Raw genomic sequence first — 288,358 nt, 5'->3', positions numbered from 1 at the left:
AACATCTTCATTTAAAAACTCCATCCAAATGTACAGTTAAACAAAGTGCCTTTACTGTAGAAAATAGTGCACATCAGTATGTAAGAAAGATCAGTAGAATTAAATTAACAGCAGCAACCTTCCTTTTAGAATAGTTTCTAAGAGCTTTGTTTTTCAATCCTGGCAATTTTTTGACAGAAAATCACTCCAGGCTCTTACAGCATAGTAAAGATGATGAAAGTCAAGGAAGTCTGCAAAGACTTGAATTTCAGGCCAGGAAACTGGAATTCAGAATTTGTGCCATGCTGCCATGTGCAAAGTCCTGGTCTGCAGCTGGAAGTGCTGGATGGAATTTAATTTGTCTCCTGTGCATGTCTTGAACTAGAAAATAGTAGAAGCATGGTTGTTTTGAGAAAAATCTTTCAAATATTGCACCACTTCAGGTCAATACCATCTTTCCTCCAAGACTACCTGCTCCTCAGAATGCTTGCTTTGTCATATTATTAAAGGCTCACAAAATAAGGAACATATATTAGGTATGCCATAAGGCAGACAATAAATGGCTCATGGGCAAGATGATGGAAACAGTCCATAAAAATAAAAGTTTGTCAATCCATTGCCCCAGCAATGCAGGAGAAATTTTCTCTGGTGAATGTGGGAGACAGTGCTATCTGGCAGGAATGGCTCAGTGGAGGTAAGTTAGGGCAGGATGGCCAAACAGGAGTATATGTGGTGCTCAGCACAGACCTCAAGCTCAGTATTCAGGCAAATAAAATTTGGGAATAACCCTGGCCTAGAGTTTCCAATCTCCACACGAGTGGTTAATAATAAACTCACAGGAAAATATTTATTTTCTTCTGATTACCAAAAATAAAGATTAGCTATATAAAGCTTCTTGCCATTCTCTTCATCTAAATCATGAAAGCACAGTAATACTAAAAGCTGTGACTCAAAGGAATGGAGAATATTTTGCTTCAGGTACAAGGGTTAAAGTCCAAAGTACAGAAATCACCCTCACAAGCATCAGTAATTTGTTCTCCTACTTACCAGAGTACCAGAGGGCAAATTTCTGACATTGTGAAAGTTAAAGACAAAGCCTGTTCAGTACACGTGGAACAGATCACCACCTCAATGACTGATTGGACTAAAAAGAACTTGCAAACTGTACCTTTTCTAGAATATGTCAATTTTAGTGGACAGGGCAGGTTTTGCAATTACTTTTTGTGGATGGAACAGAGCTTTTATTTCTACATCTGTAATTCATAACCTCAGACAGAGTCATATTCTCAAGCAGCATGAATTCACAGCTTCTTAAGAAGGGTATAATGATCTCAGGATAAGATTTTCTGCTGCTGTGTGGTGGGATGTACATTTAGGAGAGCAAGCAGCGTTGTGCAAATCCACACTCACACAGACGCAGAGAACATAGAAAGGCAAAGAGATGCTCCAAGCTGATGAATCTATTGAAATTGCAGAGATTAAGGTGCTGCTTTTGGCAAGAACATTGCAGAGGGCACAGCATCTTTCACAACAGCACAAGATACAACGTCAGAAATGCGGAGTATCCCCTACACCATCTTTGGGGCTATCAAGAAGTGTTGTGAATGGAGCGCAGCTTCTATTCAGGCAAGGCACAAATGCAAGCTTTGGGATAATGCAACCGTGCTTGAAAGCTTTGACAAGCTTGGGACACAGAACTACCATCATAAATTCCAAGAGAATCTTTAAAGTTCTCAATTTCAGTTTAATGCAGGTATCTTTCAATTTACTAGAGAAGATTCACCTGCTACTTACATTTTTAGGCAATTTTAGTTATCAAGATTTGAAATATTATAACAGACGAGTAATTTTTGCTTTTTCATTTAACAAAACCAATATAAACTGTAGAGATACCCGTATTTCTTTAACCATGCATTAAGATGGACTAAATTGTAAACAATATACGTGTGAAAGAGGAGAATCAAAAGTTTTTGTACAGCTGTAACTTCACTTTGCTGCCTTAGTATTTTTCCAAAGGACTGAAATGTAAGGGTAATTGTAACCAACAAATCTAAGACCAACTGTAAAAGTCTGGCATGCAGTCTGTATTGCAAAAGTGCCTGCACCTCTGCAAGAAATGTTGATATAAATCACAGTAAATACTCACTGACATAATTCAATAAAGCGCACAAAAGCACTCCGACACAGTGTGGATTCAATCCTAAAACAACTCCTTTCTTATACCCATTACCTCTGCAATGATGAATTCATACAGCCTCCTGTTTGCTGCTGCTTATTAATGAAAAACATTAAATGGCATCACATAGATGAACATCACACTGTTTTTACTGCAAGCCTATGCTAGGGAAGGTCTCCCTGTTTTTAACATATATTTTCTGCTGGCCAACTTGCTGCTTCAGGAGAGTTTGCTGAACTGAAATCATTAGCCTTCATTTCATTAGATTAGAATATCTGTTTCTCTCCCATGCCTGTTTATTTCTTGGTTTGGCAAAATCCAATTTTTCAAATTGGAATTAATGCTCATAAAATGCTGCCCTCACCTCCCTGAAACTGAAATAACTTAATAGGGTTCTGACTGAAATGTTTCTCCCACAGATTACCCACTGTAACTCTGGATGACAACAGAACAGCAAGTGCAAAGGACTGCTCAGTTAAACCATAGCGAAGTCCAGACATTATCCAGTGTGTGATTATGGTGTTATTTATATGGGATAAAGAGCATCAGGTGAAATCAAAGGTGACACAACAGAAATTGTCTGTTCATATTCAACACACACTCCAAGACCTGAAGGTGTGAGGGGACAAATGAAACTGAAAATTAGTCAGAGAAGCTTAGCGTCACAGTAACATCACAATGTCTGTGAAAACAAACCCTTATATGGAATAGTGTCTCTAAGGGAGATGGATAACAAACTAAACTAGCCAGCTTCATTTGAATGAAAATGCAAATACTTTTCTCCTGGCCATTTCTTGTGGGTGGCTCCATAGCAGTGGATATAATAAGTGCCTGCATTACAGGACCTGGTGTTTGCATAGAAAATGAAGAGTATTCCAGTGATAGACCTGTTATTGTAGAGTGAGAAAAAATTCTGCATTCATATTTGCAGCCTTTACACGTTTTTGTAGTCCAACCAATTTAAAGACATATATAAAATGAGCATTGAATTGATATTAAGGACTTCTTTGCTCTGTCTGCTTCCTGGTAACCTGAAATACAAGGAGCAGGGCCTAAGTTTGAAAAGCTGTGTCAATACAATGCCAAAGGTTTCATTACCCTTTCTGGATTTATGTGTGTTCCTGTAAACAGCTTGTCCTGGGTTGCAGTGTATTCTATTACCATCCACATGAGCTGTTGAAACCAGATGGGGCAGTGTTTCCTTGCCTCCTCCTTCCGGACTATCTTGCTGTTAATGAGCCCATCAATGCCTTGCCTCATGACTCATCATCCCATTGTGAGATGCTCCGTGCAGAACCAAGCATTCCATCCTGGATATAATCTGAGATTCTGAACACCACAGACACCTTTTCCACTGGATTCCCAGAGGACAGGAGCTACAGAGACCACTGGACCTTCCAAGGAAGAGCAAACCCTTCTACAGGATCGCTGCTTCAACAGAACCACATCCACCACTTCAGGAGGACTGCAGCCACCATCTTATCGGACTGCTACTGCAACCCTGACTGACAGGGTGTCAGGTTGTATCCTGACTCTGTCAGTTTGAGCCAGTGTTTTCTGCCTTTTTTTAAATTTCCCTATTAAATTGTTATTCTGACTTGGTGCCTCCCACTGGTTTGTTTTCAAATTAGTACACAGCTGATGCCTCAAGAAAAACAGGGCCAGACAGCCTTCTTTAAATAACATCTGGTAAAAAAACCAACCAACCGACCAACCAACCAACCAACCAAAAAAACAAAAACAAAAACAAAAACAAAAAACCCACCAAGTTTTAAACAGGTGTCCTGCTAATCTCCCTTTGTGTGACCTGAGTCTTGGGTGTGTTTTGGCCCATCCAGGTGCCCCGGGCATGGCACAAGAACTTAACAATGGGCACAGGGACCTTTGGCCCGGCCAGGGGACCTTACACTCAGAGACAGGGCTGGAGCCGACGACCTCCAGACTCAGACTTCAAAGGTTGGACTCGATGATGTTGGAGGTCTTTTCCATCCTGAGTGGTTCTGTGATTCTGTGACTTTCCTGCCCTTAGGCTGTAAGGGTGTAAAAGCCCAGGGTTTCCTTTGTTCGGCGTCCCTACACGGAGGCAGCAGCTCGAGCTGGGATTTTTATCTTTAGTTATTGCATCACGATTAAATTATTTTAAGGTTCTGGTCGTCTGAGCTTCTTCTATGGGAGACCTGGCGTGACTATGAGTGTGGGGGGCTGTGCAGCTGCCAAGGATGGCTCCTGAACAGTCGGACAGGGAAGTTTCCCAAGAGCAGCTGCGTGCCGACCCCAGCAGCAGCAGAACGCCCACTCCTCCTCACTGCGACCCGGGGCGGAGGGCAGTGGAGCCACCCCCGGGCTATCACGGACTCCTTGTGAAGAAACACCGGGAGAGGCAAGGCCTGTGCCCCCGGGCGAGGGGCGGTAGGAGCCCGCCGCCGGGGCCGCGCGAGGGCGGGCGGGGCGGCCCCCGGGCCGCCTCCGGGATCGATTTGTCGGCCCTCGCCAGCGGCCGCGGCGGCGATGGCGATGGCGCTGAGCGGAGTGCGGGTGCTGGAGCTCGCCGGGCTGGCGCCCGCGCCGCTCTGCGGGATGATCCTCGCCGACTTCGGGGCGCAGGTGGTGCGAGTCGACCGCCTGTCCCAGTCCGCCGCGGCCCCCGACGTGCAGGGCCGCGGGAAGCGCTCCTTGGCGCTCGACCTGAAGCGGCCGCAGGGCGCCGCGGCGCTGAAGCGGCTGTGCGGCGGGGCGGACGTGCTCATCGAGCCCTTCCGCCACGGTGAGGGGCCGGGGGACCGCGCCGGGGCGGTGCTGCGGCCGCGGCCGCCCGGCCTGGGCCGTGTGGGGCGGGCGAGAGGGTGAAGCTGCGGGGCCGCAGGGTGCGCTGCTGAAGGGCTCCCGGCAGTCTATGGCCTCTGGGAGACTGAGTGGGAAGTGGACAGGGAACAGCTTTGGAGGTCTATTTCCTGTGACTGGGTGACGCGTGCTTGTGGCGGATTTGTGCAGCGCAGCGCAGCAGCCGTGTGAAACCGCAGGGAAGGGCCGCAGATAGAGCTCAGATAGGGCCGTGCCCCCGGCCGGGCTCTGGACGAGCAGGAGCCGTGGATGAGCAGGAGGGTGTCCGAGCGCAGGGGTCACACCGAGCTTGGGGCTCTGGAGTAGCAGGAGGGTGTCCGAGCGCAGGGGTCACACCGAGCTGGGGGCACCAATTCTGCGTGATGTCAGGCCTGCTGATAAAGTCCAGCTCACATTTGTAAGGTTGCCATGCAGGTCGGAGTCGGAGTTTACAATTCCTCTGAAGACAACAGATCTGACGTTATGGTTATACATTTACAAAACACATATGCCAGGGAGATGAATATAAGAGCAAGTGCTAAATAGCGTAGTATGATTCCCTTATACTGCGCCACTCTGATCCAGGATCAAAACCAGGTTGTGAACTACAGTCTTCATCTTCAAACATCATATTTAATTTTAGGAAGTTGCTTTCCACAAACTAATAATTTCCTGCTAGTCTTAATCTATTTCATGAAAACCTTTATTGTGTTTTTGCAAGTACTTTATAGTTTGAACATAAGGCAAATTCTTCAAATATTCAATTACGGAATTTTTCCATTTTTTAAAACTGTCTTTTAAAGAGAACTCGTAGCTCATTTTTTATTTACAGTATGCATATTTACTAATTTACCACATTTAGGGGTGCTTAATATCTGATTTTCAGTAGCAAAATTGATGCTGTTTTAACAGCCATAGACTTCTTAGATTGACCATGCACACTTTGTTTATAAGCCATACACAGGCACTCACCTGATGGTTGTCAGTATCCCCCAGTGTTTCTTGAGGATGCTGTTCTATTAGGAAAAATGCCATCAAGGTCAGGTTGGACAGGCTCTGTGGGCTCAAATCTAGTTGAAGATGTCTCTGCTCAAAGCAGGGGGTTGGACTAGGTGACCTTTATAGGTTCCATCCAGCCCAAACCTCTGTGATTCTGTGATCGTGCTTTATTGAGGAGCTAGCTGAAGTGTTTTGGGGATGTTAAAGGCAGTTTAGAAATAGGAGACTTTATCAGCTAGACATCATGTGTTATGGACAGATTGTGTGTCACAAGTAATGCCTTTCGTTTGGAAAATGGGTTTATTATTATTATTATTGTGTTTCTTACCTTAAAATTGTTTGTTTTATTCCCCAGAAGCTAAGCAAACAAAATGAAGAAGTTAAATTCCACTTCTTCTTTGCAGCTAATCTCCTGTTTTCTAGAGGTTTTTTTTTTCCTTATGAAGTTTTATTTACTTCAGTTTTATGGGCACTTTCCTTTTTTTTTTTTCCCCCCAGCTGGAAATGCAGGTAATTTTGGAAATAGATATTGGGTTTTAAGGGCCTGTAAGTGAACTAGGCAAATCTGTGACCCATCATGAGGCTGGTGGAAAACAGTGAGAAGGTGAGGGTCCAAGTGGCAGAACAGTTTTTTTAAGGCATATGCACCATTGACCTTACAACAATGACTTTGTGACACCACAGGGGCTATTTGTCACCTTGTTCCCACTTGTGCATTTGAAAACCAGGCACTTTGCCAAATTTCACTGCTTTCTCCTTGGCAGTAATCACTTGCCACTGCCCAGTAATTCATGCAATAGAAGTGGATCTTAATGGAATTGAAGGTGTAGTAACATTATGGATTAGTTTTCTGAAACAAGCTGGAGTAATAGATTCTGGGGTGGAACAGGCATTGAAATTATGTTTTCCTTTCCATTTCAAAATGTGTTGCCCTGCAGCGCCCTTATAGATCATAGGTCAAAGTCTGACCAAGCTACACTGAACCAATGAGAAAGTATCATTTATTTGCAATTCAAATCTCTTCAAACCACTGTTTTAGGACAGCAAAATTAAAATTTTAACTTTGTTTTTTGTGAGTGCATGCTGATTCAACTTGTATTTCACTGATTTTTAAAAGTTACTTATTCCCTGCATTAAAAAAGAACACATTTATTTGTGTGTGGTTCCTGCAGCTCGTCTGTGGAATAGTGGCATGGTCCATTCACATCAGTCAGTTAAAAGTCACAGGAACACGAGGTACTGAGAAATGCTGAGGAAATTATATTCCAGTGAAATACGGAAGAAATGTCAAGTGATTTTAATATGGAAAATGTAAGGGATTGCTCTTTCTCTTTTCTTCTTGTTTTACAAGCCTTTGGTGGCTTTCTCTGTCAACCAGTGGTGCATGGTTTTCTTTCAGTCTTTTGGTGAAGTAAAACAGGAAAAAAAGCTGAAAAACAAAACCCTAGAGCCTAATTTGCACTTGTTTTATATTAAAATTTTTGCAGTATGTTGGTGGTTCATAATGTTCATGTTGTAATATGGATGCTGAAGTAGAATGTTCTACTTCATGAAGTGCGGTTGAGTTCTGCTGTTGTTTAACTGAATCATTATGTTCTGAGTATTATTAAAACTAAATGCGAATTAAAATTCCTTGCTTTGTCTTTTTAAGGTGTCATGGAAAAACTTGGGCTTGGCCCAGAGGTCCTCCTACAGGAGAATCCCAGACTCATCTATGCTAGACTTACTGGGTTTGGCCAGACAGGAAAATATGCCAAGTCTGCAGGTCATGACATCAATTACTTGGCTTTATCAGGTAGGCTGTAAAATTTCCTGTTAAATAAAGTTGCTTTCCTCCCTTTAATCAAGACTCAAGAACTTGTTGAAAGCAGATAGCTCAAAATTTATCTGAGGTGCAGTCTGATGAATCAGCTGATCTGAAATGTCTCTGTGAAATGGGGCTTTCCTTTCACTGTGCTTTTCCCAGATGTTTTCAGTCAGCTCTGGCACTTGCTTAGCCCCTCTGTAAACTTCCTCACAAGTAAAAAACTGGTGAGAAGAAATGAGGGTGTTTTCTGCCAGGTGAGGTGAAGCAGTTCATTAAGAGATCCAACCAGTCAGCACAAGAAAGGAGGAAACATTTACTGGACAGGCTGTTTGTTTTGCCAGCAGCAGCGAGCTGTTACGGGCTGGATCAGCAGTCTTCCCAGGCTGTACATTGTTTTCCTTCCTTTGCGCTGCTCTCTCTGAATAAAGTATCAGAATATTTATCTGAAGAGAGGATTGAACTTTTTCTTCAGGGCCCTTCTCTTAGAAAATGTGTATACTTTATAATCCTGTAAGGGCTGCAAATTATTTTGCGTGCTTGAGAGCAGATATTTTGAGCAAAGAAAAACTAGGCAGCATAAGACAATTGAGCTCTTGTGCTTTTCTGCTTGTAAATATGTCTTCACTGATACCAACTGAAAGGAAGTAGGCTTCAAATAAAGTGGAAATGCTGTAGTTCACTAAGGTGTTGTGGACATTATGCTGCTTTTAAGTGGTATGGTTTTAAAAGTATGCAGTAGCAAACAGTAACAAAATTACCCAGCTCTGGTGATGCTCATCCATGCACGGCCCTACCTCCTGCTCTTCACACTGCTTCTGTCTCTCATGCTTCTCTGGACCTGTGAAGGAGGAGAGAAAGTGGCCCAAAAGTTCTTGGCTTCCCACTGGATAAAGCAGTTCTTCTGGACCCAGGAAAGGGCTGGAGTGGAGGCAGTGCAAATTTGGTGATCTGGTATCACCTACTATGTGGAGTCATAGTGTTTTGAAATTAAATTTCTTTAGGAGTGGGTTCAGTCTTCCCTCATGTGAAATTGTTAGAGAATAGAAAAAATTAAAGACGAGATGCCTTGTTTGAAACACTTCTGACTTCATGTCAAGATGATTCCAAAATATTAGGGTATTTTTATTTGTTATTAGTGGAGGAAGTCTGTATAGAAACAGCATGGTTCATCCCTGCCTTAGCTTGTAGAACTTTCTGGTTTACAAGTAGAGTGATTTTTTTCTCTGGAGCTGATTTAGTCAGTAGTATTTTGGTTAGATATCTTCTTAAAATAATTTTGCTTGTAATTTCACAGACCAAGTTTTTCTGCTTATTAAAAGGAAATAGAACAAGGTGTTTGACAGGTGTCATTCCTCAAAAATGAGATATCATACTCTGAGTATTTTCCTAATCAGCTTTGGCTTCCTTTAACTAAAAAATGGCTTGTGTTAGGAACGCTTGAGAAGTTAGTCTGCTGGTGCCTGTGACAACTTTTAGACTATTAAAAGGAAGGTTTTACATAGCAACAGCAGCAATACTCTTGCACTACAGGGTTTGGAAATCTTTTATGCTGTGCAGTCCATTGCTTGCATGTAGGAAGAACATTAGCTAACTAAGCAGTGCATCAGAACCATGCAATTCTCAGGAAATTCTGACCATGTATTCTGCAAGTCTCAGGCCACACACATAGAGGGATGATTGCACTGCAGTTTCTTGCTTGTGAATCGCTGTGAGGCAACTATAAAGAGTAAGGTCACAGTAAAGAGGTTGTTCAGGATGGCAGGGAAATGCTAACAAATTCAAAGCTCTGACTGAAGTAAATTAGCTTAGCCTTTGCTCTAATTCCTTTCATTTCTGCATAATTGCTGGCATAAACATAGGTTCCCTGTGTTTACATTGCATGCAATCAGAGATAACCCTTCTGTGCTAGTTACCTGTTCTTTTTATATGCAACCTTTTTTTCCCCAAACATAGTTGGAGAGGGAGGGTAGGACTGAAGCAGAGTTGTCAGTGTGAGATCCTTTGTTATGATTATTATTTCATTGGTTATGTGCACCTGTACCTCTGCATTTTTACTTTAAAATATTCAAAGAAGAACAATTTACCAAAGTTGCTTTGAGACACATTCGTAATGTCTCTTATGGGCGAGATTCAGTGCATGTAGAAAGTACTGATATAGAATTATTGCTCACAAGGTTGGGTTTTTTTATAAAATTTGATCCCTCTATAGCCAAAATATCAAGGTTTATCTGTGAGACTTTTGTTAATCTCTTTACATCTTCATGTAATGTGATTCATATCACTCAATGTGATTTTGTATATTTTTATTCTTTTAAAGAGTAACTATTAGCTAAGACATAGCCAAGCAGAGATAGAAAACATTAGAAGATTGCTTTATCCCTTATTTTTTGCATAGATTGAAAAGAATGAAACTTTAATTGTAGAAATGAATGCTTATAATTAATTTTATGCTTATCCTTGCTTTGTTTTCTGTCAGGTGTGCTGTCAAAGCTGGGTAGAAAGAATGAAAATCCTTACGCACCCGTAAACCTTCTGGCTGATTTTGCTGGTGGAGGTGTCATGTGTGCCATGGGCATTGTTATAGCCCTCTTTGAACGTGCCAGATCTGGCAGAGGGCAGGTCATTGATGCAAGTATGGTAAGTTTGGTCTTGAGGAACATGGGGTTTCTTAGGTTTGCTTGGGTTTTCTCCTACTGTAAATCTGTTAGTGGGAAGACATTGGAGCTATTAGTAAGGTTTAAAATTGAGATTTGGGAAAGTGATCTCATAAAATGGCTATTCCTTCACATGCAAGCAGTTTTCATGAATCACGGCTGCCATAACATCCTTATGACATGGAACACGTACTGCAACCTCCCCCCTCTCCCTGCTTTTGCCCATCTGCCTTCTTCACAGAGTATTAGCTGTATATATTTGAGGAATAAGTGTGGTGTGTGGAGATAGGACGTATAATAAACAATTGGCGTACTGCATAACAGCAAAAATGGCAATACTGTTAAAATAAAAGCTTGCATTAGCTTTATTCAAGACACATCTTACGAATTTGTGACAGGGCATATCTTGCTAGAAGCACTGTTCCCTGGGATAGTTACACTGCCATGGATCATTGCCAAGAAGTCAATTTCAAACTTTTCAAAAAAAAACCCAATTCACATTGTGAATGTGCTGTAAAATAAACTAAAGGCTAAATTCTTAATAATGAATACTATGGATTTCTTTTCCATAGTAGGCCACCCACTTACACACAGAGGAGCAATACTTATTTACATTTATCCTTGAAACTTACGTTATCTGCACGCGTTGTTTCTCTCTCGTTCTCCCATTTTTAAAGAGTATTGCAGTTAAAATTTGACTTCCCTTTGAGGCATTGTACAGTGAAGGCTAAGGTTCTGCTGTAAATATAAACTGAAAAAAAGTTACATTAATGGAAAGGAATCCCTTTGTTGAAGTGGTCTTGAAGAGACTAGAATAGCAACAGATGTTGGATTTCTTGACTTCAGTAAGTTTTTGACAAATTCACATCATGTTCTCATAAGCGGTCCATGGCATTATGGTCTAGATGAAAATTTTATGGGAACAGTGCAAAACAGGACTAGTTTTTAGTAGTTAATTGTCAAAATGAAAAACTTAAGTGCAGTTCTATAGGTGTTTTTTGGGTTTTTTTCTTTGTTTTCTCCAGCAAGCTGAATGATGGATGAGCAACTGTGTTTAGTAAATTTACAGATGATAGACATATGTGAAGGACTGCAAGTGTGTTGGACTTGGATTAGAATTGAAAATGACCTTTTCAGATTGGAGCAGTGACCTGAAAAAAATTGGCTGCAATTCATGGACATTGCTGCTCTGTAGTCCTCTATGGGCTGAAGCAATTTGCTGCACAAATGCAGTGAGAGAACAATTGGCTAAAGTACAATCCTGGGAGTTTGTAGTAGTCACAAGCTGAACATGAGTCAACAATATCACGCTGTTACAAAACACATACATACTGTATTAGGATGTATTAACAGGAAATAGAGTAATCAAAGTTTCTGAAGCAATTATTCTAACCTATTCAATGTTTATGAAGTCTCAGGAAAATAATGTTTCTGATGCTGACCATCATCTTTCAAAGATGAAAATGAAAATAATGAATATTTTCATTATTATGAAAATAATTTGAGGAAGTCCAAGTAGTACAACAAAAATTATGACTCTAAAAGCATGACCTAAAAGAAGAATTTAAGGAGATTGTGTATTTGTGAAAGAAAAACCGTCGAGAATTGTGACAAGTCTTCAAACGTTGAAAAAGATACTTCTTGTAGTTTATAGTATTACCAAATTTTCCTTATCATACTTCAGAGAATTAAAAGAATTTATTAGAAGAAAATCAGTTAAGTCTGCTAATGTTCTAATGAAATTTGTAGCTCATTTGGAGTGGAATATGTTGTGGGGTTTTCTAACCTTAAAAATTGTCTCTTCTAATTATTTCTTGTCTCATCATGATTGTGGGATTTCCAGTTCCCTGCTGATGTGCCTGGTGACCTGTGAAGGGGATGGAATATTGTCCAGTATCACAGGATGTGCTTTACCTGGCATTTGGTCATATTCCTTATTTGTTGAATAAACTTTCCTTGACATGGTTGATGAAGATCCTTTGTGCATCATCAGCAGCAAAGACAATTAAATTGACTGAGTGGATGAGCCTGTTTTTACACCTAGTTTTTTTTCATGAAAGAACGTATTTTTAAAATCACAACACTGCAGCATTTCAGCTGTTTTATTTTAACTTTTTTTTTAAATATACCCATTACTTAAGCCATTGTACAATTTAGGTAGTCTGAATACGTTAATGACTTGGACACATGGTAGAATTTTCTACAGTAGAAATTGCACTGTGCAAGAAGTAGACACTGGGTCCTGCGTTTCATCTGTCTGTCTCAGAAGAATTAATGACTGGCCTGAATTGATTCCTGCTGGTCACTGTCTCATTGACTCTGCAGGGATCATGGCTGTCCTACAGGAAGCCAGGTAGTTGCCACGTGGAGTGGACACTGCAGTGTGACACAGTACGCACAGTTGTACCTCTGCATTCTTGCACCACACTGGTACAGAGGCATGTGAGTCAGGGCCACAGTTTGGGTTCACTACATCAGCCACAGAACCTTCTGCTGACAGTAGGCATCTGACTGGAGTATAAGTCACTCTTTGTGAAAAGACAGCCACAGGAAAGGATGCTGGTAGTGATCACTTGCATAATAGTCTCATGGCAGGAGCATTTAGCAGTCCAACAGAAGACTGAGGTTCTAGGTTTTTCTCAGCCTGGAGGTATTCAAAACCAAAACTCCCACATCCTAGAAGCCTTTATCAGTCACGAGGATAAAGATTAGGTTGGTGTAGATTCATTCTCACTTCTGTTTGAACTCTTTTCAGTCTACAGAAAGAAGGCTTGGGGAGCAGACAGGTCACCCAGTGGCATGGTGCCTCTGGATTCTTGTGCCTGCTTCAGAGACTGCAGATGTTTTTAACATGAAGGAGACATTAACTGAAACACACAACTGTTGCTATAATAATTCTGCAATTAGACTGAAGTGGAGTCTCCCCATGTTGTTCTTCTCATTTGGAAAAGAGGGTGACCGCATTAGTGAGTGTGTGGTGCTATTTTTACATGCCTTTGGAGGTCTGGTGTAGATGTTAAGACGCTTCATTTACTTGTCTCTGAATTGCAGTGGGCCTCAGGCAGAACCTAGCTGTCCAGTTGCCCAGACAGGGATATTTCTCAAGTCTCTATACCAGTCAAGAACAGATGTGCTGTTTTATTTTAAGTGTTTCCAGGGTAAGTAGCACATAGGTATTGTACAGGTGCTGACTAAGAGTTTTATCAGCCCTGAAATCTAATTTTCAATTAGGGCTTATTCTGATACTTTCCCTCGCTTTTATTATCCTTACTTTCAGTGCTTTTTGTGTAGTATTATTTGTTCTTAATATGAGCAATGCAAGATCAGATCATTAGTAAAACAAACTGTATTTTAATATCCTTGCAATAATTTTGCCGATACATAGATGAAGGTATACAGTATTTTCTCATATGAAAGTACTTTAATTGCCTTTAACTTGTGACAGTGAGGACAGAGGTATTCCTGTCCTTGAAGCAGTACTAGGAAAGAGCCCAAGTAACACACATTAAATTAAGAAGCCTTCTTGACTGCATACTTCAGCAATTTGCATGTTTTAAATTCTTGCTTAGAAAAGTATAAACTAATAGATCTTCCCACATGAATATTTAGTAGCCTTTTGTTTTGGTATGGTATCTGTGCTTGTCTGTATAGACAATATTAGGTTAGTTTCACACAGCTGAAAATGCATGAATCAAGTGATACTCAGAATAATACAGCTCAGATTTTAATCTGTTCTACTGGAATGTTTGTGGCCATACACTGTTAACTGGATTATCTTACTTACAGTACTTCCAATACAGTTGAAAGAAAATTAATTGTGCTGATGAGCAAAACTAGGATATGATTTTGCTTGAAAGACTGGTACAACCTTGATAATTATTGAAAGCCTGAACAAATTTTCATCTGGTGGTACTCCACATAGACAAAATTTTGAGGAGCAAGTTGAAATGGGATTAATCATGTTTTCTAGTGCTGTATTCATTAGACCCTTGACTATGTAGAGATTTGCTCTGTGTATATAGCTGCCAGCGATCACAGTGGGAGAATAGTTTTTGTTTTAACTTAGTGTTGGAGATTTGATTTGATTTCCTTCAATTTTTCTTCTAAAAATAGCAGTCTTCCTGTAATCAGTATATTTACAGGAGATAAAAATTTGGTATTTATAGGACTGGTACAGGCATCTTGTTTTCCAGAGGTTTGGAAGACATTGAGCTGTCATATGCTTTATGTTGTATAGAGCCAAGGAGCTCGTCCCATCCCTTGAAATTACTCACTCATTGTGAATGTCTAATGGCTCTAAACTTGCTAAACGAGGGAACTATGTGCATTGAAAGTACATTGTCCATCTGAAGCTGCCTTACTACATTTATGCTCTTTCTTAGTCTCTAATTCTAGATGATTTCACAAGTTCAGTATAAACAGTAATGGAAAATTTAAGAAATGAAACTGCTTACCAGAGATTCTGTCATTAAATATCTTAGCAAAGGGCAGAACTGGTAGTAGTTTTTGTTGGTTTTTTTATACAGAATTTAGGTAACATGCCAACTAATTTACTGGAGCTTTTATGTTGTTTTTTTTTTTTTTTCTCTAAATCTTCAAGGTAGAAGGAGTAGCATACCTAAGTTCTTTTCTGTGGAAATCACAAAATTTGGGATTGTGGAGCCAGCCTCGAGGTGAAAACCTGCTAGATAGCGGTGCACCTTTTTATGAAACCTATAGGACCTCTGATGGAAAATTCATGGCTGTTGGTGCCCTTGAGCCTCAATTCTATAACCAGTTAATAAAAGGTGAGTAGGTTGGAGCAGTTTTTTCATAACAGCAAAGCATGATTGAGTGCATTCTTTAATAGTTGATTTTCATTCATGATACGTGGTTATGTGATTTCTTTGTAAAAGCCAAACACTTCCTGAAGCTAGTTGGATGGTTGTGTAGCTGTTTAATTGACTTTCTTTTTCTAGCAATTAATTAATTTCCTATTCACCCTCAGCAACTACACCTAAATTGCAAGTTTTCTTTTGGAGTTACTGTAATGGTAGTCTGTGATGTGACTGGAGCACTGAACAACTTTTCTGGAAACCACTTTTTTCAAATGATTGTGAATCTACTTTAAAAATGAGACCTAATTCTTTGATATTGCAAATGGAATTTCAGGCAATTTTGGTTATTTGTACTATAATTAAAAAAACCAAACCTATTTAAATTGTTTATGGAAGGAATAATGACTGAAAGTAATTAATAGTATTTCTTGATAGAAAAAAATTTTGTGGAAGCAAATTCTGCTTTAGTAATTAATTTCCACCACACAATTTCAGAGTGCTTTAAAGACTCTTTAAATATTACTATAAATCATGATTTATCTCTTTGAGAAATTAGAATGGGTTATGCAAAATATTTAACTGGTAAATAAAACCAGAAATTTTCAGGTGCATCTTTACATCTGAACTGATTGTGTGCTTCAAGCTTTTTATCAGATGGGCTCTTAACTTCTTACTGGTTATTTAATTAAATTTTTTTTTCTATTGTGCTTCTTCAGTAGATTGCCATGCTTTCCATACAGAATTTACGAAAACATAAAAAATTCGTTAAATAATTTTGTATTTATTCTTTTCTTCATTGTACAGAATATGAAGGCTATAAGAAGTTCTCAATTTAATTTTAGTTTTGCTTAATGAGTTGAAGGAATGTCGACAAAGGATTCCTAAAGTGGATATACCCAGTGTTACGTGAACCACTTTTGTCCATGGGTGATTCCGATGGGGCCAGTCTTTGCTCAGTGAGTGTGTCAGGGGAGTAGTTCCTTATTCTTGCCCACTGATTATTCCTTGAGTTGTGGCATTTTTTGAATTGTATCCTTGCTACAATTTGCACTAGTTTTGGCTGGGATAGAGCTGAATTTCTTCACATTAGTTTGCATGGGGCTGTAATTTGGATTTGTGCTGGAAGCAGTGCTGGTAACACAGGGATGTTTCAGTTATTGGTGAGCAGCGCTTCCAGAGCACTGAGCACTTTTCTTCTCCTCACCCCACTCCACCAGCGAGAAGGCACAAGAAATGGGAGGGGATCACAGCCAGGGCACCTGCTCAGCTGACTGCAGGGACGTTCTGTACCACAGGACACTGTGCTCAGCAGTAAAACTGGAGGGGAAATTGGTGGGTGGTCACTGCTCAGGGACAGGCTAGGCATAGGGCAGTTGATTGTGAGCAATTGTTTTCATCTGCATCTCTTGTTTTTCTTGTGTTACGGGGTTGTAAGGTGGGGCATGCCTTTGGTGAGCAGGATCCCCAAGGGAGAGCTTGTTCTTTATGCTTTGGCTTTGTTTTCTTGCAGCCTGTGGTGCTCCCCAAGATCTTGCACAGCTGTAGCTGTGAGTGGCTGCTTCTCTTGTAGCTTAACAAAGGCCATGTAATTGTGAGGAATATCTAAATTGATACATGCTGCTACATTAAATACATGAGGAAGGCTCTTGGACTCAGGGACATGACCAGCATTATGTTGGACAGACCAGATGTCAAGTTTGGAAATGCCATGTTCTTGGCTGAAGAAGATGGTACTTTTTGTCTCTAATTGTCCTAAGAATAACTTTTTTGTGAACTGAGGTTGTAAGCAACTTGATCTTGAAAAAGATCATTCCACGTTGATTATTTGCAGTTCTTTGAAATGTTTTTTTTGTCCAATCCCCTGAGATTTTCTTGCTTGCGTGGGAGTTGGAAAACAAAAGTAAATATAAAACTCTATCAAAAGTAAAATGCAAGCCCTTGCTCTGGGAGTTAGGTAATTTGGAATTCCTAAAATATTTTCAGGGAGAATGCTTATATTAAATACAAAGCAAATGAGAAAAAAATAAAGCTGTATACTCAAATACGCATATGTTTGGCTTAAGTGACCAAACACTGGCCTGCAGTATTTTATTCTTTGGAGACTAAGTTGAATCACACTTAAGCTACAGGACTGGGATAGATTCGATACTTGTTCAAAAACCCCCCAAAATTCTGCAATGGTGTCTGGCTCTGTTTGTGACTCTTTTTCTCAGTGAACTTTCTCTGGACAGTCCTGCCTTGTATTGATCATTGTTATGGGGCAAGACTTGGGCTTTTTTCTCTCAGCCAGGTTATCTACAGGGGCGCCTCTGAGGCATGAAACCAGTGGCCAGGTGATAAAACTTGGTCACTGATGGTCTCTGTCTTCTTTAGATAACTCTTTACCAAGGAAGATGCTAAAATTCTGCTTTTCTTTTAGTGGTTTCTGAGAAATTTAGAGCTTAAAGTTAGAGCAGCAACTGCGAATTCTTCTGCTTATGCTGTGGCACCCAAATTGGACAACTTTATTTTCGTGTTTGAAAGTATTCCTTGTGCTTACAATGCAGAGAAGTTGCTTGATTTTAACAGCTGAAGTCTCAAACATAGTTATTCCAGCAATGAAGAACTGGTGTGTATCCACTTCTAAGTAGAGAATAACTGCAATCATTGTTGCATGTGTTTCAGTCTGTTTCTGCCATATTTAAAAAATCCAGCAAACATACTTCAGTCTTTGAGGAAATTTTGCCTTTTGCCTTTAATTGTATCACCACCTTTTCTTGTGTACACTCGGTGAGTTTTCTTTATTTGTTTTGTAAAAGTGTATTGTTTTAAGTAAATGACCAAACTCAAATTTTTCTCCCAGTATTGAATTTAAGGTAACTGGTCTTCTGTCATTGTGTTTAAGGTGCATATCGTGATCTGTTCAGGTTTTCACATAGGAAATATTTATTCCTTTCAGTACTAGGGTTTCAATCTTTCTGAAGCAATAGTGCACAAAATTAGAACAGCAGAACCATCTTGTGACTTAGGGATTATTTCCTTTCTGGGATACCTACTGCAGAAATTAAGTTCAGAATTTAAGCCTTTAAATATTGTAGGGAAGAAAAAGGTTCCTGTGAGAATTGTACTGCTCTTTCATGAACCTGAGGAGCTTTGACTTAGGCTGAGTTGTCTGTTCCAGGCATTGACTCCAGCCTTGATGTGGGTTTAAAATGGTATGTTCCAGTTGCGATTTCCATAATTTCATTTCATTCCTTTTGTCTGATATCTGGTCAGTTCTGCTGGTGAAGAATTTGGTGCTGTTCCAGATAAAATATATTCAAAAACCACTTGATGGCTCTCTGTCCATATTCAGAGGGTAGATTACTTTTGCCACTACTGTAGGAGGAGAGCACAAGGATTCCGGTATTGCAGATGCCAGTTGGAGATTTAAAGACTGCAGAATTGAGAAAGCAGTGTGATTTCTGAACCATTTGTTCCTGCTCACAGAATTCTGCTTAGCCAAAGCAGAACTGATTTCCTTTTCGTTTTGGTTCACTTCAGTGTTTCCCTGCAGAGTTCCTGCAGGAACCCAGTGCTGGACCCAACTGCAGTTAATGACATAGTGAGGAAAGTTCTTAAGGAGTCTGCAGAGGGAAACTAAATTTAAGAAAATAGAGCATATTAGTTTGAGAAGATTGTTGGCTTTGTTAGTTTGTGCTCTGCAGGGAAAATTAAGTTTATGCTTGCCAGAAATTCATTAATTAAATAAAGGCTTGGTGAGAAAGTGAAGCTATGTAAAATAGATGCAGTAGAGAAGTATTTTGGGTTCACTGTTGATTGCTTGCTATTAACAAGCAAGCTGAAGTCCTTTTGCAGGTATTAATTTTATTACTACAAAAATCATACAATAAATAGCTGAAATGTCTTATGAAAAATCTGTTGTAAGAAACATTTGCTACTATGTTAAGCCTTAATCTTTTGTCAGAAAGAGACAGAATGTCTTTCAACTGACCTGTGAATTGCTTCTGCAGGTTTGTTTTGTTTTTTAGCAATAGGTGCTTAGTATTGCTGCAGCCAGGCTGCAGGGGGCATGAAAAACATAGTAAATACTGTGGAAGAGATGAGAGTAAAGGTTTGATTCTGAGTTATGTGGTGTAAAGTCAGTTACACAGGGTGAACTTAGTGTCCACTTACATTGATGTGGAAAACACTGACAGTCACTAAAGTCCTGAACTTCAAAGTGTAGCCTGCTGAATGTGCAGCTCTGGCAGATGTGCTGGCTCCTGAGATGAGGAGTACTGCTTCAGTACTCCTATACTGTATGGCTTCAGTTTACAAAGAGAAGGAAAAAATTAGGAAGCAATTAAAAAACATCATTATGAAGGATTTCCACAGGGCTCTCCATTTTCTGATTGTGAAGTATTGTGTACTGTATTAAAAATCTGCTGGTAAACTGAATGCAATATCACATTGTTATTGAGACATGTAACATGGAGAAACAGTTTCTTCATTATGTTTTAGACTCAGTTATATGTAATGTTATGTTTTATTTTAATTTATTTATTATGATAAGGCTTAAATATTGTACAAATACTGTAGAGGGCCAGGCTCTTGCTGCATCAAAACATTTGCAGTTATGGTAATTAAGCATGTCAACTTGGAGTACAGCTATAGATGCATTTGCAGTGAGGCCTGGTAGTACTGTGGGCCTGATCAACCATTTGCTGAACTGTCACTTTCTAAAAAATTATTTAGTTGCAGGAACGTTGAGCAGAGAAAACACTTTACATAATTAGTTTAATGAAAATTCACTACTCTCTTGGAATATTCTGAAATTCAATTCCCTCTCACAGTGAGAACAAGTTTTATTTAGTCAGAAAAAGCACAATGGTATTCACCTTACAGCTGTTGTTTGGGCCACAATTAAGGTTTCCCATACTAGCTGATTTTATTCAGTCATGTTATTACAACATAATTTCAGAACTACTCTTCTATGACCATACATGTTTGAAAAGAAAATTAGCAAGTTCAACCAAGAAAATCCTGAACAAAACTCTGCTTTTAAAATAGTATGACTGAAATAATATAAAAAACTGTTTCAATTTCTGACATACCAAAGCAGCTGCACTGATTTATCTAATGAATTTTGCTGGTTTCTTTCTCTTGAAATAGGTACCTGATTTTACTAGAGTTTCTCTAAGAAGTTCTGTGGCAATAGAGATTTCAGTTTGCTGCGTCAATAAATGACGTGGGGATATATGTCAATAAAGCTGTAGTATTTGAAGGACATTTAAAGCTATATCATTATAGGGAGACAATTTTTCATTGTTCAAAAATAATTTCAAAGCTGTACTAGAGTAGGTTGACTGGGCTTTTCCATACAAAAAAATCCTAGATGAAACTTTGAACAAAAAACTTGGAACTAAGTTGTGATTGCTTTATAAGATATTCTGTGCAAAAGATACTTTGGTTATGATTACATTGAATGAAGTCTGTCCTCCTGTGGTATCCCAGACGATTCTGTGCCATGTAATAGTTTCCTTGTTGAGTCAGTCACTCCTGCTCTGACACTGCTCATCTGCACCACAAATGGTGAGCACAAGCTGGAAAATGAGAAGCTGTAGTGCTTAAATGTTCATGCTATTTAAAATTGAAGTCTTCAGTGGTAAGCAGAAAATGATCATGTAATATTAAATTCCAGGTTCTGCATATTGTTCTAGTTTGCCAGAGTGTGTGCAGTGAGGCTCAGCCAACTTCCCATCTGCCATGATCATCAAAAATAACTGTGTAATGGGATAATGGTAGAGCTCTGCTCATGTTGGACTGGCTGCTAGAAACTAAGCCATAGTTTTTCATAAGAAAATAAGTACTGTGTAACAAAGTTTCCACTTGACAAGATTTCATACATTGAGTCAGAAGCTCAGGTAATGTGCTTTTACTTAGCTGTACATATTGTGGAAGGTAAATTTGTCTCAGCTCATAGTTCATAAGTAAACTGTACTGCACTGTTTGTGGTATTCTAGTGGAATACTTTGAAAATCAATAATAAAATTAATTTTGAAAATATTTTTAGCTTTTATTTAATCATGATGTTCAAGCAGTATGAGTTATCTTCAGCTGATCTCTTTTAGGATGACATGAATGGTTATGGACACCAGAGTGTAAATTCAGTGATTTAAGGTGCACATGGCTTGGTAAAACCATAAGGACTGATGTTTACCTTGTAGTATCATTTATCCTAGTATCCACAGGCATTTCTAATAAGATGTGAAAATACTTATTTAGTCTTTGACTGTGATGAATTTCTCCTGAAAGTAAACAATTGCGAGGCTGTGTTTTTGAGTCTGGAGACTGGCAGTTTCTGTGTGTTTTCCTTTGAAGTACCAAAGTACGATTTCAAAGCGTGTATTCATTTCCAAAACTACTGTTTAAGAATCTTGTGATCAACAGTGAAATTCTTAAATATGGTGTTATACTGGGGGGATCTGTGGGCTCCAAGGAGTGCATATTGTGGAGATTATGAACAGAAGAAAGGACTTAAGGAGCAGAAGAATAGGCATTATCTCCCTTTCTTCTCCCCTGTATGTTTCAGCAGCAATATGTCTACCCTGCTCAGTGATAACGAAGCCGTAAAAAGACAAGATAGGTGTTTCCTGCCTATGTACAGCTAAAGACAGGAGGAGGCCTGTGTGAATTCTGCCTGCAAACAGCCCTTTATTACTCAAGCTGGTTAACAGTTAGTCTAATTACCAATCTAATACCAGATAACCAAAAATATAAGAAAGAATGCTGAAAATTCAGTTTTGCAGAGCTCTACATTTTCTCTGCCTTTCACAGGTTTTCTAAGAAGCTCCCTTTTTTTGTTACTTGTGAAGTATTATGATGCTAGTTGTTCTCTAGTCTTCCTGATTTCTCAAATTCTTTCTTACCCCTGCTTTTTCTGAATTTCTTCTCCTTCAATGTATCACTTCTGATTCCTATTTGGTATCATATACTCTGCTTATACCCCTGTACTATCTCCATTTTGAAGGTGTCGTTCAATTGCCTTTTCTCTTTCTTGTTTTTTACCTCCTTTTTGAGATAATCTCTACAAGAAGTCATAGAAATTCTTGCATCTCCTTGAAGTAGGAGAATGAGAGTAGAGACTGCAGAGTGCAGAATCCATGAGAACAGAAACAAATACAGGAAACTGGCAGTGCAGCAGAGATGTAAGCTCCCCAGTGAGAAGGGATGTGGTGCTTAGTTCAGGGATAGACCTAGGACTTGCCTAGCACAGGAAATTTTCTTTACAAGCCCTGTGTGCCCATGCTTTGCTCTCGTGTCTCAGAGGAGATGTGCTTATTGCATATCTGGGTGTCCTTGCGACTGAGACGGAAAGCAGAGTTATTGAGCAGTTAGGGAGTGAAAGGGCTGTGGGAATTGCAGTCTGGTAGGTGTGCTGGAGCAGAGGGAGCAGGAGATACTGCTGCAGCCTGTTTGGACAGTGGAGTGAAGAAGCAGGTCAGTCAGCCTCCAAACACCTGCAGCTGAGCTGCCACATGCGCATTGAGCTGGGCACATCCATCCACACCATCTCATCTGTGGCATAGAAATAACCCCATCACGTTGGGCTTCAAACAGTGTAGCCTGCTGAATGTGCAGCTCTGGCAGATGTGCTGGTTCCTGAGAGACTAGTGTATTGCTGTAGTCCAGGACACATTCAGCAGATTTCTGTGTTGCTATTGCCAGGTAGAGAATATGATACCTATTATAGAAGCTGTTCTCAGGACATTGCTACGTCTAGGCAGCTGCTGCTTCTGTGAAGTGTTTATACAAATGAGTGTTTATTATATGTACTTACTTAAAAGGCTGTAGCTGATGCAGTTTAGTCTAATTGCAAGTATCATAGAGCATTTTATTCCTCTGCTCCATGCCGTGCACAGATACCTAAGTAAAGTTCAAAGTGACTTTAGTATTGCCTTCAAAATAGTATCTTCTTGAGGAATATATTTAGTTATGGGAAGCACTTAATAATTTATCTAAGCCACACTATAGTTAAACTTTGCTTTTCTCCTTTCAGGTCTTGGGCTAAATTTAGATGAACTCCCCGCTCAGATGAGTTTCTCCAACTGGCCTGAAATGAAGAAAAAATTTGCATCCATATTTGCACAGAAGACACAGGCTGAGTGGTGCAGCATATTTGATAGCACTGATGCCTGTGTGACCCCTGTTTTATCCTTCGACGATGTTGCCTCACATCAGCATAACAAAGAAAGAAGTTCTTTTATCAAAAATGATCAGGGAGAGATAAGTCCTAGACCTGCTCCTGTTCTATCAAGGACTCCTGCTGTTCCGTCATGTAAAAGAGATCCTTTTATAGGAGAACACACAGAGGAGATACTTCTAGAATATGGATTTACTAAGCAAGAGATTGCTAAACTTTACTCTGATAAAGCAATAGAATTCAAGAACCCAAAAGCTAATTTATAATCTCTTGACTATGCATATCAGATAAATTTCAGGCTGATACAGTAAGCTTTTATGCTTTAAAATTGAATTATCTGACAAATAAATGTTTTCATCATATTGCTTTTAAGTAATATATATTTTTCAAATTATTGACAAATTTAATTTGAGGACAGTGGGACTTACGTACTTGTGTACCTGGATGATCTGCTGTCTAGAATGATACTGTAATTGTGTTATGAAGATCTAGACAGTTTGCTTGGTAAGCACCTCAAAGTTCTCAGAATGTTTGTTTAAATATTGTATCCTGTAGTTTGATTCTTTTAATTCTTGGTTTTACCACTGGTTGTTAATACATGTTGTAATTACCTGAAAGCAATTCTTTTAATAAAATATATTCTTTCTAAATGAGTGATTGTGTTGTTTATTCATGAATTAGGAGGGGTTTTTTCCTCTATTCTATCATATTAATTAATTTGCTTTATCATGCCAAAACTATGGTCTAACTAATGCTATTCTCTTATGTGCTGCTGCAGAGCTATTATCTCAAAGTTAATCTATTTACAGCCTGGCTACAATTTCTCAATGCAGTCTCCTGATTATATTACATTTAGAATATCAGCTTGGCTAGAAACTAAATTCAGAATTAATTTTTTTTTGTTTTTAAAATACCTGCCAACTAGTAAACCTTTCATCTCCTTATGGAAACATGGTAGGCAACTTTGCTGCACAGGTTTTAAACAATGGTTATTGCATGTCAGTTTTCATTTCCTTCAAACTTAAGCTGTCAATTGAAACCAACTCTTTCAAGGCAAAAGAAAATCTGCTTTTAAAAAGAATTAGTTATATAGCATTAATACAGTATTCTGTAGTCCAGTGTGTGAGGAATTATGACATGAAGGGTTGGGGTTTTTTGATAATTTTGTCTGTTTTGCTGAAGATTGGTTTGTTGGTTACAAAGGCTTCCAAAGCTGAGGTGTACTTTAGCTCATTTCACATGTGTCATGGCAAAAATGTCAACAGTATTACCATAAAAAAGATCTTTTACACTCTACTACATAAATACTTGCCTGGAAGCATGAGTTATCTAGTACGTCCTGGCAAGTTGTCTAAACCATCAGCAAAAGCACCTTAAGTTTCCAGCTGATCATCAGTCTAGTGTAAGTTACTGAATGTTATACACTTACCATAGGATTTGACAATTTTCTTAGTCCCAGAGGTATCTGATTGTGTTGGAGAAAAATCAGCATTATCAAATGTAATTTCCATTGTACTAAAGTATGAAAAACTGAAATTACTGACATCAATTTAAAACCTCATGTTGCTTCAGCGTAGGTTGGATCAGCTGCCTCACTCAGGTGCCCAGTGCTGAAAGGTACAGTTTGAGTAATGTCGCTAAGGTTTTCCTTAAGGCCTTCCCCTGGTAGGTAAGACTGTTTAAAAAACCCATGTCTAAGTGATCCTAATATCCGTTGTTTTCAGAAACCAAGAAAATAATCAATTCTTTTGAGGGCAGTACAGCAGATACAAAATAGTACTCATCAGTTGCTGATTGACAGATTTCTGTCAAGATTTCTATCTGCCTCTAACGCTCAAGGGCGATGGATAGGTTCACTTACTCAGCCTCATGAAGTGCATTGAAATCCTCTTCAGATAGATAGAGATTTTCCTCCCAGTTCAGACAGCAGGGAATGGTCACTCTGTCTGATGCTCATGTTTGCTGAACGGAAAGACAAGGCGTAGATTACTGGTACTGCTGATGTCTTACAGCAAGATCTTACAACAAGAGGAACAGCTTTGTGTCAGGCTAATCCTGCACCTGGACCATACGATGTATGTTCCTGTTATATGTGTGCTTCATGCATAAACAGTAATTCCTCAGTTGTGGATAGTTGGGAGCAGTGCAGACGCCCAAAGGCTCAGATCTGCTAATGTGAACACACACTTCCCCACCCCCTTCCTGGCATAACTTGTGATCGCAGAGCCATGAAAGTATGTGAGTCCCTCCCCCAGCACAGACCGATCCCACCCGGCATATGATCTGGGCCCCATGTCAGCCGGAGCAGGCAGCACCAGCTCACTGCGGCGCTGCTTGCAGCCGGAACAATGACCTTAACGAAAGAGAGCTTCCACAAGGCTCTTCCACCCACCTCTGAAGTGGCCAAGGCTGACATGGACAGCACCAGAGAGAAGCAGGAAGCTCCGGGGCAGTCAGTGATGAGGACTGGAGCAGTGGTGCCAAAGAAGCGAGCGGTGGGAAGGCTGGTCATGCACAGCATGGCCATGTTTGGCCGGGAGTTCTGCTATGCCGTGGAGGCCGCCTTTGTCACTCCGGTGCTGCTCAGTGTAGGGCTGCCCAAGAGCCTCTACAGCCTCGTGTGGCTCATCAGCCCTATCCTGGGCTTTGTGCTACAGCCCGTGGTAGGTTCAGCCAGTGATCACTGCACCTGTTGCTGGGGCAGGAGGCGACCTTACATTCTGTGTCTGGGCATCATAATGCTGTTAGGCATGGCTTTGTACCTCAATGGGGACGTGATGATCTCAGGTGAGTGAGGGGTATGTGTTATGCTGACATACAAAACTCATCTTAGCCTTTTGAATCAGAGAAAAGAGAGGGGTTCCTCTTTTCCTTCTTAAAATGCACTGTTAAAATTTGGTGTCATGTGGCTCGGGAGCACTGAAAGAGCTGGGGAGCACTGGAATCTTTGTATACACTCAAATCTAACATTGCATGTTAGGTACCCTGTACACAGTGTTCTGTAGTTTGTGCATGTGATTACAGTCTGTTGTATGTTGGTTTGGTTGCCTGATAAGCTCCTACAGGTAAAGATTTGCTTAGGCCTTAGAAGTTTTTATGAACTAAGATCTACCTTGTTTGCTTAAATTATAGTATTGTTTCTGTGATGTAATACATATCCAAACGGGATCCCTGTTCGTCCCTATTTTAGATGGATTAGTATTCAAAATACTAACACTTTAATTATTGCAGCACTGACTTGACTCAGAACTGTGTTGTAGAGGTAAAACAGAAATCCGTAACTGCCTGGAAACTGTTGCAGCTGAAACATGCGAAATCAAATAGGGGTGGCATCCCTATTGTTACATTTTAGCTTGGAATGTAACTTCTTAAAGTCTTGATAGAAAGTTGTTGCTGACTAGGCAGATGGGGGAGGTGTGTGTCTTTATGGATCGATTTATTTTCTCTTCCTGAATATTACTGGTGTTAAATATACTTTATTTCACTGACCCAGAAAGAGTTGTTGCAGTCAATTTTTGATTATCTAAAACAATATAAGGGTGGGACAAATAGAATAAACCAAAAAGTACTGCAAAATGCATGTGTTAGGCTACCAGAGCCTGCCTTGAAGGTCTAATGGAGTGGACTAAGGATAGTGATGCTCTTGGTCATGGAGCTTGGAGCATTCTGAGCATGTGCTGACTCGAGGCAGTAAGTCAACCTAGCCCAGCTCAGCACTACACAGACTCAGCTCTCCCGCTTCTCTGATGAGATTCTGGTGTCACTATTGCATAACCAGTTGTTGTTTAGATTTTGAGATATAAGGAAAGACAAAATTTGGTCTTGCAGAACATACGCTATTGCTGTCAGAATGAGGGTGTTTTTCTTTTTGTAGCTTTCATCAATGAGAAAGACAAGCAGCGGACCTGGGCAATAGTCATTACCATGCTGGGAGTAGTACTTTTTGATTTTGCAGCTGATTTTATTGATGGTCCCATCAAAGCGTATTTATTTGATGTCTGCTCTCATCAGGATAAAGAGAAGGGTCTGCATTACCACGCCCTCTTTACAGGTACTCAGATCCCTTCTTTTCCTCCCTACCTCTCAAAGGAGGGGAAAGCAATTGCATGGATTTTATCCTCACTGTGTTTCTAATCTTGAATGAACTGATCATCTGATCCTGCACTTCAGTCACGAGTCTTTTGTTGCTGGGTTTTCACTGCTCCAGAGAACAGCAACTTGTGATTGCTGCTACAAGAATTCTGCAAAAAGCTGCAGGCATAAACAATGACAGCAACACAGACATGATTTAAGGAAGAGTAGTTAGTTATTATAAAAGCGAAGTAGTGTTTGTTCAGCTTGTTTTGGTTTTTTTCCAAGTTTTTGGTGAGGCAAAAATTAATGGATGTAACTTGTTTCATTGCTACTGCACATAAAAGTAACATTTTTGATTCAGCATGTGACATGGAACAAGAGCTGCACAAACCAATTTACTTTCACTCTTCAGCAATGCACCAGTATGCGCTGTACAGAAACAGAAGTTCTGTGTAGAATTCAGAAATTCACAACTCCCACAGAATAGGCCCAAGTAGGTCAGTGCAAGTTCTTGCAAATGAAGTTAACAGCTTCATTTGCCTTTGTACATGTTTGGAATGCTGTCGAGTTACAGAAGGACACAAAACTGTTGGAACAAATCCAAAGGAGGGCCATGAAGTTGATAAGGGGACTGAAGCACCTCTCCTATGTGACAGGCTGAGAAAGTTGGGGCTGTTCATCCTGAAGAAAAGGTTGTGTGGAGACGTCATAGGTACCTTCCTGTGTCTGAAGGGGGGCCACAGGGAAGCTGGAGAGGGAGTCTTCTTTAGGAAGATGAGGGGAAATTTAGGCTAGATCTCAGGAAGAAATTCTTCCCTATGACGATTTTTGCCTTTTCTTTTATACCCCTGTTACACCTTTTTACAACTTCTGTATTCTTAGTGCTTTTTGCCTACATTCTTGGACTTGTTTGTCAAGCTGAGAGACTAAACATTTTAGAAGCTTCGTAGCTAGAGATCAGTGTGCCCCAAACTCCAAGGTCCTCTCCAGAACACATCCATCCAGGGGCAGGCTCCTTGGGGAGGGGGGCTCATTCAAGCCTCTCATTAGAGAATCTTTGAAAGGTATGCTAATTAGTAAAACCTATAATGCTATGCCCGATCTTCTGGGAGGCACTGTAGTGTGTATTTCGGTGCATTCAACCTGGACGTGTGCACCTAAGGATCCTTAAGATGAATACCGAGGTAAAATCCCTTTTCCCCTTCTAACTGTGTTTGACTCTTGATTTTAAGACCAGGAAAAGGCATCAGTGGTGATGCACAGGATTAGGTTGTCCGGGGAGGTTGTGGATGCCACAACCTTGTCAGTGTTCAAGGCCAGATGGGATAAGGCCTTGAGCAGCCTGGTCTAGTGGGAGGTGTCCCTGCCAAATGCAGGATGGTTGGGGCTGGGTGATCTCTAAGGTCTATTCCAACCCCTGATTCTATGAATTCATCTGTACAATGTGAGCCCTGTGTTGGGGAAATGCAAAGGGTAGACACCTAAGGCTGTGTACCTGTGAAGAGACTCTGGAGCAGCCTCCTTGCCATGTCTGAGAGCAGTCCCTGTGAAAGCACTAGACAAAAAGCAGACTACATGAGAAGTCATGCAGTCTTAGTCACAGATTTTGGTGGCTTCTGAGCCCCACCAAGAACAGAGACACATAGATTCAGTAGCAGTTACTCTGCTCAAGGAGGGAGATGTAGTAGCTACTGACAACAGTTTTGGACACAAGAAATACCTGTGTCCAGGAACACAGATTATGGGGGAAGCTTAAAGCCACATGGGAACAAAATCTGTATGACCCGTTAGAAAATGACAGATAAAATTTTAAAGCTTCACTTGTTTGGACATAGAGAGGAGTGAGTCTCTATGTATATTCAGCACAACTCTGGTTGCCTTTTTTTTGGATGATACTAAAAAGTCTCCAAATTTGAAGATTTGAAGCTGCAGATTTAGCTGTTTCATTTGTGCACTGAGCTGTGAAAAGGGATATGGGACAAATACCATGAAAAAAGACTGGGGCAGAGTGCATTACTTGGTCCAGCATCCTGAGCTCTCTACAGCAAGTTCATCAATATTTTAACCCTTCCTAATTGAAAATTCTCCAGTCTGGTGTTGAAATCCTCCCTTGACTGGAGTTCTACAGCCTCCCAAGTCACTCTGCTCCAGTAATTCCCTGGCCTTGGCATTAGTTTTCCCTCAAATCTGATCTTAATATCCATTCCCGACAGTTTGTATTTATCATTCCCTGATATTTTATCCCAGTTGTACACAGACAGCAATCTTCCCATTTCTTTTCTAGTTTCTATTTTAGATATTATTTATTTTCCCCACTTTAGTTCCTTCTTTTTATACTTAATATTTCTAAGATTTTACTCTCCAGTTTGCTTTCAGTTTAGGCTTTGAACATGAAACTTGATAGCATTGCAATTATGAAACCCATGGCAACTTACACAAGTGGAAGAAAGAGTGCACACATCCAACACAAAATATTTGGGCTTCATTCCAATATCATGATCCTTTTTTTTACAAAACAGCATGCAAAGACAACCTCAAATGTCAAACATTCTCTCTGCAAACATACACTGAAACCATGTAGTGTAGATTTTCTTTAAAAGGTTGTTAATAGCGTAATTGTTTTTTATGAGAACAAGCAAGGATACAGTCCCCTATGAAATGCCATAGGACACAATGAAGAAGGGTCATAATCAGACCCAGGAGGGGGAAACAGTACAGAAAGCCCAGAATGAAATCAAAATCCTGTGTTTTGCTGGGGAAGCAAGTGTAGGTGCTGTTAGTTTTTGTTAGATGAGGGGTTCTGCTGTACATTGTCATCAGTTCTCCTAAGCAGAGGAGCAGAAATGCTTCCAAGTCCTTGAAAAGCTGCTATCCTGTGGAACTCCCACACATCCATCCACCAGAGACACCTGGTTAACAAGGTGTCAGGAGTCTACAAAGGTGCCACCCCAACCAGAGCTCTGTGTTGGATGTAACAGGGGGCACTTCCCTGTGCATCTTTGTGTGCACTTACAACAAAGAGAAGAAATTGTAAGAAAACCAAACTGACTGAAAGCTGGGTTTATTAACTTCAAGGCACAAAGTAGCAGTCTCATTTTACCTTTTAGTCTACCTTTTCTGACAGAATTAGTAAATGGGATTACACACTTGTATTTGGTCCTTTCTGTTTTCTTTTCCAAGTGATGAGGTACTTGGGTTTGTATAACTACAAAACAATGCTTTTGGGTTTATTCCCTTTTTAAAAAATTTCCCATGGAGGCAGTATTTATGTTTGGACTAAGCTAAATAAAATACATTTTACAAATTCTAAACTATAGATGGTCTCAATATCATTTAAGAAGTGTTTGTTCTGTGAAATTAAAAAAAACCCACGTAAATTTCAGTAGGACTTTACTCAGTTCTACTTGTATTGTTTACCATTTCAAAGAAAATAAAGCTTCAAAGAGTCAAAAAAAAGAGATGGAGGCTATGTTGCTGTATGTTCAGGCAATTTCTGGAGAGCTCTGCCTACCAGATCTGAGAAGATTTTTCAAGAGATGTTTTAGTAACTGCTCATGTCTGTCATTATCTCAGTATTCCTATTTCTTGTGATAAATATCTGACGAGTGATTATTCATGTCTAGAGGGGATGTTGAGGGTATTATGTTTGTTCATTTGTTTGTTTTATCAATGCCAGCACACTTTTTTTTTTTTTTCCTTTTTTTTCCCCCACCATTGTAGGTTTGGGAGGAGCCCTGGGTTACCTGACAGGTGCTGTGGATTGGGGTCAAACTATACTAGGATATACCTTGGCATCAGAATTCCAGGTGATCTTCTTGTTTGCAGCCTTGGTTTTCATAATCTGCCTTACCGTACATCTGTGCAGTATTCCTGAAGTCCCACTCAGACACGAACACGAAGAGGCAAAGTTCTTGTTGGAAGTGACTGAGCCCCATCAATACAACTCCATTGAGGAGGAAATCAAGAATGGATACTTAAAATCAACATGTACCGAAATAAAGGCTGCAGCCAAGCCAGGGAAATGCGCGGTGAGTGCAGAGATGATTTTATAGGGCGTATCTGCATCCTTGGAGACCCCTTAATTGGCTAATGCTGATTGTTTGTAATGGAGTCCTTTAACATGCACAGAGAACAACCTTCCACCAGGATACAGAGACAGGAGAAATCCTGCTTGCTTTTTTATTCTTTATTTTTTTTTCTTTAGAAAGTATTGCCAGCAAGAGGCTAATTCCGATGCTTTGATCAATTGGCAGGGATGAGGGAGAACATGGTTTGGTTTTCTGCTCTATGTCAGTCTCTTGATATCCTCCTCATGTGAATTTTGCAAATAGGATCTACTTTATCCCATAGTCTTGATAGAATTATCATAAAATTGTGGACAAATACTACAGCCAATAATCTTTGATGTACGTCTCTAATTCCCACTGAAGTCCACACAATTTTGTACATAGTACATGTGAAATGTGCATTCCCTCTCTAGTAAACATTTGGGTTTTCTGCTGCTCAGCATTTCATTGAGTACTAATATGTTTAAAATTGTTACTTCTACAGAAGTTATGCCTTGCTACTAGAGTTTTAGTTTTATTTTGAGTGATATTGTAGCTGTGTCTTTGGAAAAACTTTGAGGTGCAAGAGAATAGTGAGTACTTTTAAATTCTCACTGTTATTTTGTTTCTGATGCATTTTTATGGGAGATTTCTTCAACCTAAGGCACCTAGGAAAAGGTGAATCTACCAGAAAAATATCTGGGGAGCCCACTTCTAGAATGGTCTTGGGAACAGATGATAATTTTTACTGTTTTGTTGATGACTCCTAGTGCTAGAAATCCTCATGGCTATCTCATGGTACCCTAGGTAAGGAAAGTATAACAAAATAGTGGTGGCACAGTTGCTTCTCATTGTAATTTCACTTTTGATCTTTTGGCATTATCCATCCCCGATACACTGATGCAAAGGTTTGATAAATCAGGTAAAACGTTTAAGCATATGCAAATGGTTATAAGTAAGAAAGCAATACTCTTGTTTAATCTATAAATAAAAGGGATTTATTATCTTTTACTATTTGTAATTTGTTTTATAATAGCACTTGGTGTTTCTAACCTGAAGAAAAGTATTATTACCCCAGATGCAAGACATATGAGATGAGCACTGCCTGATGAGAATGCCAGGCAAACACAGAGTGGGGCAGACAGCAAGGCAACAGTTGTGGGGAGAATCTGACAGGAACGCTGTGATGCTGTCTCAGCTTCCCCACTGCAGGCCAACTTGAGCAGCCAGCATCCTTCACCAGCGCTGTGCACTCTGAGCATCCTCCAAATTGTTAGAGATGCTGAGTGTCATTGGCTGCTTGGACAATTCAGGCTCTAAAAAAAAAGAAGGCAAATGAAGATGAGAGAGCGATGCAGTGGAAGTAGGGGACCAGATTGTGGTTTTGGGTAGCCTCTGCCTTGGCAAGAAATAATTCCACTGAGTCAGTAACGTCTGACACCTGAGGTGAAGCTGTGGCATCCACTGTGGGCAAGCCTGTGCCATTGCCCTTCTCTCTGATTAGGCTGGGCAGCCTGTGAGAGTCCCCAGTGCTTTGATCAGTCTCATGTTTCTTTGATGTGCCTGATTGTGTATGAATTCGAGGCACTCTCTGCTTTAATGATCTCTCTCCTGTGGCACATGTTTGCTGAGTTCATTCATTACTGTAATCACTTCCTTGAAGAAATGGTTTGGCTTCCTCTTTTTCTGTCTCTTTTTTTTATTGCGGGCATCATGGCCCTATTTGTTCTAAATTAAGGCCCATGCTCTCACATGCTAATAGCTAACATGATTATTAATGAGATTTGACCTGTTACAGTATGACCAGACACACAAAGCAATTAGCCCTGTGTTCTTTTGCATAGTGCCAAATTATTCAGGGTCCACTGCCATAAAACCCAAGTCATATTGACGAAATGCTGCCAGCTTGCTCAGTCGTCTGGCTCACCATTCTGTGCCTTGGAAAGCCCCGAGCTGCCTAGAGAGACAGCACGGGCAATCCAGCGACTCGGTGGCTCCGAAATGCAGCAAGTGACAGCTGTAAAGCTAATGTCAAAAGCAGAAGCAAAGAGGTAGAAATACAGCCCAAACTCTGTGCCTTTAAATCCTGTTTCTTTATTCCTCCTGTCCCGAGAGAGACAGGAGAAGCTGTTCACAGAAGGGAGGCAGGAGCATGAGGGACGAAGCCGACTTTCTCGGGGGAAGGGAGAGGGGAGAGCAGGAGCGGACCCGGGTTATCAGCCAATCGGACTCTGTTTCGGGGGAGCCCGTGCTACTTTCAAGTTTTACCCGCGCTTAGAACAAAGGGGATTCAGAGCACATGGCTGAAACAAATCCAGACATGCCTGGCCAGTCCCGGGGCTGGGCTGCACCTCGGGGGCAGGCAGCAACATCAGATTGCCTCTTCTGTATTCTTATGAATCATCTTATGCCCTGAGTTGTAGTGATTTTTTAGCGTTTGTTTGGTGTTGTGAGCTTTTGAAAGATAAGATGCTTAAACAGAGCCAAGCTTCAGCACATTATTTAAATTAGCATGCAGTGTGTGTGCTGGTACGTTTTGAATGTGTGCATTAAACACTTCTAGTTTCCATTTCCACTCTCTGGAATATCTAAATAGAAAGAAAGCATTTCTATCTAGCTGTCAAATTATTGTTTGTAATCACTGCAGTGTCTTTTGTAGTTCCATGACCTTATCTTAAAACTTGATTGGAAAGGCTATTTTAAAAAAACTAAAGAAAGTGGAAGAATTGCAAACTAAATTAAGCCAAGTCAAATGATAATTATTATCCTTGAAATAACACTAATCAGTCAATCTGGAATTTTTTTTGTTTTCTTTTTATATTTGTAGAAGAATATAAAACTTACCCTGTTTAAAAAAGACAGTGATGCCAAGAGAAATTCCAAGGGATTTGGACAACATACAGTCCAAGGTGACAGTCAGCAACTTGAATTTTGGCATTCCTATGAGGATTAAAAACCTCACACTGAAGCAAAGTATTTTCCAACTTTATATGTGGTGATTATTCATAGAGTAGCTTGCAGCATAGCCTAATTCAAAGGAAAGTAGAACTGTGAAAAGTAAGTACAACACTGAAGGAAGAAAGGAAAAAGTGACACCTTACAGCAAATTGAAGACAAGATTCACTCCAGTAATTTCCAGTAATTAGCATAACTTTTTCAGTTCTTCCACATTTCATGACGTACTTCTTCCCTTACCATCTCTCCCAGCACTGTTGTCTCCAAACATTATGAGAGAAAACTGGAAGTGTTCCATCCTGCACAATTAAAATAGTCTTTCTTTTTCTTTAAAAGCACAGAACTATGCAGGAGCTTTAATGCAGGAAAAATTACATGTCAAAATACCTGATATCAAGCACACCTACAGTAGTCAAAAAAAAAAGTAATACAAATGATCTGATGAATGTGACTGGAAAAGAAACTGAGAGTTTTGGGGCACAGGATTGAGACGAGGAGGGAAATTATGTGGGGCATTGAAGGTGGTGAGAAAATTTGGTTATCTTCATCAGTGAGATTAGTTAACCAGCACCAGTTAAGTTTTGATTGTGAAATGGCTTATTTCTCCCACGGTATGAAGTGTTTAGATGCTGGAGCTCACATTCTCTGTGTGCTACCATGATGAACCACAGCTTCTCCCTGCTTCATGGAAGGGAAGACAGTGCACAGTGGAAATCTCATATGCCTGAAGAGATAGAAGTTTCCCTTGAAAAATAAGTTTCATAGGGAATTCAGCATAGAAAATAGAACAGAGTGGGAGTAAGGTCTCAGAAATGCTCAGATATCCACAACTGATATATTTTAATTTTCAAGAATTATTTTGAGCATAACTTTTTTTCTGTGGCAGCTTTAAATTTTCAATGTAAAGCTGATGGTCTATATAAAGAAATAACTTTTGGCTTTGGTTGCTTCTGTTGTTGGTTTGTTGGGCATTTTTAAAACTTTTTTTAATTAATTTTCGGAATCTGCTTTGGCAGAAAATTTCCCTTTGGTTCTACATGTAAATAATCACCCTACTGATTATAACAGCAAGAAATGTTACATTCTTGTTGGTATTCTCCATCTCTTCTATAGTTTCTGGGAATTTTATAAACTGAAGGAAATTCAGTACCCAAGCAACCCTTCCTAGCAAAAAAGAAAAGACTGGAAGTTTAGCAATGAAAAGATACTAAGGCCTTCTTCATTTTCTGTCAGCTATTTCAATATTTCAAAATTTCAAAATTTCAGAGCAATAATACTGTATTATTCTTGAATATTTGCTTTTAGGAAAAAAGGCAGATGACCCTTAAATCACTCTTGAAGACACTTTTAAGCATGCCATCCCACTATCGCTGTCTGTGTGTGAGCCACCTTTTTGGATGGATGGCTTTCCTGTCCAACATGCTCTTCTTCACGGATTTCATGGGACAGGTAAAGCATAAAATCCTCTTGCTTCTCCTTCCTTGTAGCAACTCCTCCTCCATCAAAAAGAAATGAAATGGTATTACTATCCTGAGGAAATTACACTGGTGTCAGAGCCATTTATATCTGGATGGCTCAACAATAGTTTTTTTAAAACAGCTAATTAAGGTCAAGCCCTTGTTCCGAGCCTGTCTGTGTAATCACTGGGGAAAACCTTTAGTGTTTGTAAGGCCATTAGTGTCTAACTGTTCCAAGTGAAGCTCTCAGAGATGGTCTAAACACATCCATTTTCTGCTTTGGCTTTGGAGCTGCTCCGAGATGGGCAGGTTTTCTAACTGGGGCAATGCTTGGAGGCAGATGGCCTTGTCCTGGTGTGTGTGCAGCATACACACAAAACCCCTCACCTGCCCTACAGCCTCCCTGGCCTCAGGCCATGCAGCTCTTTGCACACAGGGAGCTACTTGGTAGCAGAAAGCTTTTATCTTCTTGCATTTGTCGGTAGTGAGTCCCTTTTGCCAGGAGCTGTTTGCTTTCACAATATCCAGTAGTCCCTTTTCCATGCCATTCCCAGGGACTGTATGTCCTTGACAGTGATTCCTGCCTATATGGACATGCCTCCTTTCTTCCAGAGTACTAATATGCTCCTGACACAAACCCACTCACTGCCACTCCCTGTTCTTCTGTGGTTTCCACATAGTGTTCCCATTTCCTTGCCTTTCTTGTCTCTGTAGGCAAGGCAAGTGGGAGGTTTTTTTCCCTGCAGCATAGATGAGCAACTGAAAGAAAAAAGTTTTGCTTGTCTAGAAAAAGAACTGAATAAGACAACAACTGTGTGGAAAAATGAGTATGTTGAGGTAAACCTGAAAGAGAAAGCAAACAAACAAAAAAATGTAGATAAATAAGGGAAAGAAAGGCTAAGGCGAGAAGGCAGAAGTGGAGAGAGAAAGTTAGTTGGAAGTGAGACACCCAAAGGATAAAAGAGCAAATGAGTCAATGAACAGTCCAGGAAAAGGCAGAGGGTAATAAATGAGGTGGACCCTGGGATGTGATGGTCCAGGAGATGTGAGTGTGAAAACTGGAGAATTACAAATGAGTGGTTAGGACACTGCTTAACAGATTTCTTGGGTGCTCCCTACCACAGGCATGGGGCCCTGTTCCTGCAAGAAGGAGACATTCCATCCATGCAGCCATCCTTGCCTTCTGTGACTTTTGTGGTCTCTTTCAGGTTATATACCAAGGTAATCCTTACGCACCTCACAACTCCACACTCTATCTTACCTACAAAACAGGGGTAGAGATGGGATGCTGGGGACTGTGCATCAATGCAATTTCTTCATCAGTCTATTCTTGTAAGTACCCACAAATGAACTACACCACCATGTTTACTATTTGCCATTGTTTAAAAACCATAAAGGGATGCCAAATTACCTGGATTTTTTTCTACATTAAAGCTTTAGAGAATGTTACATTCTCAGCATTGCTAGAAATTCCTATCTTAAAACAAACAGTTCCTGACCACATGATGAGGGGTCACTTTGGGAGTAACACATTGTTCTGCACATGAACTGACCCTGAACACTTAAAATCATCCTGAAGTTAACTGCCAGACTAAATTCTTAGATGCTCTTTCACCTAGCAGTGCCATAGCTGTAGGCTCTCAAAGGTGGTCTCTCCCCATCTGCACTCCCCATGCAGAAGTTCTTGCCAGAAGCTTGAAGCTTGCTCTCCAAAATTATGTGTAAACATGCTAGCACAGCTCCCCAGAGAGATTTCACCATAACTCTTCTCATGGATTAAAAAAACTACTCGTGATCTGAAAACTCAAACAAGTAGCATTTTGGGGGTCGATTTGAGCATCTAGAAGAGGCTTGAGGGAAATGTTTTCACCTTTGGAGCTTAACTGCAGGTATTTCTGTGTGGCCTTCCTGTGGAGGAACATCTATTCAGCACAAGTATGTCTGGGTGCAGCTGGAGTGCGAGCTGCAGGTTGAGCTCTGGGTGGTGTGGGCAAGTATTCTTTGGCAAGTTTATACCTACAGCAATTTGAGGTAATTTCCAAAATCATTATCTCCATCATTGCATTTTACAAAACACAACTCCTTAAAAGGAACTCCCTGATAAAATGTGACCTGTTTTGTTTCAATCTTACCAGTATTTTTGCTTTCTTTTTGCAGATTTGCAGAAAGTCCTTCTGCCATACATAGGATTAAAGGGACTTTATTTCATTGGATACCTACTTTTTGGACTGGGTACTGGACTAATTGGCTTGTTTCCCAACATCTATTCTGCCCTGGTTCTCTGTTCACTCTTTGGAGTCATGTCCAGCACACTGTACACAGTGCCATTCCACCTCATTGCAGAGTACCACAGGGAAGAAGAAGTGAGTGCAATGTCTCAAGAAACATTAAGTATATCTGTCTGTTCAATCTGTTTTGGGGGTAAACTGGATAGAAATGGTGAGCAGCTTTGAATTTTAATTTTGAGCTATTATGACACGTGTGAACAGGAGGTTTCTGACAGAGAGAGTTAACATCCCGGCTCCAAACTCTCCAAACAGGCCTGTGATGAAACAAATAATTATTTATCATCACATCTGAAACTAAGCCAATCACAGTACGTGTTCAGGCAGTAAGCAGGTAACAGGGCTTACCTCTTGTGTTGCCTTCAGCTGCTACCTTCCTTATATCCTTCCTTCCAGCCATGTTAGCAAAGGACTTGACTTTTGAGAGCCTGAGGTGAACAACAATCCTGTAAAGGCTGTCGGAATTTTCAGTTAACTGCAAAGTGTTACTAAAGCTCTTAGCTAATAAACACATGACATTCAAGTAGAAACAATTTTATATAGTTCAGTATTAAATCATATACCACTTTCTAAATGTCTGGGGTTGGTTTTTTGTCCTTCACGGCATTAAATCCTGTTTCTAAGGAAAATCTGGAAAAACTTGCACACCTTGTATCATGTTACTGGGCACAGCAGGATCTTCATGTATTGTAGAGTTTTTTAATGGAAAAGTTCTCTCAAGTCTCTTAAGTTAGTGAAACAGTTGGAAACAAAAAGGATTAAGGAGAGTTGGGAAAAATTAGGAAAAGTTCTCAGTATGTCCTGGGATATCTGAAGAAATTAATAAAGGTAATGTTGAACTATTGGAAAACCATATAGAAACACAGTTGAAACCAGCACAGGTCCAGACCAAGTGCTGGAGAACATGTCCTACCGTTCTGTACAACTTTCACCAGCACCCTCTGAATGATGAACACAAGAAAACCTTTTAATTATTCTACTGAATGCTAGGAGGATGTCTCAAAGTAGTTAAATGTTTCATATATCTGATTCCCAATTTTTCAGTTCATTTCTTTGCTCCTTCCAACAGAGAATGATCATGATGTTTTATAAACATAAAACAAAGGACAGGGAATGAGCCCAGGTTAGGGTGAGATCTCAATTCTAACCTCAGGTCAGCCAACTCAGAGAGAAGGAGTAAATGAAAATTTTAGTCTGTTCCAAGACATAAGTGAAATAAAATATGCTGAAGTGTGCATAAACTTTATACTTACTATGCCAGTATTCATGTGTTACTTGTAAGACAACCAATTCTTGTTTGGTGTATGGTACTTGGTATGACAGATGTTAAATGATATATAATTCTATGTTAGATTTTATACTAATGGTTGAGGTTTAGCTCCAATTTTCTATAAATAGAGCAGGAAGAAAAATAAAGAGGAAACATCAAGCACAAGGTGGTGATCATTTACAGATTCATGTATTTGCGGTCAGAACTACTGCCACATAGGAACACTGGGAACAGCCTGGAAAAATAGATATAATTTATTTTAACAAGTGTCTAAAATTGGGACTTTGTCATTTAGGAACAAGGAGCAGACATTTTCCCTCACTATGCACTCTACCAAAATCATGTGCTGTGTTTTATAATGCTGCCATTTCAGCTCCTGTATTGTGCTGCTGTTCCCTAGAAAATTCAATTTTTTTCTACTGGATTAGGAAGAGACTGTTTGTCTCCAGTACTTGTGAGCTTTGTGTGGCTCAAAGGCAAGGTAATAGGGTTTGCAAAAGCAAAAAGCATCTTAATGGCCAAGAGCATTTGGATACCAGAACACAGCAGTGCAGCTGGCCTACAGTGTGGGAACCTCTCATTGTTGGAATAAAACCTCCTCCATTTAACAGCCTATGCAGGAAGAAAATAAATATGTAAATTATCACATAATTTCCCAATAAAACAGAATAATTCGTTCCTGGAGGAAGGGACCACCAGAGATCATGTAAACCGTGCTCAAGGCAGATGGAGCAAGCTCCCCCAAGTCATGTCTGGTCTGGTTTGAATAATTCCAAGCATGGAGACTCCACAACCCCTCTGGTTAACCTGTTCCAGTGATCCACCAGCCTCACAGGGCGCTAATATGCAAGATACTTGCACAGAATAAATGAAGGCTTTTGCTCTGCTATGTATATCAAAGCAGATACACAGATAATTAGTAGTTAACAGGGGTCCTCAGCAGTGCAGAAGAACCCTAGTCTGCATGTCTGTTTTCAGGTTGCTTTTATCCCCATATATAAAGCATTATATTTGTATTTTAATACTGAATTCCTTTACGTGCTTTGAGCCATAACTTTGAGCATATACTTGCCTGTATGTGTGTGGGGCACATCAGCACTACTGTAAGGCCTTTGGACATGGTTCCTCACAACATCCTTCCCTCTAAATTGAAAAGATGGATTTGATGAGTGGACTGTTGGATAAGAAGGTGGTTGGATGGTCACATCCAGAGGGTAGCAGTCAACGAGTCAGTATCCAAATGGACATCAGTGACAAGTGGTGCCCTCAGGGGTCTGTATTGGGACCAGTGTGATTTAGTATCTTCATTAATGACATGGATGAAGTGATTGAGTGCACCCTCAGCAAGTTTGCAGGTGACACCAGGCTGTGAGGTGTGTTTGACACACCTGAAGGACAGGATGCCATCCAGAGGGACCTGGTTATGCTCAAGGAGTGGGCCCAGGGGAACATCATGAGGTTTAACAAGACCAAGTGCTGGCGCTGCACCTGGGTCAGGGCAAGCCCTGGTATCAGCACAGGCTGGGCATGAACAGACCCAGAGCAGCCCTGCCCAGAAGGACTTGGGGGTGCTGTGAGTGAGAGGCTGGACATGCCCCGGCCATGGCACTCACAGCCCAGAGAGCCAAACGTGTCCTGGGCTGCATCCAGAGCCCCATGGGCAGCAGGGGAGGGAGGGGATTCTGCCCCTCTGCTCCGCTCTGCTGAGACCCACCTGGAGCACTGCATCCAGCTCTGGGGTCCCAGCACAGCAGGGACATCGACCTGGCGGAGCCAGTCCAGAGGAGGCCACCAAGATGATCAGAGGGATGGAGGACCTCTGCTATGAGGAAAGGCTGAGAAAACTGGGATTGTTCAGCCTGGAGAAGAGAAGGAGTGACCTAATTGTGGCCTTCCAGTACCTGAAGGGAGCTTGGAAGGAAGATGGAGAGGGGCGTTTCACAAGGGCACATAGTAATAGGACAAGGGGGAATGGCTTTAAACTTAGAGAGAGTAAATTTAGGTTAGATATTAGGAAAGAATTCTTTACTGTGAGGGGGGTAAGGCACTGGATCAGATTGTCCAGAGAAGTTTTGGATCCCCATGCCTGGAAGAGTTTAAGGCCAGGTTGGGTGTACTCTTGAATGCCCTGGTCTAATGAAAAGTGTCCCTGCCCACGACAAGGGAATTGGAAGGAATAGATGATTTTTAAGGTTCCTTCCAAAACAAGCCATTCTATGATTCTATGATTCTATGATTCTATGATTCTATGATTCTATGATTCCATGATGATTCTTTGATAATATAATAGTATGGCTCTTTCAGCTGTGAGTCAGATCTAAATTATCCATGACAGGATGACCTGTCAAACATCAGTTTGATAGAGCTCAAATTGACAGGAACTTGAAAAAAATGTAAAATACTTCTGGGCAAGTTTCAATTACTTTCTTAAGGGATAGAGGGAAAAAATGCAGATGAGAAAATCTGGACAATTTGGAAGCTTGGAAAACTCATTGTTACTTGTAAAATCTCTGTGATAACCTCTGTAGCCTTTCTGGTACAAGAATGGAATCAGAGAGGTATCAACCTGTCCTGCTGCCCCTGGGGCTGTAACAATGCACTGGCCAGGAGTTGCATGTTGCTGACACTGTCCTGTTTCACTGGGGTTTGTTCTGTGCTTCTTTGCAGAGCCTGAAGCTGCAGGAAGGGGAGCAAGCAGGGGAGCACGGGAGAGGGAAAGGCATTGACTGTGCTGCTCTCACCTGCATGGTCCAGCTGGCCCAGATCATCCTTGGTGTGGGCCTGGGGCCCCTGGTTGGTGTTGCTGGCAGTGCTGTCACCATGATTACAGCATCCACAGTGGCACTGATTGGCTGCTGCTTCTTGGCTTTCTGTGTTCGCTACGTGGACTAGGACTGCAAGGAGCAACTGGAAGAAATCTCCCCAGGGGAGCGTTTTCTTTCTGGGTCAGTAGGACCGGTGCTGTTTCTGTGCTGACACTGCTGGCACATCGTCCTGTCTTACCTCCTTGGATCAGTTGCAATTCCAGAGCTTTATGAAATGGAGACTTGATAAAACTGGTTACCTAATGCTTCAGATATACACACACCCCCAGTGTGTTCATATGCTGTGACATGTGATGGTGTGTGTGCCCACGGTGTTTTGATGCTCTACCCTGGGAGTCATTACGAAGCTCCTCATTACCAATTTGTGAACGCTAATAGATGAAGTATGTGATAAATTGAAGTAATATAAAAGGACAGAGTTAGGAATAAAGTTTTTATTTATCTTGTTTTTCAAGTGTGTTAAGCTGGGGGCTGTTCCCTCCAGTAGTGAAAAGCTGCAGGAGATTCAAACAGACGTCAGAGGTCACTCAGGGTGCAGTTCTGTTGTGATTAGTTGTACTGCTAAATGGGATCAGTTACTTACCAGCTATTATCAAAAGCAGATTTGGGTGTGAAAAATGACTGAAATATAACAAGGATTGAAGCCTGTTGTTTAAAAGCATCACTGTAAAGCACTTGTTTTGTACTGGATCCTGCTGCTTCTGTATAAAAGAAATGAAAGTACTGTCTGGGCTTGTCAGGAAAGTCTACCTAAGGCTGCTTTGCACATCCATGCATAGGTACCTAAAAGTGGGAAACAGCTGCCATTTCTTCCTTCTTTAAAGAGCGGCCTCTCAATTTTGATGCTGTAACTGAAAAAATACACTTGGCCAACGTAACAATTTGATGGATGGTTAAACACCACATAAATCTTGACATTGGATATGACAGCATTTACCTTAAAGTAGCATCTCTCTTTTCTCTGTTTTCCTTCATTCTTTGACTGAAATGGCATTTGCTCTTTACAGAATATTGTAAATAAATTCAGTTCTGCAAAGCACTATTAAGAATTATTGCACAGGAAATACATAAGCTCAGTCATTTGTATTTAATTGCATATGAAGCTTCATTGTTATTTTATAATATTGCCAGAGCTTTGAAAAGCCTGTGTTTGTGAAAGCAATATACTGTATTTATGCTGTGCTTCCTCTGTCCTGAAAACTGTCATATCCATCCACTATGTTATATGTTAAGCCACATGAAGCCATCTGCTAATGTAATATTGTTAATGAACATTGAGAGACTATGGACGAGTATGGTGTTTATGGTTGTTTTTGTCCTTAATGTTGCACATGTATAATCAACACTGTTCAGAGAAATGCCGTGTTGAGCTTCATCAGCTCTTCGCAGCTCTGCAAGATATGAACTGACAACATCACAAATAAATGGTTAGATTTGAGCATCAAGTGCCTCTGCAGAGATGCATCAGCTTCACCGTCTTTTTATGTTTTCAAGAATAGAGTGAGTCACATATTCTCAGGAAAACCAATTTTCCCTTAGGTAAATTCTTATTAATTTTAACAAGCCTGTGGGAGCCTCAGATGCCTTTTCTTAGTGATGACTATGTCTCCACTGTAGGTCCCAAAAGGGGCTCAGCGTGTGGTAAACCTCACTACAGCATCTTCATCCTGCCTTTTGAAGAAACCACATTTTATGGTTTCTTTTGGTTTGTGTTTCTTCATTTCACACGCATGGAAGAGAAAAAAGAGAAAACCTGGGAAGACAGAGCCCTGGACTGTGTTTGAAAGAGTTTGCAGGCACTGAGATGGCTGGAGCACAGGGGCCTCAACTGGGACAAACAAGAGGAAGCCAGAAGACAAAGGATTGTTGTCTTCTCAATTAGCTTTATGCCATCATTAACTCACTAACTTCCATTAAATCCATATCTCCTGGGAGGACGATTTTTCAAGGGAAGAGCAAGGCATCTGTGGAGCCATAAAAACAGATAAAGGAGGAGGTGATCTGGTTTTATAGGACTGCACCACATGTGCACCAGGAGCTGAGGTCATAAAGCTTTGATTCCACTGTGAGGCTGAGAAAGAAATTTTGCAATGTTTACCTATGTCTTTGTCAATATTTTTTTGACACCAACTTTTTTAACACCATTGGAATGTTAACATTTAAATGATCAATGTTGTCTCTGTTCTGTTACACAAAGAGAACACTGGCATTGATTCAGGCCCACAAAGTGACCACAGATGTGTGGCAATGTAAGAAGGGTTCTGAACCTGCAGAGAGGAGAGAGGGGGGGTCCATCATGTATATCAGTGATTTATTTACAAATTTATTCAGAGAAAATTGTTTCAGGAACTCATATTATCATTTCTCATGATCTTTCCCTTTAAAGCCCACTGTGTACTACAGAAGACAGAAACATTAAAGTCATCTTTTCTCTGCAAATCTCCATAAAAACATCCTATATTATTCCCAGGACTTCAAAACGGTATTTTTATGAGTCTTTGTTAGAAATAGCAAACTGACAAAAAAGTATATACAATTTGGAAAACAGTGTCTGAACAAAAAAAAATTATGATGGTGCTCATTCTGAAGTTGAAAATGTATCTCAAGTGTTACTGAAAACAATATAAAATGTTACTAACTCATAAAAGGGGAGTAAAAAAGTATTTCTTCTAGCAATAGAAATGTTACTAATGTATGTAACTAATATAAAATGTTACTAATACATGAAAGGGGATAAAATATTTATTTCAGCAATAGAAATGCTAAAATGTTAAAAATGTTGAAGGTGTTGAAGAATTGTACTGTAATGCTGTTAATTTAAGAAGTTCCACCTTTTCTGTGCTTTTACATTAGTTGTGGACTTGAGCCATCAATATGATCATTTATTGTACTTAACATCAACTTTTATAGCCATGATATGAGTATAAAGTTATAAGTACCCTGTGCCTGATCTTTCTTGTCTTGTTTTATTTCCATATACGTAAAATCAAATAAATAAAGATCCTCTCTGTATCGTGTTTATGCAAATGATACACTTAGATGAACCGCACAGAATCCCAGAGTGGGTCAGCCTGGAGGAGCCCACGGTAGGTCATCGGTCCAACCTCCCTGCTCAAGCAGGGCCATCCCAGAGCACACGGCACAGGATTGTGTCCAGGCAGTTCTTGAATGTCTCCAGTGACGGAGACTCCACAACCTCTCAGTCACCTCTTCTTGAGGCTGAGCAAGCCCAGCTCCCTCAGCTTTCCCTCATCAGAGAGATGCTCCAGTCCCTTAAGCATCCTTGTATCCCTCCTCTGAACCCTCTCAAAGAGGAGATGTCTTGCGACAACCAACCCTCCTCCCTCTCACTCTCACAAAAATAGTCATGGATGAACAAAACAAGGCAGGAGACAAGTCTGTCATCTTGATGGCACTTCCCTTTTTCTTTCTCTTACGAACATCTGCCACTTATTCCCCTTTAACAAGCAGGCATGTATGTGATGCAAGCAAACCCTTAAAGGAAAATCTGGTTCTCTTGTTTAGAGGACTTGAAGTGTTAGTAATGTCACAAGTGTTCTGATTTTTTTTCCAGTGCTCATTCTGTGCTTCATAGTGTTCTCATTAAGTTTCTTTTACTTGCTTGAAAACAAGCAACTCAGGTGGCTTGTGGCACATAAACTTTTTTTCCAGAAAAGCTACACAAGTCAGGATGAATCATAAATGTCTTTGCCTTGGGAGAACGCACAGCTTTCACACGGGTGCCTATGAATCACTACCAGTCCCTGCAGCATGTCAAAAGATGGTGTAAGTGAATGTGGCAATCATGACATTTAATATTTTTGAACTGTAAAGGATTGGGTGGAAGTATCTGCTGCAAAATGTCTTTAAATTATTTTTGGCATGATAAAGCTATAAAAAATGAGCTATAAACCAAAATTTTCCCCTCTAAGTTTCCAGCATTCATTTCTTATTTTCTAGCTGCTCTGTCTTGTTTATTTAAGAGGCAAGTGTTTGGGGTCACTCGTTCAAGACTAAATTGTGAAAAGCGACTTGCAATTTTTATGGGCCCCAACATGATGCATCCACGAGTGCTGAGGAAGCTAGCAGACACCATAGCCAGGGGGCTCATGGTCATCTTTGAAAGGTCATGGAGATCAGGAGAGGTGCCTGAGGACTGGAACAAATAAAATATCACCCATTCTTTAAAACAGGCAAGAAGGAGGACCCAGGGAACTGGAGCCAGTGAGTCTCACCTCAATCCTTGGAAGGAGCAGATGCCTCCTCAGCAGTTTCACTGATGACACAAAGCTGGGAGGAGTGGCTGATATCCAAAAGGGCTCTGCAGCCCTTCAGAGGGACCTCGATAGGCTGGAGAGAGGGGCAGAGAAGAATTGTCTGAAGTTCAGCAAAGGCAAGTGCAGCATCCTGCACCTGGGGAGGAATAACCCCCTGTACAGGCTGGGGGCCAACCTGCTGGAGAGCAGAAGGACAAAGACCTGGGGGTCCTGGTGGACAACAAGCTGTCCATGAGCCAGCAGTGCCCTTGTGGCCAAGAAGGCCAACAGAATCCTAGGATGCATTAGGAAGAGCAATGCCAGCAGTCAAGGGAGGTGATCCTGCTCCTCTGCTCAGCCCTGGTGAGGCACATGTGGAGTGCTGTGTCCAGCACAAGAGAGATGTGGAGATCCTGGAGTGGGTCCAGTGGAGGATGACAAAGGTGATGAAGGAACTGGAGCACCTCTCTTATGAGGAGCAGCTGAGGGGGCTGGGCTTCCTTAGCCCCAAGAAGAGGTGACTGAGAGGGGACCTCGTCAGTGTCTGTCAGTGTCTGCATAGAGGGGTCAGAGGATGGAGCAGGCTCTGCTCAGTGGTGCCCAGCAATAGGACAGGAGACAATGTGCAGAAACTGATGCACAGGAAGTTCCACCTGAGTATGTGAAGAACTTCTTTACTTTGTGGGTGATGGAGCACTGGAACAGTGAGTGAGGGAGCTCAGAGGAAATACAGTCTTCCTTTTGTCTCTTTCCCAGAGATGCTGTGCAGTCTCCCTCACTGGAGTTATTCTAGAACCTTCTGGAACCTACCAGCCTGTGCCTTGTGTTCTAGGATAACTCTGCTCTGCTTGAGCAGGAAGGCTGGAACAGATGAACACTGTTCCTACCTGACCCATTCTGTGCTTCTGTGAATTCTGTCGCCTTCCATGGTGTTCAGTTTCATGCGTTGCTCCTTTAGATATGCAAGATGTGTTATACAGTTGCATCTCCTAATTTTTTTTTTTTTTTAAATGAACATTTCACCTCCCACGTATTAATATTTTACCTGTGTGTTAAGGATAGTGACTTCACATCACGCAGAGCCATCAGAGTGGAGGCTGTTCCCGTGGGTAAGCACTTGCAGCAGCAGGCAAACAAAATCAGTGCTTTCCATCCTGGACTGAGCAGGAAACCGAGATAAACAAACCATGTCGTGTATTTCCAGGGCGAGAGCTGTGTGATGTGACGTTTTCCGGACCACGGCGTGCTTTTCGCGAGGGTCATTTCCAAAGGCTCTGCCTGCTCGGCGGAGGCGGGTGCTCGGCTGTCCCCTGGTGCTCAGTGACAGCACGGCACCCCCGGAGCTGCGCTGCCTTGCACCGCCCCAGCCCCAGCCCTGCCCCTCCCTCCCTTTGCCATCTCACTCCGGAATTTCCTTACCGCGATGCGCTGCTGCAGTCCAGTTCTCTCTTTTTTTGTGCATAGACAACCAAGGAAAGCTGCTTGTTGCCAGCTGCAGCGCGGCTGCCTAATGCATTGTAGACACTGCCCCATGGACATGTGGTGGTAAGAGCCCCCCATGGAGACGTTTAGCATCAAACTCCTGGCAGAATCCGGCCTTTGAAACCTTCAGTGCTGATGCCAAGAGTCAATCCTGTAGTGCAGCCATTCCCCACGTGTTTGGCAGAGGAGTTTTTGTTGCATTGGCTCACAGCAGGTAAAGTAAATCAGGAGGTGGGGGGACACTGGTCGCAGCACAGAGAGAGGCAGCATCAGAGTCTTGGATACCTCTGTTTTCCAGGCCCCTCTGCTCGTTAGATGCTGAGGAGGAGATGTGACAAATGGCAGAATTGTGGAGTCTAACGAGTGATAAGAGGGAAAGAAAGAGTTTCTGACAGAGACGCATTTTGCTGAAGTGTACACTGGGGTTGCATGGCTGGCAGATCACCATATAAGTGCAAATGTATCTCAGATGATTTGGGTTTTTTTTCAACATTCATAGCCGATTAAAAAAAAAAAAAAAAGTTAGCTTGCAATGTAATTTGCAAGTTATTCAGTTTCCAGAGATTTCGAAGGCTGAGGTACTTCTCTCTTTAATAAGTGCTGAAGTTCCAACAAAACACTCAATCCAAATAAGTAGAAAAAAATAAATCCCAAACATTGTTAGATTGCTGTAACATTGCAAAACACGGCAATAAAACTGCTTTTGGAAATACGATTCTCTCAGAGAGAAAGCTGGTACCTTATTAAAAGGTGTTCTTTTCTGAACAGGGATTTTGCATTTTGGAATATTTTCCTTGGAATGACTCAAGTGGGCTCAAAATTCAAGATTTCAGTTTACATCTCTGAAAATGTAATCGCAGATCTGAAATTTAAACCAGATTCTTCTTTTCCCTATGATCACCTGTACAGACTGAGCAGTTATTTACTCCTGCTGCAGGATCGTTACCTTCAGTTCAGGAGCTCATAGTTCACTCTCTGTAACCCTGTATCCATCACTGTATTTGCCTGTGAACAAGTGACTGGAGTTCAGCAGGAAGTGACTTTTGATGGGCAAAAGGAAGACTATATTTCCTCAGAGCCCCCTCCACCACTTCATCAGAAATTAAAAGCAATTAAAACATTCTGAAAGATCATTTAATAGGTGTTTTGAAATACATAGTAGTAGATGATTTGAGGGCATAACATTTTTAGAGGTTCTTCAGAATAAACATCAAGCAAGACAGATATGAATGCTAATTCTACTGCATTGGAAGAAAGACATATCCAGAGCAACCTATTTGCTATCAAAGAATCATACAAAAGCACAGAATAGATGGGGTTGCCTCTGGAGATGACCCAATCCAAGTCCCCTGCTCAGCACAGGGTTGCTCAAGCAGTACAATCAGTGTTGAGTCATTCTGAGCATCTCTGAAGTTGGAGACTCCACAGTCTCTCCAGGCAACCTGTTCCAGTGCTTTACCACACCCTTTGAAAGGTTTTTTTTTTTCCTTCTTAAATTTAAATGATGGAATTTCATTTTGTGCCTATTGCCTCTTGTCCATTCCCTGAACAACACTGAGAAGAGTCTGATTTAATCTTCTTTAATCCCCAACCACATTAGCTATTTGCATACTCTGATGAAGTCCCCAAGCCTTCTCAGGTCCAGGCTGAACACCTCCAGCTCTGTCAGCCTCCTCTCACGTGGCAAATGCTCAAAGCCCTCCATCATATTAGAGCCTCTCCGGTAAATAATGCAGAACTGGGTGACCTGCCCAGGACTGGACACAGCAGAAAATGTGTCTCACCAAGCTCAGCAGAGGGGAAGGATCCCCTCCCCTGACCAGCTGGCAGCGCCCTGCCCAGTGGAGCCCAGGATGCTGCTGGCCTTTGTGCACAGGCCCATTGCTGTCTCGTGTTCACCTTGTCCCCAGCTCCTTCTCTGCTTTCCGATCGATTGCACTCCAGCCTGTGCAGGTGCAGAGAGTATAGGAATTTCCACCTCCCTTTGCCCAGCTGCCTTGGGCTCCTATCAGCCCATTTCTCCAGCCCACTGAAGACCCTTTGAATGGTGGCACAACCCCCTGGTGTAGAATCCTCCTCTCCCAGTGTGAATGTGCTGATCAGGCTTCTTCACAAATACAGAAACCAGTCATTTTCCACAAGATTCCAGTTTTATCCAGTGTGAGGTTCAGCTGAGTGAAAGTGGAAAGGGTCATTGAACAATGATTTTAGAAGTCAGTGTTGAATAGTTAGTTTGATCACTGTACAACTGACCATACTCATTCAGCTGATCTGAAGGAAAAACACAAGTGCTTGGAGAAACAGTATCTCATTGTCCCAAGGAATGGGTGAGTATGGGAGAGAGCTGGTATCTGAGTGAGATATCTTTATTTTATTATTTCACACACTGAATAGTAACCAGTCCTTTCCAACCTGGTAGTCAATGTTTCCAAAAACTTGTTAACTAAATAAACTGCTTTTGTGTCCAGCTGATCTTTTGGCCCAATTTTCTCGGCCATCCTGTGAGTCTATAACTTACAGTTAAGATTTTGGGAAGGACTCTGAAGCTATGCACAGACACAGGCAGAGAAACCTGCTTATGTGTATTATCAGCTACACAGTAGCACATGAACAAATTAACTGGCTACCCATGTCAGTGACTGATACTGAGATTGCACCTAGAGGAGATTCTTTTAACTGCTCTCGTCATGATAACAAGGTATTTTCAGCGACCCCCTTTAAATGGAAAAATAAGAATTTTCTTTTGAGAAATGACCCTCACTAAAAAAAGGAGATCCAAGCTCTCAATCTAATGTCCTTGAGCTGCACCACACCCATATCTATTCCTGCTCCAGCTCAGGGATACGAATTAGATCAGAGTTTCTGTGCAGGGACTCAATTGAATAATCAAGTTTTAGAGTAGACAGTCATGAATGGGAATGAAGGGGACTGGATTTTTTTTACTGCTAAAGTGAGTGCCAGAATAACTCACTGAGAAAGCGAAACAGTATTTCCACTGAAGAGGCATTTCAAAGGGAAATCTGGAAATGCAATTGGAGGTTGTTATTACATTAAGACCTTGGTTAGTTATTTAAGGGGCTGAGATATTTAAACGTCCCTAAGCAATCAAAGTCTTTGCCTGATGAGAATATCCGGTCTTTAAAGGTTCTCTCAGTTTGTCACTAGATGTCAGCCTGCACCTTCAGGTCCCCACCCTGCTATAACCATGTGTACCTCTCCACCAGCACCCTAACAGGAATTCGTAACAGGAGGAGACCAAGAATAAAAATCTTGTCAAGAACTCTCTAAGTACTGTTTCGTAGCCTTCAGCAATGTTTATTTTAGTCCACGAAAAGGTGACTGTTACAAATGAAGACACGAACATTTGCAGGAAACAGGAGTGTTTTTGAAGTGTGTTTTACTCTTTACTTATGAACCCCCAGATACTTGGTAGGATTTGTTGTTGTTGTTGTTGTTGAGCTGGAAAAACTCTCTGCTGAGGCCACGCACCCTATGCACACAGAAAAACTGCACCTTCTGCCAAGGCCCAGGCTGGTGCCCCTGCCTGTGCAACACAGAGAACAGATTTCATGCTGTTATCTAGGACTCACAGCACAGGTGAAGCAAAATTTCTCTCTGTGCACGCGTTGCTAGAGGTGTGCTCTTTGGCTGTGCTGGACACACACTGACCTGCATAGCCTGGGCTGCTGGTGTGGCCTAAACCAGCATTTGGCCAAGTGTGGATGGGTTGTGCCTCATTCAAACAGCAGATCCATGACCTACACCTGGTGGATCAGTGACTTGAGAGAGAGTTGCCTTCTAATTTCATAGTCCCTACACACTCAAGGTATTTTCATGTTTGGGTGATCGGCCAAATGTGACATTTTTATGTCTCTAGTGATCAGGCACCTGGGGTTTCCTCTGAGAATGGTACATTGCCAGCATTCTGGGCTAACTATGCATTGTTCTGAACACCACCTGTTTTACTGTGTTGTTTTCCTGGCACAAAATTATGTCTGCATTGACATCCACAAAAGTACATGGGTTTTGCCATGCTGAGCACCACAGAGGCTGTCTATCAGGCAGCTTGCTATCTACTGAAATTCGTAGTTACACTTTAGACATTTGGACAGCTGTTTATTTAATGCACAAGAACAGTTAAACATCAGATAGGGAATAAATTTCCAATAAGTTAAGCAAGAAATTTTGTTGTTCAAAAGCAAACAGCAAGAAGAGCATCTGGCTGTGAGATTCCTCCCATGTCCTTAATTTAGATACTTTTTCCTGGCCTATAGAAATGCAATTATATCTCTCTGAACTCTGGACTTAAGAGTTCATGGTGTCCTTTTCTCATACAGCAGTGCAGCTTTCTTACCCTGAAACACAGATATTAGGGCTTTCTCCCAGAAGAAAAATGCAGTTTTTTTGCAAATCCTTTAGCACATTAAGCTGCTTTACCTGCAGGTCTAGAAAAACCTCAGGCTCCTGAAGAGCATACTGGAACTTTAATTGAACCAGGACCTGTGAGTGAGTTAACCACTGTTCTTGGGAAGAGGAGACCTAGAACCCAGATCTGGATCTAATTCCTATTCTGTAGTTGAAGTGAAAAAAACTCTTCACAGTTCCTCTTTGGAGATTGCCCCCTAACCACTGCCAAGCAGTGTTTGAGGGCTTTCACTGACCTTATGCTCCAGCAACAGCCAGCAATTCATGCAACAGGGAACTGTTTCAAGCCAGAGAACATGAGCACATTCACAAAGGGGCCCAGAGATTCAACCATTCCCCTGGGATGTGGGAAAGGGGGAGCTGAATCTCTCAAGCGGTGGGGGATAGCTGTGCCCACTAATTTAGCATTTCACAAGGGAAGGGGAAGGAGCATAATCTGCACATACATTGAAGCTGGGACAGAAGCAGCACATCCAGGCACAGATTTAAAGGGATGGGGGGAATGAGTTAAGTTCACAAACGCTCCTGGCTTAGTGTGGCCTGGCACAGGGTCTTCTGTGTTGGGATGCAAAGTTACCTCCCTCACAGGATACACACTGTGGCCAGTCCTAACAGAGATATCCCCATAAAGCACAGAAATAAGTGCTACAGAATCAAGCAGAGTTAGGCATGCTCAGGAACAGATTTCTAGGCACAAAAATTTTACTAGAAAAAACTTTAAGTACCTATAGACTTCACCTGTCAACCAAGTCAGGATTTAGGAGGTTAGAGAGGCAGTTGTACAGTACTTAGATGCTTAAGTTCTTCTGTGGATATGTCTGATTTCTTCGGAGTCTTTGCATCTGTGTAAATACGCCCATCAGCCACCAGCTCACTTCTGCTTTTCTTCAGACAACTTGTAAATCAGTATCTTCCCCCCTAGCAAGTGCTCAAGGCTGGAGAAGTCTGTTCTGCCTTGAAAAAAAAGAGAACAACTTCTCCTTACAAATAGCAGAATAAGCTGCTTTCAGATCAAACATGAATTTTACAACAGGAGTTATCAACATATAGAGTAAACATTACAGAGTCTGAAAAGAGTAATTGCCACTGTGGCGTTGCAGTTTTCTCTGGACAGAAATAGCAAGTTTGCTCCATGTCAATACTTAGAGGTGACAAACAACCCTCTGCATAAATGCCTTTTTAGCAGAGTCAGGCAGATGCTGGAGTTAGACTGCATGGAAAGGGGTTGGAAATAGAAAAGAGTTTTGAAAATTATATTTAAATAATCATCTTATATGCAATATTAGGGATTAATGAACTTGTGTTCTGAAAACAAAACCAGAACTGTTGCATTTTTCTATCTTTTAAAACAAATATTTTGATTTCAAATTCTTTTCCCCATAATTTAAAAAAATATTTTAAGAAGTAGATATATAACTTTATCATAAAAACTTTCACAGCTTAAAAATACACTTTTTTCATCCCCCTAGAAGTTTGATTCAGAAGAGCCTCAAATTATTTGCTAGTCATTTCTCTGGAACAGAGACTGGGACAGGCCAATCCCTGACATTCTCTAGGCTACATAAGCACTGTAGGCCCTAGGGCTGCTCAGACTAGAGGAACTGAACTTCACAGAAACACTGGCAAGTGACAGTGAAAACCCTCAGCAGAACTAAAACCTTTGTGTTTGGTTTTAAGTGAACCAGAAGTATCCCAGAGCAAGTGATTTGAAGTGACTAGGATTGTTTCTTTTCCCCCTTGGTTTTTTGTTTGTTTGTTTTAATTTTATTTACAATTGTGCTGATTTCCTGTAGTGAAATATGAACAGTCTGAAGTGCAGCAAAAATTAAGCCTGCAACCTCAGTGTCCTGGGGGAGATGCTGTCTTGCTACACATGGTCTGGGGCTGTGAGGTTTCCTTTCCCCTCAGTGGCCTGGAGAGAGGCTGAGGAACAATGTTAGGGAGGCTCACACCCTCCCTCCAAACCCAGGCAAAGCAACTTGTGAAGCTGCAAATTCTGTCCTTGGGTTTCTCCTTGACTGTCTAGGCTGCTCTATACCCTGGCAGCAGCTGAGGAGGAGGGGGTAGCTGGAAAAGCAGATCCTGCACTGATGTGGAGGCGAGCACAGTCTTGTCCCCTCTCTTTCTTAAGCCCCTAGAAGAGAGGAAAGGGGCCAAGCCTGAACTTGTCCTGACAGTTCCCCTCAGGGCGGGTTTGAAATAGAAGAGAGGCTCCCTGTGCCCTCAGTGGAACCTGGGGAGCAGTGACCCGTCAGGCCTGCACTGTTTACAGGGTCCTGCAGCAGTGAGAAAGCAGCTCAGCTCCTCTCCCTGGCACAGACAAACACAAAGGGTGCAAGGGCTGCTAGCCTCTTGCTGCTTGCAGCTCCAGCTTGAAGGGACATGTTTGACACCTTCCAGCCTCAGCCCACCCCAATCAGCCCCTCTCCTTCCTGTGGTGCTTTGCACATCCTGCATCCTCCCTGGCTGGAGTCCCATAAGCCTCACCAGTTCTTGTTCCCCAGAAGAGGTACAAGCACTAAAAGGCATTTCATAGAGACACCCCACCACTGCCTCCTCCTAGCCCTGCTCTCCAGCTCAGGGTGCATTCTCCAGACAACAATGTCCATCAAGGGTCTCCGAGGGCAGACAAAACCACAAAAGAGCATCTCTCACACAGAAGTCCTCCTTTACTCATCCCTCCTCCCCTTGTCCTGACCAGGCATTCAATATCCCCAGGCCACATCTGGCACTGTCCCACCCCCAGAGCCCCCTGCCATCTCAGCAGTGCTGCTCCATGGAGCTGGCAGGCAGCAGGTCGTAGCGGCTGTTGTACATCACCACCCCCGGAGGGTAATAGGCCACCTCTGCTTGGATGGCTGCAGCACGGGGAGCAGCAGGGACAGGGTGGACAGGCATCATGGCAGGCAGGGCCTGCTCCTCCTTCTCAGGCTTGGTGGTGTCAGTGAAAGGGCGCATGGTGGTGAGGGAAGGTGAGGTGATCCTCCAGAGGAGGCTCTTCAGTGCCTTGCGGAACTCCCTGCGCATGAGGCAGTAGAGGATGGGATTGAGGCAGCTGTTGGAATGTGCCAGGCACACGCTGATGGGGAAGAGGTACACTTGGGAGAGAAAGTATTCATTACTGAAGTGCACCACGTTGAGTTTGATGAGTATCCCCCACGTTGTAAGTGCTTGGTTAGGCAGCCAGCACAAGAAGAAGGACAGCACCACGATGGACACTGACCTAGTCACTTTGGAGCGGCGCCTGATGCTGGGGCCACTGCAGGTGCTGCCCACGTGCTTGTCACTGATGAAGCGCACCAGGAGCAAGTAGCAGAGACTAATGATGACCAGCGGTACCACGAAGCCCAGCAGCACCTTCTGGATGTGGTACAGACCCAGCCAGAACTGGGCATTGTTGCCTTGGCCCTCTGGGAACTTGACAAGGCAGAGAACATCATCAAAGACAGTGGCAGTGGTGGAAAAAATGGCATGGGGCAGGGAAGCCAGGACAGCCGACAGCCAGATGAGTGCACAAAGCCACTTGGCAGAGCAGCAGCCACCCAGTGGGTCTCCTCGACGCTGATTCTTCAAGGCTGAAGCCACAGAGCGGTATCGAGCCACACTCATGGCAGTGAGAAAGAATACACTGGCATACATATTCATTGCTGTCACATAGGAGACGATCTTACACATTGCCTTGCCGAAGAGCCAGTTGAAGTCCAGCGCGTTCTCCACTGCCCAGAACGGCAAGGTCAGCACAAACTGGAAGTCAGTCACTGCCAGGCTGGTCACAAAGAGGTTGATGGAGGATTTCCTCCAGCCTTGCTTGCTTTTCATCAGGTAGAGCACCAGCAGGTTGCCCACCAGTCCCAGGGCGCACACCACGGAATACACCAGCGAGATGACAATCCTCACCACATCAGAGCTGTCCCCCTGCATCCCGTCAGCTCGCTCCAGGTTGATATTCTTCAAGAGCTGCAAGAAGGACACGTTGCTCCCGTTGTCCATCTGAGCGCCCTCCAGGAAGCCCAGCGGCGTGTCCCAGGACTCCCGGTGCGCTCCTTCCTTTATGCCAGCGGCTGGCGAGCAGGGACCGCGCTCGCAGGGCTCGCCCATCCCATGCCAGGGTGGGAGACGGGTCCGCGGGAGCTTTTTCCCCAGACGCTGACCAGCGGCGGGCGGGCTGCTGGAGCGGCGGCAGGGTCCGGGGACCGCGCGTTGCCGGCTGCGCAGGTGCCACCGCTGGCGCCGCTCGGCTCCGCGCCGCGCTTTTATCCGCGCCGGCGGGGCGGGGCATGCGCGGTGGGCGCGGAGCTCTCCCCGGTGCTGAGCGCGGCCGCCGCGCCCCGCTGCCCCCGCGGCTGCTCCCCGCGCACCGCCCCCGTTCCGCCGCGTCCCGTCCCGTTCCTTCCCGCCGCGTTCCGTTCCGTCTTGTCCCGGCCCGGCCCGTCCCACCGCGTCCCGTCCCGATCCATCCCGTCTCGTCTCGTCCCATCCCGTCCCGCACATCTTGCGGGGAACCGCGCGTGTGAACCAGCCCGGCGCTCCCGAGGGCTCAGTGCGGCAAGCACCCAGCCAGAGACGATGTCCTCTCTCCCGGTGTGATGCCCTCCTCCCTACGTGATGTCCTCTCCTCCAGTATCATGCCCCCTCCCCCGATATGATCCCCCCTCTCCCGATGTGATCCCAACTCCCCCGATGTAATCCCCTCTCCTCGATGTGATCCCCTCTCCCCGATGTGCACCCCGCGGATCAGCTCCCTGATCACAGAACCTGTCCCCTCCTGCGTGGGGACAAGTTTTGGGGATGTCGCACCCGCAGGGTGAGCCCGAAACCACCTGCGCTTTCGCGCCTGAGAAACCCCGGCACCGAGCCGGACCGCGCTTCGCCGTCCCCTGAAAGACCGCACTGCCCACGAATCCTCACGAGCCACGAACGCCTCTCCTGCTTTTGGGACGTCGGGAGACGGTGTTTCTCCCTAATTTTAAAGTGAACTACACGGACAAGGGAGCTGTAAAGCCCGGCTATCGGTGCAGCGCGTGGGCGAAGGCAAGAGCAGCAGCAGCCGCTTCCCCGGAGGCAGAGGGATCCCGCCCGCAGGGGGCCCCCCTGTCTTGCGCGGGGCCCAGAAATCGCTTCCCCACCAAGCTGGCAGCAGAAACAGAGAGCAATCGATGGGAATAGGAACCGAGGCTTTCCTTCTTGTGTTCTGCTTTTAAATAAATCAAGATAACTGAGCATTTTGAAAACCAAATAGATTCTGAATATACCTAAGTAAGGCACTGTGAATCAGCCATCTGGGGGAGATTTACGGAACATTTAACAAGTATATTATTTCTCCATTGATTTATCTCACTGAACTTCCTGCAAAGACAGTCGTGTCTGCCATTTGTTATCACCAGTCCACTCATCACTTTGATTTGTATCTGCAGGGACCCTGTAGAACCAGCCAGCACTCATTCACTGCCCCACCAGCATAATTGGGCAGAAAATTGGAAGGGTAAAAGCTGGAAAACTCGGGGGTTGAGATAAAGGCAGCTTATTAGGGAAAGCAAGAGCTGCACATGCAAGCAAAGCAAAACAAGGAGTTAATTCCCCATTTCCCATGGGCAGGCATCTCCAGGAGAGCAGGGCCCATCACGTGTAACAGTGACTCGATAAGACAAATGTCACCATGCCAAACATGCCCCCTTTCCTCTTCTTCCCTCCACTTTATAGACTGAACATGGTATCACATAGTCTGGAACATCCCTTTGTTCAGTTGGGGTCACCTCTCCCAGCTGTGCCTCCTCCCAATCCCCCCAGCAGCCCCAGCTTCCCTGCCAGTGTGGCAGTGTGAGAAGCAGAAACGACCTTGGCTCCGTGTAAGCTCTGCTCAGCAGTAACTAAAGCATCTCTCTGTTATCATCACTGCTCAGGACAAATCCAAAACTTATCTCCATACCAGCCACTTTGAAGAAAAATAACTTCACCCCAACCAAATCCAGCATATTTTCACACTTTTTCCAAAGTATGGATTTTTTTCCTAGGCTTCCATACCTCTTAATCACTGACTAAGGCTGCATTGGGGTGGCATTTTCAATGACATTAAGCTGCATCTCTTAGCCTGCTGAATAGCAAGTTTTTCAAATTCTCTCAACCAGAGGAAATCATCCTTGTGGTGAAATATAACAACCCCATCAGTCCCATCAGTGTTGCACGGTCAACTGTAAAACAGTACATGCAGAAGAGAAAGCCACTGATACCTAACACCAGCAGCAGAACCACCATATAAATGAGCAATGAGAAAATACTGAGTTTCAAACAGACCTGTAGAGGTTTTGTAAAGAGTGAAGAGGGTGAGGTGCGCCCCAGCCCACAGCAGCAATGGCTGCCTTAGCACTAGAGTCAGCACTTACCCAAAACCAAGGTTAGTAAAATATTTGAAATAAGCAAGCTCTTGTTCAATTTTTCCCTCTTCTCTTACTCCTGCTAGTATTTGCCCACAAGGAAAAAATAAGCTGTACTTGAGCCATGCAGAGACAATGACAGGTTCACTTGGTAAATTATTAGTAAGATTGATAGGGCAGGAGTGGATTTTTCTAGATTGAATTCTGACCTATTCTCATCACATTGCTATCTTCACACCCAATTTTAAATATGTCACTGGAAAAATTGCAGCAAACATGTCTTGCATAGAATAATTTCTTCCACCATTTTTTCTGCTTGGCACATCTTGGTGATACATTGCTGAGACTGAACAGTAATAATGATTCAGAAAGGGTAAGAGGAGGGAAATAATGTCAAATGTTATGTTGCTTTTTCTGTTAGCCACCCAGAAAAAGCAATGGAGTGTGAACTCAGGTACCTCCTGGGAACACCGGTAGTGGATTTTGAACTCAGGGCTGCAGGTGTGAAATGATAGTCCAAGGTTTTTGCTCATGTTTTGACTCCCAGAAAAACTCCTTAGTCTTGGATGTTTTTTCTTTTGTCATTCTCCATCTCAGAGAAGTTTCAGAGGCAGGTAAGAGAACTTGTAACACCTAGATAAATAATAAAAGAAATAATGATTTATTAACACACTGTCAGAACAAACACTTCCATCAGCTTTCAAAAAGGATTGCAAAACTCATCAGATACAGTAACAAGGGTTATTGTTTTGGAAGATACTGTCTTCTGTTTTTTCTCTATTCATTCCATCTACGCTGCCAAAGACTTGTTGCTACCATGTAACTTCCCAGAGTCTTCTTTTTATCCAAGTGTCAGTGCAATTGGTGTTACTTACTCAAACTTTCTGAAAACTGTAGCAAACTTGACAGGCAGAGGCTTCCATGAGGTAATTCTAGTGATAGCGGTGAAAAAATAGCTGCTTTGTGTATTCTGTTAATCCCAAACAAATCAGGCAGAGGCTTTTTTTGTGTGTCTATAGTACCGTGCTAAAATAATCCATGGGGCTGAGATTGCTAGTTTGCCTGCAGGCAGCATCAATCAGTACAGTAAACTTAAAAAAGCACCAGTTCAGACCACCAACAGAAAGTCCCCATTGGTTTTGACTATATTGTGTCAGTGTCCTGCAGGTGTTTCTCAAATAGCATTTAAAAAAATGTTTCAGATAAAAATGCCAAATAAACATTTGCTGAAAATGGTAATTTTCCTACAATTTACACCAAAAAATTCCTATAATTTTTCACTCCCTTTACAGACCTCATACACAAACAAAAGATTTATTATAATTACAACAGTGACCGAACCAGCTGTATGCTCCTTTGAAATGTTTTGGCAAGGGAGATGGTGTTCTGTTTTCAATATGAAAGGCATTTTTGCAGCTTAAAGCAGATTTTTAAAATATTGAATGTATCACTAAATACAGAAACAGGGGACTATTTCTCAGGATATTTTTGTAGTAGTAAGAGGGTTTTTTTTTTAAAATTTGACACACTGAAGCAAAAAGTAGTAATAGTAAAGCTCTAGAACAAACTTTATTAAAAAGATTTACTAGTATGTATTTACTTTATATTATTTTTTAAATGTTGCATTCTTGCAATTGAATTCTGTTTTACAAATAATTATTTTTATGGCATCTTCCCTCAAACAAAATTCTGGAGAATCAGCAGAAAGAAACTAGAAAACAGGAAAGGGATATTTCATATTAGTTTAGTTTCTCAGTTCTAATTTCTGGAACTGCTATGGTCTCCCTTTGGTTTTTTTTATGAGCTCAGGGCTACAGTCTCATCCTTTTGACTAAATTCAGACAGTAACTGTTAACAGTCACGTTTTCAACTGGATTTTACAACTCTTACCTTTTCCATCCTGAGAGTGAATTTGGTGTGACTTGGTGTGTGTCCACCATGGGAAGATTTTCATGGCAATTCTTTTCTTAAGAGTGTAGTAGGAAATGTAAACAGGCTTTCATTACAAAGTCTCAGGTAACACAATGGTCATACCATGATTCATGGACCAAGACATATCCTCCAGAAAGTATTATCTGGACATAGAGATAGGTTTTAATTTAAAAAAACCCAAACAAACAACACCACTTCCCCCCCTACCCCCAAAACAAAAAACCAAAACAACCCAACTTTAATCATGGTCATCATCCTCTCATAATTTGCTTTCTAGGCAGACCACTGAGAACATATTTTTCTGGCACGAACTTTCATAAAAAGTTAATTCAAAGTGACCTGTTGCACCAGAAACATGCTTTTATTTGGTTAATATGGATAGTATGACCAACGAGTTTTTAAAGTCACATAGTCCAAGCACGAAATTATAATTTTGTGAATTAATTTACTGGTTATAAATAACAATCCACGTTTGAAGACTCACCAGGAATCCGAGTGTGAGCATACAAAAAAACTTCATGTTAAAGAATCACCGACTACTTTAGAGTTTGCTTCATTCTGTTACTTGAGTCTGCCCACAGACAAACCAGAAATGGAATGTCAGCAAATATATATATATATTTTTTTGCAAGAGGAACTTATGAAGTCCCAAAAATCTGTAAAGACTATAATGAAATGTAAGTTGAGAGATCCAATGATGTCTCTGGCTCAATTACCAATAGTTAGCTGTGTTAAGAGGCTGCATCCCTGATGAGAAATAGGGAATAAGATTAAAGATTTAAAAAAGAAAAATTTAAAAAATGTACTCACAAACCTCTGTATAAATCTGCCGTAAATCAACAATTGCAAGTACCCAGCAAACTCCACAGGGTCCTTGGGATTCAGAGTCATTCTCTTTCAGTTCATATCCCTGCCAATAGTCACAGTATCACAGAATCACAGCATAGTCTAAGCCCACCACACTAGGTGTGATCCACCTTCTTACCATTTCTAGTCCAAGCAAACTGTTAAGCTGCCTGGATTATTAACAGTCAGGTCTGAATAGTGTTTCACCTTGGATGTGACAGAAAGGGATGTGTTATCCTCCAGAAGCATCTTCTCTCCCTGCTGACTGGAAGAGCAGAGAATCAAGTGTGTATTATATAATTTTATATCTTTAAATTTTGGGCAGGAGACTCTCATTCCTGAGAAAGCAAAATTTCCTGACTGTCTTCACATGGACTTCATTTTGAAGCAACTCCTCTATGTCAAATCATATAATTTGTGTTTTAGTTCCTTGCTGCTCTGAACCTCTGCTTTTCTGTCTCTCTGTAAACATTTCTACATACATATAAATTGCAATACATGCATTTCTTTTATGGCTGTCCTGGAAGTCTACTTACATTTAAAAGAGTCTGGATATTGTTTCTGGTTTGTCAGTCCAGGCTTGATTGTGTCTCTTGACTGTGACCTTTCAATAAATGTACAGGCTCTTCTGTGCGGAGCTGCACCCACTGAACTGCAATAACTTTGTTGCCAAAAGAACACAGCTGATGTGGTGCTGTGCTCTTTTTCTCTTTATAATTGAGGTTGAGTTAGCAAAAAAACCAAAATGCACTGACTTTCAAAAAATACTCCAAAACCTCAGGTTGTGCCTCTTTGGAACAGGAAACCACTGGCAAGATGCAGTGCCATAAATTCTGTTCACTTAAAATAGCTGGCCTCAGTATGTACTCATAGCAAGAGAGTGCTTTCGACTTGTGCCATGGCTTCACATTTTGACTCTCTGTGTGTGTGTCCTGTTTTCAGCTGGGATAGATGTAGTTCTCTACTTAGTAGCTGGTACAGTGCTGTGTTTTGGACACTGTGACTGTGTCAGCTACAGCCACACCATCCCTGAAGCAGGAACCCTACTGTCCCCCTGGGTATTTTCTGACACTACACCCAGTGAATCATTTCTTCTGTGTATGTGCATGCTGGCACAAAGCCCAGAGAGTTATAGATGTCTCAGACCAGATTCCCACAGCTCTCTTTCTCCACTCTGTACAACTTCTGGATCTACAAATTTTTGTCATTAAAAAAAAAATTTAAAAAGAAAAAAAAAGAAAAAAAAAATCAAAATAAATTGCATTCCCACAAACTCTCTTGAGTTCCTAAAGCTTTTAGTTCTCCTTCACTTCCAGGGCTGGAGAGAATTATAGGCAACAGGACTTAAGTTTTCCTGCTGAGGGAGAAGCCAAGATGGAATCCTGCATGAAATACTAGTTGCCTCCCATCAGATTCACCTACGACTGAACACCTACCTAAAGAGACGACTGAAAATGGAAGCAAATAGTTAAATGCCTCTCACAGAAGGGCTATTTTTATGATGGCCTTCAAGAAGTATGTTAAACCAGTACTCTGTAAACATATGCCCCTGAACTGTCGTACCTTCTTTCCAATGCTCCTAGCCTGTTCTCCTCACTTTACAGTCTTTTTCCTTTTTATTTCATTTAGTGTAGATTCTTTCGTATTCACCGACTGACTTATTTCAAAATATTAAAGTCAAATTGTGTGGCATTTTATATGCAAAAATTGTCAAGTGTTTTTTAGATGCTAAATATTATAAATGTTATATTAATTTCAGGTCATACTTAGCTTTAAATTAATTTCAGGGAAGTGCTGATAAAGAGCTTATCAGGCTACAATACCCAGTCTCACAAAACAGCCTAGTGCCCACTGTGTGACTAGACTAAGAATCCTAATGGCAAGAGTACCAGGAAACTTGTCACTGTAACAGATGAAATAATATTATTTCATATGCAGAATACCTAGACAGCTATATTGAAATAAATACCTAGCAATTAACAAATCTTCTCTTGGCAAGTGCTGTTGGATATCAAATATTCCATGTCTTTTGCATGGTCTGTGTCCTTCCATTATCTAAAAGAGAGCACATGATGACTCCTAAATCAATTATGACTCTTTTATAAATATGGTCTGTTTCCAGAGTTATCTGTCTGGGGGAAGCCACATTTCTAGCTGGTTTAGAATACCTTGGAGCTTTAACTCTTTTTTTTGCATTTTTGTGCTCTGGAGTCTGGAGTCCACAGTTCTCACAGCTCAACTGTGACAGCCATTCATCTTGGGAAAACTGAGCAGACGAATGAGCATAATTAAGCACAGGTTGCCATGAAAATATATAATAAGTCCATGGCAGAGTCAACTTTAAGCAGGAGGCTATCAAAGCAGATGAAGAACCCAGCCCAGGTCTCAAGCATGGGACAGCACCAAAGTGGGCACCCATCTATGGAGTCTTGGCTCGGCAGTAACCATAGCAGAGGCCACCTGAGGAGACTCTTGGCAGAGAGCCCGTAGCATGCACTTAAGAATGGAGGTGCCAAGGCTATTTAAGAACTTTCTATACAAAGGGAGGACATTCAGAAGTAACCCCAATGTGCCAGCACACTGCTAAAACACAGAATGGTATCGGCACTCTGAGGAGTCTTAGGCATCAAGGAATGCTTAGGTTGGACACCAGGAAGAATTTTTTCACAAGGAAGGATGATTAGATGCCCAGGGAGGAGGTGAAGTCACCATCCCTGGAGGTGTTTAAGAAAACACTGGATGTGGCTCTTGGTACCATGGTTTAGCTGAGATTTTGATGTTCAGTCACAGGCTGGACTCGGTGATCGCAGAGGTCTTTTCCAACCTAACTGACGCTGTGATTCTGTGAGGCAGCCTGGAAACTGGGCTCTGGCTGCTGACCCCGAGGGGCTTCAGGTGGGGCCATCCCTTCCCACCGCATCAGAAAGTGGTGGAAAACGCGTCAAACTCCCGCGTGCCTCGAACACTTCCCCGGCGGCTGGGGAAACTCTGCCAGGGCGTGTGCGGGGCTGCGAGGCGCCTTGCCCCGGCCCCTCAGAAGAGACCACGGGCGTGAGACCAGCGAGGAGACGCTGCCGTGCGCGGGCGGCCCTCCCCGAGGGCTGCGGGGGAGAACGCCCCACTTCGGCCGCGGTGGAGGGCGGAGGGGGGGCAGGCAGCCCCTGTTGGCGGCCTCTCCTCTCCTCCCTCCCCGCCAGCCCGGCCCGGTTCGTCCCGCCGCGTTAACCCCGGCGGCTCCGAGGCGGGGGATCCCGGGAGCTGCTCCCTCCCCACAGCCCTCCTCCCTCCGCCGTCAGAAACCAGACACCGGGACGGCCCCGCGCAGCCCTTGCGCGGAGCGGCGCCTGTGTCCGGCGGCGCCGGGAGCCGCCCGGCCATGCCGCGGCCCCGATAGGCGCCCCGCTCGCAGCTCCCCGCCCGCACCATGCCATGTGTCCCGCGGAGCCGGGCGGCACGCATGGTCTCCCTCTGGCTCCTCGTCCTCCACGCCCAAGCGCCCTGCCTGGGCAGGGCCCCGCGGGCCGGCAGCGCCCCGTTCCCCGACGGCGGGCAAGGTCAGTGGCGGCGGGCGGGACGGGAGCGCGGCGGGCGCGGGTCCCGCCGAGGGTGCGCTTCCAGCGGGAGCGGCCGCGGCTCCGTGGCGCTGCTCGGGCGGGAGGGGCGGCGAGCCGGGCCGTGTCGGCCCCCGGTGCTGCCCGGGCGCCCTCCCAGCGCTGCCCTCGGCACGGAGCTCCGCACCCAGGGCATCGCGCTCTGGCTGCGCCTTCCTGCGGCTCCTGGGCGGTCATCGAGTTTGGCTGTGTAGATGAAGGTATTAATTGTTAAACCCTGCTTTTTGCTGATCTTCCTCGTTTAGAGGCAGCTCTCTAAATCCCAGAATCGTTTTGTGCTACTAAATTGAAGAAGTTTACTGTCCTGATTATTTACTTATTTCTAAACAAGTGATCGCTTCTGTACCAAAGCAGCAGGCGCTCCAGAAGGATTGGTGTTATCAGGGTTCAACACCCGCTGTGAGTTTCTCACGTTCAGTGAGGATGGTAGATTGCAAGTCAGACTTCATGCGCGGGAGGGGTCTCTTTGAGGCTGCCCTCACAGTTGGGTTTTCTCCCTCTTTTGCTGTGGAGAGTGTAAGACAGGAATTTTATTTTTTATTTTAGCTTTTGACTGTTTAAGGAAAACAGGAGAAGTGGCTCCCAAGGGAGAAAAATTATGAGTAGTTGGAAGACTCTGCCTGGTGGTAGAAGACCCAAAAGTGTATGAGAAAATTTTGCTTCCTGATGCAATCAACAGCTGTGGTGCTGGCAGGAGAGCTTGAACACAGAAGAGAAAATCTTCTGTACCCCTCAGAGATCGTGAAAATGAAAAGTGTTTAAATAAGGTGCCCTGAAAAGTGAACTTCTCAATTATCCTGAAGCTGGTTCCTGTTGGATTCATTGAAGGTGGATGCTAGCAGCAATTACATCGCTGTGACTCTATGTGGGACAGAACAGGGATGGTTGTGTTAGCATGTAGTAGCTATTTAATTGTCAGGCATTTGGAAATGAATGTAGAATTAATTTAACTTTCTAGGCATTAAAACAGTATTTTCGAAAAGTTTGCAAATAGCATTAAATAGTGGGGCAGTTAAAAATGTGGCTAATTTTTTGCAAAGGAAGGATTCTTGCAGTGTGAAGTGTGGACTGAAGTTTGTATCTGGTACCACTGAAGTATTCTGCTTCCTCCACATCCATGAGTGTGATAGATGGGACAGTTAGGGATGCCCTTGCTGAGTGATAAGGCCTTCTCTCTTCCATGGGGCATTGGAGCTTGGTGTGTTTCCTGGGCATGATGCTTCCTAACAAGATGAGCCACACTACTTCCTATCCCAGGGAGTGGTTTGAAAAGAAGCCAGAGGGTCTGAGGGGCAGATGTACACAAACTACAAAGATGGAGATGAAACAATGGTAAATGATGATGTGTCACATTTTAAAGGAATTTTGTCAGAGAACATGTTAGGTATCTAAAGTAAATTGCGGTTTTCCTGTCATGTGTGACAGACCATGTATTTTTTTCTCTTTATCCTAGTTTATTCACTTTGTGTACAGCCCTTCTTAATATGGCAATTCTCTGCCATGTGTGGTGAATTAGAATCCACAGAGGAGCAGAACAGACAGGAGTGGTTTTGAATATTATCAGATGTTTTCAATGATGCAGAATTAGGAAGGTCTGCAGGGAAGATTTCTCTGACAACTTAAACAATACTTGGGCTCCTCAAACAATTATGAAGGGCCTGAATGTTGCCTGTCCTGTGTGCCCAGAGGGCCTGAGCAGACACTGATTGCAGAGCAAAGTCCTGACTCTTAGTCTGCTGCTCATTGCCCTGCTTCTGTCTTGTTCGCAGCACCAACACAAGCCAGCGTGGGGCTGTAGTTCTGGAAAGACAAAACATTCTCTAGAGCTACAGAGCCACCTTTCCTGGCCTGTAAATCCTGAGCAGTGCCCACTCGACAGGCAGGACTTCCCTGGAGTATGCTGGGTGTCCAAGGGGGGTGCTGTGACATGCCACCGCCATGGCTTGTCAGTGGCACTGGCATTTATTCCTTCCATTTATGTTAGCTACTGCAAAGTTTTATGGGAACTTGTGGTGTTTTAATAGGAATTCATGTTACTATAGGAAAATAGAGGCATTCAGTGTTGAAGGATGCAGCCCTTAATTTTGAGCAGTCTGGGTTGCATGTATTTAGTTCTTCTTTCCTAGAAGGGAAGAAAGGAATCATCGAAATTGTACCTCCTGTCTTTGTTTTACACTCTCCTCCAGGCAGAAACTATGCTATCTTAGACTTAGTGTGGAGCTCAGTAAATTTTTCTGTTACAGGTAGGATTGCCTTTGCTAACTTTTACCCAGCAGTCTAGACAAAAATGTACTTATTGTGATTGCTTGCAGAAATATTGTTAGCCTCATTCTGTTAGAAGTTTGTGTTGTAGTCTTATTCCCTCTGGTCTTTTGGAGGCTTTTTAATAATTAATTTCTTCAGTTATATTACAGTACATTATTATTGCAGCATAATTCCCCTTTCCAGTGACTAAACAAGTATTTAACGAGTGGGTGGAAGGAGTTTGACTTCTGTGCTTTGACAATCCAATGGTTCAGTATTATTTTCCATCTATGTTGATGGTCTACTTTTCTTTTAACTTCTGTACACTAATTGCTGTAGTGATGAAGTAAAAAACTTCCTTGAATAGTTTTAAATCCAAAACCACAAGTCCTTGGCCTTGCATGGAGTTTAGCAGTTAAGCCACAACAAATTAAGTTCAAGACATCAGGCAGAGGAAAATCGCACAGTGACAGCAAGTGAGTAAGTTTTCCTTCAGGCATTTAATTTGATTATTTAATGAGTTGTGCTGAAAACCATAGAAATGGGGGCTTGGTCTTGCAGCATTCTCTGTTAGCCTGTCTTTGCTAGCACAGTATGGGATGTGGGACTTCCCAGAAGTCTTACAATTTAACATCTGCAGATAAGCTGTATTTTTCAGTGTTTCTTATCTCTTCTACCTGCCTTTATTTTGCTTCACTCTGGAGTGTGAAGAAAGGGGAACCTTGGTTTAGCTTCAGCTGCTGGTTTACCAGGCATCTGGCACCTTTTGTGCTGTTTATAGGCTGTGCCAACTGCAGGCATGAAGATGTGCTCTGAGTTTCCAGTGTCTCAGTCCCCTTATGTGGACAAGGCCAGATGTCTCTCAGAACCTGTGGTAGGCATTAGTGTCCGTGTTGTCAAGACTGCCACTGTGAAGGCCCAAAACTCCACTGCTGTGGCTTGTCCTGCAAAGGCTCCAAGTCACTGTAGGCTGGTGGGAAGGCTTGTGTACAAAGAAATCCGTTGTGTGAGAGAATAAGCTTGCTTCTGAAGTAAAGATGCCACTGAGACAACGCCAGATTTCTGATGTAGTTGTATATGTGCTGGGAAGCGGGGGTTTTGTGTATTTTGTTTTGCTTTCTTTTCTGTTGGAAACGTTTCAGTGCATGTGTCTCAGGGGTCCATGGCCTGAGGAAATGCAAGCTGCCATGTCTTAAACTGCAGCTAATGAGGACAAATGAGATGTGTTGCTTCCTGAAGGGGATGAATCCAGACAGCTGTCTGCTTAGGCAGGGTTTCTCCTCTGTGGCTTTGAAGGTGCAGGCAGTGGAGGGAGAAGTGCCTCTTAAAGGATTGCCTTACCAGACCTAGTCTGGAAGTAGGTGGAACAGGCTAATTGCTTTGTTAAGCAGCTTAGTTAATGAATGAGGTCTAGTCACTTCATGTGTAAGTGGCTGGGACTTTGGGAATGAGGAACAACTCTGGGTAAAGAAAAACTGGATTAATGTGTGTCATCATAACTTCTTTTTAATTAAATGTGTTCAGATTGTCATTTCTTGGGTAGAATTCAAGTATGCCAGCAGATCTGGCCCTTAGGGTATGAGTTCATATGGATTGTGTTTTACATGGATTTGTGTTATTTGCATGAGGCTTTTGCATTTCACAGTAATTTGAAAAAAATAAAATTGGGTACAGGTGGTGTTTCTTCTGTATCTTATGTATGCTTCCCCTGTTGTAGTAGGGGACAACAATGTCAATAATCTCTCTTCCCCTGCTAGATCCTGATGAGTGCTAAGATTTCCAATCCTACCCTGCTCGGAACTCCTTATAAAAAAGAGCATGATTACTTCATTATCTTCAAACCCTTCTTTGAAATTCTAAATCTGCAGCTGCGGTAGATGCTAAAGCTGATGCTACTGAGGTGCTGTTAGTACAAATAATCAAATCAATTGGTGTTCTCTTTGCATTTGTGTATTTGCAAGGCTCTGTGGTTAGATTTTTGGATGTGTGCAGATGATCACCTTGATCAGAGTACCATGTCCTGGAGACCTAGGACATGGAGGGTTTCCCGCCCTTGTGGGATTGGGAAGGGGGCTGTGTGTGACAATCAGTCTTTTATATAAATGGTGATGAAATATTTGAAAAGAAGAATGTAGCTTCTAAACTGAATGTTACAATGGGAGAATAGAAAGCCCAGATGAGGAATGTGTTCCATGGTCATCTGTGCACTGCCTTCCTTTGTGTCAGTAGGATGTTGTGGTGAATTGCACTCTTGAGTTTCCCTTTAACAGGCTAGCACTCACCTTAGTTTTGTTTCCTTTTTTTTTTTCCCTTTCTCTCAGAGCAATTTGTGAAGACAGTGCCAGAATACCACGTGGTTCATCCAGCAAGGGTAGATGCAAGTGGGCATTTTCTTTCTTTTAATCTACACCACCACATCTCAAGCCCAAGGAAGAAGAGAGATCTCGGAAAAAGTGAAAACGTGGTGTATTACAAAATTAATCATGAGGAGAAGGATCTGTTTTTTAACTTAACTGTCCACATGGGTTTTCTTTCCCATAACTACGTAGTAGAAAGGAGACGTGGCAACCACACCAGTGCGAAGATTTCAACTCACTCGGGAGTCCCTTGCCACTTCCTTGGCACAGCGTGGCAGCCTGGCTCCGGCAGCGGGACAGCAGCGATCAGCACTTGCAGTGGCCTGGTAAGTGGTGTGACCTTCGCTGGGGTTCTGGGCTATTTCTGGTGTCGCTAAAGCTGAGCTGGTACGAATATGTCTGTGAAGGAACTGGATGAGCCAGTCTGATACCGTACTAACTCGGAAAGAAGGTTTAATTCTATGGATGTTGTTTGAACTTTTGGAAGAATCAGAAAGTCAAAAGGTGATGCTGAGGCCCCTTAGCATTTACTTCTAAGCTAGGTTTATTTTTTTTTGGTGATCTGGACTAAAGGTTTCTATCAGTCATACAGCTTGAAGCCATCCAAATATCAAGTCATTGTTAGCAGTTGGATTGCCTTTCAAATGCATCTGGATGTATTCTGTTTTCCTCTAAAAGGAAAACAGAATGTTTATGATGTACCTAAAGCGTCAAGACAAAACAGCATCAGGGAAGGAGCATCACTAACATTCCTGTTCCCAGTATGTGAAAGCTAACACACTGGTTTTCAGAAAACAGAACTGATGTTCTGTTTTCCTCTAAAAGGAATGTAGCTCAAGTGCACTGAAACTGCTCTGTGAATCAAACCCACGGGTGGTAGGTTGGGAAAGCGCAATCATTTCCTTATGAACTGCACTGTAGCTTCAGATATAAATGATAGGTTAGATGCAACATTAGTCAGAGCTTTGAATTCAAGCCATTAATTAACCACTTCTAGGCATTTCTCATGTCAAAGAGCACTTCTGAGGCTGGAGCTTGAAGTCGAACATTTCTCAGTATCCTGTGGTTCACACTGAGACAAGGAGATGGGAACACTTTTTTTCCCCATGCTTTGTTTTTTTTAATCACAGCCATAGCTTAGGTTTCTGTTTGTGCTAGAGCATGAGGCTGAGCATGCCTTGTCAGGAGGGGAAGAAGAAACGAGCTGCCTGAGTGTGAAGAGGATGTAGGGAGGTGTGTAAAATGGCACGTGTGATCTGTGAGAGGCAAAATCCAAAGGGTTCGTGGAGTGTACAGGAAGAGGTGATGATGAAATGTGTGCAGCGTGCGTGTGCTCTCATGCCTTGATCCTGGAGTGGCGAATGGCGGCGTTGGAAAGCATGTGAAGCAGGGACTGATGCCTTTTGGCCAACGCATCTCAAGTCTGCAGCAGGCTGGTGACTGATGTTTGATTTTTGAGCCTGAACACCAAGATGAATATGTGTAAAGTGTAACCTTTCCCTGCCAACCTGTCAGTATCAAAGCATGTTCCTTGCTGTTGAGCTGTATGAAGCTTTCAGAAACTATGGAAAGTTGGTCTTCTGGCAGTGTGCGAGAAATGACAGGAGAACAGCCCTGGTCTACTTGAAACAGGAAAATTTGGAGCCTTACACAAGTGCTGATAACACTTTTGGCATGTTTCCTGGAGAAACAAACCGTTGCTTGAGGCCAGAAGTTTCAGTCCCACAGGCATGAAGATCAGGGATTTTCTAAGTAACACTTCCAGTGGGGACCAACTTATCAACATTTCCCTGAAACATGTTTTGATCATACAGGGTCAGTAAGTAAAAGGAGATACGATTATCTCTAATCATAACTATGAGTAGTTCCGTTGGTTGTTTTCTCTTGTGCATTACCAAAATGTCTTTGCTATTTTTCATTAGGATGAGAGCTTGAAAAAATGAGGTGCTGGATCTTCATTATGTCTTTGGAAGTATTTAGTCTGCAACAAGAACTAAAAAAACAAAACTCAATTTGCATTTTAAATTCATCTTGGTAGTATCCTTTAAAGTTATCCTTTCATTTGTATTTCAAACTTTTTGACTTTTATTTTCACTTGAAGGTTTTGATAAAACACTTGTATCAGAAAAATGCTGTTGTGATTTTGTGTTCCCATCCTGCCACAAAATGAAACTTTGAAAATATATTATCATAAATTGATTCAGGTTGAATAAATGAGCTTTGCCTCTGGGTAAAAACATGATAGTTTTGACGTGATGATTTTTGAAGTCCAGAAGTTGCTACTCTGAAGAGGTTGCAGTAAGAGTTGGGTCTGTATCTTGATTCCTCTGAATGACACAAGCTGGGGAAAGGTGATTTCTCTTGCTTTTACCCTGAAAATTTTCCAGAAGATCCAGTGTTATTTGAAAACATCTCTTGATTAATAAGTTTGCCAGCTATGAGAAATGCTATCTGGTTTTCATAATAAAAACCTAACATTTCTGAAACTTTTCTTGTTTGTGGTGGTCTCCACATTTCTGAGCTCTAGTGTTGATTTATTTCCATCCTGGTGAACGGCAATTGTTTGCTCGTCAGCATCAAGTCTATTTCTGTCTTTTTTTTTCTTTCTGAGGTGAGTTGTGTTTTCTGTTGAAAAGATTTTTTTTTCTATTTGTTCCTGTGAAGGAGGAAAGGAGGATGAAGGAGAACTGAGAATAAGTAAACACCATGGAATTAGAGAAACTTACTTTAGATATTAAACCTATGGCATGAGGAGAAATTGATAGCTTGTTTACTATAGTAAAACTGCTGATATTCTCAAGCCTCGTAACCCAAGAGCTGGTGAAAACCAGTGTGTTAGCTTTCACATACTGGGAACAGGAATGTTAGTGATGCTCCTTCCCTGATGCTGTTTTGTCTTGACGCTTTAGGTACATCATAAAATGAAAGCCTACTGTGCTTTCATTGCTGAAGCATTTTTTAATAAGCTCAGTGAAGCACCAATTTACCATGGTAATGAATGACAGGAAACTCTTTGATCCCTAAACTTCTAATTTTTGACTTTTTTAGTCATGGGAGCTGCTAAAAAATATACTGGAAAATACTGATTTGATTAAATAAGTATGTTTTGTGGAATATCCCTTTGGTTGTAATTTTTAATGTGGAATGGTTGCATTATTATTTTGTAATTTTGTCCAAGTGAATTGCTTAAGAATATGTCATCTTTTTCACCCCTGTTTTACAAATGGTGGCCTGAATTGGAGCAAAATAAAATACTAAAAATGCCTGCGGGAGGGGAATCCTAGTTTTAGTTCTCTTGCTGGAATGACTTTTTCTCCTGTCAACTCTGTTTGGTTTATATTTGACAGTTTCTTAATTTCCAGGACAATAGTGGTGTGTAAGAACCAAAGAAAGATGTGTGGTGTAGGTTTGTGTTTATCATAAAAATCACTCACACACTGCACTGAAAACACAGAAAATATAGAAATGGATTTTCATCTCCCTTGCATTTTCACTTTGAAATATACTCCTACTTCCCTTGGCATTACTCAGGCATTGCTGATGTATTTTTTATGTTCCCAAAATGGCCTGCAAGGGAAATAACAGAGTGATAGCTGTGAGATATAAGAGTGGGTGGCACGGTCATTGTGTGACATTGTTCTTTTTAAAAAAAGGTAACTGTGTCTCTGTTTTCAGAAGTATACATGGAAAAAAAATGATTCTTAAAGAGATTTGGTCAGAGTTGGACAAGAGAATACAGAGGATAAATTGATATCAGAGATCTGGAGGAAATAAGTTGTAATTTCCAAATCCATTTTTTTCTTACACCTTGTGAAATCTTAGTTTCCCTTTCATGATAAATCGATCAGGCCCTTCTTAACAGGTTGAAGAATATGATGCTGTAAGCTCTGTCTCTGACCGTTGTTTAGTAAAGTCTTTTGCACTTCTGAGCCTTTTTGAATAATGCATATGTTTACATGGGAAGAGTGGGACAGACCTCGCTGTTTGTTTTGGGTCACACTTGGATGAGGGAACCCTGGAGAGGAAGTCACTACTAGAACACAAGAAACATCAGACTGTGGCTCTTGGAAGGGGAGCAGACATTAAATCACTTAGATACAGGAAAATTTCCAAGATGAAGTAGAGGGAGAAAATGATTCATTTTTGTATCTTTGAGTGAAAATGAGGTTTGGATTGGCTGTCTTGGCAGACTATTTAGGGCACTGTTCTAATAATGCTCGTGAGTTTTCCTGGTGCCTTTCCACAGAAGGCTACAGTGAATTTTTGTAGTACCAATGCCTTAAGTGTCAGTTTTGTGCTAGTCTTGAGAATCCCTTGTGTTGGAACAGTGGTGTCAGGTTGTCCCCTTGGTAGGGCTGGGAGGGAGCAGTGAAGTTGAATGAATATGGTAGGTTTATATGCACTGAATCCTACAGAGCTGGGAATTGAGTTTTCCTCCGATAGTCTACCCTCTTCATTAGGAACAAGGCCCTCTTTTATCCGTCGATAACACAGATGTTGTTTATAGTATTTTTAGATGACAGAGCATCGTTAAGGCTTTGTTTCCTTGACACTTGTTTACAGTGCAGAGCTGTCAATCAACATTTGCTGGGAGGGGAGGGGATACATTTATCTTCAAAGGCACTGTAAGCGTTAGCAGGGAAAAGGCAGAGGACTGAAAGGACATTAGTACGGAAATTGAGCATGATCTGTGCACATAAGCTGGTATCTCCTGGTAAGCTCCTGGACATACAGGGCCTGCGGGCAGATCCTGCTTTGGCTGTCTCCAGCTGGTCAGAGGGTTGCCTCTGTCCTAATGGGCATCACTGTTTTTAATAAGTGCTGGGTGCCTTTGAAAAGACTTTTGAAAGGTTTCTCCCACCTCCATTCTTCCCTCTGTGCTGAGTCACAGACAGGGCAGCTCTTTGTGGACCTTTAATTGGTGGCTGTATGTTTGTGTAGCAGGTGGTAGAAGATACTCTAAGTGGGACCTCTCTGGGCACATCTGTGTTTATCCTGACATGTGTGACAAGCTTGTCACCCAAGTGGCATGGTGACTGAATTCTGATTGAATGTAACTGTTTATTGCCGGATACCACCATTGTATGAAGCCCCAGAATGAGATCTGGTACTCACACAGATCCACCCATATCCTTAATCTGGTCTCCTCAGTGTAGCATAAAATCTACCGGCAGCATTTTATCTTTTGCAGATTTGCATCAGTTTGGGGGAGTTCAGCATGACCTCTGTCCTCCTGCCACATAGGCAATAGGCTTTTCTAGTTAGTGTGAGGTGCTTTTTTCATGTTGACCCACATGTTACTGTCTTATGATCTGTCCCAAGTTGTACAGTTCTGTGCAGGTATCATAACAGTATTTCAGTGATATTGGGCCCTATGACAGTAGTCTAATACTGCTGTTTAGACTTTCCTCTCCTATGGACACAGCAAACATACTTCAACATGCTGGACTTGGTGTTTTCCTTAGATGAGGTTTAAGAATAAATGAATCCTTAAAACAGTTTTATAATATTTGTTCTAAAGTAATGAAAGAATAAAATTTCTTGCTAAGCTTATAATACATGTATTTATCTATCTGCTTCTGTATCTCCCAGCATGTGAGCTTGTTTGATTACTGACCATTTGTTTGTTAATCTGTTGTTAAAGGTGGTTACCAGAGTTTAGCAAAGCTAAAGCACTACACAAATCACTCCAAAAGCCCAGAAAAATAACTGTATCTTTTTATTCCCTTGTGGTATACCTGCAGCTAGCAGAATTGTTTCTCTTCAAATGGAAGTGTCTTTTGATTATTAAAAGTGGCAAAATACATGGCAGTGAGAAAGACAGTTAAGGACAGAGGACATGTAACATTTTTCTCACTTGAATTTTTGACCACCTGAAACTGGATTCAGCACTGATCCCTGACCTGTGACTGGACACCCCTATAACACACGTGGGGACACGTGCTGTTCCGGTGGCTGTTATTTTAAGAGTTGAATCGGAATGTATTCCTGTAGTGCTCCCTCAAATACATGAATTCCATTCTGTGAACAAGGCTTCTGGGAGACAAAACCAAAAGTTCTTCAAGGGTCTCCTGCTTTTTGCTCGTCTATCCTTTCTTCCTCTAGGACGGTCTCTTGCTTTTTTCTTTGTCTTTCCCCAGAGGGTAGGTCCTGCTTCTGTTTGGCAGTATGTCGGATGGCTCTACCTGCTGGCTGTGTCTTCTTGCTTAGGTGTCAGTGACATCTCACCACGGCCTCTTTTGGTTTATCTGTCTAGGGATAATGTGATGGAACCAAAAGTGTAGGAATACAGTGTTTGGAGAGTGGCAGGAATGAAGTCAAACTGCCAGCCTTTTCCTCGGGGTGGGAATTGCTCCTTGGCTGGCTACAATGGAGCTTCCACAGTCTCATTGTTGCAATTTGGGTTGTTCTGGCAATCCTAAAGAAGAGAAGACCTGCCAAGTAACTTCGTTGTGTGGCTGCTGTACATCTCTTCTCACATGCAGTAGTATGGAAAATACTGCAAGCAGAAAAACGTACACTAAAAGTAAATGCAGTTTTTTCTCTGCATCTGTTCTTTGTAATGCTTGGTTTGCCTTGTTTCTCCACAACAGTAGTAAGTATATGGATATTCTCCTCGACTGACTAGTGCTGTGGTTGCACTGTGGTTGTGTTGCACAGTTTTGTTTTTCTTTTTTGAAGATGATCCAAACACAAGGTGGTCTGTGGGGCTTTTTTACCCCCATCCCCCAAGAGATTCATCCTTCAAACTTTCATTAGTATATGCTGCAGTACTTTAACATCCATCCCTTTTCTTTGTGTTTGAACTTCAACTATCCATCTGCCAGCTCCCTTCCCCCCGTCTTTTGTCTGCAAAAATACTCTAATTGACAGGTCAAACGAATCTCATCAGTGATCTCAATACATGAGAATCTGGCTGTGTCTGTGGCTCCTGCTTTTGGCCTTGTCACCTTTAACCAATGTGAAGTTGTTAAACCAGAAGCTGGGTCTGACTGGAGCTTTTATAACAACATGGTTACATTTCACTGGAAGGGTCATTGATGGGGTAGGTTAAAAAAAGGATTGGTCTTTATGAGCTGGTTTGGATGGAGTACCCATATTTAGAATGCTCCTTTAAGGGAATGATTTTTTGAGAATATGAAAGAGTGACTCTTTTTATGTAGTTTTAAGGAATCTTAATCTCTTGTTTAAATATGTATCTACATATTTGCTAAATATTTAGGAATAGTGTTGGGGTACAGAGCTGTCAGTCATATTTCCAGTTTCCGCGAGTCTTTGTAATCAATCTGCTATATCAAGATTTCATTACTTTGGTGCTTTTTTATAAAAAAGTTTATGTTTACTGAGGGAAATCCGTGAGATTGTTACTTCAGGTTCAGGATGCAGAAGTAAAAAATATGCATAACATCTATTTGGCTTTGATTTTTAATAATGTAAAGTTTCTAAAATGGTCTGTTCTTTATTTCTTCTCATATCTTTTAGTATCTTTGGAAGTTTTTGGCTCTTTCTCTGAAAGAGAAGTGGAGGTATGAAAGCCGTTAAGTTCTTGAGAATTTTGCAGGTAAAGGTGGGAACTTTTGATCAGTGAGATGATGGATGTACACATTCAGCTTGGCAAGTGGCTCAGCACAGCTGTAAGTTGTTACTGAGCGAGGTAACATCTCCCTGCTGATGGTGAGGAGTGCTGGGATTTCAGGAGAGATTGGAGGAAATTGCTTTAACTGGGAAAATGGAATACATATAATAAGCAAATCTGTAGGGGAGCAAAGCTTTGGTAGTTCTGCTGTTCATAGAATTTTTTTCTTTCTTTACTCTATTTTCATGATGCTGAAAGGAATGGTCTGGCTTGGAGGTAAATAGAATTGTTTGCACTGGTTGCCATATTAGTAACATGCTGTACCTGCTGCCCATCACAGCACATGCTTTGTATGTAATCATTAATAATGAGCAGAAGAGAAGGGAAGGACTGAAGCTTTTCTACATACCTGGCCAGTGATGCATGTAATGTGACATCAATAGGGACAAATCTTGCCAATTGCGTGCCTTACTTTCTAGTTCTTCAAAGAGGAGAAAATTACCAAGAAAAGCCTGTTTTGCTTTGGTTCTGAGCAGACAGATGCTAGCTGGATGCTTGGTGGTGAACAGCAGTGGGTGATATAAACAACAGCCCCAAATACCTCTGTCTGCTGCTTGCACTTAGAGGATAGATGGGTAGTGGTACTTTTACAGCAGCTGTGTGAGCCTGCCTTCTGATACCAGCTGAAAACCAGCAGCCTGAAGATCAGGCCCTGCCTCTTCAATTCTCTTTCTGTCTGTCAGAAAGGAGCAGCTGCAGTTTCTGCACAGTGTCAGCATCAGAACTTGGTTATATTTACACATACATAAGACACACACACACACAAATCCACATCCACACCTGCAGCTCTGTCACTGCAGAACGGTTGCACTGCAGCTAAAGCTCTTGGGCTCAGATCTATTTGGCATGCTGAGAAGGCTTCTGCCCTGTTGTATGGATTGGTTATTACCAAGCTGTGGCCAAAAAAATTGTGTTTGGTGTTTTTTTTTCAAGAATCTCGTGCTTAACAATGGACTTACCCCATTCAATTGCAAATTGCAACAGAATGTATGTATTTAGTGATTTAGTCTGGGATATTTAGGTGTTTTATATACACACTGTCTCTGGAAAAGGACAAGCATTAAAAACAAGTAAGTAGTCATGTAAAGCTGGTGGTCTTGGTTAAACAGTGGCTGTGTTTGAACACATTCACTCTGTGTTCCAGTTCTCATGGCAAGCAGCAAATCCCTAATAAAGTGCATGTTGATACATGGAAAGCCCAAGAGTAAATCTAAATTTGTTCTGTAAGTTACTGTGAGTTCCAACCACAGCCTTGCTCACACACCGACACAGCTTTTTGTTTGAAGGTTTCTTTTGTCAAATTTCACTCTTCCCTCCCACCCCATTTTTAAATGTATATATTTGAAACAAAGACAATTCTAAATGATCAGTCCAGACTTGAATATATGCTAATTTGTACTCAGTGTTAACTCTATCTCTTTCCTTATCTAGAACAGTCATGGACCAAATCTGGTCAAAATCATAAAAATGGAGACTGTGGATAGGGTGAGTAGCTGTTTTATCCAGCATCCTCTGCCCAGCAATGACTAAGTAAATATCCATATATGAGTAAGAACATGGCAGTTGGACATCTCCCGTTTGGTCATCCTTGCTTCTGTTTTCAACTCAGGTCAAATTTTTGGAGGAAAACCTATGGATGAATTAGTATTTCACATATTTTCTGGGCATCCCTTGACTCAGTGTTAGAAATATGTAACTTTACATATGAATTGCAGCAGTTAAAAATTGATTTAGATGTATCTTCATTTGTTTTTCGCTAGCTTTCTATCAGTTTCATTTGATGCTTCTTGGAGTTGTTGTCTTGGAGGACACAGGGAACAATCAAACACTGAGCATAGTGTTTGAGATGGTTTACTCAGTGACACAGTATATTCCTAATTATTTTTGTGTTTCTTGGTAGTTCCAAACACTTGACAGCTTTGTTGGACAGCTGTTGAGATTAGTTTGTTATATTGTTCCAATTTTTTTCCCCATGAAAACAGCAGCTCTGTTTCTTTCTGTACAGTAGCAGGTAGATCAGAGTCCATATGCTGCCTTTGCCCCCTCACTGTGCAATGCTGTATCAAGTTTCGTTAATCTATTAATTACATTTTTTTTCTTTCTTGTCCAGTTGTTCAGTCTCAGGAGCTTTCTGACCTTTATGAGTTGTTCTTTGTCCTTACTCTATTGAATAGCTTCTTAGAGTTTTCTATCATCCTTTATAACAGATTGTAAACTAATTTTTAATCCAGATATAAAGACAAGGAAATTGGTTGAAGGAGAAAAGATGAAGCAGAGAAGCTTCATTATTAATAAAAAACCCACTATGAACATTGAGTTGCTTTTGCAAATTAATTAATATAAAATTGCTGAATTTCTAACTGTGAGGTCTAAACTATTATTTCAATTGAATCTAGAAGATAGGTAAATTTGTAGACAATGAGGTGTCTTGAATGGCAGGGAAGTAAATGGAGAAAATGAGCAAGTGGTAGAGAAGAACTCCAGCAAAGAGATGAGAAAGTAATCTTTAACTCAAGACATCCCAAACTGGAAGGTTTCCAGAACATCTGGAGGTCAGGGATTGTGTCCTCTTATCTTTGCTCCCTTCTTGCAGCCTTTCCATAAAAACCTGCTCCTGTCTGCTCGTGAAAACTACTGAGTTGAAAGTATCTTTATTTTAATCCAGTCTGGCCCTTGCTGTGTTCTTATGGCACAGGGCATAAAACAGGTTTTCACCAACCCGGAGTATTTTTGCCGTATCTGTTTTTTAATACAGGTGCCTTCTCTTGAAAGTTTTACATGGAGTGGAAAGCAAAAATTGGTTGTTGTTGCTGCCATGAGGTGTGAGTAATTCTTTTAAAACCAGTTTCTTTCTGGCTTTATTTTATATATGGAGTCTGGAAGTTCTTTGTTCATCTTTGTGCTCGAAGAGCCTCAGTAGATCTTAATGTTCATTAAACTGGTTTTGCTGTGTCTGTAGACAACACCAAAGTGTTTGAACTTCATTGCCTGCATATTTTACAAAAGCTGTTGTCTTTTTCTAAATAACTTATAATCAAAAGGAGAAACTGTATTTTTTCTCTGAACAGGTTTTTACATCATGTCAGTTTGGAGTGGCTGAGTACTTGCTGAGATTTTTTGATGTATCTTTATATAATGTAGTTAAATCACAGCTGGTGGCAGATGCTTGTCAAAAAACAACAGGTGTGTTATAATCCTTTTTTCATTGAAATGCACAGCACAAGCTACTGCTGCTTCTTAGAGGTAGAACCCCAGTCACAGCTGTCAGAAAAAAAGGGATAAATTAGAAAAGTACAGGTTTCTCCTTACATGGAGAACTGCATGTTTCTTATTTTATTGCTAGCTAAGCTGCAGAGACAACATGCCACTTGTTTATCCAATTAAGTGTTCTCTTTCAAATCAGGAAACAGATTTCACTTGGCTTTGGAAAAGAGATCAAAAGTCTGAGAGTAGCAGCAGTTCAGGAGAGAAATGCCAAGGAAGAGTTAGGAAGCTAAATGACCATTACTGCACCTGTGAAAGCAATCCAAACCTAAGGAGGGAATGAAACTGGAGAGTGTAAATTAGCTGCGACTAACCACAAAGCCCCTGCCTGCAGTAGTAATCACTCTCTGCCAGAAAAAGTGTTAAATGTCTATTCAGAGAATATAAAATTAAATATTAATATTTTATTAAGATCAAATAGAAGTAATAAACATTAAATTCATTAAATGTCATGCCAGATTATCAGCTGCAGTTATTTACCCAGGTGAGGTTTTAGGCTATTAAATTTATTTTGCAGCAGCGCTCTGAATAGCTTTGGTCATTAGAAGGGAGTATTATCTCCAACCCAGTTGTGTTATCTTTCTGGCCGTTTTCTCATAATTAGGATACGTCACCTCCTGGCAAGGCAGCAGCTTTTGGCATCATCTTTTCATGTTATGGCTCTGAATGTTGTTTTATATGGTACTATTTCTAGTTAAGTTGATTATCATAACCTTTCTCAAGAAATGTGTTTTGTAAAGGACTGAATGACAATTAGATATTTTAAAATATAAGCAAGCCAAGTTTGTTTATGTCAAGCTTCTTTATGGAGACTGGAGCTAGCTGAACTGAGCTGCATTTTTTCATCCTTTGACAAATGTTCAGTGTTTCCCCATTACTAAGAACTTCTGTTCTTTGAACTGTAAAGTCCTATGTAACGATTGAATTGAAAGCCATAATTCATCCAGACAGTCCAGTGTGAAGACTCAAGATGCAGAATACAGAGATGAAGTTATGTACAAAGTTTGTAAGTGGATAAATGTTGTGTGAGTTAGAAGCCCAAATCAGAAAAACACATTAGGCGTAATAGCTCAGATTCTCACGGTGAATGGATTTCTGTGAAGTATAGGAATTTGTGAATTGTCCATCTGCCACTGACATTCTTAGCCCTTACCCAGGCTATTTTTGTAGAAGTCAAATCAAAGCAGAAAGCCTTCACTAACCCATTCCCCTCCCCCCAAACCCTGACACTTCAACCAGTGTTCTTAGGGCCTTTCTTTTTAATTTTTTTGACCTGATTACAAGACAAGGTCTCTTTAGGAGTTTAACCTGAACATGGCAGTAGATTGAGCTGTTTGTCTGTATTAGATCTGCAGCAATGCCACAGAGAACAGAGTAGTATTCTTCACTGTCATTTGTCATTCCAATGCAGAATTAAATCAGGTCACTAATTTGTACTTGCATGTTACATCTCCCATTGGTGAAGTGCCACTGTGACATTGCTAACTGGCATCATGTTAGGCATTTGGGAACTGGCCATCATCCTCCCTATGCACCTGGCTACATCCCAGTAACTGGGCTAATGACACGTATGTGGCAAGGTGAGTATGTATTTATTTGTGTGTAGCATTTTCTCTTGCGTATTTGGGATGAATCAAGGGTGCTGATAGCTCTGTGTTTCAGAGCACTGTGTCACTTGGCGTTACACATCGCAGTTCCGTGGTATTATTGGGGAAAAAAAAAAGACTTCTCATGTGGTCCCTTAAGTCTCTGTTCTGGGGCTGCTTTTATTTAAAATTTTTCTTGGTACTCATGGGACAAGAATCAATAATGTGTAATGAACTTCGCTCAGGATCCAGATCTAGAATGTGTTATCAGTACAGGGAAGGATCAGGATGTTGTATCATCAACCAGGAAATGGTAGGTGTGGAATTGAAGAGGAGAAAATTCAAGTGTCATAGTGTGGAGTCTAGAGTCACAGACTTAGCAAATAATATAAATTTCTACTTCTAAAGCTCATCTGTTAGAAGTGTGAGGTTAAAACTTGAATATATTTGCTTTATACTTTGTGGAGATTTTTTGTAATTTTTTCCCCCTACCTTGGCGGGGGGATGAGGGGGAGGGGGGAAGAAAAAAGATCCCAGGATTTGAACAGAGATTAGAAAAATATGGGAGAACGTGACTGAAGGTTCACTCAGCGTACAACAGGTATTTCTCATCACTCCATTTGAAAAAGACAGGGTAAGAACTTGTGGGAAGTATCACATCTTATTTTACTGTTCTCTGGGTGTTTGCTTTCAGCAGTTTTGAGAAATAGGATACGGGTAAGAGATGTTGGTCTGAGACAGTCCTTTCCTTCTTATGTGAGATTTAGTTTTTTAAGGTAGAACTGGCAACAGGATTTGTGGATTTAGGGTTTCCTTTTTTGTCTTGTTTCTAGCTACCTGAGTTCTGTTTTGAGTGCTGAGACCGCAGTGATTTGTGAGGATTCACAGTCTTTCTTGAAACAAGCAGGCTGATGTTCTTGGAAAGACCTGAAAAACTAAGAAAACATAAATAAAGTTTTAAATTGGAGCATAAAGAGATAAGGTAACTGTGGGAAATGATTTAGACGTACTTGGCCCTATATGAAGGTGAGATTTCAAGAAGTCAAGACATCCAGTTTTAACACTACTCTGAAATCTGATTGATAAACATCTTGTGTCCCTTGCAAGTCGCCTTTGTTCACTTCAACCTTACCTTTCTTTTAAGGATATGAAGAGTAAAATTTGTATAGGTATTTGTATTTGTATAGGTCTACATAACATGATTGATATAAATAAATAAAACCAACACCTTTCCCAGATATAGCCCCACAATTACCCAAAGGCTTCTTAACCAAGTGAGATACCGAACATGAGCTAAATTAACACACTTGTGAGTGATACAGGAAGGGAGGAGAGACAAGCAGTAAAGGAGAAATAGAACTTTAAGACAAAGGGGAAAAAAAAAAGAAAAAGGACAGGGCGTTGTTCATGCAATTGACTGCAGAGGAAAGATCTTGGCAGGCATAAAGTTCAGTTGTCTGGGAGCTGTTACGCATGGAAGCTGAGGCAGCACAGTGTGTGTACATCCAAGGGAGACTGAGCACAGCAGTATTCCTGCAGGGCTTGCATCAAGGGGTGTTCTGCAGTGGTGTAACTCAGCTTCGCAGCTGGGGAATCTGGCACATGCTGTTTGTGGCAGAAAACGCTGTTCTGGGCAAAAAGCATGTTTACAAAGGGTTTATTTCAGGGTGTCCCATCTGCCTTTCTATCTGAGGCATTTCTGTTCCTTAGTATTAAGTGTTTCTATACTGATCACCACACTACAGCAAGACAAAATGAAGTGGATCCTGAAAACAGGGTTTGCTTGAGGACTGTATTCTGAACCTGATCCAGTATCATCCTTTCCTCATCAGACTTTTGCCTAACCTCATTCCTCCAAGGGAACCAAGGATGAGTTACTGAGTGGTTTAGCTCAGAAAAGCAGGCGAGAGCGTCTCAGTACATTGGTATGACAAATGTGCAGTGCCCACAACAGCAAGCACTTTGGCATTTGTTACAGTGAAAGGAAGGAGACAAGCATGAGGTCCAAGCACGGGATGTTTTTCTAACATCTTTCTTTGTCCCATTCTGAGATGAACCTGGTGCAAATACATTTCATACTTGTCCACTGTAAACAGTGAACCCTGGGGAGCAGTGATTGTATCATGTCTTCTTGGCCAGTCTTCATTTTAAAAGAATTTCTGAGCAGAGCATTGAGAGTTGCTGCATCATTCAGGCAGGATGCACTAAAGAACATGAGTCCATCACAATTGCTTTTACCAATATGAAACAGGAAAAGAATTTCGCTCAAAATTTTCTTTCTGCTTTGCTCCTACTGTAGTTGCTTGAATATTTTGTATCCATTAGTTATACCTTAGAGTGTATAATGCCTGAAGAAAGTTAACATCTCTGTCTTCACAAAACCTTGTCTTAAGACCCCTTTTGTCCCTTCATGAGTGACACACTGATGTTGCGTTACTCTGTAAGTGCAACTCTTTAGAGTAGTATCAGCTTTTAGGTGTGACTTCTCACTCTGCTCTGTGTGGTGTGGGTCAGGCCTCTTCTCTTCTTCCCTTGCTCTGGCTTTTTTTGCTGCCTTTGACCTCTTCTTGTAGCTATGGCCAACTGCTGCATGACCTCTCCAGTCCAAAACAAGGAGGGTGTTGGATTTGGAGGTAGTCTGGGCATACCTTTCCCCCCAGTGGCATTGTTTTATTCTCTTCAGTAAAGAGCTGTCATGCCTTTGGGCAGTATCAGAAATATTTGATTGCAGGAGAAGGCTGGTTGAGAGTAGAGGTCTCATACACTGAGGGACTGTAGGGGTGATGGGGGTACAAGTTAGTCTAAATACAGCCTCTGACTTTTGTAATTAGATAGGCTCCAATTACAGCTTCGCATCTTTTGTTGGTGTCTCCCGGGCCATATCCTTGCCTGTCAGCAAGAGTGGGGAAACCTGGGAGTGACTGTAGATGCTGCCCAGAGTGCCCTGGAGCTCACTAACCCTTTGTCCAAAAGGCTTAATAGTACTACAGTTTGCAGGACTATCATGTATCTTTTTTGGTGTTGGTTTCATGAAGGATTCAAATTCATTGCTTTCTGTTGCTGAAGTAAGATAATGTATCTTAACATTGGTTTGTTACATGATCGCAGTGCACCGGAGTTGCAGAGGGAGAAGCCTGGGCATTCTGTACTTGCATGCTAAATTCTGCAATGTAAGAGCCGGATTAACTCTTTAGAGAATTATTTTCTGAGGAGTTTGCCAGGGCTGGAAAGGCTTTTGGGGGTCGTCTTTCACTTTAAGAAGTTAGTGAGCAAGTATGTGAGGCATCAAGCTATTTACTTTCTGGCTTGGATTCTTTTCTGCATAGACTTGCACTGGTTTTAGTCAGACAGCAGACATGATGCTTACTCTGTAGTCTCTGCTTTTTTTAACCTCTGAAAGGCTAATTTGTGCTCCAGCAACTGAATTAGAAACAGAGAGGTGAACCTGATGTGAACAACAAGAAATTCTAATTATTTGACTCTGCATAGGTGTTGGACGACACCACAGAAAATACCCCCTTAGAGCTTCCAAATCTGTCTTGTACAGAGGCTGAGGCAGAGACCAGCTCTGGTTTTCTGTTTTACTCTAATGCTGAAGAATGAAATGTGCCGTCTTCTGCAGCAGTGTAAACTTAATGGCTGACTTGTGACAGCTCTGTGTGTTGCACTATGTGTTACCAGAGCAAAGGTTACCCAGAGGGGCAGTTCTATTCTGTGGATACAGCAGGAAAAAAGAAAGTAGTCCCAGGTTATAAAATGTGTTGGTTTTTACTCATTAGCTGTGCCAGATTTTTTAAATCTGGGGAGTAGGTAGAACTGCTCCCACTAGAGATGAGGTGTGGGGACAGGACTGGGATTGGAGGAGTGATAGTTGGAGCTGGGCAGCAGTGATTCAGTGTGGTGGGTGCCCATGAGGGACCAGTGGGTGCTACTGGAGACCCTGCTGGGTTTTCTTGGCTACCTCTGTGGGCCGTCTCTGACAGGTTCCTTCCATGAACTGGCCAGCTGGCTCCTCTGCCCAGCCAGCTGAGTGGCTGCTTGCCCAACCCAGTTGTGAAATACAAATTAAAGACAGTATTTAAATGCAGAGGATTTGGTTTTGCACATGAATTTGCTGTAAAAGCTCTAATAGAACAGCAGTAGTTTGGCATAGTATCTCATGGGGCTTTTGGAGTTTGAGAAGAGCGGGGATTTTTGTTATATGCAAAACATTTTTTGAGCCATAGAAAATGATAAGATTATTTGCAAAAGTCGGTCACAGCTAAGGGCCAAGTTCTGCTCTTGTTGCATAGCCAAGAAAAGGGTAAACACCAGAGTGTGATGTTGAATGTTTTTGTATGCTCAGAGAATTTTAGATCTTTGAGTATGTTAATACAGATTTCCTTGCATATAATGAAGCAAGAATGCAGTGCTTTTAAATAATTCCATTTTTGTAGGATTTTTAGACAACATGACTGTCACACAAGGGTGGGATCTATAATCTGGTTTACTGAAGACTATAATGTCAGCATTTTCAGTGTAGCTCAGGTTACATGTGGGGTTTTGTCAAGAACTGTGTGCAGAAGTACTGTTGCTATCTAGGGGGCTTTATTGAATATAGTTCAGTACCATTTGAAACTGAAGTTGTTGCTTAGTAGAAGATTTGACGTGAACTACTTGTCTCTGTAACTACTAGTGGTAGAAATAAGAATACAGGCAAGTTTTCAAACCTATCAGAGAAATCTGGAATCATGTCTGATAAACTCTGTAATGAACAAGAAGAGACAGGCATGAGAGGCAAGGGATGGAAAGGAGCAGACAGTGGGACGTTTGGGAATAGCAACTTCATCTTTGGGCAGTTTTGAGGGGTGAAGGTTTCAGGTGAAGGTGGTGCCTGTGACAGCTGAAGTCTGCCTGCTGCAGTTCAGACTGTTCTGTATTGCTGTGTCTCATGAGGTGTAAGCAGCTGTGGAAATTGGATGTCTGACATGAGAATGGAAGACCAGCACACTCCCAATTTCTGTACTTCTGTTTTCAGAACAGCTTGCACACATCCACAGTGGTTGGGGTTTTTTTTATTGTTTGTGTGTTTGCTTGGGGGTTTTGTGTTTTTTTTTGTTTGGCTGGTTGGTTTTGTTTGTTTTGTGTTTTTTTTTTTTTTTTAATTAATCTATTTTAATTTTAAAGTAGAAAATCTCATTTCATTCAGAAAACTACAGCAGGCTACAGATGATACTTATTGAAATAACAAGCTCATAAGAAAGAGAGGAGGCATTGGGAAGAATCCCCTGGGAATATAGGCAAAGGTAATTTTGAAGCAGTTGTATTTTTTTGTGTTGTTCCTGCTTGAAATGATAATGCTTTCAAGCTTAGTGGGAAAAATAGAAAGCTCGTGTCCTTAGGACAGGACTGACTTGAGCCTGGTTTAAAACTCCTAGGATATTCTTTGCTGACACACATCCCTTCCTTCTACTTTATACTCTGTCCTAAAAACACGTTGTGTGTGTCACTGCAGAAGCACACATCAGAGAGTTGTAATTGAAGGGCTGATAATGGGGACAGGTTTAGACAGTTCAGATCATTGATTTTCAGGAGCTGTGTGTGCCTTTGCAGAGAAAGTTAAGTGCTGCATTGGATTTGCCAAAATAGATTGGAGAGAAGCGTAAAGCAGTGGCAGTCACTGTGCCAGAGAGAAAGGTGTATTTTCCCTTGTTTCTGAGAAAACCTAAGTGAGCCTGCTCATGTGAGCAAATCAATACTGACAGATGAAAGAGTAACAGGGTGGCAGAAGTATATCTTGAGTAAGTTAAGCTCTAGCTGTACAGACAAGAAGACCATGGAGAAAATTATGAAATACTGTGTGGTAGGTGGGTAGCAATGTGCAATTTTGAAGTGTATACTTTGTCTTGTAATTAGGTGTGGCAGCTCTGAAGAAAGAAGTCAAGTCTAGTCTGGTACCTGCTTTCCAGCAAAGCTTTTCTGTGCTGGGAAAAGCCCAGATGCTGGTGAAAATAGAGTAAATGTATTGCTTAGGCAAAGCAGAAGTGGCTTTGCCATCAGAAGAGATGTAAAGCAGCACTTGCAACAAGCCATGGCCGTGCCAGGAGAGATTCCCAGGTCTGTTGTGTATCTCCCAGGATTCTGTTAACCCTTTTGACTGCAGACATATGTTAAGGGCAGGTTTCAGTCATCCTAAGGTGACACCAAGACTCTCGGAGTTGCTGCTTTGCAGACTTCACCCTATTTCCAGAAGCTTAATTTCTCTGTTGTGTGGATTTTTATGGGGACATATAGAAATTTGTGCTGTTTACTGGAGCTCAGATAACAAATGGTTGCGGTGGTTTGTGTCTTATCACTTGACTTCCTGAGAAAGGTGTATTCCTGCAGTGTTTGTACTGTCTACAGATGGGACCAGGAGCATTTTCATGTTGTCTTTCAAATTTTTTCAAGAATGTTCAGTGCCAAAGGGACAAAACTGATACCTCCAGAGAGTTTTGGTAGAAATGTACCTGCTTGATAATGGCTCTTCATTTATAATTGTAACTTCAGCTCTCTCAATTACCACGTTTTGAATCAGAGGAATGAGCATAGCTTTGATTTTTTAGAAAAATCATCCTTCATAAAAATGTGCCAAGATACATGCCTTAGAAAACCTAAATGTGTCATAAATATACCATATGTTTTCTGGTCAAACTTGCAATCTAATTAGGAAATGCGATTAGAAAATGTGAAAAATGTAATCTCGTTAGATAGGATCTGTTGGCTTTGGCCATACTTCCTGCTGTTAATTTTTTACCAGCCTGGTTAATATCAGCTGTCCTTCCTTGTTTCCCTTCCTGCCCACCCTGAATCATGTCAAGCTGACATGACTGTGATGTTCTGTGATGTTCTGTGAGCTTCCAATACAAAGTCTGCCAGCACTGAATTTTCTGAGTTCTTGGAAATACTTCTCTTGTTTCAAAATTCATTGAACACCACATTAAGTTCCCAGGTGTTCTTGACCTTTCCTTTTACAACTCTTGGATAGAAGTTACCAAAATTTGCTGGCTCTAAAAGTGTCAAGATTTAGGGATCAAGCTTTGCTCTTTAACACTTTCATTAATTATTTTCAAAGTAGGAATATTATGATTGCATTGCAGGACTACATTTTCCCATCAACAGAACAAGAACACTTAGGTTAACAATTCTGGTTTATTTTGTTTTGCTTTCTTCTATGTGTCAACATTTCAGTCATTTTGGTTTAGTATCAGAGGTTATATTTGTAGTTTCACTCCCAACAGGTATTTTGTATTTGTTTCACTGCTTGTGTAGTGCCCTCAGTGTCTGAGGGGTAGAAAGGGTTAGACAAGGTAGACGTCTACCATAGTTGAGGTTTTTTAATTCTGCCTCTCTGCTGATGTGGGCATCTGTTCATTTTGCCTGGGGACACAATCTGGGGAGATTTATAAATACCAGTCCTTGCTTTTGAGCCAGGTAGCATGACTTGTTCCTGATGTAAATGGATGTTGGTAGTTTATTAAGGTGAGATTGCAAAGACAGTATCAGTTAAAATAACACAGCAGCATGTGGGTAGCTTTTCAGGCAGATAAGTCATTGTGTTTGAACTCCCTTTGGACTTGAAAAAAAGCAAAGTTCTAGTGGACAAATGCAGAACCATAGCTTAGATTTACCAGGTTTTGATAGCAATTTGAGCCGCACTGAAAGAAATAGACTCTTTTAAAAATAGTACTTTCACAAGTGTAGTTCAGAGCAAATGAAATTGTGCCATCTGCATAAGTTTGATCCTTTAAAATATCTAATAAAAAAGCTGAAAAAATGAAGACCTGCACATCTGTCTTCCTGAAGGTTTTATTACATCAATTTCTCCCTTCCAAAGATTTTTTTATTTTATTACTGTGTGCTTGTATCATGTTTTAGGATGACTTTCTTTGCTTTGGCTTTTCACTTTTGGTTTCAAAAACTAGTGAGATAAAAATACAAAATAGATGAACTATATGAATGCTAAACATTACCAAAAATTTTGTTTTTCATGAAAGCCAGAAACGCTCTAGTAACAGCGCTATGGCTTATGTGTCAAATTCTCCCCTGTTGATGATAGCTTATGTTCATTCTCTTGGGTCTTTTATAAGTTTTGCTTCATTGTGCAGGCTTGTAAATCTCAATTATACTAATGGGTGTCATGCTTTCACATTATAGGAAAGAAATGCCAAATACAGCCCACAGTGGGATGCCCTCATCCAGCAACTAACTCTTACACTATGGAGCCTTTCTCTTAGCTATCAAAAACATTTAACACTGGGGAAAAGAACATTAATACAGCTTGTATTTGAGTCCAGGGACAATGATCCGGAAAGCTGTTTGCCGTTTTATCTGTCAGGCTGTTGCATATTGAAATGAGAGGTAAAACAGTTGTCACAGGAGAGGAAGTAAGTGGCATTTGCAGGGTTGATGGTCAGTTAATTATTGCTGAAAAATACATAGCAACTTGCTCTTGTTCTTTTTAGAGATGGTATTTGATATGCTCTCCTCATTTACTGAAATGTCTTGTAAAATAATTCTTCGCTGTGAATTAGGAGGCCAAACATTTGTGCTCCCCTGTTTCTGAGAAACAGGTTCTCAGAAGGACATGAAACATAGGCTGACACCATGATATGGTGTTTTAATGAGGCCTGATGTCCTGTCTGTTTTGAAAGAAATCGAGTCACAGATGTTAACTGTGGTTTCCTGAGGACTGCTGAGTAGGACAGGCAACTCTCTGCTTGTTATTATATTGCTGGTTTGGTTGCAGCGTTTTTAAGAGAGGCTGAACAAAACCATGTACATTCAGAGAGATGTATGGACCAGTTTTAGGGGGTTTTGATGCTTTAAACCAGTGCCCTTAGAACTGGATTCGTAAGGGTTTATTTCAGACACTTTTATGGGTTTATTTTAGATGCTTATCAGAGGATCTTGAGGTGGGAATATGTTTGCATGGGGTGGGGGTCCAGCCTGCTAAAGGTCAGAGTCATCCTTATAAAGGCCTCTAAAAGTGTCCTTCAGCAGCTGAGCTCTGAACTGTTATTAGTGCTTCACAGCTTTGAAAAGGCCTTATCTATCACAGGTCGTGTTAATTTTTCATTAATAACTTCCATAGGTATTTCAAGCCCATAAAGTTATGTGGAGGGAATCTATGATGTTACCCCTGACTTAAGCAGGGGTTAAGTCTGCACATTCAGAAACGAATGAAGTTACTACAGCCAGGATTTTTGCTTTGTCTAATTGGTCTTACTCCAGGTTTATGCCATACTTAGAGGCTCCTAAAAGTGTGCTCTGAATCCTTACCTACTGACTGATTCAATGAGATATTTTGTCTAGGCAAGGCTCCATAACGTCATCTCTCGACAAAATGGTGTCTTTTTCCCTTTCTCTATCTGTTTTCCTTTACTTTCTCCATTCCAGCCAAAACAAATTATCCTGATGAATATTTGACCTCACTGGGTATGCTTGAGACCCTAGCAGAGTTGATGGGATTTTCGACTCTAGGGTGCAATAAACAGATTCACGCTGGAGAGATTAATGTCCTGGTTCTTAACATTCCCTGAAAGTCTCTGCTGCAGGTGATGCAGCAGCTAGGTTTTCTTAGAATTTAAAAACGTGTGCAAGCTAGGCAGTAGCAATACTTAATATGGTGGAGTAATGATTTCATACTATAAACTTGTAACTCAGAGGGAAAACCATCTGGTTAAAAATATGTGCATTTTAGCATTGCAAGTATAGCCCCAGGGTTGTTTTTCCTCATTTTATTTCTGACTGCTTTTGATTTGGTTGAGGGACTAGTTAACGATGTGTGGCAATCATAGTCATCAATATCTAACAGCAAAAATGAGAGCTAATTTTGGAATACTCTTGTCTCTCACTCCCTTCTGTTATCCTGTAAAATGCTAAATGAACCTTTATTCTTTATCTTAAATTATTAGGAGTAGACACTGTGGTTTTTTGTTGGATGTTTTTTTTGGGGTGGGGTTGATCTTTCCAGCAATGCCTCCTACAGGTGTTTAATATGTACATTGTGGAGATATCCACAGATGCAAGAAAAGGGTATCAAATGAATAGAAATGTGACTTCCTTCTCTGTTTAGAAATGCTTTTATATTTAAAAAACTGCTTTTATGTATGGTTTTTTCTAAAATAGAGAGTGAACTGTCTCTAAACAGGTAATAGAAAACACTTGGTTTCGTAATTGAGGTCCAGCTGTTGCTTGCTATAACAGATGTAAGTCTGCTAGGTTCAAGGATTATTTCTTCTCAGGTAGCTATAACGAAAGGAACATACTCTGTAATGATATTCCAAGAGTCAAGAGCTGGACCGGGGTGAGAGGCAGTAGGGCTGCTCAGATGAATAAGAGGGCTTAGTGGCCTTCTCTGAAGTGTGAGGTAATTGAAGGAGGGTATCAGAGAGACCATATAGCAACTCTCCTCATCTGCATTTTGTAATGTGAATATGAAGATGCATGAGCAAGGATTGGACAACCTCAGGTGCCAGGAAGGTCCAGCTCCAGCAAGCTCTACCTCCTGACAGCAGCCCAGACCCAGCTCTCGCATCCTGGACAAGGTGAATTCAACACCAGCTCTTGTGTTTTACCCCATTGCTGTCTTGTGCTGTGAATAAATACAGGCCCTGTTACATGTCTTAAATTAGAGGCAGTTTACTGAAATCTAAAAATACATTAAATAACCAGGTATCAGGGTTTATTCTTGTTACCAACAGCTGCCAAATTACCATCTGATTACTCTGGTTCCTTGAGTCCTATCACTTAGCTGAACTTTAAGGGCGGTGTGGAACTTCAGTTCTGACTTGAATAAACATTTCTGTTCAAAAACTTCATAAAGTGCAGAGTTTTCCCTCTGTGTTTTTGCCTGCTTTGCAGCTCTGGTGTGTGAAAGTAATAAATAAAATTGAAATGGCTTTTTCAGTGTGGCTCTGGGCTATAAGACTTTTCACACCTGGTGGTATATAGGAATGTCTTTGAAATAATAAGTCATCTTTTTAGAGAAAGTGAGGGATGTGCATGACTGACACAGATGGCCTTCCTTTATATCATCTTCAAAGAAGCTCTACTTTATTATTTTTCTTGTGGTCAAAGAAGAAGTAAAATCTAATCCAGAGAAACCCTAATCTCCCAAGTATTTTTACAGACTGCATCTCATAGCTGTTGGTTTGGGTTTTTTCCCCAGTCATAGTCCCCTTAGCATATGTGCTGAACTTAGGAAAACTGTTGAATGCTCTTTAGCTTGCATGGAGAGGGTATGTATGCAAAGAGTGGATTTTCCAGCTGAAGCATGCTTGAAATTCATTACAGGCTTCTTTTTTTCTTTTTTTTTTTTAAAGCCTGTCAGATCTGAGTTTTCAAATACATTCTCCTTGTGGAGTTGCAGGCGTGTAGACTGTCCCGGCAGTTATCAGTGATTGCATTTCCCTTCCTTTGGTGTGGCAGCTCCAACCTCAGTCACTCCTCCTTTCTCCTGTGTAGGCATCTGAAAAACACGTATGTTTGGTGGTGCATGGCCACCCCGTGTTTGATACACTCTTATTCTGTACAATACCTGTATAATTCTGCTGTATGGCGAGCTTGAGACAAGTGATTAATAAAGAATTTTGGGCAGTACTCACTTCCTTTGCAGTGATAATGCCTCATTAGTGACAGGAATTAGTAAGGAATTTCATTTCAGAGGTGTGTGTAATGCTCAGTGAAATGGATATTAGTAGTTTGGTGGGTTCAAGACATTACTTACTTTTCAAAGTAGTGTTTGCTGAAAAACATACTTTATTCTGACAAAACTTACTGCAATATGTATTTTCATTCAGTCCTGCTGAAGGGAAAAGAGGGAGACCAGATATATGAAGATAAGATCCTATCTGAATCCAATTAATTTGTTAAGACAGTTGTGTAAAATCCCACAGTCCCACAAAAGGATTTAGTCTGCTCACTTCATGGATCTGTCTTACACTGACAGCTCCTGCACACACTAACACCTCGCCTGCAGCTTGGCTGCAGACATAGATTCTAGTGAAGGCAGTGCGAGGTTAATTGTAGTAATGGCGATGATTTTGGGAAATAACACTTACCTTTTCTGTTAACAACCTACTTGAGAGAATATTGTGCTCAGTAAGGAGGTGAGCCATGTCAAGGCTCAACTCAAGAGGTTTTAATTTCTCCCTGGCACATCCAGAAAATGCAGGACTTACTTTAGCCTTGGATATCTCTACTATCTGTAATTAAATCTGTGGTGTATCTGCCTAAATAGGTGACTAAATTGATTCCATCTGAAGTAGTCAAAGACACAGAGCTGAGAGAAAGGACTTCATTGTATAGCCCTTTCCTGGCATGGACCACATGGATCTTAATGTTGTTCACTTTTTTCATATGCTTTTCAAAGGAAGATCTCCAAGCTTTCAGAATGTAAACATCCCAGAGATAGAGAACTTTATTTTTGAGCCTTCAACTCCAGTTTTTATCTGAACCTCCAACATCCGCAGCTCTACAGATGTAATCAGTTTGGGAAATGAGACTGTTTTTCTGGTTCTGACTGTAGATTCCTTTGGACAGTGTGGTGCCCAACCCTTAAATATGCAGTTGTTGGGGGACCAGAGCAGGGGAATGATCAGGAAGGTTTGTCTCTTTCTTTTATCTTCACTCAGTGTAGGCAATACAGAGTTCAGTTCCTGTTCTTTTTGGGTGAAGGTACCCATTCTCTCTATGGAAATGAAGAGAGAGGCATAGCCATTTAAAAAAAACCCAGCCTGAACTCCTACAAAGAAAACCAAACCAAAATCCACAATAAAAATCCCTGACCAAAAGTAGCTGGTGCTGTGCATGCTGAGGAGAAACCGTGTGAGACAGTACAGTAATAAAACCAAAATGGATGATGTGCAGCTCCTTGTATTTTTTCTTGATGCTTTAATCACCCAGTGTGCTAGACCCGAGAAAGATTTTGACATTCATAAATGGCAGAGATGGGTCAAAATACTGTTTGAAAACAAACACTGTATGAACACTGAGTTTAGGTCCTAAATGGATGAATCCAATTTACTACTTCAGGTTTAGCAATTTCAGAATTACTGTTTTCAAACCCATGCGTACAACATGCCGTGAAATTACTTACTGAAATGCTAATGAAACTGTGGTGGTGGTGATTTTTTTTTTTTTTTTTTTTTTTGGCTCAAAGTGGTACAAATTAATTCATGGGGATTGAAAAGATAATACAATGTATCTACTTGAATTGAGATATCAGACTCTTACCTTAGATTTCACCCATTTAGACATGTTTTGACAGTGTTTAACATTAGGAAGCTAAACTTCCATGTGCTGCTGATGCAGAAGGGAGTCCAAGGGCACCTTAAGTGTCTGGAGTCCCGTAAGTGCAGGGATTGTTTGGTATATCCAGATGATTCTTCTAAGTAAGTTTACGGTGTTGCAGAAATTGTTGTTGGTTCCCTTCAGATATTCTTTGACAGTTTGATGTGAGGAGGATCTGTCCTAATCCCACAGACGGGGATTAATTTCATCTTCACTGCTTCAGTTTGACTATCTAAAGATAATGTTTACTGGCACAAATTGTATTCATGTTCTTTCATTCTTTCTTCAGAGTTCTATTTTTTCTACATAGATATTCAATTACAATCCCAAATATGTTTGCCATACAACAGGAGAGACCAAAGCTGTGTCATTTCACTGGCAGATGTGGGGTTTCTGTGTGTGTGTGTGGTAGGTGGTTATAATCATCTGTTGGATGACTGTGTTACTTGCTGAAACTTATCCATTCCTTTCCCCTGGTTAAGATTGATAAGAAATCTCCACTGATGCAAAATGTAACAATTTCTTCTTTGGAAAGACCATTAGAAATGGGTGATGTCTGTTATTTTCAGTGGCCTTTGCAACTTCATTGTTGCTGTAGGTGCAAGCTGGCAGTTCTGTGCAGGTATTCCTGCTGCTTCCACAGTGTTTAAATGAGTGAACCACATGTGTTTTATCTTTCTGAGCTTGTGTGTTTCTTTGCCAAAGGCAAATTTTCATCGAAGGCAGTTTCTCTAGGCTTTTTCCACAATGATGTGCAGCTGAAAATTTGATTAGGCTGTTTCTGAAGGGTATTACCACAAGTGTTTTTTCCAGTCCTTTAGCTGGGATGCATTTGCATCTGACTCATCCCAAATGTCAGCTGTTAGAGGGAACTGGTTTGAGTTGAGAATTGCATCTGAGATCTGAAGATAATCAGATATCCTCTTTCTGTCACTAAGAACACCTTATCCATCAGTGGTGTTTGCTCTTTATAATTTTTCTTTGGTGAGGTTGAGAAGCGCTGTCCTTCTCACAGGTGGTAAATTTGTGTCTTGCCTGAGTCTCACAGGCAATTATTAGAGTTACTGGGAGAGACTAAAGGTTTCTAGGACCAAGGTGTAGATGCTGTGTGTGGTTAGGTGCTACTATCTGAGCACTGGAAAAAGTGTGCACAAAGCAAAAATGTGGGAAATTATATGAACAATACAACAGTGGGTGAATTTGTTTCTTTTTGATCAGCTTTTGCTTGCTGGAAACTCTTATTTAGGACTTCCCTGGTTCTGATTGTGTCGAAGTAAACTGAGTTGAAGAACTGTAGGTGAATCTGTTGAGAAGAACTGCCTCATTTTCTTTAGGAGAAATTTTATTGAAAGCTGTTAAGTGCCCTAGAAAACTCCCCTCAGGTTCCAGGAATAGGTTGCTGATTGCATGCAAAATTAATTAAAAGAAAAACAGATCCAAAATGGCAACAGAAAAGGATTATTGTATCCAGAAGTTTGTTTGAAATGATGAATGCCTATTTATGTCTGGATGTTTATTCAAAGTAAAAAGCTCAGTCTCTAGGAAGCAGACTCAGTGTCCTGCATCCTTTTGAGCTTTTAGAAATAAGATTTTGCTGATTTCATGTGTGTGTGAGTAGCAGATACTGGAAAGCTGTATGTATGATCTTTTTTACAGTCCAGTAATTCTATTATTACTGAGAATTAGAGCAGTTGTGTTAAAGCACTGCTCTTGGTGGGTTGTGTGTGCTTTATTTTCTTTCTGGTTTTGTTTTTGTTTTTGGTTTTGCTTTTGTTATTTTAACACTTGCTACTCCATGCCACCTGGCAATTTCCATTCTGCTGTATGCTCTTTATTATTGGTGAAAGATGCTTTGGAGCAGTAGGCATACTGTACTTGTCAAATACATCACTCCTGCAAAAGATGGCAATGTGTGGGAAGAATACACAGCAAATTAAAAAAAAAAAACAAAAACAACAAAACCAAAAGGTTTTATTGAAGAAATCCACCTTAACAGCATTAAGGTTGATAAGTGCCTGCTCCAGTGTGTTTGTTACAAAAAGTATTGAATCAAGGGTGCATGTCATATGAGATCTTTCAAACACTTGGTCATATATGCTTTCTGTATTGGTTTCTTTCAAGTGTTCTAGTGACACTTAATTGCTGCCAATTCAACAGTTTCTCATTGCTTGCTGTGTTTTGTTTGAGGAGAACATGTTTGGTATTTTTATTTTTGTGAACAGACTTAGGTGGTTCTTGAGAGTTTTTTTGCGCTCATCAGTGTGACACACAAAAATTCATTGATTTTTCACAACGCTAAATTGACTAACCTGGTGTTATTGTCCCATTTTATATATATTAACTGAATACAGAGATATGAAAATCAGATGTGCTCACTGCTTTAAAATATTTATTATAAAGTATCAGAGAGTTCATTTATTCTTTCTCTGACAACATAAAATCACAAGTTTTTGGATGTTTAGTTCGTCCCACCTTCCATTGTGGTTTGGATATAAAAGCAAACAGGTGAAAAACTAGTATGTTATCAGGTCCTGATTATGAGGTTGTATGTTAGTGATGTGCCCATGAATTGTATGTTGATGTTTAAGGAAATGTTAGTTAAATACTTGCACAGGGCTTGAGAAACTGTTGATTGTATTGGGGAAAAATTGAGTTACTGCAAAAAACTGAAGTGGAATGTGCCCCTGCTTTTTCTGTTCATTTTATAACTTGGCTGACGAGGCAGATTTTATTCAGAAATAGCTTATAAGCCCAGTGCAATGGTCCAAAATCTTGAACTCAATGCCATATTAGGTATAGCTGCAATAAACTGCAGCTTTGTTGGAATGATTACACATGGGGACTGGAATTTGGAATGTGAACATGGTTATTAGCACAAAAATGCCATTCTGATGGTTATTTAGCACTTAATTGTTTGAACAAACTACACTTTATATTAATGGAGTTTCTAACACTCCTCTACCTTTCATCACCAGCCTATGAAGTTGTTGCACTGGCAAAGCAAAGCTGACATAATTTGGACTAAAAAAATAATGCTGTTCTAAGGTGAAAACTCTTAATTTTGACTAATAGAATTAGTGGAATTAAGGGGAAGAATTTAAGAAGTATCCTGAAATGTGTGTTGCATGCAACTGGCAGTGAAGACCTTGTCACTAAGCCTGTGCACAGTTTTTACCCATACTGCTGTTTTAAAACCAGTTAGAATTTCTAAATAGCCAGGAAAAGTCCCATTTGTCTAATCAGCACCTCTGCTCCAGGAGCAGCCAGAAATTCAAGGCAAACGAGGCCTGTGTGTGACACTGCATTAATCCCAGTTTAGGTCCTGTTTGCTGAGTCCAGGTTGCAATTACTGGGAGGTTGGTACAGAGCCTTAGCAAGGAGTGAAAGAAGAGGGTTTGAAAGGGATAAATAAACATTAGGGTCAAGGTGCTGTTGAAACTGTCTAGGAGAGGACTCTGCAGGACAATGAGGACCTGCAAGGAAGGCTGTGAGGAAATACTGCTCAGCTCCAAAGTATTTTTAAGGCACTGCAGAAGCCAGTACATGAGAGCAGAGTTGTTTTTATCTGCCATACCACACAGTACGTAACAGCTTTATTGACATACTTTGGGGGAAGAATGTGTTTGTCTTTTCCACTCACCTGAAACTAAGGATTGCCCCCCTTTTCTAATGCAATTATCCTGCACCCAGTTGAGAAGATCGTACTCTTTAAACCTTGCTCCAGCATAGGCTATGCTTGCTCTGGAAAGCACTGGCAGAGTTCTCTGTGACTGAATTCCCCTTCATCCATGCACTCTTTGAAGAAGGTCAATTTTCATAAAGGTATTGTATTCTTCTTGGCATCGGAGATAACAGTGTTGGAAAACAAAAGCAAATCTCAGATTTCATGTTTCAGTCTTCCAGCAATCTCAGTTGAATGAAAGGTTCATGCAGAGACTGGCTGTGCTTTCACAGTCTTTCACATCTCTGATGTTAAGAATACAGATTTAAGAAATGGAATGGTCTGAAGTGGTAGTGTTTCCTGACTGTATCTGCTTTATGGGGTCCTGTACCTTATGCTTTGAGAATTGACGTAGCATACGTAGCATACGTAGCACTCTGTGCTCTAAACTATGCCAAGAGGGCATGTATAATACGCATCATCTGTATTAATTAGTAAAACTAATACAGATTAAATGACATTGTTTCAGGGTTAACATCTTTTAGTGTTTATGGAGTGTTATTTTACAAACTGCTTTGTTATGTTTATTTCATTATAGCTACTAATGAGTATGAACACTGTAATTCAGCTGTATTGGAATGGGATGGAAGAATTAAATGCCTTACAGGACTGCTTTGTGAGGTGTAGGAATAAACACAGTACAGGGAGGTAGGTAGTATTCTTTGAGTAGTGTCACTCACAGCAGCAAAAATTTACACAGAGGCATAAGAACCACACAGAGGGTCAACTGTCTGCTACAGTATTTTATTGATTGGTATTGCCACTGTAACTTCAATATTATGAAATGGTCATCAATAAATTCATAAAAACCTAGATTAAAAGCAGAAAAGATCAGAAAGCTGTGGGGGAAAAATTCCACAAAGGCGTTCGGTTACATAAATTAGTGAGGATATTTAGGTATGTGTTTCTCAATTAATTCTCAATTTTTCAATTTCTCAATTTCTATATTTTGCTTCCAGTTCTTTATTGTTTTAAATGTTTCATTAGTTTGATGAATGAGGAGTTACTGCAAATGATCATCATTTAGAAATTAAACATATTCCAGAATCTCCATCCATTCCTCATGTGGTGATTAGAATATCTATACAGTGGAGAATATCCTCAGTACTGCTTGTAGGGCTGAAGTGTTATGTATACTTGCCAAATTTTACTTAAGTTAAATGAAGATGCTGTGCCCCAGGTGTCTGAACTTCACACAGCAATACAGACGTGGCAACACTCAGTTTTTTGCAGCTGAGTAGAGGTGGTGTTCACCAGTGCGGCAGAGAGAAGGCTGCAGTGGAACACAAAATACTGTAATGGTATCCCAGGTCACTGTAAATGAGATGTATTGGGTGGAATATGATTCTGTCCCCTTTTCAGCTTGTCCAGGCCTACAGGATCAGTGAGGAGGGCACTTGTAGGGCACTCCCTTGTGTGCAGTTTAACTCATCCCAGATGAACTTGCTAGTTCTTCAGTGATGGTGAAAGAGATTCTGAGGGCACAATATTAAGGATTTATATCTATGTCTGGTCTGATGAGTGCCACGTCTGGAGTTTGATACTGGCCTTGAAAAAGACTAAATTATGGGTGGAGCTGAATGGGCCCAATCTGCCCAGTGCTAGGAGGGTAATTATTTTTTTGTGTGTTTCATCTTATAAGAATGCATTTAACATCTGGGATTCATTTTTACCAGCTTTGCCAGAGACCAGACACTGCAGGGACAGGGAGGGGAGGGAATCCAAAGGGATAAAATCAACAATGAAAAGTCTCTCTAAAAGTAGTCAATATGTGTCCTCTTTTCTAGTGCAGGACATTGGTTTACATGATTAAAGTAATAGTTTCCATGATAGTTATTCTGTAATCAGCTAGCACATAGCCACAAAATCTGCTGAAGAGGATCTTCTGAGTTACTTAAGAGGTGCTGCTGAAGACTCTGCAGTCACCTTGCTGCATAATGTGGGCTGATGGTAGCATGAGTTCCTGTCCTTTCACAACCAGTAATCTCTCTTCCCTTTCAAACCTACGCTTCTGACTTGTGTCTCAGCTTGGGATCACTGACCCTCAGAGTGTAGTCATGGGTCCATTCACCATAGTCCAGTTCCCACTGATGGGAATTCACTCAACAAGATTTACAGTGAACTCCCTCAATTTACTGTATAGCATAGCTTAGGAAAGAATCAGAGCATAAACAAGGTCCTTATTGAGCAATAACTGCTTAAGTGTGTTTGGTCAGAATTTGAACTGGTGGCTGGCTGTAGCCAGGGAATATATTTTCTTCTGCAGCTGTAGTGCTGCACATAGTGACTCCTCATGCTGTTCTTGAACTCCCTTTTGTTTCATGTCACTGCTGGAAGCTTAGTAATGTGACATATGAGCAATTGGTTTATTTTAACTCTGTCATTCATTACTGCATGTATTGCATCAAAATGCAAGTCAGACCAACTTGCATAAGTCAGAATAAAAGAAGGCGCTTCCAGTGTTGCATTCTATGTGTTGCAGATTAAAACAGAATAATGTCTTTACCTCAGACACGGAGCGAAGGTGCTTCTGATCATGATGGTAACAAAGGATTTTATCAGTGAAGAATAGGGATGGGGAAACATGGCTGGTCAATGCCAGGGAATTAGAGAGCTTGAGCTGCCCACAGGCAGTCATTGTCTGGGGAGGAAAGCTGTTTCTTTCTAGTTCAAGAAGAAAAAGGTAGTCCGTTCCTTGAACCTTCATGATTTAGCACTCCCCATAGGTGCAAGCAAGTGGGTTTTGATGTGTTGAAGTAGCATGAAAGGTTTTGAAACTATTTTTCCTCCTGGCTATTGACTGAATCCATTATTAAAAACAAGAAAAAATCATTTTGAGGGAACTTTTTCTATCAAACTAAATTGTTCTGTCTGGAGTCATCACTGGGTCTTAGTCTGTCTCTTAAATCACGCTCTCAAACTTTGGAAGTTTGAGAACATTCCGCTTGTGAGGCTGAGTAGTTTCTCAAAAGATCAGAAAAAGACCTTTTTTCAAAAGACATTCCTGACAAAAGATCCTGCTGCTCCCAGTGCCATGCAATGGTATGGAAACCATGGGCTTGTCTGTTCACTGCAGCTTGCAATGCCCTCACTGGGTTTTCTTCTGGGAACCAGCAGCAGACCTTCACAAGAGCTCAAGGACTTTGTGTAGCAGCCTTTTCTGCTTACCATCCCTCTCTGTGGGCTTGACCATTCACATCCTTTCCAATCTCTGAATTTTCAAAGATGCTTTGGTGTCTGGATGAGGAAAGGGCTGAGTTCTACTTAGGCTGCCAAATCATTCAGCAACATTCAGTGTTAGAAGGAGCAAGGTGAGCATGAAGGAAGAAAGGAAGACTTTAAGGTTATTTCTTGCACCAGCATGGCTTAGATACTGTCTTTTCAGAAAGTTCATTTCTGGCTTATCTCCAGCTTGCCTCACTGTTCAGTGCCCCACAGCAATTCAGTCTGGAATCCCACACAGAGCACTGACCCCAGAAGCATTTGGGAAATATACCAGAGATACCAGGATGCTCAGAATATCTGCTTGAACAGAACAGCAGAGCCTCTGTCATGAAGTCTGTTCCATCAGAGTCCAGATCTCCACCATTAGATACCTGTCATGAGGTGACCTGCCTGATACCTTAAATCACCCTGATGCCTACAACTCTTCTTCTGTGGAGGCTTTCACGACTTCATGACATCAGTCTATCAGCCCTCAGAATCAGTCCTTATCCTTCCAAAATACATGACTGAGATTTAGCTCAGCAGATGGTTTTAGGTGGTTCTTGGATGGCAGACTCAGAGAGGTGGAATTCTGCTACAGCAATCTTCAAAGTGAGTTGAGCAGAAGCACAAACTTTGTTCCTTGCCTATAGCCTGTGAAAACAAAATGTGATGGCAATAACACTGATTGCCCCAACCTTTTCACTTGGTTAGTCATGTCCAAATGGACAACTGAGACATCCAGTGCAGATGGAAGGGCTGGCACAGGGATGATTATACCATGAGGAGGCAGTCAAAAGAGTACTCACCTCAACAGTGGAATGAAAATACTGTGGGGTATTTTTTAACAGGATCTTTGAACCTAATAAAGTTTTCTGTGCTCCTCCATATGTTGTAAAATTATGTTCTTCTTTGATGGTGAATTACAAAAAGTTCCATTTATTAAATGGGTGTGTTTTTGAAATTCCAGATGTTGGTAGAAGGATGCTGTGGTCTAAGGGGGTAGGTCTGAACTTGGACAGAGATCTAACAGAAGTTAATCCAAATGTACTTCTCATGTGCATTTCACTATTTTGCTTGCAGATTCTTTTTTTGTTTGGGCTTTCCTATTAGAAATCAATCCACAGGCTTTCCTATTAGAAGTCCCCTTGGAAGCCCCCTTGGAAGAAGGGGACTGATGAAACCCTTATTCTTTCACTCTTTGCAGAGATGCCTGGTGTTAATTATCCAGGAAAATATTGTGTTTAATTTGCAGCATAGGGATTGTGAAATTTTTCTGGGAATATGATACTGTGTTTGAAAAGTAGTAAATATTGCAAAATAAGAATTGTGGGAGACAGAGGAGTAGAAACTCCTGCAATTAAAGGAGGCTTTGATTTACAACCGTGGAAGAGACTAGGTCTGGCTTAATTGACAGAGATTTATAGATCTTAAGCAAAAGGATTACAAGCCTGTGTTCCTATAGTTATTAGTAAAAATGTACACTGGGTGTTCTGGTGGAGGGTTTTAAATATAATAGTGTAATTTTATATAGTTTAAGTTAAGAATGTAGATGGTATAATAGAGACATCTGTGTGTACGTGACATGAGAAGTTATTGGTCAAGGCACAGCTGCATTGCAGTGAGAAGTGCCACAGGTGATAGGTCATTAATCTAAAAGAAAGTGTTGTTCTAAGAGTCTATTTGATAGAAAGTTATAAATTATGATGTAACCCTAAATCTTGTGCCTAGTCGCCATTACTCGGAGGTGTTGTAAAATCTCACGCCTCGACTGATGCGTTTGTTATTTTAAACAATAAATTTGTGTAATCGCGTAGTCCCATCTCTAAAAGTTATTTCCTCCGACGAGCGAACACGCGGGAAATTCGACAAAGAATGAAAAAGTTTGCCGCAGACTTTGTTACAGTTTGGGAGGAGATTAATGGATTGGTGTTCTTGGAGGTCCAGAAGTGGCCTGGATCAGTGCATCTGTGGAAGTACAAGCAGACAAACTTTAATACACAAACAATTGTCTCCATTATAGACTGGCTTTCTGATGTGCTTCTGATTCCTCTGTATATTGTGCATGCTTAACAGATCCTGTCAGACATTAAAAAAAAAAAACTTAATAGGTGGCCAGTCACAGAGATCCATAGGAGGCATATTTTTATAATGAACTGTGCCTTGCTACCACACAAAGACTTTGCTGGGTACCTCAAGAGGTAAAGTGTGGCCCGTAACATCTTCTAGCTTAGGCTGTAACATGGATTTTTTTGTTTCTGAGACTCACAGGCAGGTCTGTAAACCCACATATACATCCCATTGTGGCAAATGAGTGTACATGGTATTGTTTGTTGGATTGTTTTTCAAGCCATAACTCTATAGGGAGCCCAAATGATAAAATAAACTTTTCTCATGTGGGGTATTACTCATTTTTACTGTTGTTTTTATAAAGAGTACTAATTCATGTGGCAGTAGTGCTGTGTGTCTGAGTCACAGGCATTGTGGTAGGTTCTGCATAAATATCACCAAAAATTGCTATGAGACTGTGAGTGTAGAATAAAAGGCAACAGGATGAGTGCAAGCTGGAAAGGGATGTTTTTCTTCAGAAGATGTTATATTAAGGTACAGGTTTTGCTGCTCTAACTTTTCCTCTCAGCAAAAGGAATTAAGTTTTATGTTTGATTCTGAGAGTTTGTTGAGCCTTTCAGTTCAGAAACCCAGCTTGTAAATCCTGGCAGTTCTGTGAGTGTCCCTAAAAAATGCAGATGGTGTGTGTCACCAAGGAGACAGTGTTTGCTACTAGGTATTAGTGTCACTAATATTAGTGTTACAGTCTTTTGTTTGTTGGCCTTTAGTCCTACAGATAGTTTGGAATTGTGGCTCTCTCACTCTGTTGTCCAAAAAATCCATGTGGATTCTTTATGTGTGAAGAACTGTTACCAGTGGACCGGCAATACTGGCTGATACACTCTGTGTCTGTTTCTTTTTCATATACAGGCACACATGCCAGCAGGGGTATGATATTTCTAAAAGATCTATGTCAGTAGAGGAAAACAATTTATTTGCAGTTTGAAAAGGGCTAGTGTGTGTGTGTATATATATATATATATATATATATATATATATTTTTAACAAGTGTTCCATCTGATGGGCTGCAAATTCAGTTCAACTGATTTACTTGTGTTTATGCATTACCAGTAGAATGAGACAAAGGTCAGGTTTGTTGCAAGTCGAGGATTAATTGTGCTAAGAGTTCTTTTCTCAGTTCTAGTGTAGCTGTACTGCACAGTTGCTCAAATCTTCTGCAATTGTAGGGATCCAACTGAGATGCCTGTTGTATTTCTGGTGTTTCATGTGTGCTTGATTTTAATCCATGTGTGTGTGTAACTGTATCTTTTGCTTATCCCTCATTTGCTTGCTTTCTCCACTACGCATTGCTGTGGCTCAGAGCTGAACCTGGTTTTACTTGCTGGACCTAGAATCTTTCACTTCTGCAGCTGTGTTACAGTCTTCCTGAATTAGCAGGGTTATTGTTTAAGGACATCAAACAATCAAATCCCAGCCACTTCCTTGGAGCCTCAGAAGATAATAGCTAAGACTTGAACTATGGAAAAAACCATCAGAAAAAACTGTGAAAACTACAGAGACCAAAGATAAAAGCACTTATCTTTATATATTTTCTAGAGCTTCTCAGTGAAAGGTAATCAAAGACTGTGCCAAATTAATGGGGTCACATTATGTGAGGAAGCCAAACACAGGGTTTTGGACAGTTTGGGCACGAACTGCACAGGGAAGTCTAGAGCCAAAGGAGAAGGGATCTGAGCAGTGCCTGGGCAGGCACAGCTGGAGGGTGGCTGTTGTCCTCTCAGCAGCACTGTCCAGACCTGTTGAAACTGCAAAAAGAGATGTGTGAGTCTTGATGTTTTGAAGAAAATCAGGCACAATCCAGAGGTCTCCTACCATTTTTGGCTGTGGAAGGGAAGGAGAAAGTGTATCCTGGGCTAAGATTAGGTGGTGTAGCTGTTGGAAAACAGCCAGCAGCCCTGGGGAAAGAAGCCTCCTCAAAGTGATTTTTAACTGCCAGTTGCACTAAACCACCTCTGTGACTCTGGCTGTGCTCTGGCAGAATCTGTCTCAAAAGTCTTCTCCTACAGAATTTGGGTTTGGGATCTGTAAGTGCTGCTATGTTTTGAGTACTGAGCATAGAGTATGGTCAAGAATATTTTAAAGTGACAATAGAAGGGATGGGAACAATGCATGTGTTTTCATCTGAGCCTAGAGGGGATTATTCATTGCCTTTGGAATCCACATGTAGTTAGTTGTGTGATGTAGGTCATTCCTGTCAGGTCCATTCCTGCTGCAAATAAATCAATGGGGTTGAGAGCCAGGGATGTATTTGTTTATTTTCTGGTTTTCATTGTCATAGAGGAGAAATAAAAAAGGTTGACAAAGAAACACATCAACTTGAGAAAATCTTGCCTGAAATGTTTTGGAGAGGAACATACATGCACACACACACGCGCGCACATAAAAAAAGCATTTATTTCCCTTGTGCAAAAACATTGTTTGTCAGTGATAACATTTCCATTACTGATGCTTCAGTGGAATTTTCATGATCTGGCATCATCCTGTAGAAAAAAAAACTCATTTGAGAAAGTATCTTTCAAAAAGTCACAGTCTCATGTCTCAGCTGAAAAGATTTCTGCAGTAAAATTCTGGTATTTACCTGTGCAGTTCTGGCCAATAGTGAGAGCAGAATGAATTTCTTTTTCTATGTACTGTATTTTAAAGTTAAACTTTGAGAGAGGTTAATTGTGAAATATTGATGATTCAGTCCAGAATTCCTTTATAAATTTGTTTGTAAACAGTTCTCTGAACAAACAAAAGCTTGTTAAAGGTTTATGAGCCAAATACACCCCTCTTTTAAAGAACTCTTAAGTCCATTGGGGTTCTGTCAGGACTGCTTATGAACTAATATTTAGTATCTTCTATTTCTTTCCATTGTTACCAAGTTTTTGAATTTTTAGTATTCCTAGATTAGTAAGAATCATGCTTAGTAGTAGCTGAAGATACTTGGTATACTTTGGGTTTAAGTAAACCTTTTCAGTAAAATATTTTATTGTGCAGAACCATGAGCATGTGCTCAGGAACATGTCTCATTTGCAGACAACATCTCTCTTATCTGTACAAAAAGTATTTTCTTATTCTTTTGCAAATTTTCTTACATATCACTGTATCAGTGTCACGTAAAAAGTATTGGAAGTCCTAAGGGAACAAACAGCTGAATTCTTGGAAAAGCTGAACATCTGTGCCCTTTTTTTAAGTTTAAAGGGATGTTCATGGTTTCTGAATTCTTGGGAGGTACATCATGAGGGTTTTAAAACATGCCAGTTTTAGAGACAAAACTTAAACATCCTGTGAGCAAAAAAAGACAGCGGAACTTTAACAGAAAGAAAATGAGTCCTTTTATTATTATAGCAAAATACTTTTCCTCGCTTGCTTGCTTCCAAAGAATGTTTTACTGCAATTTTTTCACCAGATAAATAGCTTAATTTTTCTCTATTTTGGCCTTTTTTTTTTTGTGCTACAGGATACTTCATTCAAACCTAAAAGTCTGACTGCTGCTTTTAGTGCAAAATTCAATGCTTTTATTGCAAAAAGTATTGTGTTTCCAAAACAGCAAAAGCAATCTCTTTGCAGACAATGAATGAGTTTGATGGAAGGTCTAATTCTTGTCAGTTTGAAATAAAACCAGTAATTTTTTCAACAGTCAAAACCTGTTTTTTTACAGAAATAGTTCAAAAAGAAAAAAAAACACACATATCAAAACAGTGTGAAATGGAAATCTTAAATTAATAATATTTAGACTGAAACCTAATCCTTTGACACTGTGCCACATGACATACTTGTTTCTACTCTGGAGAGACATTTTTGGCCCAGAAGCCAGCTGTTTGCAGGGCTTCACCCAGGGCACTGTAGGCAGCAGGGGAGGGAGGGGATTCTGCCCCTCTGCTCTACTCTGGTGAGACCTACCTGGAGCTCTGCATCCAGCTCTGGGGTCCTCAGCATAAGAGGAGCCTCCTGTCTTGGGTGAAAAAGTGTTTTGTTGCCTGCCAGCATGTTTTGAAACTCCCTATCTTTTTCACTAGGGTAAACAGGCAGGAGCTTACCAGATTGTCTGTGCCACTTGCTGTTTCCCCATGTTGTCCATTTTCCAGCCTTTTTAGGTCCTTATTACACACAGCCTTGCTCTGGAAAGTGTTGGACTTGTTGATTTCCCTCCAGCTTCAGAAGCACTTTAAAGTATTCATCACCTCAGACACCCTTGAGATTTCATCAGATCACATTCCCAGCAGAAGGGTCCTGGAAATTACCAGAGTTTTTATGCTAGTCTTAGTCTAAGTAGTTTACTGAGTTACTAGTTTTGTACCAAATTTGATTTGGTATATTTTGGGTTTAAGCAAACTTTTTCAGTAAAACATTTTATTGTACAGAACCATGAGCATGTCTTCAGGAATGTGTCATTTGCAGACAGCATCTCTCTTGTCTGTACAAAAAGTATTTTCTTTTGCAGGTAAATACTTTCATTGAGTATATCCTGCCAAGTTTTGAGCAGAAACTTGATTGTTAGTAGATTGAGGAGCATTTGTTTGTCTTGCAGGCTTTTGCTTTCACTGGAGTGGGCTTTTTGCATGACTTGTGTTTCTGAGTATAGGTCATCTCTCTGCAGCTCTGCGAGAGAAGTTAATTTTCTGCCTGTGAGCTGAAGTGCCTAGCGTGCGCAGGTAAATTTGATGATATATCAGTGTGTGCACTGTGCCTCTCATGTTAGTGGAAATGGGTTTCAGTCAGAATTCAAGCTTCAAGGAGGGATTTACATCACCTTCAGAGCTAGCTCAAATGCTTTGTGCTTTTAAACTGACCTGAATCCCGTGCTGACTCAGATCAGCCTCCAGCTTTGGTAAGTGTTGGAGGGACTTGTACTAGATTTGTAAAAGCATTCGTGGGTGCCAGATGCAGTCATGAAAGCACATCATTCTCCCTTCTCAGGCTGACAGAAATAACCAGGAAAGTCAAGTGAGTGGCATGTGCTTTGTCCCAGGCCAGGAGGAGTTTAGCACTTCTGTGATGATTGCCAGTTACCATCATGCTGGTTCCCAAAGTGGCACGTGCTGAGCATGGCTGCGTGCTAGAGACTGCACTTTGTCCTGCATGTTCTGGATCTCAGTTTGTTTTTATAGTTTCATTTAGTTTCTTCTCCCCTCTCCTTCCACATCCCAGTGCTTACTTCCCGTCCTTTTCTAAACAGAGACTGGTTTGTGGTGCAGAATAACCTTTTTGGTGTAGTGTGTCACTCACTTGCCACAGCTGCCCTCAACCAGGACTGAATTTTCCTGTTTTGTAAGGTATTTGGTTTTGATAAGCTCCCTCCTTCTTCATTCCTCCCCAGGGACAGCACAACAAGCTGCAGCTTGAGCATGGCTCGCAGGCTGTCACAAGGCTGTGCAGAGCAAATGGAGCAGCTGCTTGTGCACACCACCCTGGAAACAAGGGCAGCATGTTTCAAGCTGCAGTTGTTGAGCAGAATCCATGACTCCTCATATATTCATGAAAAGATTCTCCTATGTCACAGTGCTGCTCCTTTGGTATCAGAAATTCACCTTTTGGAAAGGCACTGGAAATACAGGTGGTAAGTAAAGAAGAGGCTGAGGGCATCAGGATGAGCTGCCTTTAAGGTCACCTTGAAATGACACTGATAAGTGATGGCATGACCCTTCCATGGCATGCTGAAATTCATTCTTAAGTCCCGTCTGTGCTGTGCAGCTTCATGGAGAAAAGAGAGGCAGAAGCCTCCTCTCTCAACACACCTATGATGACAAATGCAGACCTAAAATATGCTGTCTGCTCCTGAAACCACTTCTTGGTTTTGGGCTAAACAGAGTGAAGAGAGGAGAGCAGCATCAGCAGGTGGGTCAGTTTGATGTTGCTCTTCCACACGGACTTCTGTTTCATCAAGCAAAATAACTTCTGTGGAGAGGAAGAGGTTTGGCTGTGACCTTCCCTTACTCTGCTGTTGAGAGGAGTAAAGTTCCTGACAGACTTTCATCCACTGGAAAATGGGTAATTGTGCTTTCTTCCATCTATCTGCACACGTTGTGGCAGCTGTCATCATTTGTATCGCTGATTTCTGCCTGTTGACTGGGGTTCCTGTAGGTCACAGTAATACAAACAGTACTGGTCAATAGAAACAAAGCCACTTGTCATTTGATCAAATGTTTGCCTTTAGTTATTCTCTAATAAAGTTTGAACTCTGCAGTATTAACATTGTCATGCTCACTAGCTTGAAATTAGTTTTAGAATATAAGTGAGCAGGAAGCCAAAACAGCCATGGTGCTTTCTGTCTCTGTGATTACAGATCATGTTTGCTTTGTGGATCCTCTTGCCTCTCTTTTCATTCTTAATAGACAGCACTGTTTATGCACAGAACCTCTTAACAATCTGGTGTTAAATCTTTACGCTTCAGCATTAGATAGGCTTTAAATCATCAAATGTAACCAGCTTTGCAAACTGTAAAAATGTTCTGGCTTCCAAATCAAAGCTTCAAAACTTCTCATTGGAAGTGTCAGAGGGGATTTCAAATGCTGAGAAGTACAAACTATTTTTACGTAGTTAATTTGCATTTTCATGAAAGGCAGTTCTAATATTAATGAGATACCCCCCTCTCCCCCCCAGTTTGTACAATATAAGCCCCCTGGATACAGTGCATTCTGAACAAGTTCAATTAGGAAAATATGAGTGAGATATTCCAAAAGTATTTTCTGGGAAGAAAACAGCTGTTGCTCTTTCTTACTCTCCCAAACTGTCTTTGGAGGAATTGGGCAAACTCTTTGTTTTGTCTCAGAACGGTAACACTTGCCTGAGTTGTTTTTCAATTTCAAATGAAGTAAAAACTTGATAGTCTTACCCTCTTGTGATTACAATCAAAGTAAGCCTCTTGCTCTTGGAAAAGCAGCAGAGTTTTTTAGTACCTTTTCCCCATTAGTTGCCATTAAAATTTCCAATATAAAACAGGGGAGAAGGGGAAAGGGGAGACCATAAATATGAGGAATAGTAAAAAACTCATTAAAAGTATGTTATTGTTTACCAAAGAGTATCCTTCAAGCTGGATAGCAAAGCTAATTGATTTTCAAATTTATATTAAGCTTGCTATTATATTCACCCTGAGGTAGAGCTTGAGACCTTACTACTTTTTATAGTCCTTGCTTGATGCAGTGCCAGTGTCACCTAGCTGACTTTTGCAGGAGGAAACTTATCCGGGTATATTTAATTCTCAAGGTAACATCTTCAAGTGATGTAATTTACTGTGTGGCTCAGAGCACTGGCTGGGCACCATGCCCCCAGCCTGTCCTGGTGGGGTGTCACCTCACTGCCTGTGGACAGACTGGGCAGCCCAAAGAACTGTGACCTTGTCTTCCTCAAGACCCAGGGGACTCACCAGCAATGGAGCAAGAAGGGAATACTGACAGAAGGAGCTTCAGATCTTTGGAGTGCTCTGGACTTCAGGCAGTCCTCGGTGGTCTGTCTCATCTGCACTGTGGAAATCACAGTGGTAAATGGAAGAAGGGTTCAAACTGAGTTTGAGTTGAAGAATTTTTATTCAACTGTGCCATGCCATCTACCTGCTGGATACTCAGCATGTGGCAAACACACGTTGTTTCAGCTTACTATAATCAGCACTGAAAGTTCTGTAAAATTTATGAAATACTATCTTTGCTCAATTTCAAGTCCATAAAAATGTCCAGTTACTAGTACTCTAGTGGGCAATAAAGTTTTACCCTGTTGGAATTTAATGGTGTGTCTGAGATTTAGATACAGCAAAGGAGGACAGTTTTGGCTTGGATTCAGTGGTACATATTTCAAACAATAGAATGTGAGAACGTGGAAAGGACCTGGACAACACGAAGTGACTGCTGCTGGGCACAGTTAGAGGTGTAGGAGCTTCATGTTCCTCATGAACTACTGGGGATTTCAAAGCAGAAGGCTGCAGAGATACTACCTAATGAGGCTCAAAGAAACTTCATGGCCATGCAATTATAATCATTTGTAGATCTTCTGTAATGAGAAAACAAGATGGGATATTTCTACAATGCAAATATAGCTGCAGCAACAGGGCACTCACAAGTGAATGTAGGAATAAGATACCTGGACTGTTTGTTCTTAAGAAAAATCACAAAATAGAAGAAGTAATAAATGTTTTTAGGATGGACAATGAAGATGATAATTGAAGATAGCATGACCTGAATGAAGCGTGAACAAAGATGTCTTTTGAAATTACGTGTTTCAAGTCATACATTTTCAAGTGAGCGTGCTGCAGTCTCTACACAAGATTAATTTCCAGAGAATTTCCTCAAGTAGAAATGAGTGTACCTAGGCTGTTTCAGTTTCTGTGTGAGATGCAAAGCTTGCAGTGAGTCCATAGATGTGGCTCCTCCTGATTCAGAATTATTTAATGAACTGTATCTGTGGCACAGCAGAAGGGCAAATGAAGGCGTATTTTGGACATGTTTTTATAAAAAAGCTGTGGGTTTTTAATGCCTGAGCTTCTTAAGACTTAGCCTAGCTAACCTTCATCCAGGAAGAGTGAAAAGAAGAAACACAGTCGAGAGTGGTCACCAGCAAGCTGGGGCTATAACCCAGAGTATTGGTTCTCTGCCAAGTCTCTCAGCTGAGTGGCTGTGTATCTTAAGGGGTTGTATGGTAGCTGACAGACATGGCCCTAGAGACTTGGCTTCTCTCTTTGGCTGAGTATAAGCCCCGGCCAGAAAGACCCATCTCTCTGAAGTATCCAGAACTGATGTCTCTCCCTTGGGAACTGGAGGATGTCAGACACTCCCTCCTCTCCAGATACCTTGTTTTCTTCCACAAAAGTCCATCTTGCTGTAAATCTGGCTATTTTTTTTTTTTTTTCCAATCCTCTGTACTTGAACTTTTTGCCCAGTTTTCTGGAAGCGCCTAAAATATATAGCAAGTGTGACAAAAGAACGTAAAATCTTATGGAATTACAGTATTCTGTTCTTTTACTTTGTCTTAAAAATAAGCTATTTTCATTTCAGACTAAAGCTAAACTACCAGTCTGTGTTTTAGTATCAAAGCACCGTATTCACTAAGCTGTGCTAAAAGCATGGTTTTATTCTGTAGGAGTGTGTAAGAACTAGAATGCTCTCCTTTTCTGTGGGTGATGTTCATAAAAGTCTTTCATCAAATTACTCAATACCTAAAAACCCCAACCTCTTTCTGTCTGAGCAACATCATGACACTTCTGGTTTTTTCTAGCTCTGTCTGAGGATGTAGTGAAAAGTCTCATCTGGATGCTAGGTTTTTGTTTTGGCTGCAATAGGAACAGAGAAATTCAAAAAGAAAGATCCCTGGGGGAAAAAAAAAGGGACATACAGAAAGGAACTAAGTGTTTACCTAAAATAAATTTAGCGTGTGTAATGTTAACAGATAATTTACTTCACCAGCTCAGTTTAGATTATTTGCAACTGTAGGTGTCTGGTAATGCTTGTTCCACATGTCACATTCTTTTCTTTAATTCTTTTATTCAAACTTAATTTCTCCTACCATGCATTACAGTTATAATAAACACGTGGAGCAAAGTACCTAAAGGTAAAACCAGGATCTTCCCCTCTTATTTTTGTTTTGTGTTGCTTCTAAAAGTATTAGAATGTATTTTCAGATTCTGTCACTGCCCTGTTGTCAAAAATACTGTCTGAAATTTGTTGTCAGAAATATTGTTTGGTTTCGGGGAGTTACACACTGTTCTCACTACAGATGTTATTTTTTTTGGCATTATTGTCAACATATTCAGTTATTGTAATTTTAGACTACAGATTGTAGTTTTTTCCCTCTCTTTTTCTCCTGAAAAACATCCCCTAATTCCAGCCCCTCCTGTCTGGGGTAGTATTGCAATTCCAAAACCATAGCCAAGGGTAAAGCTGCTCTTTCCATTCCCACAGGACTCCGTTTCAACTTCCTATGTGAAACTGATAGAAAAAAACATGCCAGAAATTGTATTTGGACAAGCCCCCAAGCTTTTGACTGAAATATGTGAAAAATATCTGCTTTCCACTGGAAAATGCAGATTCTACTGAAAATCACGTGATTGAAAGCTTTAAGTCAAAAGTTTCCCAGGATCACCATTGTCCTCCTGGCAAGTGATGTGCAATGTAGGAGATGAGATGTGTTCAGGGAGCTGTTTGCATCAAAATGCTGGGGCACATGAATTAAAAATCCCATTAAGTGATACAGCAGCACTCCCAAACACAGTATGCTAAACGTTTGCAGCCACAGTATGTCAGAATCTGAGGGCAAAGAGTGAGATTTGAAAGAGGGGAGAAAAACAATTTAAAAAAAATTCTGTGGTAGATTTGCGGGTTTTCCCCTGTAGGCTTTGAGGAAAACAAATACCCCCCAAACAAACAAACACACCCCGTCCCTATTTTCTGACCATTTTAATTGCTGTATTACATGGTAGCTTTTCATAAGGAAGTTTGAATGAGGAAAACTTCTCTGCAGTTATTTTTTTCTGTGGTGACAACTGAACCCTTTCATAAATGTAAATATGAATGGCTTTCTTCTGATGAGGCTTTCATAACTGCCCTCCTTTGTGTATTCTGAGGCTGTGTGAATGCACTCAAAAGCAGGTGATGCTACAAACGCCACAGAAAAAGCATGTATTGTATTTACATAGCTTGAAATCTGATGGACTTTAAATGAAAAATTCTTGCTATTATATTTGTGAGTCAGAAAAGAACAGCTATGAAGAGCAAAACTGAAGACGTATTTAATCAGCAAAGGGAATTTTGCCAGTCCTCAGTGCTTTGAAGTAAGTTTAATGTGAAGATTGCCCTTTTTTTCTTTGGTCCCAGTTGGTCTCAGCATGTAATTTCTTGGTGGACACCCTGTGCAGGGTGAAAGTGAAAGTGGAAAGCAAGAGTTCAGTAAGTGCTGGAAGTCTCTGGAAGCTTTCAGAAGGCCCCTACATCCTGGAAATTGACTTGGACAGTCATATTCATATAATGAAGTTTTGCTTTTATTCCTGCTCCATACAGCTTGGATAGACAGCTGAATTTTAACATGCAAGCATTGAGGAGGGAGCTTGAGGTTACCACTGATAGACTTGCTTCACCTTTTATATGATTGCCTGGCTTTCTTGTTACAGATGCACCTTGACACAATTATCCGGTGACTATTGCCACTTGCTCTAAAATACCAGGATCTGCAAGTGAAGATGTCTAGTTCCTCCTGGTTCCAGCTGGCCTAAAAACCCACAATATAATCTAATAATCCAGTCTTTACAAGTATCCAGGAAAGACTGAACCCTGTGAAATGAAAAGGAATGGACAAGGATTTTTGAAGGTGCATTGATTCCCTGAGCCACATGGGGAAAGCCATGTCACAGATTTCCTGGTCTAGCCACTGTAGAAGCATTCTTGCTGTATAGATTCACTCTTGCCTGACAGCTTTATCCAATGTGAACGTGGGATTTACTGCTTCTGTAGTGTGACTCTGGTGCTATGCCTTGATTTATGATTTAAAAAGAAACACGAGCATTTTTTGTATGTTGTTTAAGAATCAGAAGTCTCAATGTATTTTTTCTTAAAAATTAATCAAAACCTATACAGGCAATAGCTGTAATCCCAGATGAACAAACACATGGACTATGAGTCCAGGCTTCAAACCAATGCCAGACTCTGGTTGTAACTTCCATTGGAAAGAAAGTTTCTGATCTTCAGAACTGTTGGGTAAACTGTGAAATGACAGTCACAGTTATTTATTTGTACCAGTTTGCTGTAGGATGTATTGGGCCCGTGGCAATCAGTGGGGTATCTCACTGAGCTGCCTTTTGTCTCCTTGTCCATAGAGCCCATGGTTATTTTATAGTTTTATAAGAATGCTCTTCTTCCATTCATGTGATTTCTTTCATATCCTTGCCCTCATACTGGCTTTCCCAACAGTCCAGAGCAACTGTTAGGCTTTGGAGTGTTTCAGAAGATTTTTTGAAATGTGTCTGTTGTTCTGGGTGTTACTGCATTTCTTCCCTGCTCCAGAACAGGCTAAGAAGGCTGCACTGACCACAGCAAGAAAGTGAAGAAGAGACAAAGTCACAATAAAACAAAGCTGGAATACCCCAGCCTCTTGTCACATCCACAGTGTGATCTGTGTTGTCAGTAGATCCTTTGCTTTTAGATTTAATACTGCTCCCTATATCTTGAAGTGGGAGGGCATTACAATGGTTTTGGAATGTTTGCAGTTCCTGCCAAAATGCTGGGACACAATGGACCAAAGCCATGTCTGGTTGGAAGTGTCTCCTGGATCATGGCAGAGGGATGTGTATGATGATCCTGTGTAGTCCAGATGGGTATCAAAGGCCCTATATATCAGACAAAGCCAGGAGGCTGATACCAAAGTTACAGCATGTGAAGTACTGCAGATTTTGTTAGCTGATCTATGGGACGTTCTCAATGGCTTGCTAATTCATGAAAAACTTTTTATTTCTTCCGTTGTAGTGTTGGCCTGGGTGCCAGTTAGGGTTTCTAGTCTCAGTCGAGCATGAGCCACAAGGTCCAGCCCATCTGATGGGTTGGGTAATTGATTGTGGAACTGCAGCTGGGAACAGAATTTTGATTTGCACTTATGAAACAGCTTCTATTCCAGTCTTGATCTCCGGGGAATGGATGCAAAACACCAGAAGTACAAGATGCAACTCTTCCTCGTGCATCATGTTTGGCAAATAAACTTTTGACCTTTTAGTGGCTTTGCAAGAATATGAAAGTCTTGGCCTCAGTTTCAGATTATTAGGAAGGAGATTTTTTTTCTGTTTCCTTTGGACTGTTATGTCTGTGAGGTATGAAACAGCCTTGATGTAAGCAGCAAAAAAACTGAAAACCTGTTGTGTTCTTTTTTTCTGCAGTGTAATGACTGGCTTATGAGGAAAGCTTGGGGATGGTGATAGGAAGAGTATATTTATTTTTGACTTCTAGTAACAGAACAGGAGTGATTAACTCTTTTGTGCTTATTTTCAGACTGGATATTTCCATCTACCCCATGGAGATTACTTCATTGAGCCTATTAAAAAACATCCACAGAAAGAGGGAACACCTCATCCACATATAATCTATGGTGCAAATAACCTTCACAATGCTTTAAGGAGAAGACGGGCCATCCCGATGGAAAAGGAACGAGCATGTGGACTGAATGGTACTGGATTGCTGGATTTCTTCCTACTTGCTTTCTGAATCTTTTTAAGCTGTTATTTTTCAGTGGTGTGTGCCTTTCCTTCTGCCAGGCTTTTTAAAATTCTGTAAGAAAAGGTTATGCAAAATGAGAGCATCTCAATTGAAACACCAGAGGAGCCACCCATCTGGGTTTCTTTCTGGAAAGTTAAATCCTTCTTATGACTACTGGGATATGTTTTTCACACCATTGATCCTTTCTACCCCTCAAATTTTCTCCAACCAGAACTGTTCAGTGAGATTGAAACTTGAATTCTTGAGGAGTTCTGGGATGACAAGATTTGCAGTCAGGATTATTTTTAATAAAATGTTCACACTTCATGCATGTTCTGTCCTCAACATAAAATAACTCACCTCTAATCCATGGTTTAAATTTAGGATTTCTAGATTTTCTGTGATTGTTAGCAGGTTATTGAAAGAGTTTTATTTAGTTATTCAGAAAGTGAAATACAGGGCATCAACAGTAAGATTTTTTTGTAGAAGTGTAAGTAAAAATAGCTTAAATATTGGTGCAGTAATACTCAGGATCATGTCTTTTGGGAGAACAAACTAATACACCATGCTGGAAAGAAAGAGCATATCTAGAGGGTAGTTGGCATCTCATAATTACAAAATTAGTTTCTTTATTTAGTAAAATAATTTCCTTGATTTATTTTATACCAAAAATGTTCAGATTCTGTATTGATTCTCTGATGTTTGAGGCCTTGAATCTGAGTCTGCACCAAACTTAGACAGGTATAGTATTGGGTAGGGATGAATCAGTAATTACCTGCATGACCTAAGGCCTGAGTTACGTACAAATACAGCTGCAGAATACACAGGAATGTGTTTCTGTCTTTGACAGGTCAGTGGTTTAAAAGAAGTTGGTTCCTTTCCAGGAATGGGAAATGAAAGGAGGAATGTAGGAATTTCTAATCCCCCATCATGACTGCTGTTGAAGTTTTACTGCTGTGTAATATGAATTGGTAAATTAAAGAAGCAAAGAGCAACTTGACCCCTCTGTATTTCTGGTTGTAGACCTGCATTGCACTTCTTGCTTGCTGGCCCAAGGTAGTGCAAAATGGTAACAGGGTAAAAACCTGAGAGAGCTGATGGGGGAAGTTACTCAATCTCCTGCGATACTAGGAAGGTGAAGATAAGGGGAAGCTGTAAGAATTAATATGAATGCTGTTCCATTTTATTTTCATCAAGTAAAAGTCTACTTATTAGAAAATGATCCTGGATTTGTAAAACCAAGAGTGTCTAAAGGTGATGTTTTATCTTGGTGAGAATTTCAAATAGCTCTCTGAATTTTCATTCCTTCTGATGGCTGCTGGGATAAATAAAAGAAATTAGTTTAGATTTGCCTGTGAAAAATGAGGAAGTTGTTCTTGCCTACTGTCTTCCAGGTTTCTTTTATGGATTAAATAATGTCTGTATGCAGTCATTTTAAGTGTGGAGAGAAGATAAGAGATCTAGGGAACATGCTGTATATTTGCATTGTGTGGTCTGCTTATTTTCTTTCTACCTCTCACTTTTAGCCTCTTGTGTCTTTCTTCAAAATCATGCAGAATGAGACAGAAAAAGACTGGCTGTACCTGAACACTGGAAAAAAAGAGCATTAACTTCCTGCAATTTCATCACTGCTCTAATGGGCTTTTCAATTTAAACTTCCTGTCTGATGTTATTCATTCCAACATGACAGAATTATTTCTGGTGGTACTATTTTCATGATATTGCAGCCAAACAAAGGTAGCGTCTTAGGAACTAACAAAGTAATATACTGTAATTTATGTTTCTGTTTTTAACTGAGTCAGCCTTTAGAAGTAGTATCTGCTTTGGAACAAGCAGTAATCTTGGCTGTCCTAAAAGTTAAATAATTAGTGTGAAAAAGTGCATGGGGATAAAACCGTTTCCTTTGTTATATTTTTCCCCTTTGTGTGACAGGATCTAACAATCTGATTCCTCAAAAACCCTTAACTTTTATGTTGGGTGTTACGTGTCCTGGGCTGCATCCAGAGCCCCGTGGGCAGCAGGGGAGGGAGGGGATTCTGCCCCCTGCTCTGCTCTGCTGAGACCCACCTGGAGCACGGCATCCAGCTCTGGGGTCCCAGCACAGCAGGGACAGGGACCTGCTGGAGCCAGTCCAGAGGGGAGACTACCAAGATGATCAGAGGGATGGAGCATCTTTTCAGCCTGGAGGGAAAAAGGCTTTGGGGTGACCTAATGGTGTCCTTCCAGTACCTGAAGGGAGCCTACAAGAAAGATGGAGAGAGACTTTTTACAAGGGATTGGAGTGATGGGACAAGGGGAAATGACTTCAAACTGAAAGAAAGTAGATTTAGATTAGATATTAGCAAAAAATTCTTTATCTTGAGGGTGATGAAGCTCTGGAACAAGTTACCCAAAGAAGCTGTGGATGTCCCATCCCTGGAAGTGTTCAAGGCCAGGCTGGATGGAGCTCTGAGCAATCTGGTTCAGTGGAAGATGTCCCTGCCCATGGCAGGGGACTGAAACTAGATGGTATTTCAGGTCCCTTCCAAACCAAGCCATTCTGTGTTTTGTTATCTCATTTCTGAGTAGCCAGCTTTTCAATAGGGATAGAAGAAAGAATTCAGTGTCATCTTCTATTTATACTGTGTATTGTCAGAGTAAGTTGCTCTTGTTAGAAGTGAATACAGAACAAAAAGGGAAAGTGATACAATTCTTGCTTTCTATGCCAAATGTATTCAGTACTCAGGCTTTGGTAAGTACTTCGTGCATAAATAAATTGTAAAGGTAGTAAGTTGACTCTGCCACCTTTTCAGGATTTCACATACTTCATGCTTTTGAGGTTGAGGCCAGAAAGCTTGTACACCCACATGACATCACAGATAGCTTAGAATAATGCCTTTTGGGATCACTTCAAAGCAAAACATTTTCAATTTACAGTTCACATTTAATTGTAAAAACTAATTCTATTTTATAGATTAAACTTCATTTTGTGTTTTTGACCCTAGCATTGTCCCGACTGAGCTGGGGCTTAGCTGATGAAGAGTTGCCCACTGTATGTCTTCTAGGAACTGGTGTTCAGATATTTTAACCTCGTGCACTGAGATTCATCATACAGACTATCTGCATTTGTTTATTTGAGCTCTGAATTTGTTTGGCTTTTTAAAATTAAGCTAAGATTCTTGAGGTATTTTTGTGACTTATGCTTGTGTTCAGGTTTAAGTGTAGTGCTGATTTTTGCTTGAAGAAGTTGAATCACCTGGATGCTTATGAGTCAGTGCACAAAGTTGAGTGGTGATAATAGAAATCTTTCAGTCAGAAACGAACCTATCTGCCAGGCAAGGAATAGAAAGACTAGTTATATAGACAAAGTCAAAGTAAAGAAATTATTACAGGAGGGAATAGATAGAGGATGCTGATCTCCTGTGCAGTCTTTTTCCACTTGTTTTTGTTTTTTTTAATGCACAGTCTGTGTCTCTTGGCAGAAGCTTTGTGCAACAACTTTTAAAACTTTTACTGTGGCAACTGCATGAATATCCAGGGTCCAGCCTGCTTGTTACCTGTCTCGCCTACATGCAGTAATACTTTAGAATCAGTGACTTTCCTGTGCTCTTGCAATGATTCCATTAATTACTTGAAAATTGGTATTATCTTTAACAGATTCAGATACTTGGAGAAAAATCATGGCTGAAAATTACGTAAATTAAAACTTAGGTTTGTGCTGTACACTTCCATTCCTGCTCAGGCAACTACCAGCTGACTCAGTCATTAGCTGCATGCTAATCTTGAAAGTAGCATAACAATACTGCACATTGCTACCACCTGTCTTACTGTACCATTTGAAATATGTGTGAGAAGTAACAGAAAAGATAAATGAAAAGTGGCCCTGTGCCTTATAAAGAACCTCCCTAATCCTTTGTGCCCACAGGAGGGGAAACAAAGGATCTGGGAATTTGTTTCGTTCTTCTAAATAGGTTATCTTAAAAATTTGACAGCGCTCTTGAGATAAAATGTCAGAGAAGAGAAATTGCCCTCCCTTCTACAGGAGAAGTTCTCCCATTTCTTCTGCTTGTTTTTATGCAGTCTGCCACAAGGCATTGGTTTGTTTGTGAGCTTCAAAATAAGAGAAATTTTGTGACGTTTGTGAGTGAAAATGCTGTGATATAATAAAGCTCTTCCTGACTAAGTGCTACTAAGAGGGGACTGATACAGACAGATGGACTTCTTTTTCCTGGGCTGGTGAGAAGGACAGGTCACTGTTGTTCAGAGAGAGAGGACAGTTGAGTTTATTCAGATTGCAACCCAGTGATTGCTGCAGTAGGCCGTGATATAACCAGGGAATTAAAGGTTTGGAGTGTTAAAATAGATCTCTGAGAATATTTAATTGACGCTTTAGATGTACAGAAGTTGTCATATACTTTACCCTCATTTTGGCATTGAAGGATTTCATAGATCAGAAGTTAGGATTAGTTTGGGTTTGACATGGGCCTTCAACTCCTTGTCTGCAAAGACATTACAAATCTTAAAACTGATTTTTTTGCATTTGGAGCAATTTTGCTCCAAAATTGGAACTGTGATGGGATAAGGGTGGCGTGGAAGAAAGGAAACAAGAGGCTGGCTGCTGTGTGAAATGATGAGGAGGGTAGGCGTAGTTAAAGGAGCAGAGCAACGCTGTCTGTGCAAAACTGTTTTTTAAGTATTTTGAATGATGGTAGCATAGTTCGTTTAACAGAAGTTTGGAATGCCATTAAGGTGTTTCAGGCAATAACTACATATTTTACTTCCTAAGGGTTATGTCTGACTGCAGGACTTTATTAAATCGTGGTCTTGCTTTTTGATTATTAACTTGATTCTGTCAAAGGCTTCTCTTCAGTTTTTATGTCTGCAAGTGTACAACATGACCTAGCAGTACTGGCTTTTGACAGAATCTCCTGGGGTGACATTATGAAGCCGCTTTATTCCTTAACCGCCCGCTCAGTGCCCAAGGACGCTGTGCCTTTAGGATGGACCCGGGGCTGGAGCCAGGAGCCGAGGGGGCGTTGAACGGTTCGGCCCAAGGGCTCCAGGGGCTCTGCAGGGCTCGGGAGGGAGTGCGCCGGGAGCACTGTGCTGCTTTTTGGTTTCCTTTGTGTTCCAGCTAGCTGGGAAAAGGTTCTGTTGTTTTTTTTCTTGTTCTTTTTTCCCTTTCCTTCCCCTTCCCTCACTGCCTCCCTTCCCTCCTCGCCGGTCCAGGGAGCCTGTGGGGGTGGCCCTGGCTGGTCTGAGCCCATGTGTCTGTTCCCTCTCTGGGAATTTGTTGTATTTTGAGGGTTTTTTAAATCCTGTTCTACCCTGTTTTGTTTGTGTGTTAATAAACAGTTTGGTTTCTTTTTCCCACTTTGACTCCTTGTGACCCATTTATCTCATTGACAGAGGAAAAGGGGAGGAATACTCATTCTGGAGTGTTTCCTCCTGAGGTTTTGTCTCAAAAACCGGGACATAAATTTGGTTCCCAATTTAAGGGGCACGTGAAAGTGGAAAAAAAACCCCCACAACATTTTGGTTTGAAGCATTTTTTACTGAGGTACAGCAGTAAGACCATGCTGTTTGATTTAATAATTTTTCTGTGGAACCTAACCATCAGTACATGTCCACAGTTATGGGCAGTCGAGTCCCTGGCTTACACCTTCTATAAGTCAGGAATAAGAATCAGGACTGCCATTTTGATATCCCTGGTGCTAGTGATTTCTTGAAGTTTGGCTGATGTAATGGAAACTGTTGAGAATGTGTATGTCATGTTGTTTTTCCATTCTGGCCTTGGTAGTTTCCTTTTGGAATGTATTAGCAATTACACCCAGTTTGTTAGGGGAAAAAGCAGAGGATGATAATTCCCAGCCCTTCATCTCCTTCTTCCCCTTCAGATCTGGCACGTCACCTTTTGAAAGCGTCCAGTTTCCCCTGGATGTCAGATACCATTTTCTTATTACGTTACTTAGCAGGGTTTCTCTGTGTGGTCTCCAGCTTGTCTAAAATAAGGGCTGAGATTTCCAGAGGGGTTGGACCAGACACCTGCCCCAGCTGTGGATAATCCTAAGTGGTGTGGGGTATGGGAGGACATAGGCCAGACTCTGAAGCAGTTTTCTGACCAGGTAGCCTGGAACTTCCCCCCTGAACAAATTCAGAATCCAGCTGAGGTGGGGAAGTATCTGAAGGAAAACTGCAGTAACAACACGGATGAAAAGAAAAAGCTCATTGCTGTGTGCTGGGTCCTGGCTAACGCTTACTGCACGCTGCTAGATACTAGAGGGCAGAAGATACAGCCAGAGGAGCAGGAGAATAAGCCAGCAGGCACCCCAATCACTCCAGCTGCAGCTAAAGCAGATGGGGAGCCTAAACCAATAACAATTGCCCCTGTCCAGAGAAAGAAACACAAAGCTAAATCCATTAGCCCAGTGGATGATGATGGGCAGCCAGGACCTTCACAGCCAGCAGAGGAAGTAGAACCTGAAATCATCACCGAGTCCCTGTCCATAGAGAGTCTTTGCACCCTGAGGAAGGATTACACCCAATGGCCTGATGAAACTATATTAAGTTGGATGGTCCAAATCTGGGATGCTGCAGGCGATGGTACAATTCTGGATGGCACTGAAGCAAGGCATTTGGGATCCCTGTCATGTGATTTAAGTATCAACCAAGGGATGACAAGGGGTCTGAAGCTCTCAGTCTCTGGACACGGCTCTTAAGAAGTGTGAAGGAAAGACACCTGTGCCGAGAAGATCTCCAACTACAGCTAAACCCCTGGAAAACCATGGAACAAGGGATTCAATGCCTGAGAGAACTGGCAGTGATAGAGATCATATTCTCAGGGGACCAAGCAATTAGGAGCCCTGACATGGTAAAATGTGCACTGGTGATGTGGCTGAGACTTGCACAACACAAACCACCAGAATACACCCCTGCTTTGGCAATGATGACAGAACGACGGGGATGAGACGGTGAGTGCTATGGTGAGGAGGCTCCGGGCGTATGCAGACACTGTGCACGGCCCAACACAAGCAAGAATCGCAGCTGTGGAAAGGAGTCTGTCAGAGACCATACAGAAGATGGAAGATAGGATGGACGAGACTCATCAGAAACTCAGGAAGGAGCTGAAAGAGGGCCTTCTCCAAATCGCATCAGTGCAGACCAGAGGCCCTGTTACCAGAAGCAGACATCCCATAGCTAGGGAGAGAGGGTACACCCCAAGAGCTAACTATGGTTCTTCCTGTGTGACCGTGCGGAAGACATGGAATGTGGGATGGAAAACCAGCTTCTGTCCTGGTAGCATGGGTGCATGAATTGAAGGATGGTAATGCTGAGAGAGGGAGTTCCACCAGAAGGGAAGTAAGTAGCTCGAGTTTCGAATGATAACCAGGACTAGAGGGGCCCTGCCTCTAGCCAGGTAGAGGCCAGGGAAAATTGCGTCTTTTGGACAGTGTGGGCCCGATGGCCTGGCACATCAGAACCACAGGAATATGAAGCCTTGGTTGACACAGGTGCACAGTGCACCTGGATTCCATCCTGACACGTGGGGGCAGAACTGGTTTCTACTTCTGGAGTGCTGGGGATCACAGCACTTCACCCTGCTTGAAGCCGACATGAGCCTAACTGGACAAGAGTGGAAGAAACATCCTATTGTGACTGGCCCAGGGGCTAGTATTCAGATTTTCTCTGGAGTGGGTATTTCAAAGACCTGAAGGGACTTTGGAATAGCTACTGTGGAGGCAGAGGGCATTCAGCAATTGAACACCTTGCCTGGGCTGACTGAAAATCCTTCTGCAGTTGGGCTCCTGAAGGTAGAAGAGCAGCGAGTGCCAATTGCCACCTCAACAGTGCATCACCGGCAGTACCGGACAAATAGAGATGCTGTGATTCCCATCCACACAATGATTTGTGAGCTAGAGAGCCAGGAGGTGGTCAGCAAGGCCCACTCACCCTTCAACAGCCCCATCTGGCCTGTGCGCAAGTCTGATGGGGAATGGAGATTGACTGTGGACTATCGTGGCTTGAATGAAGTGACTCCACTGCTGAGTGCTACTGTGCCGGACATGTTGGAGCTCCAGTATGAGCTGGAGTCCAAACCAGCGAAGTGGTACGCCACCACTGACACCGCAGATGCGTTTTTCTCCGTTCCTCTGGCAGCAGAGTGCAGGCCTCAGTTTGCTTTCTATCACGGTGTCCCACAGTGGTAGGGAAGAGAAGAGAGATCCAACAGGCAGGAATTGTGCAGCAAGATTCCTTTTTAAATTATTTTACAACTCTTTTATAGACCTTTTTCTTCATAGTCTGATTGGTCAAAGGATCAGCCATCCTTTGGGGTGATTGACTAAAATACTAAAACATCCATTGTCAAAATATTTTTCTACTGTACTACAAACAAGGCTTTGCAAGGTCGCAGGTGTTCATAGTTTATAGAACTCTACAAATATCTTCCGTGAGAGAGAAAAATATCTCATGGGACTGGAAAGAAGCAAGAAGAATTCTTGCTAGCAGCAATATTTGTATCCACAGCTTTCACCTGGAGGGACGTGAAGTGTACCTGGAACCGACACAGTCCCACCATTTGTTATGGACTAATCCAGACTGCACTGGAAAAGGGTGAGGCTCCAGAACATCTCCAGTACACTGATGATATCATTGTGTGGGGGAACACAGCATCTGAGTATTTGGGAAAGGAGAGAAGATCATCCAGATTCCCTTGGAAGCTGGCTTTGCCATCAAAAAGAAAAAAGTCAAGGGACCTGCCCGAGAGATCCCATTCCTGGGGGTGAAGTGGCAAGATGGACGGCGTCAGATTCCCACTGAGGTCATCAATAAGGACACAGCAATGTCTCCACCGACCAACAAAAAAGAAACACAAGCTTTGCTAGGCGCCAGAGGCTTTTGGAGGATGCACATTCCTGAATACACTCAAATTGTGAGCCCTCTCTATCTGGTTACCCATAAGAAGAACAATTTCCACTGGGGCCCTGAACAGCAGCAAGCCTTCACCCAGATCAAACAGGAAATGGCTCATGCAGCAGCCCTTGGCCCAGTCAGGACTGGAGCAGAGGTGTAAAATGTGCTCTACTCTGCAGGTGGGAACAAGGGTCTGTCCTGGAGCCTTTGGCAAAAGGTGCCTGGTGAGACTCGGGGTTAGCCACTGGGATTCTGGAGCAGAGGCTATAGGGGTTCCAAAGACAACTACACTCCTACAGAGAAAGAGATCCTGTGAAGGAATCCAAGCTGCCTCAGAGGTAATCGGCACTGAAGCACAGCTCCTTCTGGCACCCTGACTACCGGTGCTGGGGTGGATGTTTAAAGGAAAGGTTCCCTCTACCCACCATGTCACCAATGCCACATGGAGCAAGTGAATTGCCCTCATAACACAACGCACTCGTATTGGAAACCTGAATTGCCCTGGGATCTTAGAAATAATCATGAATTGGCCTGAAGGTGAAAGCTTTGGTCTCACTGATGAAGAAGAACAAGAACAAGTGACACGTGCTGAGGAAGCTCCACCATACTGCCAGCAGAAGAAACGCACTACGCTCTTTTCACTGACGGTTCCTCTTGCATCGTAGGGATGAACCAGAACTGGAAAGCAGCTGTATGGAGCCCCACACGACAGGCTGCAGAAGCCACTGAGGGAGAAGGTAGATCAAGCCAACTTGCTGAACTCAGAGCCATCCAGTTGGCTCTAGACATTGCTGAAAGAGAGAAGTGGCCAAAGCTCTACCTTTACACCGATTCGTGGATGGTAGCCAATGCTCTGTGGGGGTGGCTGGAAAGGGAAAAAGGCCAATTGGCAGCGTAGGGGAAAACCAGTCTGGGCTGCTGAGGAGTGGAAAGATATTGCACTCAGGTAGAGAAGCTACCCATGAGAGTCCGCCATGGAGATGCCCATGTCTCCAAGAGTCAGGCTGATGAGGAACACTGAAACAACAAACAGGTAGATCAAGCTGCGAAGATAGAGGTGTCAAAGATAGATTTGGATTGGCAGCACAAGGGAGAGTTGTTCCTAGCTTGATGGGCCCATGATGCCTCAGGCCATCAAGGCAGAGATGCCACCTATAGGTGGGCATGAGACCGAGGGGTGGATCTAACCATGGACAGTATCCCCCAGGTGATCCATGACTGTGAGATGTGTGCTGCAGTCAAACAGGCCAAGCAGGTGAAGCCTCTATGGTATGGTGGGCAATGGTCCAAATACAAGTGTGGGGAGGCCTGGCAGATGGATTACATCACCCTGCCTCAAACCCGCCAAGGCAAGCGCTATGTTCTCACAATGGTAGAGGCTGCTACTGGACAGCTGGAGACCTACCCTGTGCCTCACGCTACTGCCCGTAATACCATCTTGGGCCTTGAAAAGCAGATCCTTTGTAGGCATGGTAGCGCTGAGAGAATCAAGTCTGACAATGGGACTCATTTCAAGAACAGCCTTATAGACACCTGGGCTAGGGAACATGGTATTGAATGGGTGTACCACATCCCTTACCATGCACCAGCAGCTGGGAAAGTGGAACGGTGCAATGGCCTGCTCAAAACCACCTTGAAGGCACTGGGTGGGGGAACTTTTGAAAACTGGGAGATGCATTTAGCTAAGGCCACCTGGTTGGTGAACACCTGAGGCTCCACCAACCGAGCAGGGCCTGCCCAATCTAAGCCCCTGCGTACAGTAGATGGAGACAAAGTCCCAGCAGTGCATAGTAGGGGACTCTTGGGAAAATGTGTTTGGATTACTTCTGCATCAAGTAAAGACAAACCCATCCATGGGGTTGTCTTTGCTCAGGGGCCAGGTTGCACGTGGTGGATAATGCAGAAGGATGGAGAGACACGTTGTGTACCGCAGGGAGATTTGGTGTTGGGCAAGAACTGTTTGTAATGTTGGAATGTCTATATATGTTTGTTGGAAGTTGCTGCCACTGTTTGCATATAGCTATGTATATGTATGTATAAACGTGTGGGATTAAGGCTGAAATGTATTAATTTGGGCATTGAGCAGACAGTATGGAATAAGGGGTGGAATGTCCTGGGGTGACGTTATGAAGCCACTTTATTCCTTAACCGTCCGCTCAGTGCCCAAGGACGCTGTGCCTTTAGGATGGACCCGGGGCTGGAGCCAGGAGCCGAGGGGGCGTTGAACGGTTCGGCCCAAGGGCTCCAGGGGCTCTGCAGGGCTCGGGAGGGAGTGCGCCGGGAGCACTGTGCTGCTTTTTGGGTTTCCTTTGTGTTCCAGCTAGCTGGGAAAAGGTTCTGTTGTTTTTTTTCTTGTTCTTTTTTCCCTTTCCTTCCCCTTCCCTCACTGCCTCCCTTCCCTCCTCGCCGGTCCAGGGAGCCTGTGGGGGTGGCCCTGGAGGGCCTGTGAGGTGGCCCCAGAAGGTCTGAGCCCACGTGTCTGTTCCCTCTCCAGGAATTAGTTGTGTTCTGAGGGGTGGGTTTTTTAAATCCTGTTCTACCCTGTTTTGTTTGTGTGTTAATAAACAGTTTGGTTTCTTTTTCCCACTTTGACTCCTTGTGACCCATTTATCTCATTGACAGAGGAAAAGGGGAGGAACAGTCGTTCCAGAGTGTTTCACCCTGAAGTTTTGCCTCAAAAACCAGGACACCCTGAAAGCCTTAGTTTAATCACTTGAAAAAAAGAAGGGGAAGAAAAGCCCAGGGCAATGTTTTAATCTCAAGTAATAACCCATCTTCTTTTCTTTTAGAAGGACATTTTGGCCAATGTAAGCAGCTTTGCTTGAACTCCTGGTACAGGCTCTTTACTTCTCTCTCTTTTAAAGAAAGCTGCTGATATTTTTCCATTATTTGTTTATCCTGTGTTTAACTACATCAGTTATAATTCAGCTTAATTTGCTTGGTTTTTCCAGGACACAGAGGCTATTATTCATAGGGTGATAAGTTTGCACATTGAAATTTAGTAACTGAAGTTAATTCAACCTCAGCTGAGGGGAAGAGCACCTTTCTCCCTGCATACCTCTTCTTCCTACAACTGGCTCTTCTAAGCTGTTTATGAGATGCTTGCCTTGAATAAAAGAGCAAATAGGGACATTTGGTCAGAATGACCTCTATTTTAAAGCAGGAGCAGTGAGGCAAACAGCTTGCAGAAGGACACGGAGTATTTCTCATCTCTGAAACAGTTTGCATTGAACTGAAAAAAGTAGTGCCTGCTTGTGCAGACAGCAGTATTTAGCATTTCAGAGGTGGGGTACCTGGGAAATAAAGATTTGATAATTGGTTTATCATAGCAGTCAATGAGACAATTGCTGCTAACTGGTGTCAAAACATTTCACCCTTTCCCAGTCAACCTCATGGAGTGAAACCAAAAGATTCTAACTTTCTTTCAGTTTTCAAGAAAACACTGGAGGTTTTTTTAGTTGCTCTCAGTTCAGGTAGAGGAGAAAGGAATAAAACACAGTATTTTCTGCAATTCTTCATCTCCAGTTAAATGAATGAGGAGTCAAAACTAGAGGTTTACCCAAGTGGATCCTAAATTTGTGCTGAACAAGGACCTGAGATGGCTCAATGCTGGCAAAATGCTGGCACCTGCTTTCCCAGTCCTTGATTGTTTTCTCATGTTCTTCTCTTCACTGGTGAAATTTTACTTTCGGTATTTCTCTTGCTCCTATTAACTGAGGCAAGGTGAATTCCCCAAATGCTTGTGTTATGCAGGAGGTGAGGGAGAAAAATGTGGCAGCACAGGATTGTTGTTATAAGGTCATAATTGTCACTTGTTGCCACCAAGAGGCATTAGATACACTACCCCACTCAATGACTGAAAAAATTTTAAAGTTCTGTGACAAGCCATTGTTACAGTGTGGATACTGCAACACGTGTATCAATTAATGAGGCCCGTGGAAAAGAAATATATATGGACTGATTCTTGATAGATGTTTCAGAGAGATGTTTATTTCCCCAGCCGCATGGCCGGGGCTCTGCCGAGGAACTGCTGCAATGATGAGACCAGAGGGTCCTTGCCCACGGAGGGGAACACAAAACAACCAGTGGGGAACGAGGCTGACCAGGGGCAGGGAAACCCTGTGTCTCCCCCCCAGGCCCCCTCTCCCAGGACCCCATGGCGGGGGGAGGGCCCCAACAAGCCATTTTCCAAATAATATGAATCAAAACTATAAGGAGGGTAAAATTTTCTTCATTGTGATTCAGCAGTCTTTCTGTTTAGTCACTGTGCCACAGGAAAGAAATAGTTTGCTACACCATGCTTGCTTACTCTACTTGCTTTCCTGTAGTTTTAAGGGTAGTCTGTGATTTCTTCCATGTCTTCATTGAAAGTTTGCTAACTACTCATCAGACTGAGGGGTCTCAGTCTGCATCCAGGCTATCTTAGTTCAGCATTTCTAACTGAGCATTGTTTTAGAAGAATATATTGTGCTGTTGCTCTGTACCTACAGCTTTCCTTATCAAACTGTGTGTGATGCTGTTGCACTTCTTGATTCTAGCAGGTGATGATGTAAACAAATGCCTTGGTAATGTAAATGTTAAATTGCTGCAGTAGTAATTTGTAGAGCAATAGTATGCTTTAAAATTAAACTGTTACATATCACATCCATCCCTTTCTCTTTTGTAGAATAACAATAGCCTTGAATAATTGGAAACCATATTTTCATAGGTGAAATAGAAAACCCAGAAAGCTAACCTGCATTTGGTACAACACTTTTGATGCAGGAGTTTGAAAATTTGGATAGTTGATCCATTAACAAAGTAATATTGGCAGAGATGCTCAGCCTTCAGTCTGGTTAGGGCCAGATTTCTCAGTCATACTGAACTCTCTGTGAACCTTCTAATAAGAAACTACAATTACGTTATTATTTCAGGGCAGATCGCAGATTTCCATTTCTTCTCAGAAGAGCTGGACTCGTTTGGTGGGGCTGATGAACTGGCATGGGCTCAGTGTTCAAAATTAGTTTCACTGGAATTGCATGTCCTTGATGAGCCTCCTGTCGTACATGACCCACTTTAAACAGGTGTCTGAGCTCAGTTTTTCTGCATGAAACACTGTGTTGTTGAAGCTTGTCCACTCCTTCCTTGTGGTTGTGTTCTCCACTCTTTGTGTCCCAGCAGCTGCTTGGACTTGGATCCATTTTGTGTACTTGGAGAGACACCTTTGGATTAACTGCTACCCACCACTACGCTGGTTAACTTGTAAGCTCCCTCCTTTTTAGGGAGGCGTGGGGCCACATTTGCATTTATCCCACACCACGCACAATTGCTTGGGCTGCACAGATATTCTGCACCCCTGTGCTATTCCTGTACTGTCCTGAAAAAACTGTACGTAGATAACAGAGTGGAGAGGCACCATTCACTGAAAGATCATATAGATTAGACAATTTCTTTTTCCGAAAAGTGGAATTATCCCAAAGAAATAGGCATCTGTCTTTATTTAAAAAAAAAAAGAAAAAAAAGAAAAAAAAAGGTGGCCAGACAATTGCTATGCTAAAAGGTATAGCAAATGTTTTTAGTTGCTGCCCCTAAATACTGCACTTGTTTGAAGATTTTGTGGAACTATTTTCTTACATATCCAGGTTTCTCTATGAAAGAGCATAGGAGAGAATATTGATTTTTTTTTTCCCATGATCTCATTTAGAGTTGCCATTTTTCATCTCTTGCAAATACTCACCCTAAACCTTCTTCAGCAAACAACATGTAATCAAGTGTCTTAGCTGAAAAAAAAGGTATTCCTGTCCTTTTTAAGCAGCAGTGATGAGGTCTTTGTACACATAAATTAGACTGCAGAGAGTCTCTTCTAAGCTGTTCTAATCAGTGTCAAGAAACACTGTCCCAAAAATAATGTTTGTGCAAAATAAAAAGTCCAAAGCTTTTATGTTCTTTATTAATCCTGTAAAAAATGTCATGGTCTAATATTTTGCTCAGCTGTAGAACAGCCTTTGCGTTTATCTGCAGAGAGAGATTTTTGTATTTTAAATACTTTTTAAACACAGTTAAAACACAGTGTTAGCCTGTCTCCCATTCTGCCAAAGTTGAAATTAGCAGCAAGTTTCTTGCCTGCCCAAACTTTAAAACAAGCTGAATCAGGTTCCTTCCTCTTTGATCTGCACTGTTGTTAGTTGAGCCCCCAGTATGGCTTCCTGTCAGCTCTGTGGAGGTTTGGATTTGAATCAAATTCTTTTTTCAAATACTGTGGTTTTAACAAGCGACCATTCCTGTCATTTTCTGTATTATTTTCCTGACGTTATTTGCCTGATATTCTCCAGATAAAATAGTCAGTGAACCACTCTCTGCTTTATGGCATTTTCTTTTTAGCATCCCAGTTGCATCCATTGCCCATGGTGAGGTGCTTCTGCCAGTCAGGTCTTCCTCAGAGTAAATGGAAGATGATGAGATATTTGAAATTTCATCTTGTCAGGGAGGTCACAGGAAGGAATGGCAGTAAAAGAAAGGAGTTTCCTGCAAAGCCTGGACTTGTAACACTGACAGGCAGATGAAAGTTGTCCAAGCAGAGATAACCTTTATGTTGGGGAATGGATTACTAAAAAACCTCTTCCTCAGCTGAGGGGTGCAACTTGGTTTTATCCATCATTATCCATTTTTTGGATATTTTTCTCTCCTTAAGCTATAATTAATCATATTGTTTTATAATGAATGTGAACTGGATGTTTCTTCAGGCAAACCTGCATTTTTCCCTCTTTCTGGCCCAATGCATTTACATACCTTTATCATCTTAAGGCTTCCTGGAGAGAATAGGAGCCAGGCACTTTTTGAAAATGAAAACTGGAATCGTCATTTGGAAAAAAACAGAGGCTCAATCTGTTGGCAGGGCTTTGTTTGATTCTCTTTCCATGGAAGTAGAAATTTCAAAGTTCAAACGCAGTTCTAAGCAAATACTTTCAAACTCTTTGGCATTTTAGTGTAGGAACTCCTGTCTGTGAAGGAGTCTGGCATAATTTTCTGTAGGCAGTGAGCACAGGGAGTTCAGTTAATTAAAGCGAGTGTTACAGGTGAACCTCCACTCCATGCATGACAGAAATGGAAAGAAATTAATGGACTTGTGACATCCAACAGGTTATAGTGCCTCTGACAATCATTTTTTAATAGGAAACTGGAATCAAAAGAGAAAGTCACTCTCAAAACTCTGGCTAAAACCAGAACCGTCCTTTAGCCCTACAGTGATATTGAAGAGCTGAGTGTGACACAAGCCAGCCAAAGCTGGTGTTATCACAATAGGATTGCTCTTGCAAGATGCCTGGTGGCAGGAGTTTTTAACCTCTCACCTCAGACACACTGTTGGTTGCTTCCCCTGAGATGATGTGATTTATGCTGTTCCTCCCCTTGCTCCTTCTAGTGGTTTACAGATGCCTCTGTCAGCTCTCCCCAGTCTGTCCCAGCTCTGCTGCTTCAGTGTCTGTTGTCTGTGTACAGGTGCCTCTTCAGTGGCTCAGTCAGGCAAAATGAAATCTTTTGGGCCAAGTTGGAGCAGGAGAACCTCAACAGTCACCTCTCAAAATGTCATGCATCTGGAAAATGTTTGAGTCTAAGGATAGAAAATGCTAAAGGCAGTATGTGTCTAAGATTTTCAAGACATCATAGTAGCATAATTCGTTTTGGTGACTTACCAATCCATTTCCTTTCTCGAGGGGGAAGTTCTCATCTGTAAGAGCTGTGCTGATGTTTGCATCAGAAGCACAGCAGGGTTGGGGCTGAGCCTTTGAAGGCTGTATTGCTTAGTAACATCATCTGACATACAAGACATTTGGCCTCAGCCAGGGACAAGGAGGCCCCTCAAAAGGCTAGCATGTGCTTTTTCTTCCAGCACACTAGTGTGATTGGTGTATTCTAAATACAGTGGAGAAATGGAATGGAAAAAACAACAGCTGGTCCAGGGAAAGGCCAAATAAACTCTGTTGTGTAAGCCCAGAGATAAGAAGGTTATAGCATATGCAGTGTTAATGATATCATATCCAACCTTGAAAGAATAGCATTTTGTTTCAAGATTAATTCCAGACTGCCTTTCTCTTCTTTTCCTTAGTAATCTAAACCGAAACCAAACTAATTAAAAGTCATTGTTTAACTACCATTCCAGACTATTCCGTTAGTAGCTGTTTCTCTTTCACGTCATAGACATTATACATTAATTTAGTTGGGGTATTTTACACTTCTTAAATTGTGTTTTGAACATTGAAAACTGAGATGTCAGGTTTCAGGAATTGTGGGTAAACTCTACTTGCTATTTCTCATGTATAATGAACTTCAGTGCATGGAATGTTTACTTATGTCCTTGCATGGGAGCATGGCCTCTGTGTCTGCAGCATACCTCAGGCATGAAGGTCTTCAGACAGGTGCAGGAGGGTTGAGAGATGGAGAAAATGAAGCATAGAATTTCACTAACTTGACACCTGCCAGTGCTATCCTCTTCCCCATCTTCCTTTCAAATTTCATCTCACATAATGGTGCCAAAAAGACTGAACGACCTACAGGATTTTATGAAAATTTGTATTTATTTTGGGTGTTTCTAAGGATGGCTGATGAGGCAAGGAATAGGATCCAGCCATTCTCTCCAGCCCTCACCCTTATTTATACATAATGACTCATGCTCATCTTGCTCCTCACAGTCTTTTCATAATGAAAATAAACTATGATAGCTTTGAGTGGTGTCTGGAAAAAGTGCTGTTTTCTTCATCATTTCAGAAGAAGCATGGGAAAAAAAGCAGTTGAAATTTAAGTCCTGTAAATTGAACATTAGAAGTCAAACTGCTTGTGCAGTCCATTAGAATAGCTAATTAGGTCTGTTACAAAACAAATGACATTACCTATTTGTTTGCTGTGTTAGTTCATGTTAATAATTTCTGAATATTACTCTATATTGGCGTCTTCAGACTGATTTGTCATCTTCTAAGTTTTTACATAGTAAAACTCAGTGGTAGCAGGTGAAATGGTTAGAGATGCTTTTTTGGAAGGGTTGAGTCTTGCTACAGAAACTGCTTTGGTAGTGCCCTATTTCAAAGATCCTGAGGTGAGAGCAGGACAGTGACAGTGACAGACTGGAAGGCGTGCAGCAGACATAGCTGTCAGATAAAAAGTGTGTGCCAGACAGTGTTGGATTACCCTTCACATTGGAAGCACAGGTCTGCTTTGTTTGCTCTCTGATCACACTCTGTGGTCCAGCACAGTACGTTTTATACCCCCTCAGAAGGAAAGGCGTGGAGGTTGCTGTTTCTTCTAGATCTGCAGACCTTTCTGAGCTTGCAGTTACCTACTGGCTTGTTGCTTGGCTTGAAGAAAACAGAGGGGAGAGCTGAGCATCCTGCATGTAGAGGGGGTTGCAATGGGAGTGTGAAAGCTGCTGGGGGTGAAGGCTGCGGGGAGTGCAGCTAAGATGGCTCTGACAATATAGGAGTCTCAGAAAAGGCTATTTTTACTTGATTCTCACCCGGATTTGGCACCATGACCTGAATTCTGTTGTGTTTCAGCCTGCCTGCTGTGCCATGTCCAGTGTGCTGCAAGAAGTTCTTGTTTGTTCTGTATAAACTTAGCTTTAGCTGAATTCATGGGCAGGTACAGTTTACAGAATGAGAGCACTGGAGAAATCCTTAGAATGTCAATAACACATAAAATAGCTAATGTAAGTACCAAATCTCATCTTCACTTCACTAAAAGCCAAGGACACTTGTTTTTCCACAAGTTTCAGAGCATCTGGAAAGCGCTGATTATTGTCTTGCTTTCTAGCTTTCAAAATCCCTCTCAAGTCCTTTAAGTACACACTACCTATTAGCTGTGAGAAAATATTTTTGAGAAAACAGTTGTGAAAAGGACTGTGTTTATACTCGTAAGCTAAATAAAATACTGAAATGCAGCCCTGAAACAGGATCTGGCAGTTGGTACAGGGAACGCAAATGGCCCTTCTGTTCAGTTACTTGGATGACAGAAAAAGTTTTGTTTAGAAGTTATGGGGAGTACTGCAAATGATTAATATTTGGTTTTAGAGTATGTTTCTTCCACCTCCTTGTCCCTCAGTGTGCTTTGCTAATAAATTGTATGATACATTTTCTTTGGTGTACCATAGGTTCTGGTAAATTCTGAAAAACGCAGGAATCTGTCTTCTGTGTTAATAGACTTTAAATAAGGTGCAGAAAAAAGGGGAAAGTTTAATCTAGATTATTTTTTTAACATTTTCCTTCCCTTTTGTGTTATAGGTCAGAATTTCAAGGCAGCGAAGAGACAATTTTTAAACTGTTGATTATAAGACCAGGAAATTCTCATTGCCAGTGGTCAGTGAAATAATCCCGTGTATATTTTACTGGATGCTTTGTTAATTTATATAAGAAAATACATCCTCATACATTTTTACAGAAATATTTAAGAGCTGAGGTCAAATTATTTCTTAAAGAGTCAATTCTGGAAGTAGAGTGAGAAACCTCTATCTGGAACCATTTTTTAAAAAAAATAGTTTTATCTGCTTTATGCTTAGACTTTAAATGATCCACTTCTATCTAGTGCTTTTTAACTGGACTACCATGTTACAACTGGAGAACTCCCTCAAATCCATGTGTTTTAAACTGAATTCTTGGCTTACTTTCACATCTGAGGGAGTTACAGTAGACAAATCTGTCTTCTTGAAATCTACCTATTGTTTCTGTGAAAAATAAGGGGATAACAGTGGGGGTAGTTTCAACTAGGCTCCCCAATCCTTTGCATGTTCAGTAACCTCTCTGTTGACATCTTCAAAGAGATTGTTTGAAATATGTCACAGTCAAAGCAGTACTTTTTGAAGGCTGAAATAGAAACTATTATTTCTTATAAATGTGAGCATATTTGAGTAGCTGAATGATAAAATACCCAGAAAATACTAATCCAATGCCAGAGTGTGTAGCAGAATCCTGACATTTTAAACATACAGAATAGCTGCAAAATCAGGCAGTTTATATGGTGAGCATAAAGAGATCATCTTTAGCAGCTTTGCCTGAGAAATTTTATTTAGAAGATGCCTGTGTTATTCTCTACAATATATACTCTGGTTCACCATAGAACTTTTTATATGTAAGTGCTGAGCTGTCATTTATTCTCATAGTGTAACACTGTAGATATTCATGTTCACCACTATGCCACACAATGAGATTATGTTTGTGCTAATCAGTGAAATGCTCCAGTATTCTTAGCATGCCTGCCAAGTAGCACACAGCATTCTTCGTGCATACATTACATTTTCTCAGTCTCTTGCTCAGAGCGGTCAGATCCTGACTGCTGAGAGAAATGGCTGTGCCCACTCCTGTGCCTTGAACATTCACACTGTCACAGCAGGTCTGACAGGCACAACTGTTCGCTTGCTGCTTGTGACTCTTAGAGCTGTTTGGAGATTCCTGGGGAGTGAGCTGAACAGCACTTTCCGAGCCATCTCTGACCCAGAATGAGTCCGAGCACAGTGGAAACGTCAGGGCAGAGAGTGCTGACATCTGAAAGAGTTGGCCTGGAAATGGTGTGAGGGGTTCAGATGCCTGGGCTCACTCCTGGGAGTCACAGCTGAGCTGGAACCTTGCCGAGTATTCATTGAGGGGAGCTGTTTGGTGTTTTAGGAAGGGAAGAGGTGCAGTTAGGGAAAGAGGTGCGGAAGAGTGCTGTAAGATCAGGACAAGGAGCAGAACAGGGGTGGGATGATGTGAAATAGCTTTAGCTCATCAGCTGTGCCTTTCACAGGTAGTTTCAAACCAAACTGCTGAGATTCAGTTTTTGTGAGGGTGAAGCTGTGAGCTGGAGCAGAGTCTCAGCCTGCAGGGAGGCTGCATCCTCTTCTGGGACCACTCAGCAGCCTGGGTGATCACAGGAGTGGTAGCATCTCCCAGCTGTGCTGTGCTGCCTGTGTGTGTTTGCCTCTGACTTCCTTCCTATCCCTCCTGGAGAGGAGGCAGGAGCAGCTGGTCCCAGCTGGCTCTGTACTGATCATTTGCAAGCACACAGAGATGCAAGTGGCTGATTTTGCTTTATTAAGTTGAAGAGAAATGATGAGCCAGTGAGGAGTTCTTGTGGTGCAGAGGTTGGGTCTTGGGGACCTAGAGGAGGCCCTTAAGCCCACTTGACATTTGTGATTCTGCATGGGGGAGCATAAGGAGGCAAAACAGAGCTGGGCATATGGTATGATCTGATTTGTGAGAGATGCCTCTGCTTCAATTAAGGTGAAAACAAGATCATTTGCTGAAGTTAACAATACGGATTTTAGTTAACAATGAATGCAAGGTAGAGTAATAGAGAGAAGGGGGAGGAGGGAGGGGTGAGATCAAGCAGAAGGTAGTTACCAGCTATGAATCAAGCACCATCCCGTTGGTCCTTCTTCACTCTCAGCATCTTGGAGTATCACCTTCATACAGCCCAAGTTCCAGAGAGCCACAGGATGGTCACAGATGGTGTTCCCATAACTTGGGGTGATACATGTATGAGCAGGTGCTTCCTTTTCCGCAGTTTTCCAGAGCAGAAATTTTTGTCCGGATGTGTTAACAAGGATGTGCCTACCAGATCCTGCCGTCAGGCATGGAATAGCTCCTTCCTGTTGCACATTCCTCCCTTCTGTGCTTAACTCAAGTTCACACTGTGGTGGTTTATCTTACAGCAAGTTCCATCTGTGGCCTTGACAGTGTTTGAGACAGGCACCTGTACTCCTTAAGTCCTTAAAACATACTGGTTTTGTCATGATGAGACAGGCACCTGTACTCCTTAAGTCCTTAAAACATACTAGTTTTGTCATGATGAGACAGGCACCTGTACTCCTTAAGTCCTTAAAACATACTGGTTTTGTCATGATGAGGATATTACAGGGAGCATTTTGCAAAGGGTATCTGTGTGAAGGGAGACCTTCCTCAGTTGTTGCAAGGCTGAAAAAGCCAATATGAGCCCCTTGGTTGTATGGAGCAGCAGTCTGTCCTCTCCAGGGATGTGCAGTGACATATTGAGGTGTTTGTAGAGGGCTATTCTATGATTCTATGAGCTAAACAAGAAACCAAGTGGAAACAGAAGCCTCTTGTTTTTCTGCATGGGAAAACACAAATGCTCCACTTCAGCCCTGCAGCAGTTTATCCCTGGTCAAATCGCAGGAACCCTGGCTGAGGATGGACCAGTGTGGAAGAAAGCACTTTGCAGTCTGGAGGAGCATTATGCTGACATACCTGCCTCCTCTGCTGTGCTTTGGCTTCTGGTTCTGTTGGGAACAGAAGAAAATGGTTCTTCATATTAGGATTCGATAGATATCGGTACCATACAGACTTTGGTGTCTGATAAAAGTGGAGCTGCCGATTTCTGAAGTAAAATATTTTCACAGGGAAGTGCAGGAGTTTACTTAGAATCTGTGAATCAAATGTGGTTATTCTCAGGTGTTCTTTCATGAGGAAAGGACTGCTGATGTTTACCAGGCTTAGATTCAGTTGGTCTTGTGAACTTTCCTATGTAAGCATGAACACAAAAGATGCCCAAGTTGCTTTTGTGCAAGAGGAATTACTCTCCCCAGTCCCCGTGGCACAGCACCTAGCCTGCTGCTGCATGCACAAGCTTAATAAAGCCAGGAGATGGAGGCCCCTTTGATCTGCCTCTAGTCCCTTTAGAGGCTGGTTGTAATCTTCACAGCTTGAAAACCATATTCACTCTTGTCTGAGCCACCTGCAAAGAGCAAGCCTTCCATGTAAAGCATTCACAGTGCTGAAATTCTTGGAATTACAACCCTTAGTAGTCCTTTCCTGTCCTTTGCTTCTTCTGGCATAGTTGGGGTTTTTTTTCCTGGCACCTTTCCTTGCATTGATACTCTGTCCACCATTCCTAAAGTCTTGCCAGCTCTTACAGCTTGTCATTAGGGCAGCCTGCAGTGAGTGCCTTTGTGAAAATCACTTAGGTGACTTTAAAGAGCTAATGGGCACTCCAGAGACCTGTGCTGCCAGTTCCTGAGTCCTGCTGGTTCATAACTCTCTACCTGTCCAAGAAGCTCCATAAAACATGTACCCTTTGAACATTTCAGCACTTTCTTTCACTGCTGAGTTCTGGAGTGCCAGCACAAGCTTACCTGCAGCATGCAAGCTTAGGGAATAGTCACAGAATCATTTAGGTTGGAGCAGACCTCTAAGATCACTGAGTCCAACTGTTATCCCAACACTGCCAAGTCCACCAGTAAATCATGTCCCTAAGTGTCACATCTACATATCTTTTAAATACCTCTAGAGATGCTGGCTCCACCACTGCCCTGGGCAGACTCTTCCAGTGCTTGGCACCCGTTTTGGAGAACTTGTTGCTAATACTGAACCTGAACCTCTGCTGGCTCAACTTGAGGCCACTTCCTCTCATCCTGTCACCTGTTCCCTGGGAGAAGAGGCCGACCCCCACCTGGCTACACCCTCCTGTCAGGAGTAGTAAAGAGAGATAAGGTGCCCCTTTTCTTTAGGAGAAACACCCCCAACTCCCTCAGCTGCTCCTCACAGGACTCATGCTTGAGACCCCTCCCCAGCTCCATTGCCTTCTCTGGACATTCTTCAGCACCTCAAGGTCTTTGTTGTAATGAGTAAGACATTGTAGCCTTTTAGCCTTGTTCTTGGTCCTGACTGCAGCAGGTTGGTGACCTCTGATTGCTAGCATGTAATCAGTTTGAGTTTTCTTCATTATTATGTGATTTAAATTTATGGAATATAAATTTTTGGAACAAAAATTTGGAACAGGAATTTCTGGAGTCTGGTTCAAGAGCTTCTGGATACTATTTGGAAAACCAAAATGAAAATCAGATCAACCCTGACAATGCAGAGACAACTACTTCAAGATGTCACGCTAGGGTTTTTTGCATAAATTTTGTGTGAATGAATTTTCAGAGAGTCATAAAAAGAGAAAGATTCTTAATAATATCCATATATTTTAATTCTCTTTTTTTATCATAGTGGTACCCCAAAACTGCATTTCTCTGTTATTTTTAGATTAGCAGTTCTTAAATTATTTGGCAAGAGACTTATTACATAAATATAATTTATTGGAAATTTGTAATCTGCAAATTTGTTTCACAGTTTGTATATTCTGTTTAAGAAGATACTTGTTTTTCATTGAATTTTAATAGAATTGTGCTGCAAGTTAAATTGTATTCAGATGGCATTTTACCAAGAGATAGATTAATTAATAGAAATTTCACCTTATTCTTCTAATCCATTTCATTAATGTTTTCACCAAAATAAGAGGCACCAGACACTAAAGTTGCCAAGTGAATGAGCATAGCAAGTTCAAATTACATTGAATAATGTACTCCTAGGAAAACATCTGATGCAGCTGTAATTTTTAATTGTCCCTTATTGACTTGGGTTTAATTCCTGGGTAAAAAAATAAGAACATTCAGGCAGAAGGACAGTCACTGATGCAAAACATTGGCAACTTCAGGCATATGTCTCCCACGACATCGTTCTCTGTGTACCTTCTGATGCCCAGCACATCTATCATTGCATCTTTACAGCCTGAGAGGTAATGAGCTGCACAGACACTCAGCAGCAGTATCTGATTAAGTGCATCAGTCAAGACAGGTCCGATTTTAGCTTCCTTCTCCTTCGGAGTGGTGTGACTTCACTGTTTGATATGCCATGTTTTTGACAGCAGGAATGTCAAAGTTAAACAAACCTTGCTGAGTTGTAAGCTTGCTTTCTCTGTGCTTGTTTTTGCTGGGACTTGGGGGTTGTCAGCATGGGCTTGTACGTGATTAAGTAGTTGTAATGGTTTCCTGTGTGAACACTTCTTCACACTCAGAAAGCATTTGTGTGACTTAGCTTGGCCTGTTTTAGGAATGCTTGTAAAAAGAGCTGTTTGGTTGTCTGTTCAGTTTTAAATTCACACACTCGCTTTCTTTTTTTATAACAGTTTTCCCATTATAACATGGGAGCCCTCACTATCACATTGTCATCATCCAGACGTAGTTTTGTTCATAAGCAGATCCTGTGTATACAAAACTACCTTGTTTATTTCAGGAGGGATAGTTAGAACAGGGGAAAGGAATTGCTTACTGCATTTGTTTCATAAATAATTAGTAAGTTCTCACGGTGGATCAGCTATGAAAGTTGCTCACTTTCTTATGAGTGAAGGAGGAGAATATTGCTTATACAGTGACTGTTTCAACACAGTTTATTGACCTCTTGAAAAACTAACCCCTTAACTGTATCTTTTTGTTAATGCTTAAACTAAAGGCGTGTCTTGGAACAAAGTGAAGGTTTTGGAAGAATCATAATGTAGCAAGTTATGAACCGTGTGGAATTTATTCATCTAGCATCCCTAGCATCATTCACACCTCCTATCTGGGGTTATAGTATTTTGACTGTGAACAGTGTAGAGTGGCAAAAATGACAGAGCTCTTGCGCAAAGAGAAGGCAGCTGAGAATAGCAAGTGAAGACACAAATCAATGCTTCCATATTTTGTGTGACAGTCTTCATTTGTAGCGTGCATTCTCCTCTTCTGGGAATTTCCAGACATTTTCACCTTGCTTCTGCAAAGTCCTGTGTACCTCCAAAGGTGTAAAAAGCTGGCTATGTGTAGTTAGCACCTGGAGGTCCCCTCATGTTGCACTGTACGCTGCACTCTACCAGCACCAGCGAGAAACAAAAGTGGGAAAAAGCCATCTTTGTGGAAATCTCAGATAACACCTTTAACTGAGGTGAGTCATGTTTGCTCTTTAAGGGAGTTTGGAGTGGTGGAAGGCAAGCAGAAATCAACTGCTTAACAATCAAGCATAATCAAGCTCATTTTGAATGGATGAGTTGTTCAAAGTGAAGAAGAACTTACATGGGGTTTTCTTAGTAAGTGAGACCATTGATAGTTAAAGATTAGAAAGCTCTTTCTTACAAAGGACTGGCAAAGAATATTGTCATCTGATGAAAAATGAAATTGAAGAGAGTATAGCTTTTCTTTCATATACAGAAACCACGTAGCTTTAAACTGTCCTGAGGAAGTTTGTACAATACTTCTTTTTTCATATATAGTTGAGTCTTACAGATAACTTAAAATATTTCCTTGTAGCTGAAAGTTAAGGGTCTTTTATGTTGTTGTTAGTCAAGTAGGATTTGTAGGGTAGTTTTAGGAGACATTTTCATTTTCACTAAAAACAATTTAGAATTTGGTCTTAAAAACCAACCATTTTACTGAAGTTTATCAGCCATTTCTATCTAGAAGCTGATGAAATGTTATCATCTCACCATTTCTTCTGGTTATGCAGTCAAAAGTATGCATATCACATATCCATGTTGGGACATGTTATGTAACTTGTTGGGATGAATCAGTTTTTCTAATAAAAGCCTCACATCTGCAAAATTATCTCCCAAAACAGCTAGAAACTTCCAAGTATTGCTGCTTTAATTTCATGCAGTTTCTTACTTGAATCTCTTACCAACCTTCTTCTTGTTTAGTCTTAGACTGTCCTGGGTACACTCTCAGCACTGCATCCCTTTTCTATTCCTAAGGACTCCAGCACTGTACATCCCTGTGTTATACCTCTTCCTCAAAAATCCATGGAAACCCTCAGGGTAGGAGTACCCCCTTTCTCTCTTCTGTTTCTCGTGGAATGTGCTGTGCTCAGCAGTTACAATGAAAGGGAGGCTTTCCTCAGGCAGCACGGTTCCTATTCTCAGTCCATTCCTCACTTCTTGGATAGTCCTGAACTGATGGGCTCCCAGTCAAGACTTTCCTGCCTGGACAACAAGGTGCCTGGGATTTCTCAGTAAATCTGAAATCACTTGTAACACTTTACTCATTGAAGGTAAAGCAAGGTAAGGTTATTTCACTTCAGAATTAGATGGTTAGAAGAGACAGTCAAAATTTGGACATAAAAGCAGAAGTAGAACTGTACTTTGGAGCTGCCTGTATTTTAGTGTGGCTCTAAGAAGTTATGCCTTTCCACGTCATCAAACTACAAAAGCTGCCAGGAGACTTGACACAGTGGGGATCCAGTCCTTAGATGTCATCTGTCCAGGTGACGTACCATGCACAGGAGGTTGTCCATCACCAGGGAGAGAGTTTTTCTGCAAAATCCTCTGGCTATCTGGCATTAATTTTCACCTCTTCTGAGATTTTCCTACATTACAGAGCCTCATGCTTAACCAGGACTCCAGACTTTCCCGTGACGGTTGTTCACCACGGCAGTCTCCATGATTTTAAACATTTTTGCCTCCAGTGCTATCAGCTTCCCAGACAATTAGCAATACTTTTTGCTAGCTGTAAACAGAAAACATGACAGCTGGCCTGAGATTTTATTTGGCCATAAACAAAACACTTAACCAGCAGTCTGAACGGAGTTTTTTGTTCAGATAGCTGTGGGCAAGGTTTTTCTCAGCACAAAACCCTTAAAAATGTAGATAATGAGAACTGTGCTTCATAGAAATAAGTATGCTGAAAACTGCAAATGTACAAGGGAGGTTAAAGAATACAGCTCATAAATAGCCCCTCATTGAGGAGATGATTGCTGTAACTGAACAAAGATTGAGGGAGACAGCTGGAGTGGTGCTGCAGCGTGGGTTAGTGGGGTTAGGGTGGAGGTTATAGCAGTGATAGCTCATTGCTGCTGTGTATAGCACACTTGTGCATGGTGGCTCAGTTCTAAATGTGGCTGGTATTATTTTGTTTATTAATGTGGCATATTTCAATTGTACACATTATGTGTTATCAGGATCCAGGCATCTTTCAGGCTGACCTCAGAGAACCCATTTCTGAAAACCTGAACCTGTAAACCAAGATACCATCTTTTACACTGAGAGATGTACACACATCTAGTGGTGCCTCATTTTGTTAGGTACACAAGGTGCTTTGATTATTCTGTCTGTGCTTGGGTCTAAAGGGCAAACAGCTCATTCATGACAAAGGTGTAGCTGGCATGAACACAAGGTTTGGGACCCAGCTGCCAAGTTCATCCATTCTTCTAGAGCAGAGTGTCTGGGCAACTGTTCCTCAGCACTGGACACGGAGGTAATGCTGGATAACTGTCCCCTGCCACAGCCGTGGAGGTGATGCTGGAAAGGCTGTAAGCACTTGGAGCTATCTGTCTGGCCTGTGGATGTGTCCCATCTGGAATTAGGACATCCTCTTCCATGAGTGAGATGCCAAGGGACTATTGCAGTATATGTAACAGAAACAAGTGTTCCTGATCCTTTGTAGGATTTGGGAAATCCCAGCACCATAGAAGTCTTTCTCAGGATTATGGCTTGGAAAAAGGCCAGCAGTTGCTGTCAAACTGGCATCTCAGTTGCTTTTCAAGCCTAGCAGTATTTGTATCGTTGGTATTTCCCTGGTAGCATGGACAGCTGGCATTCAAAGCTAGAGTGAGTGGAGAGGAATTAGCCCCACGGAGCACAGTGCAAGGTTGCTAGCAGCCCTGCAGAGCAAAGACTTCTGTCTGAAAAGCTTTAGATGCACAAATCTCAAAATTACAGTGGAAGCAGTAAGTGTCTGGCCTGTCATTAGGCAGGATGACAGCAGGCGAGGATCCCGTGGCTACCCTGCTGGTATTTAGATGACACCTGCTGGTCAAGTGTCCCCACTAGTCAAGGATATTCTCCATGCACAGAAAAAGGCATTTTTGGATGTGCCACAGCACTGGGCTTAGTGTGCCATCCTGATGAGAAAATGAGCTGCCTGTGAAGAAAGGATATCCCTTATCTTACACTATCAACTGGTATCATTAGAGAGGTTAGAGCCAAACTACAGGAGAGAAACTCCTTGAAAATGTCATCGCCAGCTCAATTTTTTTTAGCTTGGCTCTGTCTCACAACGTAATACCTGGTGTTTGAGTGGGGTAACTTTTTAATGCATGTTTAATCCATCTCGGGAGATTCAGAACTTCACTGGGCAGGGCCCTTAGCAGTTTGGTGTCACTTTGGAGTTGGCCCTGCAGTGGGCCAGGTGGGTGGCAGCCAGAAGAGTCACTCCCAGCTAATATCATCCTGTAAGTGTTACAGCCATACAGTTCAAGCTTGAAAATATATTCAAGACAGCATTGCTTTTTGCTCTTCCAGATACCCACAGCTTTTTCAAACAGCAGCAGCATCGGAGGGAGAGATGGGAACAAAATCATGCAGCTGTCAGGAGGGTTTCTCGGCGCTCTGTCAGCAAGGAGCGATGGGTGGAGACACTTGTGGTTGCAGACAGTAAAATGGTTGAATATCATGGAAGTGACCATGTGGAGTCATATATCCTCACTATAATGAATATGGTATGTACAATATTTTGGGGTTTTTAGATAGACAAACAAAGGAAACCTGAATTTGATTATGCTGCTGATCTTCTAAGACATCTTCAACAATGTTCACAGACAAAAATTTAGTATTATTCATATATATTAATTAAAACTCTGTATTTTAAAGTATTTTTACCTTATATTTTGTATAGGCACAATTTTTCTCTGTGTTTATGTGAGAGAGGTCTCATAGCTATAAATGCTAGCACTAGCTTTCTTTCCACTGAAATTCTCTGACTCCCTTGGAACCTGTTGCTCAGTGGTGATTTCGGATTGTTGGCTATGGCAGAGAAATTCTACAGGTTTTTAGCATATGAATTCTTCCATGTATTTGTGGGTGAGAAAGGCACACAGGAGACTGCTGGAAATTGTAGTAACTTTGCAAAAGCCAAAATACCACCTTGTTACTGTTTTGGTCACAAATCAAAACAGCAATATATGACCTATTATGAAGCAAGTTAACTGTCCAGTTGAAGCCAATACAACTGTTTTTCCAGATAAGTATTCTTCCTGGAGTACAAAGTTCACACTGGAATAAAGAAAACTTGATCTTCAAGTGCTTTCCTGTGTGGCAGGTTCCAAAATATAAGTTGTTCTGGGAACACCCATAGCATCTGCTTACAGATATTATTAATACCTGTATCAATATTACCTGTATCATGGCAGATATTGAGCTTGAGAGTGTATTGAGGATGTGTTCTGTGTGGTTATCATGGTCATGTGCAATATATGTGGAATTAATCAGAGTATGATTCTAGCCGTGGTGACTGATCTGTCCCATGTTATATGGTATGTTCCCGGCTGTGCCCCAAGCAGTCTGACTTGCTGCTGAGGCAGTGAGCCTGAGTAAACAGGTACAAAGGTTGTTCGAGCACGTGAGGTTTTGTCCACACATGGAGAAATGCTTGGAATAAAACCCAGTCATTATCAGGTGCAGGAACAAACAAGACTCAACATTTTCTCTGCAGTCTGACCTTAGATATTAGGGTTACTTAAAATGTTTCAATTTTCAGTAGAGTACTTTGAAAAAGATCCATACCCAAATCAGACCTCTATAAACACAATTTCCACTTCATTTTGGTATTTTCTCCTTAAGTGGTTTTCTCCATAACAATTTTGACCCCAAGGCAATCCATTTTGTTCACTCGTATTTCCTGTGATAGGTGGCATGGGTCAGATATATAGATAGGTTGTGAATATCTTCTGCTCTGATTCCTTCTCCTCCTGCCTAATTCAATATTGTGATGATGTTTATGACAATTGGGTTACATTTTTGCAGAGATCAGTTCTTGTTCTTTTTTATGTGGAGTCTTTTTTGAATGGAGTCATTATCTTTGCTTTTGTTCTTATCATCCTCTCCTGTACTCTGAAAACACAAGAGTAGCCATCATTCAACTAATTTCTCTTTGCCTAGTACTGACTAAATTTTGCTTTTTTGTGACAGAATCTTGTTCATTTCAAACAGAATGATTTGATACGCTGGTTTTTTTGCACCCTGAGTGGACCTCTCCATTAGCGTTGTATTACTGTAGATGCTGTGTTCCTTTTTGCTAGTGTTTTTTTATGAACTCTGAAATTTCTGAAAGGGAAATGGACATAATATAATCTTGTCTGGGCTTTTGCTCTTTAGCTTAGTAACTTTTGCCAAGTGCAATGTCATCACTCATTTGGCAGAGCAAGCCTTTGCTGTAGTGGTAATATTCACTGCATTTCAGTAAACTTTGAATGTTTTGAGAATTTAAAAAGCAAAACAATCACCAGATCCACAACATGCTAGAAGTAAATGTATTTTCTCTCTGAAGTTGTGTTCGGCTGTAGAGGAATCAGTTAATCTCATATCTCCTGGCTCTGGCACAGGTCACAGGGTTGTTCCATGATCCAAGCATTGGCAATGCAATTCACATTGTGCTCGTCCGGCTCATCCTCTTTGAGGAGGTGGAGGTAAGGTTTTTATATACCTCAAAATATCACTTACAAAACTTCTGGGTTCAATGTATTGAGCTGTAATCATATTTGCTTAAAGTAATGTTTTAAATTTACTCTGTTATTGATCTTCAGCATGTCTGGTTTTAGAATAAATGCTGCCCTTCATAGCAAAGTATTTTAGCTGATGACTTCAGGTATTTCTGCATAAAATTGCATAGGAGAATGTAATTAAAACAGGGAGGTTAAGAATGGGGAAATGGAATCTTCCTAGTGTCAGAAGAACATGGGATGCCAAGGAAGAGTAGATGAGAAACAGAAATTACGTTTTAACACTCAGAATCTAATTACCAAGCATTACCTGGAATGTATTATGAACTGTAGTGCTATGGTATTTGCAGGTCTCTGAAGAAGTAAATCTCTTAATGTGCAGTTTAAATACATGTTTTTCTTTTTAAATCTCCTTTGAAACAAAGAAAAATTAGGACAAAATAGATGTTTATTGCTATAAACTAGCTATATATTGATAGTTTCCAATGTCTCTGTTTCACAAATATGTTAGTATGTGCTTGAATACATGTTGACTGTCATGGTGTTATGGTTATTTTCAAAATGCTGTGCATGATATAGCTAGCTCTGACCACAGGAATACCTTAAAGGGATTTTCCCAGTGGCTTAAGATTTATAACCACAAGCCAGATGGTCCCAGTGCTATTGAAGACAGTAAACCAAACCTCAAGGCTATGTCTTCAGAAATATTTATTGGGATAGAGTCTGTCCTTATAGCTGTCAGTGTAAATACAAGTGGGATAAAAACTCAAGTTTGCATCTAAAGAGAACAATTAGGACCTGAGGTCCATTATGGCCTCCGATTAACTGTATTTGAAATATTTCTGTGGGTGTTTGAATAAAAAAAGGTGGATTCCTGATCAACTGAGGAATGGCAATGTTGGAAGTAACCGTTTTAAATATTTCAAAATTTGTTTTTAAGTTCCCCAGAAATTAATGTCTGGTAACAGTTAACCCCATACTTAGATGGTTGTTAATAATAGAGCAAACTTAGGCAAGATAAAGTGAGAGTCCGAGACCAGAAATTAGAAAATTCAATTTTGGATTAATTTATTTTACATACTTTTTATATCAGAGTTTTCATTAATTTGCATGTAAACTGTATAATTAGAAGTTGAGGAAGAAACATTTATGACTGCATTGTTTCTCTTTGGAATTGAAAAATATTGTGAAATAAATACTCTGTTAGAAGCATAATTGTTCTCTGAATATGACAGTGTTCACGTAACACTGAGGGACAAATTTGATCACAAAGTCCCCCAATAAGTAATCTTCACCTTCTCTTCAGAGGAAAATTTGATTTCAAGAGAATATAAAATGTTTGAAAGTTTCAGTTCAGTGTTGGATCTTATGAAACTCATTTATCAAAATGTATGTAGAGTTCTGCATTCTGTAATTTTTCCTTTAGCTGCACCAATTACAGAAATGTCAGCATTTTAACTTAACATTCAATGTTAGATAAATAGGAGTCATTGCTCCTAATGATGGCTCTAACTTTAGGCAAAAGTGTAATCAATTGCATTTAGATTACCCATTCTCACAGCTGACTTCACTGAAGGGTTATTGCAATGCAGTGTGGTCTTTACAGTAATATATTCTTTCATTTCCCATTAGCAAGGCTTGAAGATAGTGCACCATGCTGATAAGACATTAGCCAGCTTCTGCAAGTGGCAGAAGAGTGTCAATCCCAAGAGTGATGTCAACCCCACGCACCATGATGTGGCTGTTCTTCTTACCAGGTATGACAGCAGTGACTGACTGCTGTTCAGTTGCATTTCTTTGGTGATGATATTTATTTTATAGGCTCATGCCATCATTTAGTTCATCCCTCACAGAGCCCAGTAACGTGGTCAAAATACTTATAACATGATGTGTGCATAGGAGTTAGAGATGCATCTTAGTCACAATATTGAGATCTGCGGGTCCCGAGAGGTGAGCAATTTCCGTAGCTCAGGTCATTTTCCCCACTTGATCCTATCTCATTTTGTCCTCAGTGACTGCTCTATTCTTCTTTGAGACAATATACCAAAACAAAGCAGCATGTAGATGAAAAACTCCTGAAGAAAAGTGTGGGTGCAGCTCAGAAAGGAAGAGTATTCTGCAAACGTGGTGCCATTCATTTTTAAGCTTTGAAGCATATGATTTTTAAGTATCTCCATATTTAAGGAGACACTTTTATTTTTTTATGTCTGAGCAAGGGAGGAGCACAAAACTTAAAAATGAGGTGTCTGAGGTTCTTCAGGGAGTTCATGTCATGGCGTGAAATGGGACTTCTGCAGGTCTGTAAAAATGGATTCAGTCTGCACACAGGTGGCAGAAAAGATTGGGTCTGTGGCCCGAAAAAACCAGTCCTCAGCTAAAGTCTGTCAGGCAAAAAAACCCCAACCTAAAACACCCCTCAAGCGGCTCAGTAAAAAACAGTCACAGAATTATTTAGGTTGGAAAAGACCTCCAAGATCATCAAGTCCACTCTTTGGCCAATCCCCACCTCGTCAACCTTTTTTCGGTCAAAAATCTTAATATAAGTATGTGAAATAAAGTCTCACAAATGACATGAGATTTACCTCTCCAAATAAAAAGTGCTCAGACAGTTCACTTGAACAAGGCTGAGGTATGGCGACTGTAGTAAACCGTGCTTCAAAATGCTGCCAGACGTGGAGGTTCTAAAACTTTGACTTACGGGAGTTTACAATAAATGTATGTATCTAGGTACTACAGCCCCGTAAATATTGGCTAAAAATTATAGCAGTGTAATGATAGTAGTAGAGCAAGTGCATGTTGTTGCATACATGTTTGTAGAAGTCTTACCACTATGATTTACTTAAAATGCAAATTAGCACATTATAAGATGGAAGATTGCCACCCAGCGTCAGTGACACTCCACAGTTGTGTTAAATGGCACACCTCTCTTTTGTGATTCTAGAAAGGACATTTGTGCTGGCATGAACCGTCCCTGTGAAACCTTAGGCTTGTCTCATCTGTCAGGCATGTGTCAGCCTCACAGAAGCTGCAACATCAATGAGGACTCTGGCCTTCCCTTGGCTTTCACTATTGCTCATGAACTGGGACACAGGTACAGTTGACAGGGAAGGGGGAACCTGTCTGTGTCAAATTTATTATTTGCATGTTAATACTCAAATTGCGAGACAGAAACAATTCAAGAAGTGAGTTAATGTCTCTATTATTGAAATCAAAACTGTTTTCTATTTCAAAGCAAAGGAATAAGTAACAAATTTTTAAGCCTTTGACCTGTGTTTTACATATACAATTGTTCAGTCTGCGCTAGGACAGTACATCAGGATGAAATAATTAAGCCACAAAGAAGCATGACTCAATTGTGCTAATTTTAACATACATGTGCTAGATTTCTATGCAATTACTTTAGATAATTTCCAGATCAATCCAAGACATTTACGGAAAATAAACCTGTTTCATTACGTCAAGGCATTTCAATATTGCAGATTAGCTAGAAAACATTTTTAAGTCGTATAGTCAGATTTCATATTTTAATCTTATATTATATTTATTATTTATTCTCCTTTGTGATGAACCAATAAAGTCACTTTAGGGTGTGTCTTATATTACCGCAGGCCTGGGCCCTAGGGTATATCACCGTGTCCCGCAGCCATAGGGAGGAGGAGGAGAAAAGATCCAGCAGGCAGGAACTGTGCAACAAGATTGATTTATTTAATTATTTTACAAACTCTTTATAGACTTTTTTCTTCATAGTCTAATTGGACAAAGGATCAGCCACCCCTTGGGTGTGATTGGCTAAAATCCTAAAACATCCATTGTCAAAATATTTTTCTACTATACCATAAACAAGACTTTTCAAGGCTGCAGGTGTTTGGTTGTTTACATTCCCTGCTACCTCTTCTGCGTGAGAGAAAAGTCTCTCACGGACTTAGAAAAGAGCAAGAAAATCCTCACTAGCAGCATTTTTGTATCTACAGTCTTAATAAGTGATATCTTCTGTATAGTAATGCTATTTTGGGTGCACTTAGGTCAAGATAACTAAAGTTCCTGGATATTTAGTTTCAGACATGGTTAATTTATTTTTATGATTGGGTATTTTTGCTTGAACCAAATTTCTCAGAATTTTAAATATTGGGGGGTGTTTTTGTTGGTTAGATGGTTTATTAACTTCCCTGAAAAAAAATTGATTTTTCAATCTGTTTTGACACAGCTGTTTTCTTCAGGGTAGAGCATTATCACATGGAGACTCTGGTTTGTCTGTAATGCCTGCACTTTTCAACTGGACTGTGTTGCTTCTCTAAGTCACATGTTCATTGCTCTATCTACAATCACATTAATTTCACTGTGAGCCCGGCCACCAATCAGGATGGAGTCTCTATTTCCTGATAGAATGATGATGATGATGATGATGATGATGATGATGATGGTGACCCTGTCACCCATTAGTTGGCCATTCTTTATTCAACCTCTCCATTGCCAGACAGGAAGCAGTATAAATAGATAACACTGAAATCACTCCAATCGGATCTGGGTGCTATGGGTTTACTTACTTGGCCCCCATAGCCTGTTGCTGACAGGGAGCTGTTCTCATTCACACTGATGATCTGAAGAGACTTCTTCCCCGGGGATTGATCCATCTGTGGCCTTCTCCTGGTCTAGCCTGGCTGGCTGGTAGCTCTGTGTCCTTTGGATGCTGTGAGACTCAGTACAGCTGTACTTGCCCTTGCAGGAGTGGTGCAGGGCCTTTCCTGTAAGGGTTGTCTCCGTTAAGGAACATTGAGTACTGTAGGGTTTGTTGTCACCCTGTTAACCTCAAGACAGGTTATTGTACACATGCTGAGAAGTTCAGGTATGGACAAGTTTGTAAGAACAGATGAACAAAAAATGAGAATACAGACGTGCACCCATGCCTTAGATGAATGCCAAAAATCAGCTCTTCACCACACCGTCCCTCTAGATGTTTGCAGCCTTAAGATTCAACAGACCCTGTTTGTGGAAAAAAGCCCATCAGGAACGGGAGATCCTTGCTTTTAAACCTCTGAGTCATTACTGGAGTTGTTTCTGACTGAAATTAGCTCTGCTTTTGGAACTTTGGAGTCACAGTATGATTACATTTTTGAGAAACGTAGCTTTAAGTGTTTTGAATGCACTTTATCTGATTTTCAACTGAATCATGACCTGAGTAAGCTCTCACTGCTCTTAGGACTTACACACCTCCAAATGTTAACAATGTAGGTGTCAACATCTTCATATATCAATATCTTTGCATGTTATTATTTCAGATAATCCTCACACTGAGGTGATGAAGAGGCATGTATATTTACTCAGTTGAATCCCATCCAAACGTTTGTGTTTATGACTTCTGCAAGCTGTTGAATAAAGAAATTTCTCAGCAAGTCAGAGAAGCTGGAGAGAACCTGTAACAGAGATCTGTTTCTAAGGCACAGATTGAGAAAATTAAATAGGATGAAGGAATAGAGGTTGGAGGCAAATTCACTGAACATTCAATAATTTTGTAAACAGTATCTCTGTTGCAGTCTACCAAAAGAGTTTTAAAATGAAACAAGAAGTAGAGACATGATTATTAGAAAGTGTAAGACAGAATGTAACAAAGCCTGATCTTCTTTAAAGTGGTTTAGTCTGTGAGAGTCTGTTCTTTTTTTTGTGCAGGGCAGTATTGCTGTGCATAACAGACATGTTTGAAAGCCTGTGGGAGTGTAGATTTTTCCCAGGTTTTGGTTCGTATGTTCTATATGTGCATTTCCTTTTAGCTAACAGGTAACTACAGCTCTGACAGGGAGGAAGCAACGCAAGTGTCTTTTTAAGCACAGAGAGAAATGCAGGTAGATGTTGTGGTACAGCCAATCAGCTGGAGTTACTAGATGTTGTTTTTTATCTCCAGTTTTGGAATCCAGCACGATGGAAAGGAGAACGACTGCGAGCCTCTTGGAAAGCGCCCATATATTATGTCCCGACAGTTACAGTATGATCCTACTCCACTCACCTGGTCACAGTGCAGCAAGGAGTACATCACACGATTCCTAGAGTGAGTGATCAGGTTGTAGCATTTGCCTAAATTGACCACAGCTGTGCTGGAGTTTAAAGTAGATTTTGTATTATTGTACTGGTAATTGTAGAAGGTTTTAGTGTGCTTGAGTTAATTTTCATGGGGTACATACCGCTGTCCTGTTGCTTACTTATTTGGGAAAAGCTCTGTTATAGTCTTGTTGTCTGGAAGTGAACTCAAGTCTTGTCATATTGGCTCAGGTTTGGTAAACCCTGCAGCTTTTTGCAGTTACCAGGAAGAAAGAAGCTTCCATCAGGGAGACTGACAGAAATTTACAGACTTAGCCTTTGGCCACATGTGCTTGGCTTCAGTGACTTGTTCAAATCTGTTCCATTGTTTTTAAGAGCAGCAAAGTAGTATAACTTTAACCAGAGGCTATGGGGTTCTCTGAAGCCACCCTGCAAACCATAATGAGCTCATGGTATTTCCCCTTTGACAAGCTGTGTTTTGCCATTTTAAATCATCTCTTTTTAGACAGAGTAACTACTTTCTTTGCAGTACTTCAGCATAACTTAGCTGGAATCTGGAGGTATTATTTCCATGGGCCATAATCAAAATTACCCGTGAGAATTAGATACTAAAGGTCTGTACAGAAGCATCAAAAAACTGTGGTGGTAGGGATTTTTTAATATGGAATTTTTGTCTTTTAGTCGCGGCTGGGGATTCTGTCTGGATGACATCCCCCAAAAAGAAGTTCTAAAGTCTCCAATCATTGCTCCTGGAGTGATTTATGATGTGCACCACCAATGCCAGCTTCAGTATGGTTCCAATGCTACATTCTGTGAAGATGTGGATGTAAGTGCTGAGTGTTTTTCTTCATTCTCCTAGTAAGAATTCAAACTTCTTGAGCAGCATGGAAGTGTATTCAGTGCACCTCATTTGCTAACTACAAATGCAGCATATTTAGAGTCTCATTGCCTAGATGTGCAGTGCAGGCATTGCCTAACACTCTTGATTCTGAATATTCTGGAAGTGAGTCATTGCACTGTTTGCCTTGTATTTCACAAAATCTTTGCTGGATCTTAACCATATCTGTGGTTAAGTGCCTGTTCTTCAGCAGTGGAGTCATTTTGGTTTTAAACTTATAATAATGATTTTTAGGTAAATCATTAATGCAACTTAAATCCCATTTTAAAATATTCTTCCACCTTGTGGCTTTCAATTGATCAAATTCTGGGAACAAATTTTCAGCTCCAGGAAGAGGTTTCTGAAGAAATTAGGGTTGTGTTCTCTTTCCATACATCCCAGTTTTTCACACTGTTGATGATCTAGCTAGCAAAAGAATATTTCAGTCCCTGTAAAAAATATTTATTTTGAAAAACCAATATTTTTCCATCAAACATTAGATTTTTATGCAGAAGTGCTTAATTCACAGAGTACCCTGGAATCTGTCTCACAGCATTGCAAAATAGTGTTGTGTGGAGATGCAAGGGAGAAGTGTAGTCACAGCAACCCTCGCAGGATCTTGGAGCCCTGCAGAGTTACAGGTTGTGTTAGCATAAGTGCAGTGGTATGGTATTCTACCTATACCTAGCTTGTTCAGAGCTCTTTGGGTCTGTACAGCATTTTTATACACAGAACAGCTTGGAAACAGTGTTTTTAAGTGCTAGCCTAGCTAAGTGATCACTAATTTTTGCCGTGTTTTGGGCAGCAGTGTTCAGCAAATACTGGAGACAGCACCCAACCTGCTGGCCCTGTCAAACACAGATGTGTTTTGGCTGTTGGCAGTGCTGGTATGAGCACAGCTGTGGACTGGGCACTGCTGGTGTTGACTATTTATTCCATTCAGATAATTACATGTATCTTCATCTACCCTAATATTACGGAAATTATTTCTGATTAATCTTTTCAACCTTAATAGATAACATGATTACCAGTGTTGAACTACAACTGCTGAATCTGAAGAAGGTATTGAAAGATTGCTTTCATTACCTGCTGGTACTGTTTCCTTAGTTACTGTAATTTGTCCACTGGTACAGATAGAAAATTAGGATGTAATTTTGCAGTATTGGTTCAGTCTGTCTCTTCTTGAGTTTGAACCTAATAGGCCTTTACATTCACATCTCCTTATTAACCAATTCTACAGCTAGACATATGTCCGAAAATTAATTGGTATCATCTCATTTTGCATTTTACTGAAAGGCCTGTATTTTGGTGGTAGCTGCACTGGCAAGAGATGGAATTGTGAACAGTACAGTCCACCTGGAATGTTGAATCATCAGTCTTTTTGTCATTTTGTCTAAGAGGTCTGACTCTTCTTTGCCTTTCCTCTGTTTACGTAACCTTGCTCACTGACAAGCTACTTTTGTTCTGTACATTTTAATGTCTGACTGAATTTGATCCACAGATCCTTTCTGAGAGAAAAATCTGCATTTAGCTGAAGATGCCCTAGGGTTCAGTGATTACACTTGGCAACAACTGATATTTATAATTCAGACAGTGGTTTCCATGAAGCACTAAGGTAGCAAAGTGTACTGTGAAGTATATAAATATTGTCCCTCAATAAGGTAAGAAAAGCAAAATATGTATTAGGTGGAGGAATTTTCCAAATCATAGCTAGATCCATAGCTTCCTATAGAACAGGCTGTAGGAGCTCAGAACCGTCGTCTTATTGCCCTTTTCTCCAAAATTTCCACTGGCTTCAGTGAAACTGAGTTTTTTTGGATTTAACTTTCTTCAAGGCACAGATCCTATTCTCATAGATTGGGTGGAAAGTGTATATATCATACTGCTGATGAAAAGAAAACCCACTTGCTTTGCAGTGAGTTCATGGCAGAATCACTAATTTCTGCCTGCTACCTCCAAAAGCACAGAGTACATAGTGCATTATCTCATACTGTTGTTGTTTCAGTATTCTTAGAGATGAAAAACAGTTCTGGAACATGGAGATCAATATGGAAAAATCCTTGCAGAGCTAAAGAATTCCCTCTGTGAATTCTTGACTTTGAAATCTGTGGGTGCACCTAATAAAAAAAAACGTAACTGCCACTGAAAAGCTGTGTTCATTTTCTGTGCCAGGTTCTCTGGTATCTGAGGCACACTGCAAGAGTACACTTCATACATTAGAAACATAAAACATATTAGGTACAAGAGTTAAATAAAGGATGACTTTCATAACGAGAGAAAATTCATCAGCCAGGACACTTCGGTAGCTCTGCCTTGAGAACCTGGCAATGAGGCTTCACAAGGCCTTCATAAGGAAAGCTACTGTTAAATTATAAACAGAGAACTGCAAACAAAGTTTGTTTTGTGTGCATTGCCCAAAAACAGTGAGCTGAGATGCAGTGGGCCAGACGTATTCCAGCTGGAGGTTTGGAGTGCTTTGAGATGTTCCATGCCATTAGCTTTTTTTCTGGTGCCCTTGTTGACAAACCAAGGTAAACACACAATGGAGAAGGCAAATAAAAGGGAACTCTCTCAGAGCTTGTGCCCAAGCTTAGCCATTTTAAACAGAAGCAGGTCATAAATGAGCAGCTAAACTGTAGATTTCTCACTTGGATGAACATTATTGCTACCTTTTTGGGGCTGCATTTTTGGAAGTGCACAGTTTATATGTTGGCTTCCAAATCTGGCACGTGGCTTGCTTTGAGAATCCCAGTGGGAGCTGCTGGTGGGATCCTTCTTATCAACTCCTTTCTCTGATGACACTTAGAGCCATCCCTACTTCACGGGTTGATACTGCCAGATCTGTTCCTTTTTCCAGTGCTGGACTATGCTATCCAAACAACCTGAGTCAAGACCTGGGCTTTTGCTGTTGATTGTATGTTTTCAGGCAGACTGAAACACAAAATTGAACTTTTTATTGGTTAGTACTCTTCAAATGAAAATTGTGCAATTTTCTGCTCACCTTATCTACAAACAATAGTGACCAAAGTTTGTTAAGCCGTTTTTCTTGTGTTTCTCTGGGAGCCGAGCAGCCAGTTAAGAGAATATTTGAACTCACAAAGTACAGGGAATTCACTTGATAGTATTTACCATTTTTTATTTGTCAGATAGTATCTTTTTGCACAGTAATGATGAGTACCTAAATTTGGACCCTTGGTGGTTCCTATCTTGTGAGAAACCCTGATCCCTCTGGAAATACAACCCTTACAAGGATCTTTAAGTGGCTGTACAAAACTGTGGGAATCTTAGCCATAGGAGTTCAGCCCTTCCTCAGACTGCTGCAGTTTCTTTCTTTTCCAGAACCTTTGCCAGACACTCTGGTGCTCGGTGAAAGGCTCCTGCCGCTCCAAACTGGATGCAGCTGCGGATGGCACTCGGTGTGGAGAAAACAAGGTGACTGTGAGCCACGCTGGTTGCATGCTGTGCTGCCTGCCAAAGGGCAGAGAGGAACCATGAGTAGCTCTACCATTGTTCAGTGTGAGAGAGGGTCATCCTGTGACATCTCCATTTGCATTTCCACTTAAGCATTCAACCCTCATGAGCTAAAATAACAAATAATTCACAGGAACATTTTCCCTGCGATAATGATCTGAAGCTCTTTCTGCTTTCTCTTGTCTCCTCAGTGGTGCTTCTCTGGTGAGTGCATTACAGTAGGGAAGACTCCCGAAGCAATCCATGGCGAATGGGGCGTTTGGTCATCCTGGTCCCATTGCACAAGGACATGTGGGGCAGGAGTTCAAAGCGCAGAGAGGCCGTGTGATAGTCCAGAGTAAGCTGAGTGAAATGTCTTTCCCTACCTTTTGTTAAAGATTTTTGAGGTTCTTAGGACATTAGAAGCTCTCATGTAGGAGACTGTTACCAGCAGGTGCCACATCAACACATGTCAGAGATACTGACACCTCTGTTCCCAGTTAGGCATACCTGTGTGAAATTCAGCTGGATCATCTTTTAAAGTAGTCATCTTGTTCTTTATTCCTTACCGTCCACAGAGCTTATTTCAACATAAAAGGAAAAAAAACCCCATACTTAATGTGTAAGTTTTGCAGAAATTGTATCAATATTGTTTTATTGATACTGCACTGATTAAATAAATGTCCTCAAAAACCAGGTGAGAACAGTTTCTAGCAATCTGATCCTGAGGACTCACCTGTCATGTTTTGTTCTTGTCATCAGCTTGAGACGCATGAGTTGACAGGTACAGAACATGAAAGGCAGAATTCTCTAGTACATATCTGAGTTCATGAAGACTCTACATGTCATTTTCACAAATCACTAAGAGGGTGCCTAACAGCAGGAATCATCTGTCTTTTCAGAGAGAACTGTCAAGTGCCCTGGAAAGTATGGGATTTCAGAGCAGTCCATTTGATAGATTAATTTGTTGTGAGCTCAGCCAGGTAGTGTCAGGCACTTCTTTGGGATACAGGAGTTGTCTAGATTTCTGTACTTCATACTGACATGTTTGAGTACTTAAACATGGGAACAGTATCTTTACCCTGTCAAGGATTCAGAGTCACCTTGTTATGCCACTGGGACCTGAAATATGTTGTTCTTTTAAAACTACCCCCAGACTCCTGTCCAAGTGTCAATGTTCCTTTTCTAGACCCCAGTTTGGAGGAGACTACTGCACTGGAGAAAGGAAACGCTATCGCATGTGTAACATCAGCCCCTGTCGCAAAGACTTGCCAACCTTCCGTCAGATGCAGTGCAGTGAGTTTGATACAGTTCCCTACCAGAACGAGTTCTACCACTGGGTTCCTGTTTATAACACAGGTAATGAAGCTACAAAATTTTTTAATATCTTATATAAAAAGTCAAAGTTATATGCCTATGAGAAACCTCTGTGAGGGCAAGAAGTCACTGAATTAAAAGTTTTCTAATGAGTTAGAGAGAAAAATCTGATGTGTCTTTGTAAGCTGGTGTGCCTTTTGTGTGTACAAAAAGGCAGTGCTTCTTCTCTACATGTAGATGTTTTTTCAGAGCTCTGGTGATAATGGCTGTGATTGTAACTAGTTCCTGGAAAGATATTGCACTAAGAAAAGCATGTTGAGGTCATGTCTGTACTAATTGTTTGGGATAGATCTAAACCATCTTTTCCAATGTCAACCACAGAACAAGTAGTAGAGTAGTGTGGTGTAGAGCTGTGTCTTTGGGCCTGCAGGCATCACTGCATCCCGTAAGCAGAGCTGTTCCACTGCACAAATGTGGCTTTACTACTTCCAAGCTCAGATCTGCATGGTAGGTGTGCTTGGCCTTACAGTGAAGAAGTCATATCTCAACAGGTTCAGTGTCATGCTGCCCTGTATTGTAGAGGCACAGTCAATGACTCTGCTTTATAACTTGCTTTGGAACAGCTAGTTACTAAATACAAGGGTAATCGTTATTACCATGCAGTTTGATTCTTGGTTTGTGCATAAATGTAAGGTGTAGATTATCCAACAGAATCACAGAATTGTTGGGGTTGGAAGGGATCTCTGGAGATCATCCAGTCCAACCCCCCTGGCCAAGGCAAGGGCACCTGGAGCATGGGGGGCACAGGAACATGTCCAGGTGCGGTTTGAATGTCTCCAGAGGGAGAGACTCCTTGGGCAGCTGTTCCAGCACTCTGCCACACTCTACATAAAAAAGTTCTTACACCTGTTGAGGTGGGACTTTCTGTGTTTTGGTTTATGGCCATTGCTCCTTGTTCTGTTGCTGGGCACCACTGAAAAAACTCTGGTACTATCCCCTTGGCACTGACTTTGAGATATTTTTATGCATTGATGAGACCCATTCTCAGTCTGCTCTTCTCCAGACTAAACAGGCCCAGCCCCCACAGCCTTTCCTCCTAACAGAGATACTCCAGACCCTTAGTCATCTTTGTGGCCATTGATGGACCCTCTCCAGTAGCTCCTTGCTTTTCTTATACTGAGGAAATCAGAACTGAACACAGCACTCCAGGTGTGGCCTCACCAGGGCTGAGGACAGGTAGAAGGATCACTTCCCTCAGCCTGCTGGCCAAACTCTTCCTGATGCACCCCAGGAGTCCATTGGCCCTCCTGGTTGCCAGGGAACACTGCTGGGTCTTGGGCAACCTGTCATCCACCAAAGCCCCCAGGTCCTTCTCAGCAGAGCTGCTCTGCAGCAGGTCAGAGCCCAGCCTGTGCTGGTACGTGGGGTTATTCCTCCCCAGGTGCAGGACCCTACACTTGCCCTTTTTGAACCCATTGAGTTGCTCCCTGCCCAACTCTCCCCCCTATCAAGGTTCCATTGAATGGCAGCACAGCCTTTAGGTGGATCAGCCACCCCCCATAACAGTTCCATAACATCAGCAAACTTGCTAGCAATGTACTTTTTAATGAAAAAATAAGACAGCTACGGTAGGGAAGATCAGGATTAAACTTTTATTTGCCAACAGTATTTTTCAGCATGTTAATTGCTTTTTCAGTTACTGGCAGTTCTGAATTGGTTTCCTAAATTTCAGCTAGTGTTTCCATTTCATCTAACAAATACACCATTGAAGATGAACCTCGAGCAGGCAGACTTCCAGTAAAATTTCTGATGAAACAAAATATGGTTGATAGAGATTTTTTTGGAAGAAATCCCAGTAAAGCCATGACAAATGCTAACAGCCTAACACTTAGGCCAAAACCAAACTCATGAAACATTTTCTGCAGTCGTCTGTCATTGAAATGAAGATTCCAGACCTCTGTTACTCAGGGTGTACTACTGCAGGGTACAGTGTTCGTTCTGTTCATGTCCTCTCTGTGACACTGCAACAGAACAGGTAGTTCTGCATGAGCATTTGTTACAGAAGGTCTGTTTTCAAAGGACATTGAGAATCGTGAGTCAAATGCTTCCTGCACACTGGAAGGCAGGGCTGTGCTCTGTCCATGCTGTATTTCAAATAGAACTGTTTGGAACTGTACAGACAAACCACTTCTATTTATAACACTGTGCTGCTGAGCCTGATATATTTCATCTGGGGGATAATTTGCAAAATCCTTCAAATACCAAGGAAATCTTTTTTTTCTGTGGCTTGAAAACTTTTGGACTGTTTTCACCCATTTTCTCAGCAGAATTTCAGCATTGATTTCCATGTCTTTCCCCATGACCTTGGAGGCCCTTAGCATTTTCACTTTCATCCTTACATTCCACTAACAGCATTTGAAGTATTTTCTTGCTGCTAAATTCTTAACTTAAACTGGCTTCCTCAGATAGACGGGCTCTCCTGGTAACACTCAATTAAGCAGGGAGTTGGCCAAATCCTGTGCTGATTCTTCATCTGACATCATTGTATGACTGAGGGTGGGTGGCTCTCACGGGCACACTGATTCCAGTTTTGTCCAGCCAGCATTACCTGAAATACATCTGAGTTTTCCTCCCATCTCAGTTTCAAATATTCTTTCACCTTCTATCAGTAGTTAAAGGTGTCCTGGGCAAAATACCTGCAAATAAGGCCATGAAACAGAGCTGTTTTTGAGAGATACAGCAGTTTGAGCCTTCCTTGTATGTGTTTGTCCAAACAAACCAAGACTTTAAACAAAAACAAACCAACAGCCTCTTGTAATCCCCCCACAAAAATGAGCCGGTGTTTCAGGGCTCTGGAGACTTACTCATAGTGTCCTCCATATGTACACCAACTTTTGTCAGTGTATTCCCTTACTTTCTCTCTTAACTTGTGCAACCCAATTTCAAGGGCTTTTCATAGCATTCTGTTAATACGTTGTCTTGCTGCCAAGAAGGCTTTGGCATTTGTAGTGGGTTAATCCTGCCTGGGTACCAGGTGCCCACCAAAGCCTTCCTGTTCCTCCCTTCCTCAGCTGGATAAGGGAGAGAGAGTGTAACAAAAGGCTCGTGGGTCAAGATAGGGGCAGGGAGAGATCACTCACTGATTACCATCATGTGCAAGACAGACTGGGCTTGGGGAAATGAGTTTCATTTATTAGAAATTAAATCAGAGTGGAGGAGTCACAGGAGACAGTATTCCTTGGACCTCTCCAACATGAGTCCTTCCCATGGGCTGCAAGTCTTCCTGAACTGCTCCAGTGTGGATCCTTCCCACAGGCTGCAATCCTTCAGGAACAGGCTGCTCCAGCATGGATCCCTGATCCATGGGTCCTGTCAGGAGCCTGCTCCAGCACGGGCTTCCCGTGGGGTCACAGCCTCCTTTGATGGCATCCCCCTGCTCTGGTGTGGGGTCCTTCCCAGGCTGCAGGTGGATCTCTGATCCCCCGTGGACCTCCAAGGGCTGCAGGGGCACAGCTGCCTCACCATGGGCTGCTCCAGGGGCTGCAGGGCAATCTCTGCTCCTGCACCTGGAGCACCTCCTGCCCCTCCTCCTTCACTGACCTTGTGTCTGCAGAGCTGTTCCTCTCACACACTCTCACTCCTCTCTTCCAGTTGCAGTTGTGCAGTTTTTTTCCTTTCTTAAATACATTATCCCAGAGGTGCTGCCACTGTCATTGGTGGTTTGGTCTTTACGAGCAGCAGGTCCTTCTTGGATCCCTCTGGCACTGGCTCTGTCAGTCATGGGGGAGGCTTCTGGCAACTCCTCACAGAGCTGTAGCCCCCTGCTACCAAAACCAGGCCATGCAAAAGCTAGTACAGCTCTTGTTTTAGTATCAGGCATTTTTCATCCTCTCATGCTGCGCTTGGGATGTAAAGGGAAAAGAAAACATAATGAAGCTTTCCCAAACCCTGAGTGCACATAAAGTCTGTGTGGAAGTGTCTAGCTGAGGAGATGAATTCCTGAGCTAGACATTCTATGGTATTTTAGACATTCTGTGTTCCTTCATCCCACTGAAAAAAAACAGTAGATTATCTGGATGGTCACAATTCTCTTCCCTAACTTAAACTTCATCGCTTACATAAAGCAGTTATAGTAAATGTCACATAACTAAAAAGTCTTTTCTGTTGTGTAAATTGTAACTTCACAAGAGAACAAAGACTTTTGTGAATAGCTTACGACTTAATGCAACAAGCATTTTTAACAAGCAGTTTCACAGAAAAGCAGTAAGTGACGTCTTGCTGTTACCTAGCCTACCTATGTTTGAGGTTTCAGTTGAGAATTTTCTTGTTTAAATGACTTTGTGCCTGTTGGGGAACTTGCATAGTCCTGTTATGGAATTGCTCTGGACCTCAGACACCCATGCTCAAGCTGGAGCATCAGAGTACCCCAGGGAATCTTAAAATGATGGAGACTTCCAAGTTCAAGGGTGATAAACCATCCAGCAGCCTGAGCAGGATATTTTCTGAATTTTTCTCATGACCCGGGCCCCTATTTTGACAGTTTGGTCCAACTTCAGTACTCATCCACTTCTCATTCCATCAGACTGACCCCATGTTTATTTATTTCATACCATTTGACAAATTCCATTTGTTTGAATCTGATAGCTTCTCAGGGCTTAACTTCCATCTATAAGTCCTACATTAAATAATATCATTACCTTTATTTTCTGTGTCAGTGCCAGGATTATTTAGAGTACTGCAAGATAAGAGGTTGTGTTGTTAAAAATGTTCTAAATTTCATCTTTCTTCCAAAATATTTCTGTGCATCAAATATGTTCTGATACAGTCACAGGGGCTGAGCAAACAGCATGGAATAATGTTTCTGCTGCCCCTCTTTCAAAATTAAACTTCGTTTTGGAGCTCCAGGCTGGGTTAAACGGATAAGTAGCTTCAACTCAGCTTTTTTTCCTGTTTTGTCTGTTTGGTAATTGTCTTTCCTAATTTTCTCTGTTTGGGATTTCCTCAGCCAATTTTGAGTTCTCACAGAGGGTTTGAAGAGAAGAGGCCCACCTCTTCTCTTCCTTGTGAAGTTAGGAAAGATATTGAAGCCTTATCTTCTTCTGACAGACACGTTAATCACATCCTTCTTAGTCAGGTTAAGCTGGATCCTTCCTGCATGTGAACTCATGGGAGTCAGCTGTGAGGTAAACAAATTCAAATTGGGAAGGAAATCTGTTCCTTTCTACGTATCTTCATGTTGTTCTGTTTACACTTGGTGAATCTGAATTTTTAAATAATATAGACAGGGGAAAAGAATCACATGCTGCCCAAATGTTAGGATTTTTAGTCATCTTTGCTGGTTTGCTTTCTCAGTCCCATTTTGATTACAGATAAGTCACTGGGCCATTATGGGAGCTCTGTGGCTTGAAATTCCACTACATCTGTGTTTCTTCAGTATATTAGGGGATTGATCATGTCTCTGGTCAAATCAGCAGCCAGGTGTAAGATGTGGACACCATGTAAAAAAATAGATTGTAATTTTTCTAGGCAGCTGAGTGTTGGTGGCACCTCAGCTAAAATCTTATGTCCAGCTAGGAGCAAGGCACTCGCAGAAGGATGCAGCCAAACTGCAGGAGGTTTACAGGAGGGCAACATGGAAGTCAAAATGTCACTGAGAGGGACTTTCTAAAAGGGCTAGTAGAGATAGGACAGAGGGAATGGCTTTAAACTGACATAGGGCAGGTTTAGATTAGATAAAAGGAAGAAAATCTTCACTGTGAGAGTGGTGAGGCCTGGTTGCCCAGCGAGGCTGTGGCTGCCCCATCCCTGGAAGTGTTCAAGACCAGGTTGGATGGGGCTTTGAGCACTGTGGTCTAATGGAAGATGGCAGGGGGGTTGGATAATCCTTAAGATTTCTCCCAATCCAAAACATGATTCTGTGATTTGAAAAACACAGGTTGAGAAAAGCAGGTTTGGCTCTAGAACAGAAGGAAAGGAGTGAGTTAAATGCCAGCTACTGAAGGGAACATTTAAAGGAGTGTTTAGCACATGTACCCCTGAGCTGGTAGAGATATACAGTCATTACTGAGTCTTCACAGATTGGATCTAGTATTTCATGCATATGCTGGATTGCAGGAATTTGCGTGTATTTTGGCCTAAAAGTTAAAAAGATGACAGCCTTTTTGTTAAAGTCTCATCATGAATTAGTCAAATTTACTGAAGTAACTGAAACTGAACGAGCTCCTTTAATGAGCTCCTTCTGAGCAACCCGAGTGCTCCTATTCATCTAAGTCTTTTTAGATTTTCAGGTCTGAAATAAGAAAAAAGGCTGAACTCAGTGCCAGTCTTCTACCATTTTAGGAAATGTATTTATTTTCCTTGGGTATGAGTTTGCTATCTGTTCTGTGTTTAAAATATTAGACTTCTGGAGGACATTGGTTGATTCTGATACAGTTTATTTACAGTCCTAGAAAAAGAGAGCCAAGGTCCCTGAGATCAACCATAGTAAATAATAATGATAGATGGATAAATAAATAGTTTTAGATAGTGAATGCCAAATACAGTGCTAGTATAATTTCCTCAGTGGTGGCCTAACCAGCCTTTCTGCAGATGAAAAATCAAATAAATATCGGATAGGATTGAATCTTGGGTGAAGAAATAAAGTACCCTCTCATTTCCAGAGGGGATCAATAGAAAAAATGTAGAAAGAAAAGCAGTAAAATTTTGTAGGTAGGATCTAATTTTAGGTCAGTTAACACAATCAGGAAAAACAGGAAAGCTTTCATACATAGAAAGCATTAGCAAGTCTAAAAGTTCATGTGGTTTTTGTTTTTTTTTTTTTATTTTGACTTAGCAAGGGAGTTATTTTTCTTTACAAACTGATTCTTAGTTATATATTTACAGCATCATAGTTATGCCAGAAGTATGTCAGCATTGTCTGCTTCTTCTTGTTCAGTTATTTCTGAAATGAAATTGGCTTGTTATGTCAACACACAACTAGGAGGCGGTACAGATATCAAACTTCAGTTCCAGTATTTCATTAGAAACAGTGCAAAAGCTGAAATGGCTTTTTGGAGAATCTGTGTCTATTGGGGCAATTCTGAGCAGGTAACAGAGTACATGGAATTGTAGGATTCTCCTTGCCATAAAGGTATTGTGCTTTGTATATAAAAATGCTGCATTGAGAAAGTAGGCAAGGTGAAGCAAAATTTAGAGCACTAAAGTAATCCATTTAATCACATGGCTAGAAAAAGAGTTCTGCAGACAGAAGTAAAATCACTTATGTCACTTACCATGACAGCTCTTATCAAAACAACTGATAGATATTATGGCTGCCAGCTTCCACAGAGGGACTGAGGGCTGGTGAGGATTGGAAACTTTATGTTCTTGCCTGAAAATCTTTTGTAGCTCCATCTCCATTGATATTCTTGAGCACAACTCGTATCACCTTGAATTCCACCAGTTGTATAACCATGGTCCATACATGTCCTCTGGGTCTCATCGCTGTTCCACTTTATGAAGGTATTTTTGTTTGAGAAGCCAGATGCAAAACATTGGTGACAGAGCTAGGATGCCATTTTACCTCTACTGACAAGAGGGAAAAAAAAGTCCTCATTTAGGTTTTGAATTGCCTTTACTGTTCTTTCTTTTGTTATTATTTGTTTTTGTTCCCAGTTCTGCAGTATTTCTGTTTACACGAATAAGATTCACAGTACCAAGGCTGTGCAGGATTCAGTTCTTCAGTTCTTAAGCTGCAAGAACTTTGAGGGGAGGAGCTGCAGTCACCTCTGTGCATTGTGTGTTGTTGTGTACAAACCAGAGTAATGAGAGCAAATTTTCCTTCTTCAAAAGGATAAATCCTTTAGTCAGAAATTAATTAGTTTATTTGCATTACCAGAAGTTTGCATTTCTCTTGTTACCAAAAATTTCTTTAAACACAGTTCTTTCTATGACACAACAAAGCCAACAAAGGAGGAAGAGAAGATAAATTCATCAACCAGGACGTGGAAGGCTTATAGTTACCCAGCATCCCTCTGAGACCAAGGGAGTGGCTTCTGTCAATGCTGTCAGGCACAGGATAAAACTTTCACTCAGCATCAGCCCCTCCACAGCACAAAGGGAGATAGTTTTAAAATTTTTCAGTAATGGTGCCTTGAAGTCCCTACTGACTGGTGGATTTAAGGCCCACTGCTTTTCTCAGCAAAGCATTTCAGGTTGCTGAGCATGAATGAATTGTTTTAGTGCTGGGTGAGATTGGGGTCTTTGAATAGATCAAAACCTAAAGACAGGTCCTCTGTTGCTGTCCTTCATCAGTATGATAGTGGATGATTTTTAATTCAGTCAGATATTTCTGGTTCTGCTGGAGAGTTTCTAGAGAGTGATAAAAAGGCAGGGATTATATCTCTCTTTGCTTTGACTCTCATTGCAGTTCTCACTCATCTTCCATGCACACAGTTTATTTATCAGACTTGTGTCCTTTGTCTCTCTGATGTCTCAGTTTCAAAATTTCCCATTCCCAAAGGCCAGTGTCTATGAGACAGGGAGGTATGTGTTTGGCTCTTTGTACTCCATAGGTGGAATAGACTAAGGCCCTAATCCATCAAAGAAAATCTTGTTTTAGAGGCCACTGGTTGCTCTTGCTGCAGCTTTTCTCTTCCCTGTTGCTTCTGTGGGACATGTCTGAGAATAACCCGAGTCTGTCAGACTCGCAATATTATCCCTATTTCATAAGTTGCCAAGCAGGAAAAAAAGAATGTTTGAAATTATTTATTAAGTGTCAACAGGTAGATGAAAATGATTAACTACACAGAAGAGCTGACTGCTTTCTGGGAGAGGCTGACAGCAGTAATGAAAAGTTTAAATTATCTCTAAAATTACTCAGTCACTAGCTGATGGAAAACTTTCTTGTCAGTGTCCTTGGCAATTCTAGCCCTTCACTAATGACAGCTGGATTTGCTGGTTTCCCATCCCTTTTTCTGTCACAGCTGATGGCCTCCTTACTCCCTCACTCAGCAGTGAATGCTGATGTAGCAATGACAGAGAGCACGCAGGTGTGAGAGCCTCCAGCTGCTTCCTACAAATCCACAAGTGCTGCTTAACAGGCCTGTCTCACCCTGGCCCTGCTCAATTCCTTTAATTCTGCCAGTTCTGTCAAATGCCAGGGAAAGTGAGCAAATGGTTCAGTAAAGACCCTGTGCATTGCACTTCAGTGTCCTGCTGGAGTATTGTCTGAGTGAGTGTCCTTGTTTTCCTTTCAGCAAATCCCTGTGAGCTCCACTGTCGCCCAATAGATGGCCATTTTTCAGAGAAGATGCTTGATGCAGTCACTGATGGTACTCCTTGCTTTGAAGGAAGGCACAGCCGAGATATCTGTATTAATGGCATGTGTAAGGTATTGGGTATGTTTGCATGTTTCTTTCTCTACAATTTAGTTTTAAAAAGTTATGAGAGAGTGCTTAACCTTTTTTCATGTAGTATCAAGACGAAATACTCCATTTTACCACATTTTTATAGCAAGTTTATAGCAAAATCTTTCCATAAACATAAGAGTAATTTCCACCCTTTTTAATGAATCTATTTGTCTGCTGATTACTTTTGATGCCTCTTAAGTCTTTTGGGTTTTTCCCATTATTTTAAAATATCAGCTCAAGAAAGTCTGTTTCTGATGAGATATTTTCATGAAGGACTGTAGCTTTAGGATTTTAATTGGTGTTACCACTGTCTGTGGGGTTTTTTATGAAAAGGCAGTTCAACAATACACATGTATCAGTTCTGAGCTGTCTTTTAATAGGATCAGACTTTGCAGTTAAGGGCAGTAAAAATTATTTTAGTTTACAACATTGAATTGAATAATCTTGTACAATGAGGTAATGGGCAAACATAGTGTATACAGCTCAATAATGTTCTGTGTGTTGAAGAGTAAATATTATGGTTTCTGCATATTCTGTGTGTTGGTAGCAGGTTTCCAGGATGATGTGAGTGTCTTTATGGCATTTGAAGGAGAGTTCTGTAAATGCTGTGACCTCCACTGTCTCAGCATTGCTTTTAGTCAATTTCTTGTAAATAAAATTAATACTTTCCTTGTAGGGTATATATTTACATCTGTGGTTTATTTCTTCAAATTGAGGCTTTGTGTCCTGTACCCCCTTGAAGCCTGATAGCTTTTTTGCTTGCAGCATCTTTGGAAACAAAAACAGGCCTTGGTGACTTGTGGAAACTACATTAGCTTATCCAATATAGGGGTTGTATGTCCCAAGCCTTTTAATCATATAAATACAAGAAGGGATTGCAAGAAGTTGTCTGTTTCATCCCTTTACAAATTATAGTCCTTTTTTGTCATTTTTCATATTCTTCTCTTAAAGACTTCCACTGATGGAAACGTCACACTTTTAATAGGTGATAGGCACACCCTCTTTTTAAACTTTTTGTTTTAGTAGAATGACAGTACCTCATAGAGCGGGAATAAAAGATGTGTTTTAAGCTTTCCTTGCAAGACTTGCCTTTATGAAAGGGAGTTACCAAGACCCTGCTCAAGTTCCTAGTGAAGAGATCCTGCTTAACTTTGCTGAGAACCAGGATGGACCTTTGAACTATGATGGTGGAAGACCTGACTTGGCTTTGAGCAGTTGAAGCCAGAATGAATAATATTTTTAGCATATTGAAAGATACAGTAGATATTGCACACCGTAGCAGTGCTTTTGACCTCCACTTAGAAGAGACCAATTACTAAGCTCAGAATGGCTGTCCTTGTGAAATGTTCATTTTCTGATTTCCAGCCCAACTGGATTGGGATCACTATGATTAATTTTAGTTTCCATATGCTTACTGTATTGAAACCTTGCCTGTGACAGTTCAGATTTATACCTGTTTTAGAGATAGCAAAACTCAATACGAATTGAGAGATCAGAGGGGAAAGGGAAGCTAATCTAATTGAAGTTTGTAGAGCCTGGATATACTTCAACATTAACAATTCTGTGGACTCAGAGCATTTCTGAGAAATTCCCTTCAAGGTTCTGGTTTTGTCAGTGTTTCACATAGTGGCTGCTGCTTCTCATCTCCTGGCAAACAGATTCAGTTGGAGTCAGGATCACGGAATGAACAATATAGCCATGCAAAATGAGACCAAATGATGGATAGGTAACCCTAATAGCTCACAGTATTGAAAGATAGCATGCTTTTAGCTGAAATAGGTACCCAGAATAAAACCTGAGGAGAAGCTTTTTCATATATCATCATCTAACTCATTAGTATTTGAGTCCAGCTAGCTAAACATAATAGGTATATTACAGGTCATGGAGAATAAATCTGGAAATGTGTTTAATATAATTAGTCTGGTCCATTATTCTCATAGTTTGATTGCAACATGTTGCTAATGATATGGAAAAGGTATTCATGAATGTTAGTCTATTAAACTGTTCTGGTTTTCAGAACTGTATCTCACATGAGCACTTCACATTTGTCCTGAGTACTAAAATAACACTTCACTTTGGTCTGAAATTGAGAAAAAAATTAAATTAGTAAAATATTAGATCCACTGTCTATATTGCTCATGCGTGATTGGTGTGTAGACTAGCTATTTTTTATCAAGCGAGTTCAGAGCTTTCCTACTGGGTATGTCAAAACAAGATAGATAGATCCAATAAAGAACTTCATCTTCTAAATTAATCTGATTTCAGTCTGATTTTGCAGTTGGTCATGAATTTGTTCAGAGCAATCAGAGAAATTGGTCTTACTTTGATGGCTAAATGTGGTTTGAGATGCTTCATTTTAGCTACCTGAGGTGTACTGGATACTTTCCTAGCTGGCCTGACAAAGCCACAATGTGCATCTTCCTGTGAGGAGTAAGCACAAGACAGACCGCTGATTCACTTGGTCCTTTTAATTTATCCAATATCTTCTACTTTTTTAGAAGTGCTGCCTATGCCTTAGTGCTGAAGGAAGGCTTACAGTGTGGTGTTGTTAGCATGGTATTCCTTTAGAACTTGTCAATTCAAAGACAAGCTAAAATTGTTAACTCATTTGAAGGCCTGGCCTATAAAATAGCTGGGTCCTCTCTCAAAGTTGACCTTACACAGAAGAAGAGTTCTGTCTGGAGATCTGACAAGACCTGTCAGTAACTTAATCTCAAATCATCAAGCTGTACTATGACTAGTTTGTTTTTTAATTGTATTCCTCAGCACTCATTTTTCAATTGTCACTTTTCCCCTTTTATTTAGAAAATCTTTAAAGCACATAGCCTGTCTTTCTGAGCTTAAATTATACATCACAAATGCATTATTAATTCTTACTAGGTGAGTCAGCTGTTCCCCCCAGTGTTAATGAGTGAAGATACTGCCACCAGAGTATTTTTAGCACTGATACGTACATAACATACATTTTTGATATGTACAAGCCATCACATCATCTAAAAGTGAAGCCAACAGGGTTTGGTGCTCGAGGCGCCAACTCCGGCGTGCCCCAGGTCAGAGACAGCCCAGCTGTGTTCCGTGCGTTGCAGAAGCAACTTTGGCATCAGGAAAAGAGCTGCTGGCTGGGCTAGCTAGCTGGCTTCTTTGCAGAGGGAGCACGGCAGGAGCCGATGGGATCGGCTCAAGTCAGCTCGGAGACAAAGGAAGAGAGAGGCTGTTCTGGTCTGGCTTCTCACAGGTTTATTGTGAGAAGTTTCGCAACCCGAACAAGCTCGGAAGGGATGGAATGCGATGGGACCCCTCCCCCAGGCTTGTCCTCAGTTTCACAGGGAATTTGAAAACCTTGGGGAAAGGGGAAAACAACCAAAGAGTTACAAGCCTGGGGGAGGATACAATTTAACAAGAACCACTGGGGGAAACCGAGAGGCGGGAGTTACAACAAAGAACCAGTGAACAACCGAGTAACCGAGAATTTTCCCAAACCGGGGGAGGCGGCTTGGACCCGGGCACCGCCCAGGGGGTGCAGCTTAGGCTTCTGAGCCGCCCCATGACCCACCCTCTGAGTCTGCCTCTTCGGGAAACTCGATCCAGGGGATGGGCTGGGATTGATTGGCATCACGCTGCCCCAGCCCCGCAGTGGAATGGGTCACACCAACAGAAGCCTTACGTGTTCTTTGCACTGGAGTGTGCAGATGCTGAAGATGGAGGATCTGGCATCTCTGATGTTTCTAGCAACCTTTTATCTCCTGTACAGAATTTTGATAGGCGTAACCAACCTTCAGTCATGCAAATCTGTGGCCTGCTCTCTGTGGTAATTCACAGTTGTTATGTTGAGAGACTAACATTGTACTGGAGAATTACACAGCTGTGTAGTTCTAGGTAGGGAACCATTTTCTTCCCTTGCTGAAAAGCAGATTACACAGCTTGGATTTTTATGTATTTCTGTGTATGGATTTTTAGCTTTACTGCTTCTCACTATGGTTCAGCTTCCTCCTCCCACTGCTACTGCAACAGGACATTGATTCAGACCCATTACAAGATAAATTACAAGATAAATTACTGACATCAGGACACATTTCTCTCCATTCAAGGCAATGTCATGGCCAACAAGAAGTGAACATGATTTCTTTATCTGAAGACTAAGTGGGGGAGACAAATGGGAGGAAGACCTTAAAGTTCTATGTAGCATTCACATAATGGATATTCAGGCAGTACATCCAGGCCATACCCTTCAGTGACAGCAAGAACTTTTTGTATCTGCCCCCCACTGCCAATCCGACAGAAAAGCCTCTCCCTCTGGAAATGGAAAAAGGTCAATATCTCTGGCTGTTTTCCCTTTAGGCACTGAGCAGCAGGAAATAAATTGTTTCTCCTTCCTTTAATGCAGTGAGGCAGTTCAGGTCATTACATCTGCCTCTGCAGTGTGTGCTGTGACCAGAAACAAAGCTGGTCTCAGCTGTGTCAGAAAAACGCTGTTGGTGAGTGGGGCAATAGCAAAGGGCTGCAGGGAGGGATGCTAACTTGTGTTGCCCATGCTGTGGCACACAGCGGTTCCTATAACACAGCATGGTTCCCTGGCAGAGAGTGCACAAGGACATATCTGTGTAAAAAAATCAGAGCCTAATTGCTGCTGATATTCTTTCCTGTTTCATAACCTGCTTTAATCTCCAGATCCTCTTTAACAGCTCTTTGTCAGAAATTCATCATAGAGTCATAGCATGGTTCAGGTTGGAATGGACCTTAAATATCATCTAGTTCTGGACTGCAAGTGCACATTGATGTGTCATGTTGACCTTCTGGAGAGTTTGAGGCATGTTTAGAAAATACGGCAAGTATGTCCACAAGAATAAAAATAATGAGGAAAGCAAGTAGAAAGAGGAATGAAGCATCTTGAAATTATTCCAATGGATGACAAAAATAATATGCTATTCACTGGAGTGATAAAGGAAAATATGGTCTAGAAATTAAAGTTCATGGAAATATATTTAGAGTAAATGAATGCTGTTTATTCTGACACATGAGAATATTACTCTGTGATGGTTTTTAATGGCTTTGTAAGATGAGGCCCTGCTGTTAGATATGAAGGTCATGACAGCACCACCAACAGCCCAGAGCTGGGGAATAAAACAAAGGCTTTATTTACTGTCACACAGTAAATTGTTTGCCTCATTCTTGGGTATTCCAGAACCCCAAGGATGAATAGGAATACTGCATGTATAGGTAAGGCTGATGTCTGATCAGATACAAACTGTTTCAAATATCAGGAGAACACTGAAATACAAACTTCTGCTGTTATTGTTGGAAGGGACAAAGGGATTCCCTTCATATCACAGAGATGTCATATTTTGATGCCACAGACCTGTTGCTAAAGGAAATGCATGGTCAAGAGGGAGAGATCTGAGCTGATTCTGACTGAGCTGATGAAGTACAGCCCATGCAGAAGCACGGATTGGCACCCCAAAGGCAGGGAAGTGATGATACTGTGGTGCTTCCATCTCAGTAAGAGTCAGGGCTGCAGCAGTTCGGAACTAATTAGTTAAACCTTCAGGGGTTTTCACACTACACAGTACTTGGAAGGGAAATATGCTCAGTGATGTTAATTTCAAAGTATCTGACTGACAGTGTGAACTAGATAAATTAATTCTGTGTGCAGCTTCTCAAACAAGAATGCACAGCAAATAAAGATGGACAGAAACCTTTTCAAAACGGTGAGTTTTCTGTAGTCACTAATCATATTGTCTAATAGTAAATCATGAAGCACAAGGGTTCCTTCTTCAGACTTTCCCCACCTTTCTGTTCATGTGCATAGTATGGAATATAAACTTCAACTTCCATGACTCTCCAGATTGTCTGATTATTTCTCTGGTCTAATAATAAACCAGATAACTATGACCTCACTGTTTGCAGATGATTAACAGATGTAGTAATAGTACAGTAGATGTACTGCAGAATGCATCACTTTGAGAAAACAGCAACACTCCAGCCTCTTTAAATTATTAGGAAGTGTTAAACATAAACTCCAGTGCATCCATAGACAACAGGTGAAGAGACAGATCTGGACTCCTGGCAAGATAAAGAAGCATCCTGTTCATGTAGCAGTGGCATCTGTGTATTCTGAATAGTTGATTAAATCCATCCTTGGTCAGATAGCTGCATACTTGGGGGCAAAAAGTTACCTTCCTAATATATCCTTATCTCTGTAACATTCTGTACTGCTCATAAATTTGGTCCTTAGTGCCAGGATCTGTCTGTGTGCAAGACATTACGAAACTTTTCATTTTTTGAAAGTGGCCTTCACTGAAAGGAGGGAGAAGCTAAGACTGCTGCAGAACCTTTTGACATGGCCATGACTTTTCAGAGCTGGTATGAAAGGTGCTAGGTGTGTATTGGCATTAAGTGATGGATGAGTCTTTTTTTTTGAATCTTCTTTACAGTGATGCGGTTTGCCACCATCTGTAGCTTGAGGCCTTTCCTTGCTTCTGTTTTTCACGGTTTTTCTAATTGTTCATTAAATCACTGACACTTGGACAAAAAGTGTTTCTTAAGGTGAAAATGATAGAAAAATACTGAAGAATGCAGGAGCCTGTATACCTAGGTTAGTCTAATAGATGGATTTTCCTGTCAGAAGCTTGCAGAAGATTACAGTAGCTGATGTATTGAAGGTAAAATAAGATCAACATCAAAAGAGGTAATACCCAGATTTTCATACATCAAGAGGTTGTCAGAGAAGTTGGTAGGTATAGCACCTGAAAGCTTATTTTGAGAAAAATCAGCTGACAAAACCTTTACATGCTACCAGACTTCTGGCTATTCATCTACATCACAGACCTCCAGGTGTCTTAGATACTATTAACAGCCACTGAATGTTGGATGTTAGGTTGTGTTTTGCAACCTTGCTTGTTTTTGAGGAGAGGCAGAAAAGAAATCCCAAAACCAAATGAAAATTGTGTTGAAATTTAAAGACATTAGAGCACAGAATTTTTGGGTTGGATGAAGTTTTTTCCTGACTCAGTATGAATAAACTTTTCTCTCTCCCTGTAGCAAGCATGAACTGGAAAATCGGTCTTTACCAAAACTTGATCCACTTGACCCACTTTATCCTGACCCATGCTCCTGTGCTGGCAAGCTGAAGAACCATTGATATAAAACTTCATGCCTGCTGAAGAGTTTTTCTTTGCTAGGGGGGTTTGACTGTAGTAGACGTTCTGTCCTGTCAGATGGCCACAAAAAGCTGGCAGAGATTTCAGTTCTGTTACTGCATTGTGTTCCTGGGAACCTGTGGATGGCTCTGTGACGTAAGAAAGCAGACACAAATCCTGGATGTTGGGGCCAGTCCCAGATACTGAGGCCATTTGGGTGGCACATTTCCATCTGAAGTGACTGTGTTTTTTGTGACATGGTGATGGTTATTGCTTGTTAATTTGTTTTTCACCTTGGTGTAATACACTATACAGGAGCTACACTACTCCCCTTCTCAGAAGTGCAAGAATTCGTTGTGGACACCACATTTACTCTGACACTGTTTTTCCTTCTAGGCTGTTGGCTGTGATTATGAGATAAATTCCAACGCAACAGAAGACCAGTGTGGAGTTTGCCTGGGAGACGGCTCTGCTTGTCGTACAGTGAAGATGATGTTTAATCAAAGTGAAGGATTTGGTAATACAGGTTCTTCTTTTAAATTCTTCCGCTGATGAAGCCGTTTCTCTATGTAAAAATGATTAAAGTGCTTCTTGTTGAAAACTGAGTGATCATCTGCGTAGGAAGTTGTAAACGGGTGTTTCAGTGAATGAATCATGCTTCTGCCAGAAAGAAATGCCTGCTCTGTGCTTTTTAAGTACACCTTGTCTTATAAAAATTGTCAGAGACCCAACAGGTCCTTTGCAAGTTATGCAGTTAACAATAAAATCCAAAATAGCAAATGCATTTACAGAGTGAATGTAATTTGCCATCTTGAAAAATCTGGACCTAATCTCTGTAAAGTAGAAAGCACCAAGAAAGTGCTGGAGTGAGTGTCTTGGGGATTCATTTCTAAGCGTCATAAAGAGGAGAAGAGTCCCTGCAGGGCTGAAGTGGTCTGAATAAGCGATTGGAGGACTGAGCCTGTCTTCACTGATGGTAGCGAGACATTCAGGCTTTAAGTTGACTTGTGTGGGATGAATGGGAGCTAGAGAGTCTGGAAGCAGGAGTGGGAGACTAAAACTGAGTGAGAAATATGGTGGTGAGCTGGAGGTGAAGAGGCAGCTGGGATGAACAGCTTTCAATGGAAAACCAGGACAGGAGGGGGAGAGGTGAGAAGATGAGGCACTGGAGAGTATGCTTGGAGTACGGTCTGCAGCTAAAGAAAGAGGCTGATGCAGAGATGAGAAGTCTCAAGATCAGTAACTGGTACCATTGTAGTGAGGAGGGGGAAACTGCAGTGAGTGCCTTTGGCTGACTTCTGGATTTGTGGGGTTTTTCAAATAAAATAGTTCTGCCTTGCACAAGTATGATTTGTGCTACTAACTTAGGGCTAGTTTGACCAGATTTTCCAAAGTTTGGGGTAAAAGCTTCTTTAATATTTCAGGGTTTTTTTCTGTACTTGAGTTTGCTTTCCTTCTCTCTGTGTCCCAAAGGTGAACTGGAAGACGACTGCAATCCTGCAGCAGTGCAGGTTTCATATGTATGTGAGACTTTCAAAGGAAAATCTGGAGCTCCCTCTCTTCCAATACAACAGTAATCCTTCAGCCTCTGATCTTTTGCAAATCTAAAATTCACTCTGCCGTTGACTGTGTGTGAGCTTTCCAAGGCTAAAGATATGAACTTTATTTTTGAATAAGAATTTTACATAAAAAGTCCAGTATTGTAATTTATGGGAGGATAAGTGCCTTTTATTTAAATTCATTTTGTGCTTTATATTTACTTAGGTTTTCCTTGCCACAAGATTCAGTCAGTCTTACTGACAGATACTGCTGAGGGATACTGAGTGTTAAGTAAAATTATTTCAATGTTTTCTTTAGATTAATTAAAAAATGTATTGATTCTGGAGATTCTCTCCCTTCTATAGAAATTGACTCCATTGCAGACAAAAAGAAGGAAAAATGTAAGGAAAGGCAGAGATTGGTGGTCTCTTCGTGACAATGTGTGGATTTCACTGATGTGCACATGTGTTCAACTGGGAACAGGAAAAAGGCTTTGTTCAGAATATCTGTCTTCTTTTTGTGTCTGACAGATGTGTTGTCAGTGGTTTGTCAGATTTTATAGCAGAGTGACTACTGAACAGTTTATGTAAACATAAAAACTTCAGGCTCAGGATATAAATTCAGCATAGGTAACAAAACTTTATCAAAGCATGCTGCCAGTCACCAGCAAAGAAGATTTGAAAAATCTTCATAGAAGATTTTCTATTGTCATAGAAAAAATACAAAGCCAAAGCTAATATATTCTGATCTAAATCTTTGTTCAGAACCTCAGTCCAGCAAGGCCCTTCTTGGTCAAGTGCTGAAGCAGTGTGTATTCTCTGTGCAAGTTGACTCAGTTGCTGTGTCTAACTAATGAAATGCTAGGAAATAGTTTTAGTAATTCAGCCTTTCACTGCAGGGCAGGGTGATCAGTTTTACCTGAAGAAGATGTCTTTGTAGAAGTCTTAGAAATCTTACTGCCTCATGGTCAGAAGGAAAAGTTTTGAAATCTGTATTATTACTTGCATTTCCCTTAAAATTCTTTGTTTTTTTCATGGATGCAAAATAGGAATAGTGATTCAGGCGCATCCAAGAGAGTCACAGAAATGACAGCATCATCTTTGTAATGGCTGCTCTTGGAGTTTCATGGTGGAAAACAAACCAGAGGTCGCATGGGAACACATTGTCTCAGCTGTTGACACTAATATTACCCCCCTTGTTTTCAAGGGGTTTGTTTGAAAATCATTGAAGTTGCTTCAGCTGAACTTTGGTGGCAGAAAGGTTGCTGCATGAACAGGGCATGGAAAAGCAAGAAGGTCAAGCCTGGGCAAAGAAGTCGTGGTAGTGTCTGGAACCCAGCATAGAGGAAAGTTGTGCCTCAGGAATGTATATTTTTAAGAGAGGCTTGCAGATAAAACAGGCTGGAGAGTAGGAAAGTGAACTGTTGTGACAACGAGATCTGGTCATCATTTGATCTGCAGTGCTGTGCTAATGGCCTGAGTAAAATTACTCTTTTCTCACAGAAGTGGGAAAAGAGAAACAAGTTCTTTAGTCCTTGTAGAGCTGTGCATACAACAAGGGTTTCGTGAATTTATTCATATCTGTGTTGGGAGCATATAGATTTAATTTAATAACATCTGAGAATTGCCAATTCACAGGTGTGCAGAAGCACCCACAATAGGGTTGCTCCAGCATTTAATGAGCCCAGTGTGTAGGTAAGACAGCTGACACTTTGACTGTCACTGAATCTTGGATCTCTAGATCCTTATCAAATGAAACCCCATAACCAGGAACAATTACATGAACACCACTCACTGAATTTTTAAACAAAAATGTATTATATTGAGGGACAAACTCAAAAGCTTGCTGGTCTTTTGCTTTCCTTTCAAAATCAGATAATGTTTATTGGGAATCAGCAAGAGGCTGTGGGAAATCAGGAAGTAATTTAGCTGGTGAGGAGGGCAGGGAGAAGGCAATGTGATACACAGAACAAATGGTAACATCCCTTAGCAGACAGTTGCAATACATTTAAAATAAGGTTTATGAGCAGCAGCAGGTGATTCAGACAAAAATAACTGTGCAAAATCTTGAAAGGATATATAGATTTTTGTGTTGCAACAAAATTGTTTTACTGTTCTTATGCTTTGTGTTTTGAATAAATGTTACTCTAATTACATCAGAAAAAAACCCCAACCCAACCCTACTGTAAAAGGACATAAGCATCGCAAAGCCAAGCTGTCAGGATGTGACATAATTAAGATTTTCCATGCTGTGTTAATTTGTCCTGGTTGTAAGTATGCCTTCTAATCAAGCCTTTAGTTACATAATCACACACTGTGTTCATAATATGTCTTCTCTGCACTGAATGAATAGAGCATTTGGTAGAATCATTAGACTTGGTTACTTACAATAGACCTAGACCACTGATTTCCTGAATAATAGAAATCATTCAGTGAGCTTCCAGATTTTGTTACTCCATTCACTTAGAAAAAACCAAAATGTTTGAATTTCCACAGTCAGTCTGGGAGACTTGAGAAAGGTAACATTCAGAAAACACTCCTTCTTAAACATCGATCACTGGAAATCCATATCTATAATTATGTATTATCAGTGTAATTAGGAAAGACCTGAAGCAGACAGATTCTGTTTTGTACCCTAAGCAGCATATGACATTTTAACCAGTATTATTTACACCACAAAAGAGCTGCAAATAAAATTCAGATGTTAAAGACTCTCGGGCACTTACTTAGAACAGGAGGTTGTTGTACAGCACATAAATATGTCTGGTAGGTGAAGAACATTGATACTGAAGATTTCTTAGTATGCCCAGTGTGGTTTATCTCACTCATGTGAGTGAGTAATCAAAGGTGATAAGCTCATTTCACAAGAAAGGTGAACAGGATGTGAGTCTCAGAATTTAATTCATGACCTCGGTAGTGTGTGATGAGAACTGGGGAACTCATATTCCAGTCTTGAAATAAACCAGCACAAAATGCAGCTCACACTCCCAGTGCACCAGCATGTAGAAATGTCATCCATCTAATTTCTAGAGCTCAGCTAGGGGCAATAACAAGAAAGCTAACTGAGTTTGTGTTCAAGGATCTATGTGAACTTCCTGTTCTTACAGTCCAGTAGCAACAACAATAGCAGTTTCCTGTAAGGTGAGAAGCACAGAGCCTGATGTCACATATTGCCTGTTATGTGAACAAAATTCCATAATAGGTACTCTAGATTAATTCTTAACACACAGACCATACATCTCTTAACAGATGAAGAGCTCTTGAACTTTGTTATCAAAATCAGTAGTTTACGAAAATGTGTTCAATTTGTAGTAGTAATTTGAGGCATTTGAATAACATTCATTTATTTTTTTGTAAGGCAAGCAGTCACAGAGAAGTTAAATGCCTGAAGAGAAGGTACATGGAATTCCGTGCATACCTGTACATTGGGTACAGATGAAAACATTCTTTGCAAATCAAAAAAACCTTTCCCACAACAGACTGCTAACTTGCTGGAACTCCCTGGCATTTCTCCAGATTGCATGCCAGAGCCCTTGGGTATGGTTATGGGAATGTTGATTCTCATCTGTGCAGTGGATTTCTTCTGGTACAGCTCTGAAAGTCATTCACCTCTGCATCCCTTCTCAACGCCTAAATGCTGGCATTGCCTAAACACTCTTCCCCAGCTGACAGTAGAAACCCTGACTTGGAAAGTCACACTATTAGCAAACTGAAATACAAGCTCTGTGATAGCACATTTGTATATATTTTCAAGCAAAGCTGATTGATGTTTTAATCATCTTACAAATAAGTAAAATGCAGTGACATTTCTGTTGTTCACCTCCATGAATTTTTCATGTCTCTTAGGATATGTTGATATTGGGCTAATTCCAAAAGGTGCAAGGGGAATCAAAGTCATGGAGGTTGCAGAATCAGGAAATTTCCTTGCTGTGCGAAGCAAAGACCCAGAAAAGTACTACCTGAATGGAGGCTTCATCATCCAGTGGAATGGCGAATACAAAGTGGCAGGCACAATATTTCAGTACGACAGAATAGGGGATCTAGAAAATTTGACTGCTCCAGGACCCACCAATGAATCAATATGGATTCAGGTAAACAGGAGACCACAAGAAGAACCTGCTCATTAGGGTGGCAGCAGAATGTGCTGGGGTTCTGAAACTGAGGCTGGGAAAATGTATAATGTTGGTGTACAAACCACTATTAATGTGCTGTCTTGAAAAAAATAGTTGTCTTGCAAAAAAGAGCTGTTTTGGAGAGAATTAAGCACCTTGCTTGAGGGTTGTTCATCCTGCCTAAAAATACGTCCTGTGTCATACTCTGATATTTTTTAAAGGCTGCCACTAGGACAGGGATCCTGTCACCTATAGTTGGTCAGTCCTCTGCCCAAACTTTCTTGTCTCTTGTACCAAATTTGACCAACACATGGCTGTGATGTGACCCAGATCCAGATGAAAAATAAGTTGTCACAAAAAGGGAGCTGATGTCAGGCTGTGAACAGTGAGAGCTAGGGAAAGCTGACAGCAGTGACAGCTTACATGGAGCAAGCAAAGCATACAGCATTACACAGATGGATTAATAGCTTATGGTAAGTGAAACTGATCCATTTAACATCCGCAGAGGCTGTTTTCTTTTGTTTCTTTATAGATTCTAACTTAAACATAACCAGCTTCTGTCAGTTTTGAAAAAATAATTTGAAATTGGCCCTTTGGTCTTTGAAAGTATCTCTCATGGCTTGTTTGCTTGTGTATCCACCATGAAATTAAAAGAAGTATTAGGGGTGTGATGGGAGACCACTTTCACACTTTGAATGCCTCATGAGAAGACAAAACTAATGAGTGCTCAGTCTTCACTTTTAGTACAATTGAGAAGAAAAGTTAATTGCTGAAGTCTTTTATCCCTTGATGATGTTTACTTTCTTCCTCTGAGGTAAATTTCTTGAGTGCCTCTTCTCTGTTGGAATTTTTCTTTTTAGTTCTGAAACACTGAAAAATAATATCAAAGCAGTGTCTGAATAGCATCTGTAATTTTCTGACTTAATGGTTGTTTTGTAACAGCTATTTCAGAAGGTAGAAAAATTATCATTTGTAATGGGGATAGGCAATAACTCTCAATCAGCAGCACAGGGATGCTTTGGCTGGACTTTGGATTATCTTTTATAGTCAATAGGATACCAGTTATGGTGACCCATTTACTGCAGAAGTGCATGGTAAACAACAGTGTCTTTGAAAGATTCATGTATGCCACTGTCAACATAGAAGTGGAAATTTTGCAAGTCTGCTACTCTGAACTGGTACCAGACTCCAAAGTGGGCAGGTTTAATTCTTCCAGTTTCACACTTTGAAAGCTTTTGGCCAGTAGATTATTAATCAAACAATTAATAAACCCCACTCTTTCCAGCTACTTTTTCAAGAAACTAACCCTGGAATTGAGTATGAATACACTGTACGTAAAGAAGAAAGCAATGAGAATGAGATTGGAGAGCCAGAGTATTTCTGGCAGTATGGAGAGTGGACAGCCTGCAGTGTTACCTGTGGAAGAGGTAATTCCTCACTTCCTTTTTATCTTACTGTTTGTCTTCATTACAGACGTAGTCCTCAAAGAGGTAATGTTCTTTAATATGCATTTGGTGGGAAATCAGATCACATGGTTTCAAAAATAATGTGAGAAATAACTTGTTTACTTTGAGGGTGACAGGGCACTGGAACAGGTTGCCCAGAGAGGCTGTGGAGTCTCCTTCTCTGCAGACATTCAAAATCTGCCTGGTAATGATCCTGTGCAGCTTGCACCAGATGACCCTGCTTTAGCAGGGGGGTTGGACTAGATGATCTCCAGAGGACCCTTCCAACTCCAGCCATTCTGTGATTCTGTGAATAATGTATTTTGACTTCAAAATAAAATGGTTTTAAATTGTTTAAGTCGAATAGGTTTCTATAACACCTGCCCTCAAATTCTCAGTTTCTGTGAACCAAAATAAGAAGGTACGGTGTTCTTTCCTTCATAATTTGTTGTCAATACTGTTCATCATAGCCTTACTTTCCAGCAATACAAATTTATGACCTACTATTGGTTCCCTATTAAGTCTTTTCAGTATATTAACTACAAAAAATGTCCTTCATTTCTGTCTTGCCTTGACAAGTAACAACTCTTTTTGTGCATTGCTCAATAATTATTTTATTTAAATTAGTCTTGAGAACTTCCATGTCTTTACCAGTTTGGCAATGGCTTGGCTACCACTGCAGTTATATTGTAGTTCTGTGCCACACATTAAAACAGACAAGCAGAATGATGACGATGAAGTAGGCTTTAACAAGAAGTCTAAAAGCTTGCTTCTGGTAACTCACACAAAATGCCAGCTGGAGAACTTCCTCTGAAGTAGCTAACATCAATGAGATAAAGTTAATATTTGTTGTAAACCAACAATAAGAATAAAGAGTCTGAAGGTTTCTTTACAATAGTAATTTTTTTTTTATCCATCTATTGTGGGAATAATTTTGAAACTGTGAGGAAAAAGTTGTATATGAAGGCAATTCTGAACTTGGGGGAAAGGAACTGTAGCTTTCTGTCTGAATTAGCTCTTGAGTTTCACAGGACAGTAAAATAATTCTGGAGATATGACCATGACCTTATTCTTTGACCATCCATATGAAAACTGTACGGAAGAGTAGAAGATCACTGTTACAACCAGACCAGTAATATGAGAAAGGCCTCTTCTAATGCTAGAGTTTTGTTAGTGGGTTTTGATAATTACTGCATTTTTAACTGCTTTGCAGAAGGAAAGAAAAAGGAAAAACAAGTGTTGTAACAAACCCAGTTGTGATTCTAGAAGTAGTGGTGATTGCAGGAGTAACAGCTTTTAAACCTCTCCTGTCAAGGAGGACACTAAAATAATACATCTTCAGTGGTTTGGACAAAGGGCATTGTATGACCTAAAGTTTAGAAGATTAAAAGAACTTTTAGAAGTATAGTGTAAAATATCCCATCCCAATAACATTTGCATCTTATTTGAAAAATATTTTTATATACATAAAATCAACATATTATAGAGAGGTGTGTTCATTCATATATATGTATGCTTCAGTAGATAGATGATGTGATTTTTTTTTCTGGATTTTTTTTGAGAAGCGTCTCTCAGCACAAAACACTGTGTGCCTTCTGGTTAGCAGAAGAACACTCACCATTTTCTTTCAATAGGTGCACAAAACAAGTGTTTTGCTTAATTGTGCGCTGTGAGTTTTAGTTCTGATACCTACCTAGTTGTGAGTTGTGTTTAATGTAAAAATTGTTATCATAAAATAAAGGGAGAGAAGCGGAATGTGTTAGTAGACTGTTTATTATGCTGTTTTGAGGTTCTTTTTACATCAGCTGCAGTATTCCCAGAAGTGTTTCTCACTAGGTAAATTGTAGCCCTGTGTACTCTCTTCTGGCTAACAAACTATGTGACGTGGCTTTGATTTCTAACTGCCACAGGGGTTACTTAAACAGAGAACTGTGGTATGTGACGTTTTTTCACGTTTTATTTACTAATTGACTTCCTCTGTTTGCTGCATTTGTGCTCCTAATAAATGTTTTTTTAGCTTATTGCCTGTGTATAAATAGAAATCGCGTGTTTCAGACAAGATGGACTTGGCGACATCAGTTTGAAGGGGAACCAAGAGGTGCATCCGGTTCATGAAGGGCACAGAAACCTCACCAGTTCTCTACTGAATTACTGTTCTTCATGGACAGAAGACAAGAAATTAATAAACCCGTAGCCCTCTTTCCTCTGAGATACATATGTTTAGAAAAGTAACTGGACAGGTCTAAAGAAGGATGTAAATGTGATACAGTCAGGGTATTGTCTCTTACTCCTTGCCCATTGTGCTAGTTTGAAAACAAACCAGTGGGAGGCACCAAGTCAGAATAACAATTTAGTGGAAATTAAAGGAAAGGAAAAGAAAGTAAAAGAAAACACTGACAGAGTCAAGATACAGCCTGAGTCCCTGTTAGTCAGGGTGGTGGTAGCAGTCTGGTGGAATGGTGGCTGCAATCCTCTGAAGTGGTGATCCTGTGGTAGAAGGGGTCTGCTCTTCCTCAGAAAGTCCAGTGGTGGCTATGTAGCTCCTGTCCTCTGGAAATCCAGTGGAAAGAGTGTCTCTGGTTTTCAGAGTCCCAGATTATATCCACGATGGGATGCTTGGTTCCTCCCTCTGGTTGGAGCATCTCACAATGGGGTGATGAGTCATGAGGCCAAGTGTTGATTAGGCTCATTAACAGAAGACAGTCTGGAGGGAGTTATCTCTGAGTCATGCGGCAGGACAATGATGGGCCATTAACAGCAAGATAGTCTGGGGGGAGGAGGCAAGGAAACACTGCCCCTCCTGATTTCAACAGCTCATGAGGATGGTAATAGAATACACTGCAACCCAGGACACCCATTAAAAAAGAGAAATCCTGACACAGAGCTTCAGTGCATCACTTGGAGCAGGGGAACCCAATACGACAGTATGCCTGCAGTTCTCTGCAGGTACACATTCAATTTGGTTGTGCTCTGGGCCATTGGAATGTAGACCAGCATTGCTGTTCAAAGCACCATAAAGGCTGGAAAATACCTGCAAGATCATGGAGTCCAAGCTTTGCCCAAACACCACCTTGTCAACTAAACCATGGCACCAAGAGCCACATCCAGTTGTTTCCTGAACACTCCCAGGGATGGTGGCTCCACCACTTCCCTGGGCACCCTGTTCCAATGCTTGACAACCCTTTCAGTGAAGTAATTCTCTGTGATGTCCAAGTGGCTTCCACAGAACTTCCTTCTGGCTGTGAAGGATGCAATTGATTTTATGTGAATGTTCACTCTGTTTGGATTCAGAACATGTTGCTGTTGGCAGTAACATGCTCATTGTACCAAATCACTGGCATTTGAAGTGTTCTGAAAAGTTTATAAGATAAAAGTCTACTGAAGTAGACTGAAGGTCATATTCTGCTATGAGTGTGCTGCACAACAAATCTTATTGAAGACAAGCCTACAGATAGATCAGTAAGAAAAGCTGTATTTATTTAGCCTAAGGTTAGTAGTAAATAGCTGTCAACTATTATTGCAATTATCATTTGGTAAACAATAAACCAATAACTTTAGGATAAAAAGGAGGACCAAGAAAGGTGAACTGTTCAACTAACTTTGGCAGCCACAGCCAGTGCAAGAAACTGATCCTCACCTAGACTTCTGTTCCCTTGGCAAACCTGGACCTGCCAAAGATCTAGCACAGGTCCTTTCATCACCACTGGTCAAAAACACAACAGTAAATCCAAGGGCACTTTGGCTTTTTGTAGGCACACAGATCAGGACAGTGCAAACAAGTGCTTTCTTGAGCCAAGAAAGAAAAGCTGCATTAAGGAATGACAAACTGGGCTACAGGCAGGGCAATGGGCTGATGCAGGAAACCTTCATCAGTGATAAGAGAAAAAATATTGTTTTAGCCGTGTGGTACAGCTCGTTATCTTTGGGAAGTGTACCTGGAAAAAGGTCCAGGTAAAAATAAAATCTTTGTAGACTGAAGCTGTCTCTTCCCAGAATGAACCCAGGGCAGCTCCCTTGACATACTTTCCCCAAGATTCTTGGCCTCAAGGTAGCACCATGCCATGCCCTGGCACATATCCTTCTCCAGCTCCACTGCAGTGGAGAAACAGAAGATCCAAATTTTCTCATGGCTTCCTTAATTTCTTTCAAGTGCTTCCATCTATGGTGGTGTCAAAGATGGCTCTGGCATTTAACAGGGACAAAATACTCTGAAAAATCCATGTTTTCTGTGGCAAGCATACCTAATACTGCATGCAGGGAAAAGGAGAACACATTGCAATACCTGATATTTATTTGCAGTGTAGAAAATAGGTAGGTAATAACATTGCAATCCAGTTCATGGCAAACAAGCAGCAGAGGGGATAATTTGTAGTAAAAATCACAAGCCTTTCTCTGCCCTCAGTGCACGACAGGTTGAGTCTCTTCCTGCCATTTGCTCTATGCAGAAAGGAATTGCTTGCAGTGCAGAATGTGTGCACACCAGTGTCCTGCACACTGCTGCATCCTCTGGACAAGAGCTGTCCTTCCAGAGCCTGCTCTCGAGACAGCAACTAGAGCCCGTAAGCCTTTTTAAATCCATATTAATTTAAATATGTCACTGAGTTTTTTTTTCTAGACCAACTACCTATTATTCCTTCTTTAAATAATCGTAGCATGGGTAATGTTGGAATTACAAGTATAAATCCTTCCTACTTGTCTAAAGGCTTTAATCTTGTTTCTCAGAACCAACCTTGAGTGGCATTAAATTTAAGAAAAAGCATAGCACAGCACAGTGGCAACTAAGGGAGAATATTAGCCAACATAAAAATTTGTTTCTCCATAGACAGCATCAGTAATTGGCAGTTTTTCAAAGCTCTGCAAAAGGACTTAACTCTAAAATTTGTTTGGGGTTTAACTGTTATGTGCCCTCTAAATCCTTCATAACTTTTATAAAGGCTTTGCAAAGTTATCTCCAATTGTTCCTAGAAATGCAGTGTTGATTCTAGAAAACAAAAGTCACTCAGTTTCCATTCACTCTTGTGGGTCTGAGTTTTATAACGCTGAGAATGTAAAGATTGGCACTTGTATTCTACACATAACTTGTGCATGCACAAAATATAATATAAAATAAATATAAATACAAAGTGAACTCCTTTCAGAGTATCTAAGTTCAGAACTCAGACAACTACATGTTCAAATGAGCTCTAAAATCAAGTATGTATCTTTCTCATACACCTTTTATACACTTGCTTATGGTCCTTAATTTCTGTTGTTTTCAGCCCAAACTGAGGGCTCTGCAGCCAAAAGATTTCTAATCTCTCTTTCAAAAGCCTTCCACACCCAGATGACTTTGAGCTGGCACTTTTCTTCACAAACCAAGTGAGAAATCAGGATCTGTGTGGGTCAGCCTCGTGTCTAAAGAGCTCTGCATTAGGGGTGACGTGTCACAGAGAAGTAGAAGGAATCTCTGAGCAGATTTAGTGAAATGAAGATTATTCTTTGAGCTGGCAATTATCTTTCTTGGTTTCTCCTGTCTTTCCCAGAAATACTTGTAGGGGTTTTTTTTCACAGAGCTGAGAGGGTACATATCAGGTGAATTAATTAGCTTTGAGGTCAGAGAGAATGAAAGTGGTGAAGGGAGGAAAACAGCTACCTCTCAAAGTCCTTTAGAAATAATGTTTAGGTTTCAAATATTTCTGAGGTTTCAGTGTATTTAGAATTTTTAATCTTAATAGGACTTAAATAGGATACTACCCACTTTAGTTATATATAACTGTGTAAATACTTGCTAGGGCAGGGTCAGTGTGTGGTGAGTAGTTTTCTGCTTTAGCAGTGTTTTCTAGTTCAGCTTGCTCAGGCTGATAAAATCAACTGTTTCATTATGTCATAACATATAAACCTACATTTATTTTTGTGTGTTGGTCTATGCATATAGGATTCCTTCCAACTTTGGAGCTGAACTGCCAGAGATTTTGAAGCTACAGTGGGAGTTCACATAACTTTCATAATAAAAGTTGTTTGTTAGAATAAATTAATTCATTGATGTCAGCTGATCATTTTATGAGAATGTACAGCTTCAAAGCAAAACTTCTGCAAATGTTTATAGTGGTTTTAAAGTGAATTGTGGCAGCGGAAATGACAGTAAAAATTTATCAAAGCAAGAGATTTCTTGTTTTTTGTATTTGGAACAGCAACATATCATGATTTTGAAAGAGACAGAAACATTTCTGTGAACTGCTTTGTTTACAGCTAGCAAAAGGTTGCTAAATATTCCAGTTACATTTATACCAGAGCATAAAAGAGAGCACTGCTCCCTGGGAGCTGAGCCAAAAAGCTTTCTCCTGTTTGAAGTCACCTACAAATAAGACATCACCATGTCCAGACTTACTGCAGTCTGGCGGCTGCTTCCACACCATCTACCCTGGAGCTTGAATGCCTCAGTCCCTTAATCTTTCCTTACAGGTGACACTAATCACTGTTCTAGGAGATCAGCCTTCATGTCTGACTGGAGCAGTCAATCATCAAATCTTGTGCTGTAGTCAGTAATTGTTTCATATGTCTCAGTCAGAAGTCTGAAAGTAATCAAAAAGCAAAATCATTTCCTCACATACCTGATGTTCTAAGGGGGTAAAGAAAGGGATATAGGTTTCTGTTGGTTTCTGTGAAATGACCCAAATATGCGTGGAAAAATCCCTTCTGTGTTGTTGAGGCAGTGCAGGGTTAATGATTGGATTTGCTGATCTTACAGGTCTTTTCCAACCTTAACATTTCTATGATTATCTGAGTCTATATGTCTCAGAGGAATATATTCCTATTTCCCAATTATTTTCTATGGATTTCTGTTCTTATCTTCCACATAGTTTCCCACACTAGTTATTAGGAGGCCTGAGGAAAGGAAAAGCTTGTTTCCTAAACATACTGCAAAATAGCCTAACACTTATCCTTGATACCATAACAGTGCTGTTAGACCCTGTGCATCCTAGAAGGATAAAAATTCTAGAGATGCAGTAATCTACCGTGTGTGTATTAATTGTTGCGAATTAATAGCACAGTTAACTTAATGAGAGTTAGTGAATGTTTTTTTCAGTCTTTCTAGTCCTTAAGATTTGTTTGAACTATTTTAATGCCTCTGTATCAGTCTCACTACAACCCTTATAACTGTAATATTGCAATACTTTTTTTTTTATTGGGTTGCACCAAGAGATCTCCCTCAAATTTTTGCAGAACTGTATGGGAATCAGGCCGGTTGAAACTGACTTTCTTTAGATTCACACTAGGGTAATGTAGTATTTTGGTTCATGTTTCTTTCTGTTAAATGAGGGGGGTTTTGTATAAATGGAAATGTTGGGAAATCACCCACATTTTTTGTATGGATTGTTTCTGTGTGTCTCTTCATCACAGTGCTTTGCCTCTTGTGCTAAGTGTTGTGTATTACTTACTTAGAAAATAAAAGACTTTTTTCATCATCTATTTCAGTCAAAATGTGTACCAAAAATTCTTAAATTTGAGTTCACATTAAGAGTCACAGGGTTACTCTGGTTTGTGTTCTTCTTAAACAGCCTTCTGAAAGAAAAAAGAAAAGGTCAGCAAAACCAGGCTTGTTATGAATAGCCTGATGCTGCTGTGTTTCCTCTTGTCTGTGAGTGACTCAAGAACCTTTCATAGCTATTTAAACCTACTTCAGGGCCTGCTAGAGCCCTTTCTGAGGCTAACAATTCCATTAAGAAAAGTGCTTTCTAATATGTTGCTTGAACTCTGATCTGATCCAAAAAAGCTCTGCTTAACCTTTTCAGCTTGACTGAAGGATGCTCATTCCTGAGGATTTCTGCAGTTCATCCCCAGCCTACAGGGATTACTCTTCCTTTTTTTTTGTGTGTCTTTCTCTGGAAGGAGTGCAGCGGCAGATCGCCCACTGCGTGTGGAAGGGAAGCGGAGCGATCAAAAACTCTTTCTGTGACCCAGCAACACAGCCGAACGGGCGGCAGAAGAAGTGCTATGAGCAGGACTGCCCACCCAGGTAATGGGTTCTGGAGGGGCTCTGGGGGTGTTCACTAGCAGCCTTACTCAAAGGAAGGTGTTTCTGATGCCACATTGGTGTGGCATCCACAGCCTACCATGGTGAGGGCTGCCACACGCTACAGAGCAAGGTGCAAGAAACCCCCTCTAAACAAATTAGAAGTGAGCCACCCTCAGAGGTTTCTAAGGCAAGTTACTGAGCAGTCTGTGCTGGAAGTGGCAGAGATTGTTTTCTGATGTATGTAGATACTGTTTTTGTTCAGGTTGGGTTCAGGTGTGCCTAAAGACTGTATAAGTTCTTACTTAAAAATTGTATCCTTGGCTTAGCTCAAGTGATAATGCATCACTGTGTGTTCCAAAAACAAACTAACAAAGCCTTTTGATGTTGTTTCTCAGTATTTTTTGATATGCCTTTGTTCTTTTAATGAGAGGTGATGAGTGAAAATGCCTGCTTCTAAAACTAATTTTTATACTTTCTTTATAACACAGTATTTGGCTTTTTTTTATTATGTTCCTTCTTCTTTTTGAGTGAAGTGCAGCTTTCTTCATTCTGTGATCACATGGGAATAATTTTTTCCTTTCTCATAACATTCTCGTAATTTCTATTCATCTCTGGTTTTTCTGTGCTACCATTTTAGGGAGTAGGGTAAGTAAGACTAATCACAGCAAACATTCCAAGTTCCCTCAGAACTGCAGGCTTGTACAACAGGCACAGATTTGCTGGAAAGAGATCAATACTGGGTTTTGTTTCATGCTTTAGGTAATAGAACATCTTGGTTTTGTCTTCTGTTGTCTTTGAATGTCGTTTATTGTGCTGTTCACAAAGGTTCACCAGTCTTTCCCTAGTAATTCTACTTCAGTCAGGATCAAATCAAAGCAATGAGTCTGTGGAGTTCATTGTGTTGCATTTGCCAGCAGTGAATTTTGTGAAACTTTGATGTGAAAAGTTCTGCATGGTTGTTGGTTTTATTAGTTCTTTCCAAGTATCTTCACAACAGTAGAGGATGGCTCCTTTGGGAGTTACATCTTTGTGCTTGCATCATAGACTATCACAGTTTCATAATTCTTTTTAGATTGTCAGGAAATCAATTGACAGTAGACCCAACTTTTTAATTACTTGACTTGTTAAGAGCTGAGGCTACCCATACACATTGAGGTGTTTCTTATGGCACATATAAACTGTACTATCAATTCAAAAATTCCAAATTAACTCAATTTATGCCATTTGTTCTAAGTGACAACATTATTCAGAACTGCTCTTGAAAGTGAGGGAGGGGAATTTTTCCCCTGTTGAGCAGATTGCAGAATGTCATACATGAACCAAACTCTTCTGCGGACAAGGCAGAAAAGCTCTCTTGTGCTGACAGCCTGAGTGATGCTTCTTGAGCTCATTCTGTGCTGCAGGGACAATCACAAGTCATGCTTCTGAGGACACCGAAGTCATGACAAAGTGCGGTGCGGAAAAACCATATGTATTTAATTCTAGAGTCATGTTGTGTATTTTTCTCTTAGTAACATAAAAGTGACTGTAACAGCTTGACCAAAGGTCTCAGTCCCTGTTCTGGCTCTCAGCAGGGTCTACATGCCTAAGGAGGAATAAGGGCAAGGCAAAGATAAATCAGATTTCTTTCTGATGCTCTTCCAGCTTCCAGCTGGTTTTAATTCAAGGCATTTCCATTTTATGGCTTGTCTAATCAGTAACCCCCAATGAACTTCACTCATGCAACCTTCCTCTGCAACCTTGTAAAACTTCCATTACTACAAACTCTGCAGGAAGTTCCACAGCTCTAGTGCCTCAGTGAAGTACCACCACATTTTAACTATTTCGAACCTGGCTCTCACTAACTTCTCTTGGTGGCCTTAAGTTCTTGTGTTAGAAGAGATGGCAGCAATGAATGAATTGTTAGTCACTCTTCCCAAGTCCATCCTTTTGTAAATCTGCTCTCTGTTCCAGGCTGTAGTCCCAGCATGGGATTGAGTTGATGGGATTGAGTTCACTTTCCGTGGCATGTGTGGCACCTCTAATCCAGACAGGTGGTTAATAATCTTCATTTGAAACCCAAGACACCTTAGCGTAGTTTGCTAGTTCTAAAGAAAGTCTGAAAACTGGAGGCAGACATGACTGAACCATATGGCATTTTATGGGATAACTGAGAGTCCACGTGAAGCTGCTGAGGACAAAGTGTTCCGTAGAGAGATGGCTAAATTCAGTGCTAGAGGTGAGGACAGCGCTGTTAAACACAACACTGCAGGAGACCTTTGTTTAGTGCTGCAGCCACAGAACTCAAATCATTGGATGACCTTGCACTTCTCAGCAGTGAACCACGTGCTTTATAGTAACATCCTATCCCAAAAAAAAGACAGTTGTTTCCTACTAAATCCCAGTGATGAAAAACGTGCTACCATTAAACATGCTACTGCACCACTAAATAAGAAATAGATAATTTATCAAACAGAAGTGACAGACAAAGAATAAAATGTGTGTGGCTCTCACAAACCAGGCCTTATCTCATTAATCCATTTCAGGAAGTCAGTTGTAAATGGTTTAAATTACAGTCTAAGCCTTAACATTCTTGTTTGTTAGCTGATTTGCTTTGTGTTTGTTTTATGCTTATTATTACACTTACTATTATACTTTCTCCTAAAATAATTCAGAGGAAAATGAAGAAAATATTAAAAATATCACAGTACATGTATGCCGTGTTTTGATTCAGAACAAAATAAAAGTGGCTGGACAGCTGAGAGTTAAAATGTCCTGCAACCACTCATGTACAACTTGAGTGATATTGCTTAGCTGCAGTGCACTGAGACTGCAGCTTAAATGCATGCTTTTTTCCACATTATTCTATGGAGTATGGTTTCCAGTTACGTATTTCTTTGGTAGGCAGGTATTTAGTCCCATAGGTGTCAATGTTAAAATCAAGAAATACCACTTGAAAAAGAGTGAGATTTTAACTACTCACAGCATTGTGAATAAAGTTTTGCTTTCCCCTGCAAAGAAAATTGTCCAAAGCCTTTTTAACTCGACTACCCACTTGAACAGTAACCAGAAGTAGATTATTTTACAACTACTTGTAATCTCCTGCTTTTTATCTGCTGTTATTGTGTTGTCCTGCTTCCAGAATTCCAACAGCATAATAAGAATAGGAAATCTGGTTTCTATTATAATGCACAGAGTGAGAATCAGTGCCCTGTTGATATTTGCTTTGCCTGATTCTATACAAATACGTAATGAAAGCCAACCGTCTCTCTGTAGGTGTGACATGGCATGGTGGGAAGGAAGGAACATTAAGCCCATAGGCATGACTGTCAAATTACAGTTCCAAAATCCCATGCTGCTGCTTTTTCAACAGGATTCACACATCATTCACCACACATCATCCCTGTATTGATGATGTCATGGACACGCTGTTGGACTCTGCCTAATTTGTTACAAGCTTTAAAAACAGTGTGGGAGCAAAAAGATAAGTCTCATTTAAGGTAGCTGAATGCCAGCTGAACAAATGAGATTTTCTTCCTGTCTCTGTCCCAGACTTCTTGCAGAAGAGCTGAGCACTCACACCTTAAGCTGAGGAAAATTTTCTGAGGAAAATTAGTGCTCATGCAAATTAGTTACCCAAATCATGCATTTTGCTTCTTTGTTTGTTTGTTTGTTTGCTACCACAATCTTTCAATGGCATGCCTGCCTGCCTGTGGAGATAAGACAGCCATTTCACTTTGCAGGGATCAGATGATACAGTAATACTTAAGAACCACTCAGTTGCTGTAGCAGTAAATGCCAGAAGTAGAATCAGAAACCGGAGGTAGAAATAAGTACTGGATGGCAACTCACCATCAGGCTTTAGTTTCCACCAGCTTGTCCCAGTCTCTCACCACAGTCTTTAGCTTGTCTGGGAGGTCCAACAGCTTGGTCATTTCAGCTTAGAAGTTGCATATTTAGAGCTCAGATTGCTGTGTCAATTCTGGATGTGTTCTCAGCAGTCACCTCCAGTTTTGGTTATGCCTCTGCAGTGTGAGGAGACAGCAAAAGCTCCAAGATAAGAAGAGTTTGGCAAAGCAGTCACTCAGGTGCTGCTCTCTTCTCTGTGGTCCAGGCATCCTGTACCTGAACAGAGAAGTGGATGTTGGCTGTTTTGCCATCCTTGCTTTGCCTTTGTTACCCTTTGGCCGAGATGCCACAGTTCAGGTCCTCAACAGAAAACATGGAGAGACAAGAGCACAGGTGACTCCATGTCAGGCTTCTGATTCTTGGATGTTTAGGGCATATGCATGTACCCTAGGATGAAAATAGGAAAACAACATCAAAAATTCCAGTTACTGATAAGAATAAACTTCCAGTTAGAACAAGTTTTTTTGAAGTTACCTGCACTGAGTGAGGAAGAAGTCTACAGACTGGCTGACTGTAATTTTATTTTGATCATAAAGATGGAATAGGATAAAATCTTAGTTCTGGGATTTTCTAACTTTGGAGCACCTGAGTTTTTTAACTACATCAACAGCTTTTAAAAAGTGTTTTGTGTGCATTAGTTAATCACACACCATTACTGCTGCTCAAGGTAGGTTCTGTAGTAAGGTCTGATAATTTATTGCTTGGAGTTTGGTATTTCAACCTGCCAATTGCTAAACCCTCAGTCAGAGCCATTTGAAAATACCGAAGGGGAAGAGGTGTCAATTTAGCATATCTGTACTTTGAAATATGTCATCTGGTACTATTAAAATTAATAGAGCAATTCACATATTTATGTTCCATTTGTGCCGAAATGTCAGCAGTTTACAAGATTATAGAAGAGATAAAATTGTAAAGAAGATGCAAGAGAAGACAACAACCCTAAAATGGCTTGATTCAGGTTGTGATAATTTTTTTTTAATTTTTTTTTTTATTATTGCTCTGTTCTGCTGAGGTGTACTTACTTTTTCTATTTACTTGTTAGTTTTCCTCTGTTGTTTGCAGAAGCCTGGAAGAACAAGAGACAATCTGAAGGAAGGCCAGGAGGAGAAGAAAAATATTTTGGATGCTTTTTTTGTTTAATTGGTTCAGAGACCTTGCCGTTGGGTTGTGATGGCATGGACTGCATTCTAGAGCAAAGCAGTCAGTGCCACAAAGGGCTTCTGGGGTAACTTAAAATGAAATACTGTTTGTATAGATAACTAAACAAAAGAAGATAGGATTAGGTACCACAGAGAAGATCAGATGGTTGCATAAATAAACTGTATCATAGCTTGATTGCTCTGAGTCTTGGTTGTTTGGTGGGTTATTTTTTAATTGTTAGGAATAGGTACCAGTGCCTTCCATATAAGCAGCAGCTCATTTGCAATGGAAGTAAAAATGAATTAAAGAACATGGAAACTACAGTGAGAATGGGAGAGGGATTGTCAACAAAGACAAAGAAAGGAGTAAAAACATGAATCTGGATGTTGAACTTTGAGGTATTTATCAGATTAGGATTATTTTGTCTCTAAATTCATGGACCTTAAAAGGAAAAAAACCCAATAGAATGGTGTTGGTTTGGTAAGCCAAAAGAAATTTTTTCTGCCTTTTTTTCTAGAAAAGTGTTTTCTAAATATATTCCTGCTTTGTTTTCATTATAAGGCTTTGTTGTGACCTCCTTGAAAACTCATGAACAAGTCAAGTCTAGGAGCTTTTGTGGCTTAGAGTTTAGAGCTGGGCCAGGTTTTGTATGCAGCAGCTTGAAGTTGTATTCTTACTTTGGGCACTCTTAACTAAAGGAAAAAGGGTTTTCTTTGTTTGATTCATTCCCCCTTTTTTTCAACTATAAAGATAAATTTTTAGGCAAGTGTCACAGTTGATGCCAATACTTCTCAAACGTAGAAAACCAGAAATTTTTGCTCCCCTTTCTTATAATGGAAGGCAGATATGCAGGTGCACAATCTGCTCATGGTCATCATGAGAAAAAGTAGTTGGATGATGCTGGGGAAAGGCTAAGGTGAACCAAATGTAAAGAGAACCATTCTTGTTGGTAAGGTGTTTTGCACTAGAAAATACTGCTCTGGAGGAAACAGTTATCCTTAATTTGGTGGAACATTGCATACCACACTGTGGAAGAATGACTTTAATCATGGCAGAGACACAAAAGGGGCTCATTTCTACTTTGTGAAGGAATGAAGAACAGAAAAGTCCAGCCTAGTGCAGATCTGGACACCATGCCCAGAGGGACAGCACTGCAGCACACTGTTCCCACACAGCATAGCTCTGGGTAATCTGGGTTTGGGGTTCTGTGCCTTGCTGCTTCCCCAATGGGAACTGGCCTTGGGGAGGTAACCCTCATGGAGAGCCAGTTTGAGCCCTTGTGCGGTACTGGCTGCATAGACATGGGCAAAGGGATGTTTTCCACCTCTATGCTGTCATTACAGACTCCCCACTGATTCTCATTTGTTGAGTCTTCTGTACTGAGGTAGCCATAAACAGAAGAACAGTGAGATAGAGTAAATAGATTACTTCCTTAAGTAGATTTGCTAGAAGTTCCTCAAAGTTGGATTTGAAGGACTACCTACTCAGTGGATTCTTACACTTAATTGAAACATAAATCTCAGTGTCTACTTCTGTCTGGAAATCCTGCCTACTCCTGTCTTCTCTCTTTCACTGACTGGCTGGTACTAGAGCACAGGATGGATGGGAGAACTTGAGTGATCTGAGCTTAATGTGAAGAACATATATCTGGGCCTGGATTTTAAATTACTGGCTCTTTTTCTTGCAGTCTCTGACCTTTTCCTTAGTATGCTTGTGGTGGGTTGTTTTCTGATGTTTCTCACCCTGCTGGTTTTCAGGTGGTGGGCAGGGGAATGGCAGAAATGTTCAACCACATGTGGCCCAACAGGCCAGAAGAAGAGAACAGTACTTTGCATCCAGACAGTGGGATCTGATGAGCAGGCACTGGATGTCATGGAATGCCAGCACCTGCTTAAACCAAAGACCCATCTGTCATGCAACAGAGATATTTTGTGCCCATCTGACTGGACAGTGAGCAACTGGACTGAGGTAAATTCATGTCAGCTGAAACAATGAACTTTTTGTGAAAAATAACCTATTATAGCCAGCAGAGAGGACAAATGACCTGGTGTTTTGCCTTCTTAATTTTTTTTTAAATGCTTTTTTTTTTGTTTAACGTGTTCACACATCCTTTGTGCAGAAAAAAAAAAAGCAGGCCTGCTTTCAAAAGACTTTAGCAAGTATTGCATGTTAACTTGCTGAGCTTTTGGGACTGTAAAACGTAGTGTGCTTAGTGCTAAAGAGTCTGTGTGAGAGCCAGGCTGCTGTGGGCCAGACTGGGGGGAGGTTCTATGTCACGTCTGTTGGTCAACAAAGAAGCGTTTTTACATTCTTTTTATTCATATTTCTTGCATTCAGGACTCTGGATTTTTTCCCCATAGCTTTGGGACCATATGGGAATTGTTCAAATCTGCACCAGGGGAGGTTCAGGCTGGACATTGGGAAGCATTTCTCTACTGGGAGGGTGGTCAAACACTAGAACAGGCTTCCTAGACAGGTGTTTGATGCCCTCAGCCTGTCAGTGTGTAAGAGGGCATTTCTACAATGCCCTTAGCAGCATGCTTTGACTTTTCGTCAGCCGTGAAGTGCTCAGGCAGTTGGAGTAGGTGATCATTGACAGTACTTCCAGCTGAAAATACTGTATTCCTATCTTTTTTGAAAACTCGTCTCTCATCTTTGTCCTAAGTCTTTTTTTTTTCACTAGACTCACTGCCGTAAGAACAGAGTCACATAGTGAAATAATAAAATCTTGTGACTGTATTGGATTGGTTTATGCTGCTCACACACCATCATCACAGAATGTTGATTGTTTTGTTAATTGAGTAACCCCCATGTTTTAAATGCCTGTGAAAGAATAGACTGAGCTTACATGACTAGCAGTGCAATTATATAGGTATGGCACACTGCTGGTGCTCATATGCCCTTGGATTATATTTACAACTTACTGACAAAAATACATTTTATACCTGGAGGAAGTGGAGGGAGAGAGCATAGGATGGGCTATTTCACCTGCACAAATGACAGGATGGTCAGGAGCTGATGAACTTACCTACTGTGAGGCTACTCTGCTTGCTTCCCTGCTCCTGTTGCTGTGGAGCTGATGTTATTTTACACCTGTGAACAACAGAGTGCCCCAGCAACACAAGGTCACTGGTGTTTCTACTGCCCCATGACCCAGACTAGCTCTAAAATGAGTTAGATATGCATGGGGCATTAAAGTCCTGCAAAAGGAGTGTTCATCACTTCATGTTGAGCACCTGGTTAGGCTCCCTTGCATCCTAGGAAGAATTCCTCCAGTAGGTTGTTTGTAACATCTCCATTCCTACTCACCAGTCATCCAGCCTTAGTATCTCAAACCACAGAAGTGTGATTTTACAAAATCCTTAGTGGAGTGACAGCTGCTGAAGGCATGGCTGTGCCTGTGGCCCTGAGGATGAAAAACATCCCAGAAAAGCTGGGTCTCCTTCCAGCACCCTTTATACGTGCTGTCATTTAAATAGAAGCCAGGTTGGCTAATTACTTTTGGTAATCTTTAGTTGAGGAAAGACATGCTAGTAGCTCTGGCAGTACTAAGACTGAATGAAAAATCAGTTTCATAAAGTCAGCAAGGGTCTGTGAGCTGCATGGGTCATCACAGCAGGTTTGTGGCACTGTGAGCAGCACTGACCCATCAGGTGTGGGTTTGATTCCAGGTCTTTAGTCTGTTTTTCATAAATCTGGTGGAAAAGGTACTGGCTAGATGACTTTGTGAGTCAATGAAGAAATAAAATCCTATCATACTACTTTGATATTTTGTCTTTATCATGTAGTCTTTTTTCACTACTATTTCCCTGAGGTGACATTTACTTTGAAGAATTTGGAAAGAACTCCATGATAGCAGAACATCACTAGAATAAAGGGCTTGTTCTTCAGGAAAAGCTTTGTAATTGATTATTTGTCATGATGCTTCTTTCTTATGAACAAGTGCCATCTGATAGTTCTGTGCAGCAGAATGAAGAGGGGAGATACATTAATTCTGTTTCATTTGCAGTGCACTGTCACCTGTGGAGGTGGAATAAGGACTCGTAATGTCACTTGTGCCAAAAATAATGATGAGCCATGTGATAGTTCCAAGAGACCAAACTCTAAGGCCCTGTGTGGTCTTCAGCAATGCCCTTCTGCTGGCAGATTTCTGATGCCCCCACAGGCACCCAGAAGAGGCAAGATCATAATCAGAAAAACAACTGCTGATCCTGAAAGGAGTCTTCCTCGCAGAATACCCAGACCAAACCCCAGGTTCCATACAACAACAAGAATACCCAAGCATGAAGGTGTAACTTCCTGTTTGCCTACGTCCTCTGGTTTGGGTAATGTCTCAGGAAAAGAGGGAGCGGCCAACAGGACATTACAAAATAATTTTGCTGGATCAACTGATGTTTACAATTACCCAATAGTTTCTACTGAAAATAGCTCATATCTAAATACTTCTTCATGGCCTTTTCATAACAGCTTAAATACTGAAATTATAAGGCATGCTGAGAGCACCTCTAAAAGTGAGCCAGTTTCTACTGCAGAGAGTGAGATGCAAAGAAGTGAGGACACTCCTGTTTCCTCTTTTACCAGTAGTCCAGGAATAACTTCCAGCTATGATTACTTAACTGAAGAATCTGACAACACTGATGGGCCACTTGGAGTTAACAAGAAACCAGCTGATCTTTTATACAGCACAGAACTCAGTCCTGAAATTGGAACCAGAAGCACAACCTTGGACACTGCCTCTTCTGTCATTCAAAATGAGAGTGTGACTTCTCAGTCCCCACCAGCATCTCATCACCAAGACCCTTCTGTGCTCAATCCTGTTAGCAGAGCAGCACAAGGGCTGGTACTTCCAACAGCAGCAAACTATGTCAGTCTGCAAGTTGATATGCCTGCTCTAGAGGTAACTACCCCACAAGCAGTGGTTACAGAAATGCCCTCAGAGCTTGGTCATGCACCCAGAGACCAGACTGACAGCAGAGAAGAAATAAAGCTGCCTGACACCATAACTACCAGCACACAATCCACACCTCCCAAGCATGCTCTGAAGAACCAAAGTGCAGCAACTGAGAGTGTTTTAATGAATGTCACAGAAAACAGCCGTGTAATAACATCCAACAGTTTGTCCAGTGATGCCTACTGGATAGTAGGCAACTGGAGTGAGGTAGGTTATTTTTTGGTCATAAGAAGTGGAGTGTGTGAACAGCTGTCTCAAACACTGCTCAGAAAGCGAAGCTTCTTAGTTTGTCACAATTATCTGAAATCAGTATCATACATACTAAATACTTATCACAAAAAAAATGGTAACTTGTGATATCTAAGATTAGGTTGCTTACAGAGAATGAATATAGTCATCATGGTGTGTAGTGGTTTGGTCCAAAATATCCATCTATTACTTACTTATTTTCTTTCTGTGAGAGAGGAATTAGGAGAAAGCAAAGCAGGCACAAAACTTAAAAGAATATAAAGAAGTTTATTAACAGACCTAAAAGAAAGGGGGGAAAAAAAATCAGACTAAACCTTCAGAACTCTCCTCCTCCCCCAGCCTTTTTCCCTTCTCCCACTGACAATGTAAAAAGACAACCCTTGAGATGTTCAGTCTGTTTACCACTTCTATAATAACCTAGTTCAGTTCACTTAGGGAGAGGAGTCCCTCTTGTTCGTGCTATGGAGACATCTCCACAAGAAACAGTTCTCTCATGGCTTCAGTATCACAGTGAGACAGCTGCCCGGGTTGGTTCTCTGCTCACATGTGAAAGTCCCTTCCCCCGACCTTACAGCTTTCCCCATAGCTGTTTTCAAGGGTCCAATCTTGAGCTAATGGGGTACCATTTTAAGGATGAGCTGTTCAGAAGCAAAGGTTCTCTTCACCCATCTCTGGGAGCATCTTCATCTCTAGGAATAGAGGCCCTCCCCCTTCCCTGGGAGCAAAGGGTCCTCATCAAATTACAGCTACTGTCATTTGCTTATTTCACCACAAGTACTTCTGCTCACAATTACAGTTTGAATGCTTCAAATCCCCATGCTTTCATGGAATTACAGTGGGTACTCTGATGCATCACAGTCCATCACCACCATAGCTTTACAACAGAATTTCAACTTCTAAGCTCGAAGCATCTCCTCTTTCTCCTCCCTCAGGGTTTCAGCCCTTCCTTCTTCACTGACTTTGGTGTCTTTATGGCATTGACTCGGGAGAGGATTGATGTCTGCAGTCTTGATCTGTTCTAGAGGAAACTTACAGCACTAAAAAAGGGTTAATCTCACCCGGGCCTTGCAGCTGGAGTTCACTTATCGCTGTTGGTCACATGCTCTTTGCCGGGCAGTGGGGCAGCAGTCTCAGACCAGCCCCGGCCGCACCAGGGGCTGCCTGCACAGAGCAGGGCTGGGGGGAGCCACGGATGGAAGAGGGCTGTGCCACGGCTGACCCGGCTGGGCCGAGCAAGGCCCGGCCCGGCCAGGCCCTGCTGGGCTGCCTGCAGGCCCCCCCCGCTACCTGTCCAAAAGCTGGAAGACAAGAGAAGCTTTCCCAGGCTCTGTTCGTTCTTAAATGTGGGTCACGCAGGTGTGTCGAGCTTCTTAAGTGGCTTAAAAAGTTGCCAATATTCAAACTAGCCAGTTGATAGGTTCTGTTAGGTCATAGAGGAAGCTGTAAACACCCCTTTGCAAGAGAATCATTTCTGTGGCTGATGGAGCCCTCTAACAAAAACCCAAACTCTACTAAACCATGACATGGGGCCTGGTCACATTTTACAAATTTCCACTGTAAAGTTTTATTTTTATGTAAAAAGGGTTCTTTTTATGCTAATGGATTTTATGTTCTTGAAATCATGATACCTAAAGTGAGAGATGTATCTGAACTAATCCCCTCATTTTTTGATGGCCTTTTGTACCAAGCTAAACAAGGTCAAATCTAAAAACCTCCTATCCCTGATCTGCCTCTGTGTCTCAGTATTGATGGAGAAGGGTATCTAAGGTCTGTTTCTGTGTACCTGTTTACTCTTGGGTCTGCTGGGAATGATTCAAAATCACAGAAATGCAGAAATGCAGGGCCAAAAAGGGCAGCATGAGATGACTAAGTGTATCCCATGTCAGTGGAGGCACATCTAGGCCCCCGAGATCGTGTTGGATGCAGACAGTGGGTAAGATCCCTGCTCTGTCACCATTGCATCTACACTTGCTCAGGACATACACTCCTGATGGCAGTTTGAAATTTCATGTTGTGCCTTCTTGTGGCTGGGTGAGAATGGCCTTAGCTTCCCATGTTCTAGTGGCACATGAAGCATTCCCTCCTGCACATAAAGCCCTGTAAGAGAAGACCTGTGTTTAGATCTCCTTGGGTGGAAGAGCCTACAAGGGAACATCAAGGGAAAGGTTGTGGCCCCAAGCCCACCACAGTCTGAACAAAGGCCTGCAATGCAGAGATGCTACCGTCTGTCCTAGTCATTTGTTATCCACCTTGAAATATTTTCCTTTTACATAGCCAGCATCTTCCATACTGAAAATGAAGATTCTCTTTTTTATATGCAGGCTGTGGAGGACAATTATCTTCTTAATAACTCTTTTGGGGTCTGACTTCTAAAATCTTTTCAGATTTTCCTTGGGTTCTCTAAATATCTGGGGACTTTGTTGTTCTTGTCTGGTCTTGCTTCAGTATCATCATATATTTCTTTATCAGTGATGTTCATTGTGGCCCCAGTGGACAAGTGGCATATAAAATGGAGTAGTTACTATAGTTTTATTTAATATCCTCTTTGTAAATGCAGAAGTGAGATTTGTCTTGTTTTGCAACCTTCTTGCTTTGATTTATTCAATTTGTGGTCCATTGTAAACCCTGGATCCCTTCTACAGTATTTCTAGATCAGCAGAAGTTCTCAGTTACATTTGGGAGCTACGAATGTGTGTGTGTGTGTGTTTGTATTTATACTATTTATATTTATATTTATATTTATATTTATATTTATATTTATATTTATATTTATATTTATATTTATATTTATATTTACATTTATATGTACACACACGTGTATGAGTGCATAAAAAGTTTTCCCTGAATGTAGCATTTTGTATCTATTTTTGTATTTCAGGCTACCACTTTCTTACAGATTTATTGTGATGAGATGTCATTGAATCAGATTTCAACATTCCTTCCAACTCTCCTTATTTGTCATCATCTTCAAATGTCTTAAGTGCATACTGTCTTTCCTCATTCAGTTAGTTGATGAAAATGCTGAAGAGAGCCTGGTTTTGGACAGAGCCCTGCAAAATCATGTTTGAAATGTCTGTTCATTTTGACACTGAACCACTGAGAACCACTTTATCACAGTTTTTCAGTTAGTTGAACACCAATCTTGTAATTATTTCACCTAGACTGTATTTCCACCATTTGCTAAAATAATGCTTTGTGCAATCATGTAAAAATGCATCATACCAGCCAGCTCCTTATTTTCATTAAGCCATGTCCCCCTGTCAGAGAAGGATTAGACTCAATTGAGTTATTTCTTCTAGATAAGTCCATGTGGGCTTTTCTGTTGCTTTATCATCTTTGTCAGTATTTGCCATTTTGATCTTGATTGTTTAATAATTTGGTTTTTATCTTCCTGTGAAGCCAGCTTGGTGAAGCATTCCATTAGACCATAGATAGGACTTTTTATTTTCCTGGAGATAAACAGAAAGATTTTCTTATAGAGTCTGCTGGAACTTCTCCAATCTTTCACAAAAATTAATTCTCAACTGTTCAAAGATTATTGAAGAACACTTGAATGAATGTAGAGATAAGGTTATTACATTTGATTTCACAGAACTGATGAAGTCAATTTGATGATACTTAATAAATCTAAGTTTGTTGTCCTTTAATGATTTAGTCATCTTTTGCTATTCTCACTCAAGATGTTGTTTCTTGTTAAAATAAACTTTATGGGAAGTGTGGCATATTTAACTTCATTTTTCCAATTTGAAGAAGTGATGAAAAAGAGAATTTGTGGAGCCTCAGTCCTTGGAGATATTCTGAAGCCATCTGGACACGGTTCTGGGCAACTGCCTCTAGGTGGCCCTGCTTCAGGAAAAGTCCTTTCCAGTTCCAACCATCCTGTGGTTCTATTAGTAAGGTCAGCTATTCTCTTTCTCATTAAATAAAAGTTATCTATTTCACACACACACCTTGAGTCTAACATTCACAGAACCTTTTCTTTTTGTTCACTACTTTTACTTAGTTTTCAATGTACAGTTTTCTGACTGTTTTTGCTCTTTCTGTGTACTCGTCCTCAGTAAAACTTTGAGCTTGTTTTTAGAAGACATCTCTCCAAGGCATGAGTATTTCAAGACCACTGCATCTACCTGGGTACCACCACTTGGTCTTGCTACACTCTTTCTCTTTTAGTAGCTACCAATATTCTGACATTGGTTTGCTCTGTAGGAGATGTCCATACTAGTAAATAAATAGTTCCAAGAACAGTGATCGTCACTGGATGGAAAGGTGTGACCTGTCCCATAACAGGGCTGGCAAGTGCCCCCTCAAGGAAGACCACTAATTTCAGTAGGGCAAAACAGTGCCCAGTTACACCAGTGCCTGTCTGTAACTTTTACTTCCTTTCCTACTAGTTTCCTGGGCCATTTTGGGCTGTCACTTTTCCCTTTCTAAGAGCTTTCTGGATACCAGAGATACTTCATTACCACCAGATCAGCTCATTCTACTAGCACCTCTGCTATTGGTCATGTAAAGTCACCTGCACTTTTCTGGGATCGACATCTGCTGTGCCAAGAGGAAATCTTGGTTCCCAAATGACAAAAGGGAAAAGCAGTATGTCTCCAGAAACTTACTTAGCATCAAACGAGAGTCAAGAAAGCTAAGGCTTTATCTTCAAACCGTTTGCAGTATCGTGCCTTTCTCTCTTGCCCCTGCGCTTGCACACAACAGGATTTGAAAGAATCCTGCTGTTCCACCTTCCTCAGACAAGAACATAAAGCTTTCTCAGTGTGATCTGCCCAGCATCATCCGTGGAGCTGTCTTTGGTCTTCTCACATGTACTCAGAATGTGGCATTGGTCAAAGACTAAGCAACCTTTCAGTAAAGTCTTGGTGTTGTCTGACTGGTATAGCAAAGCTGGGGAAGGCATCAACCCATCAGAAAGCAGGACAAGGGCAGTCCATCCTCTCAGTCAGAAAAATTGTTTTGGAAAGGTGTGTCACTAGGCATGCAGTTTCCTTTAACAGGGCCTTTGTGGCCTCTTGGATATGTGTCTCAGGACTCTCCATGTCTTCAGTGTTGGTTTTTTTTTTTTCCTACATTAGCTTCAGCTTAAGTTTCCTTATTTTTCCAAGGACACTTACTCAGCTTTCCATATTTAACTTTCCCACTTCCTCACAGGGAGTTCAAACCCCACAACAGCATTTGCATTCTTCATTGTTATGCTGACTTAATCCAAGATTATTTATGCTGTTTCCCCTGCCAGCTAAAGACTGCTTAGAGTGTGTCGGGTTTGGCTCTATGGGTGTAGTTCACTGTCCCACCCTTTCTGAGGCAGAAAAAGGTAAATGGGCATCTCCAACCACTTTCCACCCCTTCCTGCTTCAGAATACAATGACAGTGTTTGGGTTTTTTTGTGAGGAGTGTGCACTCTTGGGATATGGACTGGAATAATCAATATTCTCTTTCCTCAGACACTAAAATCCTCTCAAATGTTGAAAACAGCCACTTTCTGAATTAATAATTTAGAGAAACATTTTCCTGTATAGTTTTCCCAAGATTCTCATGCATTTATTTAAGATTTTCAGCATCATGCACTCAATTAACTGACCATCTCATCAGCAGTATGAGGTAGTATGAGGGGTAGAGAGGGCACAATGCTGAAAACTGGATGCAATTACATTTTATATGGGATCCCCAAAGATAAAAGAAGAAAACAGTGGAACAGCTGGTACAGATTTAGAATGTCTCAGTAAGCAGGAGTTTGCCAAAGAAAAGAAGTGCGTAGCATAAATCAGGATTGGTACTGTCTTAAGAAACCAAAAGAAAGCCCTCCTTCAGAATACTAAGTAAAATTTAGATGAATCTGAAGTCTTCTTTTGAGTATCTCAGATAACATATGTCATCTAAAATGGCTCTATATACTTATATATAGGTTCCAGGATTGTTCCCAGAATGATGTACTAATTTTGAGTTTGCCCCTGGGCTTTCCTCTTGCCCTTGTGCAGTGCTCTACGACCTGTGGAATGGGGGCTTTCTGGAGACACGTGGAGTGCAGCAGCAGGAATACATCTCACTGTCAGGACATGAAAAAGCCTGATCCTGCAAGGAGATGTTATCTCCGCCCATGTGCTAGCTGGAAAACAGGAAATTGGAGCAAGGTAACTTCATTCAGAGCTGTGTGTGAACAGTAAGCTTGCAAATTTCAGTGAGTATGAAATTCTACGTACTTCATTTTTAAAACAATTATTTACTCAGTGAATGCATACATGATTCCCAGTTGACTATTCAGCACTAATTTGCCAATTTCCTGACCAAGTTATATCTGGAAATACATCTGCTGTGAATTTTGTTCTTCCTGTGGTGGGTTGTGCTCATTAACTCTTGCCAAAGCAAGAGCCAAAGTAGGGGTCTCTGTTCATGTTCTATGGAGAGGGCAAAGCTGTACATAGTTGCTTGTGGCATCTTTTTAATCTCTGCCTCTAGGGGCATAGCCTAATTTTAAGAGCAGTGGGAATTTGGAAGAGGGAGTTGTCATGTTCCTATTCACCTTTGTCACCATGTAGTATCTCTTATACCATATGGTCTGTTCCCCATCCATGTAACCTCTAAGTTTTACATTAAATAAAAAACCCAAAAAACAACCACAACAAAACAAAACAACAAACAAAAACCAAACAACAACCAAAGAAAAAAAGCCCAAAAAACTAAAAGCAAATTGTACTGGGGAGAATGCCTGCTATGTACAGGGTTCTGTTTGGTCCTAGTTTTGTACCCATGGCCTGGTCAAGGGATAGAAGAGTGTCCAGGCGGCTAAATGGAACCCAAAGAATTGTGCTTGAGCTCCATCTTGGCATTTTAAGCTGTGTGAAGAGCACCTGGAAGGACTTTGTTGACTTCTTGAAGCTTATTACATTTTGTCTTCATGCAGTCTAAAAATAGAGTTTCAAACCACAGGTTATTTTTCAAGACTACAAAGAGATAAACTAAAAAATTCTGTTTTAAATATTGTTGATTTAATAAGGAAAAAGATAGGTGTCTCAAACTTTCTCAGTACAGACCATTTCTGTGGACAATGTTGTTGCCATTGGGCTAGAGGGCAGATTGATAGAAATAAAAGGTTATAGTTACAAAACCTGTGGTATTATTGAGCTCTTTGATGTAAAATTGATTTGTGCAGGAATTACATGCCTGTTTAGAAAGTTCAGGAAAGGCCAAGGCTTTATATAACTACATTTAAGCCTTCGAAATTAATTTTAAAAGATGCATAGACATCCTGCCCTTGCAGCTGCAGTAGGGCAATTTCACCTTCACTTTTTCTTCATAGATGTCATTGCTCTAGCAACAAGTGAATGATGTTCATGTCACAAAAAATAGCTAGCAATCAGGTTTAGTGACAAAATATTACAGAAGCAAATTTTAAAAAATGTCAGTCCAGTTATGAAACAAGTTTGAGGCAAGAGGCTTCTCCTATCAGATTTGTGTTACCCTCCTTATTTTTCATCAAGTGAACTATACAAACCTAATTACAATTTCATATAAAAATGACTAAATTCTGCTTGCTTTACAAGTGGCAATTGTATTTTGTTACTGATTTCAAATATTTTTAAGGCACCTTATCACAGCAAGATGGCTGGGTTCCCGGCTTGTGTAGTAGAGCTTTTTCTGCTCCTTTACCTCTACCTAATTTTTCCCCTTTCCTAAAAGAAAGGTGCCTCAGTCTAAATCTTAGCATCTGAGTTTAATGCTGGATATAATTTGCATATATTTTGAGGCTGTTGTACTCAGTTTCTTGCACAGTCACTTCCGTCCACTCTGTTTCTATCCAGACAGACAGAAACCTGTCCTGTGGACAAGAGTAAGGATTCCCTTTCCATCCGTTCTTCATCTCCTAGGGAAAGTATTACATTCAGGTTCCTTGCTCAACTAAAGGATGCTTATTTGTGCAAAGGAGAACAAAATCAGTTGCTATTGCATCATAGTGGTAAAGAGGAAAGCTAATCTGAGATCATTCAACTGGTGCAGTTGGAACTGGCTTTAATTCTAAGCGAAGACAAAATGTGTATTTTTCCTTATCCCTGGGATAACAAATTCAGTTCTTCCAGAGCAGGAAAGGTCCTGAGCTTTGGTGCCTGGGGACAGGACCTGGTGATGCTGCATGAGGCCTTGGAAGAAGCTCTGGCTAGAAATGGGAGACAGGAAGGGCTCACTTAGCTCCTCAGCAGAGCCCTAAGCTGAGCAGTGACTTCAGAGGCTGTGAGTGAGGCTCAGGGTGCCTCTCTCCTCCCTCCCATTCTCTCAACCTCAGGCTGCTCTTGGGGTATGGATCCTCCTGGTGCCATGGAGGTGAAAGGAAGGCTAGGGTGGGAGCTGCTACTCACTCGCTTCCTCCCTCCGAAGCAACTAAGGAACTGACAATATCCCTGCATACAGAACCCTTTTTTTTGTATTTATTGCATTATGACTCCTCCACTATGACATTTTTGGAAATAGCTGGCAAGATTTCCCAATTAAATATGTATCCATATTATTAACGGCCATAGCAGTGTAGGAGGGGAAGTACCTACATAGCATGTTCTGGGCTGCTGTAAGGAAAACCACGGTGTTTAAGCCTCACGACAGATTGCTGTTGTGGTAAACTGGAAATTCCCTCTGTTCAGGATGCTCAAAGCTCAGGCTGTCCTCCTCCTCTGTGACTGGGGCAGGTACAGCCCCTCAGTGGAGCATCATGTGGAGATGTGCCTCTCTCTGTTTTGTGTACAGTGCTCTGTGAACTGCAGCAGAGGCTTCAAGACCCGAGACGTTCACTGCATTGATGTTCGGGAAAAGCGGCTTCTCAGGCCTTTCCACTGCCAGTTACTCAGCTATAAACCACAATTCAACACTAGCTGTAACACAGAGCCTTGCTTGCAATGGCGTGTGGAGCCCTGGAGTGAGGTACTGTTCTTTAAAAGAAGCTTTGGGAACCAGCAATTTCCTTTCAGGTAACAAGCAGCTGTTAGATCCCGTGCTGTCAGGTAAACTTCTGCTCCAAGGAACACTCAGCTGGTGAGTGCCACTCTGCAGTTCTTGTGTATGGCTACAGCAAAAAATAGCACAGGTGTTCATAAGGCTTCTCAGAATCATTCTTAGAATTGCATGTGATTTACAGCTGGAGTTGTAAATTACTGTATCTTGAAAGAGAGAAGCAGATGACCTGGAAAAATGGGTTTTTAGCTATCCTATTGGATCAGTAAATGTGGTTCATTTAGATGAATCCTTTTTGCTGCCATTTTAATGTTGCTTTCTCATTATGGTGAATTTAGGATTTTCATTTACACTTTTGGACTGAAATTTTATGGGGCCAGAGGCTTAGATCAGACAAGATAAATCTGACTTTTGGGTCCCTTTGTAATATAAATCTGTGCCAACAAACTCAGAGGCAGCCAGACACATATTTATGTCAGCTAAAGCATGTGGTCTGATTATATTTTAAAATTTAACCCCACTGAAAGCAGTTCTGGAGAAAGTGTCATGATATTTTCCCTGTGGACTGATGCTTCAGGATTTTAAGGCAGGTGATCACATTTTCTTTGCAGGGCACTAACAAATCACACCTGGAGGAGACCAGGCTGTGCTGTCAGAGCAATCAGCAGGGGTTGGAAAAATAAAAATAGCCGAATGATTACACTTGTTTGCCACTTAAACTACTTTATAAAAACACCTGTCCAACCCTGACAGTTGTCCTCATGCTAAGGACACTGGATAGAAATGGATTGAGAAGGTTAATTTATCAGATGTCAGATATATTGCTCTGTCTGTAGGGGTGCAATTCCTTGTAGGACAGGAACAATGTGTTATTCAAAGTATATTTGGTACTTTGTTTCATGCCAGAGTGTATTTCAAGCAGACTCTACTACAGACTTAGTGAAAAAATAGTAAAATATCAGTGCATAAGTAATTCTAGAATATGGACAGAAGAACATTTAAAAAATAACCTGGGTCACTATCTTTGTATGAAACTTTACTGCCAAACAGTTCAATTTTTGTATGGATTGAATTTTAATTTCCCCAACCACCTCATAAAAATGAGATGCTGCATCTTATGAACTTGTTCTGTCTTCAGTTAGTGTTATAGATTAATCCTGCAGACACATGACTTCTAATCTCGTTCTTGTTAGAGAAGCTACTGGTGTTGGTGATGCTGATGAGCAGTTCTATGTTGCCTGTTCTGCGTAGCCACTTCTATGCTGTCCTTGCAGTAGGATGTGCCAGGAGCAGCTTTTCCCCAAGTAACAGCTTCTTCCCTGTCTCCTTCCAAGCATGGAATAAGTGCCTCAGTGCAGACCTTTTCTTCATGTCTGGACTTTAGGACTTAATGTGCAAGCTAGCTTTCTAAACCCATGGGCCAGTGACACGGGGTTCTTCTTACCTGTGGCCCCACATTTCTGCATGAACATGTCTAGCTGTCTCTGTGGCCTGTTTCTGGTTTCTCATCCTTTCCCACCTCTGACTGGGTCCCTGTTTTGTCAGTGTTCCAGGACGTGTGGTGGTGGCCAGCAGAAGCGGCGCATCTACTGCCCCCGGGAAGGGCTCTGTGACTGGACCAAAAGACCTGATGCCGTTGCATCGTGTAACAGGCAGCCTTGCACACAGTGGATTCACCAGGCCTGGAGCCCGGTAGGATTCACTTTATTTCTGTCTTGTTTCTTGTCATATTGTTGGCCATAAGTGGTCGTACTGTGCACATGTATCTGAACTGCAGTACCTGTGGCGAGTACAGTTTCTTGTGCACAGCTGAAGCTACAAGAGAAGAACTTTTGAAAACAGTACTGAGCATTTAATAGCCAGCCTGTGTTCATTCCTTCAGGTGACAGATACGGTAGCTTCTACTTTTTGTTGCTGCATTATATGTTGCTGGAGGGCTGCGATTTTTATCTTGTCTAAGAAAATAGGAGTTTTAACATTAACATTCCTCCATTGCTCATTTGAAATTTTCTGCTGTTTGGGGCTATTGGAGGGGATTGGGTTATCCTCAAAACAGCTTTGGGGAATATTGTGCTTGCCCACACAAAGAGAAGTTCTGAGTTTTAACCAATAGCCTCCTACTTAGTACTTGGAAATCTTACTGACAAACATGAGGCATATTTTTGGGGAACCTTCCAGTACCTGCTATACATATTTATCTATAGAGAAACTGGTATATCTGATGAACCTTTCCCTCCAGTTTCCTTAATAAACATTGCATACATTACAAATACTCCTCCCAGCAGAATGGAATATTGAAGGAATGCTAAAAGCAGGAGCCACAAATAATGAAATGATGGAGTCTCATTTAACACAGAAAATGTAATGAGTTGGTTTTGACACAAAGCCATTAGATGAGACATGACTATAATGTAATGTAGAGTTAGAGTAACACTTAAATATGGAAGTGAACTGCATAAAATAGGCAATCGAATACCAAACGTTATAGCAGCTATTTTATTGATTTATTAATCCCATATTGATGTATTCATTAATAATTTTACTTTATAAAAATATTTTAAACATAAATATAAAGTTGTTGCAAAAATACCTAAGATCTTTCAGTGTACCTCACACCGGTACTGTTGTGTTTCATGCACAGAGATACGCATTAGAGAGGGGACAATTTGCAGAAAAATGACAGAGGTTCCACTTCTGCCTTCATCTCTTGTGCTTCATTAGCTGACATTCTCTTTCTGCTGAATTATTTATCTCATTTATCTGCTGGCACTATTTGCCTGTAGAGAAAAAGAATTTAAAACTAGTTGGAATTCTGAGACGCTCTGGGAAGTCAGAAGAATTAAGTACATTTACAGAATGGTACAGGACGGTATTTTAGAAGTGTTTGGGTTTTATGGCCTTCTGTGTGCAGCCAGAACAAGCAGCTGGCAGTTCTTTTGTGGTCATAAAGAAAGGGTAACCACTGTTTAAATGCCAGGAAAGAAGCAAAACCTTTCTTGGGCTTTTATTAAAATCTTAGTTTGGTCTTTTATAGACCTAACATTGCAATCAGTTATTCATGTTTAACTTACATAGTCTGAAAACACAGGAAGCAAAAAATGTCCTAATTTGTACTAATTTGGTTTACTACTCTCTTATATTGTAGAACTGGCATTGCAAATCATCCTTTTCCTCCTCTGTAGAAAACAGTCCTCTCCCTCTATTTACACATTCCAAGATGCTGTATTTATACATTTACCCTCTACTGCATCCTGCCAAATCTGGCCAAAATGCGCCATGGAGGTGTCTGGATGCAGCAGACAAAGTACTGTACTGCCATTGCTTCTGGATCACATGGCAGTTTTAGCTTCCTATCACACCACAGCTCAAATATTGGTATATTACAAAATTACATGCAGTTTTAGCTTCCTATCACACCACAGCTCAAATATTGGTATATTACAAAATTTCCATGTAAAAAAAAGTTTTATGTATGTTAAAATTACTTTTTTTCAGTGCACTGTTTCTTGTGGAGGGGGCATTCAGCAAAGAACTGTGAAATGCATGAATACAGGAACTAATGAAACTGAAGATGACAGTATGTGTGTGGATAAAGCCAAGCCCACGAAATATCAGAAGTGCAATCTGCAAGAGTGCAGGAAAAATACAGGTACAGTAATATACCTGCATGAAACAGTTTTCAGAAGGCTTTGTGCTGAGATTCTGAAAAAACTGGGAACTGACTCGATCTGTCAACTTGTTTTGAGTACTGTGGGCTCAGTAATTACAGGTCAGCCTGGCCTGCTACTGCTTGGCTGCTCTGTTGGCAGAACCATGCTGTTGTGTCTTCCAGCTCTTTTGGCCTCGTGTTGCCATGATGGGGAGTGCAGTCTCTGAGCATGCATCCCTAATTTATGATGCCACAACTAAATTACTAGGTCTGCTTGTATTGGCCTGTTTTAGGTAACTCAGGCTGCATTGGGGACTATGGAAGGACACACAGTGAGTCCAAAAGGATGCCATTTCTTAAGATAGATCCCTCTATGGAAACTGCAAATTCTGGACTGGAAGTGCAAGCAAAAAAATACTTACAGACAGACACTGTAAAAAAATCAGTGTCCCGTAGGGTGAGACTGTCCAAAATCAAGATGTGGAGAGAAGTACTCTTGTGAGTCAGGGTGTCCTGTACCTCTGTCCTTCAAAGGCCCAGGGACCCAGTTGTGTAGATGGTTAAAAGCCCAGAAAAAGAGGCATCAGGGGAGGCAGAAAGCTTCCAGAAGGATACAGATCTTTATGTGTAGTCTGTGTACTGCTATATCCAGCAGGTACCCTCAGTTAAGAACAGCAGCAGCTCAGAGCCCTTCTAGTAAAGCCTTCAAAAGCCTTTTAGAGGGTGATCTTGCCTATACAGAGAGTATGTCAGCAAAATACAGCTAAATGTTCTCATCTTCTTCACTACAGGGCTGCCCTGCAGCAAAGACCAGCTGTCGGTTCACTTCTGCCAGAGGCTGAAAGGCATTGGCAAGTGCTTGCTGCCATCAATACAGACTCAGTGCTGCTTCACATGTAGTCAGCCCCAGATTCGTAACAAAGCAAGACATGGGGATCAGCGAGGCTTCAAACAACAAAATTACATTAAATCTAGGAGAAAACCACCTCAAAACCCAGAAAACAACAACCAAGCAGCTTGGCACTAGCTGTTTTTATCTTGTTTCTTTGAATAGAGCTTCTGTTTACAGGTTTTATGTTCCTTATTTTTTTCTGAACCATCCAACATATATGGAAATCTGTGATCAAAACTAGGAAAACACATCACCTACGGTTATCAGTCATAATTTACTGCTTCATTTTTTTTTCTGTAGTAGTCCAAAATTTGTAACATAATTTACAATGTACCAGCAGCTAGTACTTCTTAGGCATGTGTAGATGCTAGAAACAGGCTTGCAAGAATTTTCTGATTTTTTGTAATGAATGTTTAACTTGTTCTTCCATCTCTTTTCTGAAACCCACTTGAAACACCAGCACTGCTTATTTGAGAGTGCTTAGTGAAGGTGGCCCTTGGGGCAACAGACACTTATCTGCCGTGGGCCAGTTCTCTTTATGCCCATTTGCCTTTCTTTTTTAAGAATCAAGGTGAAGTGGCAGTGTTTCTCTGAATTCATTGCTCACTTCATACACTTAAAAGAAGAATTTTATAATATCTGTTTATGATAGGCAGGATGAATTGAAACATTGGTTTTTTTCAGGAGAAAAAATCTTCTCTTAATACTTGACTGAACCTCTAAAGGATACCTCATCCATAATGTGTTCTTGACAGTGTTCTTCTGCTACAAATGTCTTGCTGTAACCTGAAAACCCCATCAATATGGGATGTTAAGTTCCCAATTATGTTCTAAGCAACTTTTCTTGGTAGCACAAAAGCAAAACCATTTGCATCTACCACCTTAATAGAGTCAGAGAATCATTAGGTTGGAAAAGACCTTTAAGATCAAGTCCAGTCTCTAACTCAGTGCTGCCAAGTCCACCACTAAACCATGCACATCCCTAAGTGCCACATCTATGTGTCTTCTTTACACATTTAGGGGAGAAACCAGCAATATCTCTTAGACAGTTTTATACATTCCATCTGATAGAATAATTTCAGTGTAAAGAAAAATTTGGTTTTGCATATTTTTTGCTAGAAAGCCAATAACATTCTGAAGTATCACCTGTAGTTCCTCTCCATTTAAAGTTAACCATCCAAGGCCACTTGAAATCAGGTAAAGCAACCAAATCAAAACTATGGCCAATCTCCATAGCTGCAGGTATTCAGACACGAATGATACAAGTTAGCAGAACATAAAAAGCTGTCAGGAATCTGATGGAGCAGAGAGGTTGTACCAGCTTGTTCTGCAGCAAAAATTTAACCTCAACACTTACCCTTAGGAAAGGGTGGTATTCACTCTCTATTGACTTCTCACTTCCACCGGTTTTATGTTGTGGTCAGCTCCATTTGGTTCAAGAATATTCCAGCTGCTGGGCAGAGGAACCAGGCACTGTAATGGCTTCCACAGTTTACAGCACAAAGAGTAAAGGAGTCACATAGTGAGAAAGTGAAAGACTTCTAAGCAGATGTAGGTAAGGACAATTTGACGTTGAGTCTTTTGCATTTTAAAACTGAAATCTTTCTGTTCTTTGACAAATGACACAGGAAGGAAGGAGCAATGAGACAACCCAGCTAAGCAGGTTTTCTATTTTCCTGTTAACTTTTATGACAGATTTCATCTTTACAGATTTAAACCTTTCTTGCAACTTCACATGTGGCATGCAAGCGTTTGAGCTGGAAATTTCCCATACTACGTTTTGAAACCAATTTTACACCATCAGCGTAAAGGCCAACTAACAACTGGAAACTTTGTAATTCACACAAATATTCAGTGATAGAGCTATCATTTCATACAGTATCTCCCAGCAGAGCATAAGCCCACATCCACAAGAGCACTCTACCACTCACTCACAGCAGACTTTTGCCCCAGTATAAATCCTTAATCATAGTGGAGCTGAGGGCTCCTGGGACAGGAATCTGAGGCCCAGAATATTAACTGCATAGCTCAGGCCTCAGGCATGAGGGCACCACTAGCCAAACAGCGTATCTGTTTTGCTAGTGAAGAAAATGCCAAAACAAACTTCAGGGAACCAAGACTGGACCCTTTGAACAAAACTGGGCATTTTATAAAGAGCTGAACAAGAGCAGACATTTAGATTCCTTTGGAATTCAGTAGGATTTGGACACCTTTGTTCTTCATGCTTTTTTGAAAATCTCAGATTTGCACCCTACCTACCTTACAATTTCAGATTGTAGTGCAGGGAAATGTCACATTTTATGCAGAATACAGCAAGACGTGTGGTCATGAATCCAGGTGTCACTATGGTTACAGAACTATGACTAGCAGTAGCTTTTTTTCTAGACAGACCTTTATGAAAGTTAATAGAAGTATTTTAGCCTGGCTATAATGTATTAACCTAATGATGACCACGAGTCAAATTGTAATTTTTCAAAGGTTTGTGACCTTTGAATGAGGACTTACTTCTTCACTTGAAATCTCTGGGAGTTTGAAATATGCAGCATGGTGAGGTTAGATTTATTAACCTTTGTGATGGCAATATAACCCCAGGTTTAGGTGCTGATAAAACAAAATCCACTGTTAAAAATGTGGTGCTAGATTAACAGACATGGGGATGACTTGACGTGGTGCACGTGCATGCGTGCACACGCTCTTACAATAATAGATGTCTGTGGTGTTGCTGGCCAGCGCCAGACATGATGCTTTTTAAGTTTCACAGTGTGCTTCTCTCCTTCTGGGGACCCTTTGAGCAATAGAAATCTGGGCAGGTCTTACTCCACTGGACACAGAAGTATTGAATCATGTACAGGAGTAGAGGTGTCTCGCCTGATTCAGGAAGGATTTGGGCAGGGCTTCAGCTTGGGCTGCATTGTGTAGGGCAGTTTCCCAACAGCCAAACAGCCTGGACTGGTGGGCAGTGCAGATGTGCCTTACATTCCCAGAAGCATCCTATAGGATTTGGGCGGGACAGATTTGTTCCAGGTCAGATTATTCTGTGCATAGAGGTACCTGCATAACATTTTATCCACAGAGGTCAGCAGAAGGAGTCTGCCAGGTATGTGGGCTAATGAGAAAGGAGCTGACCGAGTGGATATGGTGCAGATGGGAGGAAAATGCCTGCAGGAGTTGTTGTCCTTTCCAGTGCTCCTTAGGGCTAGTATGGAGTTAAACCATCTCTGCCTTCATTTTTTCTTCAGGGAGCTGAAATGTATTAATTTAATTTGAAATTAATGAAAAGAGAATAAATTATATTACAGACATTAGTCAAAATAATCTTTCTACCCAGGGAAGTGCAGTCATTACTGTTAAAACTTTAGGGAAAATACTGTGACAACATGAACTGTTTTAACAGAGCAGTGCCACTGCTATTATGACACAGCTCTTCTTAAGTAAAAGTGGATTTATGATCTGAACCCAGATGGTCATTAGTCTCAAAATTGAATTGAATACTAAGTGCAGAGGTGTATTATTATTATATTATCATATTAGCCCAAGACACATCAGCTTCAACAGATTGCTCAGGAAAAAATGTGTACTTTTCACATTCACAGCTTGTTCTAACATTTCAAGGTTTAAAAAGCAAACTATGATGACATATTTGTTTCAAGCTTCAATAAATGGCATTGCATATGTTTGATGGCTCTGTTATTTTCTGTTCCCAGTGCAAAAAGATTTGTACAATTGAATTTCCAGGAAAAAACAAAAGCCTTAAAAATATATTTTATATGCCAAGGATCCCCATCCCTGAGTTATTTTGGTGCTTGATACTTCAGCATAAAAGAGATCATTAAAAAGGGTGAGGGGAAAAAGCAGAAGAATGGGGCATGGTGCTAAGTAAAAATACACACTAAAAGGCTTCATTATTTCCTATGAAATAGATGAAATCCTACCACATCTAATCTAAGCAGTTATGTCTGTAATTTCTTGGCAGCAAATGTGTGTCTCTTGAAGAGTTGTATATAATATTACCATGCCTATTTGTCCCCCGCCCCGAATCTTCTCAACACTCAAGTTTTGCAAGTCCTGCTGGAGCTTATGCCCAGGAACTTGATCAGACCAGCCCTGGTCCTTGACATGCTGTCCAGGAGCACAGCTTGGGCAGAGAACACCGTCAGTTCTCATTCGGTCACCGAACTCCACCCATGCATCCGTCCATGGGCTCAGCATCACAACACCCTATGGAAGTTGCAGGAAGTTGCTCTTTCTTAGTTTAGAAAGTAAGTGTGGATCTCCAGCCCACAGGGGCAGCACTCTGCACAGGTGCTCTCAGGGAGAGGATTGAACTGATCTGAGGAGTGGAAGCTCCCTCTACTTTGCAAGTCCCATTAGGCATTCCTGGATGTCCCACTGCTCAACACAGCCTGACGAGTTCCTGTGGTTGCTGCACTGTGTGGCACAGCTTGCAGCACTCCCTTGGCTCAGCCAAGCATGCAGCACTCACCAAAGGAGCTGCCTGTTGGCTGCCAACATCAGCTCAAAATTAAACCAACGTGGCGACAGGATGAGGCAAAAGAAAGGGATTTCAGGTGGGGTGTTCCAGACAGAGGCACTTGATGCAGCACAACTGATAGTTTAATTCTGTGGATATAGAAACAATATGTTGCAGAGTTAAGAGGGAGAAACTTCAGCACTGTTAAATGTCCTATCTTTGTTTTCAGAGGGTTATCATGTTCCCTGGAGAACAGGAGTTGGTCCCAGACACCTCTCTTCCTAGGATTGGCTGATCTGACTGTGTTTCAGAATGGTGATTAATAAGAAACAAGGTTTATTCCTGCTGCCCAGCACTGCAGCCTTCCCAGCCCTTATTCCCTGCAGTAGAATATGGGGAGCTCACATGAGGATATTGCTTATTTCTGTCACTAATTGATCCCAACCTCCTCTTTTCTCCTAGTGAAGAAGTGCAGGTAGCTCCAGAACACTCACAGGAACAAAACCTGGGATGAGTTAGCCAAGGAGTACCAGTCTCCTACAGATGCAGCGGTTACAGCAGTAAGACCCAGGAAATGATAAATAACCTGTGCCAGTTTGGTCAAATTTAGAGATACATCCTCTGAGGGAAGGCAAAACCACCCCTCCCCCACCAGGTTCGGGAAAAATATATTTTCCTTGAAGGAAAGTGAAAGAGACAAAAACTATTTATTTAACAAACACACGGGAAAATGATAATAATGCTAAATAATAAAACCTCTCACCCTGCTGAGAGAAACCTGGGAAAATTTCAGAGTCCTTATGTAGATCTCTCTCTCTCCCTCCTTGGAGCTGAGACGGGGTGGTGGGCCCACTGCTGGGGCCAAGGCCTTGGAGGAAAGTCCTCCCACTGTATTCTGATGTTGAAACTGTCCAGTAGAGAGAAAAGGAAAAAAACAAAGTCCCAGGAAAATGAAAGTTCAACTCTCCGAAGGAAAAAGAGCTGAGGAATAAAAACTGCCGAAAGCTGGCTGGAAAGAAAAGCAATTGGGGTGCTTCCCTTCCCTCCCACTCTCCTGCCGCAGCTGAATGCAGAGAGCCATTTCTATCTCTGTGTGACCTTGAACAAGCTGCAAACTGCTTTGAAGAAGTTTTGCTCGGTTTTTCCTTCCCCCTCTCAGGCTCAGTTTAAAGGCATAGAAAGGTACACAAATTAATTTCTGGACATAGGGCAGCAATATGGGATACACATCAAAAAGTCACCCCAAGACATAACCACAGGACCTTCAGAGTGGCCAACCACAGTCTGTAAGCTGACGTGTCAGGGATTTTAAAGGAACCTTTGAAAACCAAGAAGTTGCTAAATATCTGTGTTTCAGTTGATGCCTACTTGATATCACAAACTAATAAAAAAGAAAATTTTTCAATATTCTTGAAGGCTTCTCCTAATTCACTGTTACCCTTATGAGTCATCAAGTTAGCTTTTGCTAGATCAAAGTTAAGGATTTGGGACAGAGGAAAATAGTTTCCAGGAGGGATTGGATGTTTTGGAAGGCAGTCTTTTGCTAGATCTCTGGAGTTACCTCTATCTCTGTCGTGTTACAAGCAGGTGAGAAGATGGTCTGGATTCAGTGATTCAGTGGCTTTGACTGGGGTCTGAGACATCAGAGAATGAATCATAGAATCACAGAATGGTTTGTGTTGGAAGAAACCTTAAAGATGATCTAGTTCCAACCCCCTGCTGTGGGCAGGGACACCTTCCATTAGACCAGGTTGCTCAAAGCCCCATCCAGCCTGGCCTTGAAGACTGCCAGTGATGGGGCATCCACAGCTTCTCTGGGCAACCTGTGACAGTGCCTCACCACCCTCACAGTAAAGAATTTTTTCCTAACATCTAATCTCAGTCTACTCTCTTCCAGTTTGAAGCCACTCCCCCTTGTCCTGTCACTAGATGCTTTTGCAAATAATCTCTCTTCATCTTTCTTGTCAGCTTTCTTCAGGTACTGGAAGGTCACAATTAGGTCACTCCAAAGCCTTCTGTTCTCCAGGCTGAACAATCCCACTTCTCTCAGCCTTTCCTCACAGCAGAGGTGTTCCAGCCCTCTGATCATCTCGATGGCCTCCTCTGGACTGGCTCCAGCAGGTCCCTGTCCCTGCTGTGCTGGGACCCCAGAGCTGGATGCAGAGCTCCAGGTGGGTCTCAGCAGAGCAGAGCAGAGGGGCAGAATCCCCTCCCTCCCCTGCTGCCCACGGGGCTCTGGATGCAGCCCAGGACACGTTTGGCTCTCTGGGCTGTGAGTGCCATGGCCGGGGCATGTCCAGCCTCTCCTCCACCAGTCTGGGCAAAGGGCAATGCAGGTTACTGTGCTGCTGGTGTTAAAGAAAGCTCCCATTGCAACACTGGCATACTGGAGTGATGGCAAATGTGGCATTAATAGGGAGCTGCCATAAGGAAAACTCCAGGCTGAGGGAAGCTGATCAATGAACTATCAGAGAGGAAATGTTTTATTGCAAGCTCATCAGGACTCATTGTGAACAGAAGTGCAGTGAACCTTCAAGCTCCCCACATGCTTATTTATACAGATGGCAGTCATGGAGATATTATGTTTCCTGTTTATTCTCCTATATCTGCTATCTGTTTCATACGATATCTGAACTAAAGAAGCTTGTCATTAAATTCCCACTGTGTTCACTTGGAAGTATGTTTCCTTGTGGTTCGGCTCTGGAAGTAAAAATATTGTCACGTTATAACATATGGGAGCATGAATCAGACTCATAACAAACAGTGCTGAGTGATAAAATTACTGTCCTGTGCTGCAGTGCCTATCTGAAAGATAAGGAATGGTGGTTTTCTGCAAATTCTTTTCCATGTGTCTCTGTCCCTAGTCCCAGCCTTCACGGGACACACCCTGGCCCTGGTGGTCATTGCAAATCACTGGAGTAACAGACACACTGGAAGACCAGTGAGATTTTTGCCCCTAGCAGCTGTGAACATAGAAGTGACTGACTTCACCCTCCTGCCCATCTGATGCAATGTTGAGCCCAGCTGGTCTCGGCTTCGCAGCCACATAAAGTTGAAGTTTTGCTTTACATCTAAACTGAGGGGAGGCCATGAGCACCCCCAGGATCCAGCAAGAGGCAGGAGTTTGCTTACAGCAGATGTCCCTCTTGTCAGCAAGTGCTCCCTGCACGTCACCTGGAAGCTGACAGTTCCCTGACGATCCCGGGTCACTTCATTTCTGTTCATGCCTCTCTTCCAAGTTTGTGTTTAGGCAAGGAGGCAGAAGGGATGTCGCAGCTGCCAGATCCTGCTGTAGTTAATGGGAGCAAATACATGTCTTGGTAATTATTGTAGGTTACACGATCAGCAAACTTCAGATTTTGGCTGAAGCTTCCTGCTGGCACTGTCTGCCCTCCCACAAGGGTGGTCTGATTGACAAGGGTACCCTGTTTATGTGAGGACCCTGCTGGGAGCAGGCAGTGCTGGCCTCTGTGAGGGTGCTGGGGCTTTGGATCTGCTGCTCCTTCGCCTTTTCAACACCCACTCGGACTCAGCATCAGTCCGCCTGACCTGCAGTCACCCTCCAGATGGGAAATGTGTCTGTCAGGCCTTGCTGGACTCATGGTATCCCAAAGAGTAGTTGAGATGGGGAGCACAATAACATTCTCTGCTGAGCTCAACAAATCCTTTGAGCAATCCAAGTCTCAGGGTTCACTGAGTGCTGTTGTTACGAGCATGTGAGGAGGTAAAATGTGCCACTAATACACTGGAAACTTTGTTCAGGGAGCTTTTATTCTGGTGCTGTGACTGCCGTGTCCATGTCCCTTACTGGGTCATCTGAAACTGTAGAAAGGTAATCAAAACTGGGGTTGAAATTTTCCATCCAGTACAGATAGTCCCCCCTACCCTAGGTGAAGAATTGAGTTTGTCTGTGTAAATTTGAAGCAGCGTTGGGAACAAACTATGCTAGAAAGCTTGGTTTCTGAAAAGTAGAGTATTGGAGTGTTTGAAACCATTTTTGCATTAACTCAGGTGCCATGAGTAATCATGAGCAATGTCAAAACTGATAATTTCAATATTTCTGGAATGAAATATTCCTTTTGAGGGATGTTGGTCAGTGCTCTTCACAGGACAGAAAATCTGTTGGGTGGTTCTGTCTACCAGCTGCCACTTGCTTGGAGTTCACGTTTGAATGAGTGAGTGCCATCAGTGCAGTTTTGTGCAGGATGCTGGAGGGGGCCCCTTCCTGTCTTTCCTCTTGACAGATTTTTCCAGCATACAGTGACAATTATGACAGCACAAACAGCATAATGTCCTGACCATAGATGATCTGTTTGGGGGTTTTGTTTCAATAAACAATCAACCCACTGGAAGAAAGAGTTATCCAGAAAAGCTATTTATTTTCTGGTGGCCAGATATGTTGTGCTGGTTTCATACAGGAAATCTGCTCCACTCAGAACTGAAAGCTGTCGGTTTCCTGGATGTATTTCACTGGCCAGTGACTGTGGGAAGCTGGTGCTGAATTGGCTTCACAGTTACTAGGAGTCCCCAAACAGATTTAAAGGGTGTGTCTGACTGACTCCCACTGTGCACACACATGGAGCTCTCATGTGCTTGAGCCTGAAGACTTTTTATAGCGAAAGCAATAAAATAAATCTCTGAAGAAAGAACATTTTGTGTCCTCTGCAACAGCCCATGACACCTGTTCCTCTCAAATGAGAGCTGCCTGCTGAGATGAAGATATGCAGTATATGGAGTGCAAAACTCACTGTAAATTAGAGCTACAAGGGCGTCAGGTTTCTTTCTTCTCTTTCATTATCATTATTTATTTAGAGAATGACTGTAAATATTTAGCCTTAGATTAGTGAATTAAGGTTGCTGGTAAGAGGACGGTTGCATCCTTAACAGTATTTGTTCTGATCAAAGGAAAACTATGTCTTAATTTGAGCTGGGTGGAGGTTGTGTCCTGGTGAAATCAACACATTTTGTGTGCTCACGAGCTGGGCTGCTCAGATTACATGTTTCATTTGATGAGTGGTCAGTTAGATGGATAAGAAAGTGGTTGGACAGTGACATCCAGAGGGTCGTGGTCAACAGCTTTGAGCACCAAAGGACATCAGTGACAAGTGGAACACCCAGGGGTCCTTACTGGGATCAGTGTTATATCTTCATTAATGACATAGAAAAAGGGATCAAGTGCACCCTCAGCAAGTTTGCATGTGACACCAAGCTGTGAGGTGTGTTTGACACACCTGAAGGACAGGATGCCATCCAGAGGGACCTGGACAAGCTTGAGGAGTGGCCCAGGGGAACACCATGAGGTTTAACAAGACCAAGTGCTGGTGCTGCACCTGGGTCAGGACAACCCCTGGTATCAGCACAGGCTGGGCATGAGCAGACCCAGAGCAGCCCTGCCCAGAAGGACTGTGATTCTGTGACTGATTTTTCAAGCTTTCTGCCTTTTGCTAGCTGCCATTTTTGCTGCTTCTTCTTCCAAACTCAGGACTGTGCTCTTTCTTTCCATGCCAGGAATAGGTGCAGCCTCCATTAGAAATCTATTTCACAGAGGGGTGCTTGCAAACTTTTGTCAAATCACCTCTTTCTTCCTTTAAATGAGATAAATACACCAAGTTTCTTCAGGCTTATTCCATGGACTTCAATTTTTTCTGCTCTTTTTGAATGCTTAAAATTGTAACTTTGAAGTGCAGATGCACAAGTTTGCAAATCTGGATTTGTCACTGCCTACAACACTGGTATTCTCTTACATTTTCAGGGTCAAATATTAGTTATTGGACCTCTTCCATTACATTATAAAAGTCAGATGGTAGGTTGCCATGACTATGATGCTATTTCCCAATGTCATGAACTTCAGCATACAGCCCCCCCTCATATATGGCCTCTCATCTTTGCTTTTCCTTATCCTTCCTTTATGAGACTTGATTTTTAAATTCCACCGACTTTAACAAGTGACCCAGTTCACCCTATCTAACCAATCTTCCTCATTTACTGTCTTGACAATTTTTATCTCATCTGAAAATATTCTCTGCACTGATTTTCTGTTTTCTTCCACATCACCAATAAAGATGTTTAATGGCAGGAATATCTTTCTACAGGAGTGAAAGTCTTTGGTTGACATTTCCCTTGTATTTTATTTTTATGATGAATTCTGAATGAGCTTGTGTTTACCTTAGATGTTGGTTTTGCGATCAAAATGTCACAGGTTCAGTTTGTAACTGGGCGGAAACACCAATTTAGTGTAGTGGTTTGGTCTAAAATACTCATTACTGTTTATCTTCTGTGAGATAAGAATTAGGAGAAATGCAAAGCAGGCACCAAACTTGAAAGAATATAAAGAAGTTTATTAACAGACCTAAAAGAAGAAAAAAAATTATACCACCTTCAGAACTCCCCTCCTCCCCCCACCTTCCTCCCTTCTCCCACTGACAATGTAAAAAGACAACCCTTGAGATGTTCAGTCTGTTTACCACTTCCATAATAACCTTGTTCAGTCCATTTAGAAAGAGAAGTCTCTTCTTGCTTGTGCTTTGAAAACATGATCACAATGAGACAGCCACCCACTTCCAAATATTGTTCAGTCCATTTAGGAAGAGGAGTCTCTCTGCTCGCAATGCGCGTTCCTTCCCCCGACTTGCAGCTTTTCCCACAACTGCTTTCAAGGGTCCACTCTTGAAGTTTTTGGGGTACAATTTTAAGGCTGAGCCGTTCAGAAACAAAAAACCAGAGGCCCTTCTCCTTCCCTGGGAGCAAAGGGTCTTCCTCATCTTCATCTTTAAGACTATCTCTGGGAGCATCTGTAGGAACTGAGGTTTTCTCCTTTCCCGTTTGGAGCAAAAGTCCTCATCTGGTTCATCTCTCCCTGTCCAAACTTCTCATGAAATTACAGCTGCATCAGCATCTGCTTATTGCTTACGAGTTGAACACTCCACCCCCCATATCTTCATGAAATTACAACAGGATACTCTGATATATCATAGCTTCACAACAGACTTTCAGCTTTAAGCATCTCCTCTCTCTCTTCCCTCAGATTTTCAGCTCTTCACAGCAATAAAAGGGTTAATCTCACCTCGGCCTTGCAGCTGGAATGTGGCTTATCGCTGTTGGTCTCCTGGCCTCTGCCGGACAGAGGTGCTGCTTTGCTGAAATCTTGGCCGAACTGGAGAGGGGGGGGGTCCGAGCCTCTCTGGCTGCCCACGGCAAGGCAGTGGGGGGGGTTCCATGGCTGGAACAGGTCCATGGCTCCAGGCTGGCCGTGGCCCGGCCCGGCCTGGCCCAAGCAGGGCCTGGCCGGGCCTGCTGGCCCCCGCACGGGGCCCGCAGCCACCTGTGCCAGCGCCAGAAACGAGAGAGAGCTGTGGGGAGTTTGTCTGTTCTTAAGTGTGTATCACAGAGGCGGTCACAACTTTAAGTGGCTTAAAGAATTGTCCATATCCAAACTGGCCAGCTGATAGGTTCTGTCAGGTCCCAGAGGAAGCTGTAAGCACCCCTTAGCAAGGACATGTCTTCCGGGACTATCCTTGCTAACCTATGACAATCACCCAGGGCAAATCAAAATTTTTCATGGATGTCTTTTTTGCCTTATCTAAGCCAGCTTGTCTGCTGGAGGGAAGCTGTGTTAGAATTGTGGTTGTAATAGGTTGGAGAATCAAGCCAGCATAAGCCACAGTCCTAACCTTTGTCTTACTGAAATTTCAACCTCAAGTCACACTCAAAACATGCTCAACAACAGCTTTGAAATGCCTTTGATGTCAGATTTCTGTTAGCATAACCACTGAGACAACTTTGGGTCAGATGGATGGTTGCCATCTTAAATATCCAAAATAGGAAGGAAACAAAATAAAAGACTCGCAGAGATCTATTGCAGGTCATGCTTCTCTGTTGCCTTTTGACATCCCTAACTATGCATTTGAAATCATAGGAAATGGATGCATTTGGAAATAGGAATCATCATAGGAAATTCAAATGCATTTGAATCAAGGAAAACTTAAGCAGCTGCTGTTCCATCCAGCTACAGAGTGGATCAGAAAAGCAAGACTCCAGGAATTTCCTACAGCAGAGAAAACATCTGGCTTCTCTTCACAATAATGGCTGACACACTGACTGCAAAGCTTCAGCCTACAAATGTTCCTCAGACATCCCCTAAGCTGCCTGCCAGGAACTTGCAAGTCCAGTATTTACAGCTGGATGAAGCCTGGCTATGAAAAAAGGGGCTTATGATGTGATGGATCCTGGTTTTGAAAGTCTTCCTGAGCCAATACTTCTATGTGCTTGAAGATTTGATTAGCAGGGAAAAATGCAACAGAAGATAGGGTGCTCCAGGCTCATGTTGGAAAGGTGCATCCCAGCCCCACTGTGCTACCTTGGTGCACACAAGTATTAATCCAGAGCCTCCTTGCTCTTCCGCAAGGGACCATTAGTTGGCCATGGCTCCTACAAAGTAAAACCAAATTGAGGAAGGAAGGAGAACTGACAAGGGAGCTGGCTGTCCTTATCACTGCTGTAATTGAGCAAATAATCCCAAATACCTGTATAGCTGAAGCCATGAACAGAGCTGCTTTTGATCTAGGGACACTAGTCTAGCTAGTCTAGCTTAGAAGGGGAAGTATTTTGTTTTATTTGCAGCTAGTTTGAAGCAAAAAGAAGGCAGCTTGTAGTTCTGGAAAATAATGAGAGGTTCCAGGTGACAGTGATGTTGTTACAAATCCAGGTGGTCTTTGGATCTGCTTGCCTCTGCAGTGCTGAGCTGTGATCCCTCCAGGTGGATCTCAAAAGTGCCATAGGCTTAAGGTCAGGCGAAATGTCCATGGAAAGCTCCAAAGCAGTGGTAGTCACTGGTGACTGATAAAAGGAAGTCAAAATGTGTGCAGTTTCCATAAGAGAAGGAATTTCATAGTCTCAGTGAAGGACTTGCCACTTTCCCCTTGTGCCACCACTGTATCAGCTTGTGAATAAGGAATAATTTGCCTCTAAACTGACAACTTTGGGAACACCTAGCTTTGATGATCTAGGCTCTGAGCCATTTCATGACTGAAAATACCTCTTCCTATACAAAACAATGTATTATTTCAAATATCAATGGTACCTAGTTTATAAAATAACAGCAGAACTCGGAATGTCTAGGCAGTTCAAAGCTGTAGCTGTTCAGGAGCTTTTTAATGAGTGAAAAGATACTTCACTGAAGATATTTTGCTCAACTATGATAAGCTCAGAATTCATTTTAAGAACATGTATTATAGAATGAGTGACATCTTATTAGATAAAACACAATAATATCATAGTTACCATTTTCCTTTCAAAGAAAAGATGGACCAAAGTTGTAGTTCTTACTGGAAAGTTCACAAGCAGTTAAAACCTTGACCTGCGTCTATTTTTTTGGCTCTGTGTACAGTCCTAGCAACTACTGAGAAATAACACTTAACATGTTTCTGGAATTATGGTGTTAACTCTGATATCCTGTCTAATTTCCTTTCTGTGCCTACATTTCCCTTCCATAAATACTGGAGGGATACTGCGTGGTAACTGCTGTGCTCTCATTCGCTATTGCTCTTCACTGTTAAACAGCTTTTATATGCTTTGTGGTACATGGCACTGGATGTTATTTATTAACACATGCAATTCAAACCATCATTCGTATGAAATTGCTATCTGTGACATCTGAAGACTGTCCTCAAATGATGTGTTGAACATGATTTCTGCTTCAAGTACTAAGTCATGCACATTTGAAGAAGTGGAATAAAACTGAACAGCAATTCATAAGATTTTCATCAGCCAAGTGCTTGCCCTTTCCCTTTCTTAAATGAGAAATGAATTTATAATTGCTTTATGAAATATCTTTTCTTGAAATGCAATCTGTGTTCACACCAAAAAAACCCCGCTTTGAAAAGCTTTGGATAATTTTGAATGAAGCTTCAGGTGTTGAGCTAAATGTACCTTGGATGAAATTTGCATGACTGTAAGTTCCCAAGTTGAAAACTTTTCTGATAACAGTGCAGGGGTTTTTACTGAAAAAGTGTCTACATGTGTATCCTTTCCAGTCTCCAGCTCAGCTCTTCTAGCCACCTGCTGCTGATTCTATTTCCATCACATCTGAAACAGCATGTGTGCTTTCTTCCTAATAGACTTCCTTCATCACCTTTGTGACCCTTGATGGTGCTCCCTTCAGTACATCCATGTTATTTCTACTGGGGAGCCCACCACATTGTGCAGCACTCCAGATGTGCCTCCCCAGGCTAAGCAGAGGGGAAGGATCCCCTCCCTTGACCTGCTGGGTTTCTGTCACCTCATTTTTCCAGCCCACTAAGGACCCTTTGAATGGTGGCACAACCCCCTGGTGTTGAGCCACTCTTCCCAGTGTGAACGTGCTGAGGGTGCCCTGTCCCATCATCCACATCACTGATGAAGATATTGAACAGGACTGGTATTAGCCTCAAGGCACATCACCAGCCACTGCCCTTCAGACAGACTTTGCTGTTAATCACAGCCCTTTTAGCCTGACTGTTCAGACACCTCTCACACCCACTTACCTAGTCCATGCTTCACCAATTTGTCAACAAGGGTGCTACAGAAGACAGTAGCAAAAGCCCTACTAAAGCTGAGACAGACAGCAGGTGGGTATTCAGGTAGGTGAATTCAAAACACTGGTTTGCTTGACTGATGGTAGCCCCTCAGACAGCCTGGAAGAGTTAAAGATGTATTCCCAAAAACCTCTCTGCTGACAGTCCCCACAGTTGCAACTCAAAAGCAAAAGTTTGTCAAAAGCAAGAATGGACTAGAAACATACCCAGCAAGTTCAGCCCTATTCAGAGTGTAGGCAACTGAAACAAATAATGTCATGTCATAATTCAGTCCTCAGTCTTCTCATTCTGCATTTACTGAAGGGTAACTGAGAGCCGAATGTTTTTTTGCAACTGAGACGGAGAAAAGAAAATCATCCTGTCTTGCACTGAGTTCTATCTGAGGATGAAAAGTATTGAGCTGCAGTTCTTTAATGAGATTCATTTTTATTATACTCTTGTGTGATGCAGAATTCCCAGTAATCCTGGTTGAGGGTGATGATGCTGCCCTTCCTCCCCAGCACCTCTCCTCCACCAGCTCTTCCCCTGTCTTGAGAAGCAATGCTTCTTGTTAAGTAAAAATGCTTCTTTTTATGGTGCTGCAGAATTCCAACAAAAACAAAGATCTGTGGAGAGAAAAATCGCTCCACCTCCATCATAAAGACTGAAAACCATTTGAGGAAGGGAAAAAGTAAATTGCTAGCTATCAGGATTTCGGTTTGTTTTTGTTTTTTTTTTTTTTTCCTTTTCAAGAAGTTTATATGGATCTTTCTGCACACCCCAGAGCTGTGTAGCAGCATCTTCATTGCTCACCCAACTTCTGAAGTTGCTCTTATGGAATGGAACAGAACAGAACAGAAATAAAAAGGAGAAAAAGTGATGCTGTATCCAAAGTACTCTGGGTAGCAGGCTGAGAATTGGGATTGTTCAGCCTGGAAAAGAAAAGGCTTTGGGGTGACCCAATTGTGTTATTCCAGTAGCTGTAAAGGTAGCTACAAGAACAATGGAAAGAGACTCTTTACAAGGGCCTGGAGGGACAGAACGAGGCAGAATGGCTTCAAACTGATACAGGGTAAGTATAGATTAGATACAAGGAAGAAAATCTTTACTGTGAGGGTGGTGAGGCACTGGAACAGGTTGTTCAGGGAAACTGTGGATTCTCCAACCCTTAATGCCAGGTTGTATGGGGCTTTGAGCAACCTGGTCTGGTGGAAGGTGTCCCTACCCACGGCAGGAGGGCTGGAACTGGATGATCTTTAAAGTCCCTCCCAGCCCAAGCCATTCTATAATTCTGATAAATTACTGCGGAGAGGGATCAAGCCCTTGTGAGTGGCTCAGACAGATCTTCCAACCAACAAAATTGGTGCCTAAACAGTGCACAAGGTTATCTCTACTAATAACTCCAAAACAGGCTCAGCACACATTCATGTCCCTCTAGAATTTTGCTTGGTCATGAAGTGTGATGAAAACTGTCTGCCAGGGCTGAAGGCCCTGCTGATGAACAGTAGGGCAAAAGTAATCAGTGAGCTAGATTTTGTTTGTTCCAGACTTTATTATCTGTTATAGTTTCTGAAGACAGTTGTCTTCTGAAGAACTGAACACCTTTTATTGATCAAATCTGTTTAAGGGCACCAGTGACATTTTGAGCACTGAATCAATAATGTGCCTGACATACCATAAGTGAGGGTAGATGAGAGAAGGACAGATTGATTGACTGATTTTTCCCTTTGCAACTTTTGAAGCAGCACCCCTCTGGGCTCCCAGGGCTCCTCACTACAAATGGTGGGCAGCTGCTGGACCAAACCAGCTCTTGAAATATGAGGGGGAAAAAAGGTATTAAAGAGCTGAGGTGCCGGTGGTGCCACTGAAAAGAGGGAGTCACTGTCTCAAGATGAAAATAAAACGATGCAGTGACTTAGAGAAGAGCTGTTCTGACTGCAACTTAAACAGCAGAGAAGATCCATCATTTTCAAAATGAAAAAAAGTGTTGACCACATCTCTCTTCTCTTTCTGTGGCTGATAGTGGGATCCACTTGCTGCTCTGATATGAAAAGCCACGTCAGGGCATACTGGCAGCTGCTAAGAGTGTGTGGTGCAAGAAAGAGAAATCCCGGTGTGCTGTGGCTGTTTGCAGGGTTGCAGACAGACTCTGCACCCCTGCATACACACAGAGTCATGGCTGCTCGTTCTTCTAAGAGGTGTGACCCCATAAAAAATGCTGCTTGGCAGAGCAAACAGAAGAGGAGGTGCAGTGGGGGGAGCAGAGCCCTGGTTTCCAAACCTGAAGGTCCAGTTCTTCCAGGGCTGTGCAGGGTGACAGGGATTATGTCAGTGGCATGCTGTGCACTCCTGGCGCCCCCACATAATTAGATCACCATCACTTCAGAGCAGAGCCTGCTTCTGTACAGCTTTGGACAATGAGGTTTTGATCTTGTTGGGGTCCCTTGGCACCACATTAATACTATTTCATTAAACATATTATAAGATTTACTGCCACATCACCAGGACAGTTTTTAAGAAAGCTGACCCTGTGATGAAGGGACAGAGCTGAGGATGGGAAATTGAAACTTTAATCTGGCTTTCTGTTATAATTTTGAGTTGGACATTTATTCCTTCAGCTGGCATAAACATTTGTCTTGCACAGGTCAGCTGTCAGTGAATTAAGATTTTCAGATTTTATCAGTGATTTATGATACTGGTTCTGATGAGTTTAATTGCAAGATAACAGACTATCCTGTAAACAGAGTATTGCTTTGCAAAGCATGTTGTTGGAAACAAAAAGCCATACACTGAAGTACTTCACTGTGTGCTTTGCCAGATCTACATGGTATATCTTGAAAGGAGTTAGTTGCTGAGAATTCAAGATTCATGAAAACAGAAATAGAAAAATTCTAGCTTTATATGCTGGTCCTTCCTATAAAATATAAATGTGTTTGAAATCCCCAAAAGGAGTCCCAGATCTGTTAGGCAGCACAGGCCTTGTTTTATCTGTTTTGTTACTGTCTTCACTTTTCTCATATCTTTTTCTGAATAGGAGATAACTCAGACTCTTAGTATGCTCTTCTTTGGATGTTGGGGATTTGGGTTTGAACCCCTTCAGACAGAGAAGGGAACTGAATGAAGGAATGGCACAATGGGGACAGGGACTCAGTGTGTGGCAAGTAGCAAGCTTCGAGATGAATAGGACTGTACCTCCACAGTTTAGGTACTTCAGGGCTAGGCTGCAGCTGGCTGCAGAATTCCCACCTGTAAATCCTGAATGATACAGGTTAATGTATCATATGAGGAAATGGAGATGTGTTGTTTGCTGGCTGTTTCTAGTCAGAGCTTGAAAGCCTTATTCTCTAGAAAAAGTCTGATACTGAAAGCAACCAAACTTGCCCTTGGAAAGTAAAGCCCAAAAAATCTGAAATTATTTTTATTTCTGCCCTGTGAATACTCTCAGAAAAATCTCTGGCAGGAAAAGATACAAATAGCTTGGCCTGCTGATGCTGAGGAGTTAGAGTCAGAAAGGAGAAACTTGATAAAGTGGATGTACAGTCACTTCAGGGATTATCTGTTCAAAGACATAAAGTGGCTTAAAAATCCTTAAGAAAGAAATATTTCTCCTAAATAAACTTCTATTTAATCTCTTTGTGCTATGAGTATGATCTGAAGGTGTTCAGACTCCACCTGATCCCTCTTCTGACCCCACCTGTCCCCATGTGAGGAACAGAACTCAGAATCTTATGTGTGGTCTGATTTCCCATAGTTAAAAGGAGTGTTTATGAAGAAGTGTCATTGGATGATCATTAACTCCCAGCTGGCAACGGCTTCTTGGAAAGGTGTGCTTAATAATTCAACCCATTTTGACATTTCAGTAAGTGCACCAAAAAAAGCTACCTTTCCAAAAAATTGTATTTATTTAAAGCTGTTCCAGTGTGCAGCCTGACATCCTTGCAGATACTCATGGATAGAGATTTCACATCCTTATGTGCCTGCATCCCATTAAAGGAAAAACACAGAGAATTTTTTCTTTTATTGCCAGTGTGCTTTAGACAGGTTACAGACTGTCCCTGAAGCATGTAATTGAAAAACCACACATCAAACATGATTAGATTTTCATTCTGCATCTAAGCTCCTGCAGAGTATTAAGTTAACCTGTGCTGATGTTGCCATAGGGTAAGTTTTGACTATTCCAAAAATGAAGAGTCATGTTTCAGGAATGCAGTAAAATCGATAAAAGTCTGGTTTGTAAGCCTGCTTCTTCTTGTGATGGATAGCAAAAGGTGTTCTAAGTGTCAGCCCCAAACTGGCATGCAGTGAACATACTCTCTTCTAATCTAGTGAGATAAAAACCTTTCACAGGGTGGGATGTTCTGGATCCGAGGAGCTTAACTGTACTTTGCATCTGGATGTCAACAGGGAGAGCACTGCATGATTTTGTTCCATACTTTCTTGTCTCATCTCTGCTTCTTTCCAGTTTCTCCTTGTCTCTGTGGGGATCTCAGAGAGGCAATTCTAAAGACTCTGGGGAAGACAAGGCTGTCTCACGATGCATCTCGGTCATGGTTAACTGGCATATAGATATTGATGGATAGATATTTTTCCCTTTTTTGGGGTGCTGAACACTTTGGGTTTGGTTGGTGGTATTTTTCCCAGTTTTCACAGCTAGCCTCAGAGCATTTTTTGTTTGCAGAAGAGCTTTGTGATCCAGTTTGAAGGCTGTAGTTTTCAGAGGGATACAGATATCTGACGTATTGAAACCAAACGTAGCCCAGATGATTTACCCTCGGTGTCTGAGAACACTGCAAAATGTCCCTGTCTGCCCCAGTTTATCTGAGCATATGTTCTTGTAGTGATTTATCAGAAGCTGTTAATACATGCCTTGCTTAAGAAGCTGTCCTACATGAAAAAAATTAAACAAAAAACTTTTGGTGCAAGTCCAAACGTATCTCATTCTGTGTGAGGGTGCTCAATCACAGTGGCTAACAAGGCATCAGCCACATCCAGACAACTGTGAAAGAATATTCCTGTCCAAGGCAGACAGAAAACACTTTTATAGAAAGGCTGAATGGTTTTGGAAATGCTCTTTAAGCACCAATCATTAAATTCTGTCTTTTTTAAAATAAGCGTAGCCTTTAGCAATTCTTAACTTCATCACATCAATTTTTCATTGTCAGATTTGAGGGCCAATTGCTTTGATTTTTGCCAGAGATGACCATGCAATTCAGAAATGATGGAGAAAGCAATCATGGATTTACACAGGGCATGAGCTGAAGATCTCAAATGAGTTTTCAAAGACCGTTTAATCTTGGCCTTCACAAGGGGAAACTCAGACTTGCTGAAACAATTCCCCTTTATCAAGGAGCATGTATGGACTGGGTTTGGGTGCAGTGGAAAAAATGTAGTCAGGCAAGACTGACTGACTAAAGGTGCCTACAGCAACTAACAGTTTATCTCACAGCTGGGTTCTCCCCAAAGAATCAAAGGTGATGCTGCACTGCTTCTAGACGAATTGATACATGACTGAATCTAAATACTGAAACTGCATCAGACTGAACCAGTGGTGTAATGGAGTATTACCATCCCAAGATATGACAGGAAGCACCTTAGTGGAATTACCCTTGGTAGTAGCAGCATCCAGGTGGCTCTGGTCCAGGGGAAACTCTTCCAGGGAAGTTTGCAGAACTGAGGAACTTCACAGAAGGCTGAATCCTGGCATAGTGACTCCTGACTGATACAGAAATTACTGCCATACATTATTTGTATATGGTTGGATCAGAAAGGTATTTTCCTTCCCTGTCATTCCATGTGCCTCCTCACAGGTGGCAATGGCACAGCTGAGAGGGGAGAGCCCTACTTGTCAAGCCTGATTTCCTTTCATGACAAGGTAGCCCACCCAGCTGATCAAGAGAAGCCAGTGGATGTTATTTTTATCTTTTTGCATTTCAGCAAAGCTTTTGATACTGTCTCTCACAGGATCCTTCTGGACAAAATGCCCAGCTCACAGCTGGGTAAACACATCACGTAATATGGGTAGGGCATGTCAAGGGTTACAGTGAATGGGGTGACATCAGACTGGGGACCTATCACCAGTGGGGTTCCACATCCTTGGCCTTGTGCTCTTCAATATCTTCACAAACTTGAACGCAAGACTGGAAGGGATACTGAGCATGTTTGTCGATGATACAAAATTGGGACGAGCTGTTGACTCCCTTGAAGGCAGAGAGGCCCTGGAGAGAGACGATGACAAATCAGAGAGATGGGCAATCACCCATGAAGTTCAACAAGGGAAAGTGGATTCTGCACCTGGGACAGGGTAATCCAGGGTAATCTGGATACATAGACAGACTGAGGAATGAGAGGCTGGAGAGCAGCTCCACGGAAAGTGATCTGGGGCTCTGGGCCGATGGCAAGTTGAACACGAGTCAGCAGTGCCCTGGCAGCCAGGAGGGCCAACCCTGTCCTGAGGGGCATCAGGCACAGCATCGCCAGCCTGGCAAGGGAGGGGATTGTCCTGCTCTGCTCTGAGCTGGGGCAGCCTCACCTTGAGTGCTGGGGGCAGTTTTGGGTGCCACAATATAAGAAAGGCATTCAGCTGTTAGTGTCCAAAGGAGGGCCATGAGGATGGTGAAGGGTCTGGACAGAAAGCCATATGAGGAGTGGCTGAGGTCACTTGCTTTGTTCAGGCTGGACAACAGGAGACTGAGGGGAGACCTCATTGCAGCTACAGCTCCCTCACGAGGGAAAACAAAGGGGCAGGCACTGATCTCTTCTCTCTGGTGACCAGTGATAGAACCTGAGGGAATGGCCTGAAGCTGTGTCAGGGGAGTTTCAGGCTGAATGTCAGGGAAGGGCTCTTCTCCCAAAGGGTGGTTGGGCACTGGAATGGGCTGCCAAGGGAAGTGGTCATAGTAGTTGCCTTCCAGAGCTCAAGAAGCATTTGGCAATGCTCAAGGTGTGATTTTTGGGGATGGTCCTCTGCAGGGCCAGGAGTTGGACTCAGTGATCCTTGTGGGTTCCTTTAAACTCAGCATATTCAGTGATTCTGTGAAACTAAATTTGCTGTGAAGCAAAGCCGAGTTGGAGATGTACCTTACCAGATACTCCACAGGAAATGCCCATGAAAACTTCCCTAGGCATATACAGACTGAAAAGCAAATTGCAAATGACTTGTATTTCTCTTACCTAATGCTGGCATTCAGAGCAGGCTCTGCCAAACTGGAGAGGTGGCTTTCAGCCTTCTCAAACCCTGGAATGAATTGTATAAAAGCTTCTTTCCTGCTTGACAAGTGGTCCCATGCTGTAATGCTACATTTAGCTTATCAAGCTGCAGCCTTCCCTGAGAGCTCAGCGGAGCTGCTTAGGGCAGTGCGACCATGGTTGCCCTCCCGTAGTCCATTTCAGACAGCTCCATGGTTTTGCTCTGGCTAGCCATCAGCCTTACAACCAGTGATGGTGAAGGAGGCGAGAAGGGTCTCCCCATGAGGGCTTAAGAAGATCTTTTAATTGTTACATCTTGTCCTGGCAACCCCCAGAGGCAGAGAGACCTGGTCCCTGAACAGGAGGGTTTTCTCAGGGGCTCAGGGACAGTACATGGGCAGAGTTGGGGTACAGGAACCAATAGGGAGGACCCGAGGGAGTGGCCAAGGCTAAGGGCAGGGGAACGTGGGGGAGGAACAATGTAAAAGGCATTTAATAAACGAATCAGTGGGAAATACAACACCCCAGTCCCATCATCAATCTACGACACCAAAGCTGCATCCTGCTGTCTTAGGAGACACACACGGTACTTTGCTGGGAGCTTATCCTACCAAAGATGATAAGCAGTGACCAAAACCACTGTTCAGAGGACGTCTGGTTGAACCAAGGGAGAGGATGTGCTGCTTTGGCCAAGCCAGTGCTATGGATGAAGTACTGCACTTCACGTATAACCAAGAAATAGCAATATGTTTATCAATGTAAAATAGTGATTTAACAAAGTTTGATCATAAATGCAACGTTTTAACAAGATTCAGTGAAAAGGTACACTTGATTTTCACTGCATAGAGAACAGGGTCAAGCAAAATTGTTGTAGGGAGACCCTGCTTGCCACTGAGTCATGCAGTTCAGGAAGGACTCCCTTGCATTCAAAACTCCTTTCTGAGGGGAGTATAGGTGCAGCTGGATCCAGGCTTAGTCCCAGACTCACTCAATGGCTTCTGTCTAAAGGATTACATGCGCACAATCCATCCTTTGTATTACTTAGCAAATGTTTCAAAGTTTAGCATGCCGTTAATAACTTGCTGTTGTGGCAAGGATTCTCCCAACCTCAAGGATTAACCTTGAGCAGGCTCCTTACTCAGGGGGACATCCTGGCATGCAGCCCACTGCCATAAAGGAGAGCCCAATAGGGCCTCAGCTGTCAACTATTTACGGAATAAGACAATTGACTTACAGTAGTATTTGCATACCAGACGTATCTTGGCACGTGCTCAACTAGCCTTCAGCTGCTGAGGAAGATTTATGGCCCTGAACTCCTGTGGCGTTGTCTGTAAGCCAGATGCAGCCATCAGGAACGCTGCTGAAGGCTGCTGCTCGAGCAGGGAAAGGGCTGGGGGAGCACAGCCTCAGAGCCAGTTTTGCTTCTGTGCACATCCTCAGCTGCTGGCAGCTGGAGAACGGAAAACAGCAGAGCACGTGCATAGGTGGCACTCAAGTGCTTTGGAGGCAGACCACTCAGTTCTGTCACCACCCTGCAGGAGCTCTGCACTCTGCTGGATCATGTTCCGGGTGTTTCTAGTCATGTATGCATATAGTACATATCCATTGTTATAACACTGGTATAACAATGGATGTACCCATTGGTTATATCCATATGGATATATGTTATATCCATTGGTATTCAAGAGCACAGTCTCAGTAAATGAGGTTGCTGTAGAAGGACAGCCTCTCCAAGACTGATGCCTGCTGTGCCATAAACAGCAGCAGCTGCTGCTTTGCAGCACTGGTTTCTCATTACTCAACCTGGGCAGTTTAATGTGGTGTGCCCAGGAACCTCACAAAAGGAAAGGAGAGCTCTCTGAAAACCAACAAATACACCAGTGGAAAGGCAGTATGAAGCACAATTTCTAGAGAGAAATAGAGCAGTGGCTCCTTTACCCTGCAGAAGTCGTATCTACACTGGGTTTGCTTCACCAGGTGATGAAGTCCCCAGGGGTAACCGATGTCTGCTTCCACTGCAGCAACTGCATGGGTAACAGTTACTCCTCAGCAGAGCAAGTGCAAAATACAGAAAATAGCAACCCTCATGAAAGTAACCCTGAAAGCAGCAAGGCAGTGAAAAATCAATTTCCCCCTTTCCCCCCCACAGCAGTTAGATGGAACCTTTAATCTCCATGAAGAAAAGGAGGATGAAATAGATTTTGCTGAAAATTGCTGGGGTTACAGTTTGCTGAGTCTGAATTCACTAAGGGTTCAAATGTTGATAAAATGTGACCACCACCCCTGAGTAAAATAGGTGATAAAAGGCAGGATGAAATGCTTCTGCCCAGACAATAATGGAAATGGCAAGACATGGAGGTTTTCAAAAGGTGAGATAGTTCAAACCTGTCCTCAGACTCGTCTGATCTTTGCTTAGGCTGTAGCAATAACTTTCTTTTTAAATGAACTGTTATCAAGCACCTTTTGAAGCTGTTCAGGTTAGTTAAGATGAATAAAATAAAAGAAATGCAAAAAATCCTCATACCAAGATTTTATTTTTTGTCAGTAACAGACATTGCCTCTTCTTAGCCAAATGCAGAGAAAAACCCCAAACCAAAATCAATTGATGTGATCCCTCAGCAGTAAGATAGGAAGGGCTACTAATTATGTGAAGGAAGCGTTCCATGGATGGGACTGTACCTATTAAACTGGAAAGCAGCGTTTGTCTTAAAAGAAATAATCACTACCTTTTTTTGTTCAGTACATTCTTGTTTCTGCTGTGACAGATGCCCTTACTGTAATGACACCTCAGAGACATGAACAGAAACACCCTTTGTTCCTAATACTACTGGTTTTTTTAGCTGCTTCTTTGGCCCTACTATGCCCTGCTTTTTCCAGACAGCGTTATCCCCTTTCTACAGCTCCAAGGACCTTACCTGCAGAGCCAACACATTTCAGAGACTGCCTTTGGAGGAGGGTACAGTAGGCTTTGGTTAGCAACCCGGTGCTCCCTGGCAGATAGGCCCACAGGAGCCATGAGTGCCACACCATGGGAGCTGAGATGCTGCCAGAGTAACCAACCACTACGGAAGTAGGAGGCCACTGTTCATGTCCCTGTGCAGGTGACTGGGAGCTCTGGAGAGTCAATATATTCAGTTGGTGTGAGACCACGAGACAGGATGGCAAGGTATAATTTTCTTTGCTCTTAGAGACGCTCCAGAAGCTGCTGCTGCAACACATGGTTACTATGTGGGTTCTTAAGCCTGAGGTCTATTGTTAAACTTGCATGAAAAACATCTGTTATCAAAATGTATGTTATTCTTAACAGGGCAGTTGGAATGCCACAGATATCCCTGATTAATGTTTCAATCTTCCCTTGCAGTCACAGAAAGTCATTTCATCTTGCTTCATCTGTCATTGGTTAGAAGCCAGAAAACTTTACTTAAACATTTTTGAAAAATTTGATTTTTTTATACAAAGAGGCATTTCTGACTAAAGAAAGATCCCCATTAAAATGAGCAAGAGGTCCAAATGTGAAATATACTTCAAATCTGGCTCAGAACAAAAACTGTGTGGTTAACTAAATTAGGAAAACTACAAATTCTTTATATGCCAGGTAGAGCAGATGGTGTTAAAATTCTTCTTCAGCTTGTCTGGAACGAGAGCCTTTCAGCTGCAGCAGCCTCTCCACAGTGTCTGCAATGGTTCTTTCCCCATGCACCTTGTTGTCTCGGGTGCGGATGTTCACTGTTCCACTTGCCTTCTCCTTTTCACCAACAACTAGAAACAACCAAGAGGCAAAGGAATTAATAGTGGAGGGCAGAGTTTCTCTGTCAAAGGCTCCTTGTACTCTAATGGATCCCAGGTGGCTTTAAGGTCAATGCTAGACAACCAACTCACATGACAGGACTAATGTGCTGCTTCAAATCATGTACTTCAGGATGAGTTTCTAATTTTTCTCTAGATCACTCTCTCTCAAAGAGGCTTCACTCTCTCTGAAAGAGGCTTCTCTTATGCATGCATGCCTAGTTCAGAAGTATACCACAGCTGAATGCAGTGAAAACATGTTTCTTTTACTGAAGTAGAAGCAAGAGCATAAATTATGGGGAGGATGGAAAATCACTTAAAAATCTGACTGATAAAGGACAAGAAACTTCATATCTATCCCCACACCGCTGACCAGAAGACAGCAAAAACCTTTTTCAAAAGTATCAGTAATGCCTAGGGTCACAGTGTCTCCTTTCAGGGACAGCTATACAAGACAGGAATGCCTATGATGTCAGCAGGAGAGGTCCTCTGCAGTGGAGACTCCTAGGAACAAATTGACCTAAAACACTGATTACAACTCTCTGCCTCGCTCACAGAATGATCAAATCCTGTAACAAAAGGATCAGCCAGTACAAGGTAACAAATACATTACCCAGAATAAAGTTATACTGCGCAAGCTGAGCATTTCTGATCTTCTTGTTCAGTGTGCACCCAGGATCTACATCAACATCTGCCATAAATCCAGCATCATGAAAGTGCTGCCTGACCTAAGGAAAAAAGTATTTAAATTGTCACTACTGGATATTCATGATCATGAACTATTCACGAGTTGTAGATTTAAACCATTTCAGATTATCTGAGCCCTAGAACAAAGGCACTGTCACGGGTTCAGACTTTGGAGATGAGCCCAGTTTGAGGAATTAAAATACGTCAGTTATCATGCAACTATGTAAACACTAAGTAAGTAAGCAGTGATATGAACATCTAATGTTTGGCCTGAGTAGTGACTTTAGTTTAATACTATAAAAGGCAACAGGATGGTGGACCTTACTGATTAAAAGAGATTTTTTAAATTAATTTTGCAGACTATTTTATTTATATAGAATGTGCTTGAAACAACTACAGATAAAGGTGTTATGGATGCTAAATACGTAAAGACTCATTTTCATCTCTCTTACTGCTCTGCAAGATGCACACGGTCATGGGAGACTAGAACCTGAAGGGTAAGACAGATTTGAGCCAGAGAAAAACTAAGTTTTCCAAAAACAAAAGTCTCACAAAGATCAATGTTTGTTATTCACATATCCAAAATCTAACTCAGGTTGTTTTTAAGACAGATCTACAGCTTCAGCAGCTAATTGTTGCTGTGATATAAAAATAACTCAATGCCATATGCAAAGACCTGGAATATTTCTCTGAGATAAATACTATTAATCATTAATAACCATGTATTTCAGATCAATACAATATACTGAAAATGAAGCCCTGAAACCATATACATCACCTTTTGGGCATACTCATCACACGCTGGTCCCACTGGTACCACCATTACTTGCTGTGGGGACAGCCAGAGTGGCCTTCAATAAACAAACAAAACAAATTTATATAGTTTTCAGTATTTTTTCAGTATGAAAAATACTATTTATAGAGAGGAATAAAAGCCACACAAGAGACTCTTAAAGCCAGCTGCATAGATTGGGTTCAGAGGTGATGAGAGCCTTACAATTACAATAATTAACAATTATTTCCCCAAAAGAACTGAGTGTCTAAAAAGACTGCAGCATGGGCAGGAGCACTTGCTAACTGAAGACTGATGTTGTGTTTTACAACAGACAACAAAGCCTAACTGATTGAGCTCATTACTAACTAAGCACAGGAAAACATTTCCTTTTCAGTATTGTCATAATAAGAGGAGTCACTCCCACTGGGTATTAACATAGGTAAAGCAGATCAGCTACAAAAATGACTCTTTACAAGACAGCCCTGCTGCAAAAGCAGTTGGGATGCACATGCCTTGGGCAGATTAGCTGTATGCTGCACCTGCATGAGCAGTATCAAGTAGAATCTACCAAATCTTGAATCATTTCATATCTAAGGAAGGTGGTTCAGAAGAAATTGCCCTGTGGTATTCCCAAGCATGTCACCCTAGCAAGTAGAACAAACAGACCCTCCTGACTCTCCAGTACTTGGGGCTAATTTCTCTCCTACATAAAGAGTTTGCTCAAACTGGAATAGTAACTTTTCAACATTACCATTTGCCTCCATAGTTCTCAGTTAGAATAGCAATCATTCTCTCCACAGATCCCAAGATAGCCCGGTGAATGATAACTGGTCTTGTCTTGTCATTGCCATCATGGCTGTAAAGAAATGCTTTTGTAAGGTTTTTGATGCAATCTTATGCCTCTAAGTGTCACTGAAGTTAGACTACATAGAAATTAAAATCACCAGCCTTGTGCTTACCTGACAAAGGTGAGGTTAAATCTGACTGGCAACTGGAAGTCAAGCTGAATCGTAGCACATTGGTGGTAGCGGCCAATGGCATCCTTAATCTGAATGTCAATCTGAAAACCAAAAAGACATTAACTTCTACAACAGTTAAGAGACAAGCATTCCCTTCTAAAAGCAAATGCATTGTTTTAAGATGGAAGGTTTCACTCATGAAATGCAGAGGAACAATATGTAGTCTTAAACAGCATAGTTTTACTTCAGCCTTCATCAGGCTTTAAGTGATTTGCAGGTTCTGATGCAAAAACTGTTAGAGCTAAAACAGGGTGAGTAACTAGAGAGATAATATATCGGGGAGAACTGCATTTAATGTCTGACTATAATTTGTGAGTTTCAGTCTGGGACTTTCATGGGCCTTTTCACTGAGTGAATACATAAATGCAGAGCTGAACACGCAAATGAGACTTCTTCAGCCTCAAACTGGCATTCCTTATTATAGAGTATTTGAACCTTATGTTACAAATACAGGGCATGAATACAAGACTATAACCTGTTAAACAGTCCACTTACCAGCAGCAGGAACTCATAATAATTAGTAACTCTTGTTCTGACCTACGAGTCAAGCCAGTTCTTTCTTTTGCATCTAACACTTGAATCCTGAGTACACTTATGATACAACTTAGAAAAGACTTATTGAAAACAGTAGTCTTCTAGTGTCCTGACCTTACTTATCACATTGCTCACTTACTCATCATTTTACCAGTATATACCAGGCTATATGTCTTATTTTAATTTATGTATTAAACAAATAGATCCATGTTTTAACAACTCAAGATCTAAATGTCTTTCAATTTGCATCCAGAATTCAGTTTATCAGAATTCAGCTAGTCACCAAAGAGCTTCTAATAAAAAAAAAATTTTACAAATGAATTTAATTTTAAATCCAGACTATGAGGAGCAAGTGTAAGGTTAATTAATGTAAACAAAGGTTCCTGTGTGTTTGTCTTCTTTCAATCAAATGAGGAAATTATTAAATCTTAGCTGCTATAACACATTTTACCTACAAGACAAACAGAAACTGATTCAATTTGCATACAAATAGAGAAATCAGAGCCAGCTTACTAGATGAGAACACAAACACAGATGTAGTGTAGGCATATTAAGGAAAGATTTAAAACCTATTTCATAATGCTCTGTGTCCTTATGTGCAAAGATATTAATGAAATTTCTAAAAAGCCCTACTTAGTCTGTCCAAACTGAGGAGACTGTTCTTAAGAAACCCAACAACTTCACATGATCAATGCATGGGGATTTTTGAACTACCAAAACCCCCCAGTAACTCAATGCAGCTTCAAAACTGTGCAGTTAAAGGAATAAAAATTTGTTTAATCAGTAAGTTTACTTTTGATTTTCTCTTGACTTAGGATTCACTTATTGCTGAAAGGATTATTTCTAATGCAGAAGTTGCTCTGCTAAAACAGATCTTGCACTGCCATCTTGTGTTTATATCACTCACCAAACCAGTCAGCTGTTTAAGCAGTAGACGAATAGTTTATTCATGTTTAACTAATTAAATGAGTGTTAAAGCAGTTAAAACTATGTGAAAACCAGGATCACAGATTATTATTTTTCTCTCAAGTATGTTAGAGTTTATGTATCCAGAAAAACAGAAAATTTCAGTCAGACAGAGTCTTAAAATGGGATCACAAAAAAAATCCCTTCTTCCTCATCGCAGCCTTTTACCTTATCCAAACAGAATTAGAAGACAAATCCAGCTAGGGGTTAGCAACACACCAACCTTAGGTCCATAGAAAGCTCCATCACCAGGGTTTAACTCCCACTTCTCACCAAAGGCATTGAGGCTGTTTTCGAGTTGCTGGAGATAGAGGACACATAAACTCAGTGTTTCTTTTCATGTTACACTATCAGGTCAGACTGCTACTACAAACAGGTGACACCATCAAATTCTCACTACTTCTCAGTTACTGTTGAAATACATTTATTTTTTGAAAAGGGCAAGTTTTGGAAAAGCACCAGCTAAAAACATACATTAATTTTGTCCAAATTTAAACACACTAAATTAATGCATTTATTTTGGAAGAGGCCAAACAAGCAATAGCTAAGATGCAAGAACTTTCTATGCTAGATTCAAAGTTTCTAGTTAATGTTGAGATTAAATCTGCCCTGGTACACCAAATGTCTATTCCTGCCCAGTCTTCACCCCAGCACTGCACCTGCAGGGGCCAACCCCATCGCTCTCAGCCTCACTTCTGGGAGATGGCTTTAAGTCTTATTACAGGGGCTGCCAGAATTGATTCTCTTCCTCCTTTCCAATTATCAAGAAAGACAAGGAGAGAGAGTTAATTCAATTCTGACATGGAGAATGCCTCTATACTGACAGCAAACTATTTACAGCAGCCAGACTGAACTGAAGGCAGTTATCGAAGTTATATTGCTCATGCCCAGCCCAGCTTCACCGTACCTACGAGAAGGCAGTATGTTCTTAGAGAATATGCAGCCTTACATTGATTGAAAGGTTCATAAAACTACCGTTTTACCTTTTCAGCTTGATTCCACACTTCAATATCTCCCAGGTACTTTTCAGGACGAGTAGAGAGATTCAGTTTAAACGAAAATCCGAAGACATCATACACGGTACGCAAGAACTCCAGACAGCTCTTTATCTCCTCTTCAATCTTGACGATGATAGAAATAATGTCTCAAATATGGCAATTTCAGTTAACCTGATTGTAACACCCAGTTTCATCCAGCAGCAGTCCCTACCTGCTCCATGGCACAGAAGATGTGAGCATCGTCCTGCTGGAACCGACGCACTCGGGTGAGTCCTGTGAGAGCTCCCGACAGCTCGTTGCGATGCAGGACACCAAAGTCCGCCAACCGCAATGGCAGCTCGCGCCATGACCTCGGGCGATGGTCAAACATAAGGCTGAAGGAAAAGTTTATTACTTTCAGCTCACTGAGAACCAAAATTCTGCAAAGAACAGCTAGGGAGAAGCAGCCAATGATGAAGCACATGCCCATGAGGCCACTGGTGTCATCTGGATAGAGCCATTTGTCTTACCTAGTTTTTTCAGGAAAACAATCTCCTTTTATAGCTGGTAGGTTTTCCCCTCCTCACAGAGAGGAGATGAAACAGCTCCTAAAACTGAGCATTAAAAGCTGAATGCCTGAACTGCCACAAAATTGACAATGCCCCAGTAATGATGGGGTCACTCTAATGATGGTAAAATGACATGACATTTCTCAGTGTCTCAAGTGAAGAGAGCATGCAGACAGCAAGACATATAATTACATCATTCCTGAGAGAATGAATAACTGAAGGTAACTATCTTTACAATTACACAGGCAAAGGAAACAGAGTGGGTTTGTTTTTTTTTTCAATCAGTACAACCTCTGGTAAACTGAATTTGCTATGTATTTACCAGTGTCCTGGACAGTTCATAGGCTTCAGAGCAAAGATTTCTTTCTCCACTTCAAAGGAAAACATGTTCTCACTGTAATGCTGCCAGTGCCCTGAAGTCATCCACAGTTTGCTATTGAAAACATTTGGAGTGACAACCTCCTGGAATCCACGTTTTCGATACTCACTCTAGAACAGACACAGTACATAAAATTAGTAATAAAGAAAGCAAAAGTAATCACAGACTTCAATCTCCAGCCATAAAAATATAAAAACGCTGCCATATGGAAGTCCCGTGACTTAGGAAGGGAAGGGGGAAAGGAAGACAAAACTTCAAGTTGGGCATGCCAGGATACATCCTTTCCACCCCCCTTCCTCCAAACAATTTCTCTGTAGTAAGCAAGAACAAGTTTCCTCCCTGCAAGCAATGCAGCAGTCTCTAATTACTCAATGACCCTTGATATATTGCAGCCCAAATATACAATAATATCACAGACTTTAAATATTACAGCAGGAAGATGAGAATTTTTTCCTACATATACTTTCAAAACAAACAGGTCTACAACACCAAATTAAGTAAGTTCATTAAACCAAATCAATATGCATCAATGGAACAGCAGTAGTATGAGCTTAGCTCTACTATTAGATGTCAAAGAATTCCTATTACAAAGCACCTTTATCACAGCTTTAACTGCAGGTATAAACTATTGATAAAACTTAACTTTGCAGAGATTGGGACAAGAACAATTCAAAGAAACCAGGTTTCTTTAGTTCCATGGCTTACACAACTAAAAGGTAACTTGAAGTGAAGGGCTATTAATACTGTTAAATGTAAGCAGGCTGTTATGCATTTTTTTTAATTATGCAATTTCTCCTACAAGATTTCCAAAAGATATTACTTACCCTTATGAACTCAATTAACGTGTTATAAATGTAAGCTCCTTTTGGCAAGAAAAAACAGCTACCAGGGCTGAGCTCATGGAAGAAAAACAGTTCTTGGTCCTGCAGGAAAATAATACTTGAAAAACTTAGCATTTGCACCCTACCTTTCTGACTTAACATTCACAAATGAATTGCTACTGACTGGGCATCACTAATCAAGAGTTTCAGAAAGAAAATCATGGGAAGAAAGCTATATCCAATACATTAGATGCATTTCACTAGTATTTTTATGGCTGTCAGCAGTTATGGGGAAAGCGATTGTTCAGTTTCCTGTTTCACTCATTACTGATGCTCCAAAACTTTACACTTAACTCCCAACTGTGCCCCCACAGCTCCCTCTGCACATTGACAAGTAAATGTTTAGTTCTGCTTCTGCACCTCTCTAATTAACTAACTAACTCTAACTAACTGCACGTCTCTGCACCTGAACTGAATGTGTCAACTACAGCTGGTTAATGTTACAAACTGTGCACACACCTGGTGTCTGCATATGTGGAATTCTTCAGTATTTTGTCATGATGTACTAGCAGCAGACATTTTAACCCTATTCAGGACTATCAGTTATCTGAGAGGGCTGTCCATCTAAAAAAAAAAAACCCAAAAACCAGCCAACCAAAAAACACAGCTATATATTGCAGACTCTGAAATCATGCAGAAGAAAAGAACAGTGTGAACAGGCTGCAGCAAACTGTGTAGGAATGAGCATTGCCAGAGGACTGGAGCATTCATGGGTTGGAGACTGAAATGTTTATATTCTGTTCGGATCGATGTGTGGAATAAGGATAACATGGTGTTTAAAATATAAAAAAGTTATTTATTTTAGGACTTGGATGCTCAAGAGAAAAGTAGGTGACTTCTCTACTCACTGAAAGTAAAATAAAATTCACGTCTTGGTTGTGGCAGCAAGTATAGGCTGACTTCAAGATGCTTTCAATTAAGGGGTTATATCCACATAATACTTTTGAAATACAGTACTACAAAAGCTGTCTCACCCGCCCAATTTTTCTGTGATCTCTGCTTTTAGCCTCCTCCTGGAATTTTTCCCACTCCTTCAGCATTTTTGTATCTGGAAATGAAATTCCATAGATCCGCTGGAGGGATTCCATATCAGCCTTGCCTTCCCAATAGGTAGAAGAATTCTGCATGCAAAAAAGAAATTAAACATTGAAGAAAAGGAGAAGCCTCCACATTTTACTACTACTGCCTGCTATAAAAGGGCATGCAATTATTAATAAATCATTAATGTGGAACAACTAAGGCACAAGGAGAATTTTAATGTGAAATTCAGTGCACTGATTAGAAAAAATCCTGAAAGGTAAATACAGTAAGTAGAAAGGGTTTCAGGCTCTTGTCTTTTTTAAATGCCTATCTGCTTTGTAGCTGTCCTATTCCAACTGTTTATTCATAAATCATCAGCTGAGCAAAAACTATTAACTCTAATTGATACAGTTCAGCCAAACCTTAAGCCAAACTCACACTCCTGTGCTGAAGTACAGGCCCTGGACACCTAGTTGGGCTTCACACCATGTGAACATCATTCTAGCACACAACCCTTTCACAATTTTTAACACTGAGTTTTTGGCTAGGTTACCCATTTCAGAGTATATTCCTGGCTAAGCCCAAAGACAGCAAAACATTTGAAGTGTTGCAGTGAAAACATTTGTCTAAGGCAGTTCTAGCACTTACCTTATGAATTTTTATGGTCTTTATCTTGCCAGTATGTCTGACATGAGGCCCTCTGCATAAATCTATCAGGGGACCACACCTAAGAAAAGGAAAGCATTTATTTGGTATATTTAATCCTAGAACCATAAACCCAGTAATATTATGATCCATGCATAATTACCTGTATACTGTAGTAGTTGGGGTATTGACCTTCTCATTCAGGATGCGACACTTGAATTTATTATACTGAGAAGAAAAGCAACACACTAACTTGTTAATCCCTTAAGAACAATAAGTGGCCAACAATTTGAATTATTTGCAAACCTGATGCTATGTTGCATCAAAACAGGCCTGGAAAAGAGACAGACAGGAGGACAGGCTAGTAGTGGAGCAAGCTGCCCAGAGAGCAGACTGTGTGCAGTCTCTGTCCTTGGAGGTTTTGAAGGCCCAAATGGACAAGCCCCAAGAAACCTGGTCTGACTTCTGTGTTGATCCCATGTCTTGTGCATGAGACTGGACAGCAGACCTACAGAGGCACCTTCCAACCAGAATGATACTATGATTCTCCTTATGTCCTAACAGTGAAAACTCATTAATGTCTACCTCAGGAATGCCAAAAAAATATTTGCAGCTAGATACTAGAGAGAAAAGGTCAGCTTTTAGTGTTGCTTGGACTTTTTTAGAAGTCCTCATTCTAAAAAACGTTTTATGAAGCTTTCTGAATGCAGCAGCAACATATGCAGTTACAGCCATCACCACTGACAAGATAATACAACATAACTGCACACATAATACATTGCAAATTTACATTTCTGGGAAGTAAATAAAGAATGTGGCTTAGTTAGTTAGTTCACTCCAGGGAAGAATGAGAATTCTCAGTTTTAGAAAATCAGAATGCGTATTTCCAAGAACCTAAGAATTACTTCCTTTTTTTTTCTTGTTAAATATCAGAAATGAGCTTCTAAGAACACATCACCTTAAAAAGTTAATTTGATGTACTTTCTTCTACCACTAATAAAACATGCACTGAAGTTACAAATACTTAAAAGACTAATTGCACGAGGCTAGAAGCAACCTTCGAAAACAGCCTACCTTAAACATTTCAAGCAGTGTTTCCTTCTTAACTTCCAGTCTTTCAAAGGCTTGTTTTTCCTTCATTATCTTTTTGCATAATGTTTCCAAAGCAGAGAAGTCATTACTTGATACACCCCTAAAATAAGCACACACAGAGAAGTGAGTATTTTTCACTTCCAAATGCAATTTGTGATCCAGGTGCAATCCACTAACTTGCAGTTGGGACGCCCTGCAAAAAACGAAGCCATCTGCAGCAATACATGTGACTTCGTTCTAGTAACAAGCACACAGCAGAAATTTTGCTGTGACTGCCACCCCCAGCACCTAAAAAAAAATACAAAACCTACCCTTCCTCAAGAAACATGTCATAATAAAATCCATTTTCTATTGGTGGTCCATAGCACAAACAGCCACCATAGATTCGTTCCATAGCTTCACCCATTATGTGAGCACTTGAGTGCCAGTAGACCTGACGGAAGTAAAAAAAGAAGGGATCAGTCTGAATACACACAATGCATTTCCAATTGTTTTATTTAAAACCTTTTCTGAGACACTTGTTTTTAAGGACACTTGATGCAGATCCCACATTAGAGCACTGTGCAGAACAGAAGTGACCTGCCCAGTAGCACTCTCATCCTCAGAACCAGTGTTTCCAAAAAGCAGCACTTCCACTGGAAAACTGTTTACATTCTGGTAGCAAACAATTCATACTTTAAACTATTGCTGATTTATGCAATTATTGTCAGAAGACTAATTCCAAAACCTTTTTTTTTTTATGAACTTTAATCAATCAATCAGATCTGAATAAAGACCAAAAGATGTGATTTCAACATATAGATGTGGTTCTAATCCAGAGATCCTATGCATGGGACACTCCATCTCGTAGAATACCTGAGGTTTTGACAAAAAACAAATCTCTTAAGACTTAGTCTGTCTTGGTTAGAACAGATTGAAATCACAAACTGGGAACTGTTATTTAGCCAATATGAAAACCCTTGGTTTGAATGCAAGACTACTGTGATGAGTTTGACTGAGAGCTTCTTGTACCAACTGACTTTTTTCTAAAGACAGTATTCACAAATTTACTGGCTGTACACATTTATCTGATTGAGTGGCCAAAATAAAAAAGTAGATACTTGAGCACCCTACTCAATACTTTTATGGTTCTACAAGAAAGTATTTTTCTACTCAGTTTTGTTCCCACAACCAGTACTGAAGATATCAGTCCAAAAGACCTACTTTACATTAATGTGAAAATACAAAATTTTAACAAGAACTACAGCAACTGCAAGCAGACCTGGCTACAAGTACACAGCAGAATGTACATTATCTGTGGTACCACAACCCCTCTGGTAAGGAACTATGAGGAACTGCAGATGTACCTAAACCACAAACCCGTTTTCTTCATCTTCTTAACACAGTAAATATTCAAATAATTGGAAAAGACTGAGTTAAATGTAAACCTGAAAGGAAAAACGTTTTGGTAAAAGATACTCACTGCCTGAGCCTCTTCATCTTCAAACTTAAGCAGCTCCAAGGAACAATCCTCCTCCAAAGGACGGTCTAGATCCCAAACCACCTTGTTCACTTTAGCAATAACTGTGTTGTCAGCTAATCCCTGACTACAGAACAAATACAGAAATACAGTTATAAGTAAGTATATTATATTTTGAAATCAGCAAGCAGAAGTTCCCCAAATTTGCCCTCCAGTTTGAGTAAGAATTCAGGAGTGCTCAGAATGGATATAAGGTCATAAATAAATTCCAAATAAATGAGCAGTTTAGCCAGTCATTAACATTCATGAAAAATCCTACTTATATTTTAAGGATATGGAAAGAAAACTGCACTATATACTTAATCTTCACACATATTTGACTTACAGGCAGAAACCTCAAAGTACAAACCTGACTTCACAACCCTACTGCAGTGTAAGGCAGAACTTCTCTCTTTAAAGTTATCAAATACCATTTTTGACACAGTAGCTTTACTGCTTGTATCCGCTAGGCAAAATACCCTTTTCTTGATCCCAAATCACAAAACCAAAGAAGATTCCAATTACAAGGTACCACATTATGGAGGCAAAAAAAAAAAAGAAGAAAAAAAAAAGGGGGGGGGGCATTTCACCTTTAGGAATCACCCATCCTAGCAATTTAAATGTCAGGATGTATCACTCAAAAATACTCCACAGGAGGTATAAGTAACCTGGAGATGTGCAATGCTCTTTTTAACAGGTATCTCCCATGCAAATAAAAGTGAAGAATACTCATGCTGTTAACTTTCTCTGTAATCAATTGAAACATAACCTGGCAGTCATCTTCCTCAGGTCAATGCAAACTGGTTTGCAGTGCTAACATTCCATCTGATAATTTACTAGCAAATCAGTTCTTAATGCGACACCAGTACTTGCATGGAAAAATATGCTATTAGGATGTGCCTAAAAGAGCTCAGTTTTATTCTTATTTTATTTTAGAAACTGTATCTTTATAAGGTAAAAGAAAATTGCACTCCAAAGCTAAAACTCTACTAATTACCTTCAGTTTATTGTATACAAGATGCTTTGAGAAGACGTGAGATAAATGACAAAAAACCTATATCCCCTTAAGCCCACTGTCTGAAAATGACTGTGTAGTATCACAGAACAGAAACATACCTAATTCCACAAGCAATTTGATAAGGAGTAGTCTTCCAGGATTCAGCATCAACCTGCTTGCCATCAGGTAATGTAACTTTGATGGGTTTACTGTCATTTGCAGCTCTTTCTGCAAGAAGTGCATCATGTTCAGCCTTAAGTTTATTGTACATCTCTAAACGCTCATTGATAAATGCAGGCCAGGGATTCAGCTGTACGTGATAAAGACAAACGAAAATGATTAATAGATCATTAATCTGATAGCACATCATGTCAAGAATGCCAACACAACAGACAGACGTTTCATAAGCACCTACATGACGCTATCTATAGGTGCTATAACTAGCAAATAATCACCACTATTTCAGGTTACATAGTAGTAATTATGTCATAATATCATAAGGCTTCAGCTTAATGGAATCTGTACCACTGTACATCTGTTCAATAAACCACATTTGTTACCAAACCACTACAGCATTAAACACCTGTTTAACAAACTATGTGAAGAAAAAAATCAACTAGAAAAGAGTGTAGAAGTTCAATGTAAAAACAGGTTTTTCTTATTAGGTCGAAAAACTGAGGGAACACTCTAGTCTGAGCCACCCAGACAGGAACTGACTCTAGTTTAAACACGTGTAATGACGTCAGGACTATCCGCCTGGGCACAGCCAAGAACTTGGCTCAGGACTGCTGCTGACTAGCAGCTGGCCCTCCGTGGAGTCAGAGGGCCACGAGGGGCCATGAAGGGCCACCACGAAGACGAAACAGACAAGAGCACCTCACGCAGGCGTTCTTCACCTCCGAGATCTGCTGCCCGCCGCTGGCTGCAAAGGGGCGTAGGGAAAAGCATCACCTAGCCCAGCTATGGGAATCTGAGTTGCTCTCCTAGTACACCAATGCAACTTAGTGTAAAACAGAACAGTGCCACTTCGTGGCAAACTGTGGGAGATGTAAGTGTAATGCCTGATAAAATACTTCAGAAGGACAAACAGCAGCAAAGCCAGCAGCGCAGAGAGCAGCAACGAGGACTCCGCATCCTCCCACCCCCGCGGCCGAGGGACTGCTCACCTCCGACCGCCCTCCATCGCCAGCCCCTTCCTTCATCTTCTTCTTACCGCAGTCTGCTTTTTTCTCTTGCCCAGCGTCCACCTGCGGAAGGCGAGCACTGTTCAGTCATGCCCCCGGCAGTCGCTCACACCTAAGGCGCTTTAACTCCCCCCTGCCCCATACACCACGGAAAAGACCCAACATCCTCGTCCCGCAAAAGCTCCCTGCTCCTTTTCCTTGGGGCACATCCCACCGCCCTCCGGAGCTGCGGAAATCCTCGGGAAGAGGCCCAGCTCCGTCTGCCGCCCGCCCCCGGCCTCCTGACAGCGCTGCCCCCGCTGCCCAGCCGCGCACCTGGCCCTCAGCGCCCGCCATGGCCGCGCGGAGCCGCCCGGGAAGGGGCGGGCGCGGCCCGGCGCAGGCGCCGCTCGGCCCCGTGGCTGATGCAACCCCGGCCCGGCGCCGCGGGGCCGATGGAGGCGAGCGGGGCCGATGGGGCCGAGCGGGGCCGATGGGGCCGAGCGGGGCCGATGGGGCTGTCCTGCGGTGGTGCGAGTGAAGGCGGCCCATGACGGGCTGCGGCGGCGGGACACGGCCCGGGCTCTGTCCGCGCCCCGGAGGGCGGCGAGTGGGGCCCGGCGCTCGCACAACCGCGCTCCGCTCGCTGTCGCGGGACGAATCACAGAATCGATTAAATTGGGAAAGATCCCCGAGATCAGCGAGTCCGACCTGTGACGGAACGCCACCTTGTCAAGTAGACCACGGCGCTGAGTGCCATGTCCGGGCTTTGCTTGAACACCTCCAGGGACGGTGACTCCACCACCCCCCTGAGCAGGCCTTTCCAGTGTCTAATTAGCCTTTCTATGGAGAAGTTCCTCCTAATACCCAGCTTAATTTTCCCATGACGCAGCTGAAGACTGTGTTCTCTTGTCCCGTACCTTGTTCCCTGGGAGAAGAGGCTACAGCCTTCTGTTGGGGAGTTGTAGAGACTGATAGGGTTCCCCTTGAACCTCCTTTTCTCCAAACACCCCCAGCTCTCTCAGCTGCTCCTTACCAGAGTTATGCTCCAGACCCTTCCCCAGCTCCGTCGCCCTTCTCTGGACTGACTGCAGCACCCAGGTATACCTAGCTACGATTCCCCCTGATGCAGATGTTCAGTCAGGGATGGAGCAGTGAATGGGAGTACTCTTCACAAAAGAGACTAAAATTAAAACAAACTTTAAAAAATAGGATTGATCAGTGTCTGATTTCCCAGCGGAGGGAAAAAAAATGATGTGTAAGAGATTCTGAGGTGGTTGTGTCAGACCTGAACTGCAGGAGTGCCTGCAGCTGTCCCAAGGGAAGCCTCAGTTCAGTGGCTTGGAAGCTGCAGACACCTCTAAGGAAAGGGTGCTATAGCAGTTATGGCTTTTGCTCTGTAACCTTCTTTCCCTCCTCTCCCTGCTGTTGTTCTCAGCTAATAATAATGTTTTCATTTAGGAAGGTTACTATCTTGCAGCACAATCTCAGGTGGCTATGGACTACCAGAGTGACCAGTCCCAAGGCCTTAGGTGTGTTTGGTAACCTTAGGCATACTAATATATCACTGAGCTCACCCAGTAATTTAGTTTAAGCAAGATACTCATTTCGAGATTTCATGTTTTCAAGAAATCCTGGCATAGCACCCTTACTTTGAAGAGAGTAAATCACGTGTCAGATCTTACCTTGGACCTCTGCTGTTTGCAGAGCACCCAACTTCTACCTCCTGCAACAGCTGCCTTCTGTTCATCTGCAGCAGTGATTGGGGAGTTTAGAGTGTCTAAAATGTGCTCAGACAGATATCGGGGCACCTCAGGCTCCATGGACTAATTGCTATGAGCCAAAGGTTCAGGAAAAAAAAGGGAAGTTTTGTATAGCTTTCAAGTACTGGTTATATAGTGGTGAAGGATGGTCAAGAGAATGCCACTGGGCTATTTGACCACAAATGCAGGAGCTTAAAAAATAATGCAAATATTTTAATCTATTTGTTAAAATATGAAAATGGAAAGGTGTAGTAAATAGGAACCTAAAGACAGAATCAGGCCTAGATCTGGATAGTTCATTTGTTGTCTGCAAGTAATGTATGAGCAGCATAAATATGGGCAAAAACATTTATTAAGCAGCCACATTTAATAATAGATGTGTGATCTTTTGTAGCAATACAATATTTATTAACAAATGATATTTTATAATACTAACTTCTATATTTGCAGTATCTCCTACCATCTTTTTTCAGGTGGACGAATTACAAGTGGCTAACAGAAAGAACATTGCAAAACTTACAGATAAATTATGTAAGGCCAAACTGAACAAAAATGTATAGTGATGCTGATCAAGAGAAAAAGCTATTAAGCATTTCAAAAGCAATTGGGAAACTTTCCCTTGTGCCACAAGATGGCAGCAGGGAAACATGCTGCTCTGATGAGACGCTCAAATTCAGCTCACAGCTCTTGGCTTTAGGAAATAGAATTTATGACAGAAAGCACAAAATTAAATTACTGTTTTACTGACTTCGCTCTTAAGCAGTGTAATTAATGATATGCGACTAAATTCAACCGTGCTCTAATAGTGTAAATTGATTTCAGTGTGCTTTAATGATTATCAGCAATGAATAGATGTTTCTAGTTCATGTGAAGTTTGTTGGGAAAAATGTGGTCAGAAACTTCTGGAATTGCAGTGTTACTTGGTGTAGTGGTTTGGTCTAAAATACTCATTACTGTTTATTTTCTGTGAGATAAGAATTAGGAGAAATGCAAAGCAGGCACCAACTTGAATGAATATAATGAAGTTTATTAACAGACCTAAAAGAAGAAAAGAAAAAAAAATTATACCACCTTTAGAACTCTCCTCCTCCCCCCACCTTCCTCCCTTCTCCCACTGACAATGTAAAGACAACCCTTTAAGATGTTCAGTCTGTGTACCACTTCCATAATAACCTTGTTCAGTCCATTTAGAAAGAGAAGTCTCTTTTTGCTCGTGCTATGAAAACAGTATCACACCGAGACAGCCACCCACTTCCAAATATTGTTCAGTCCATTTAGGAAGAGGAATCTCTCTGCTTACGATGTGAGTCCCTTCCCCCGACTTGCAGCTTTTCCCGCAACTGCTTTCGAGGGTCCACTCTTGAAAGTTTTCTGGGGTACAATTTTAAGGTTGAGCTGTTCAGAAACAAAAAAAACAGAGGCCCTTCTCCTTCCTTGGGAGCAAAGGGTCATCTTCATCTTTAAGACTATCTCTGGAAGCATCTCTAGGAATTGAGGTTTTTCTCCTTTCCTCTTTGGAGCAAAAATCCTCATCTGGTTCATCTGGTTCATCTCTCTCTGTCCAGACTTCTCATGAAATTACAGCTGTGTCAGCATCTGCCTATCTCAGCGCAGGTGCTTCTGCTTATGAGTTGAACACTCCACCCCCCATATCTTCATGAAATTACAACGGGATACTCTGATATATCATAGCTTCACAACAGACTTTCAGCTTTAAGCATCTCCTCTCTCTCTTCCCTCAGGTTTTCAGCTCTTCACAGCAATAAAAGGGTTAATCTCACCTCGGCCTTGCAGCTGGAATGTGGCTTATCGCAGTTGGTCACCTGACCTCTGCCGGACAGAGGTGCCGCTTTGCTGAATCTCGGCCGCAGTGGAGGGGGGGGGTTCCGAGCCGCTCCGGCTGCCCACGGCAAGGCAGTGGGGGGGGTTCCATGGCTGGAACAGGCCCATGGCTCCAGGCTGGCCGTGGCCCGGCCCGGCCTGGCCCAAGCAGGGCCTGGCCGGGCCCGCTGGCCCCTGCACGGGGCCTGCAGCCACCTGTCCCAGCGCCGGAAACGAGAGAGAGCTGGGGTGGGAGTTTGTCTATTCTTAAGTGTGTATCACAGAGGCGGTCACAACTTTAAGTGGCTTAAAGAATTGTCCATATTCAAACTGGCCAGCTGATAGGTTCTGTCAGGTCCCAGAGGAAGCTGTAAGCACCCCTTAGCAAGGATATCCCTTCCGGGACTATGCTTGCTAACCTATGACATTCTCCACCCCTCGCCTCTGTGAAGACACATTTAAGAATTATTATCAAAATTACATTCAACTTCTGCTATATTCCACCCCTAGGTAGTTCAGTACAATTACAATATAAGTTTCTCACTATCATGCTACTTAACTTATGACCTAATACTTGCTTTGCCCAGTATTCCTCCTAATTAAGCTTTATCTCACAGATCTCATCAATTGCCCGCATTCTCCACCATTTTGTCGCGGGTTGGGTTTGTAACCGGGCGGAAACACCAATTTAGTGTAGTGGTTTGGTCTAAAATACTCATTACTGTTTATCTTCTGTGAGATAAGAATTAGGAGAAATGCAAAGCAGGCACCAACTTGAATGAATATAATGAAGTTTATTAACAGACCTAAAAGAAGAAAAGAAAAAAAAATTATACCACCTTTAGAACTCTCCTCCTCCCCCCACCTTCCTCCCTTCTCCCACTGACAATGTAAAGACAACCCTTTAAGATGTTCAGTCTGTGTACCACTTCCATAATAACCTTGTTCAGTCCATTTAGAAAGAGAAGTCTCTTTTTGCTCGTGCTATGAAAACAGTATCACACCGAGACAGCCACCCACTTCCAAATATTGTTCAGTCCATTTAGGAAGAGGAATCTCTCTGCTTACGATGTGAGTCCCTTCCCCCGACTTGCAGCTTTTCCCGCAACTGCTTTCGAGGGTCCACTCTTGAAAGTTTTCTGGGGTACAATTTTAAGGTTGAGCTGTTCAGAAACAAAAAAAACAGAGGCCCTTCTCCTTCCTTGGGAGCAAAGGGTCATCTTCATCTTTAAGACTATCTCTGGAAGCATCTCTAGGAATTGAGGTTTTTCTCCTTTCCTCTTTGGAGCAAAAATCCTCATCTGGTTCATCTGGTTCATCTCTCTCTGTCCAGACTTCTCATGAAATTACAGCTGCGTCAGCATCTGCCTATCTCAGCGCAGGTGCTTTTGCTTACGAGTTGAACACTCCACCCCCCATATCTTCATGAAATTACAACGGGATACTCTGATATATCATAGCTTCACAACAGACTTTCAGCTTTAAGCATCTCCTCTCTCTCTTCCCTCAGGTTTTCAGCTCTTCACAGCAATAAAAGGGTTAATCTCACCTCGGCCTTGCAGCTGGAATGTGGCTTATCGCAGTTGGTCACCTGACCTCTGCCGGACAGAGGTGCCGCTTTGCTGAATCTCGGCCGCAGTGGAGGGGGGGGGTTCCGAGCCGCTCCGGCTGCCCACGGCAAGGCAGTGGGGGGGGTTCCATGGCTGGAACAGGCCCATGGCTCCAGGCTGGCCGTGGCCCGGCCCGGCCTGGCCCAAGCAGGGCCTGGCCGGGCCCGCTGGCCCCTGCACGGGGCCTGCAGCCACCTGTCCCAGCGCCGGAAACAAGAGAGAGCTGGGGTGGGAGTTTGTCTATTCTTAAGTGTGTATCACAGAGGCGGTCACAACTTTAAGTGGCTTAAAGAATTGTCCATATTCAAACTGGCCAGCTGATAGGTTCTGTCAGGTCCCAGAGGAAGCTGTAAGCACCCCTTAGCAAGGATATCCCTTCCGGGACTATGCTTGCTAACCTATGACATTCTCCACCCCTCGCCTCTGTGAAGACACATTTAAGAATTATTATCAAAATTACATTCAACTTCTGCTATATTCCACCCCTAGGTAGTTCAGTACAATTACAATATAAGTTTCTCACTATCATGCTACTTAACTTATGACCTAATACTTGCTTTGCCCAGTATTCCTCCTAATTAAGCTTTATCTCACAGATCTCATCAATTGCCCGCATTCTCCACCATTTTGTCGCGGGTTGGGTTTGTAACCGGGCGGAAACACCAATTTAGTGTAGTGGTTTGGTCTAAAATACTCATTACTGTTTATCTTCTGTGAGATAAGAATTAGGAGAAATGCAAAGCAGGCACCAACTTGAATGAATATAATGAAGTTTATTAACAGACCTAAAAGAAGAAAAGAAAAAAAAATTATACCACCTTTAGAACTCTCCTCCTCCCCCCACCTTCCTCCCTTCTCCCACTGACAATGTAAAGACAACCCTTTAAGATGTTCAGTCTGTGTACCACTTCCATAATAACCTTGTTCAGTCCATTTAGAAAGAGAAGTCTCTTTTTGCTCGTGCTATGAAAACAGTATCACACCGAGACAGCCACCCACTTCCAAATATTGTTCAGTCCATTTAGGAAGAGGAATCTCTCTGCTTACGATGTGAGTCCCTTCCCCCGACTTGCAGCTTTTCCCGCAACTGCTTTCGAGGGTCCACTCTTGAAAGTTTTCTGGGGTACAATTTTAAGGTTGAGCTGTTCAGAAACAAAAAAAACAGAGGCCCTTCTCCTTCCTTGGGAGCAAAGGGTCATCTTCATCTTTAAGACTATCTCTGGAAGCATCTCTAGGAATTGAGGTTTTTCTCCTTTCCTCTTTGGAGCAAAAATCCTCATCTGGTTCATCTGGTTCATCTCTCTCTGTCCAGACTTCTCATGAAATTACAGCTGCGTCAGCATCTGCCTATCTCAGCGCAGGTGCTTTTGCTTACGAGTTGAACACTCCACCCCCCATATCTTCATGAAATTACAACGGGATACTCTGATATATCATAGCTTCACAACAGACTTTCAGCTTTAAGCATCTCCTCTCTCTCTTCCCTCAGGTTTTCAGCTCTTCACAGCAATAAAAGGGTTAATCTCACCTCGGCCTTGCAGCTGGAATGTGGCTTATCGCTGTTGGTCACCTGACCTCTGCCGGACAGAGGTGCCGCTTTGCTGAATCTCGGCCGCAGTGGAGGGGGGGGGTTCCGAGCCGCTCCGGCTGCCCACGGCAAGGCAGTGGGGGGGGTTCCATGGCTGGAACAGGCCCATGGCTCCAGGCTGGCCGTGGCCCGGCCCAGCCCGGCCCAAGCAGGGCCTGGCCGGGCCCGCTGGCCCCTGCACGGGGCCTGCAGCCACCTGTCCCAGCGCCGGAAACAAGAGAGAGCTGGGGTGGGAGTTTGTCTATTCTTAAGTGTGTATCACAGAGGCGGTCACAACTTTAAGTGGCTTAAAGAATTGTCCATATTCAAACTGGCCAGCTGATAGGTTCTGTCAGGTCCCAGAGGAAGCTGTAAGCACCCCTTAGCAAGGATATCCCTTCCGGGACTATGCTTGCTAACCTATGACACTTGGCTTATATTTCATTTAGGAAAACTAAAAATCAAAATCAAATCAAAATGCAAATGAAACTTTAGAGCAATGAATGTAACACGTTTACACCATTTACTTGCACCATCTGTTCTAGGGAAACCGTCTGACGTGTAATACAGCACTAGGCTTTCTGTAAAATGTCTGGGTTTGTTTATATTTGTGTACATTAAATCAACTCTATTCACTGTATTTACTGATTTCACAAACTCTGCATTAATTTGAAAATCAAATTGTATGAACGCCACCCATTTACATTGAGAGTTCAAAATACATAATTTGAATTCCAGGTCCAGTGGATTTCCATAAACTCACTTCAAGCTAAGAGTTATCATCTCAAAATTTAAAAAATCTTACAAATACGAGAATTTCATGTTTGAGAATTGAAATATTTTTGTGCAGTTTTCTGTTGTATTAATTTCACTTGGGCTAATGCAACAGAGCAGTAGACTTCTTAGAAGTCCAGTATAACTCTCTTAAAAATGTATATTTAGAAATTGAAAAATGTGTGAAGGTAAATAAAAAAATAAATTTGACATTACATTTAAATATTGTGAAAATTACTGAAGTCCTGATTCAAACTGGAACATGCTGGGAAAACTAATCTAAACCTTGACATTTGATATTATTTCAGCTTTTGGTGCCTTATTATTAAAATACTTATCTTTTTAGGAGGACAAGAAAAATAACTGATATTTCACACACAAAAAAGGAGACAATTTGGGTTTGTTTCTATATCCATGATGGCTTTGTGTACAGCCACTATCGTATGTGGTCTGGTCATCTTCACGCACCAAGAGGTTTGCCCAAATGCCAGGCTTGTTTCTGCTTTTTCCAGGAGAGATAAAAACTCATGCATGCTAGGGAGAAATCCTCACTAACAGAAGAAATCCCAGATATTTTGTAGATTGAAAGCACACTTCACAGAGACAGCCTCGTCTCACCTGTGTTCCCCGGGATGCAGGTCCTCTCCACTTGCCCCTTTTACCCCCTTCATACCTGCAGCAGTGCAGATAATACATTCAAATTGCTCAGGGTCAGTTTGTTCTCTACAGCCAGGCAGGTTTTTCGAGTAAAACACAATGAGGTGTATTTGGTCAAATGTAGAAGACAGCCAGTTTCATTGCTTATAGTTACAGGTGCTGAGATCAGAGGTTACAAATTCCAGGTGAAACTTTAAACCAGGGTTTACTCCTTGACATCAGATGAGCATCAGATTTTTACTAGGAATCCTTGGGCCTTTTAAAGAAGAGAGATGCTGGGTGATTTTCCCTTGCCTCCCTCCCCCCACTTTTTCTCCCTTCAGTAAAGACAAGATTTGGCTTTCTGCTTCTTCATAACAAACATACCAATTATAACTCATGTCTCATTTCCCCTGCATCTCAATTTTACCCCTAGCTCACTTGGTTAAAATGTTTTAGCATACGTATAGCTGAGCCAACAATACTTTGTCTCACATCATAAAAAGTAGTAGGTGTGCATGCATTCAAATAAACTCAGCTCTTTCCTGTATTCTTTTCATAGAGCTCAGACATGTCATTTTGGGGGGCATATTATTAATCCATTACTAATTGATGTATCTAGGGTTAAGATACTTTTCCAGACTCCTACCTTTAGGAGAAACTGCCCCTGCTTCACAGTATAACAGCAGATTCCTCCTATTCTGTAATTCTATTTTCCAGTAAGATTTGCACTTTAAACTATTGTTATTTTTTTATTTAAAGCTTTTATTTTGGATATTGGTCTCAGAAAAAGATGTGCTGTCTGCAGTCGTGACTCTCACTCTGGTCTCCACTCTCAGTCTTGTGACTGGGCTGTGAGATGTAGATCCAGAGCTCCTGCCTTCCATTTCCTGTTCGTAGGTGAAGATCAAACAGCAAGGCACCAGTCATTTTACAAGGAAAATAAAATGTTAGCTATTTCATATACTGAAGAGGAGGGTGATAAACTAAGAAAAAAAATTAACATCACATGTCGTTGACTGTCCTTAAACACAATGTTAAAAATCACAGTGATACATTTTTGCCAAACAATCTTGGACACATCCTAGGTTTTTGTAACCAAATTAAAACTAGCTTTTACTATAATTAAGCATCACCAAGTTATTGCACTATATAAAACTTCTTTGCTCATATGTGGAATTTTCCAGAATACAAACTACTTTTTTGTTAACCTTTTTTTTTTCAAACAAAAAACAATTATGTTTCATTTTTATGTGTATTTCAGAATTCAAAGTCTGAGAATGTGGGTTTTGTCAGATATGTTTGTGATCATGGAATTCCCTTTTTTTCTTACAGGCATAACTGGTATTTTTTCCCTCAGAATAGCATTTTCTGTTTCTATAATATTACTGAGATTGAACTGTTCTTCCATCTTGTTTGTGAGCCAAGTCCTCCATGCCATGGCATGACATGGCACATGGAGGAATTTCCTACATAATCCAGTAACAAGGAAGAAATGCATTTTCCAGTAATTTCCTTGGTACAGTCCATAACCTTTGATTTTCCAGATTCAATTTCTTATTCCAAGCAATCTCCATCATACTCCGTAGCACTGGAAACTATCTCCAGATACCAAGGGATGAAAAATGCTTGCATTAGCTTCTCCTGCTAATGCTCCATCTAACAATTTTGGGAGGAAATTGCAGACAACACAGGGAAGTCAGATATTGCATTCTAGGATTTTGTTCTCTTTGACCATATTTTTCCTTGCAGTAGTGACCTAATTTCACACATTTCCAGTGAAACTTATTTTATTTGAGAAGTCTGTTCTTGGTTTCTCTTTTTAGCTATGACTCAAATGTTCTGGTGATGTTCTCATTAACATCCCTTTTTAGTGATGTTTCATGGACACAATCCAAAATCATTGCTTCAAATAAAGGAACACATGAAAGCTGATGAAAAGAGGTACATAATAACTGAATTTTGTCAAACCTCTTGTGACAAGTGATATAAAAGCTTTTTTCTTCGTGTCCTTTTCACTTGGAAGTATTTGGAATACTACTAGAAATAATACTAAACTGGTAAATTATTTCAAGATTTTATAACAACAGGGATAGAGGACAGAAAACTCCTTAGTTAGCAGTAGCTGCCACAAGGTGGATTCCTCAGGGACTCCATTGTTAGGTGCTGATCAGAAGAAAATGATATTCCAAGAGGACAAATTTAAATTTATTCACAGTTTACCTAGAAGAATGGGATGGGATGTCTTGGCAATATCATGGAACAGAATCACTATCTTTGAAACATCTGCTCCATATGGAAGGACCACAACATGTCTTTTCACTCTTTTCTTTCATAGACTAAGCAAACTTACTATTTTAATCTGTTTCAGGGAACATGCTTCCTGACACTGGTTCTTGCCTTCTGAACTGTCCAGTCTGTGATTTTCTCAAAACAATGATGCTTCAAACAAGCACAGTATTTCTGCAGAGCAGAGAGGACTATTGCTCAGATCTCACATAGAGCAGTTCAGCTGATATAACAGCATTGCATCACTCATTCACCTTCAGTTGATGGCTTGTTAGGATCAGCAGCTCCATTCTGTGCTGTGTCCTGCTTTTCTGTACACTTCCCTGAAGGGAAAAGCACTGGGCAGGAGCAAATTTTTTCTTTTACTTCAAACAACCTCTCCAGTTTGCTGGTCATAGATTTTTAACATGTACTCTTTCCTCCCTTGTTAACAGCTAATAACTTTTTGGGCAAGAACCAAACACAGGGTAAAATCAAGCTAGAACCAGCTTGAAATATCTTTCTAGTTTTACACAGTTTCATTTAATCATGGAAGTGATCAGTAATTAATGCAGCCTATATTAATACAAAGTTTTTTGTTTCAATAAATTGATTATTATCACAACTAGCTGCACTTCTAATTGTTCTCCTGTCTCCCTGATGTTTCCCCATTAGTTTGTCATGATTCTGGCTCTGTCTTCTTGTGATTCTCCCTTTAATGAAAAGCACTGCATCATTCATCATACACAGCCTGTGCTGCTACATAAAGCTCTCCTTTCACAAACATCATAGGGTAAATCACCCCTTTAAGCAATGGCACTGTTCAATGTTGGCACCAAGGGTTAACCACAAGAAAAGGAAATAGAGTAAAATTTACATATTTTCTACATATATTTATGTATTTTATCATCTAGATCACCTAAGCCCAATATGCCATCTCTGGTGCAGCTGCCTTGGGATAAGAAATTTGTTATTGCAGCTCACCTGGACCTGTTTTCTCCACCAGAGATTATCACTCCCTCCAGCCTCTTGGCATTTCTTCCTGTGGATCTGCTCTCTAGCCCGGTTTTAATGACCTAGTTTAGCAGAAACACCTTTTACTCTCAAATCAGGCTGACAGAATGAGGGTAACTAGCAACTACACATGCAGTTGCCCTGACATATCTGGAAGGGCAGTAAAGTTTGGCAGCAGAACCCAGCCAGAAATCCCCATCTTTCACATCAGGTACTGCCAGAATAGTCATGACCTGAAGTCTTTTTTTTTGCCTTATTTTTTTACTCATAGCAGTTCAATTGATTTTTGCAGTTCTGCACAGTAATCCAATAGTCCCACTTCAGCTACAAATTACATTGGGGTCTTGCTCTTCTCTGTCCTATGTTGGACCAGCTCCCAGCTGCCTTTGAGAAAATTAAATTGGCCAAATTCATCTGCCTAAAAAGATCGGTCTGGTGTTAAAAGAAGAACAGTATAACAATTAAGGTTGAAGACAAAAAGAATTAAACACCAATATTTTCTGTCCTTGTTTCTTTAATGTGAAAACTTCACATTTAAGTGAAGTGAACTTCTTGCTTACTTCTTCAGAAAGATGTCTAATTCTTGCTAGCATTTCCACCACTGTGTATGTTTGCTCTTTCTGTCGGCTTTGGCAGCAAAAGACATGAAGAAGTTATTTTTTTTACAAATATAAGGAATGGTTATGTCCTTTTGGCCTTAGTCTACAAGTGCACATACAGGAGAATGAGTTAAATATTTTCAAGCAGATTTTTTATCTCTGTGTGTGTGATAAAAGCACTTATGCTGTCAGCAAGAGCAAAATATAAACTAATGGAAAGAACAAGCAGACTCTTAAGAAATAAATTACAAACTGCACGTAAAGAATATATCACTTTCCAGAGGTCTCTGTTGTCAGTGTGCGAATACAAGACACACTTCCGAAAGGCCTTTCTGTCTTTGCACAGAGCATGAGGACACCTCCATTTCCTCCCCCTCTCCTTCTGGCAGCCTGAAGAAGTGATCGCTGCTGAGTTCCTGCCTTTTAGCAGGAACTAGAACCTGTGAAGCTCTGTGCACTTTATTTTTTTGAGCCCTTATCCATCTTGGTCTATTTAAATTACATTAACTGATGTGTGAAATGGCCAGTTTGCCAGTTTGCAGGATTTCTTGAATTGTAAGATCTCCTTTTTTGACTTGCTTTGCAGTATCTCTTTATTGACTACTGGCATCCCACTCTTTGATCTGTACTTTGCTTTCCTTCATCCACTCATCTGTTCCTGGAGCTTTTGTCCTCACTCAGTAATCTCATTTGTTCCCATTCCTGTGATGTGATGACAAATGGCAACTGTGTATCCCACCAAGTCCATACATTCTTTTTTTTTAACCACATTAATGCTTTAATAAACTGGAAATTACAGAACTCCTGAAGCACATATTTTTATTTAATTACATATTTAAACTGTTTTTTATATCAGCTCATTGGAATAAGATCTGTCAATAGTATTAAAAATGGTTTTTTCTATGCATTCCCCATAATTTAATCGTTAACTAACTTGCAAGAGAAAAGACATACAGAGCTCTCAGTACTAATTTTCACTAAGGAGTTCCTGCCTCTCATCTCTGGCATCTTGCTGCTGTTGTTTCAGATCTCTTGCTCTGCCGTGCCAACACAACCACAAACCATCAATGAACAGCTTTGGTTTAAAAAATAATCCACATTTTCCCTCAGAATATTCTTAAAGATCAATCAGTTGCTGGGATGATAGTACTATGTAAACTGTCACTGCCTGCAGAGCTGAATATCCAGAGAAAGCATAGATATCTGGTTTCTTTATGTTGTGAGACTTCTGTTCCTCTTGTATGGTAATACAATGTGAAAGTAGACTTTGGAGTAGTCCCTGTCATGAGACGACACATAACAGCAATCCAGCTCTTTGGTTGTCAGTGGTGTGAGATATCTGATGCCAACTCTGTTTCTGAGGGACATGTGACAGTATTTCTAACTTTTCTTTTACATGCAATATGGATACCTATTGTAGAGTTACTAAATCTCAAGCAGAAATGATCTTTGCTCTCCAAAGCCTTTTAAATCCTTTGGACAGAAATGCCATGATGTTGGTAAGGCACAGATGACGTTTGTTTTTCACCACTCACTCTTTATCTCAAACGATGGTGTGGTTGTTTGATGGAGGCAGGTGCACATGAGAAACAAGGTGGCCATGATCTTGTGCACTCCAGTGACCATCCAGTGATGATCTGTCTAAGACAGGGAAATGAAAACAAAAATGAAAATCATAGCAACAACTTGGATCCAAGCCAAGATGATTTATCCTCTTAATTTAGTTTAGTTAACATAAAAGTCTGTTCTACACTCAGACCTTATCTATATCTGGATATTGTCTATAAATACAGAAATTCATTGCCTAAACAAAACGAGTATTTTCTAACATAGTCCAGTCAGAAGAGGAAAGTGAGTTTACCAGACAGGCAGTATGACTCAAGGTAATGCATAAGGGGTTACACTGTTAAAAAGAATATAATAGTTGTATTTTTAATATTACTTTCCTGACTAAAAGTACTTGGAAAAGAGGAAATGTAGGGATACTTGTTTAAGTGAAAATAATTGCAAAAACATCTCTCTTCTTAGAAATAAAAGTTATCTGGAAGGTTGTGATGTCAACTTCTGATCATTATGTTCTTTCAAAGGCTTCAGTGGAATTAAAAGTATTTCTGTATAACATTAATGACTAATGGAACTAGCATTTGCTGTATATAAAGCTGCATTTTGCCCATGTTGCATGTTGTCTGGAGTGGCAGGCAGCAGACAAGAAGTATTGTTCCTCCTTAAACTTTCATGACAAGAAGTTTAACCTTTATTGAAAAGAAAAGAGTGGGGGCCGGTTTTTCATCCTAGCATTTCATTTGTAAAAGAAAAATGACGTCCACCTGCCTGCCTTTACCATACCTTCTGCTGTGAAGTGAAAGTTGTTAAGGTAGCAAGAGTAGCAAAGTGTTTTTACTATGCATGTGTGTATATATACATCTGTACGTATGTACACCATCGTTTGTGTGCAGTTTTGTGATCTTGTGGGATCTTTTTATACACATATCTCCACAGAAGCTGGTGCCACTTAAAAGGACAACAAATAAATATGTCCCCTTTCCATTTATTTTTTTAGCATCAGATTGGCTCATCTTGGGTTTTCATGCTGCAATGTTTTCACCTGAAAACTGTGTTGATTTTTTACATAACAGAAGTATATGAAGGTAAGGTCACAAAACACAAAACGAGACATAAGATACATCATGATGCATTTAGAAATCTTTTAGGTGTGTTTCAAAAGAGTATAGATTCCTTAAAATAAAAAGATAATAGATTTCTTGAAAAACGGGAAGAGTTTGCAAGTCTGAGTGGCAGGGTATGTTTGCAGTACAGGCGATGTTACAGTATTTCATCTTTTCAGCCTGTAGGTGGGACTGTGTTTTCAGCGAACCCATCTGTGAAAAAAATTCTGAATCGGCATCAGGCAGCTCAGGCTGCTGCTAACACTAGCTGGAGCGAGTCAAGTGATTCTTGACTTGTGTTTGAGTTATTTCTGGGGGGAAAATAGCCTGTGTCCGAAATTACTTTAGTCCTAACGGTCCAGCCTGAAATCTCTGTTCTCACTGCAGTCTGCGGGCATTCTGCCTGCTACAAATCCTCAACTGCAGGATTTGTTCCTATTAAAAAGCATTTATGTAGCTGAAAAGAATAATGTCTGTGGAGAAATGCTGAATTTAGAGCTATGGAAAATACTGTAAGTGAACTGATGATGGTGTATTAAGTGACATTTTGAATTGGGATTAACAAGTAAATTCTCATGCCTAACTTCCTGGCTCAGAAAACTAAGTCAATCACAGGCTGGGATTCTTCTTTATAAAAACACTTAGGGCAAAGGGGAGCACCAGAAATGTTTATAGCACTCTAGGCCCACAGAGACACTGACTCCCATAACGCTGGATGCAACTCCTCAGGTGGGCAAGAACTACATACATTTTTATGAAAACACTGAAATTGGACTTTGACACTACTACTGCTAGACAGTCCTGGCTAGATGCCTTTTGTTTCTTGTTTTGCCTCATGCTGGCCCTGCTTCTCCCACTCTTACTCATTCCCAGCAGTACTTTACCTCACAAGGAGCAGCCCATGTAAAGGGGCAGCGGCCCTGTGATTTATGGGCTTACTATCTCTTCTTGTTGTGTTTACACAGCTTACGCTCAAATAAGACAGCTAGGAGAGTATGGAGCTCACATGTAAAATGAAAAAGATACTCTGCTGGGAGAAAAAGGAAATCAAGAGAGATCCAACCAGATTTTGGTGCTGTAAACACATCTGTAGGGTCACCATAAAGCAATGACTACAAAGGTCAGCATTTCAAAATGTGTCTTAAGAAAATGTTTTTGCAAGCTTTGTGGTGAAGATGGCTGGCGTGTTGTATATTGTAACATTCTGCTTAATCTCCTCTATGCTATATGGAGTCATTTACAACAAAAAATGCCTGACATAACTTACAGCACAGGAACACACAAAACCAGCTTCACCAGGGTGGATGTTTATGTAATCTTCAAGAACACTCTGAAGTTTGATTCAGTAATCAAATAAAACCTCGAGAGGCACATTTCTCAGAGACACTACCCATCTTTGAATTTCTGAGCTTCTTTATTTTACCGAGCCTTGTTAGATAAATGTTGATGATTATTTCTGTACATCGTGTTATCTGCTGTTTTCATTCCACTTCTCGGTTGTAATTGCACAAGCGCTTTGAGCTTTCTTTATTTAATTGAGGCATCTTAAAGGTGAGCAGATGGTCACCACAGGAGTGCAGGTTTCCCATTCATCGCCTGCACAGCAAAGGGAGCAACAAAAATTAAGTTTACACATACTGCCCTGACAACGACCTCTGTGCTGAACTAAACAAACCCCTTCTGTAAAGCCAGGAGCAGTTCACTCACCTTTCGAATGCAAACCTGGCACTCTCTAACAACTATAAAACATCAAGCCGTGCAGCCCTGCTCTCAGGATACATGCTGCTATAGGGGACACAAAGCTCCACAGAGCGCCATCCTTTAGGATATTGCTGTCAAAAAGCATCAGGTGTTGCAAAGCCTCTTTCATAAAACATCTTGCACATTTCGCATTCCTTTATTCCAGAAAAGGTTAACAAAATCTGAAGCATAGCAGCTTTAGGCCAGTGAGTAGAACTGAACAGGGATGCTCTTACGACTAGGCAGTGTTGTCACAGAAATTCCAAAAGTTCTTTTTTTTCCAATAAAATAATCTCATAACTCTTCTTCACTGGGGTTAACCTCCATTGCTTGGGGCACGAAATTGTGTCTTTCAACACAGTGGGAAATGACAAAACACGGCATCTAGACTTTCTTGGCACGGGGGACTCAGAAAGACCCCAGAGAGACATAGGCAGGGGTCACAGATCCAGCGTCAACTTCCCCGTAGGCTTATGCTGTGCACGGGCACCTTTCCAGGTGAGGAAACGGGAGCAGGGCAGCCCTGCTTGTGCCCTGCCGCAGCGCCCTTCAGGCTGCCGCCTGCATCCCCTGGTGCTGGTGCTGCAACCCCTCCTTCCCCAAATCCCACAGCCCTGCCGAGAGCCGACCCTTGAGCCCTTGAGTGCCTCAAAAAACTTCCTTATGCAATAAAGGACACCTTAAGCCGGAGGAACCCCCAAAAAAATTTAAGAAAAAAATGAAAGTGCAATGTGATTCTTTACTCCCCGGCCCCTACTGCGAGGACTCGCTTGGCAAAGGAGGGCAGCAGCCGAGCAGGAAGGTAGAGGAATTACACACACATCAGTGTTAGATGTATGCGATAAGGACACCCCCCGCCCGCCCGCGGAGGTGTGCGGGGCGGGGGGGCCGCAGGGAGGGGGCGGGCGGGAGGGAGCGCCCGGGCCGGCTCCTCCCTGCGCACAAACCCGGCCGCGTCGCGCGGGCGTGCGGAGACGGCGCCGCCGCTCCCGCGCTACTTAAGCGGGGAGGGCGCAGCCCGGCAGCCCCGCGGGGGGATCCGGCGCGGGGGGGCAAGTGATCATAGTAATAGTCGTCTATCTATAAGAGAACGAGAAAAGCAGAGCCGAGATGCTCCGTCCGTGACCCGCTGGCGGGGTGGGGAGGGGCAGGTTGTGAATCCGCCAAGCACCTGAGAAATAAAGCACGACCGAACAATTTCGAGGCGGGCGGGGAAGGGGGGGCGAAAAGTTTGCCGGAGCTCGGGCGTCTCCTGGGGGGCGGGCGCGATGCCGCCCTGGCTGCTCGGCAGCCTCTGCTGCGTGCTGGCGGCGCGGGCGGCGCTGGGCGGCGGCCCCGCGGGCGCGGAGGAGGAGGAGAAGCTGATCCGGGTGCTGGTGCTGCTGCCGCAGGACGACGCCTACCTTTTCTCGCTGGGGCGGGTGCGGCCGGCCATCGAGTACGCGGTGCGGAGCCTGCGGGAGAGCGGCGCGGGTCTGCCGCCCGGCTACGCCTTCCAGCTCACCTACGAGGACTCGGCGTGCGGCAACCGCGCCCTGTTCAGCCTGGTGGACATGGTGGCCCTGAAGCGCCGCCGCCCCGACCTGCTGCTCGGGCCGGTGTGCGAGTACGCGGCGGCGCCGGTGGCGCGGCTGGCCGCGCACTGGGACGTGCCGATGCTGTCGGCGGGCGCGCTGGCCGCCGGCTTCGGCGCCAAGGGCGGCGAGTACTCGCACCTCACCCGCGTCGCGCCCGCCTACGCCAAGATGGGCGAGATGCTGCTGGCCCTCTTTCGCCACCACCAGTGGAACCGGGCCACGCTGCTCTACAGCGACAGCAACCCCGAGCGCAGCTGCTACTTCGCCATGGAGGGCGTCCATGTGGTCTTCCAGGAGGAGGCCTTCCACATGGCCGTGCACAGCTTCGACGAGACCAGCCGGCACCTCGACATCGACGACGTCGTCCGCGCCCTCCAGACGGGCGAGAGGGGTGAGTGGCGGCGGAGTGCCCGGCCGGGCTCCTCCATGGCGTTTGGTGGCGGCTGGGGCGATGGGAATCCCGGGGAGGGAAGGAGCTCCGGGAGGGGAAGGCTCAGGGCTCGTCCCCGCCCGTGGGAAACCCACTGCGGTGCTGCGACGGCAGCCCCGGGCCAGGCATCCCCCGACCGACGGGAACAGTAGCCCGGAGTGAAGGCTCTGCCCACAGAGGTTCAGCAGAGTTTTGCCTCCCGACGGGCGGAGAGGGCGGCTTGCCTTCGGGGACCGCTGTAGGAGGGCTTTGTGGCATGGTAAGAAATCAGCTTTCTGCTGGCCATCTGGTTTACCCAAAATTATCCACGTCTGCTGGGCAGCAAATCTGTTGCTTACTCTCTTACTTACATTTTTGCAGTGACACTGTAAGCTGACACTGCAAAGATGTTTTCCTCTCACCCCACTGTGTCTTTTCCCCACTTCTGCCTTCGGAAGCCCCGCCGAGTACCTCGTAAATAAAAATAACAAATGCATCTAGGGGAAATGGCAATTTCAGGGGATATGTGCATGAGAAGCACCTGAGTGCATGCTGTGATATTGTCACCAACAGTTAGCAAGACACCGTGGAGATGAATGGCTTGTAAAACATCTGGGACAGTCGTCTCTGGGCTGAATGAACTGACTTTGCATCATGGAGCAGCAAAGTGCTTTGGAACGTGCGCTGTTGTAGTTAGATGTGCTTTAAAGTGAGATCTTGCCTAGCAATGTGTGGATATATGGGCGTCAGAAAGACTTCTGGTGTTCGAGGGTTTTACCAGGCACAGGCTTCTCCAGTAAATTAATGCAAAAAGAAAAGATGTATTCCAGGACTGAAGTGCAGGGTGAAGTTAAAGTCCTTAGGTATTTTCCAAGAAAGCCATAGATGTACAAAGCTCTTTATACAATTTTTACATATCTTGTTGTAGAGTGTTAAAATAGCATCAGAACTGGACAAATAAAGATCATGCTGTGTGTGGCTGGCAGAACTGGTATTATGGTGCTGAAGGCTGTGGGTGGAGCAGCCTTGCACTGCTGATGTCGTTAGGCTGCTATGAAATCATTAACACGTGCAGGAGTGTGTGAGATAACTGAGGTCTAACAGTATAGGGCTCTTTAATTCCCTATTCACTGGAGCAGGTGCTTAAAATACAGCTTTCCTTGTAAGTACCATTTGGGGAAATATAATGAATGGAGAGAAATAAACGTGTCAGTGCTGGAGGAAACCACAGTGTGGGGAAAGATCCTTGTCAAGTGTCTGTGTGTGTGGCTTTCCTGATGCTGAGAGCATAACAGCATGCTTGCAGCAGGAAAAGTGTTCACCCCAGCCCCACTTTTCACACCATGCTGACAGTTAGGGAAGTGAGGTTGCTCTCAGCCCGGTCTGAAATGCTTTGCTAAGCTGAGACATTTGATCTTTCACAATTCTGTAACTTGCAAATAACTGAACAAAAGCAGCCCTCTTCTTTCTCCCCATTGTTCCCAGTGGGATCCCTCCTTCCATCTTACCTCCTCATTTGCCCTCTGACTCCTGCCACTCAAGTGGGGCCCTCCAGCTTCTACTTGTTGCTTTCTGACCTTAAAGACCGACTGCAGGACTCACCTGGCACATTCCTTTCGCCCTGCTGCTCATGGCATCTTTCAGGTTACCACAATATTTTAAGAACCATAAATCATGTGGAGGGTTCACCAGATGAGGTCTGAAGAGCAGTCAAGGTCTTTACTTCTTGGAGGGGCTCACTGGAGATCCCCCCAGCAAGACAGCAGGGCTTGTGGGCAACAGCACACTGTCCAGAGCACTGTCAAGAAATGTTTTCGCTTGGTTGGTTTCCAGTTTTTAACCTGTTGTGACACTGTCCTTGGCACTAAGCCTTCACCTTCTCTAGTTTTCAAAGACTGCTGCTGTTTGGGGTCCCACCTGAGTGGTCAGGCTTCACTGAACTCCCTGACCAGGAGTGGGCTTTCAAGCAGATACAGGATTGTTGCTTGAAACTCTCCCAGGGCCGGGACAGAAACTGCCCCACCAGCTGTACTGTGGGAGCCAGGACACAGGCTGTCCCCAGGGGCTAGGTTGCTGCTGGCTGGGGGTCTGCACTGAGCTCTCAGATGCCTGGGAGGAAGAAGCACACTCAGCCATGCACGCCTGTGTACCAGGGACTGCATGTGCATGTGCAGTCCCTGGAGCCATGTGAAATGACTGAAGTCTTGGAGCCACAAAAAAATAATGATGAAAAATACGATAATAAAAGTTAAGTGCCTGTCTACAATTAATTTCATTAGTAGTTCAAGCTCTCTTACAGGCTCAGGTCTGCCTGCTGCAGACTTCATGCTGTAGGCTCAGGTTTACTGCAAGGTTTACAAATGCAGACCTGTGCTTAAATGTATAAGCATGTAGTCCAAGGGATGTATGTAGCAAAGGGAACACTTACTCCTTTAACTGTAATTAAACTCTGAAGTATTTGCAGGATGAGTCAATCCTAGTCAATAAATTCAGCATATTAGTATTAGAATTACTGTGTGTATTATGGCAGAGGGAGAACATTTTGTATGGGTTTGCACGTATCCATTTGTATGTATACAATAGTAAGGTACAGATGCAGATTAAATACATAATTTACATTTTTGGAAGAAAATTTGTTTTGGAGAGACAAATCCATGGCTTATTTGCTTCAGAATCTTGAAATATGTAATCTTTTCTTTCCTGCTGGGTTAGAAACCCCTTCCAAACAGTTAATATTACTTCCCTTACATTCCTTTAGAGGCTTACAAAATATGATTTAATGTATGTTAAAGTAGTTCCTCACACACACTCTTTCCTTTATTCCTTTTGCTCAACGTCTTTTACTGGTGTTGTGGGAATCTCTTTGATTCCGTCTACAGATTACAGTTTTATGATAGAAGTGAATTAAAAAGGCAAAGTCAAGGAAGAATTGGGAGGGCAGCAAGGAAACATTTCAAAAGGAAATCTCTCACCTATACTGAAATTAAGAACAGTGAGACAAATTCATTCCTGATGTGCATCTGGAAAAGATTTGGTCCAAATTTTATTGTAAGAAAATTTTTTTCTTCTTCTTTTCCTTCATGCTAATATACTCCACAATGGTCATGAAATATGTCTTGCTCTGTTGCTCTGGAAATTATTATATTACTCTGCCATAATCAGTAGGACAGAGCTATGCATGGTATAACTCTCCTGAAGCGTGGGGTTGTACTGAACATGACTCACCCCAGCGACACATCTGGAGGTTTATGCCTGTGATGGCATCCAACCAGAAAGGCGATGGGAGAAGATTCATTGTGTGCAAAAAGATTTGGCCTGTTTGGCATTTTCATTTCTTATAATAGAAAACACTTCCACCCAGAAGAGCCGAATGCGGTTTTGATTCGTTTTTATTGTTGGGTTGAAAATATTTGCGTACATTATTGCAGCTTTTGAGTCCTGCCATGCATGACAGCGTTCCTGGAAACGTGCGTGCAGTTGGTTTTGAATCATCATCCTAACAGGATCTCTTATGCCCCTGCTGTAGCATACAGTCCTGAAGCACACACTGATAAAATACTTTGCTGTGCCCTCCGATATCAGTACCTTCATACCTGTAGTCTTGTGAACCTGTATAAAAGCTTGTAGTATAACTCGGTCTGTGTGGGAGTTCTCGCCCCATTGTTGAAGACTTCACCCAAGCTTCTGCTTTCCTTTTGTAGAAGGAAGCAATAGCAAGGGAAGTAGTCCCCCTGCCCAGCAGCTCTGGGAAGAGACCTATCAACCACAATCATCACACTGTGGATCACAGTGCCCATACAGAGCACACCTGTTGGCTTGTAGGTCTCATCGTAGCAGCAGAGCCTCTGCTTAGCTACTGGCCCATGATAAATGGGGCTCTGTGGTGTTTGTACCCACCTTTGATCTTCGTTTGATCTTCATGCTTATAGAAGGGTGCTTGGTTTTTCCATTTATTAACATTAAGTATCCCATCAATGATTGGTACCTAGGCTTATTGTATGGTCTCTGGAGAGGAAGTCGATGTTTTGGAAAGATTCATACCGCTATCCCTGCCGCCCAGATGCTGCTCTCCCTTAAGTGCACGGAGGCAACAAAATCTAGGCCAGATGCCTAAACAGTAGGTAGGTGAGGTGTAGGCAAGTTCAGTCTACATCAAACTGCTCAATGGAATGGAAATTGAAATGGCAAAGTCATGGTATCTCCATCTTTGTCTTATGTCCAGTTAGAAATAGCAACAGAGGCTTATGATTGTGGTTTAGTCTACAAACACATGCAGCCAAAGAAATTTGAAACCAGACCTTACATTTTGCAGGGGTAAAAACCCAGATCAGACGGAGGGTCTATTTAATTATCTTAAGAGGGAAGAGGAAGCCTCTCTGTTTTCACTACCTGTCTTGTCAGCTCTTTGGGAAATCAGCTCTGTTTGCAGTCTGTGTTTTCATGTTTGTTGCAAAACTGGGAGGACAGCTAGGGTCACTGTTTCTGGCAGCATTATTGCTTCACAGGCTGTTCTCTGAAGTTCTTGAGCTGCTTCTTATCTATGTTTCTCATTTTCTTCCAGTTGTAATCATGTGTGCCAGTGGTGACACTATCAGGAACATCATGCTGGCTGCTCATCGGCAAGGAATGACCAATGGGGACTATGCTTTCTTCAATATTGAACTCTTCAACAGCTCATCATACGGTAATGTTTTTCTTGCCCAAGTGTGTTGCAAAGTCTTTTGTAAGCTTGGTAGTATTTTTAGATTTGTTAGCCTCAAAACACGCAGCACTGAGTCCCAGAAAACACCACTATATCTCCCTGTTTTTGCAGTTATCTTCCATTTGGGCTGTGGTGTTGCAGGAAATAAAACAGACTTTGTGGCTATGGCTGCTACCGGGTGGGTCACAAGATGCCAAATATGCTACAGCAAAAAGTTACTTAATTACTTTTCAAGGAAGTAGCACCAGACGGAGACATTGGTTGTGGTGTGGGTACCCCATTCTGCAGTGTCTGTGCTCAGCTCTAGCTGACTTACACCATCCCCCAGCCATATGTCTGCCAGCTCTCAGGGCAGGGCATTCCTGGCAGCCTGGTGACCTGTGGTCTGAGCAGATGGCTAAAAGGAGTGATTAGCAACAGCCAGCAGCATGGGCAGCTGCAAGGTTTGGGTTTCCAGAAATCATATCTGTGCTGGGGTATCCACACATCTAATTTATTTATCTTTTGATCACAGACTCTGTCTGCAAAAATATTCAGCTATGCTGTGTTAAAGGGAAGACACTGGATAGGACACAGGCAGTCCAGATTTTCTAGAGCAGAGTGAATAAAAGTGGCTGTTTACACCCCTGAGTAAAAGGGGTCATTTTTGTCAAACTAAAATGTGACTTCAAAATGTAAATTAAATGCATTTTCTTTTTGAAATATAACTATATGCCAAAATATAATTGTGACTGCATGTTACATCAGTGCGTGGTAGGGACTATACCTGCTCTCAGCTGGTGCAGCTGTCTCACTTAAATTCAAAGTAATATTGGAGCAATGTGTTTGCTGAGATCAAACATCAGATGGCTAAAGCTGGGGCAAGTTTTGTTGAAGTGTAACATGGCTCTTGAAAGGAGCAGCTTCTTTTGCAGATGTAGGAGAAAATAATTTCCCCCCTGCAGACTACTTTAACTAATCCACTACAATAACAAATCATTTCAAGTTAAAAACCAAGTGGAAGTTGAGAAAAAGGGAAAATTTGGGGGTTTAGTTTCTTTAAGTTGCAAAGGCTGACCAACAGAAACAACTGAATTCAAAAAACAATATTTTTTTTTAATTAATCTGTAAATCAGAACTTCCTTTGCATAAACTTTCTGTTACCCATCTACTACCTCTGAGATTATTTCACAGTAAACAGTGCTGTGACACACTGAATAATGAAGGTATATAACTATAAATTCAGAGATCTAGATATGTACAGAAGTACAGATACTGCTGCATGTATCATCAAGATTAGCTAAAGGATGCCAAGTTTTGCCAGGTAAGAAGGAAATCACTCAAATATCTAAAAGACAAAGTTGTAGAACAAGATCAAAACCAATGTGGGAGCCTCATCACCACCCTCCTTTGCATCACAGGTAGTCCAATCTTCCTTTTGTAGCTTTTGTGAGGGATTTATGAAAACTGTCTAACTTCTGATGTAGTATAGTTAGAATCTGGCATTTCCTGACATTTCTTTTAAACCAATTTTTCTGCTTGTGGATGTATTTCCCATATAGAGTGAAATGACTGTGCATCAGAAGTTGACTTTTGTGCAGATGGTCATTGCATGTGAAAAGCAAACACAAGAGAAGTGTAGAGAAATTCTCCCAAAAATCCTTGTTCCCAGTGCCTGGAGATATTAGGTTTTGTACTTCATAAAACCTAAGAGTGGGTGTGATTGGGCAATTGGCACTGTCTTTGTGTTCAGATGACTTTATTGCAGTTGTTGTTGCCCTCTGGTCTGAATATTTCTAATTTTTCAGAAGAACAGGCTTATTAAATGCCAAGACTGCAATAATTGTACACAAGTATTGTAACAAGATGACCTCCCACAAAACAATCCATGAAGGAATTTAAATATGTAAATTATTCTAGGAACGCCGTTATGCAAGTAATACCCAGTGTCAGGATTTAAAGAAGAAACATGTACAGTGTCCGGGACAGAAAGTTACCTTCTACCAGCACCGCCTTCTTTTTTTTTTTAATTTCTTTTTTTGAGTCTATAATCTCATGCTTTTTAGCTATTTCCATTTGCAAATGCAAAGCTATAGCAAAGCCCTCCTCTAGTTTCTGCTGTTCTTCTTGAATCCTGCACCTCTAAAATGCAGGTGTCCAGCTGGGGCAGAAGCTGTTCAGCTTTGAGGCTCCTGCAGGGCTTGTACTCTCTTTTGGGGAAGGTAGCAAGACCTGCTTACTTAAAACTGCCAGATGTGCATTTCTTTCTCTTTGAAAGCAGTAAAGAGGATGGGTGCAGGCACTGAAGGGAAGGGTGGCACAACCAGACAGTGGGATGTTCGCTGCTCTCCAGTGTCTCCATTGGGTATGATGAATAGGGTTCTGTGATTGTGACCTTGTATTGGGAAATAAATCCCTAAACCAAGGCATATGTATCTACAGCTTCTTCCTAAAAAAATTAAATCACTTAAAAAAAAAAAAGCAAGTAAAGTTCGTGGTATGTATAAAGATTAGAGATATCCTAGGTCCTAGGTGGTGCTAAGCTTTCCTGGGGTGGAAAAGAGAGGTGGAAATGCTTCGGTGCTCCTGTGTCTCCTGCTCTGTGCTGGGACTGACAGGAGCTGCCCTGGACCCAAAAGCTGCAGGAGAAAGAACTTATCCCCAGAGCAATGCAGGGCCTTTACTCCTTCCTTTGTGCTCTCCGAGGAAGCAGAGCAAATCTTCAGTTAAGTCGAAGCAGCGGTGCTGGGGTGCTGGGAGGACAAAATGCAAGCTCTTTTTACCTGCTTCAGGTCCCAAGAATTTGCTCTTGCAGCCACATGGTGCAGCTGGGAAGCACTGTGCAAGGAGCACCATGGGTTTGATACCTAGACTCGTTTCCCTTAACATCTCTACTCCCAAACAACTTGCTTCTCTTGGTCTAAATGGCACCATTGTCCTCAACCCAAGCAAAATACCCACATCCTCTCTGATTTCAGGTTCCTGTGCACCTCCAGGTCACCTTGGGAATTTAGCATTAGTTTTTTGTCTTGGCTCATTTAGCCATAATGGGGTTTGTTGCTGTTGTTCAAAAAATAAAATTACTGTCTAGCTTTTAATTACTTGTAAGCATTTAAAGGGTCACTGCTTAGGGCTACCACTGTTCCCTCTAGCCTTTTTAGTTATCATTTACATTGAATAGCTGTTATCTGCTCCATAACAACATGAACCTTTCCACTGACCTCCTGTAGCTTTGCATGAGGATCTCAGGGCCTGCTAAGGCCAGGATCTGTTTGTCAGAAGGACTTCTCTGCTAATAAACAACCAGTCAGCTATCCTGCCTCTTAAAAATGTGGTTTCTTTGCTGGTGGTCTGAGTTAAATTGTTCCCTTGCTGTGACACAAAACATGTGTAGGCAGCGTAGGCGCAGGGTTCCATTTTATTTCTATGTATTCCTTTTCCATTAAAAGCAGGGCTGGTCTGGCAGCCATGGCATGCATGGTTTTGTCCTTGACCGCAGTGGGAGAGCTGCACCATCTGCCTCCCATTCGTGCTCTTGACTTTACTGGTGCCTTTCTGACTGTCCAAGGGGAGTGATGTGTAACAAACACTTTGTGCTTGAATGCTCCCTTACTTCTTCTAACTTAAATATCTCTTAAATATCTCTCTGGCATATGTGTTTTGCTCAAAGATGCCATCTTACACTTAGGATTTATCCCACCCTTGTAGGATAAGCAAACACATAATGGGAGTAAGATTGTCCTTTGGTTTGCACATTTGCTTCTTAGCAGCTATTCCTCACTGCCCAGTTTCTGGCATGCCTTGAAGAAGGGTCAGTACTCCTTTGTACTTTACCATCTCCCCAGCAATCAGAAAAGGGGACTTTTGGGTGGAAAAAGGAGTCCCATAATGGTACCTAATTCAAATAGTTTCAAAATATGCTTGTTTCCCCCTTTAGGAAATGGCTCTTGGAGAAGAGGAGACAAACATGACCTTGAAGCCAAGAAAGCATACTCGTATCTCCAAACTGTCACTCTGCTGAGGACTGTGAAGCCTGAGTTTGAGAAGTTTTCCCTGGAGGTGAAAAGTTCTGTTCAGAAGCAGGGTCTTCATGAGGATGACTATGTAAGTACTTGATGACAGTCTTCAGATCATAGCATCTTCAAAAACATGCTCCTAATTAAAGCAGAAGTGGCAGTGAGACCTTATACGGACAGAATCACCTGTTGCAAAATCATGCTGTTGCACATAAAGTTTTTTTGTTGGGGGGGTGGGGGTTGGGTGTTTGCTTTTTTTTTTTGTTTGTTGGTTGGTTGGTTTTTGTGGATAATGCAAATTACAAAACTAGACTTGTTATATGTGTTCACACTATATTTGTGCACCACCATCCATGACCAGTTGTCCTGTGCTCATCTCCTAGTTTATCAGCAGAAAGGTTGGGAAAGGGCAGGTCTCTTTCACTCTACCTACCACCAATTGCTTCCCTTTTTTTAACAGGCAAATAAATACAGCCTTCTTTTTTGTTTTCTCTCAATAATTAATTTTCTTCTTTTTAGAATCCAATCTCAGAAAGTTACACTATCTATATTGCATCTGATGAAGTCATTCCTGATGTGGATGAAAAAAGTGGTCTTACTTCCCAACAAAGCATATTTAAGTAGTTGCTGGTTTTTTATTTTGAACTGTCAAAAATATCAACAGAGTCCTTGCAAGTTGCTTTAAGCCTTCGGGAATGCCACTGTCTTCCAGAGGTGGATGTGGGAAAGTATGCCTTTTTTTTAACCTCTCAAAAGGAGGAAAATGCCTTTGAAAATTGCTTTTGAGGTACTGCTAAGCTAGTTCATTAGGCATTTTCATAGAATAGTCATCTCTGGGAGCAAGAATGTGCAGCACATACCTGCAGTGATTTCTGCATGCTGATAACAAGTACTGCCCAGACAGTTAGCCTTCTCCATGGTGCAGTGTCAACTTTCCAAATATGTTTATAAAGAAAAGAGGCTTGAAGAGGGTTTGGTCAGTCCTTAGCTATAGGAAATGAGAGCCTGAAACTCAAGAGAGCAACCCAAACCCTTCATTTCCAGGTTCCACTTAGGCTCCCATCTCATCTCTTTGCTTTAAGCATTGTGTCCATCTTTAGTTCATCAGCTTGTGCTTGAATGTTGTGTTAAAGAATGAATAACCCTTCCTACAGTTTATTGTATCACTTTGGCTATCTTTAGAATACTTGTGCTTCTTAGAATGTGAATGTATTACATTGAAATATTTTACCTAAAATGTTAAATTTGAATCGCAAGAGTGGTTTATATTTGTCCTGTGATACTTTCAAAATCTAGTCATAGTCTTTTGTTGGCATGTTTTGTCTTGGGTTAGTTGAGAAACCCCAGCTCATAGTTTCAAGGTGCTGCTCTCTGAAGAACCTGCTAAATGAGTTCTGAAGAAGGCATGGGACTTTAATTTCTGTTGTTCCTCCCTTTTCTCTCTTATGTGTCCTTTAGCAGACGTCACTTAGCAAGCTGCTATGTGCCTTTGGTTGTGGTTGGTGAGAAATGTGATTTTAAAATACTTAAGATCCATTCATCTGCGGTGTTGTGGCTTTTTTTTTAGTCTGGGTAGTGTGACATCTCCCCAGATAGGAAAAGTCTTATACTGCTGAGAGCTGAGGATGCTGTCTGTGGGCAGTTTCGAGGCAGGCAAGAGGATGCTTTTCTCTTCTTTAGGATGGGGACTCACTGCAAACCCTGTGTAGTGTTGATTTGGGCTACACAGATACAAGCCCTGTGCTGGTCAAGCAGAACTGGATATAGGGGAGAGCAAATTCCCTTGTACCAGCATGGGGGAGATTTTGCAGGCTAATGTGTTTGCTGGGGAGACTCCCTCACAGCTGCACACCCATGGCCAGAAGTCCTCTGTTGTCATTCCTCATCCTGTGGCTGCTGTGTGTGGTGTCACTGCTCCTGACAGCAGTGGGGGCTGGCTCCTGGCCATCTCATCCTTGACCTTCTTCTGCCTGGCTCTGAGGGCTGCCTCCCCCTGTGTCCCATTTCCACCTGTGATCCAGAGTCCTTTGCCTTGTTCCAGCTACTCCTTCACACAAAGCTGTGAGCCTTTGCTAGGGCCAGGCAGTTGCATGGGCCCCCTCCTGCTCCTGCCTCTCCTCTTCCTGTTCTTCCTTTCCACCTGGCTTTCTTCTCACTTCCCAGTCTCTTCTTGCTGGGTCACAGAGAACATCTTGTGATCTATGTACACCTACCACAGCTTCCTGCCATCTGAAGCATGAGCCCTTGGCTCGCAGGCAGCCTCAGGGTGAAACCCTTTGGGATCTGGAGCTCTCTGTAGGGAAGATAACAGGTCATGGCTATGGGGGAAGGAGGTTTGGTTTCAAGTGTAGAGTACCGTGGTATTGGATGGATGCTTAACTTACATAGATCTCAGCAGAGCTCCCCTACCTGCTTTTTCACAGCCTTCTAACAATGGTTAAGTAAAATATCTCTAAGAGAGTTAGTCTCTGGCTGAGTATAGCAAAAAACCCCCGTAGCTGTGTTTCTTCCTTAACAGTGTGTGAACTTAACTTTCTAGTTTTCTTTGCATAGTTTATGATGGATTATATATTTCTCCACTTTGGACAGTGGGAAAGTGATGCATCATATTCCCTTAACTGATTGTCCTGCTGCCCTGTTTGGAGGAGAAACATTTTGGGGCAGCCTTCAGGATTAAGAAAAAAAAAACATTCTGAAAACTAATGGGGAAAAATAAAAAGCTAAACTAAAGGTCAGTTCCTTGCCCTTTGAAAAATTTGTGGGTAGTGGGCACCCATTAAGAGTGCTTTTTTTGGCAACATGGGGAAAAAGTGGCCTGGGTGTGCAGTAAGCAAGGCTGTGTCCTCCAAGGGAAGATTGGGAGGGAAAAGTCCTTGAGCTGAGTGGGTGGGAAGTGACAGAGATGGATTTTGCTCTGCTGGATTCTGCTTCTGAAAACAAAAACTATGTGGAAAGATAATCAATAGCACAGCCCATCTCAAGTCCTATCCACGGGCATTGAAATACAGTCTTCATTCTTTTCTGCAAGCTGTGTCCCAAGAGGAGGTGCTTAGGGAGGTTTGGATTTGAGGCATTCAGTGTGTCTGCTTTTCTGTGTGGATTTTTCCAATGTCATGGGAAAATGGGGCCCCAGGCCCATGGTCTAAATTATCTCACACTGACCCTAACTCCAACAAAAGTCATTAGTGCTGCCATTTTGTCCTGGCCTCTTGCCAGTACTAATCCTAAAGGCATTATTATCTACCAAAAAAGAGTATCATAAAAATGGAAAATAAGCAGATGACAGAAGGAAAGATAAGGGAGACAGAAAGGGCAAAGTCCTAAAGCCGCAGCTGTCCCACTGCCAGATGCAGAACTCATATGGCCCTTGGAGGAGTAACAGGTCAAAGATTGTTGGCTGTCTTCATCTCCAGCTGTGAAATCACACAGAAAAGGGAAAAACGTGTTTTGGGTACGTCTTTCCCAGGTCACAAGTTTCTGTTGTTTCTGCATGGGTGTTACGCTGTGGAAATGGGGAAGGTGGAACAACCTGTGCCTTATTAGTGAGCAGGAAAGTGTGGAAAAGACAGTTTCTTCAGGAATCTTTCTTGTGAAGTAAAAAACTTCCTTAAGCACCATTTAACTCTACAGCATTGAAAATAAGAGTGGCAGAGAGGTTCTGAGAAAGTATCTTAGAAGTATTTGGGTTGCACAGGATGGGGCAGTGGTGATGTTCCCTGTCTGAATCCATCAGCTGCCTGAGTCCACTAGCAAATATTGTTAGTTTGTTTGTTCACCACTCTGAATGTGAAAGCAGTACTGTCATGTTAATGTAACCCAAAGAACTGTGGGCTGAAGCATTAAATCTGCTCAGCCATCATTTCAGCATTCAACAGTGTCTCATGTTTTTTCAAGAGGCATCCTGTAGTTTTGTAGAAAGCCTGACCATTTTATTTTGTGCCTACCTGGAGATTGACTTCTCTGATAAAATAAGCAAAAAAGGAGGAATTCTTTACAAAAATCTATTAAAATGTGGGGTTCCAGGCATGCAGGAGAATCGTTTTAATGCTTTTATACAAATGATGGCAGTTTTTTTACTTTTGCAATGTTAATGAATTAACAAGGCGTTAACAGCAGGGAGTCCTGGTCTCTATAAACCATCTAAGATCCTTGGCTTAATTGCAAAATACAGGGCAAGCTCTGCTTGCAGACCTATAGCCTAGGTGAGGCAGACAGCAGTGAGAATTGCATGCCATTACTTGAAGGAAGAATTTAAAACTGTCTCTAAATTGATATGTGAATAATTCCCAACACATGCTGTAGTTAAAAATGTTTATGAATAAACAGTGTTTCAGTTAAAGTATACGCATAAGCCATTTTTATTAAATAATGCTGAACACTTAATGAATTGGCGGTAGCGTGCAGTTTGGAAGTTCTTAATGCACCTTCTGTTCCTGACTCAGGCCCAGGATTCAGTAAATGCTTTTTTTATGTCCAACCCAGTATTCTGAGCTCAGATGATTTTACAGCCAGGAATATTTGCTCTTCTGAGGTTACAGACCACCCATGGCTTGTTTTTACTTCTCATTTAGAAGCTGAAAATGTAACTAATTAAACAAATATTTCTGCTATGTTAACTACATGACAGCATTGTTCACAAGGTGAATGCAAGGGTTTTATCCTACCCACAGCCTTTTTCACCCTGAAAATGAGCATCAGGAGAAGGGAACCGGAGCCTGATTTGCCAGTAAAATTATCTCAGTGAAAGAATGAGCTACAAATATTTATTAGATCAGCAAGATGCTACTGCCTATTAGAAAGGGAAACACTGTTTCATTTAACATTTTCATCTCTCTGCAAGGAGAAACGGTGCACTCAAGGCAACCTTTCTAGCTCCAATAGTTAAATACAAAAGCTACATGGGAGATAGCTGTGCTCATAAAGTTTATCATCTCATCCATAACATCCATGCCAGACTCTTCCCTGTGTGTATTCCTTAACGTCAGCCTTTTAATTAGGATTGCACACCAGCTAAGATAAGGTTGGGAGAAGGGAGCAATTCAGTCTTGTAGCTGGGATGCTGAAAATGTAACTTACTCAGCAGTGTCCTTCTCACTTTTCTTTTTTCAGGCACAGGCAGGCAAGATTAATGTCAGGCAGGCTTTTGTGTCTTCTGACTGCATAAGGATGGGAGAGAGTTTTGAGGAGATTTAAGGGGGAGGAGGGGGGAGGAAGAAAAACCCCCCAAACCCTGCCAGGGGATAATTTGTTCAAATGAATGGGTCTATTCAGCTGCTGGAGTGCTTTGCTAATTGTGTTCAAAAGAATAAAAGCAAACCACAAGCTGCTTTCAGCAGCCGGAAAAAATGGTTTCACATGCCAGCTTATTAACAAGATGAATTCTATTAGTAAAACATATTTAGGATTTTTATGACCAACCCTTCACCCCTTGGAATTAATGAGAGTGTCTTTATTTTCTGTAAGAGGAGTATTGAACTGTGGACTGCTAAATTTGGTGAATACAGCAGACACTCTTTTTTTTCCGAAGATAATGCTTTCTCAGTGGTGTGAAAGACCAGTGTCATTCACATCAGGGTCTTAGGCAAAACTACAGTGTAATAGTAAGTTATTTGCCAGTAACAGATGTCATGAAAGACAGTAAAAGAAATATTCTTCTATTTTCCAGTGGATTTGTTTAGTTTTTCTAGCCCATCTAAGCATATTTTTGAAGCTGTCTTAAACCATGGAGGAGATAGTATAAAACTGAATGTATATCTGGCAATAGTAATATCTGAACTCTTTGGGAATGTAAAAGTTTAGAGTTGATCTTCATGGATATGATGTATATTTTCCATAGCCCCATGTTTCTACTTGGATTCCACTTTACTAAATAGGCACTCAGACATTTATAGGTAAGACACTCTTTGAAGTACTTGCTAGAAATACACCTTATTTTCCACTAATAAAGTGTGAACAATATGTCCTCCTGCAAAATTCATAACTTGTTTCTGTTTTTAGTGCTTCTCTGTGCTGTTTGCATTGCTAGTAATCCAAAAGCTAATTTAT

The 288,358-nt window shown here is 41.6% G+C and overlaps 5 protein-coding genes across 9 annotated transcripts; 3 read left to right on the top strand and 2 right to left on the bottom strand.

Annotated features, from left to right (window-relative positions):
* Nucleotides 1-4,620: 4,620 nt before the first annotated feature.
* AMACR (alpha-methylacyl-CoA racemase) lies at nucleotides 4,621-24,070 on the top strand. 2 transcript variants are annotated; one of them, XM_069001812.1, is made up of 5 exons: nucleotides 4,621-4,919; nucleotides 7,626-7,769; nucleotides 10,258-10,418; nucleotides 15,036-15,222; nucleotides 23,273-24,070. In XM_069001812.1, the coding sequence occupies exons 1-5, from the start codon at nucleotides 4,664-4,666 to the stop codon at nucleotides 23,680-23,682; spliced, it is 1,158 nt and encodes a 385-aa protein (XP_068857913.1). In that variant the 5' UTR covers nucleotides 4,621-4,663; the 3' UTR covers nucleotides 23,683-24,070. The 2 variants fall into 2 exon arrangements, with proteins under 2 accessions (XP_068857913.1, XP_068857915.1); XM_069001814.1 differs by lacking the exon at nucleotides 4,621-4,919 and adding an exon at nucleotides 5,014-5,097.
* A 1,667-nt stretch (nucleotides 24,071-25,737) lies between these two features.
* On the top strand, nucleotides 25,738-43,779 carry SLC45A2 (solute carrier family 45 member 2). 2 transcript variants are annotated; one of them, XM_069001380.1, is made up of 7 exons: nucleotides 25,738-26,203; nucleotides 27,291-27,467; nucleotides 31,316-31,518; nucleotides 35,797-35,940; nucleotides 37,157-37,280; nucleotides 38,106-38,311; nucleotides 42,171-43,779. In XM_069001380.1, the coding sequence occupies exons 1-7, from the start codon at nucleotides 25,765-25,767 to the stop codon at nucleotides 42,393-42,395; spliced, it is 1,518 nt and encodes a 505-aa protein (XP_068857481.1). In that variant the 5' UTR covers nucleotides 25,738-25,764; the 3' UTR covers nucleotides 42,396-43,779. The 2 variants fall into 2 exon arrangements, with proteins under 2 accessions (XP_068857481.1, XP_068857480.1); XM_069001379.1 differs by having other exon boundaries at nucleotides 31,211-31,518.
* An 11,421-nt stretch (nucleotides 43,780-55,200) lies between these two features.
* Nucleotides 55,201-56,675, bottom strand: RXFP3 (relaxin family peptide receptor 3). The gene has a single exon (XM_069001384.1). It carries the CDS (start codon nucleotides 56,587-56,589, stop codon nucleotides 55,252-55,254), a length of 1,338 nt encoding a protein of 445 aa, XP_068857485.1. The 5' UTR covers nucleotides 56,590-56,675; the 3' UTR covers nucleotides 55,201-55,251.
* Nucleotides 56,676-64,984: 8,309 nt separating this feature from the next.
* On the top strand, nucleotides 64,985-219,650 carry ADAMTS12 (ADAM metallopeptidase with thrombospondin type 1 motif 12). 2 transcript variants are annotated; one of them, XM_069001164.1, is made up of 24 exons: nucleotides 64,985-65,194; nucleotides 69,817-70,178; nucleotides 117,646-117,820; nucleotides 146,782-146,978; nucleotides 148,860-148,943; nucleotides 150,609-150,733; nucleotides 151,918-152,067; nucleotides 154,873-155,016; nucleotides 155,688-155,832; nucleotides 159,223-159,315; nucleotides 159,546-159,691; nucleotides 160,523-160,692; nucleotides 169,887-170,020; nucleotides 177,572-177,692; nucleotides 182,560-182,804; nucleotides 184,111-184,252; nucleotides 192,140-192,266; nucleotides 199,052-199,262; nucleotides 201,304-202,452; nucleotides 208,479-208,631; nucleotides 211,234-211,407; nucleotides 212,983-213,129; nucleotides 214,933-215,086; nucleotides 215,878-219,650. In XM_069001164.1, the coding sequence occupies exons 1-24, from the start codon at nucleotides 65,065-65,067 to the stop codon at nucleotides 216,111-216,113; spliced, it is 4,914 nt and encodes a 1,637-aa protein (XP_068857265.1). In that variant the 5' UTR covers nucleotides 64,985-65,064; the 3' UTR covers nucleotides 216,114-219,650. The 2 variants fall into 2 exon arrangements, with proteins under 2 accessions (XP_068857265.1, XP_068857266.1); XM_069001165.1 differs by lacking the exons at nucleotides 211,234-211,407; nucleotides 212,983-213,129; nucleotides 214,933-215,086; nucleotides 215,878-219,650 and having other exon boundaries at nucleotides 208,406-208,489.
* Nucleotides 219,651-240,699: 21,049 nt separating this feature from the next.
* Nucleotides 240,700-273,574, bottom strand: TARS1 (threonyl-tRNA synthetase 1). Of its 2 annotated transcripts, none has more exons than XM_069002295.1 (19): nucleotides 273,034-273,574; nucleotides 255,176-255,256; nucleotides 254,129-254,319; nucleotides 252,977-253,100; nucleotides 251,826-251,947; nucleotides 251,497-251,614; nucleotides 250,586-250,650; nucleotides 250,426-250,504; nucleotides 249,732-249,878; nucleotides 248,701-248,799; nucleotides 247,820-247,986; nucleotides 247,161-247,323; nucleotides 246,935-247,072; nucleotides 246,175-246,252; nucleotides 244,392-244,492; nucleotides 244,184-244,288; nucleotides 243,436-243,508; nucleotides 242,584-242,698; nucleotides 240,700-241,943 (listed from the first exon to the last, which is right to left on the bottom strand). In XM_069002295.1, exons 1-19 carry the CDS (start codon nucleotides 273,487-273,489, stop codon nucleotides 241,795-241,797), a joined length of 2,571 nt encoding a protein of 856 aa, XP_068858396.1. In that variant the 5' UTR covers nucleotides 273,490-273,574; the 3' UTR covers nucleotides 240,700-241,794. The 2 variants fall into 2 exon arrangements, with proteins under 2 accessions (XP_068858396.1, XP_068858395.1); XM_069002294.1 differs by lacking the exon at nucleotides 273,034-273,574 and adding an exon at nucleotides 255,509-255,559.
* Between the last annotated feature and the right edge of the window lie 14,784 nt (nucleotides 273,575-288,358).

This window comes from Aphelocoma coerulescens (genome assembly GCF_041296385.1).
Source record: "Aphelocoma coerulescens isolate FSJ_1873_10779 chromosome Z unlocalized genomic scaffold, UR_Acoe_1.0 ChrZ, whole genome shotgun sequence".
In the NCBI taxonomy this organism is placed as follows: domain Eukaryota; kingdom Metazoa; phylum Chordata; class Aves; order Passeriformes; family Corvidae; genus Aphelocoma; species Aphelocoma coerulescens.
The sequence above is the reverse complement of the archived record's forward strand: the minus strand, read 5'-3'. Positions and strand labels throughout refer to the sequence as shown.

What these genes read in the sequence shown, in the direction of transcription:
- SLC45A2 (XM_069001379.1), top strand. Translation starts at nt 25,765, where the DNA reads ATGACCTTAACGAAAGAGAGCTTCCACAAGGCTCTTCCACCCACCTCT. An exon ending in TTCTTCATCAGTCTATTCTT is followed by an intron (nt 37,281 to 38,105) that starts GTAAGTACCCAC and finishes TTCTTTTTGCAG; the next exon opens with ATTTGCAGAAAGTCCTTCTG. An exon ending in AGTACCACAGGGAAGAAGAA is followed by an intron (nt 38,312 to 42,170) that starts GTGAGTGCAATG and finishes GCTTCTTTGCAG; the next exon opens with AGCCTGAAGCTGCAGGAAGG.
- AMACR (XM_069001812.1), top strand. Translation starts at nt 4,664, where the DNA reads ATGGCGATGGCGCTGAGCGGAGTGCGGGTGCTGGAGCTCGCCGGGCTG. An exon ending in CATCGAGCCCTTCCGCCACG is followed by an intron (nt 4,920 to 7,625) that starts GTGAGGGGCCGG and finishes TGTCTTTTTAAG; the next exon opens with GTGTCATGGAAAAACTTGGG. An exon ending in CAATTACTTGGCTTTATCAG is followed by an intron (nt 7,770 to 10,257) that starts GTAGGCTGTAAA and finishes GTTTTCTGTCAG; the next exon opens with GTGTGCTGTCAAAGCTGGGT.
- RXFP3 (XM_069001384.1), bottom strand. Translation starts at nt 56,589, where the DNA reads ATGGGCGAGCCCTGCGAGCGCGGTCCCTGCTCGCCAGCCGCTGGCATA.
- ADAMTS12 (XM_069001164.1), top strand. Translation starts at nt 65,065, where the DNA reads ATGCCATGTGTCCCGCGGAGCCGGGCGGCACGCATGGTCTCCCTCTGG. An exon ending in CATTCTGTGAAGATGTGGAT is followed by an intron (nt 155,833 to 159,222) that starts GTAAGTGCTGAG and finishes TTTCTTTTCCAG; the next exon opens with AACCTTTGCCAGACACTCTG. An exon ending in GGTTCCTGTTTATAACACAG is followed by an intron (nt 160,693 to 169,886) that starts GTAATGAAGCTA and finishes TTTTCCTTTCAG; the next exon opens with CAAATCCCTGTGAGCTCCAC.
- TARS1 (XM_069002295.1), bottom strand. Translation starts at nt 273,489, where the DNA reads ATGGACGCCCTCCATGGCGAAGTAGCAGCTGCGCTCGGGGTTGCTGTC. An exon ending in AGACCATAAAAATTCATAAG is followed by an intron (nt 249,879 to 250,425) that starts GTAAGTGCTAGA and finishes TTTTGCATGCAG; the next exon opens with AATTCTTCTACCTATTGGGA. An exon ending in ATCACAGAAAAATTGGGCGG is followed by an intron (nt 248,800 to 249,731) that starts GTGAGACAGCTT and finishes ATTTTCCTGCAG; the next exon opens with GACCAAGAACTGTTTTTCTT.